At 50.1% G+C, this 254,935-nt stretch overlaps 10 protein-coding genes across 13 annotated transcripts; 7 read left to right on the forward strand and 3 right to left on the reverse strand.

Moving 5' to 3' along the window:
- Positions 1 to 416: 416 nt before the first annotated feature.
- On the forward strand, positions 417 to 8,158 carry PRDM12 (PR/SET domain 12). Its single transcript, XM_041406889.1, has 5 exons — positions 417 to 630; positions 1,424 to 1,614; positions 2,607 to 2,762; positions 6,198 to 6,309; positions 7,225 to 8,158. The coding sequence occupies exons 1-5, from the start codon at positions 417 to 419 to the stop codon at positions 7,605 to 7,607; spliced, it is 1,056 nt and encodes a 351-aa protein (XP_041262823.1). The 3' UTR covers positions 7,608 to 8,158.
- A 1,562-nt stretch (positions 8,159 to 9,720) lies between these two features.
- EXOSC2 (exosome component 2) lies at positions 9,721 to 13,889 on the forward strand. Its single transcript, XM_041406972.1, has 9 exons — positions 9,721 to 9,867; positions 9,952 to 10,053; positions 10,128 to 10,173; positions 10,449 to 10,538; positions 10,650 to 10,715; positions 10,862 to 10,930; positions 11,779 to 11,955; positions 12,129 to 12,257; positions 13,092 to 13,889. The coding sequence occupies exons 1-9, from the start codon at positions 9,743 to 9,745 to the stop codon at positions 13,170 to 13,172; spliced, it is 885 nt and encodes a 294-aa protein (XP_041262906.1). The 5' UTR covers positions 9,721 to 9,742; the 3' UTR covers positions 13,173 to 13,889.
- A 5,537-nt stretch (positions 13,890 to 19,426) lies between these two features.
- On the forward strand, positions 19,427 to 97,023 carry ABL1 (ABL proto-oncogene 1, non-receptor tyrosine kinase). Of its 2 annotated transcripts, none has more exons than XM_041406587.1 (11): positions 19,427 to 20,369; positions 74,003 to 74,176; positions 74,913 to 75,208; positions 80,470 to 80,742; positions 84,573 to 84,657; positions 85,021 to 85,198; positions 87,355 to 87,539; positions 89,657 to 89,809; positions 90,449 to 90,538; positions 90,865 to 91,029; positions 93,371 to 97,023. In XM_041406587.1, the coding sequence occupies exons 1-11, from the start codon at positions 20,234 to 20,236 to the stop codon at positions 95,068 to 95,070; spliced, it is 3,435 nt and encodes a 1,144-aa protein (XP_041262521.1). In that variant the 5' UTR covers positions 19,427 to 20,233; the 3' UTR covers positions 95,071 to 97,023. The 2 variants fall into 2 exon arrangements, with proteins under 2 accessions (XP_041262521.1, XP_041262522.1); XM_041406588.1 differs by lacking the exon at positions 19,427 to 20,369 and adding an exon at positions 64,707 to 65,162.
- Positions 97,024 to 101,950: 4,927 nt separating this feature from the next.
- Positions 101,951 to 102,340, reverse strand: LOC121337108 (pyroglutamylated RFamide peptide). The gene has a single exon (XM_041406955.1). It carries the CDS (start codon positions 102,338 to 102,340, stop codon positions 101,951 to 101,953), a length of 390 nt encoding a protein of 129 aa, XP_041262889.1.
- Positions 102,341 to 106,913: 4,573 nt separating this feature from the next.
- Positions 106,914 to 119,689, reverse strand: FIBCD1 (fibrinogen C domain containing 1). The gene is made up of 7 exons (XM_041406799.1): positions 119,609 to 119,689; positions 114,520 to 114,996; positions 113,423 to 113,582; positions 112,586 to 112,722; positions 107,750 to 107,846; positions 107,391 to 107,570; positions 106,914 to 107,173 (listed from the first exon to the last, which is right to left on the reverse strand). The coding sequence occupies exons 1-7, from the start codon at positions 119,678 to 119,680 to the stop codon at positions 106,914 to 106,916; spliced, it is 1,383 nt and encodes a 460-aa protein (XP_041262733.1). The 5' UTR covers positions 119,681 to 119,689.
- An 11,918-nt stretch (positions 119,690 to 131,607) lies between these two features.
- Positions 131,608 to 148,797, forward strand: LAMC3 (laminin subunit gamma 3). The gene is made up of 28 exons (XM_041406798.1): positions 131,608 to 131,980; positions 135,757 to 136,061; positions 136,328 to 136,458; positions 137,295 to 137,461; positions 137,834 to 138,022; positions 138,193 to 138,310; positions 138,391 to 138,489; positions 138,698 to 138,834; positions 140,224 to 140,340; positions 140,651 to 140,846; positions 141,042 to 141,154; positions 141,403 to 141,621; positions 143,029 to 143,217; positions 143,300 to 143,545; positions 143,845 to 143,998; positions 144,101 to 144,243; positions 144,325 to 144,503; positions 144,589 to 144,727; positions 145,140 to 145,345; positions 145,634 to 145,710; positions 145,824 to 145,958; positions 146,241 to 146,385; positions 146,501 to 146,662; positions 146,898 to 147,000; positions 147,096 to 147,295; positions 147,426 to 147,572; positions 147,771 to 147,870; positions 148,492 to 148,797. The coding sequence occupies exons 1-28, from the start codon at positions 131,608 to 131,610 to the stop codon at positions 148,734 to 148,736; spliced, it is 4,734 nt and encodes a 1,577-aa protein (XP_041262732.1). The 3' UTR covers positions 148,737 to 148,797.
- A 2,281-nt stretch (positions 148,798 to 151,078) lies between these two features.
- AIF1L (allograft inflammatory factor 1 like) lies at positions 151,079 to 163,186 on the forward strand. The gene is made up of 5 exons (XM_041406623.1): positions 151,079 to 151,180; positions 155,662 to 155,728; positions 158,714 to 158,755; positions 159,918 to 160,080; positions 161,739 to 163,186. Exons 1-5 carry the CDS (start codon positions 151,103 to 151,105, stop codon positions 161,824 to 161,826), a joined length of 438 nt encoding a protein of 145 aa, XP_041262557.1. The 5' UTR covers positions 151,079 to 151,102; the 3' UTR covers positions 161,827 to 163,186.
- A 1,852-nt stretch (positions 163,187 to 165,038) lies between these two features.
- Positions 165,039 to 203,828, forward strand: NUP214 (nucleoporin 214). Of its 3 annotated transcripts, none has more exons than XM_041406678.1 (36): positions 165,039 to 165,128; positions 166,504 to 166,699; positions 167,327 to 167,478; positions 167,737 to 167,941; positions 168,404 to 168,474; positions 168,847 to 168,910; positions 169,168 to 169,271; positions 169,569 to 169,675; positions 169,823 to 169,889; positions 170,404 to 170,527; positions 172,389 to 172,550; positions 173,618 to 174,071; positions 175,375 to 175,550; positions 176,067 to 176,158; positions 176,474 to 176,563; positions 176,898 to 177,047; positions 177,277 to 177,435; positions 179,626 to 179,729; positions 180,223 to 180,402; positions 180,851 to 180,936; positions 181,036 to 181,119; positions 181,633 to 181,878; positions 182,556 to 182,723; positions 183,213 to 183,321; positions 186,558 to 186,633; positions 187,293 to 187,401; positions 188,392 to 188,494; positions 190,068 to 190,141; positions 191,859 to 193,616; positions 195,018 to 195,088; positions 195,592 to 195,748; positions 197,062 to 197,211; positions 198,440 to 198,611; positions 201,952 to 202,094; positions 202,915 to 202,939; positions 203,613 to 203,828. In XM_041406678.1, exons 1-36 carry the CDS (start codon positions 165,087 to 165,089, stop codon positions 203,644 to 203,646), a joined length of 6,264 nt encoding a protein of 2,087 aa, XP_041262612.1. In that variant the 5' UTR covers positions 165,039 to 165,086; the 3' UTR covers positions 203,647 to 203,828. The 3 variants fall into 3 exon arrangements, with proteins under 3 accessions (XP_041262612.1, XP_041262613.1, XP_041262614.1); XM_041406679.1 differs by having other exon boundaries at positions 195,595 to 195,748; XM_041406680.1 differs by having other exon boundaries at positions 181,633 to 181,869.
- Positions 203,829 to 209,877: 6,049 nt separating this feature from the next.
- On the reverse strand, positions 209,878 to 222,778 carry FAM78A (family with sequence similarity 78 member A). The gene is made up of 2 exons (XM_041406675.1): positions 221,640 to 222,778; positions 209,878 to 214,299 (listed from the first exon to the last, which is right to left on the reverse strand). Exons 1-2 carry the CDS (start codon positions 221,900 to 221,902, stop codon positions 213,771 to 213,773), a joined length of 792 nt encoding a protein of 263 aa, XP_041262609.1. The 5' UTR covers positions 221,903 to 222,778; the 3' UTR covers positions 209,878 to 213,770.
- A 5,255-nt stretch (positions 222,779 to 228,033) lies between these two features.
- PLPP7 (phospholipid phosphatase 7 (inactive)) lies at positions 228,034 to 241,861 on the forward strand. Its single transcript, XM_041406952.1, has 2 exons — positions 228,034 to 228,677; positions 241,022 to 241,861. Exons 1-2 carry the CDS (start codon positions 228,227 to 228,229, stop codon positions 241,384 to 241,386), a joined length of 816 nt encoding a protein of 271 aa, XP_041262886.1. The 5' UTR covers positions 228,034 to 228,226; the 3' UTR covers positions 241,387 to 241,861.
- Positions 241,862 to 254,935: the final 13,074 nt, after the last annotated feature.

Raw genomic sequence — 254,935 nt, forward strand, 5'->3', positions numbered from 1 at the left:
CCGGGCCGGGAGGTGCGGGGGGAAGAGCCGGTGCGTGTGTGTGTATATGTGTGTGTGCGTATCCTGTGTGTGTGTTTGTGTGTTTGTATGTTTGTGTGTTTGTATGTGTGTGTGTTTGTATGTGTGTGTGTGTGTGTGTGTGTGTGTGCTCGCCGTGTCCCTCCCTCCCTCCAGCCACCCCACCCCCGGGAGGGGAGGGAAGGAGGAGATGGGAGGGGGGGGCTCCGACGGCTCGCCTCGCTCCGGCAGCCCCAGTCTCTCCGCCAACGTCAGGGAGGTCATTAATAACCAATTAGGAGGGTCAATGAAGCTCATATATAGCCGGACGGGAGCCGCCGAGCCGAACGGAGCCCAGCCTGCCGCCCACCGCCCGCCGCGCCCGGCCCCGTCGCGCTCGGCCCCGCCGCCTCGCCCCCATGATGGGCTCGGTGCTGCCCGCCGAGGCCCTGGTCCTCAAGCCTGGGCTGAAGCCGCAGGGGCTCTCGCTAGCCGAGGTGATCACCTCCGACATCCTGCACAGCTTCCTCTACGGCCGCTGGAGAAACGTCCTGGGCGAGCAGCTCTTCGAGGAGAAGAGCAGCCCCAAGACAGCCTTCACAGCCGAAGTCCTGGCTCAGTCCTTCTCCGGAGGTGAGTGACCCCCCCAGACCCTCCCCGATCCCCCCGGTTTTCCCCCATCGGCCCCGGGCCGGCTCCCGAGTCCGGCGGCGGGATGCGGTCCCGGCGCCCCGCTCTCCCCAGGCGTGGGACTGGGGAAAAAGGGCTTTAAATTCATTTGGTTAACTTGGGCTTGACCTGAGAAAGTTCCCACTTAAACCGCGGGCTGGGGGGGCCGGGGCCGTCCCGCATTCAGCCGCCCGGGACAATATCTTTTCTCTCGCCCCGGCATCGCCGGGGCGTCCCAGCTCCCTTTTCCCCCTCTCGGATTTCTGTTCCTCTCTTAATTTACCATGAAGGCTAATTCCATTTCCATTCACGATATGTCAACCATCTCATCTCCCCATTTTGTAAGAGGAATTCCTGGGCCCTTTTAAACAAGCCCTCGCGCCATTCAGGCACAATGTACCGCTACAGCATTCCTAAAGGACTAATGAATTTAGAATTAGCAATTTCTTTCTAGTTGAGTTTAATGAATGCAGATCACTTTAACAGCATGACAAATTGCTGGATGGGCCGAAATAGACACCATTTAACCTCCTTTCCCAGCCCCGCTCCCTCGCCCAGCCCGGGATGCTTTTCCCAGGTACCTCCTCAATGCCCCGGGGGAAACCTTGTACCGCTTTGTGGGAGCCCGGTTGGGCGTTTAAAAGGCTCAGCCCCGGGGTCTGGGCTGGGGCCGGGGTTGGGCGGGGTCCCCGCCGCCCCCAGTCTCCCCCCTCTCCCCCACCCCTGTCCCTTTCTGAGCTGGTTTCCCCCCTCGCAGAGGTGCAGAAGCTCTCCAGCCTGGTGCTGCCGTCGGAAGTGATAATCGCACAGAGTTCCATCCCCGGAGAAGGGCTCGGCATCTTCTCCAAGACTTGGATCAAGGCTGGCACCGAGATGGGGCCGTTCACGGGCAGGGTCATCTCCCCCGAACATGTGGACCTGTGCAAGAACAACAACCTCATGTGGGAGGTAACGAACGCCCCGAACCCCGAGCCCCGAGCCACGGCTGGTCTGGGGAGTAGCAGGGGTGGGGTGCTGGGGCTGTCTCCCGTGCTTGGGCACCAGCGGGCACCATCCTTGCGCCTCAGTTTTTCCATTCATGCAAATATCTGGGCAGGTGGGTTTAGGAACCCCTTGCAGGAGAAGGATGAGGTTTCCCCAGCCCTCGGGGTGCAGCCAGCCCACAGAGGAGCCCCGAGACGCTGTTGCTCGTGTCCCGTACGGGCGAATCACACCCTGCCCTGCCCTGCCCATCCTGTCCTGGTGGAACACCCGACTGGTTGCTGCCTGCACTGGTCACAGTGGACAAAAACAGCTCTGCCCTGTCCCTTGCTCCTTGCTTTGCCCCAGCCCTGGTGAGGTTAATCCCGAATGAAACCGTCGAGTTTGGGGGGATCTGAGATGCCAGGATATTGTACACTAATGCACAGCCAGTAGGGAAGGTTTTCCCATTTTTTTTTATTTGTTTGACTCAGACTTGCGCTTCTTAATTATTGTTAATTATTATTGTAATTTTATGCCTAACAGAAACTTGCCTCATCTTTTTTGGCACCCTGCTAAGCATCTTTCTGGGCCTGGCATGCACCTTTTCCCTCCACGCAGGGATTCTCCCGCTTCCATGGCAGCTGCAGGATGCTGAACAGCCCCTTCCTCTAGGGCTGAGCTGCTGGGGGGCTCTGATGAGAAGGGAGATTGAGGAAGGGAGCTGGGTTATCCAGGGAGATAGGGGCTGGCAGGACCAGCCATACCAGTGAGAGCAGGGCGCGTTCCTCAGCCCTGCTGCAGTCCAGCACCACAAGCAGGAAGGGTTCAGCATCTCCCAGTTGCTGTCAGGATCTCAGTCCCGAGGCTCTGCTGGCTCTGAGCTTGTCCCTGTACAGGGCTTTATCCCAGAGGCAGGATGTGGAGGGGCTCAGCCCACTGCGAGGGCAGCATTGCTACCAAGTGCTCTCTGCCCTCAGGTCTTCAACGAGGACGGCACAGTGCGGTACTTCATCGATGCCAGCCAGGAGGATCACCGCAGCTGGATGACCTACATCAAATGTGCACGGAACGAGCAGGAGCAGAACCTCGAGGTGGTCCAGATCGGGAACAGCATCTTCTACAAGGCCATTGAGGTAAGTGGGGCTGAAGACTCTCCCTCCCTTGTTCTTTGGGTTGTTGGTGGGGTGTCTGTGGAAGGACACGGCAGCTTTTCCATCCATGGCACTCAGATCTACCAGCAGAGGTAGAAACCACAGGGAAGGGCCATTGCATGGGCTTCAGGGGGTAGTAAAGGTGCCTTCTCCTCTCTGCCCTCTTTCTGTGGGCTCATGGAGAGATGTGTGTTGAACAGGGCAAGAGTAGATCCTTGTTTGGGGTGTAAAGCTTGAAAAGAGCTGCAATTCTGGCCCATATGGGGCTTTGGGCAAGGACAGGGCTTGGATGCTCTATTGAAAAAGTGGGATTTTGTGCAGAACCTGCTTCTTTTCAGCAGGGTAAAGTTTGGGGGGTTCTGTGAAACCCAGGTTCTGAGCACAGGCTGTGCCTGACTCCGCACTGCTTTGCCTGGGCATCACTCCGCCTGTGCAGGGAGCAGGGAGCCACGGAGAGGACAGGGAGTGGTGCTGGTGCAGCTCTGCCCTGGGCTTTACACTGTGGGGAAGGGGCTCTTGCTGCCCCCTCATCCCTGTGCTCCTGCATGAGGTGCTGGTCTGTGCTGGTGTGCACAGGCACAGGAGCAGGGGCAGGGTCCCGGAGTGGCACAGACTGCCGTGCAGTGGGGTGATGGCTGAAGGGCGCCCAGAGCTCCCTACAGGAGCCTCTGGGATGGAGGTGGGTGTCTGGCTCCCCAGCATTATTGGTGACAAATCGCACTGTGCCAGAGCAGGGTGGTGGTGGGGACCAGCCCTGCTTATGGGCAGTGTCCCCATAACCCAACGCTATTGCAGGTGGAGAAAGGTGGTGGCTTGGGGACATGGCCCTGTGCAGCAGCTTTGGCTTAAAGAGTCACAAGAGGGGACACGTCCCAGTCCATCCCAGAGCAGCACTGTGGGATTGTGCTGCCTCAGCATCGGGTTCAGAGTCTCACCTGAGGAGTGTTTGCAGCTGGGAGAGGGTCTCAGCTGGGAATGACCATGAGTGCCTGCTGGCTCCGTGGGCACGGGCAGTGCTCTGGATCTGTCCAGGCTCCTGCACTGGCTCACGGAGGAGCACAAACCCAAATGCTCCATGGCACGGAACCACAGCAGGACTGGGTTAGGGATTGCTGCCGCGGGGTGGCAAAAGAGAATGGGTGGGTAGGAAGAGAATCAGATATTCTCTCCTCCTGCTGGAGAGTCCCCTGTACCCTTTGGGCTCTGCCACCTTTCCCAAGAGCTCCAGGCACTACCCTGCTGTTCTCATGCTGGACAGCAGACTTCAGGTGTTTCTAGTTTTAAGACCTGATAATCCTGTGGGAAGCTGTGCCCATTGTGACAGCACCTTAAGTACTTTTTACTACTGTTCTTAAATTATGCAAATAAGTAAAATAATTCCAGGTAGCCGTGGTGTAATTAGGAACACAGCTGTGGTTTTTACACCTTGGGCAGGCACAGAAGAGAGGGTGGGTGAGTGAATATTTGGGTATAGCCATGATCCAGCTGTGGGCTTGCTCCTAGGGCTGAAGCAGCGAGCAGTGGAGCAGGATGAGTTTAATTCCCTTGGCACAAGCAGTGAATTTGAGACAATAAGAGTGCAGAACCCCAAGTGATGTGTGGGAGGAGGTGGGCATGAAGGGTCCCTGCTGTCACACTGCTCCCCAAGCTGGCCTGAACTTAAGCGCTGCCCTGCTCAGCACCAGAGGTGTCCATGCATAGCCATTGTCACCTTCCATCCCCTACCAGCCCTGGTGGCTTCCCAATCAGGGAATCCATCTCTTTGGATGCCTTTCTCACCGACGTGCCAAAAAACCAGATTGATTTGGTACTTTTTTTTCCTATTTACCTTACATATTTTAATGCATTTTGCCAGTTCCTGCTCATATTTGCTGATTTGTCTTTCCCATCCTCTTTCTCAGCAACATAAAGTTGCTGTTGCTGGAAAACAAAATGAAGGCAGAAAAGTTTTGGCCTTTGATCTGAAGGCCACAAGATTCCTGGGGGACAATTTGAATTTGCTTTGGTGTGTATGCACATGGGTGCTCATCTGCTGCTGGTATGGCTGCAGCAGCTTCAGCAAAAAAAACCATACACCCATGTATGCACCCATGCAGATTGCTTTTTCCTTTCAGCAATATTATATTTGCTTGTATTAAAAATGTCTAATTTTCTGTGAAGAGTAAATAACACCAAGAAACAGAGTCATCTATTTGGGATGCAAAAGGATATCGGCTTCCTCTGCCTCCCTAATTCCTCCTCTGCAGCCCAGTGTGGTCTTTATGCAGAGGGACAAAGATATTAAGTCAAATTCCTATTGATTTCAGATGCTTTAAATTCAACATATTTTCAGTGTTGAGGTGATTGAACTTAGCATCTGTGTTTCATGTGGAGGATGTTTTACTTGAATCTACCATGCGCAGTGTACGGAAAACGATCCTCCAAAATGCAGGATGTTCCTATTTCTAAATTAGGTTTGTAACAGCAGGGACTGCTAGGGAAAATATGTATTTTTTAATGAAGTGGTGTTGTTATTAGTGTTGTTTGAACTGGTCTGAGGGGATCCATCTTCCCAGCCAGGGCTGCTGCACGAGGGGAGCCGTGAGCGGCGTTTCCTGGCCGCTCGCCCCGGCCATGCAGGAACAAGACAGGAACAGCAGGGACAGGAGAAGTGCCATCACTGCAGGGAAACAGGAGCGTGGATGATGCAAAACTACTGCCCTGCTCCTGTAGCTGTCCTTGGGCTGTTGCAGGCATGGCAGCTTTGGTGGGGGATATAAGCAGCATTTCACACCTGAGCCATGGTCTCTGACAGCAGTCCCGAGCTCTCCTCTGCTCTGCGGGCTCATGAGCCCTTTGCTGGTGGATCTGCATTTCCACCTTCTAAAATCAGCCTCGGCAGGGCTGGGTGGGGGATGCTGCCTGTGCCCTGCAGCTGGAGGGTGCTGATGGCTCTGTCCAAAGACAAAATGCTCTGCTGGAGCCCTGAGCTGGGGCTCTGTGTCCCATCTCCTTGCTTTAGTCTCTGTCACTGGTGCTGGTTGTGGCTCCACAAATGGCTTATTTCTCCATGTCTCTACGTTCCATCCCGTCCCTGGTCTCCCTGAGCAGCTGGGACCTCTGTGTCCTGCACTCCAGAGACTCCAGATCTGTCCCTGTGCTCTGTAGCTCCATATTTTCCCACAAACATGTTTGTATCCCAGCTTGGAGGAGAGCCTGGAGCAAGTTTGTGCTGGTGCTGAGCTGTGTCATCACCTCCAGTGCTGCATCCTGTGTTGTTCTGTGCCTGCCTGTGGGTGTTGAGGACTGCTGGCAGGTCCCAGATGGCAGCAGGGTCTCACAGAAATGGGGCACAGCCAGGACAGGTCCAAATGGATCAGCGCAGGGATGGATGTTCATCGCCCCTCCCAACAATCCTTTCTTTATCTCTCTTTCTAGATGATTCCTCCAGACCAAGAGCTGCTGGTTTGGTACGGGAACTCCCACAACACCTTCCTGGGCATCCCAGGTGTGCCAGGGCTGGAAGAGGAGCAGAAGAAGAACAAACATGGTAGGTAACATCAGAAAGAGCCAAAAAAACCCCCATCCCTGCCTGTTCACCCTGTTCCCAGCTCTGAGGCCGTTGGGCGGGCACAAGGCAGGGGCATCCCAGGGGTATGTCAGATATCCCAGTTCCCTGTGGACAAGCACAGGGACTATGAAATGATCCACACAGCTTGAGCAGGTCCTCAGTAATTCAGGGCGATGCCTCCAGGCCCGTTTGCCCACGGCTGTTGCTGGCGGGGTGTTGGCAGTCACTGCCTGTCCCTGCCAGGCAGGGAGGAGCAGCAGAGGGTGTGAGTGCAAGGCAGCCCCAAGGCTCCGTGAAACACCAAGCGGATGCAGCGTTTACGTCCCCACTCTGCATTTAAGGGATCTTAACCACCAACACAGAAGGGTTTTCTCTCCTTGGGCTTTCACTCTCCGCTTGTCTCAGTAGCTCCCAGAGGTGATTCTCTGCGGCACAGCAGAGCTCAGGCTATGTTTGGAGCCACTTCTGTGCTCCCTGACTCTGCTCCCCACTCTCAGAGAGCCGTGTGTGATCCCAGCAGAGCAAGGGGAGAAGCTGGGACTGGGGCAGGAGCTGGACAGCGTGGCTGGGGGTTCCTGAGAGTTCCTGCACACACCTCCTTCAGCTCTGCTGCAGCCCAGGGAGGGGAAAATTGGTTTTGTGTCCATTTATAAGGGATTCATTCAGCTCAGCTTGAATGTTCCCCTTACCTAAATCTGGCTCAGCCCACTCCCGGCACTGGCTGCATCCCAAAATCCTAAGAGCCAGCCTGGATGCCAGTCTGCCCAGGATAGGTGACCTCAGCAGCAAAAGGGCACTGGAGGGCTTTCCAAGGCACCCAGCACCCCAGGGATTTGGGGTGGGGTGAGCTGCTGTGCTGGAGGGCAGCGCCTGACTGTCTCCTGTCGTCCCCAGAGGATTTCCACGCGGTGGAGACGGGGGCCAGCACGACGGGGCGCATGCGCTGCGTCATCTGCCACCGCGGCTTCAACTCCCGCAGCAACCTGCGCTCCCACATGCGCATCCACACCCTGGACAAGCCCTTCGTGTGCCGCTTCTGCAACCGCCGCTTCAGCCAGTCCTCCACCCTCCGCAACCACGTCCGCCTGCACACGGGCGAGCGGCCCTACAAGTGCCAGGTTTGCCAAAGTGCCTATTCCCAGCTCGCAGGGCTGCGGGCGCACCAGAAAAGCGCCCGCCACCGGCCCCCCAACGCCTCCCTGCAGGCTCACTCGCCCGCCCTGCCCGTGCCCCACCCTGCCTCCCTGGCCCATCACATCCCCACCATGGTGCTGTGAAGCCCCGGTAGGGCAGCAGGATTTGGGACAGCAAAGACTGATGCTGAGACACGCGATGAACTGGGGGGAAGGCCCTTGGCTGAGCTGCTTTGTGTCTCGGAGAGTGTTGGGTTGTTTTTGGGCATGGCTGACCATGGGGGGTTGGCAGGAGGGGAGCCCCCAGCTCTGCAGCTGAGTTGTGGGGGATCATCCGCAGGGAGATGTGGCACAGGGTGGGCTGGTGGCCCCTGGGGTTGGCAGGGGAGTACGGTTGTGGTGGGATGTTCTGTGTGGGTTTGCCAGTGCATTGGGGGAGGACTGGGAGAGCTGAAAAGCCGGGCCTAGAGGAGTCATGTCTGCATTTTACAGATAATTTGGTAGAAACAAAAATTCCTCTTATCTGTCCTCCTCTGCTCTAGCAGACGTGTGCCCCATTGAAAGGTTAGCACTGCTCTGATGCGGCCACCCCAGTCATACCTGTTTGCCCTGGGAGTGGCTTTGGCCGCGGTGGCTCCTTCCAAGGGACACCTTTCCATGCTTGGGAGCCCCGAGTTAGTGAACATTTGCATTTTCCTGCATCTAAACCCTCTCTGCCCACCCTGCTCCAGTCAGAGCCTTGTACTGGGGTCTGTCACTGCTGTGGGCACAGGGGACATTGTGCCAGCTGGGAATGCCCATCCACAGGCAGGTTTTGCGGGACCCTGAGCTCTGCCAGGCTGTGCCTCTTCCAGCCCTGGCAGCTCTTCTCCCCATCCCTTTCCCAGCTGTGAAGGAACATTTTGGTTGGAACTGCTACTGCCCTCTGGGGACAGAGAAAACCTGTCCCCGGGCCAGCTCTGTCCCCAAGGACAACTCTAAGCGCCCTCTGGAGTTCCCACACTGCGGAGGAGAGCTGTGTATCATAAATCTCAAAAATAAAAAAAAAAAAAAAAGAAAAGAAAAAAAAAAGGTATTCTAATATTAATTATAAGTCTAAGATGTATAAAGTTCTCACAAACCGTGTTTCACTTCCAGAAGAAAATAAACAAAAACAAAACAAAATAAAAAAAGCCCCAAACAACTGTCACTTTAACTTTGTAAATATTTATGTAAACATTATTTACAAGACTTTGATATTATATATTATTTGATTGTATATGTACACAGTGTAAATACATTTGTACCTCTCTTGTATTCTAAATAAAAATTACTTGGAACATCTATCATTTAGAAGGGGGATTGCATGGAGAGCTTTTATTTTATATGCCAGGGGAAGGATGTGGGTATTGGGATGAGTGAAGGTCTCAACTACCACAACAATCTGTGAGTGAGGAGATGTGGTGTCATCTGTTGGACCAAGAAGCGCATCTGGGAGGGGAAAAAACCCCAGTTTTTGGCTAAAGAAGCCCCTTTTCAGGTCTGGAAGCTGGGGTAAGGGCTGGCTCACTCGAGTGGGTGATATCTACTGATTCCACCCTATTCTTGTGAACTTGTTCAGTCCCTTTTGAAGCCGCAGCTACTGACATCCTTTGATACACTCCGTGAATTAGTGCCCATATTTCGGCTGTGATGGGACACAGGCCCTGCTGGCAGGAAGGGACATATTTGCCGACGGTCACTGCGGGCTGCTTTTCCCGTGGCATTTCCTCGGCAGCCCTGAGAGCCGAACCGGTGCTTGAATGGATAAAACTTTTCCACAGACGTATCAGTTCGAGCTGGCACAGCTCGGCCGAGGAGAAGGGCTCAGTCCTTTGAGCCGAGCGTGAGCACCGGCCAGCTGGGGAGGGCATGAGGGACTGCCCTCAGGGAGACACCATGTGTGAGGGGCACCCGAACTGGGGGTGCTGCTCCCCGCCTCGACCCGCAGCACTGCAGCGCGGCCCGGGCTGTGGGGCCCGGTGAGCCCCGGGACAGGGCTCCCAGGTTTCCCCCCGGTTTGCCGGGCGGCTTCTGTGGGAGAGGGTCGCTGCTGGGGCCTGCCCGCACTAAAAATGGCCGCGGTCCTCCTTGGGCTCCCCCGGAGCGAAGCCCAAGAGTGCCTTCGCTGCCAGGAGCAAACATGGCTGTCCAGTCACCGCCCCTGCCGCCCTCACTCAAGATGGCGGCGCCCGCGCCCTCAGGCGCGCTCTCGCCAGCAGCCAATATGGCGGGCGGAAGGCGCGTGCGGCGGGGCCAAGATGGCGGCGGTCACCATGAGGCTGCCGGTTGCCCGTGCCCCTCTGGATTCCAGCGCGCTCCGGGGCGGCGAGAAGCACTTGGTGGCACCGGGGGACACGATCACCACGGATACGGGATACATGAGGTGCGGGCAGCGGCGGAGGGGGGGCGGCGGCGGCGGGGTGGCGCGGCTTCGGGCTGTCCTTAGGTAGTCTCTGTCTCTCCGCAGGGGCCACGGTACTTATGTGGAGGACGACAAGCTGATCGCCTCGGTGGCCGGCGTGGTGGAGAGGGTGAACAAGCTGGTGTGTGTCAGGGCGCTGAAGGCCAGGTGAGGCGGGAGCGGGCCGGCGGCGGGGCCTGGCCGGGCTCGGTGCCGTGTGTGACCGCCGCTCTCTGTGCCAGGTACAACGGCGAGATCGGCGACATCGTGGTCGGCAGGATTACCGAGGTAAAGCCCCGTGTTCGCCGCGGTGCCGAGGAGGAGGAGGAGGGTGGTCGTGGCTCAATCCCGCTCTAAGCGCTTCCCGGGATCCTAAAACACTGACGCATATCAGTGTCCCTGCGCAGGGTACTGGGAGCGTGTGGATTTTAACCGGGATGAGGCTGGAAGAAGCCAGCAGAGCTGTCCCCTCCTGCAGCTTGGTGAGCTGCAACTCCCATTCAGTTTTTGAGTGTGTACCCATAAGTTTGGGTGTTTTGTTTTTTTTTTTTTTTTTCCCTTAGGTTCAGCAGAAGCGATGGAAAGTGGAAACAAATTCCAGGCTGGATTCAGTCCTGTTGCTGTCGTCTATAAATTTACCTGGTGGGGAGCTGGTGAGTGTAGCTGGTTGTGTTTTGCATGGCATCCTAAGGTCCCCCACAAAGAGCTGCTGATGGATGTTTTCTCGTTCTGGGCTACATGTAACTTTTCTTGTGATGTTTCAGAGAAGAAAATCAGCAGAAGATGAGCTTGCAATGAGGGACTACCTGCAGGAAGGAGATCTCATCAGTGTATCCTTCTGCTGCTCCCATTGACAGAAGGGCCAAGGGCATGGGAAGAGCAGGGAGAGCTTGGCTGGCCTGGCTGAGGGTGAGAGCTATGCTGGGGTGGCACTGGGCAGCCTTAGGGACCCTGTTTCCTTAAGTGGCACCGACAGGCAGAGGTCCAGTCTATATTTTCTGATGGGGCTGTATCTCTGCACACCCGGAGCCTGAAGTACGGGAAGGTGAGTTATTCCAAAGCCCTTGATCCTGGGATAATTCTGCACCAGCTGATTTGTATAAGGCCTTTTGGAGGCTTTTTTAAGAAAAGAGCTATGGAGTAGAGCAGGATGTTGTTATTACTCATTCCTGCAGGACAGGAAGACTCTTAGCTTTTGCATGGGACCACCAAGCAGAGTTTCCCCAAAGCAAAGGAGGCATCCTTGAGTTGCCCTTTCATCCACTGCTCTCCCTGTCTGCAGTTTCAGTCTGCTAGTTCTGTTTCCCCCACTAGCCACTTGGGAATTAAATCCTGGGGAGAGATCTCCTCACTCCTCTTCTGCTCGCTGTTGCCCCTGTGACTTGTTCTTCTCCCCAGGGCTCTATTTTAGGCTTTACACAGTTGGCATTTATCTCTGGTTTTGTGCATTGAAATAAGCCAAGGGGCCGTTGGAGCGTAGGCTGCAGTTTGGGATTACCAGACCAAGGGTATTAGCACTTAAAAGATGAAAGGGAAGTGTGCTTATTGCACAAAGGGTGAAGGACAGTGATTGGATTATGAGGGAAAGTGTTCTGCTAAATTGGGCCTCTGACTCCTCATTTTTCTGCAGGGATGGTTGATGTGTAGTTACGATCAAGATATTATTAACATTTGTGCTAAGCACTTAAAGTATTCTTCATCTTCAAAGGGCTGCACAGGCATTAGCTAATCCTCCCAGCGCTCCCAGAGGCAGGCAGGTTTTATATGCACTGTTTCACAGGAAAAGGTGTTAAAACAGAGTTGTTCCTAAGAGTGGGTGTGTATCAGTGACTTGGCGTTGTCTGTGGTGGCTCATGATGTCTCTCACGCTGAGCCTTGTGGTCTGCTTTCCAGCTTGCCCAGGGTGTGCTGGTTCAGGTCTCTCCCTCTCTCGTGAAACGTCAGAAGACTCATTTCCATGACCTTCCCTGTGGTGCATCCGTGATCCTCGGCAACAACGGCTTCATCTGGATCTACCCAACCCCAGAGCAGAAGGATGACGAGGCTGGAGGCTACACTGCCAACTTGGAGGTGAGTCCAGGGAGCGTGAGCCTTCTTCTGCCAGTGATGGTTTTTAGTCTGACACAGTCAGAGGCACGTGAGTAACCTGAGACTTTCAGGATCCCATGTTAGGTTCACAGCAAGGCTTTTTTCCTTGCATTATTTCCCTATGCACTCATCCCTTTTCCTATGTCCTTCCCCAGCCAGTTCCCTTGTCTGACCGGGAGGTGATCTCACGGCTCCGAAACTGCATCATGGCTCTGGTTACTCACAAGATTATGCTCTTTGACACCAGCATCCTGTATTGCTATGAAGCATCCCTTCCTCATCAGGTACAGGAACCAGTAGTGTTTATTCCACACTGAGGGGAGGGAACAGAAAGGCTGCATCAGTTGCTGCTGAAGTCAGAGTTGCCTTTCAATTTACCAAAGCATCCTGTAGTAAGTGACAGTATGAACTCTCCTCTTCTGCACAACAGAAGTTGCCTTGCACAATTCCAGGGATAGTTTGAAAGGTTCTGCCTCTGGCAAAGTCTAACTATTCCTAAAGAGAGAGCAGTCCCTTTTTTGATAGATGTTGTGTGTTCCTCACTGGGATTATGGACCCTTTAATTCCTGTGAAAAACAGTGTTAAATTTGGCATTGTATGAGGGTACAATGCATTTTATGAAGCAGTGAAAAAGTAAATGTCATGTGTTGTACAGAGAGCAGGCTCATGTCTGTATCCACGTCCTTCATTCTGGAAGACTGCCTCCATTTGACCTCTTGCTGTACAGCTTTTCACTGTGATTCCTGCCAGCACTATCACAGGCAATTCTCTTCCCGTAAATAAATGAGATCTGAATTCTGCTTTCATTCCCAGTGAGGTGTTCTTTTGAAGTATAACTGTGCTTAAGTCATCTCTGCCCTTCCCAAATACAAATGTGTGTCCTTCAGGGAAGATGAGGAGGGTTAGTAGCCTCTCCTTTGATTTCCTCTGGTCTCCTCAGAATTCCAAACTGGCAAAGTTGATTATGCCTTGGACCCTCTGCCACAGGTCTTTTTTCACCACAACCCTCTAAACTCCTTTGCTGGTTGCTGCCAGGTGTCAGGGACCTTTGTCTCCCCACAAAGTGCAGAAGTAGCTGTTGATTCCTGGTGCTCATATTGCTCTTCTTTCCACTGCAGATCAAGGACATTCTCAAACCAGAGGTGACAGAGGAGATCGTTCTGGAAGCTCGACAGAGGTTGCTGGATTCAGAGGGATAGGATAGGGCACATGGCCAGAAGCAGTCATTTGAAATCCCAGCATGGCAGCTTTGATTCTCAGTATTATATGGTTTTTTTCAGTGTTCTAGTTCCCAACATTCATTCCACACTTCAGAAACTACCAAAATTCCTCACTCCTAGGATATCTCCTGTGTCCTTTTAGTACAAAGTAGTACTTAAGTACAATAGCCTTTTAGTGCAACAGCCTGAAAAATTGATATCTGACCTTTATAAAGATCAGGTGCAACTGGGACATGTCTCCTAGCGCCTGTTGCTGTGTCTGGTGCCCCAGAACTTTGTGCAGAATGACAGAGAGGAAGGGATTTGTTTTGTGATGTTTCTCTCTCCCCAGAAGATGATTTGGATGTTAATTTACTTGTGATACAAATCTGCCAGTCTGTCCCCTGACTGAGAGCCCTCATTTTTAAGAATGTAAACCCAGGTACATGTGTTTAGAAAACAGGAGTGTCCACAGCCTAGCTAACCACAGTTTGGGTCTGGCTGTTCATGACTTGAATGTCTCAGGGTATGAGATGGGATGTGGCTGTCTCTGTCCATATGAGCCAGGAGCTCTGGACAAGCAGTGCCCTGGTTTGTGTGTATCCTGCTGGTCTTTTTTTTTTATGCCTGAGATGTCAGCTCCTCTTCTGAGGAGGCACCAATATGGTTTTGTATTAAGTATTTTACATTTCAAGAAATTTTTAAATTTTTTGAAACAAACCAGCAGTGTGTGCATTGGCTTGTTTTTAGTCTAGCTTGAGAGCTGTGGTTGGCTCAAGTTTCCTTGTGCTAGGACACTTGGAATGGTTACACTGTCTTATCTCTTAATTGTTGCCCTTCATCTCAGCAGGACTTGACTTTCCTCTTCAGCCCTTACAGGGTTCCTCTGTAAGGATTGCCTGGTGTTCACAGTGGTTTTCCAAGCACTGCCTCCCTGCAGGATCCCTTGGAGAGGTGAGACAAGCAGAGGTGACTGGGAGCCCAGTGACACTGGTGAACATCTTCAGGCTGGTGGTTACACGTGGACACGTTGAGCCAAGTGTCGGCAGGAATCTGTCACATCCTCTGTGAAGAATGTGATGCTTTCCCTGGAGAATCCTCTCAGCTTCAGCTGCTGTATTAGAGCTGGTTTATTATATATGTATTCTATCTATTTGTATTGCAAATATGTCCTTGCACCACAGCACTGTAATTCTTAAAAAGGATGATAAAACATCTGTCCCAATTGTCCCTGAATCCAGTTGCACGTTCCAAATTCGCACTCTTGCCTCAGGCAAACGGGAAAATTCTTTCCTCGGTGTTTTCCTGGGAACTAGAAATTCCCTTCGTTGCTGTCCCTGCAGCTCGGCTGCTTTCCCTGTGGTCCCGAGCAGGCACTAGATGGCACCTTTGGATCGCGTTTGTGGCACTTCGCTTGGCCAGCAGCTCCACCTCGCTGCCCGGCCAAACAGCAGGGCCTGGGCGGCTGCCACCAGCGCTGCTGCCCAAATCCTAAAGCACAATGGGGCTAAGGACAAGCAAGGACATGGCTAATCCCTTCTGCTGCTGCACAGCTGCCCGTGCTGCCTCTGAAAGTAGTACTGAACTTGTTGGGGTACCACTGGAATGCTCCACACAAGACCTGGGAATTGTTATTTTTGAGTTTTAAGAGGATTTCCTATTAGGTGTTGCAACAATCACATCCTCAAGATGACTGGGGAAATTTGAAAACCAAGGCTTGATGGTGACACTTTCAGGTCTCCATGAGGCTGCTGGTAGCCACAAAACACACACCTGCATGGACAAGACTGGTTCAAAAAGACTAAAAAAGCTTTAGCAGTCTGCATCTTAGAAAAGTACTTTTTTCCTCCCCTTACTCAATGCTGTAGTTTAGCAGCTGTTTATCTTATTAACACAGGGGGAAATTCAGGGACTTCTGCTAACAAACAGCTTAAGATCTGGACTGCTTCAGCTCTGAGCTTTCTGATTCCTCCTGCTTGCTGCAGGATTCCTGATTTTGGCATTAATGATGAGTTAAATGGGGGAGGCATGTGACTCTTCCAGTTCCCTTACTCCTGAATACCTGGCACTTCTGTTTTTCAACCCAAGAACACCAGCTGGTGAGGTTTGGTTGTGGATCTTTCCTGATGGGAGGGAATCAAAGGTCTCAGTATTTTCCCTAGTGACCATGAGGGTAATTACTGATCTTTCCACATTCAGCCAGTGCTGTGCCAAGACCTAAATTCTGTAACAAGCCTTCAGTAAGGTCATTGCTGGCAGTTCCCATCCAGCACAGCTCTGCAAACCAGCAGGTAACAACAAGCCAGCAACAGTAGTGGCCCCTTAAATTATTGAAATAGTCTGTGGGATTTTGCTGGGCAAGTTCTAAGCAGGAAGGGTGAAAGGGAAGAAACTATGGCTTCTCTGGTTTAAGGAAAAAAATAGTTGAAAGCAGGGTGGGAGAAACCTAGTAAGTGTTCGTTTTTCTGTGGGGACCTAAATAGCCCAGGCAGGCATTAAAACAGACCATCCTGATTTCTTTGTTCACCAGTGTTTGACACTGTTTGTAAAGCAGCAGTAGCACCTCCTGTGCTGCCTCCTCCAAGGTCAATGCATGGTACAGTTGTGCTCAGAAGTGGGGCTGGTAACTAGTTCCCTTGCTGGTGAGTGTTGTCTGTAGGAATAAGATCACTCATCTGCAAAATTATTTTTCTTGTTTCTTGGTGCCAGGGTTCATGTGCTAATAGGAAGAATTCCTTTACTCCTAGGAATAACCACTGAGATTTTAAATTTGTGCTAATGGGTTATTAATCCAATTACTGCTGCTTATTGCATTACTTCCCTACCATCCGTGCAGTTTTGCTGTTAAGCCCAGGCAGGCATTAAAACAGCTCAGACCAACCTGATTTCTTTGTTCACCAGTGTTTGACACTGTTTGTAAAGCAGCAGTAGCACCTCCTGTGCTGCCTCCTCCAAGGTCAATGCATGGTACAGTTGTGCTCAGAAGTGGGGCTGGTAACTAGTTCCCTTGCTGGTGAGTGTTGTCTGTAGGAATAAGATCACTCATCTGCAAAATTATTTTTCTTGTTTCTTGGTGCCAGGGTTCATGTGCTAATAGGAAGAATTCCTTTACTCCTAGGAATAACCACTGAGATTTTAAATTTGTGCTAATGGGTTATTAATCCAATTACTGCTGCTTATTGCATTACTTCCCTACCATCCGTGCAGTTTTGCTGTTCAGCTGAGAGTGGTACAAATAAAAAGCTTTGCACAGACCTGAGAAGACTGAAATCCCACTGAGATTAGAGACATCTTGAAATGGTTCTCTCAGGTTCCTGAGGACTGTTAATTAACATGCTAAGTTTTATTATTTGGTGAAAAGGTTGAGTTTTTAAGATATTGTTATGGAGAAAATGTCACTGCAGCTGTTGGGTGAGAACCCACACTTAATGGGAGATAAACAGAAAAAGAGCTGAAGTATCTCTTAGGAAAAAAATAAATGGTAGTATACACAAAGACTTGATTGAAAAAAAACCCACACTGAAACTTTTATTTTTTTTTAACTTATTCTGTATTCCCACAACTTTTCTGTCTCTGTCTTCTCTAACAATTTCTGAATCTACTGGGCAGCTTTCAAGTTTAACATGAGAGTCATGTTCACAAAAACTAGCAACAGGGTTGGGGCAGAAAATGGAATACCCTTCAGGAAGGGGAAGAAGGCAGGTACCTCACCATGACATTGGGGAGTGACCAGCTGACTCATCTGCCTGTGTATTGTCCCACATTACCTACAGCAGTGCTCTGGGAAACAGGAAACGCTTTTGGAGAAACTGCTGAGTGGAAAGAGGCTGGGAACTGCTGGCAAAGAACCTGCCCCACTTTGCTGCTTATGATTGCACAGCATCGGAAGGAATAACTGCCTGTCAGCCTGAATGATAAACTCACCTGCTCTGTTAAATAAAAAGTAAGTGCATTCATCTGCACAGATCTCAGGCAAGCCAGCAAGAGCATATTTACAGCCTGTACTGTCCACAGCACAGCCCTGGAAGTGTTCAAGGACAGGTTAGATGAGGCTTGGAACAACCTGGTCCAGTGGAAGATGTCCCTGCCTGTGGCAGGGGGGTGGAACATGATGGTCTTTAGGGTTCTTTCCAACCCAAACAATTCTGTGATTCTATTGTGTGTTTGGAATTACTTTTGCTTAATTTGGTGAAGGTTTTTCTGACTATTGTGGACCCATGGTTGTCTTCTGGAGTTTATTCTGCTTCAGCTCTGCCATGGTAGGAGAGACTATCCAGGATGCTCCAGTCAGACACAGAAGAGAGTAACTTTTACAGCGAAGAATGGCTGGTATTGGGTTTTGTAACAAATTTCTCTTGGGCTGCTTGGCCTGTGCTGACAGCTTTGTTTCCTCCCTTTCCTCCAATCCGTGGGAGCCGAGCTAGGGTTATGTCACCTCTGTGAGAAGCTGATCTCCATTACTGAGATAAACCTGGAGAAATTCCACAGAGTTCAACAGATGTGACCCTGGATTTGTCTCAGCACGAGAATTTCTCTCTCCTGTGTGGGTGTGTGCGCAGCACAACCAGTCTCAGTACCTGCAAACTGAGCCATTGATGGAGAAATCCAATAGAAATGGTTTGAGCTCAGTCTCCTGACTAAGAATTAGTGATGTAGGAGCAGCCTGGCACAGCAGAGATGGAGGATCCTGCAGAGCTGTGTGAAGTGCTACATTTTGGATGCTATTGTTAGAAGATGAAAAATACAGGTCTGCCAGAGACCTTGAATATGGCATAGGAGACACGGAGAGTGTTTGGATTTGTCACAAGGGAGGAGTCAGTATAAACAAGCTGCTCTGTGTCCAGATGGTTGCCCTGAGCAGGAGGCTGCAGCACAGAATTGCAATTGTGTGTTCTCCTGTTGTCGAGTGGGAGCAACCACAACCTTTGGCCAAAACACCCTGACCTCAAGCTGCTGCCTTGACCCTCTTCTGTCCCCAAACAGCACAGAATTGCAATTGTGTGTTCTGTTGTCGAGTGGGAGCAACCACAGACCTTTGGCCAAAACACCCTGACCTCAAGCTGCTGCCTTGACCCTCTTCTGTCCCCAAGGTGAACTGGAGAATGTACGAAAAACTAAATATCTCCAGCACTATCATCTGCTCTTTAGCTCAGGGAACTCTCAGTGCCTGCTGAAGAATTTGGGGGTTTAACTCCATCTTTGTTCCAAATGGTGCACAAAAATAGGTCAATAAAATATTTTTTCAATTGTCACTGGTTTCTGTGGCTGGTGTTGAGTTCTGTGTATGCTGAGAGCATTCATAAGGAAGTGAAGTCCTTTGTGCAAGCAGGGTGACAGATTCCTGGCTGTGCACACAGCTGATCCCATAAGGATCTCTTCTTCCCTGTCCATCTCTGCAAGCATCCAGGGTCCAGAGCTGGCCAGAGGCTCTGAGACCCCTGCAGGGTCAGATCTGAGGGAAAACAATTTGTGTGGCCCTTCTAAAGAGGTAAGGGATTTCACACGAGCTTTTTGGGGCCTTTTCACAGTTTTTTTTTCACAGAATCATAGATTAGTTGGGATTGGAGGGGCTCTCTGGAGATCATCCTGTCCAGCCCCCCTGCTAGGGCAGGGTCACCTGGAGCAGGTGACACAGGAATGTGCCCAGCTGGGTTTGGAATGTTTCCAGAGAGGGGAACTCCACGCCCTCCTTGGGCACCTGTTCCAGAGCTGGACACCCTCCACCTAAAGAAGTTCTTCCTCCAGTTAAGAGGAAACTTTTTATGCTTTTTTATGCTTTTTTTAATGGCCATTGCTCCTCATCCTGTCACCGGGCACCACTGAAGAGAGTCTGGCACCGGGGAGATACTGACATGGATTGCCGAGATCCCCTCTCAGCCTTCCCTTCTCCAGACGAACCCGGCCCAGCTCCCGCAGTGTCTCCTCATCAGAGAGCTGCTCCAGCCCCAAATCCTCCGGGTGCTCCCGCAGGACCCTCTCCAGCCGCTCCTTGTCCATCTCTTCCCTTCTGGAGCACAGCACGGCAGATGTGCCTCACCAGGGCCGCGTAAAGGGAGGATCCCCTCCCTCGCCCTGCCGGCCACGCTGCTCAGAGGCTTCTCCCGGGAACGCCCGCTGTCCTTCCCCGCCCGGCCGGTCCCCGGAGCCGGCGGCGGGGCCGCGATCGGGCAGCGCCGGGCGGGAGGCGGGGGCGGCGGAGGAGGAGGGGCCTGCGGCCGGCGCGGTCCCCCCCGCCTGCCCTGGCCCGGCTGCTGGGCAGGAACCGGCCTCCCGGAGCTCCCCGGCCTCGCAGCCCCGCGCCCGGCTCCGCCTGAGGCAGCGGGCACGGGGCGCCGACCCGGCCGCCCCAGCGCTGCTCCGACGCCGCCATGGCCCCGCCGGGCCCCCCGGCCCCGAGGTAGCGGCGGTGGAAGGAGCCGAAGCCCGGTGACCGAGGAGCCCACGTCCCATCCCTGCAGCCCCGGAGCTTGCGGAGCCCACCCGGAGCTGCTGCTTCGCCGGGGGAGCTGCCATGGTTCCAGCGCACCTGACCCTGCTGGGCTTCAGCGATACTTGAAGCCGAATCTCCGTGGCTCTTTGGCCTGTGCTAACTCAATGCTATGCAAAAGAAAAGGAGGAAAAAAAAAGAAACCTTGACAGTAGTTGTGGTGGGAATGGCTGTTTCCTGCCCTGGGTGAGCCCGTGTGTGGTTTCTTGCTTGTGAGATGAACTGATTCTCCTTTACCCGGTGGAAGACGCACTACATATGGCAACCTGAAACTTTGGTAGTGCTTGGTCATTGCTGAGCGGTTGGAACTTTTACTCGTTCGTTTTGTTTGTTTCTTTTCTTTTTTTTTTTTTTTTTTTTACATAAAGTCACCTAAGGAGCCTTGTTGCTGTCTTCAGGAGCATTGGAGGAATTTGTCTTAATTCTTCACCTCAAGTGACTTTATCCCGCTGTGAGTGCAGCCAGTGCACCCACCTAAATTCTCCTTCAAAACTCCTTCCCAGCCTGGAAGATCAGGGGTCACAGACTTCTTCGAAAACTTCTCGTCCTGGGAAAGGCTGCCCATAGTTACTTTATGGGGCAGCAGCCTGGAAAAGTTCTTGGGGACCAAAGGAGGCCAAGTCTGCCTGCCCTGCACTTCATCAAAGGAGCAGGGAAGAAGGAGTCATCGAGGCATGCGGGCCCGCACTGCAACGTCTTCGTGGAACATGGTGAGAAGTTTCTATTGGTATTTGGTTTAATTTTGGTTTGCTGAGCTAGGTACAATATGGATTTATTCAAGACCATGGAGCAGATACAGATATACTTTATGGAAGTCTTGTTTTCTTTCCCTTGCTGCTTAATGCAAATCTTCTGTGATTTGTTTATTAAGAAAATACTTGGGTCAGATTGCTTGAAACCTATGGAGGGGTTATTGTACAGCTAAAGGTGAAATGCAAGGAAGTAACTTTTTAACATTGTACAAGTTTCTCATTTCTGCCTTGGTTATTTTCTGGTTTGCCGTCTGGGAAAGTGTTTGATACTTTTTGAGTTGTCTGTGTCATCATACAGACCAGCCTCAGCCAGTGGCGATGCTGTGGTCAGTAACAGGTGTTCTTTAATTATCTTTACCAAAGGGACTTTACTACTTGGAAGGAAAAAAAAAAACCAAAAAAAACAAAAAAACGTGTTCTGGGAAGTTTGTGAACTTACTGCTGTTGTGAAAAGAGTTTCTTGGTGCGTTTGGAACACCTTTGCTCAGTGGTTGCTCATTGCTGGTTGAACCCTCATCCTGTGCTGTGATGGATTGAAGTGCTAGAGGCCAGAAGTTTGGGGCAGGGCAACACTGTCACTTGCTGGCCTTCTGCAAAGTGTGGGGGGAGTTCAGAATCTCAGGAAAGAAGCCAAATGAAAAGCTCAGTAGGACTCAGAGGTAGATTTGGTGACTGCATCAAATTCTTCCTTAAACAACAAAAACAACCAAACACCCTCCCCCCCCAACCAAAGAAACTGTAAACTGAAGGCATCTCTACAGAAATGAGGTGCAGAAATGCATTGTTTTTGCTTAAACTTTGGGGCAATCCTTGCTTTTGCACAACACTTTTAAAATGCTAATGTTCTTTGAGGTGACGTGCTGCTGGCTGCTGTCTTTGGCTGGAGAATGTGATTTTGACAAAGCTTCTGCAACAGTTTCATCCTGTAGAGGAAGTTTATCTGTGAACAAAACAAAACTGCATCTGTAATCTTCATAGAACTAAAATTTGAAATATTTGCTGTGTCTGAGAACACAGTCTAGTTCGAGGAAAAGTTTTGATTTGTTCTTATTTTTTAAGGGCTTTGCTTTCTAGCTTTTGCTCATTCTGTGTTTCTAGAAGGGCTCAAGGAATTCTCTGCAGTGTTCAACAAACACACAGAGATCCCATGTTTGTACTGCCCTGCTGAAATACTGTTTTGAGTTACTTCAGTGTTTTATTTTCCCATACAATGTTTGTGCAGTGAAGAAACTTGAGGTAACTAAGGGAAGGTTGGAGAATATCAGGGCTAACTTGGCCCTCTGATGTTAAACCTGCTGATGGATTTTTTCCTTGCTTTCAGTCCTGTGATACACCCACTCCTCCACCCCCAGTTTGGTTCCTGCTTTTACTACTTTGGACAGAGTTTCAAGGTCAGATGAGATACAGCCAGAGCACTTGCTGCAAGCAATACAATATTCTTAGTCCCTTTGGTGTTTTGCTGTGGCAGAAAAGCCAGAAACATTCTTTTTTGATCATCTAACAGCAATAGGCAGATGGTAACTTCTTGCCAGTGTGACCTGAGGTCAGCAGATCCCAGCACATCACGAGGGAAAATGGAATCTCTAATGTCCATGTGCCATATGTCCACGAGAGATCTTGGTGTCTTGACTTAGAAAAGAATAAACTTGAAAGAGGACATCAGGGCGAGGACATCTGTTCAGAGAACTGCAAAAGATCAGTCTTGCTTATACACATGAGGAAGAGTTTCTTCCTTTGCATGGATGAAAAGGTTCTTCCAGGTCCTGGCAGCAGAAGGCAGTACCACTGTTCATTCTCTTCTGAGTTTGGGCTGCTCCTGACCTGAAAAATGTCACCTAAAAGATCTGGACAAACTAAGAGGGAACAAAGTTTGTTTTAGGAAGTTCTTCCTTATCCTTTCAGTAATTTGCCTTTGAAATACATAGACTGACATACTTTATAATTAATGAACAGATCGGTATTTAATGCTTTCAGTCCTGTTCAGTTATTGTGCCATGGGCTGTAGTTCATAAAAATAAGATTGGTGTTTTTTCAGGGCTTAAATATTTGCATGTTTCCCTTTCAGTACGTCATTACTCAGTTTCTTCTAAATACCAAGCACTGTATCTGGTTTCTCTGTTGCACTGTGGGAACTGGTTTGTCCCAGGAAAATTGTGTTTCTGGCTTTTCATAACTTAAGAAATGCTTGAGGAGAAATTCCATGGTGGGCCACTTAACCCCCTAGAGACAGGTGAATTCTTAAATGTACTTGTCTGAAGTTCTTATATATTAAAGCCCATGATAAGCAAGAGGTGGAACTTTTGGTGGCGGGACTTTCCTTTTAGTGTTGTTTTTATAAAGGTATTCATGATCCTGGTTTGGTGGGACCATTACCTGCAAAGCTCTACTGAGGCTCATTCAGCAGGCACTTAGTGCAAGATCTGGATTGCTTCAGTGGTACCAGATTTTGGCTGAAAGGGTTAGTGAATATTATCAAATACTAACAGTGTAAGGCAAAATAACTTTCAGCAAAGTAATTCAGTTTTTCGGTCATCGCGCTCTCCGTGGCGCCCAAAGCAACACATTGAGAGGCTTCTGAAAAGCCAGGGAGGCAACTGGCCAGAAATCAGCTCTGCTGGTGCTCAAATGTTCTGTGAGAATAATGCAGAAAGGCTCTAAATTTTGTCATGAGCTGACAATTGAGGAGTGCCTTAAGGGCAAAAAAGAAATCTATGGGCAAGTTTTTGGCTTCTCTCTTTGTGCTGTTACTTTCCCCACGGAGGGTGTTTTACAAGCTGGAGTTCATGCTCGTGTCATCACCCTGGGCAGCAGAGTAGCCCTTGCTGGGATTTTACAAATTTCACCCTGATGCAGATTACTCCAGCTCACAAGTTTGCTTGCAAGCTTGAACTTGAGGGGAATTATAAAGGCAAAGTTTGTTTCTTTCTCTCTGTTTTTCTTGGTGAGAGTTGAGTCTATAGTCACTGCTTTTTGGGGATATCCAGCTGAGAAAAAAGTGTGGCCAGTAGACAGTTAAGGGTCAAAACTCTGTCAGTGCACCTTGAAATTTGCACACTAGTGTTTCTTGTGCCTTTCCAGAACGTTAATTTCACCAAAACTCAAACTTTCTGAAAAGGAAGGTGTGTTCTTAGAGGGCTCAGCTGTGATCCCAGAGCTGGCAGGAGCTGACTGGAGTCCCTGGCAAGCACCACACCTTCCCTGACTGACTTGTGGAGGTGTTGCTGTGCTGAATGATGAGCAGATCCCCTGAAGCATGTTGGTAGAACAGTGTCTCCAAGCAAAAGCAGCACTTGAAGGCTTAAAAAATGAACTCTAATCATTGCATACGTGATGCTGAGATGAGGAAGATATTGATAAAGCACTCAAACAAAAATGGCCTTTTCATAGTCCTTCATAGTGATAAAATGTGGTCTTAGAGTTTCTCTTGCAGCAGGTGAGTGATAGGGAAGCTTAAATGAGCTGTTTACTTCACTGTAAAGAGAGATAAACTGCAGAACTGGATCCATTTTTCTTAAACATTTAGTACTGAATATAGCTGAAGTCAGCCAACTACAGTCTCTGTCATATTAGATCTGAATTCTTTTTCTTACAAGGGTGCTGAAAGTTTTACTGCTTTAATTAGGGAGCAATTGTGCAAAATGGATCTATAGCACCAGCTTGCCACAGCTGCCAGTTGGAGATGTGCCCTATACAGTTCACTGTGAGGAAAAATCCCAACAATTAAAAGTACCATTTCCCACCTTATCGATTAAAAATAAATTTTAAGGGTCTATATGTTTAATAATCTATCTTGTTTTATGCTGTTAAATTTCATGTTTCAAGTACTTAAATTGTGAAAATGAATACATTACATTATAATCAGTTCCAAGCATATCCTGGGCTCATCCCACAGTGTGGGCAGCAGGGCAGGGGGGAGATTCTCCCCCTTCTGCTCCACTGTGCTGAGACCCCACCTGCAGTGCTGTCTCCAGCATGGGAAGGACATGGAGCTGTTGGAAGGAGTCCAGAGAAGGCCATGGAGAGCTCCAAGGGCTGGACGCCTGTGCTCTGGAGGCAGCTGGGAGAGCTGGGGGTGTTCAGCTCAGAGGAGGCTCCAGGGAGAGCTCAGAGCTCCTCCCAGTGCCTAGAGGGGCTCCAAGAGAGCTGGAGAGGGACTTCGGACAAGGGTCTGGAGTGACAGGACACAGGGAATGGCTTCAGACTAAGGGTGGACGAGATATACAGAATAAATCCTTCCCTGTCAGAGTGGCACAGGTTCCCAAAGAAGCTGTGGCTGCCCCTTGATCCCTGGAAGTGTCCCGGTGGCACAGGTTCCCAAAGAAGCTGTAGCTGCCCCTTGATCCCTGGAAGTGTCCCAAGGCCAGGTTGGAGAGGGCTTGGAGCAACCTGGGATAGTGGAAGGTGTCCCTGCCCATGGCAGAGTTTTGGAACAAGATTATCTTCAAGGTCTGATTTTCGTACTCATTATCCTTTATCCTACAGGGAAGCTCAATATGTCTTCCTTATATGCAATATCCATTTATTAGATAGTCAATTGCCCATACATGGAAATGATTTAAATGAGACTCCTTCCATACTAGAACTGTTTCTTCAAACCCATGTACTTAAAACCCCTGCATTTATCTCTTTCCATTGTACCTCAGGGAATTTTTATACTCTGTCTCTGCTTCACCAACTGCAGAACCTGAGACTTCAAAGAAACTGCTTTACTACTCCTGACTCCACTTTAGACCATTCACCTGAAATTGGATCATTAGCACTGGCCTAATTGGAAGCCATTTTTTAGAGTCTGCCTTCAGTATTTCAGGTTTTCATTCTGAACTGACAAAACTTTCTTTGTTGTCAGGCTGGAGATTTGGCAGCTTCCAAATTTCAATTTCCATCTCTATTAGGAGAGACTTATCTCCAGCTCTTGGGATCATTGCTTATGAATCCACCTTCACTGTGCCTCAGTATTAGCCTGGTTAATGCTGACATCTGCTGCATGCTGAATGCAGATTTGTTTACTGCCTCTGACTGTATCCCTTTTCATCATAAAAACCTCTTGCTGTATTTTTTCTTGCTCCAATTATCAAATACTACCAGGTTATGCTAAGAAGCTCTTCCAGAAAACTTGATCTATGCATGGAATATGTATGGAAGGAGACCTAAGACTTTCTAAACTGCTTTTCCACAGGCTGAGGTGGATGATGGTGGTAATGGGGAAAGGCTAATCCCTTTCCTGGGCAAAAGCAGTTCTGTGCACTGACTAATCTTTGATAACTTGCCATATTTAAGCAGTTGATCTCCTTCATGACAAATAGGTAGTGGTTGCTCATATGCCAGACTTTCATTAACAGATTATGCTAGTTCTGCATTCTTATTTACAAATTTTAATAGGGAGGCTGTGGTAGGAAATCAGGACAGGGAGGCAAGAGAAGGCTACAGGGTATTAGCACAGAAATCATCCCTTGTAGGCGATCATCTCTTTCAGCACACTTCAACATGTACCATCAAACTCGCAGTATTTTACATTGGAAAGTTTAAATCTGAAGCTTGAAAGTGAAGAGTTGACACAGTCCTGTTGCTGAGAGTTGAGAGTGCTGAGTTTCATCCCTGGTGCTCTCAGTGTCAGGCTCTGTGGCAAATCATGAGGGTGCAGAAAGGTGAAAATAGCCTTGGAAAGTCTTGGGTCGCTGTCACTAGGGTGGTGATGCTGTTGGGTTGTGCCTTGGAACAACAGGGGTGTGTTTCCAGCTGTGCTTCTAGGAACGGTGATAAAGCAGACAAGAAATAGCTGGGAGAGTGTTTTGATAGCCCTGGTGTGGATGGGACTGTAAGCAGAGCCTTGGCAGGTGCCAAGTGAGGAATGCTCTTAGCTGGCACCAGGCAGTGGGGATGCAGAGCTGCAGGAGTTAGTGCAGCTCTTAACACCCAGCTGACATCAGTGTTGGGTTCAGTAAAGGTTCAGAGCACCTGCCGTGAGTTTTGGGCTGTTTGGAGTGTTTCAGCATCTCCAGGACATTCCTGCAGCTCCCTCAGTGTACTTGATCCACCCTGTAAAGTTTAAAACCTGGATGGCTGTGGTGCTGTGTGGGTGGACATGGGGTGTGTTACAGGTGCCATCTCTTTCAGCTGTATAAAAGACTCTGATTTGCATTTACAAAGACAGAAGGAAGTGTTTGAAACACTAGTGACCTTCTGGAGTATTTTTGCAGATAGAAAAATACAGATTTTGCTTTCCTTTTTGTTTGGCAGGGGGAAGGGGCTGCTTTCTCTCTGCAGTGTCTGTGAGGAGCAGTGTCTGCAGCCAGCAGTGTTCTGTCAGTTCAGCCTTGCTGTGCCATTCCTGTGAGAAGGAGTCAGTCTCCTTATAAAAGGTCTCTTGTGAATCCCAGAAGTCCTTTGCTGTAGGAACATCCAGGGCAGCTCCACCAGGAGAGGGATTCTTGCTTCTTTGCTTCTGTGACTCTCTTATCAGTCAGCTCTTACTCTGCTCTATGTTGACTGAAGATCAATCTAAACAATCTGTAGAGGTTATTAATCTGCTTGCCAGAGTGTCCACTTAATTGGTTTAAGGAGGATTTTTGGGCAGAAACGTAATGAACATTCAATTTTAGTGAGTAAAGCTGCCTAAGGCAATGTCTTTCCTGAGTTCTTAACTAAATTAGTTCTTAGTTAGTTCTTAACTCTGGTCTTTAAACTTATGTGTTTAATGACAGTGTTGCACTTAGGTATTAAGCGTAATTTTTTGTGAGATGGCTGGAAGTGTCATCACGCTTGTGGCAAAATTTGATACAATTCTGCTAAAATGGTGTGTTGTGCTCTAGGAGGAGTCCCTTTCTACACATTTCCTTCTGTGTCCCAAATACCAGCCTGCTTTAGTTTTTACTTAAGTACTTTCTGAAATTAGTGTTGAAATTAGATTTAGGGGTTTTTTTCATGTATATTTTCTTTTTCCCCAGCATTTTTTTCCTGGCTTTTACCAGCTGGGTTGTGAAAAGCAGGAGCTTGCTTTTATGCAGAGTGATTGCTGCTAATTTACATGGATGCGAGCAAGCTCATCATTCTTTCATGAGTGAGGAGACTGCCTGATTTATGTTGTGTCATTTCTGAGCACTGTTTTTACCTAATGAATAGAGTTTCACAACAGATTATTAATCATTAAGACTTTGGTTTCATTGTGTGTATTAAAGAATCAATATTGCTACATGTTGCCTGCCTTGAGAAGCTGCTTATCCATTAGTGCTGCTTTTCTAAGGCATTCTGGTGCATTTATCATTTTGGCTGACTTCAGTTCCTACCTTATTCCTGCCACGTCTTCCCAGGCCCTGAGCTGTGTCCAGTCTGCCTCTCTGTGGATTCCTCCTTTGAAGTGCTGTCTGAGCAGTAGCAAATGTTATTTGCTCCAGTCTCTCCTCAGAGCTCATGAAATAGTAAAAGGCTGGACCTTCCTCTGCTGTGGTTTGCACTCCACATTTGCATCAAAGCGGGAGTGATGGCCTCAGAAACTGGGAATAATGTGTGATGAAGGCTATATTGAATTACATACTCTGCTGCCTGTTGAATGCCTGGGGTTTGGATGGCAAGGCTTGCTGGAGGACAGGATTCCCCCGTTGTCTGCCCTGCTGTTTGTTCTCTGTCCAATGTCCATCTCTGCTGGAAGCACAGAGTGACCTGGGCACGTTCCTGATGCTGCAGAGGAGGAGATTTCACTTGCTCTTCCCATCCAGAATCCAAAATACACACACATGGGCTCTGTCAGGTCCTGTAGTGACCCCAGTGAGCTGATCTCCTGCACTCCACCCCTGGGGAGCTGATGGCTAATTCATGGCCTTTTTGTGTGTGTGTGTGTTCCCAGAATAAACAAGTTTGTTTTCCCAGAGGCTGAATGTGTGAATGGTAGTGGGATAAGGACAAGGAAGCTTTAAATAGGAAATTCCCTGGGCTTTCAGGAAATGTTTGCTCTGTCATTCGTGTTCAAGTTGCCCAAATTCAAAGGCTGCATGTTATGTTCAGCCTCATTTAACATACCTGGTGAAGGGCTGTTCCCAAGTTCTCAGTTCCTGGCCTGACCACAGAAGGTTATCACAGGGCTGTTATGCAGTAAACACAACTGTTTTCACTTGGGGTTTTTGTGAATGAAATTATTTAATTAATTTGAAGTGCTTAAAATTATTTACTTAATTAAAATTTAAGCTTTATTACAAAGGTGTAAAGCAAATGAAATTGTCATTTGGGGCACTGGCCACCAGATGTCTTCTGTGACTCTTCACTAACTTGCTCTGATTAAAACAATCCCTGCAGTGAGAATCGTCTTGGAAATGAACAAAAGTTTAATGGAGAACCAGGGTCAGAAGTGACAACTGTGAATTTCAGAAACAGCGGCTGTCAGGTCTTTTTAGATACTACTAGAACCTGTAATCTTGGTGTGCTTGCTTGCTGATGAAAAAAAGCTTAGTAGGTGATGTTTGCTTTCACTGTTAATGGGAAAATCTTGCTCCCTCATCTCCTCAAGCTCCATTTCAGCCCGTTCTTTGTTTAAAAAATAAAATAAATAGTTTTCAGTTCTGCATTCATTTTCACTTATTGATGTCTTCTGCAATTGGTCTAATTCCCCCACTTCTTTTGTTATGCTACACTGACTTTTGAAAAATATAAATACTTTCCTAATATTAATATTAAATATTAGATTCCTCTTCGTATAGAAATTGTTTTGGTAAATCCTCTTGTAGCATTGAGTTCAACATTTGTGAACATGAGCTTTTTATGGCAAGGATGCTCAGGGAATATCTGGAAACAAATTCAGCCTGTGACACATATTTACACAGTTGGTGTTGTCTGAATGTCAGAATTGCTCTCACAGAGCTAATGGTGGAGTTAAATTGTTATGAAGTCATAACAATGCTTACAAAAGCAAGCTGTAATCTAGTAATACTCTATTTTACTCAAATCTCTTTTGGGTGGGAGAATTTTGTAATAATGAAGAAGATTTAGTGCATCTAGCAAAATAGTTTAAGCTATAAATATGTATTTGTGAATTGGGTTTTCTTTTTATTATTTTATTGGCTCTAAGTTCTTTTCATTCCTGATATAAGTCTGACAATACATAATGTTAATTTAAAAACTACATCCCATTTTAGCCTGAATAACTGGAACAGCTATTAGAGCTATTGTTGTCTGGCTGCACCTCATGTTTGCAAATAACTTAGGAAAGCTCAAATGAAAAGTTTTGAATAAATGCCAAGCTGTTATTTCTTCTTTAATATATTTAGCTGGATGGATAAGAAGCTGCATTTAAAAGTCTCTGCAATCAAGCCATTAGTTCTTACAAGACTTATTGATGGATTACACTAAATGTGTTTGCTATATATGTTCTTTTTTTTTTCTTCTTCTTCTCAACGTGCAGCTATTTAATAGAAAATAGATGTCCTTTACAGGAAATGAACTGGAGGGAAGACAAAGCTCTTCCCATCATTTGATACTGTTGATGTTCACGTAGAAGCTGTAATTTCCCTGGGCTCTGCAGATTGTCTGTTATGTCTAAATAGTGCCTCCCACGCTGAGGGTGCATGTCAAGGTGCTATCATGTTTCAGGTATTAAGTAGTAATTACTGTTATGAGTTGATCACATAAGACAGTGTAAGTGTTGCTCAACCTTTCAAGTTCCATGTCATTGGGGAAAAAATGTGTTGGGGAAACTTCAGTCTAATTTAGACCTCTCTGTGAGAACTGCTGGTGGTTTTTACCTTGCTCTTGCTGAAAAGTGGGATAAAAAAGGCTTTTCCTGGCCACAGGTACACCACCAGATGTGGTGTGGGTTGTTGTGCTTGTGAAATACAACTTGGAGACATAATCTGGGAGTTAATTGTGGATTTGCTGCAGCAGTTAGTCTGGAGAGGGCCAGATCCTGAAGGCTGTGGCTGGTTAGCAACATGTACTGAGCTACCTCTCAAGTAGGTAATATTTTGAGCCAAGCAAAAGGAGGAATTAGAATAATAAGGGTTGGATTTTTTGAAGGCAAATGCTAGCTTGAAATGCTAATATAATCATCTTGGTGACTGCAGTTTTGCCTCTGCAAAGCAAAGGCAGTGCATGACATTTCATTGAAGACCTGCTGCAATGTTGATAAGCCGACCTCTCCTGAGAGGAATTGTGAACTTCACTGAGCAGCAGCATGGCTTTGTAATCGTGGTTAAAAACACAGGATTTGAAAAACATTAAATGAAAATAGATCAGTGCTGCATTCATTATCGGTAAGGATTCAAAGAACCGTGAAATGTTAACTTGAAATATTTGCATTCCACTCAGAGGAATAAGTAGCAGCGAGGTGTTTTTGCTCTGATTTGTTAACTTGGGCTACTTTTCCCCAAAAAAGTGAGTATTGCATTGTGTTTGCCGTGCCCACATAATTTAGTCCTGCCTAACTAGGGAGGCATTAAAAACACGGAGGTGAAAGTCACAGGCACCAACAGAGCCACTGCTGTGCAGCTCAGACATCTCTGTCATCTGCAGCCTTCCCAAGTGAGGAAGTGGTGGGCTTCAGCAGGACGGGGAGCAGGATGATGTGGAGCCCCTGGAATGAGACACATTTCAGGCCATGGGCAGCCTTGAATCACCCAGTGCTGGCGGTGCCTCGTCACCCCAGAGCCCTGAGTCACAGCAGAGGTGGCAGAGCTTTGTCTGCCCGCAGATAAAGGGTGGATGTTGTGGCTGAAATGGGGAGATCACCATCAGCCACTTCTGAAATAACTACACCGCGTGGTAGCCAAAGCGCTTGGCTGGGCTAAAATGTCTTGGCTGTTCTACCTTTAAATTGCTCCATGGATGTCACAGTTTTTAAAACTGCAGATTTAGGAGGAAGGTGGCTCTTCTGTGGTTATGAGGCTTTCATCTGGTGAAGTTGTGTTTCAGAAAGTTGATGTGCTGCTTGTGAAATGCTCCCCTAAGGCAAACAAGCCCTTCGGGGAGGGGGACTGAGGGCTGGAGTGAATCAAACAGGCATTTTACATCTCAATTATTAATACAGTACTTTTTATGATTCTCAAATTGGAATTGCTAGCAGCTGAATTTTAAAAATGTAGCAACTCCTAAAATTTTTAGAAGTAAAACTAACCCTGTGCAAGTAAAGGTGCTGTCTTCTACTCCGAGACCTCTTTACTACAGTCTTGCACAATCACTCTTGGATTTGAGTTCTCTATCTTGCTGCAGTGTGTTCTGTTTGCATCCATGGTCAGCCATGTGGAGGTGACCATAAGGGATGAGTCCAGGGGAGCCCTGCAGAGTAAGGTCTTATCTGAGAGGGCTCACACTCAAAAGGCAACTGCAGGGTGCACTCCTGATATATAATCAAATTCTGCTTTATTTAAAATGGATCCAGATAAGCAGTGCTATTAAAAATTATTATCACAAGGATGCTGAATGCAAAGCTGAACAAACGGATTTCTTTTAGAGCACAACAAATTGGATTAGAGTGTGTTGGATGCTTCCCCTTGCGCCTCTCTCCTCATCAAAAAAGGTATTTAAAAAACCAATCAGAGTGCAATGCTCTAGGCAAAAAAGGGATGGAGGAGGAGGTCTGTGAGAGAGCTTTTGCTGAGCTCTGTCAGTGCACCTACACCTTGACTCCCTGTTGTGGTGGGGCCGAGCTGTGTGAATGCAGCTCCTGCCCAAACAAAGCCCCACAGCAGCCAGGGATGTTGGAATTCACCTCCTTGTGCCATTCTGACTCCTCTGGAGTACAAACCACCCGCCCTGACTCTTGATTGCAGGGGCTGACATGTCAACCTGAGCATCCAAGGTTTGTGGCTGTGGTGAGGGAATTGCATTCAGGCTGGCATCATACCTGGGACGCTTTATCAAGCTTTGGCTTGAGGAGCTGGCCTTGCCAGGGGTTGGCCTGGGGGTGTTTTATGAGATGCACAAGTAAAAGCAGCCAGCAGGGATGGGGGAGGAGAGCCACGGAAATGTTCACGGCTCCTCCAGGACTCAGGTGCTGCTGCCAGCCCGGGTGACAGAGCTCCCATTACTGTGACACCACAAATAAACCACAACAGGGACTTTGGATCCTTTTGCCACCTCCACTCTTCCTCCCACATCTGGCCCTTGCACACAGGAGCGAGGTGCTACCAAAAGCAGACCAAATAATACAGGAAAAAAAACCAACTTTTTCTTTGCACCTGACATCAGTGTTACTTTGCAAAGAATAATTGAGATTTTCTCCAAACATTTCTTCTTCGTGCTGGGCTTGTCCTTGGATAAGTAAAATGTATATTTTCAGGCTGGGTAATTGAGGTTTGTGTAGATGATTCTGGAGATGCACCAGTCCTGTTATTCCTTGTAGCAGGGAACAGCATCACAGATAGTTAACAAGTGCCTGCTTGGATTGTTCCTAAGTCAAAACCAGATCCTTTATCTTTATGTTCTTTGTCATCATAAAGCTGCAACTTCTTGCTCTGTAACCCATATAAATCAGTAATAAGATTTCTTCACAGGAGGGAAGAGGGTTGAAAGTGTGGAAGTGCTTGAAGGCCGTCAGAGATGGAATAATTTGTGTTTGCTGGTTTAAATGGGAAGTTCTGCCTTTTGTGCAGGTATTGATGCCAACGTGGGATGCTGTGCATGTTTATTTGACTTTGATTTAGTCATTGGAGTGGGTGAAGATTAAACTCTTCCTGGATAACACCTCTAGTAGATGCCTGTCCTATAGCCACCCAGACTTGATCCTTTGAAAATCTATGTTGTATATCCCTGATATTTCACCCTCATCTTGTAACTGCTCACCTTTTGTCTTTCAGTGTGCTAAAGCTGTTTGTTTTTATTTGTTGATTATTTTGGGATTGGTTGTTGTTGGCTTTCTTTGTCTCTATCAAATTGTTGCTTTTTCTCTTGGAGAAACAACTGTCCATTTTCAAATCGGATGCTCTTGCAGGTTGAGTGATTGCTTTGTATTGTGTAAGACTATGGAAGTCCTGCTGTTGAGCTGAAGCAACTGAAATCCTTGTTTAGAAAGGAAGTAATAATTTCTTACTGCCTGCTGGAAAAGCTGTTGGCCTGCTCCTGCAGGTGACCTGCCAAGGATTTAAGAAAGAAAAATTGGGTTTTATCCTCTTTTTTCCTGGTTTTAAGATGGTCAAAGCTGGCATGAAAAATAGTGGTTTTCAGAGAGGGGCTTTGTCTGCCCAAAGCAGCAAAAAAGAGCAAACCTAATCTTGTTTTTCTTCTCAGGTCAGCTTTTAAGTTCTTGGATATATTAGCTTGCTATTGAAAATAGTATTTCTTTCTTTCTGCCACTTTAAGTAAAGGGTGATGGCTGCTTTGCCCACTCAAATTGATATTTTGGCATCTTTCTATACTTGTTCCTTGCTGCATTTTGGGAAGATTATCTTTAGAGACTGGCAGTGTCCTTTTTGGGACAGCTGGACTTGAAAGGCCGGTGGCATTTGGATAAGGTGACATCCAGACATCTCTGACATCCCTGCTGTCCTCTCCCACCACAGCCTGTGACCCCTGAGCAGTTGATCACTGCTTCTGTAATTAAACATGCAAGTTGGTGTAACTGCTGAGCCTGATGGTAGAGAACACTTTTGCAGTCTCTAAGGTGCAAAATACCACCTCCAACAGCTCAGTGGAGCCAGAAAATCAGACTTGTTCTTGGGAAGCTTGCTTTTTAGCTTTCTTGATGACATGGATCAAAGCTTTTAGCCAAACTCATCTGTGTGACTGGATCACGCTGTCTGAACGAAGCCTGAAGGGTTATGTGGACAGGAGGCTGTTGTGAGTTATAACAAGAAGCTTTGTTTTGAAAACCTGTGTTTTACTCCTACATTGCAATTGCAGGGGATGGGACTTAGATTTCCACTTTGTTCTTGCCAGTTGTTGAGGCCTGACCTGGAGCTTGCTGGGAGGTTGGCAGTGTGATTGCAGCACTTTGGAGCAGGACAGACACTTGGGGCTTCCAGTTCAGACACTTTTTCTCATCCAGCCTGCAGATTTTTATCTCTTTTAACAAACAGTCGCAGAAATTGAAGAAACAATGCACAGGTTCACGTCTCAGCAATTTCTCTTCTTCCATGAACCCTGACCAACACAGCAATGGGAAAGAAAGAACATAATAGTGGCAAAATGTGGTGTGTGTCTCCTTCATTCTGCAAAGCCTGTATTTTAAGGAAGATTATGTTGCTGGACTCAATAGTCCAGAAACATTGTCCTTTCATTTCCTCTACATTGTCTCTTTCCTACAAATACTATTTTCATAAGATGCAGTCAGAATTAATGCCTTTTTTTTTTATATATGTCTTTTCTGTGTCATCAAATAACCATTCCAGCTGAGATCAAGTTCATGCTTCAGCATCCATATTCAAAGGAGAAGTCTTAAGGATTATCAAAAAGCTGAAGCTGGAGGAGGCCATCTTGCCTTCATGATCCTTTGGGCTTTGAGATTTTGGTTCAGAGCATTTGGTAGTTTTTTTTACCTCATGTCTGGGGACATTTTATCATCCTCCTCTTTCCTGTTCCAAGCAATTACCATTTATTTTATCTTCAAGCAGCAGCCTGTGGCAATAAATTTTAGGAAATTCCTTCCCGCCCTTTATTAAGCCCTACATAATAGCTTCCGCTACTCACTCATACATTCATTAGGAAGAATTAAACGAGTGCTGGCACCCATTAGCAGAACGTTTAATAACCTCTCCAAGGGAAGGTGCAGCAGATTGGAATAAATGAACAGGAGCAAAAACAAATGAAATAACTTCACAGAATATGCTCAACTAATTCGTTCTTAGAAAAACTACTTATTTACATGAACGTAACACTTCCAAAGTTGTCAGGTTGAAACCCCTGGCAGAAGAGTCCCTGAAGATCTACAGGCAGTGACAGTGGGAAGGGTTCTGGGCATTTTAGGAGAGAAAAGGCATTTTAGTGTGTCCTACCCACTTCCCCAGCTGCTGGTGCTGTCAGCAAGGCTGATGGCTGTGCTTATGGACTGCAGGGAGGACATCTGTCCTGTAGGAACTGGGCCATAACTAATAGCTCATCTCATCTGGTAGCAGCCACACCACAGTCCTTGGATGCCTGTGATGGCTGATCCCTGCCAGGATGGGCTGTGGGGCAAACACAGACCTCATACCAGTAAGGAAATTACCCCTCCTCCATTGGTTCTTAACTATTGTTTTAAAGGAGATTCACGCTCAGCTGACAGCTGGCATAGGAGAGATCATAGTTTGAGTAACCCTAAGTGTCTTTCCCAGAATAAAGTTAATATTGGAGGCATTGCTGTAGGGAATTTCCTTAGGAAATTTCAACTTGTAAAGCACTGGAGTTGCACATTACAGGAAGAGTTTTGCCACGACTTCTAGTACTTTCCATTATTCGACAGCATTTTAATTTTCATGTGTATGATCTGATCCACGCAAATGACGGAAAGTTGCTGGCACGCCTGTAGATGCAAGTGCTCTTTTGCTGGATATACATTCCCTCTTGTCTTGGCAGAAAACAAGCAGAGCTTTAAGATGTGCTCCTGTGTGTAACTCGTGACAGCTCCGTACCCTGGTGTAAAACAAACACTGTACCCACGGTGCCTTGCAGTGTCACAGTAAGTGTCTCAGCTGTGCTCAGCAGCCTTTCTCCTCCAGGATCTGATACTGACACGTCGTTTTCAAACACCCAGACTGATTCTCTGTTGAAAAAAAAGAAGAATTCTAGTAAATAAAGCAAATGAAAACTCTACAGTAGCAGTTTTTGTGGCTAACGTTTCATATTGGCAGTGCTGACAACCTTGTTTTCATTTTGCTGTTACTTGTTTTGGAGACAAAAATGTCATTGTTCAAATGTAACTCAGGTCTTGTGGATGAGAGAGTTTTTTGAGATTTTGTGTTGTTGTTTTTTTTTTTTTTTTCTGTAGTCATTTCTGATCTCATTTGAGGAGCTCAACGAGTTGAGAACAGTGACACAATAATTGCAGTTATTGAACCAGAGATGCAGTCTAAGACTTTTACCTGGATCACTACATTTGATTGATATTTTAATTTGGTTTTCTGGCAGATGAAAGATAATGAGAATCAGTTTGCAGTTGGAAATATTTGCACTGGAGAATTCCTAATTTTTTTTTAATTATTGCTTTTCCCCTGCTTATAGCATATATGCAAGTTTCCTGTTTGAGACCCCTCATTATATTTCAAGCATCAACAGTATCTGAATGGAAGGAATCTGCACAAATCATTTCAATATGTTGCTAATATACTCAGAATATCTTTTTTCTAGTTTCTGTGCAGGATAATAGCTTGGATAACAGCTTTCAGACACGTAAATAACATTGCAGAGACATGGTGCAGACTCCTTAATGGATAAATGTATTTATAAACCTGGTTATTTGCATTGCTTTTTAAATGGCCTGATGACCACCCTTCATCTGAAGGAAGAAATAATTTGGGTAGATTTTGAGCAGATTGGTTTTGGCTCTGTCTCCTGCTGTGGTAGGTGGACAATGAAGTGTTCCAATAGCAGGACTGAACCTGCAGAAGAGCAGGATGAAATGCTGCTGATGAGCTGATTTATTCCTGTGGGGTCACTCCCCTGCTAGTAAATAGCAGCGTTGGTAATTCTTGCTATTTTCTTGCAAGTTTGCAGTATTTCCTAGCTGAAATACTGCTGGATAGAGGCAGTAAAAGCATTGATCACATCCCTCCAGCCGTGCTCCCTCCCGCTCCAGCTTTCCCTTCTCCCCCACTGCTTTCCTTGTGGTGCCAGTTGCTGCTACTGGAGGAGATCTCTTTTCATTTTAATTACTCTGGAAGCTTTTGTCCCGGATTTGAGAGACTTGCCTAAAGGCACAACGGAGATTGCAAATGGTTGCCCCTCATATATAAGCTAATAATTATAATATAAGCTAAAATTGTAATAATATCTTTATCGCTTTGGAACAATTCCCTGCTCCCTCCGTCCTCTGGAGCAACAGAAGCCATTCAGCGCTGTGACACTTGATCAGGAGCTCAGCTTGCTAATGGATTTCTGATTGTTCTCCCAGCCCATTCTCCTGATGAATGGTGCTCTGGCAGTCTGGGGAGCCCACAGAAAGGCAATGACAGGATGGCAGAGCCTTTCTCTGGGAGAGAACAAGAGCAGGTTCCCTCTCCTGTCCCCGTGGCTGCTCTCCTGCTCAATTAGATAGCTGAAATTAACTTTACAGCTTATATTAGCTCTTTCCAGGGTGTCTGGCGGAATCCCTCCTTGCTCTGGGGAGCCTTGAGCAGGTTTTCCTGTGGCTGTCTCACTCTGTGAATGCCTTGAAGCAGTGCTGTTACAGAGCTGGCTGGTGTAGGGCTGTTTGTGGGAGGTGTGTTTTGGGTGGGGGGGTTTCTCTGCCTCCTGGACAAAACACCTTTTCATGCCAGACCCTCTCCATTTCAGGCCAGGGAAGCCACCTCTGCCAGGGGTCAACCTGCAGGGTGCCCCTGCACAGCTGCCTTCAATAGAGCTTTTATGCAAGGAACTCTTAAATGTGCTGTGGCTGTTGGTTTAATAACTCCGGTGTATGGTGTGGAATATCGACTTGAGGGCTTGTGGGTGCTAGTGGGAAAATTCAGGGTGATCTCTTTATTTCTGTTGTTACAGGACAGCAAACGTCTATAAAGTAAAATAACATTGTAGAAAGAAAAATTTATTCTTAGGAATGATTAACTAAAGTGTTTTTATTGACTTAAAATCAGCATTTGTGGCCCCTTTACCATCTCTAAGAACCAGAACCAGCTCATTCCTTTCTCTTGAAGGATTGTTTCCCTTCCGACAACTCCCAGAGAACCACAAAAATGAATTTTGGGCTTTGTAATTAAGATATCTTGAGTTATTTCTGATTTGTCAACATGACTGATGAAAGGGGTTATACATTTCTGTTCCTTTCACTGATACACTCCTGCATGTGGAGGCATTCTGGGGGCTTTGTGGGTGTCAATCTGCAGAGTGCCAGCCTGCAGACTTCACTGCAGGAGCAGTGGCACAGCTCTGCCTGGGGAGATCCCCTTCAGGCTGTGCACCCCCATATTTTGTTTTCTGGAAAACTCCAGGCTAATTCAGCCTGGGGGGTCGAGCCTGTAGAAGACAGCCAGTGATAAACGAAGTTGTACCAACCTACACAATAAACATTAATAATACCTTGCAAGATGTTTTACTCCCATGCATCTGAGGAATACCTGCTGAGTGATCTAGCTCACATTTCAGCAGATACGGCCAGCTTTAAAAAAAGTGACTAATGAATTGTTGGCTTAGCTCAGTTTTATGGCTTAGAAGTTCAGGCTGTGCATTTCATTCCGTCACAATCTCATTATATCCAGCAGCTGCCTCTGGCCTGGTTCAGATAAACAGTATTAACTTGTATTTAACCCCAAACCCTGTGTGCATGGGCTGTGCTGCCTTTCCCTTACACAGGTGGTTTGTACCAAGGTAAATCCTTTCCCTGCAGGCAGCTGGCCCTAGGGAGAGCTGATGGGCAGTACAGGAGTGCCCCAGGATCCCTGGGTTTTCAGGAGCAATTCTGATGGGACTCCTCTTCTTGTGAGGAGAACGTTTCCCAGGACGTGCTGTCTTTTGGTAGGATTTTGAAGTGGTGCTCCCATAGTTCTAAGAAGCTTTTCCCCAAGATCTTCCTACTTGTCTAGGAAGAAAGCCAGTTTATCCTCGTCTCTTTCTATTACTCACTTGTTTTGACTGGCATTATTGCTCTTCCTGATTTTTTTTTTCCTGTTTCCATGATCTTTCTGCCTCTTTGACTTCCTGCAAACTTAGCAGAGCTTATGGATCAGTTTCAAAAGCCATCAAGTGCAGACCTGCTGGGCTCCTCTCAGGGCCAGGGTACCTGACAGTGTCACTTTGCCCAGTCCTGTCCCTGCTGAGATGTGCAGCTGGAGCTCCCCTCTCTGCTCTTTTGTTTGACTCCTCCATAAAAGCAAGTTGATGATTTCAACTTGAAATAGTTGTACCTGTGTCCTGTGGACAGGCTAATACAGCTATCTCTACAGGCTTCTGTTATCTCTTCATTCACAGTGCAGAAAATGTGAAGAAATGTGTAGGGTTTTTTTCCTGTCAATCTAGTGCTTTGTTTTAGTAACTGGTTTGGGGCCTTGTTTGCTGTTTGAACTACTCCATTTGGGTTTTTAGTGTTTTTTGAAAGCATGCCATCAGAACAGTATACTCAAGTGTTTCCAAACTTCCCAATTACGTAGTGAATAATCACTGCGCCAGAACCACCAGGAATCTTTCTTATCATACATGTTTTGGTTTGTTTTTTTTTTTTTTCCTTTGATTACAGTCTTGCTGAAAGACACTGTTCAGGCAAACATTCCTCTTTGTGTTCCCTGGGATGGACTGTCAGTTTGTTAGGCTTCCAGCAGTCCTGTTTATTCACGTGTGCCTTTGGAAGAGTTGCAACACAGCAGGCCCATTTTGCCTTTGTTCACTGCTAAACAATTAGAAAATAATTTATGGCTTTGCTTTTGCTTTTGACTCTCCTAAGAAAATGATGGCATATTCTTACCCCAAGAGCTACAGCTCTGAGCCCTTTGTATCAGAGAGAAGCTGTTCCTCATCTGTGTTGGCACAGCGTTGGGGCACTCTGCTGATGCTTGGGCCATTTGGCTGTTACTTAGAATTAAATGAATAATGAATTTTTCCCATTCATCCAGAACCGGCTAAGTGTTAGAAGTGATGTATGTGTGAGATCCCTGCCTGGGAGCAGCAGTGAGACTGAAGAATTGAATGCAGTTCAGGCAGGCTGGAGTATCCATGAGTGTGTGGGATCATTAGTACTTTAGGGTCCATCTGCCCCCCACTAGCAGCCAGTTGCTGTGTCTGACAAGCAACTGAGATTTTATTCTAACCCAGGAAAACATTTGTGTTGTGTGTATGGAATTAGCACCTAGGTTTATTGATCATCTAATAGTGTTGTCCTGGGCTGTTTAATCTATTGAAGGTTAATTAAAAAAAAGGAATGGCCAACACAGGGACCTGATTGTTAATCTGAGTGTGACTGTGCAGAAGTGAGTTCTTTATGGACTGAAATTGGTTTATAAGCCTTTTCTAGATTGCTTTCCCTCTGCCTCCTGCTCTGTGCCTGGCATTTTTTTCCCAGCTTGACATAAATATTTGGCTAAGGCTAAAGGGATGAACAGAATTACATACTATCAGCAGAATTAGAGGGGGAAAAAAGGTTATTCTGCCAATCACATCATGCGCTGGGTAGAGCAAAGACTTGACTTAATGCATTTTATTGTATTTGGCATATGCTAAACAGGATGAGGATCCAGTGGGTGCAGGTCATCGCCCACTGCCAGTTTCCCAGGCTTTGGGAGAGCCCTCCATCCAGGAGTTCCAGCGAGCTGCGGGCTGGAACGAGCGGCATGTGTCGGTACCCGCTGTGCAATGTGACCTCTGCTGCATTCCCCGGGCTCATTCCTGGCATAACTTGGCTTCTCCATCCCCACCCCCTGTCCTGGCTGGTTCATGGTCAGGCTGGAGAACCGTGGTAACCCCAGAGCCAGGCCTGAGTCCTGCTTAACTGTGTGCCTGGAGACCAGCTCAGGGTCTGAGCCCACCATGGCACAGCAGGAATGCTGGACAGGAGGGGATGGCACCTGGAAAAGTCATCCTGTCACTAAACCAGCCAGCCAGCACTGCTGTCCCAGTGACACAGCCAAACTTTAGACATGTGCAGCCATCACCATGCACTGATACTTAACCTTGTTAAGGGTAGGGTAACCTCTTCCGAAGTAATTTAAGCAAGAAAAGAAATCTGTAATGCTGGAGTAAGTGTAAATTACTGGGTTATGTGTCTGTACGTGTGACCTTTGGATTACAGCAAAGTGTCTAACAGGCAAGACCTTTTGCTGTGAGTTTTCTTCTAGAGTGTGCTCATCAGGCTGAGAACAGCTGCTGGTATAAGATATAATTAAGGTTTAATTGGAGATGTCCATTAGGAGAAAGAGTGGGGAACACTGCGAGAAAATAAAGAGAATAAACTGTGAAGGTTGAAAAGAAGAAGAAAGTTTAAAGAATACTAAACTGAGAAATGGGAGCTGATGCAATATTGGTGCAGTGGAGGAGAAAAAGAAAGAGCTGAGGAGCCACACTGGAGCCAGAGGGCATTAGAACAGCTGAGCTGGCAGAGCAGATCTCAGAAGTACAGTTGCCTGAATTATTCTGAGATGGAAGAGAAGAGGAGCTGAGGAAGATCAGGGCATGAATTTGAAGAGCTTGGAATTGAAAATAAGTGGGTTTTAGATGGCAGAAGTATATATGTTGAAGGGCAGGAGGCCTTTTGGGGTGAAATGATGAAGTTTTTTGCTGGAGGGCCCTGCAGTTCTTGGAGAATGGATTGTAATGGTTCTGCCCCAGTGGATGGGAGTGAGTGTTGAATTGCTAGCAAAATGCCTTTTCTTCAAAATATCATTGTTAATCTCTCTTAGTGTCAGTGGTGTGTTCAAATAGGAGTTTACTGCCCTTGTTTTTGTCTTGTCAGTGTTTCAGAGGGGGTTGTTTATGTCAAGCACGTTGGCAGTGGCACAAGAGAGGTGAGTTGCTCTCCCAGTGGTTGGTGTCCCTGGTGCTGCTCTGGGACAGCACCACCAAACATCACAAATCAAAAGCTCTGCAGCCAATCCAATGCTCCAGAGCCCTGCTTAGCAGAACAGTTTATCCTGGTGGAATTGTAGGGGTGAGAAAACCTCAGGGTGTACTCCCTACCTCCCTTGTGGCTCTGCAGGATCAGAGGCATCAGGGAATGCATTGGATTGTCCTTGGCTGTGCAGGAAGTCCAGAATGGATGCATTGAAGGCTGATGGCCATCATGGATTGTCTGGGACGTTTCACCCTATAAATTCTAGCCAAAATGAAACTAATTCCTTTAAAACAAAATATTTAGGCAGGCTCTATTTAAACATCCCCTGCAGCTTCCTTTCTTTTATATTGCTTGCCTAAGTAAGTTTGAAATTCTGCTGTTGAGAATGGAAAACTCCACAGTGGCAGTTTCCAGTGAATTTTCTAATTGTGAGCATGTGCACTCAGTGCCTTCAGATCTTCATCGTGCCCTTTAGCAGGGTTGCTTCAAACTCTTTATGGAGGGAAGTGCCTTTTCCTAAGAACCGGGGAATGTTTGAAATGTTGAGAACAGATTTAGTATCTTTTGATGAGAAGGTTAGTCTGGTGCTTAGAGCAAAGTCCTGGGAGCTGTAAAAGTGCAGGGCTATTACGCCAGCAGAGCCAACTGACTTTCCTCTCTGTATGACCTCCAGCAAGTCCTCAGACCTCTTTGCATATCATTCAACCCAGCTGGAAAACCTAAGTAAACAGCAGGAACCTTGCTTCAAGCCAGAAGCCTCAACTGAGTGAGTTATTCTGGGGAATTGGAATAAGTCGTGAATTAGAGTCAGGTAAACAGCATGTAGATTGGATTGCTTTAAAGAGAAAATAATTTTGTAAATGTCCAAAACCACTTTAATTTGGCTTAGTTTGGATGGGTGGAATGATTGCTTTGTCCTACTTTACAGTAAAGGGGGAAAAAATCTACTTGCAGTTTCTGTTTTCATCAGACTGTTTACAGAGTCTGTAGAAATCGAGTTAATCAATATTTCTGTTAGACACCTCTTTGGGCCCTGTGCCACATGCACACATTTTTAAACCCTTCAATCTTGTATCATTTATGGAGATGGTATTGTCAGAAATAGTACTGTAAATAATTTATTCTGCTGCCAGTGCTTTTCTAAAGGTCTCTAGGCATGAGGCAAGATTTCCTCCAGGAGCTGTAAAGCCTCCAGATCAGTTTGCTGTGGCAGAAGGATTTATTTTTTTGAGAGAGACAATGTGGATGGTGGAAATGATGAGTTATTTCAGGGACTGGCTCACAGCTGTTTCTTTTTGCATCATTTTTGGGATCTAGAGTAGAGCAATTAGTAAAGTGGGATCATTGTTTTGTGGGTTCTTGGGACGAGCTGGGTTCCTTGGTGCTTCCAACCTCCCGAATCCACAGATGTCTGCGTGTGTCAGTGCCCTGGAGTGTGGCAATGATGGGTTCCCTGTGGCTGTGCCAGCTGGAAGCAGCCAAGGGGCAGCTAAATTCACCTGTGCTCAGCCCTGGCATGGGGTGTGTTGTGCTGTAACAATTCCAGGCTGCAGACCGTGCTTTTCACTGCATTGCACAGCTGCAGCAGAAGCACAGAGACTCCAGCTTGCAGATTTGATGTTTTCCTCTCTCAGGTGATGCTGTTTTTAACTACACTGTCAGTTGCAGAGGAAATGTGGCACCGTCTTCTCTTTGTATTGTTGAGAGCAATTCCTTTGAGGGTGGCTGGTGAATTCAGGCCCATTGCAGCTGGACATGCCAGCCTGGAACAGAAGATGGAAATCTGTCAAACTTCTGTAACTTCTGAGAGACTGGAAACTTTGTTGATTGAAGAGAAAACCCTATAGCAGGCCTAAGTAAACAGCTGTGCATTGGAAAGCTTGCAAGAAAGTCACTACCTCCAATTTACTCATGAAAATCTTCCCAGGTCTTTAACACTGGTTTGGATTTCTGGGTAATGAATAGAGAGTGCAAAGAAAATTCCAGGTACGCTCACTTGGTTTACTCCCCAAATAAACTAGAAGGCAAGTTTCTAACAGGAAAGCAGGCACAGGTAGCCTAAATTATCTCCAAGCTTCAGGGCTTGATGACCCTTATGGGTCCCTTCCAATCCAGAATATTCTGTGATTTGCTGCAGGTTTACACCCAGAGAGCTGATGTAGCTTTAATGATGGTGCATCAAAGCTCTTTCTGAAGCACTGACAGCAGTTGTCAAGAGACTACTTGGGTATCACGTGCTCCATTATTGTGCTCTGATGGTCTCTGCTCTCTGGATATAGTCTGTATATAAGCAGTAACCCACAGAGATTGGTTGTTGTTGTTGATGTAAATCTTGGTGGTTCCTGGCAATGCCCTTCCCTGTCTTCACTCACCTTCAGTGACACGTATAGAAATCAACATCTTCAAACAAATTAAGATTAAAAGCAATTTAAAAGAGAAACTGTGGCGTTTTGCTTGGAGGAGTAACAAAAACACAGCCTGGCTAGTCTTGCAGTGCAGATGGCTACTTACAGGTATGGGATGAAACAAATGGATCCTGTATTTCCTGTAAGGATCACAACCTGCCTGATGCAGCTGAGGAGTCTCCCTCCCTGTGGGTGCAATGGTAAAGCAGTTTGCTAACAGCTCCACCAGCCAGGCTCCAGCTTGATTAATAGATGAATCCTCAAATGCCTGCTTTGCGTAGATGTATGCACTCTTAAAAATTGCCTTTCTGCAGTGCTTTGGGAAAACACTAAGTAAAATAGTTAAAAATAACTTGTATTACTTCATGTCAGGTATAAAACATTGCATTTTGACTCAAACTGTAGATTAAAGTGGGAGGCTGTGTCTTTGCTTCTTTTTGTTTTACAGCCCCCAAGGTGGCTGTTTCACATGAAACAGTGTCATCAGGCTTTGTTGTCAGTGAATTTTGTGCTTCAAAGGGAAGAATCAAAAACTGAATCTACCAGTTTTTATACTGACAGAACAAACCTTGCAGTATTTGAAGTTTCCTTCTGAGATAATTTTTTTCCCATGGCTTATTTTGGTTTAGTTGCACGATCTACCCTGGCATTTCTCCTAGTGGGCTGAGATGTCTTGGGACCGTGGATTTTTGGTTGTCTTGCTCCAGCTGATGGTGTGTTTGCAGCTCTGCTGACCTCGTGCAGCCGTTCGGAGCTCTGCCACTTGGTGACAGTCTTTTAAAATAAAATCATCACCACTAAAGGGGAGGCTTGAGCTCAACTGACCAAAGTGTGTTTCTCCACAGCAAAGCTCAGAGTAAAGAAGGCTGGCCTACAGGGACTTATTTGCATGAAAGTAAAGTGCTGGGATTCAGCTCCTCAATACCAGTTTGCTCTAAATACCAGGTTATCACTTCTAATTATATCATTCCCTGGAATATCATGTGCTGGTAGGACTTTTTTGTGGAGCAGTAGATGGCAGGCCTCCATCACTGCAGTGTGTCTCAGGTTGTCACCAGAGGGGACACACATCCACACCTTGTGTTCACACCTTGTGAGCAGCCTCTAAAAGGCTGTTCAGGCTGTGCTGCTCATCTTTCACCAGCACCAGGATTGTGCCTTTCCGTGGAGGTTTTTGCTAATTTATTCTAGACAGTGAATCTGTTAGCTGGACTTTTTTCAAGTGAAGAAAATATGTTTCATGCAGGTTTCCTGCGTAGTGTCTGCGTGGTAGCTGGTCCATACCTAATAACTTGCAGCCAAATTTAATCCAGGAATGGAGGGAGAAGCAGGGAAAGCTCGTGTCAATCTTCCTGCACAGTAGAAGCTGGTCAGATGAGCATTTGTGTTGTACTGGACTAACCACAGAATATCTTCATTGAATCATTCCACTTTATTTTCTCTTTCCACTCAAATCTGGCAAAGTTCTCCCAGAAAGTCAGAGCAGTAGAATAAAATAAAAAATGAAGTTTGCTCTTTTTGTGCTGCTCTGTGGCAACACTGCCTGTTGAAACATTCATGAACCCATCTAGTATTAAGCTATTTTAGTGGATTTCATGCTGCTGGTGCCAGGAGAACCTTTCTAGTCCTGAAGCAAATCAGTAATCTCAAGAATTTGGGATCAATTTTCTTGGGTTCTGAAATCTGGTGTGCTGCAAAGTGAGATAATTTGTGCTGTGTTCAGTTCAGTGCAGAATTGTGGAAGTACCCAGTAAAGTCAAAGCACTAGTGCTTTTCACAGAATTATGGAATTGTTGAGGTTGGAAAAGCCCTCCAAGATCAAGTGCAGCCATTAACCCTGTGCTGTCAAGACCACAACTAAACCATGTCCCTTTTAATGGTTCTTTTTATTAATTTGCAGCTATATCCCAGGATTATAAAACAGACAGAAAGAAAAGCTGGTGAAGGCCAATTTCCACTAGAATAAACCCGCTTAATGGGGTTGCTGAAGGCAACAGAGAGATTTTGACATTGGGCCTGCTCCTCACCTAATGCAAACTTCGATTAAAACTTTACAGTGTTTTGATTAAACATTATAGTAGAAGTTTCCTTATTATATTTTGCTTGTTTATTAAATTCCCAGTGTGGGAACACTGGTGTTACAGAAAATGATTTTCCATTTTCAGCACCATGATACCTCAGAGCTGTTTCTGAGCTGTGTGACTGCAGGTACTTGCACAGCGCTGGCTGGGTGAGCAGGATTTCCCTTAGCAGAGGGCAGGTGAGCAGGACAAATCAGACTTCTGGAACCACAACAGCAACCCCCTTATGTTTCCATCTTGCTCAGCTCCAGACAAACTGTGAGGGATGCTTGTTTTTGTGCAACCTGAGCTGCAGCAGCCTGTCCGGGTGGTGTGGGTGTCTGCTGTCTGTGTCTGACACAGGAGGACAGCAGTCTCTCTAAGCCGTCTTTCTGTCTCCAGCAGCAGCAGATCCTCTGTCTGGGCAGAGGATCCTGTCTGCAGTGCTGCCTCAGCTGCTGCTTTCAGACAGCCTCAGCTCTTGCCTTCTCCTTCTTAATGGTCTGGAGAGGATGGAAGTGGGAGGAGGGGGCAGAAATCCTCTTTATTTGCAATTTTGACGTAGCAGCAATGGTAGAGCTTGGTTTTTATGCTCTGTGTTTAAGGCAGGGCATGGTTCCCTTCTGTAAATTCTCTAATACAAAGATAAACACTCAGAAAGAAAATACATCTTACTGAGGTGTAGGATGCTTTAGGGTTACCTTGCTAAGCTCTGAGTTTCCAACGCAAAACAGAGTATTTCTGAGAGCTGTGGCTCAGCAGCACCAAGGGTCTGGCCTTCTGTCAGTAGGCTGGTACTTGGTTTTGGATTGTGTAAGTAATTAGTTTGGGACACATGGCACAGAACCATAGCCAGAGGATAATATAGTGGATTATTTAGATAGCTTGATGTGCCAGGGAGATGAATTTTGTCTCCATTCCTTTCAATCTCGCTCATACGCTGGAGGAGCAGGGGAGCAGCTTCAGCAGCTCAAAGCTGGCCTGCTCCAGCTGCCCCAGAAGAGCTCTTGGTTGTGTCAACACTGGAGACTCAGCTCTCTTGGAACCCAGGTCATGAAGGATAGCACGAGGCCGTTTTTTCTGAGTTCTTTCCCTTTTCTGCAATTCCTGAAATATTAGCCTTTTTGAAATAACTGCCGTCGTTTTCCAACCAGGGGTGTCTGTGAAGCAGTGCTCCATCTCTGGCCACGATGACACTGCTTGGCACGAGCGGCTGCCAGGTGAGTGAAAGTTGATCTGGAGCTGTGGAGAGAGTGGAAATAATGTGGCCTGGGACATGTGTATGCAATTTGTGCAGATGATTCAAGTGAGAGCCATGGCAACTGAGATAAACAGAGGGAAAGATACTGGAAAACCAGCAGTGGCTTCATTTTAATAGCACAGCCTTGATTCCAGACAGCTCAGATGTTTACTAGAAGAGCTTCATCTTCCTCCATCTCTTCCTCCCCACCACCCCCATTGCTCTGCATGCACTTAGTCATGAGATCAGATGGCTGCTTGGATGAAGCACTGCAGGCCAAATTCCACTGTTTCTACTTGAGCAAAAAAAGCCATCGCCTGTCTTCAAATATGGGCTGCAGAATTTCTCTCCCTGTTTGCACACCCATGATTCAAAGCACCCTCATAAAAACGCATCTTAGAGCTTCCCATGGAGCAAAATGAACTTCCTTGAAAGCGTTGTGGATTATTTGGCCTAGTGCTGAGATTGGGATTTGCTTTTGCTAGAGGTAAAACTATTGGGGCAAGCTCAAAGCCTGTGCTGTCTAAAGGTGAAGGCTAGAATGGCAAGAGTGGAGCGGAGCGCACCAGGATTAAAGCACACCACTGCTGCTCTTCCCGTGTGAAGTCAGAGCGAAGCTGGCTGATCTGTGGCTGTTGAACAACAAACAGCTCTGGAGAAGATCAAGCCCAACTTCCATGCCAGGGCTCCGTGGCGTGCTTGGCAGCGGGGCCGTGCTGGTGTGTGGGCTTTGGGCAGGAGAAACCTCAGGCTGCAAGTGGAAACAGCCCAGCGAGAGCAGCAGGCGCCGTGCGCTGTTCCGCCGGGAGAGGGTTGGGAACGAGGACCTGAGTTCTGTCTCCAAGTAAACCATCCTGTGCTTGCTGCCCTGGGTTGTGTAATCTGGCATAGGGCTGCACTTTGGGTATGCTTATCCCAAATTCACCTCCCAGGGGAGCTGCTGGTGATTCACCTCTCTGAATCATAATTCCTGACGCTTTTCTAATCGCCGTCCTTAGTGCGTCCTTGGTTCACGGGCTGCCAATCCAGTCTGATTGCAAGAAAAAGAGTTTTCAAGCAGTTTAAAAGTTTGCCAGTTTCCTACACCAATGCATTAATCCCACGTCAAGGCTCTGGCTCATTTCTTTTCCTCTGTTGCTTTAAGAGTGAACCAGAAGACACAAAAAATTAGAGAAAGAAATTTAGTTAGCTGTAGAAATGTGATAAATGAGCAGTAATTTGATTGTGAGCAAAAGCATTCCTTGTATGCAGTTTTCAGTTCACAGTTTGTAAAACAGAGTGTCTTTGCCTGTTTAGAAAAGCTGCTCTTTTTGTAAGAACTGGCAGGATCCTCAATCCTCTCTTTCCAAGACAGTGCAAATACTAATTAAAAAAATCTATATCTAAATAAAGTTGTTTGCATATATTAACACTAGATATCTTTTTCACATATGGTTCAACATAAAACTCCCAGTTCTGCACAGAGAATATGAAGCTTTGTATGCATTTTTATGAATGACTGACAATAAGGATTAAAGCAAGTTTTGCAGGTACCCTTGTTTTGGAGCAGGAATGGAGTCAGGGCACTGTTTTCTGAACTCTTGGCCCACGTGAAGCCATCCTGCACTTCTTAGCACTTACATGCTCCAGTCCTGCTGCCTGCTCTTCTGGTGGCTCCAAGCTCCTCCTCATGTGCTCCATATTCTTGGTCTCAGATATTGCAGTGTTTGTGATAACACGTCTTACTCTGCAGTGTGAGGAAATTAATGTTAGGTGCTCCTGTGAGGCAGGGATCAGGAACCCTCTGCCTTTCTGCCCTAGAGTGAAGTGTGAACAGGTTTGTCTTAGACATTAATCAGGAACCCTCTGCTAGCAAAAGGCTTTTGCCTTTCTGCCCTAGAGTGAAGTGTGAACAGGTTTGTCTTAGACATTTATCTTCCTTTACTTGGCTTGAATGGAATGAGCAGGCTCTCCAGCAAGGAGGCCTTTTCCCTAGGATGTGTGTTACCAACATTAGTGGAGATGATAAAACAAGACACTCGTCTTTCTCTCTGAATTTGTTCTCCACTTCATTATTTACTTTTACATTTTTATGTCACTTCCAGTTCTCTTATCATGGTGAAATCTTTCAGAGAGGATAAAAGCTGAAGACTACAAGCAGAAACTAGAATTTTTCAGCTGCCTTTGCTATCAAGCTGCAAACATCAGTCAGAAGCCCAGTGTTTATTTTGCTTTTGTTACCATTCCTGTATGAAAAAAAAATGTACATAAAAGGGCTGTTTGCTGACTTGCAGTAATTGGGAGAACACAAAGAGCTGAGTGAAGGGATTCAGAAGGAAGAGAAACAGAGTTCAGTTTTGAGTCGTGGAGAATGCTTTTCCCAATCCAGTGTTTTTTGCATGCATGTCTCCCCATGGTGGTTTCAGGTCTCTTCACAGAGTCCACCCACAAGCACGTGTCCTTACCCTGTTGGGGTGTTCCCTTAACATTCCCTCCTGGAACAGATTTTCTCTTCTTTTGCCTGCCTGCCCTTGCTGGGAAAATAAAACTGAGAAACTGGGAGTCATTCACTTGGAAAATTTAGTGTGAAAAATTGGAAAATTTAGTGTGATTTTGAATTTTGAAGGCACTTTAAAAAGGGTGCAGCTTGAGAGCAGAGGTTTGCACTCAATAATAGAGCTGGAACTGCAATCCCATGGGAACAGGGGCAGAGCTGGATGGGTCAGAGGAAGTGGTGGACCAGTGCTCGTAGGTGTTCTGTCAGAACCAAAATATTTTCCACAGGATTCAGAGTGGAAATTTAAGCTTTCCTAGAAGTATTCCCAGGAAGAAGTGCTGCCAGTGATTAATCTGTTTGCAATAAGGATAGGAACTGAAGTTTAGCCCCTGCTTCATGGGGTGATGCCTGCTCAGTAAGAACACCTAATTTCCATGGTTTTTTGGTGGCCACTTATTGCCTGGAAATGTTTGGAGCCTGTTTTGAAGCTGTGCAGAGGAGCATGCTTGCGTCATCCAGAAAATGCAGTGAGTCAGTGGAGTCCTGAGGGAGCTGTAACGGCTCAAACAGAAACTTGGAAAATGAAATGGGGATGGATTTAAAGATACAGCATTTGTGGCTGCTGCTCTGCTTAGAGATGGGCTGCACTCATCAGAGGCATTGGTGAGGAAGGGGTTCAGGAAGGACTTTGCTGCTGTGAAATACAAGTGGAGCTTTATGAGTGATCCACCCGGGACAGGGTGTGGAACTGGAAGAGGGTGTTAGGCAAGTTCTCCTTGTCATTATGCTCAGTAATTTGGTATTCAGAGAATCTCCATGAATTCTTCATTGATATGTGTATTTTGGTATGTTAATGAATAACTTATGGGGATGGACAGGAAGGAAGGTGGGGGCAGCCTCTTGGTTTGGCCCCCACTCCTCCTTTTCCTTAACATTTTCAACCGCCTTCAGATTTGGGATGGTTTCCACAGCATTATGAGCTGTGTGCTGCTGCAGTGCAGCTGTGTTGGGATTGCTCTTGGCCCAGGAGATGCCCCAGGTCCTGTCACAGAACCCTGGCTGTGCCCAGGTCCTCTCTGGGCTGTGTCACCACCCTGGGGAGGTTTGCTATCAGTGCATGCTGCTCTGTCTCCGTGTGTCCACCACAGCTAGACAAAGTGGGTATGGGATCCCTCCTTCCTTCAAACCCAGCAGTGATCCACAGCAGGACATTCAGAGATTAGGTGTACTCTCCTTAAAATGCTTTCAGTTCCTGTCCTGTAGATGAAATAGCCAAGGTCTGTCATGGTACTGTTGGTGTGTTGGTTGTTTTATTTGAAAGCTTTCAGGGGTGTGAACCACTGCAGTGTTTGGGTGCCTCAAACCCACAGATGAATTAATCTTTATGGTCTGTTTCTGGAGGGAAATAGTACAAAAAAAAAAGAGGGAAAGTGGCCTAGCAGTGAAGTCAAAGACAGTGTCTTGTGCTTATAGATTTCCTATTGGTTCTGCTTTAGAATTGAGAACCCGTTTTCCTCATTTACCAGACCAGCAGAAGGAGGCTGTTCCTCCCAGCAGAGGTGGTAAAGCAGAGCAAAAAATCCTGAAAAATCTCCCCTCCAGGCAGGCTCTTTGCCTGCTGGGACTGAGTAACTTGAGGTGCTGAACTTTGTTGGTTTATCTGAGCAGGGCAGGGGAAGAGCATCAAAGCGGGCTGGCTCTTTACAAGTAAGATGAACCTCCACAGTGACTTTTCTGTAAATAACGAGTTTCTGGAGAGCCAAGAATGAAGAAAAATGAGAAAACACGGCTTTTTCCGTTCATTTGGGTTTTTTTGAGCAAGGGCAGCTCAGTCCCTGGGCTCCCTCAGAGCTATTCTGACACTTTATTATCAAGAACATAGAAGCATTGTGTGACTGTGATGTGTATACACCTCAGCACTTGAGTTTAGCTGTTTTATTCAGACCAGGAAAGCTTCATTAGTTCATGCTGATTGAGGAGTGATATGGTTCCCAGCCATCCTAATGCAAATCGATTACTCATTTATATCTTTAAAGTTGAATTTAAATTTCTATAAAATTTTACACTTAGGCAAGTAATTGCATTACAGTTTTGTGGCTTGTGTGAAAAATCTATTTTTTTTTTTTTTACACCTAAAGCCATATTTCAAACCTGTCACCTCATTCCCAGAAAGTGAAGCTATTTCATTACATCATAGCTTTGCAATTTGCCTTCTGATAACTGGCATATACATTTATGTTGGATCCATTAAATACTTGTCCACTTAAAGAGCTGCCAGGCATTAAAATGTTAGCATGTAAATATTAATTTAAAAAAAAAAATAGACATTGGTATTCTTTTGGCCTTCTTGCTGGCAGTTTTGTTGAAAATAAATGAATCGTAGTTTTCCCTTCCATCATAATCCTCCTTAGTTTCCAGAAAAAATGATTAATGAGCTTTAGCCTTTGCAGCTGCAACATTTGATTGCAGACTGACTTCACTAGTGATGAATACTGAAATATTTCTGCAGTTAATTGGATGTTATCAAATCCACAGCAGGTGAGTAAGACCATACTCAGATGTAGTTATTGCAATGAGCAACGTCTTTGAGGGCAGGTTTTCCTCTTTTCCTCCTTGGCACTTTACCCTTTTGTATAGTGATACCAGTTCACACTTTCTATTAAATAAATACTTGAGGGGCTTAATGTCCAAGATTTTCTCCGTTCCCTTTGCTTTGCAGGAGCTTAGTGCCCAAGATCTGCTCCATTCCCTTTGCTTTCAGGCACTGAGTTTCCCCTGCTGCTCTGATTAAAGTTAAGTTTCAGATAAGTTGGATGGATTTAGGGTGGGAAAGGATCAGTACAATGTGTCAGTCTCATATAAGATGCCCATTTGTAGGCTCCACATAAATGTTGAATATTTTAGCTTAGTATTTATCCTTCACAATGGTCAACCATCCTTTGAATCCCCTGAGTTCCAGCACTAGTGCTCTGTGCTGAAATGACTTAAAGCACATCTTTCATGGCTCTGCAGCTTTAAATTGCCTTGTTTTTCCTTCTCTGAGCCTCTTCTGTCACCTCTGTTTTGCCAGCAAGTCTTATGAAAGCAGCATCCCTTGTGACTCACATCAAATGACTGTCTGGCAGCAGGATGAGGACCCTCCTGTGGGGAGCAATCCAAGGGCAGACCCCCACCCTGGAGCCCTCCCTGCTTGTGGAGAGGATGCTCTGTCCATGGCATTGAGCAAACCTTCCTCGCAGCACGCTGGGAGAGGGTAGCACCAGGATTATCAGGAATATTTTCTTGGCACCATCAGCTTGGGAGCTGCGGAGTTAAATTCCTTCCTCAAGCTTTGCCCCCTTGGTAACACCTCCAACACACTGATTATTCATGTTAAAAACAAAAACAACAAAGGGATAATTGCCCAAATTTTGTAAAATGGCTATTTCTGCACATTCAGCCTCAGATGGCGTTTGACCCTTAATACATATGGTTTCACTTAATGTATTTTGTTTAAACAATCCCTGTTCCTGGAAGTGGTTTCAGAATAGGCTGTTCCTCATTGCTGTTCATGTTTGCTTTTTCTTATGATATTATAAGAAGCTTGAAGAGAGTGGATTCAGAAAAGGGCAGTAATCAGTGTTCACAGGCATTTGTGGAAGCCTTTGTATTTTCCAATTATTACGATGTTGACTCCTCAAGCTTTCAAGACTGAAGTGGTTTGGAGCACTTTTGTCCTCAGGCTGTCGAGCTCCCTGAGCTTCTGTTGCTCCTCTGTCTGTGCTAAGAGACCCCAGGGAGTCCCAGCACATTTCTGTGGAACAGCTTTTCATCAGGGATACCTGGTTTTCCTCCCAGGATAGGCTTCTTGGTGCTCCAACACATGAAAACCTCCTTTCTTTTGGATGCAAACAAAGTGTTTCTGTGCAAGGGGAGAAAAAATTGTCTGTTGTGCTTGGAACTATCTCCTTGTCATGTCTGTTAGAATTTCTGCGTGTGCAGACATTTTGCAGGTGGTGCAGGGTGTGTTGGTGATACTGATCACACCCTGAGCAAGCTGTGAAAAGCCTCCCTCAGATTTGAATTCAGGAGTCTTAAAATCCTGCCCTGTGCCACAGCCATGAGAGGCAGCCCCACTTGATGGAAAGAATGTGAGTGCCCTTGAAGTACATGAGAAGTGTGGTTTCCAACCTGGAAGTTGGTGTGTTGGGTGTGTTGCTGAATGTTTCATATTCCTGTAGTACCTCCTAGCAGTGGGTCCTGATTTGTAGTTTGAAGGTTCGTAGTAGTTACATTTGGAAAAAAAAAATGGAGATGCCAAGTCAGGTAATTTATCCACAGTGACTGGAGAAATCTAAAGAAGAGCTGGAAATAAAACTATGGCATGTCTGTTCATATGATGAAGCAGAATAGTTAATTTTCCCTTATTTTACTCCCTATAAATACTTAATTTTCCCTTATTTATTTTTCCCTAAAATTATTTTTTTCTTAAAACCCAGGCCCTGCTTGGGGGGGTTTACAGTGTAAGCAGGAGTGACCCAAGCTATTATTCAGGTCTTTCCAAAACAATAACCTGCTAATCCTCCCAGTGACCTTGTGATGTCCTTTATAAACACTTCAGGTAGAATAAAAAATGAGAGATCACATGGTCTGTGGGGTTTTTCCATTTTACAAATGGTGTGTGGTATGGCTTAAAATCCTTTTGTGTCACCTCCTCAATGTTCTCTATTGTCCATGCAGTGCCCTTGCTTCATCCCCCTTGACTCCAGAGGTGCTGAAGATTTCTAGTCCTGATTCTTTCTATGAATGTTCCTCTACTTTAAGATTAATTTTAAAATGGGTTCTCCTGGCACCCTGACTGCTGTACGTGTGGGAGGGAGGGATTAGGAGAACACAGCAGCTCTTTCACCATCTGAAAATCCTCTGGTCACGCTGGACGTGCAAAGACTGAGCTGAACCAAGGAAGGGAGGAAATCAGGATGTGTGGCCTAACAAAAACCAGTTCATTGATTTTTGCTCTGGGTATTCCCACCTGATGGCAATTCAAGCCAGAACCTTCCTTCTCTGCTTCCAGGCTCACTATTTTTCAGTCTTTATTCTTGTAGTAACTGAATATAACATCTCTAACTTGGCTGGGCAGGCAGAGAAGCTTGTATATCACTGGTATGAGACCTCACTATGGCTTGGCAATCAGTGAGAAACAGGAAAAGCTGTGAGTTAAATGACAGAGTTGTGCTATCTTCTGTCTGGAACTTCATGGAACAGCCCCAGAATCAGGAGAGGCTTAGAGTGGAGCTGCAGAGGAACTTCTTACTCCAGAAGGTTTCTCACCAAGCTGTGTTTTCTGGGACTGCTGTCTGTATTGCAGCACTGCTGCATATCTGGGTATCTGTCAGCTCTCTAGGAATTTGAGGCATTGCATTCCCTGATCCAGACTGGAGTGCAGCCAGTTACTGGAGGCTGGATGAAGTACTTTCATTTCAGGTGGATGCGCATCTCCCAGCACAGAATAACTGTGGTCTGTTTGAGGGTCTCTGAATGATTGATGAACTCCATCTATAGCTGCTCCAGTTCTATATTCATATATTTATTTCTTTGGGATTTGTTTGTAGCTCTCTCAGTAGGAAAGGTTGGTAAGATTAAGCTGTTTATACAACTTGTCAATACAGATGGTTTACTCAGTATTTTGAATTAAGGAACAGCTTTGCTGGCCCCCTCATGATGCCAGCACTGTTGTTTGTGTGAACATACACTCATGAGACCCTTGACATTCTTGAACTGGGTCACCTCATGGTTGTGTGAGCACCAGTGCCAGCAAGAGGGAGAAGGTGGGAAAGGTGGGACCAAGGCACTCTGTGTTCAGATGGGGTTAGCTGGCTGAAGACCCTCACTCTGTGTCAGCAGGATTTCTTCCCACCCCTCTCAGTGTTCGTCTGCTTCCCACCCTGCTGCTCCATTGTGCAACTTTTCAGAGCAGTCACAGGTATTTTAGTTTTGTGTTTGTTTGTTTAAATATTTGTGCACATCCTCAAGATCCTCTTCTCTCCCTGAGCAGTGAAGTGACTCAGCTGAGCCTGACATGACAGAAGTGTCTGGCTCACCCTTTGGAGCAGGGTGGGATGGCTTGGAGGGTGCCAGTGCCTGTTACTCCTTGATACTGGGCACTCCTCCCTATTTTCTGTCTGGTATGTGGGCAGACAGAATCAGCTCAGACCACATGTAACATATCTGCTCTGGGAATAGCTCTGATTAATGATGGGCAGGTAAAGAGGGAGTGAAGAGGAAGGAACTTTTGGGGTTACTGGAGATCAGTAGCACTGATTTCTTTTTTACACCTTCCTTTATCTTTCCACTTGTGCCTGGAAAGACAGAAAACATGCAGAGGTATTGCACAGTCTCGTGCCATTTTCTAAATCTATATTCAGATATGACAAGCATGATTAAGCATACAAAGAAACCTCATCCTGAAAGAGCTTAGCTTAATAACTTTTGCCCCTTATGAATTCAGCATCACTCTTTTGCTTTGTCTTAATGGTGCAACCCAGGGACAATGTTCCCTAGCTTTTTCATAAAAATCCAAATTAAAATGCTTCTTTCAATGTGTTTTTATGTTTAGGAATTGGAAAAGAGTGTTCAGCCTTTGTGGGAGTTTAGCACTTGAACTGCATCCATCTGTGCTCAGGGTAAATTAGAGACCCTTTTCCTGCATCCCTGCTCCAGTTGGACCAGGACAGAGGTGTATATATACATTTTGATTTTGCCTTTCCTCATGGTGAAGTAGCTTATTTCTACATGGAGTTTCTTCCTGTTGGCCCCAGCCTTCACAGGAAGAAAAAATACTGGTCCTGCCTTTATGTCATAGTCCCAGCAGGACTCTTAAAACTTCTTATATTGTGTCCTGACAACAAAATAAAATGCTGAACTGTTTGGAGGGAACCATTGCTGCAGGCAGTTCTAATTAACTGGAAGCTTTTCCTTTCTGGGAATATATATTTACTTTCTTACACTGGGAATAATAAGCAATTAGTGCTAAGGAGCACCAGGCACTTACCTGCACATCTAAGGGAGGCTGAGAGTAGATCCTGAGGGTGGATAAGTAGAGTAATTCAAATCAAGTGACTGTAGATGGCTTTATATAGCGGGTTTTATGCTTATATGGATGCTTTTTTATTTCTATAGTTACAAAGGGTTTCTACTACTTTCTCAAAATAATATGTATTCCCCTGTGGATGAATTAGTGACGTCTGGAATTCCTGAGCAGAAGGCACTGGAGTTTTGGGCTTTGGGTTGGATTTTTGAGGTTTTTTGTCCTTGGTTTAAAAAAAAAAATTAATTAAAAATATTTAAAAAGCACATTCATTTCGGTGTCAAAATATCCGTATGTTATAAAAGTTTCTGTCCATTGATATTGATAGTGTTCAAAGGTACTAACTATCTAGGATTAGATCCCTAGAGAAAAATGATCTCTGCAATCAAATTTATCCTATTCTCTTGTGGCTGTGTGAGTGTGTTACTTGCCATTTTCTGCATTTCAGTAAATTAGGATAAGCTTTGCTGAATTCAGTACTGAAAAGCTTAGGTGAGTGAGTACAGAAATGATGTGTGGCCAGGAAGGGAACTTTCACCTGCCCTGAAATAGCTAAATTGAAAATGTCAATACTGCTGCGAGACCTCCTTTGTGTGATCAACTTCAAGGCAAAGGAATTGAATTGCTCCTCGGTTTGATGGATTATTTGTGTATTTGAGCATCATTATTTGCTCCACGTGGCTTTTATCCGTTTGCTTTTCAAGTCCTTTGGTGATCCCCACACCTGTGGCAGCAGCAGGACACATCCATAGATCCGTGCCCCAGCCTAAACTCTCCAGCTGGGAGAGAAAACGCAGCACAACCACTTTGCCTGGGTGGGGAGAGCCACAGGGAAAAAGGAGATCCAGCTGGTCCCATCACTGGAATTCCACAGCTGATGCACAGAAGGTTTTCCAGCTGGCCAGGGCTCAGGGGCTCAGGACAGGTCAGTGTTCCTGCAGGGAATGGCGAGGTGAGGGCATGGATTGGGTTTGTGTTTGCAGCCAGCCCTGGATAAACCTCTCCTCCTCCATGTTCTCCTAATCCCCGCTGGGTCTCATGCGGCAATGGTTCAGCAATACTTGTTTTCTTTTCTTCTTCTCCCCTTCCACCCCCTCCTCATGTGTAATTTGATCTCCGAGGCCTGCTCTTCTGCTTTGGCAGATTTTTCAGCTCTTGAATGGAAGAGATTAACCACTTAGTTACTGCCGGGACTAACCCCTGTTCTCTGGTCCCTCTGGCTCTTTCTGTGGACCTGCTCGGACTTACCCAAGAAAAGCCCAAAAAGTCATCAGCTCTGAGCTCCCCTTTTAACCTCTTCTCTTACCTTTACTTTTTAATCTGCATTTCCTTACCTTTTCCTTTAAAAGAAATACAGAAATTCTCCCACTCATGATCTGAGTCAGTATTTGGCAAGGATGCTTCCCTAAAATTTGTTTGCTGGTCCTTTCCAAGCATGTATGTTTTCTGATTGCGTCCTGGCTGTCTGTGATTCCTCCCTTCCCTGGGCTGGCAGAAAATACTGAACTTCTGCAGGATCCCTAAACTGATGGAATTCTACCTAATGCACAGGAACTTCCAGTCCCTGCTCCCTCTTTCGCAACCTTAATAAACTGCCTGGACAATGGAAGTTCAGTCATTAACAGTCAGTAGGAATTGATGCCATTTTTGTGTCTTTAAGGTACACTGCTATTTTTTTTTTTTTTCAGATCTGAAAAGTCCAAGAAGTTTCTTTGCTTTTTTTTGCTTTTTTTTTTTTTTTTTTTTTTTTTTTCCCTTTGCCTGCAGCTGTTTCAAAGTGTTCAGTGGAAGAGGGCCAAAACTTTTTCAGTGATGGGTGATGAGCCCCTTTGGACTTGAATTTAACCTTGCAGGCTTCAAATTATAATACTCCAAGCAATTCCCAGTGGAGCTCATGACCCGTCTTGTGTTTTTACATGTGTACAGTGAGCACATATCACCATTGCAGGAATTTAGTAGTACCTTCTGCCTTGTTACTACCTTAAAAAAATAAGAATTCTGCTCTGTTGCTTGAAAGGAATTTCAAATAGTTGAACATTCCATCTCTGAAATCCCACCACTTCCCAGGCACCTCCTTCACTCATGAAAATTGCAAATAACAAACATCTGTTAAATCAAGGAGAAAAACCAACAAATGCACATGCTTTATTGCAAAATCCTTGGCTATTCTGTTGATGTGTACAGTGGACTTTTTGTAACCTGGCTTTTCTTGGGGTTTTTTTGACATTTTTCTACTGATCAGAGTGGGACTTAGTAAGTCCTAGTACCAAAAGTGTTTAATATCTCCCTGTACGTGCAGTTGCCTCTCTGTGCTCTTGCAGGGCTATTCCAGCTGTGCTGGATGGTGACTGAAGGAAGAAAAACACTCTTTGCCCTCAGGTGTTAACTTGCCTTTGTTTGTGGGGTTTTTTATTTTATTTACAATAATACCTATTGTGGAATGGTCAGAGTAGTAGCAAGAGGCTTTTGTTTTTAACATGCTGTTTTAACTAGCTGTTGTAAACATGTCAGCTGGATCTTGAGAAGAGCTTAAACAGGAAGGTAGAACCGTGGTCTGTAAAAATGTTTTGTGTGTGTGAATTGGAAAAGGAGAGACAGAGGTTTCTACATAAAAATCTGGAAGAGAGACTCTGGCAGCACTGGTGGAGTGGTTCCAAGTCAGGGCAGTGGTGGAGAAAGGCTGGCATTTACACACATCTCTGGCACAAAAGTTCATCTGGGCAGAGTGGTAAAACCACTTAAGCCCTGCTTATCTGGGTGTGCATTCCTAATGCCAGTGGTATTCCTAGAGCTCACCAAATAAGTGGTAGCTGTAGATCCCTCAGTACCCTCAGCCTGGGCTTTCTCCTGTGGAAAATCTCACTCGGAGATCTTACCAGGCTGATGTAGAGCACATTCTGTGTGAAAACACCAGCAAGGACTTTTCTCACCCTCTCCTCATTACATGCAGATATTAAAATAAATCCCAAATGTCATTGCCTTTTTGTGTAGTGCTGTCATAGCCAAGGAAGTGAAGAACCTTGGAGGATCCTGGAAGACTTGTTTTCACTTGTCCTTTGGAGTAGCTACAAGGTGTCTGAACAATGACTTGAGACTAAGAGGTGATCCACTCAGGAGACAGTTGTTTAAACCTGAGGTTGCTGGGTGTGGGATGTGCACTCACCTCTAACCCTGCCAACCTTAGGCTCGCTTTCTGCCGTGCTTTCTTTGGCAAAAGGAATTTCTCTACCATAACAAAGCTCTCATGACTCAACGTACTCGACTCACTGAAGTTGTATTCACTGCAAACAGCTCTACAAGACTCCACCGGAGTTTTTGTGCTGCATGTGCCAAGAAGGTAGAGTTGAGTAGCCAGGATTTGAAAGCCGCTAGTCCTGTCTGTCTGATAGATAGCACTGTCTTCCCAAAGGTTTGGCACTCTGTGTCTAAGAGTGGATGAAGTTGTTTAACAGTGGAGGATCTGAAAATCCAAAGGAAAGCTGGAACCTGTCAGACAGAGCAGGACTAACCCCCAGGAAAACAGGCAGTGCTGCATTTGCTGTCGGATCAAAGCCCAGCTTTGTTACAGCTCCATCTGTAGCACATGCTGTGGTCACTCTTGGATTTCAACATCAGCTTCTTTGATTATTTGTATATACACATACACACACACACATTTTTTATCAGGTAATGGTGTTAGGGTATGTTATTCCACTATATGAAAAATGCCATCAGAAGAGAGCTGTGTAGCATGGGAGTGTTCTGTGGCATGGGCATGTTTTTAATCCTAAAGACAGTGACCTGTGAATGTGCCAAATCACATATAGTCTTACCACTTACTAAGAAAAATGTGTCTCATAAATTATGTGATTCTACATTTTCTTGCTCCAGAGACAAAAAAAACTGTTTTACAGCTGGCACTGAGTTAGTCTTTATCATGGGATAATTCTCATCTGCATTTTTAGAAGAGAAAGATAAGGCACAGGTAACTTCAACTGTGAGCAAGAATTTGCTCTTTTTCTGGCACACTTGTTTACTCCTTTGCTTTAACTACTAGTTTGAGATACTTCTGTTCAAGTGACTTTTCCCATCCCAAATCAGCTGAATGTGCCTATCAAAAAATGCCCAGACTTTGGGACTTGAAACTCTGTTAACCTTCCATGTTTCAGAAGAGGATTTTAAAACAAAATTAAGCTCAGATTTTAAATGGGTGACAAACACTCAAGCTGTTTTTAACAGTATTGCAACAAAATTCACTCCAGCTGCTAACATGTGAGATCATGCCAAAACTCACTTTCTCTTTGTGGAGTCCAGTCCTTTTGCTGCTGCTGTCGTGTGTGTGTGATCATTCTCTTTTGGATAAAAATCTGTCCTCAAATTCTGGGTAGCATGAAGAATGTAAAGAATAAATATCTGTCTGCTAGAAGCAGCTCAAACACAAAGGTCGTTGGCTAAATAGGTTTATGCTCTTGTAGGAGCATGAACAATAAAGGCTAATGGATACTGGATTGCATTAATGAGAGCAGAGCCAGCAGGTCGAGGGAAGTGATTATTTCCCTCTTTTTGGCTCTTGTGAGGCCACATCTGGAGCTCCTTCCCCTGTAGCAGATGCTGATACCCTGGAGGGAGCCTGGCGGGGGCTGGAGCCAGCACTGCCCCCCAGGACCGAGGGAAAGAGGGGTGGAAGGGGTCCCAGAGCTTTCATAACCCCCCCACTGGTGGCTGGAAGGACTCTTCTCAGAGCTGCACAGCAAGAGGGGGAGAAGCAACACTTAAAACTTGCAACGAGGCAAAGCTGGGTAGGTATGAGAGGATGAAAAGTGTTTAACTGCCCAGCAGACCTGGTTAAAGTTTAGCTGCACAGAGCCTGGAAAATCCTGATGTAGGGAGATAGCCTCCCTCTGAGCAGGAGCTGGAGACCTTCTGAGCCTGCTCCAAACCAAATTTTTTTGCCATTCTGCAGCAGAGAGCCTGAGTTGAAGGCTGCATCAGTCACTGTAGCCCAGAAATCTGCACATGTTTCATGAGTGATCTTGTTTAAGATGTGTATGACAAACAAATGTGAGAGGGATTTATAGCTGACAGCAGTAAGAGTGGCAGAGGTTGTGTGACACTACCAGTATGGCTTTTATTTCTGTATCACCAGTTAATTTCATGGCATTCAGGAATGGCAGAGGGTATTTGCTCAAAGTATTTACAGCCCAGTTTGCCATGACACAAAAGAGGAAACGTTGAAGGATGATGTTTGTAGCACAGGGACCACACAAGCGTGTCTGCCTGGAAGCATAAAGGGAATTAATTTGTTTATCTACAGAGGAAGTTATCCCGGATAGCTCTTTGTGTTTAACTCCCCAAGTGGATGTGTTTCTCCTACAGTGAGGTTCTTCTGCAAGCGGGTTAATTTAATTTGAGATGAGGCATTCTTCTTCAGGAATAAGAACCCCAGGAGTTCATCAGAAATGTAATCCGCATTAATTCTGCTGGCACTCATTGTATTAACCTTAATTGTAATGGCTGGGTGGTGTTCGTGGGGGGCAGCCTTTGTACTGCAGGGAATGCTTTAGGGATTCTGAGTTCCTACAGCTGCAGGAGAAATGGGATAGGGATGGGGATGCTCATCTCATGGAAAAGAAGTTGCGTGCAGGATGCTTGATCTGCTCTTAAAACTTCATTTCATCCTGGTTCCCTAAAGATGACACTGGGATGAAACATGTGAGGACTGAGCTCCTCCTGTGATTTATGTAACCTTTCTCCTCCAAATCTGTGTTTAACTCCTCTTTTTTTTCCTGTTTTTTTTTTTTTTTTTCCTCTCCCCCAGTACAGTTGCACACAAGTTCCCTGCTAGGCAGGCAAGGAGCAAGTAGATAGGTGCTGGTTTCTCTTAAAAGCTGGTGCTTCCATAAAATAGAAATTCTCCAGAAGTGGAGGGAGGATGGAATAGAGTGGGAAGAGCTGTATTGTTGTTTTCCCAATGTCCATGCAGGCTGCCAGCAGTGGGGATGGGAGCCTCAGCTCTTTGCTGAACTGTCTGAGTTGAGGAAGTGTTGAAGTTCTCTAACTGCTTTCTGGTGTATTAAATGGGAATATTCATTTTCATGTTTTCTGAGAAAAAGGTGAAAGCACTGTGAACATCACACTGTCTTTACTGTTATTTCTTTGCTAGAAGTGTGACTTCTGGTATTTAAAAAAAAAAAAAAAGGCAAATGCTCTTATTGCAGTTCAGTATGGGTTGAGAGATCAAATTTTTTTCCCCAGATGTCTTTCATGTTTTTACCCCATGGATCAGAAGACTGAGGCAAAGTGATGCTGTAAAATAATGTTTAAAGAGTCTGAGCAATGTTTGCTGTTTCGGAGGCACAGACCTCAGATGCTGGAAGCATGCAGAGTTTCCCCTAAAGTGTTCAGTGTTTGAAAACGTTGGAGGGCAAAAGAGCACAAGCACTAGTCAGAAACCTTGCCAAAATAAACTGTCAGATGTGAAAGCAAGTTTTCAGGGACAAAAATGAAGATTCGCTGCTCTGTTGACTCTGTGTGTGACACACCAAGGGCTCCACACATTGTAGGATGGTTTGTGCTGGGATCAGCTTCCCAGGCTGATTTCCCCAAGCCCTGTGTTTTCCACCCCTAATAAACTGCATCTCTTGCTCCAAGCAGCAAAAGCACCCCAAGCTTTGGGAGGTGAAAAGGGATTTTTGAGTGGAAATAATGCAGTTGTATACATACCCAGTATGGTATCTCCTTTAGAGAGAGAGAGATAGGTAGGTAGATAGACTATATATATATATATATATATATATATATATATACACATATATATAACACAAAAATGATGTTTGTTTAAATGGGACACACAGAATAATGCCAGAAAACAGTCTATAAAAAATGCATAAGCAGAGAGCATTAATCGGCGTGTAGCCTTGAGAAACATGCAGGGAAAAAGAACACTAGGTAGTGTGACAGTGAAAACTTCTGGGCCCTTGTGCCGGAGGAGCAGCAGCAACCGCATTAGCCGAAACCTGAATCCCTGTGCCTGTAATTAGCGCAGAGACTCTCAGACAGGATCCCTGGGCAGGAGCTGCAGCTCCCCCGTTGTTTTTGTGCCGGGTTACAAATGGGCATCGCTGCCGGCGCCGTGCTCAGCAGCCCCTTCGTGGGCTGTGAAGTGACGCGCTTTGCAGCGGCTCGGCCGCGCACTGAGCGCCAGCATCCCGCCTTTCCTCCGCTTTCCCAAACCTGTTGGCTTCCCCCTCGGCCTCCTCGGCGCTGGGAGAGGCGCAGGCAGGAGGAGGTTAAGGAGCGAGGGCGTTGCTGGATGCCTGATGTCATGGAGGCCGGCGGCGGCGGAGTGAGGGGCCCTTTGTTGGCAGCCGAGCCCCAGCAGCGCCCGGCGGCTGCCGCGCACGGCCGGCACCGCTGACTCTGCCCAACTTAGTTGGCTTCGCTTTTTTTTTCTTTTTTGTTTGTTTTTTTTTTTTTCTTCTTACTGCTTTAATTCCTTTTTCTTTTATTCTTCCCCACCCCCATCCCCCGCCTCCCTTCCTCTCTCTCCCGCCAAAAGAGTTGGGAAGGAGGGAAGATGGCTGGAGTTAACTCCCCGGGAGAGGAGGTGCGGGGCCCCTGCATTTTCCGCCTCTCGGGCTCGCCCTTGTAATGCTTTTCGGAGCGCTGGATTTCGTCGAATTTTCCTGGATATTTTGTTTTAGGCTTCTCCTGGATATGTTGTTTTAGACTTTTTTTAGACTTTTGCCGGATCTTTTTAGACTTTTTTTTAAGACTTCTAACGGATAATTCCACATAGAAAAGAAGCTGAAGGAGGGGGGGAAGGGAGAACAGACAGCCGAAGCCAAACTCTAACAAATGAAAATGTTGGAGATTTGCTTGAAATTGGTGGGTTGCAAATCGAAGAAGGGGCTTTCCTCCTCCTCCAGCTGCTACCTGGAAGGTGAGTACCCACAGGGAGCGGGGCTGGGACGAGCTCCCGGGGGCACATCCCGATCCCACCATCCCGGACAGGAGTTTTATCCCTCGCCTGCAGGCTGGGGCCAGGTTTGGGGGGATGTTTGGAGCTGGCCACGGTCAGGCTGGGCTTTGCCGTGCGGGGGTGAAGAAGCGAGCGGTGTCGGCGGCGTGCGGACCCAGGTGCCTTTCATTAATGCAGTTCCAGAGGCAGCGCGGCTCTACCATTTATGGTTGTAAAATGTCAAGTGATCTTATTGCCGAGCTCATAAACAAATCCCTATCTTCAGGCCTCGGCTTTATTTTTTTGTTTTTCACCGGGGGGGGGCAAGGGGGAATCTTCCTTATTTTGGGCGTGAAAAAACCCAACGCCATACTCAAGAAGAAAATTTAGATGAGTCCATGGGTAAAATATTTTCAGCATGCGTTAATACGTAACGCCTTGGTCAATTTTGGTTATCCCCCTTCTAAGTGTGCTTTCCACAGGCATTCGTTTAACTGAATTTTCTTGCGTGTTTGCTTTTAAAAAGTGATTTTTGAGTCACGCCCGTGGTTACTTGCAGACAGTGAGATGTTAAACATATGGATTCAACTGGTTTGGATGGAAAGCTTGGGCGACAGAGGCACCGCGCTGGGCAGGGGGGACTTTGGGCTGAGGTTTTGCTTGGTGTGACCTCAAGCAAGATTTTCACCCTGCCGTGGCTTCACACCCTGCCTGGACCAGCCTTGTGGTCCCTCCGTTCTGCCTCTTCACTGCACTCCCAGCGCTGTGTCCATCCCACGGGTCCAGGCTCCTTCAACTTCTTTTGTGTTGCTCGATGTTGTTTCAGTAAAAATAATCCTCCTGCCAGGAGGACCGTGCTAACTCATCAAATCAGAGGCACGGAAGGCAGCAGCTGATTTCCAGGGGCCTATCGCAAGTCGCTGTTGCTCAACTCTCAAATATTCAGTGCAGAAAAGGCCCTCGGAAATTCATAGGTTAGGAATCTCAAAATCTACAAATGGCTGCTCGTGGTAAACTCACTTGAAGAAGTTTTGGATCAAGAGTCTGTATTTATTGGATACATTCAGTGACTCTGAGGAATTTTCTGTTCTCAAAAATCAAAGAACAGTGTCCAGAGGACTTTTTCTGCTTATTTAAAGTTTCAGAAACCAAATGGTGGGCAGATGCATGAATAATTTTGATGTTTTTATGTGACTGAATTCTTCTGCGATCTTTTAAGTATACAAAGCTTCTGTCTGTGTCCCCTGCCTCTGGTATTGCTCAGGGTGTGTGTTGAGAAGGATCCCCAAGCTGTGCTGGGCCTCCTGTCTCTGCTGCTGGATCTTTCAACACAGCCCTGGGAGAGCAGGCAGAGCATCTGGGGCCTCATTTCCCTCTGCAGAAATGAATGCTGAAGGATGATGTTACAAGGGTGTTGCCCTGACTCTTTTTGCAAGTTTTCTCTTTTGTGTTCCTTACAACCACTCCCCCCCCTTCCCCAATTTGCAATGCAGTTTCATAATAGGATTAGAGCATAGTTTGACTTGGCTGTATAGGCAGGATGAGTTAAGAACGTTGGACACAATTAATATTGTAGTATTTCCACTTTCTGCTTCCCTGAGACTGTGATTGTGTGTTTGTTTTTTGTGATGGAATGGGAAATGCATGTTGAAACGACTTTTACTCATCTCAAGCTAGCTTAGTCTCACTTCTCACCTCAGCATGGGGCAAACCCAAAGCCAGTGTCAGAGCTGATGTTAAAGGTGTACAAATGTGGCAACTGCAACCTTAATGTGGCAGTCAGGACATAACCCAGAACCCCCATAATTGACTGGGGAACTCCTGGAGAGCTGGGTGAGGTACTCATCTGAGGAAAAAGAAGTTTAAAAAAAGCAGGATTTTCTGTTACTCCTTTCTAAAGCTGAATGTCTTCCTGGGCAGCTTTCTTATAAACATTACTATGAGGTTGAAATCATTGCTGAGGACTCCTCCAAAGGAATGGTGGTGTCTTGTCCCAAACTCCTGAATTCCAAGAGCACAAGTGAAATCCATTTGCTTGTGTTGCCCTTAAGAATGTAACAAGTTTTTACATATGGATTTGTTATTTTAAGCTTGGCAGACCATGAGAAGGGGGCAGGGTTGTGTCAAGGGTCAGAAACTCTGGATCATTGCTCCTGGGTCCCTGTGAACAGCCTGTGATGACCAGTCCATTTCCATGCACATCCCTCAGCCTCAGAAAGAATTAATGAGATGATGGTAATATCATTTGGGGGATTTAACTCTGCTGTTATTTTAGTTGTATGGAAAGCTGAAAGTTTCTTTACTGTAATAGATTTGGAAACCTTAAACATAAGTGCTTAAAGGCTGAAAGGTCCATTAGGTGCTTGGAAAACCAGTTGCAGCCAGGAGGATAGATGAAATTTTACTTAATTCCTTATTTTTGTATTCATATGTTAACAGAAATAGTTCAGTTCTTGGTTGATGAATAGCATGGGATGTAACAAAATCAAGTCTATGTGTTGTATTTTCAACTTTTGGAGAATATTGTGCTGAGTTTGGATTTGCTGTAAGGCTGATTTGGTGTCAGGCACATGTGTAGGTGTACGTGTCCTTTGACCAAGTAATCAGAAATGTGGTTTTCTTTTCATGGTGGTCCCTTCTGAAAGGCTTTTATGCTCTGTTAGTTTGCAGGAACGAGGGTTGTTTGGAGATGCTCTGTGTGTGGTGTGGAGGGCTGGCAGGTGCTGTGGCCCATGGCCACGTGCTGCTGGGCAAGGCCAGACTGTCCTGCTCCCTGGAAAAGCTGAAATCTTCTCTTAACTTGATCAAAAATAAGTTCAAACTGGTTCTAACAATCACTGAGTTTTCATATTGATGTTTAAGCTGGGCATTTCTTTGCCCTCATTTCTATTCCCACTAGTAAATATTATTTTAAAATGTGGCAGATTTGAATTTCTCTCATCTGCTTTCTCCTGTCTGCCGTTGCCAAAGTGAATAATTCCTCACCCACTTCACACCAAGAAAGGGTAAAGAGTAGAAGGGAAGAGGCACAGCGAGTACTGCTGCCAATCTGATCAGGAAAACAGAATGTGTCCATGTCCCAAATAGGGGCTGGAGTAGTCTTGCTGCCTTTTTGGGCTTGGCTCTACCACTGAAAGGCAAAAGCTTGTTTAAAACCTGTCAGCATTCTGGGGACACTAGTAAAGTCCTTTTGTTTTCTAACTGAAAAGACTCCTGTCCTGCCAGCTGTCAGACTGACTCTTCTTTTTTTTTTCTTTTTCTTTTTTTTTCCCTCTTCCTAATTTATTTCTTTTAGCTTGTCTTGTTACAGCTAGAGTAGACAAGCCTAGGGAGGAGCAGCAGCCTGTAGCCATTGCCCTGTTCCTGGAGAGGGGTTTTTGTAATGCATTTGGGCACGTATTAAGCCAGTCCTAAATTGGCAGCACAGTGACTTGTCTGCCCCAGTGTCCCTGGGATCAGCAGGCAGGGCTTTGGTCACCCTGCTAGGGAGAGCAAATGCATTAACCTGGAGCTGCTGCCTCCCTTCTGTGTTTCCTCTCTTCCCTGGCTATTTTCTGCTCCTCACCTCATGGCCTCTCATCTACCACCACTCAGTAGAGTTCTTGCTGTTATCCACGTTTCTGGCTTAGTAGTGGCTTCTTTGTTATGTGCTTGTTCCAGTGGTTCTTATTTGTTCAAAAATCTGGTTGATGGTGCTTGCTACAGTTTCCCATGGGATGTGGTAAGGGAAAGGATTGTCATTTCACAGGAGAAGTTGTAACTGGTTTGAGACCTAAAACTGATCATCCATGGACATGTCAGTCCTTCCCTGAGCAGTGTGTGGGGCTGCTTAGTAAAACAGGGGAATAAAACAGTAAATCTTGATGAGTCTTCCTTGGTGCTTTCCCTGCCCAGGGCTCAGAATCAGGCAGACTTTCCTACTTCTGTTCTTTCAGGAAGGAAACAAAACCAAAAGCTATGAAAGCGAAGTTGTCAGAAATACTGAAGTTCACTTGAGTCTAGTGACTCTTTCCTCTTCTCCCAGACCTTATCGTCTAAGGTCAGGCAGAACTCAGTGGCAGATTTGGGAGTAAAGTTCAGATTTCTGCCATACCCAGTGTTCCACTCCATCCATCTACAGCTGTGATTAGCTGGCTGGAGAAAGATGATGTTTGCCATGTCATAAGAGGTTATAAATGGAAAAAACTCAGTGAATGAGTTCAGGTAGAACCTACAAGTCTGTGTAAGAGTGAACTTGATGAAAAACACAACAGAACAACCCACAAACAAACCAACAAAACAAAAAATTACATTACAAGCCCCGAAATTATGGAATCATCTCTTGGAGGAGTGGCCCAGCTCAGGGGAGTGGGGCTGAATCAGTTTCTGCACTGCTTCATCTCTGTGTATAAATACACAATGTTTAAAAAGTGGTATTAATCCTCATGCTGGCTCTAAGAAGGTGGACTTTCCAAATATCAGCCAAGAGCAGGAAAACCAGCAATTGTCATTGTTGCAGAAGGGTCTGTGGCCTGGGCTGTGCAGTGGGTAACAGGAGAGGCTGAGCCTGATCTCACTGAAGGGGTGAGTCTGAAATAAAACATGAATCCCTCCTTCTTTTTGAAAAGATCTGCTTTACAGGTTCTTTAATTTTATATTTAAATCCGTATTCCATCAGGCACAGGGAATCTGTGAGGGCCACTAAGGAAGAATACTGAGATAGAGAAGCAGCTGCTCCATCATATGTGCTTGGAGTGGGAAACATTTGGAAGTATTAAATCTGCATTGCTATTCTGCCATTTATCGTAATTTCTTCCAGGAGAAAAGGAATGTAGGGAAAGGAGAAGGCTTAGGTGGCATGTGCTGTGCCTCCAAAGAGTTTCTAAATGTGTTCTGCACTCCCTTGCTCTACAAACCTTGTGGAAAAAATGCCAGCGCAGTTTGTAAGCCCACAGGATGTTTGTTTTGTAGGGAGACAGGAGGTCTCCTCCTTCCCTCGGGACTGCCTCACAGTCAGCTCTGGAGGAGCCAAGTGTAATTCTGTGCTCCTGCCTGTTTTCCAGCCCTTCCCTTACATTGTGGAGGAAATTTACTTGCGTTGATCTAGACCAGAATTGTTCATATCTGAGAAGTTCTCACACAGCCCCTAACCATGATTCATGGCTTTGTATGAGTAGGAGATAGTTACACTTACGAAACCTTTTAGTGTGCAAGCATAAATACCTTCTGGGAAGAACTTAATTTAGGGGTGAAATGATGACATTCTTATGGCTAATGCCTCAAAATACAATCTGCTGTTGTCTTATTTCAAAGCCTGCATCTCTTTAATTAAGAGTCATCATTTAGTTGATGTTAGTGGAGAACTGAATTACAGTGCTGCTTTAGGACTCCTATCAGGAACCCAGGTGTTATCCAGAGCAGAGTAATAAATTGCAGCCTTGCTGGGATGCAGCACAAGACAAAGTGGATGTGTGGAAGGAACGACAGCCCAGCGATAACAGATTGAATTACGCTCGCTTCCTGCCCCATCACCGTGCCAGGATGGCCTCCTGTAGGTACGGCAGCCAGCCTGATTTATTAAGAGGAATCTGGCCCACTGAAGATCTCAGCAGTGCTGTAAAATTGTAGTTAAAACCAGCGGTAGGAGGTGAAGAAGCTGTGTGTTGAAAAAGACTCTCAATATGTAGGAACAGCAATGTCTAATTCCTGCTCTGAAGGACTGGAATGTCTGGGCAGATTTGCTGGAGAATAGCTGAGAGGGATGAACGCTGCTGACAGCCGGCTGTACGTGGCTCCCAGATGGACATGTCCTGTCTGCTTCTCTCGCTTCATGGTTTTGTGTCCTCAGCCTGCTGACAGTCTCCTCTTGGGGCCCAGACCTTTAAAAGTGTGTTTTGTCACGGTCTATCAAGCTTCTGCTACACTCGGGTCACCACAATTCTGCTCTTTCCTTTACGCTCTTCTCTGTGTTGACTCAGGGCCTCATCTTCCCTTTCTGGACACTCTTCAAGCTTCATTCACCACCTTCCCCACCCCAGTTCTTAACTTGGGGTTCCTACCTTCTGGAAAAACCAGCCCCACTCAGCCCAAGAGTTGTCTGGCATGTCCCCATCATGCTCTCCTGCTCAGCACATTCACACACAGCCCGCACCTCTGTTGGGGTGCCTGTGGCTGCACAGGAGGGACAGACTGGGAGAGTCAGAGGGTGTGAGCATCCCCTGATTTCACTGGGAGACCGGTGTGGTTTTCCAGCGTAGCAAATTCTCGTGTGTGTGTGTTTAACAGCCGTTGCTCCTGCAGGTCCTTGGTGTTGCAGGCGCTATCACTGAGTCAGTGTCTGTAGGAATGTCGTCGAGCAAAGCCAGCCTTCCCCGACACCGTGCCGCGCTCGTGGGTGTTGTTGGCGCTGGCATGGTGTTGTCTCACAGCTGAATCGAAGCACATACCTTGGCATCCGTGTGGAGTGAGTCAGTCCCAGCCTCACCACGGCCTGGGCACGAGGGAGGGATTCTTGTGGAGCACTTGGCTTTGCTCCCACATCCCCAACCCTGTTTGTGCCTGAGCCATCCTCACTGGGCTGCGATGTGCTGGAGTTGGAGGGGAGCCTGCCTTGGATTTCCTGCCTTCCTGTCGAATTAGTGCCCCGTGTGGGAGGCATTTTCCTTCCTAACGGAGGTTATGGTCCATCCCACGGAGCAGCGAGTGCTGGTTTGTCCCGTATTTGGGGGAGAGCATCACAGCATTGCTGCTTGCTGAGGTTGCGTGTCTGCCACTTGCAGCTCTGCTGTCTGTCTGTTCCAGGTGTTCACTGATGGTTCAACTCCTTGGAGTATCTCCCATCACTGTAGTGCCCTGTGTTTGATAAGGGAGCTTAATGGGCTTCAGAACGTTTTCATGGTAAAATGATTATAACCTAATTTCTGAAAGTGGATTTTCTGTTTCTTGTCTCATTGTCACTCTTGAGGGAAACCCAGGCTATTAATATATATTCTGCAGGACACAGGAAGAGGAAGCCAGGATGTCAAGGTGCTTTAAAATAACCCCTCCAAACATTTTCTGACTGGAATCATTTAGAAAGTGGAATTATTTAACTGCTCTGATTCACTATGGAAATATATCTCCCTGCAGTTACAGTTTGGCTAGGAAAACAGGCCCAGAAGTGTCTGTATTTGTTATTTTGCTCACATACATCATACACATTTTCCAAGACATACAGTAGTACTCATGTACATAAATAACCACCCAGAGAGCCTTTACCAGTAGTCACCTGACCAACACATCAAGGATGCCAGATTGTCTTTGGGTAAATAGTGGCCAGCACTACAATTTGCACTTTCACTATCAAAAATTATATTAGAAAATAATGTGTATTGTTGTGATTTGTAGGGTTGAATTTTGGGGGGTTAGTGGGATTTTTTTTTTTTTAGCATTTTCCCATTGGGAACATCTCTTGGACGTGTCCCAGTCCACACTAACCTTCCATGCCTTTTCTGATGTCAGTTGCATCAGTTCTTCACTGGTTTACTGGCACAGCTTATACTCAATTTCCAGGCCAAACAAACAGTAGTGTTAAAAATCATGTTTTGACAGGATTACATCTGTATAGCAGCACAATGCTACTGAGTATTGCAGGTATAAAAAGAGATCTGTGCTCCCAGGTAACCTGACAGTCTAGGACACACTTGGCATGGAATTTCTGTGTGCAAAGGCCTGTCTGTGCAGAAGGGGGGTTCAGCAGACAGGGGCTGATGCTGCGTAGTGAAGGGCAGTTCCAGGGGGCGAGGGGCTGCTGTGACAGTGCCGCATTTCCTGTCCCCAGCGCCACACTGACGCAGTGGTTTGTGTGCAACTCTGTGACCTCACTCAGCAAACTCATCCAGATGGAGAATGACCCTTCAAAATACAAGAGTTTCACAACTTACTGTCCTGGCTCTGTGCCGGTACAGTCAGGCATGGTGCTGCCAGCACATCTGGGGGGTAGCGTGTTAAAGAGTGAGGGGTCACAATTATTTGGAACATTTCTGCTCCAAACTCTACAATCGTGCCCCAAAGTGAAGGACTTGCAGGAGCAACTGCAGTCAAATTCCCTGTTCTATTGGGGCTTGCCTGATACTTATTGAATATTACATGCCTAATGTGCTGCAGTGTATAACAAACTTTGGAGGTTGGTTTTTACTCACCTGTAAAGCTCAGTTCTCAGGAATCTCTGTCTCTGGAGTTGTTTTAGGGTTCCTAAAAATGTAGAAGTATGCTCAACCCTGCTGTGGTTTGAGAGTGATGGGCAGGAGAGAGTGCAACAAAAAATACTGTCTTGTCCTCAAATAAGAAGAGAAATGATTAAAAATGTGAAGACCAGAAAGACCTAACTCCTTAAATACCATCTCTTATAAATCTCACCTTGCTTGGCTCCATTTGCTGCTCGTTCTAGCCATTTCATTTATAGGATAATTAAGGGATTTACCTTTTAAAGGTCTTGGGTTTGTTTTCAAATCTAACTATTCCAGCAGTTAGATGTGAGCCAAAGGACTTACAGGCAGCAAACAGCCTTCGTGAGCTGCATTTACTGGAGGGATGGAGGAGGGCTTTCCCTTTCCTGCATTTCCTGAGAGACAGGAGCTGGGGGCTCTGGGAGGTTTGGGGACAGCTCTGGAACAAGAATGTCCTGCCAATGTGGCAGGAGATCTGCATTAAGGCACTGTCCATATCTGTCCTCTGACGCACGAGGAGCACACGTGTCACCAAACAATGCAACGTAGAAAGTCAGAGCGTGTGGGTTGGCCAGATGGCTTTCATCAGCCGAAATGAACCTGCTTTTTTCCTTTCTCTCCCTCTTTCTCCTCCAGAAGCCCTTCAGAGACCGGTAGTGTCAGACTTTGAGCCGCAGGGTCTGAGCGAAGCAGCTCGCTGGAACTCCAAGGAAAACCTCCTCTCCTGCCCTAGTGAAAATGACCCCCATCTCTTTGTTGCACTGTATGATTTTGTGGCGAGTGGGGACAACACTCTCAGCATAACTAAAGGTAAGGTCACTGGCCAGAATTCCACTGGGAGTGTAGGAAAGGTGTAGGAAGGAAAGTCACTGTGAAATAATTAAGTTCTACACCAAACCCTGTGGAATTTTTTTTACTGTGGGAAATCATCTTAAACAAATACAAATATTTCACAAAGTCATGACCTTTTTAAAGGTTATAACTGTCTTTCTTTATTGCATTGGGCAAGAAACTAACAAACTAAATTCTCCATTAGGATCAAGAATTTGAACTGAGAAATTAAACGAAGCTGATTTTGGAGACTGGCCTCTTATTTTCACAGTTCTCCAAAACACAGTCCCTGTATGAAAAATGACTGTACAGATATAAGGACCCAGAAGGACTGAGTAAGAAAACACTGTATGTACTCCAAGTCACATCTACTTACCTTCCTAATTGAAATTATTTTTTTATTGTTTATCCACTCCAGTTCTTTCCTAAATCCAACAAGCCAACTCAGTTCAAATAAAATTTGCTGGATTCATTTTTTAAACTCGAGCAGTATTGGAGCTGGTGCAGAACTGCAGGAGAGCCTAAAAATCTGAAGCATGTGACTTTATTTGGCTTGGAGAGATCCACTCAAGCTTGAAGAGAAACACATGCTCCCTGCTGAGTCAGATACCTATTCTTACAGAAGATTATTTAATGATCTGCTAGGCAGAAAGAACTTATCTTTGTCCTCAACTCCGGGGCTTACCATGTCTAAACCCATTTTCTCTTCCCCAAGGTGAAAAGCTCCGTGTGCTGGGCTACAATCACAATGGGGAGTGGTGCGAGGCTCAGACCAAGAACGGGCAGGGCTGGGTCCCCAGCAACTACATCACCCCGGTGAACAGCTTGGAGAAGCACTCGTGGTACCACGGGCCGGTGTCACGGAACGCCGCCGAGTACCTGCTGAGCAGCGGCATCAACGGCAGCTTCCTGGTGCGGGAGAGCGAGAGCAGCCCCGGCCAGAGATCCATCTCCCTGCGCTACGAGGGCAGGGTCTACCACTACAGGATCAACACTGCCTCCGACGGCAAGGTAGGCTCCGGGCTGGGCAAACCTCGCTGGGATGTTTGGTGGAGCAGTAGAGGTTGAACGGAGCGGTTCTGAGCTCTGTCGCGGTAGTTATGGTAAACTGTGAGGTTCTGACATGGCTGGGACAAAACAGTTCTGTTCCTTTAGCAAACTATGTAATAGAGAAGCATTTTCTCCCTTTCTTTGAGGGAGAAAATAGTAGAGTTAGGTCAGAGCAGAATCTAATAGATCATTAATAAGAGATCCTGAGAATTCTTTTCCTGTATGTTCAAAAGATAATCTCTGACTGTCAAATCAGAAAAGTCAGTGCCTGTTGCCAATAATCCTGTAAATATTAGGGACAGAATGCTTTCTGAGGTATTCTGCAGTATTTTTAACTACTGTTTTGATTTCTCTACAGTATTTCAGCGTGATCATTGGAGACGGGTAGGCACTTTCACTTTTATATGGGCTTTGTCCCCAGTTCCTTCATTTTTTCCCTAGATTGTTGTGTGCTGTAGCAGTGGTGCAATGCTGTGCTTTGTGGATGCTGCAGAGAAATGTTAGCATAAAAGTGTAGTTTTCCACAGGTTTTTGTTTTGATTTCATGGAAACATTTCTACTGGCATTGGAATTTGGAAAATGTTGTTTTTTAACAAATCTATTTTAAGCAGTGTTTCTTTAGATCCTGTGCAGAAGTTGAAGTGTGGGTCTGGAGCATGGCTGCCAGTCTCTCCTTTCCAGCATCTAATAGGTGACAGATTCTGTGCCACTAAATTTCTCCAAAAGAAAAAAAATAAAAGTGATCAAGTATAGTAGCAGCCCACTGTGCCCAATTTTCCTTTGTCCTATGAGACCTTTACTGTTCTTACAGCAAGCTGACAGCAAAATCTTTAGTATGAATATACGGGGAACTGTTACACCGTGTTTCCTATTTATCAGACTCAGCACTCTAAGACCTCCAATAAGATTACCAGATTTTATTCAGTGATGAAATACTTTTTGTTTCCTTTAGCAAATGGGTTGTAATTGAGACAATTCTGACCATGTTATTTAAGGCAACATATTTCCATCTTACAGCATTTTGGTTCTTCCTTCTCCCTCCCATGTAGACACTCTCTGTGGTCAGCATCAGCTCTGTGAAGTGCTGACATGCAGCATACTTGAAGGACTACATGACAATCTGGAATATTATTCCTCCTCCTGTCTTTGTAGTGGATATTCCTTCTATTCCCATTGATGCTGGCAGATGAGTAGTGCTCACATGTTTTGAACTGAGGGCTCCTTGGGTTGGTGTAAATAAGCATGTGTCCGTGAGGAGATAGCACATGTTCTCCATTTGAGCTATAATAGAGTTTGGCATATGAAGGCTTTCATCCCAGCAGAGCTGTTTTTATCCCAGAAAAACAGTTCTGCAGAGCTCCAGTAATCCATTCAGGTCTGTGTTAGCCAGGTTAACTGTTCATTTTCCACAAAGTTGCTTGCATTGGTGTTTTTGAGAAAAAGCACAAGTTGGAACAATTCACTGAAGCAGATCTGCAGCTCGTGGTAGTTGGAAATACAAAACTGAGCAGCAGCAGTGACCGAGACCTGTGGCTTTTGCGTGTTGCAGGATCGAGCACAGAGGTAGCCACAGTCCTCCTGATGCTGTGCCAAGTGCCAGCATCCCTGCAGAAGGGGCAGTTTGCCACGTCCATGCATCATGCAGTTCACAGCCTGGCGTGTTAAACCTCATCGGTTTCAATTTGCGTTAACGAGCCGGGCAGTGAATTGCCACATCTTAGCAGCAGATGTGCTGCTGGGCTGGGGACACTGTGCTCTTCCAGCACCCTGTCCCTGGCTGTCAAAGCTGAGGAGCTGGGAAGAGAAACAGCCAATATCCCTGTTTATCCCTCTGCAGAATGGAGGCTGCTGGAGCAGGTCCTGCTCTGAGCTGCTTGTGTCACTCTCTATTTATTACTGGCTTCGCAGCAGATCGTGGCCGTGCTGGAGGAAAGAAAGCTCTTACCTTCACTGCCCTGAGCACCTGGGGCCCTCCCAGCCTGCTGTATCGTTAGTCAGCCTGTCCAGGGAATTTAATTTCTCCCAGTGCTCAGTAAGGATGAATGGCTTTGGTGGGATCATATCCTGTGCCTGACAGAGCATGCTTCGGGAGAAGGAGGTATTAGAGGAACACGTGGAGCAGCTGCTGCTCAGCATAGTGCTGTGTCCTGCATTGCAAAGCCTTACCCAGACTTTTTCCTGGGAGAAAATTGAAGGGACTAGAGAGATCAGAGGTTTGTACATCTTAGTTTTAGTACAAATGATATTGAGTGCATTGGCATTCAACAGCTTCAAAAAATTCCTCTGGGAATTTTTTCTTTATTTCCCACTTTAATGGGTTGTATTATTTTGGACCACCCTCTGATGTTTTGTTTTGGTGGTTGGGTTTTTTTAAGGAAGGTATTAAAAGTGACTTTTCTTGATTTGGCTGGCACAGTGCAGCCAGTCATCTGGTAAACCACTTCCGTGGTACAGAGGCCTTGGTTTTCCTGGCTTGATAGTACTTGAGGGAAAACCTATTACTAACCCAACTGAATAAATAGCCTTGTCCAGCCAGTTCTTCAAATCCTGCTGTCCTCAGCAGGAAGGAAACAGGACTGGGGTCCTGCATGAGTCTCTTGGATCTTCCAGTGGCTGAATTGGATGCAGACTTGAACCTCCATGGATTTTTTGGTGTGGATGTTCAGTTTTGTCTGCTGAGTGTGGAGCAGGAGTGCCCCTGGATTCAGGATGTGCTGAGCACGGGCCAGTTTAACCACCTGTACAAAATACCCCAACCAGGAAAAAGAGACATGGTCTGGTGGCAGAAGTGCAGATGAGCAGCCCATTGGTGCAAGCAGAGCCCCTTGAAAAAGGACTGGTGTTTATGGTTTGTTTGATACACAAAAACTGGCCAAAGAACATGTCAACAACATAGCCAGGAGGCAGGCTTAAGTCCCTATAAAACTCAGATGCTGGGTCTGTCACCTCTGTGAGAGTACAAGTCAGCAGCACCACGTGGTTTTCTTGTTGGGTGTCATCAGTGAGAGGTCAGAAAAAAACCTGCCTACAGAATAAACATGTTTAGTGGTGGAAGTTTATCTTAATGTAAATGGAAAACTTCATGAGTGTTAAGGCATGGAGTGTTGTTTTTGTGGCCTGGACAGACCAGTCCTGTTCTGTCCTCCTCCTGCTGCAGCTTTTCTCTAAAATCTTTGGCCATTTATTTAGCTTCTTTCTCCTCCTGTAACAGGATCATACAATCTGTCACACTAAATACAGATATCTCTAATTTTCATGCGATACAACTTGTCATAAAAGCATGGGGGAGCTTCCTTCTCCATGCCTCTCTAATACTTCCAAGTAATCCTGGAGTTCAGCTTTTGTACATCCATATTTTTAGATTTTAATTCTCAGTGTAACATGGGAACTGCTCATACCACTGCAAGTATTTCGAGTTGTTCCCAAACAGGCATGGCTTGTTCTAAATTGTGGTTGTACTGGCTAATGCTTGGTCACTCACACCAAGCATCTGTAACAGCCTCTTATGTTGTCACTTTTCTGTTCTGAGAACATCTGGTTTTAAGGTGATTGCACCTGTTTGATCATGAAAAGTGTTGTAGGTTTTTGTAGGGCTTTTTTTTTTTTGTTTGAGAGGGATTTTTTTTTAGCCATAGTGTTGAAATGAGATTTCAGAAGGATATCTGATTAATTCTGGTAGAGTTGTGAATATGCCCCCCAGGAGGTTGCCATTATTTTCCAGTCTTCATTAAAAAGACTAATTAAGTTTGAGGGTGGTTTTGTCCCTTCCTGCAATGAAAAGTGTTATAAGTTTTTGTAGGGCTTTTTTTTTTGTTTGAGAGGGATTTTTTTTTTAGCCATAGTGTTGAAATGAGATTTCAGAAGGATATCTGATTAATTCTGGTAGAGTTGTGAATATGCCCCCCAGGAGGTTGCCATTATTTTCCAGTCTTCATTAAAAAGACTAATTAAGTTTGAGGGTGGTTTTGTCCCTTCCTGCAAATGTTTTTTTCTCTTGCAAATGCAGCTCCCTTTTTTGTTGGTGATATTCTCGTATTGTTGGACCTTCACAGATGCATTTTCTTTTACCATCCAAATATTCCGTCTAGGTGGAAGAAGCAGAATTTTACCCTAAGTCTGGGATTTTTGGATGCCTGGCAGCTCCATCAACTTGCCAGCGTCCTGAAATCCCAAACAGATGGCCAGTGCACATGCAGAAACTGTTGAGTGTACATCCAGCGTGTCAGAAGCATTTGTGAAGTTTGATCATAGCTGTTGGCATGTGATGTGAGCAGTAGGTCTAGCCTGTGGACTGAACAGGAATTTGGGTGGCCTAACATGGTGCTGCTCTTCCTGCAAGCTTGTCCCTTGCCAAACCTTGGTCCTTTGTGAGAAATGGAGCTCTTGCATCTTCTGTGTTGTAGGCTAGACTATGATGAAAAATGCATGTTGGTACAAAGATTTCTCCCCGTCTCCTTCCGGTATAACCAGCACTTTTGAAATAATTAAATTTCTAGCTTTTTTCACCTTGCCTGGTAGAAGACTGGGCTTGAGGATGAAAACTGGAAAAACACAGCTCTGGTGGGAGTGAGTCAGTTGTCCATTATCTTTAGCAGGATTTTAGGCTTAAAATGGATCTTCTGTATAAATGTTAAGAAGGTAACAAATATGGGTTATCATGCCTCGCAGCAGGTTTTCATTCAGTGGTAATGATTTTACTTCTGTGCTATCGATCAGTGCCCATCACAGGGATGGAGCAGACCAGCTCCTGACTTCATGCTAAACCTCTGCAGAAGCTCAGGCCTAAAGCAGGGAAAGCTCTGGCTTGCCAGTGATGCTTCAGGGAGAATTTAGGCAGGTGAAACTGTCATAACCCAAACAGTAAGAGTGAAGTCAAGACACTGAGGGTGACAAAACCCCCGTACTCTCCAGGAAATGTCCCACTGACCAGCCTTTTGAAAAAAGACACCTCAAGCAACAGCATGCCAGTCTAGTGCTATTTGCAGCAATTCCTGCCCTGTTGTTTTGGCAAAGTGCATGTATTTTCTCCTGAATCCATGCCTTTCCCATGTAAGCATTGGTTGTCCTGGGCTCTGGAGTTGGTTGCAGAGCTTGTGGAGTTCCATGGCTCAAGTAGAAGCAACGCCACGTTTTGCTTTCACAATTTTACCTGCAGTTCCTGTGTACGAGCTCTCCGAGGGGCATTACCTGAACGAGCTTTTCCCTTCCCCTTTGGTTCCCAGCTCTATGTGTCTTCAGAGAGCCGCTTCAACACCTTGGCAGAGCTGGTCCATCACCACTCCACCGTGGCAGATGGGCTCATCACCACGCTGCACTACCCGGCGCCCAAGCGCAACAAGCCCACCATCTACGGCGTGTCCCCCAACTACGACAAGTGGGAGATCGAGCGCACCGACATCACCATGAAGCACAAGCTGGGTGGAGGCCAGTATGGAGAGGTCTACGAAGGAGTCTGGAAGAAGTACAACCTGACAGTGGCTGTGAAAACTCTCAAGGTAGGACTTGGTCTCGGAGCGTTTCCCATTCAGCTGGGAGCAAGTTCAGGCTGGCTGTCTGCCCTCACTTCTAGTTGTGTTTGCGTTGATGGTGGCCTTCCTTTGAGTGCTGTAGGCTGGAAATAAAGTGTTTTTAAAAGAGCTTGATCCTCTTATGGTTTATGTGATACCTGTAGCACTCGTATCTAAACAAAGGAGGATGTTAGCAGCACGATTTTTACTGGAGAATGGATGAAACCTTAGAAAAGCAAATAGTGCCGCGGTGTCTCGTGTTCAGGGTGTGGTAGAGGTGAGCTGTTCACGGATGAACACACCAGCACAAGCTGGTGTATTAAGGAAAACTGTGGATTGTGAGTCAGTCAACATAAAATTCAAAGGTTGTGCTTCAGGGAGGCTTTACATGTTTTGATTTTCTGTCTTATGTGGCGTCTTTCCCAAAAGACAAGCTCCCTATGTACCTGGAAGTCTTAAGCAACTGTTCACAACTGCTTCTTATCAAAAGACACAAGAGGAGGAAAAATGGTATGCAAGCTAAGGTGTATTAAAATTCATAAGTGGCTTTAATGAAGAACTGGATAATCAGTTCTGTTTCTGGCTCTGCTCCCTGATTTCTGCGTCTTGGTTTCCTTGTCTCTTGAAATGCAAATAGTGCTCTGTGAGTTCATAAGGTCATTTCTTAATTCATCTATGTTTATAAAACTGTCTTGAGATCTTCTGGCACCATTTGCATGCATTGCATTTGATTGCTTAATAGGAGTTTATGCAAACTTGACACCATGTTCTCTCTCCTCGAATGGGGACATGGTTTGGTCTTGCAGAAACAAACAGAACCGAGAGTTTCGTTTGTTTCTTTTGGGTTTTTTGCAATGGAAATTTTGAAGTGGAGAGAACTGTGTAGATGCTTCAGTGTCAAGGGAAGAACTTTTCCTTGATTTGGGGAAAATATTCCTTCCTTGCTCTCTGAGCAGCGGCTGCCTCAGTACTTCTGGGTTGCCATGGCTGCAGAAAGTATTTTCATTTTGGCCTTTTCTGTACTCTGGAGGTTCCTGCTGCTGCTCCCGGCGGGGGAGTCCAAGTGCAGCTTGCACAGGGAGCGAGTGACATCTAGTGTTGTCCCTGCTCGGGATTGCTGGGCGTGCTGTGGTGCAGGTGGGCTGGGATGTGACCAGGATCAGCACAACAGCTGCTCACACTGGGCAGAGCTCAGCTCTTCCCTGGAGCACGGCTTGCAGGAGCATCTTCCTGCTGCTGATGGCAATGTGTGAGGATTCCTGATGCTTTCAGACTTCCCGTCTTGCTCCAAACTGAAGTTGTTGCTTTCATTCTCTTCTCCCTAAAACCCATCAACAAAGACAAGCTGCATGTTATCCCATCAAATCTGTTTGTGCAAAGGAGAAACCTTAATACAGACCATGGCTGTTTCAAATAAATAAATATTTAATGAAACACGACTAAAAGTGGTTCATAATGTAGTATGGAGCAGCATGATCCACTGGGGAGTGTAAGAACAACCAGGAAGAGAGTTGAGAAACACTTCAACCTGCAATTACGTACGCTAAAACCATCCTTAAAAGCAAATTTATAATCCACCTTCTTTAAATCCATTAGTCTACTGCCTGACAGGTGGGATTATAGCTTTCTTCAAAGTTTTGGGAAACATTTTAAAATCACATTTATATCCCAGTTCTACTGGGAAAAACAAGCCTTTTGCAGCTTCTGCCCAAATCTTTGGATGACTCATTTTATTTTCCTTTGAGAGAATGTTTTTCAAAACTTTGTATGATTCTTCTTGCTCCTTCCCCCCTCTACCTTAGATATCTCTGTAAGAAAGATAAAGGAGAGCGAAGACTAAAAGAGAGAGGAGGAAAAAAGTCCTCCCAGAATCTTTTTGAATAATGATGCTTATGAGCACCCATTTGTTGTTCAGTTTTCTGTCAAGTGTCTAAAGATAGCTCATGTCTGGCTCAGAACTGGAGAAGAAGCGATGCAAGCAGCACACGCTGTTCCTCAGTGTTTAACTGCAGAGGGCAAGACCATGTTTTGGTTAGGAGATGTTGCCTGTTGAAATCCATCCCTGGCAGCTCTGTGAGTTACACAGGGCACAGTATTTATCAGGGGCTATTACAGCAGGACACACTCTGAATTTGTGGTTTTACCCCCAAATTGGACAGCAGCAGAAGGCAGTGGGGTGGGGACAGGGGCTCTGTGAGCTGCACTGGACCAAGTACAGCCAGTTGTGACTCTGGCCACAGCTGCTTCTCCTGAGGGCCATTTAATGGCTGAGCTGCTGTGAGCTGGTCAGCTCAGCACATTTCTTACTGCTCACCTCAGCTCTGCTGCCCCTAGGACTGCTGCTTTGTGGCTTTTTTTTTTTTTTTTTGATCTCTCCTTTATTTTTTCCCCAGCAGGGAAGCCTGTGTTTTAAATTAGGCAACATGTAACCCTGGTGTCCTTTAATGCCATGGCATGGCCCTGTGCTGTGCTGGGAAAATGCTGGACAGCCAGAACTGTTTTATTTCTGCCATGGTTTAGTATAGTGGGAGCTGGAAGCCGGTTAAAGCTTGGTCCTTTCCACGAGATCAGGTTTTCAGAGAGGTCATTGCTACAGTGGTTCTCTGTATGTGTCCTTCTTATTAATATGGTCACTGAGAAGTAAGAAATTTCAAACTGTGGAGCAGCTATGCAAAGGACAAACCTTCCAAGGTTTGTGTAGCATGAATAGGACAAAGGCATATTTAGCATAATTTTGCCACCTGGATTATTAACCCATTTTCCTTTGCCAAAGAGAACAGTTTAAGGTTCTGCTCACAAGGACCTTTGGACTATTAGTTTTGACAGTGTGTTGAGCAAATCGCAGCTGTCAATCAAGCTAATTGGCAATGAATAGTAAATGATTGAATGGAAGTGTTAGAAAAATGGTCTCAGTGCTAAGTGCAGAGCAGGGAGCTGGCTGGATCTCGCAGTGGCAGCCCACTGTTATCGTTCTCACCAGCAGCAGTAAATCCTTTCCAATCCTTCCCTAAAACACTTTGTCCATGTAGCCTGTCAACATTAATCCATCATTGAAAAAAATATGGATATAGAAAGAAACATTGCTTTAGGAACAGATCTGTATTTTTGCACCACTTTGAAGTGACCTTCCGGCCATTTGGGGCATATCTGCTTCAGAAAAATATGTCTTTTGAGCAAGATTGTATCTTCCTTGGTTTTGTGCTGTGCTGAGTAACTTTATGGTGCCCAACAAATTGGCAGTAACCTCTACCCAGGATGGGTACGTCATGGGTCAGGCTCTAAGTGCCAGAAATGAATCTGTGAAACCTTAGGTTTTCAGTCACACCACGGCTGCCATCGGTCATGCCTCCCCGACTGAGAGAGGGGATTTCTTGTTCCTGCTCAGTGAACACAAGGGCCTGCCTTTCAGCAGCCTCTCAAGCATTTGATTGTGGTGTATCCTTTCTTTTATGTTCGTTCTTGTTCCTTTTCTGTACTTTTTATTTCATGTTTTAGTTTTTTTTTCTGTTAGGAACAAGCTTATTTTTCCTTTTCCGCTCCTGAGCGTTTTGTGAGAGACCCTTCACAAAAGAGATATGGATTTTCTTGCCCCAGCAAGCTCAGCTAGTTTGAAAATGACAAAAATATGTATTTTTTAAATCATACAAAAAATTAATGTTTGTAACTCCCTGGCTTTGTGTTGTGGCTACAGGGAAAAATTACTGTGTGAGAACTGTGGTGTATGTTGTCAGTTTGCAGTTCTTTTTGTGTCCTCATACAAAAATCTGTTTCTCCTTTGTGTACACTGCCTTTGCCAAAGCTTTGCCATTGTTCTGCAGGAGGATACCATGGAGGTGGAAGAGTTCTTGAAAGAAGCTGCAGTAATGAAGGAGATCAAGCATCCAAACTTGGTGCAATTATTAGGTAAGTGATAAATACCCAGCAGAGGGATTTGAACTAAACCCTTGTGCAATGATATGGATGTTAAGGAGCAGATAAGCTGCTTACCATACCAAGGCTTTAAATACAGACACTTATTGTCTGGAAAAATTCACAATTTGTACCACTAATACATGATTTTTAATGATCTCGTCTCCCTAATGTTTAATTTGCCAGAGGCTGAAGCAGAAAATTAAGCCCTTCTATTAACCACTTCCAAGCAGAATCCATTCTTTCCACAAGCCCCATTTTTCTGCCTTCTGGAGGTACAAATTGCCTTCTAGGATGAAACCTGAAGACTCACTGATATTCTCCAACATTCACTGTCAACTTTATGTTGTTCCCCAGGGGTGTGCACACGGGAACCTCCTTTCTACATCATCACAGAGTTCATGACATATGGGAACCTGCTGGATTACCTGCGGGAGTGTAACAGGCAGGAGGTGAATGCTGTGGTGCTGCTGTACATGGCAACTCAGATCTCCTCAGCCATGGAGTACCTGGAGAAGAAAAACTTCATCCACAGGTAGGAAGGACAGTGAGCACCCTTGAATCTTGAGCTCGGAACAATCCTTGATGTATTTTCCTCCCTTTCAGTCTATCACAGCACTGACTGGTGTCATGTGTTTAACACACTAGTGCAAATCTGGCACAGTCTATTAACCTGCCCAAAGGATGGGTTTTCTCTCAGGGTTTTCTCCTGCCTTTGAAGTAGATGCAGGTGAAAGACACATCAGTACTTCCATGTTTTGGGCAAGGCCTGAAATGTGAATTTAAGCCCAAAATAATGGACTTTTAATGGACCAGATAAGCCACTTCCTTGATTTTAACAGCCTTTCAAACCAGCTGCAGTTGGTGATGCTGGATGTGTGCAGGTCCCCGCAGCAGAATCACCCTCCCAGCACTGCCCCAGCCCCTGTTCTTTCTTGTTTGGTTCACTTTGTTTTCCACTGCAGGGTTTGTTCCATGCTATTGTCCACATTGTGTATTCACTTTAATAAGCATTTCTACTGTCTTAAAAGTCTCAGGGACTCTGACCTTTAAAGTGTGCTGCAATTATGGCTGGAGCTTTGCGTTCCTTGTCTGCAGAAATGGGCTCCTGGCAATGTAATGACACATCCTGCGCCAGGGCTCGAGAGTGGCTGAGCTTTGTACAAGATGCTCTCGGTGTCGTAGAGTGACCTTTCCTGCCCAATTAACTGGAATATGGAATTAGCACGTGTTTTTTTTCATAGAGACAAGTATGACGATCGTGTGTAAAGTTCTAGGTGCTCTTCTAAGCCGTGAGTTGCCTTTGCTGCTTGAAAGGCCTGGTTAAATGCTGCTGTCAGTGAATAAATTGAACAGTGATGCTGCCAATTAAAATTTCCAGCCTTTGATTTACTCTGTTAAAAGGATTTTGTCCCTTCAGCCCGCAGGAAGTAAACTTTAAAAACTCCTTTGTGTGAATCTCATTTGTCTTCTCTGCCATTCATTTTATTTCCTCTTACTTTTGATGACCCATTTATCTAAAATAAATAGTAGCTTTTTTCCTTATCAGCCACCCCCATAACCACCTACCCAATTATTTGAAGAGTGTTGTCACAATTCACATCCATGGATTCAAATGCTGTGCTCTGACCTCATTTAATGAATCCGGAAGGAGGAGGAATTTGATTATGGAGAGGAGCTTTTATTTAGATACACATTGTAGTAATCAGCAGTGATAAGAAGGTACATTCAAAAACACTGTGAAATTTAAATGGGCATCCAGTAAGATGTACTTTTTCTGTTTTTTAATTTATTCCAGTTGAGCAGAACAAGCAACAGAAACAGCAGTGTCTGCCTCATATCTAAAGATCTCACAGGAGCTTCCTGGTACAATCAATTTTTAGTTCAATGTGACATAATCTGGAAAAGTGTTTTTAACAAAACCTAATATTATGAGAAATGTGCTTCTGTGCTTTACATTTTTATCCTCCTGAAGCATTTCCAAGGATGCAAACAGCATGTACAAGCCAGGGAAGTGGCAAATGCAACGTGCACATCTCTCACCTGCCAGGGTGCCGCCAGTGATGGAAAAAAATGCGGAGAAAAAGTTAAATCTGCTTTTTGCCCAGTCCTTTGAAAATGCCAGCACTGATAGCAGAGGCTCCAGCAGGTTTGCAAAGGCCAAATGCTGGTTGTGAACAAGTTGTGTTGTGAAAGGTGGTACACCTGGGAGGAGGAAGAGCAGGGCTGGGAGCTCATCCTGGTTTTTAAGCAAGGACTGGAAAAGGAGTTCTGGAGAACAACTGGTGTTGGCCGGGGTGACTGAAGTGCCACAGAGGTGGGCAAGAAGTGAGGAATTGAAACTCAGTTTATTCAGTGCTCATCCCAGCTATTGATAACTTGAGCACTGACATTTCTTTGGAATATTTTTATCCTGAGGGTGGCAGCTTTTATTGAAAGTGAGGGGGCTTCTTGAAGCTCTCACTTCAAATTAGAAGAAAAAAAAAATTTGGATGACAGTCTTACGAAGACGGAATGGAAAATAACTTTCCCTCTTGTGTGTGTGCATGTAACTCCAGAATTTCTGTGTAATATTTGGATCAAAATAATCACACAGGCCCAGGTTTCTCCGGGAACAGCAGGCTTCCTTGCTGTCGCTAAAAGTGAGATGGTAAAGAATTCTCATTGCCTATTTTTGCCTCTTCTTTTTAGGGACCTTGCTGCCAGGAACTGCCTTGTAGGGGAGAACCACTTGGTGAAGGTGGCAGACTTTGGCCTGAGCAGGTTAATGACCGGTGACACCTACACAGCCCATGCTGGAGCAAAATTCCCCATCAAGTGGACTGCACCAGAAAGCCTGGCCTACAACAAGTTCTCCATCAAATCCGACGTCTGGGGTAAGAATTTGCATGGGCAAATTAATGCAGATGATAGTCTTCTTTTCCAGGGCTGGGAAATGAGGCTGTTGTGGAACATTTCAGCAGGGAGCAGCAAGTTCCCTGCTTTGAGGCACGTTGTTCTGTGTGCTTGTCAGAGTGCAGGAACTAATCTCTGCTTAGGCAGTCTCAGCAGAGCACAGAGAATGCTCACCTGATTTTATATTTTTGAGTTGTTGGCAAATATGAAAAGTAAAGGGTACTGTAGTGTTTATAGAAATGTGTGAAATGGGGCTGAAGTGCATCAGTGCTACTGCCTTGGTGGGGTTCTGGCACAGGACTATCAAGTGATACTTTATTATGTAGCCTAAAACTTTCTAAGTACTTCAAGGAGTAAAGAATCTGGTTCATTTTATGTTTAAAAAAATAATTATGTGTGTATCTGTCTAGTGATAGCTCCAAGCTCGTCTTTCTGCATTTTAAAAGAATAATCTTTGGAATGAGATGAGGAGAAGGAGAGGGAAAATTTGATGACAAATGGTTATTGAAGAGCCCTGAAGTGCTGGTGATAAGAGTAGACTTAGCTAAATTGAGCTATATTGTATCAAATCTGACCACAGAAAATTTCATTGTACTTTTATCAGTACATTTCTTTGGGTTTTATATCTCTGCAATAGCTGTTGGTCAAATTCTCAAAAGTGCCCAGTGACATGAGATAGAAGTTTGTGGAATGTGATCCCAAAGACACTTGGAAAATGATATCCTGAGCATCTTCTGTGTATAAACCAGCAGACAGTAGTGAAGCAGAGATGAAGTTTTCTGCAGTTTGGGGGAAAATGTTCAGAGAAAGGTTTTATGTTAAAGAAACTTTTAGGTAGATGGCTGATGTAAAATGTTTTGTAGATGGAGGAGGAAAAGCCAAAGCAGCCTCTCAAGGAGTCTGTGATTGCTGACCAAGGTGTTTCTGCTGCTTTGGGTTTCCATGTGGTGTTGGCTGCTGAGTGTCTGCCACAGTCTTAGCATGTTGCTGTACTGCTGTGGTGGCTGCAGGATCCCTGGTGCCTTTCAATAGCAGAGTGTTTGGGGTGAGGAAAGATCCCAAAGGAATAAGGGGTATCTTTAGTTAGGGTTAATTAACCTCAGGAAGCAGAGTTGGGGCACTGGACTTTGGGATCTCATCAGAGATCAGCTGTCCCCAGAGGCCAGGGCTGCTGCTGGGCACGCCAGGGTTTAGATGTTTTCACCTCACTGCCTCAAGACAGCAATCAAAGAAAATTGTGCACAGAAATGTCTAATGTAAATTGCCCTGGGTGGCGTTGCCATGTAATGTGATGTGATTTCCTTACTTATGCAGAATTGTAATCGCTTTCTCTTCAGGTTGAGAACAGAAAAGGGTGACTGAACTAATTACATGCAGGTTGTTGAACTGGTGTTGGGTTTATTCTGTGTGCCTGACTCCTGGGTTAGCTGCCTGACCCTGCTGCTGACCTGCATCCCCACTGACTGCTGCCACTTGAATGCCTGTTCCAAGACCCTTTTTGTGTTCTCCTTTTCCTATTCAGCTTTCCCTGGGCCCAAAATGTCTCACCCTCACCATATCTCATTGGTAGCAACTGCTGAAACTTTCCTCTCGCTGCTGCCTCCCAAATTCCCCTTCCAGACCACACTGCAGCTAAACAAGGGCACCCCAAAAACACTGAGCTATTAAAATGTGTGAGTCCTCCAGGGAGAGGTTGCAAATGAGAGGAGCTGTCACACTGAGGGAGCGACTGCAGTGCAGCAGTGAAGCGGTTTCAGCTAATCCACTGTGAAGTCTCTTAATTGTGCCTCTAATAGGACTTGAAGGATCTCAAGGCGTTCAGGTTTGAGACAACTGATACATTGAAAATTAGTCTAATTCTACCCTGTCATATCGCAGGAGACTTGTCTGTGCTGATGGAGAGGCTTGTTACGCTTCTTTCACATTTAAGCTGCTGCTGAGCATGGGATCTGAGCCACCCAGGACTGGTCTAAGTGTGGAGCACTGTTTAGTGACTACACCCGCTAAACATCCTCTCAAATTCAAGATGAAAACAAAGCTTATTGATTTTTTTTTCCTCCCTCTTTCTTTTTTCCTTTCCTCTTGTTCTCTACTGCAGCCTTTGGTGTTCTGCTGTGGGAAATTGCAACCTATGGTATGTCCCCTTACCCTGGGATTGACCTGTCTCAAGTCTATGAGCTGTTGGAGAAGGACTATCGTATGGAGCGTCCTGAAGGCTGTCCTGAGAAAGTTTATGAGCTCATGAGAGCATGTAAGTGTTTCTTAGCCCTGCAGATGCTGCTTTTTAGCTCTGCAATGGTGCAATAAAAGTGCAGGGGTCTGGCTATGTACCACAAGGCATGAGAATCCCCTGCCAGTATCAGGGAAGGTGCAGTGCTGTGTGGAAGTGTTCCCTTAAAACTGCTTTCTCTAGAGGATGAATATGTTATGAAACCAGCTGTTTATCTCTACTGGGAGCCCACAGGCCCAGAGAGGAGATTTGTTGTTGATCTCAATGCTTCCTTTGTCTCCTTTTTCCTGACAACTTAAAGAAAAGCTTGTGCTCCAAGGATGAAGCAGGAGCTTCATTTGGCTTCTTGCAGGACTGACTGTGACTCTTCACTGTGGCCTTTTGGTACGTGACTCAGTGCCCTGCACTTTTCCCCAGCAGTGCTCAGCACCTACTGTCACACACTGACACCAAAACCTGATTTAGGGAGTGCTGGGTGTCTGCAGCTGTCACTGAGCCAAAGTGGTTGCAGACACTCAGCACCCTGTAAATCACATTTCTATGTCAGTATTTTATCTCCGTGTATTGGAAGGGAACTGTGATTTCTGGCTCCTCTTGGTGCAGGGTACTGAGTGTCTGCTGCTGCAGGGAAGATTTGAGTGGTGGTGTGCTTTTTTTCAGGCTGGCAGTGGAGTCCTTCTGATAGACCATCCTTTGCTGAGATCCATCAGGCCTTTGAAACGATGTTTCAGGAATCCAGCATCTCTGATGGTAGGTCTGGGTCCTTGTTGGACCAGCAGTTCCAGGGGTGAGGTCAGGGCTGACTGCATCCTTAACTCTGCTGTTATTCATAAACTGCAGTGAAACTCAGCCCTGTGTTATACTACCTGGTGTAAATGATGTAGAAAGCAGTTATTATTTTACATGTGGGTATTTTTTTCTGGGCAAACATCTCATTTTAAAGGGCCAAATGGCCGAACAACCCCAAGGAACCCCAGTTTTGTGTTGTTCGCTTTTCTTTGTGCTATTAATTCCAAATAGAGCACTAGTTTATCTTCAGTTGATTGCAGTGATTGTTTTTCTTTTGTACATTGCAGAGGTGGAGAAGGAGTTGGGAAAGAAGGGCATGAGGAGTGTAGTGAGCAATTTCCTGCAAGCCCCAGAGTTGCCAACCAAAACGCGAACGTCGAGGAGAGCTGCCGAAAGCAAAGATGCCAACGAGGGCTTGGAGACTGCACATGCTCGAGGCCAGGGGGAATGTGGTAGGTTTTAATTAAAGTCATTATTCCTTCAGGAAATACAGGGGGAAACAAAATGCACATCTAGCTCCAGGCCCTCACGTAGGCAAAGCTGTGCCTAATCACAGGTGCCATCTCTCTGTACCAGCGCTGTGTTTCTGGGTGACAGGCTGCTGAGTTTGCTGTCCTGGGTCCAGAGCTCCTTTTATTAGTTTTTGCAAAGGTGGGTTGTTAATTCTGGAGCCAGATACACGCAGCAGCTGGGAGTGTGAATCCTTAACTGGCTGAGGGACTGGTGATCTCCCTATTGTTCCATAGAGAAGTCCTTGGAGTTCTTTTAACTTAATGGCTGTTGCCTGCAGCTCCCTAAAGACCAGAGCCTGAGCACAGAGCTCTCTGATCATATCCTCTTCCCATTCCCTGGCAGGAGCTATCAGTGGGATCTCCCACTGCATCTGAGTGCTGGGTAATCTGCTGTGTTCAAGCCACTTTACACTACCACACTGCATAATTTAAAGCAGGGTGATAGCTTGGGTTTAGCAAGCCCCATAAGGGAGGTTTTTTCACTGTTGCATCCTACCAGATTTGTGCTTGCAGCACAGAAGAGTATTACTCTTGGCAGGCACCAAATATAATTTCAGTGAGGGACAAAGAGGTATTTACAGACTCTTCCATAAAATTAAACTTCCAATCAGTTTTTTCAGGCACTTACCTTCCATTCCGAGGTAATAAAAGCAGTGGTAAAAGGCTGAATGAGTACAGGAGATTTGTGTCTAGCTCTATGCTTGAAAAACAAGAATGTAAAATGAAATGCAGTGGGTTTTTTTCCAGCTCCTGTTGAGGCTGCCTCTTCTGACCACTCATGTGACTGACCTCTTTTGTGTAATGTCAGACTCACCCAGTGGTACATGTGTCAGTAACCAAAGTACATCTGGGCAGAGGGGGAGGAAAGAGAGGGGATTTAAATTGTTGGAAAAAGAAAGTATCAGTGACTCAGGAAGGAAGGTTATTTACCATATATAGGAAATATAATTGCCTATTATTACAAGCTTTTGAAGTTAAAATAATTTCATTTAAATACTTGAGAGCTTTGAGAAATTAAAGTACAGCAGGCATAATATGATTTTAACATTATGCTGGGAATCATTTCATTCTTTACTGTGGAAGAAATTTTTTCACAATAAAGTTTTACTGCAATTTCCCTTCCAATTGTCAGTGTTTCCATAGCAAGTCCAGCAGCTGGAAGCTGATCTTTAGTGCTAGCTGCTAGTTTTCTCTGGTTTTTTGTTCCTCTACTGTGTCTGTACTCAGTAAGGCCATGGTCTGACTCTTCTGGCTGTTCAGGTCCCCCTGAGTCCCATGGGAATGGTGCAACTGCAGCGTTCTTATGCAAACATGTTGTCCTCTCAAACTACACAAATATTTTTTTTCAAATTCACTCCCCTCAACCAAAATCCATTCCTCAGCCAAAATCCTACCCATAGCATGATGATCACCAATTTGTGACTAAGAAGCATCCTTCCTTATGACTCTGCTTCATCTCCCTTCTTGCTGCCTAGTCAAGCTGTAAATGTATATGCTGCCCTGCAGGCATTCCTCCTTTGGATTAGAATGCCATTGGAGTGCCTGGCCTGGGAATGAGCCCCTCTGTCAGTCAAGCACAGAGACCTTCAGGACTCTCTATGAATTTATTATAAACCATTATTCATTTTTAAGTACTGCTTGTAAGTGGAGAGAGGGTCACCCCATCGCTTCCCTCTGCAGCAGCGCTGCTGAAGGAGGCTGGCACTGCCCCTTTTCTCTGTTGCTGCACAAAGCTGAGCATCTTCTCAGTGGTACAACCTGAGGTGTCATATCTTGATCTCAATTTCTGCTCATGAAACAGTTCTTTCCATTCCCCACAAAGGATGACATCAGGAAAATGAACGAGGAGCCTGGGGATGGAGGTGGGTTACAGAGGTGCCTTATTAATTCAGAGGGTCAGCGATTCAAAAGACAGCAATAGCACAGGGACTAAAGCAAAGGCTTCTTCCTATTTATCTTCTTCACAGTGTGAAGTTTAGACAAATCTCCAGATGTGAGGAGGGAATCTGAACACAAACATGTAGTGTTTGGATGTTGCTCTTCCAGTCAGAAACCCACAGGGAAAGTAGTTTGGCAGCCACCTCGGGAATGAATGGATGCAGAATCATGGACCATGTTCAGTCCAGGCTTGAGGCTGCACTTGCTTTATTTCTGCTCTGAAGTTGTGTCTGTTTAGAGAACCTGCACCTTTTGGAGGTGCTGCACTGGTTTGATCCTGTAAGAAAAAGGGTTATTCTGGCTCTTTGAGCAATGCTCAGAAAACTTCCCTTTTCCCTTGCAGACCTCCTGGATCATGAACCTGCTGTTTCTCCCTTGCTCCCACGGAAGGAGAGGGTAGCCCTGGAGAGCAGTTTGAATGAAGATGAGCGGCTGCTTCCAAAAGACAAAAAGCACAACCTCTTCAGTGCCCTGATCAAGAAGAAGAAGAAAACAGCCCCTACCCCTCCGAAAAGGAGCAGCTCCTTCAGGGAGATGGACGGACACTCGGAGCGCAGGGCGGGCGGGGAGGAGGAGTGCAGGGATGCTGGCAACGGAGCTTTCATTGCCCCCCCTGCAGACACAGCTGACCCCTCCAAGTTCCAGAGCCCGAGCAATGGGGCTGGTGTCACCAACGGGGTTGTGGCTGGGAACTCTGGGTTCTTGTCTCCCCACCTACGGAAGAAGTCCAGCACGATGAGCAGCAGTCGAGGGGTGGCTGGTGAGGAGGAGAGCACTTCCAACTCCAGCAAGCGTTTCTTGAGGTCCTGCTCAGCCTCCTGTGTGCCCCATGGAGCCAAGGACACAGAGTGGAAATCCGTGACTCTGCCTCGGGATTTGCAGTCCACGGGACGCCAGTTTGATTCCTCCACTTTCGGGGGGCACAAGAGTGAGAAGCCAGCGCTGCCTCGGAAGCGGGCGAACGAGGCCAAGGCTGACATTGCTGTCAGGGGGACAGTGACCCCTCCTCCACGGCTGCTTAAGAAGAATGAAGAGACTGCTGATGATGTGTTCAAAGATGCAGAGTCGAGCCCTGGCTCCAGCCCTCCCACCCTGACGCCAAAACTTGGCCGTAGGCAGCCTGCTGCCCCTCCTTCCTCCAGCGGGCTCCACAAGGATGATGGAGTCAAATCCAGTGCCTTAGGTACCACTGTGATGATGGACCAAGGTTCTGCTGCCAAACCCAACCCTGCTGGGTTCGTGGGGGCCAGCAAAGCTTCCTCTGAGGAGCCACGCCTGAGGAGGCTCAAGCAGACCTCGGAGACGGCAGGGAAGGACAAAGGGAAGTTATCGAAGCTGAAACCAGCCCCTCCACTCCCACTGTCTTCATCCTCCGTTGCCAAGCCTGGGAAGGTTTCTCACAGTCCCAGCCATGAAGCAGCAGCAGATGTGGTGTCTGGGCCGAAATCCAAACAGTTGACTCAGGTTGGAGAGGCTGCAGGCAGTGATGCTGTCAAGCCAAACCAGTCAGGGGAAGGTGTGAAAAAGGTGGGGATCCCCTCTGTACCAAAGCCACAGTCCTCTACAAAGCTGCTGCTGAGCACAGCAACCCCAGCTGCCTCTTCCTCATCCATACCCTCTGCCCCAGGCGGGGACCAGACGTCATCCACAGCCTTCATCCCCCTCATATCCACCAGGGTCTCGCTGAGGAAGACCCGGCAGCCCCCGGAGAGGATTGCCAGTGGCACCATCACCAAAGGGGTGGTGTTGGAAAGCACCGAGGCTCTGCGGCTCGCCATCAGCAAGAACTCTGAGCAAATGGCCAGCCACAGCGCCGTCCTGGAGGCTGGCAAGAACCTCTACACCTTCTGCGTGAGCTACGTGGACTCCATTCAGCAGATGAGGAACAAATTTGCCTTTCGGGAGGCCATCAATAAGCTGGAGAACAACCTAAGGGAGCTGCAGATCTGCCCCGCCACCGCTGGCAGCGGCCCCGCGGCCACCCAGGACTTTAGCAAGCTGCTCAGCTCGGTGAAAGAAATCAGCGACATTGTTCAGAGGTAGCAAGAAACCAGGCTGGGAAACAAACAAGTGAATCAATCAATCACAATGGGCCAAAGCCAGCTGTGGAGAGAGTAGCGTGTGGACTGATAAAGGAGAGGGGTGTTCGGGTAGGGCTGTGCCAAGGACGCAGACTGTGAATGGACACCCCAGCTCCAAAGGGCAGGGCTGTGTTCAGGAGGCACTTCCCACCCTCTGAACTCAGATTCCCTGTGTTTCATATACTTGTAATCGTTTTATCTGTGGAGTTCTTGCCTTGTGGACTACAAGTCTAAATGCTGATGTCACACCATGCCTTTTTATTAATATTTTAATGTTCTGGACAGACCGTTGAGGCTGAAGCCGGACTGGTGGACACTGAGATGACCTCCTCCTCAGGAGGACTTTGTACTGCATTTTTGTCTCCTTCTTCTGCCCTCCTGTACATGAGGATGTGTGTTTGGATAGCAATATACCCACTGCATTTCTTGGGAGAGTTTGCCCAGCACATGGCCCTGGCCCAAGTCTGACATTTACCTGACACTAATGCAACAGATTTGGTGCTCGGGAGGGAAGGGGGGAAATTATTAATGTAAGGTTTTTTTAGTGACAGAATGTTACAAGTGATGATTGCCCAAATTCTTCCTCTGATTGCACCTGCTACCCTTTGTTTCTGTGTTTCCAGTAGTTTCTCAGTGTTGCTGAGCTCCAGTGAGTTGCTTGGGCTCGCAGTGTTGGAGGCAGCACCTGCTGATGTCAAAGCCCAGGAGCCTGTTTGTGGATCCCCCTCAGCAGCAGAACAGGCCTGGAGGAGGAATGTGGCACTCTGGTGATGTCTGACACTGATCAGACTGGTCTTTGGGCTGGGGGTCACAGAGCTTGGGTGGCAGTGGGAAGGGGGGGCTCGGGGTGAGCCCTGGGGCACCACCGTGCTTCCAGCAGCTCTTCTGGCTGAGCCTGCACCTCGCCTGGGGTGGGTGAGAGCTGCTGTGTCTCCAGTTGGATTTCCAGCTGTTTGTTTTGTGAAGGGAGATGGAGGCTGGCCCCTGCCCTCCTGCAGAGCCTTGGGGGGCTGTGGTGCCTGCTTTTTGTGCCCCTGGAACCCCCTGGGAGGAGCTCCAGTGCCAGTGCTCTGGGGTTAAAGCATTCCTACCTTCCTGCCAGCGTGGTTCCATCCAGCATCAAACAAGGATCTGGGGAGACTGCAGACACTTCTCTGGGGTGCTTCTCCCGAGGAAACTGCCACAAAATGCTGACTGCAAGACTCCTGGCCTTCCTTGCCAAGGTCCTGTGACCTTCCCAATTAATGCTGGGAACTAACTGTGACTGGTGACAATAGTGAAAGAACAAGGTTTAGGGCTATTAACAGTGCAATTTAACTCCTCTTAACAGTTCCAAACATGAGAAAAACACATTTCCCATTCTCTGTTCCCCTGTAACTCGTGACCCCTCTTGTGTATCTTAAACACTAATTGCCTTCAATTGTATTTTATGCTGTTCTCTTTGGAACTGTTTGTTTTGTATATGATTTCTAGTAGTTCACTCGTGTGTGTTCATGCCACTTCTCGCCCTCACAAACAGCCATGACTTAACATGTGACAAATGTTCAAAAGAAAATACACACTTCTACCACAGGCTGCCTTTAAAAATGTAAGAAAAACCCCAACCCTTGAATTGTCTCTTTCCTGGAGGTACTGTTTTTACTTTGATAACATATTGTGCCACTATATTATACATTTGTATCTTGTTATTACACACTTTTGTAGACTTGTCTTTTTTACAGTGTGTAAATAGCTCTGTCCTTCATCTCTGTGATACTTAAGGGGGTCATTTCCCCTTTAATTTAGTCCAGTACAGATTGTTTCTGTACATGACTTTCAATTCTTCTCTCTTTCTCTATTTCCATTTTTTTGATTTGTTTTTTATTCCAGTCTCTCTTGCCTAGTATATTTAAAAATAAATCAATGTTGAGGAAAACTCATGTTTGTCTGTTGGTGAGGCTTTTCCAACCCAGCTGACTCCCCTTAGGCTCCTCATCCAAAACCAGGAGTTGCCTGCTGGGATGGTTCACTGTGACCCTGCAGCACAGTGGGATGGTCAGAGCCAGACCAGCAGCCCCTTCCCTTGTTCCTTTGATCAGGCTCTGAAAAGTCAGGAGAGAAAAGAGATGCACAGAGTAAGACTGTGTCATCACCTCTTCTGAATCAAAGACTGTGCTGTTGTCTTCAAGGAGATTTATGTCAGAGATTTAACTAAACTTTTCCTCTGTTAATGGTTTGTGTTCTGTAATTCAGCTGCTGTTGTGTTTTCCTCCTCCTCCTCCTCTGCTATGAAATGACCCATGAGTTTCTCTGCTCATACAGTTCCCTCCCTCATTTCTGGTTGCCCATTCTTATTTTCTGTTTCCCTTCAGCCTTTCTAGTAAACCTCAGGGGAGGGATATTTCCAGGTACTGAGCAGCCTCTAAAATCAGCCACTGCTTTGATTAATGAAGATGCTAAAGACTAAAAAAGGATGAGAAGAAAACAAGGGCAGGTGACAGTGTGTGATGTGCCTGAGGTCCCACAGTTCCACAGTGATGTTTTAGGGTTGTAACCCAGTTCTCTGCATTTCTAATCCCCTCAGTGAGTCCCTGGTGGAATCTGTGGGTCCTGGCACTGGGATCTGAGCTGGGGGAACAAGGCTGATGGAACCTTGGGCTGCTGCTGGTGAGGCTGAAGAAGGTGAAGGAGAAGCAGGAGGATGCACTGGTGAATATAAACAAAATCAATGGCCTGCACTTGGCAAGGCACAGGCACAGCAAAGGGGTCTGCAGCACTCTGGGAGTTCTGGGTGGGATTGTGGCCAGCACCCTGGCAAAGGTCCAGACTTGCATATGGTGAGTAGCTGTGGGCTGGGGGAGGATGGAGAAGCTTCACCTGCCCCAAATGCTGTCACTCCTGGTGATTTCCACCCCTGCTGGCTTAGGGACTGCTCGTGGTGTCGTGGGAAGGCAGAGGCTGGTTGACCTGGCTGGGGAAAGCCCCTGGATCTTTGGTGTTGGGAGTGAGAGAGGGGATTAAAGGCTAAATTTAGCTGAGTACAGTAGGAGTTGATTTAACAGATCGATGCATTTAACAGTTTGATTGCTCCAATTTTCAAGGCTATTGAGCTTGAAAGTGAGAGTGCTCTGGGGGAAAAATAGCTGTGTTTGTGGTTTTGTTTTGGTTTCCGTGTCTTTGAAATTACAATGTTCACTCTTTTAAGTTTTCATTTAATGTCATTTTGCTTTTTGTTGAGAAGTTGCTTGTCACGAGATGTAAAATGTGGTCAGTGTTTTATGCTCACTCTTTTTCTTACAAATCCCGTGTTTTTATGGTGAGGCTGGCATGGCAGCCTGGCTGGGCCAGTGGTGTTTTCAGGTGTGCCAGACCACTGCCTGTCCCCCAGGATGGTCAGGGACAGCCCACAGCCTCTCCCTTGGCTGACATCCATCCCTCCACAGTTGGAAAGAGAGGGAAATACACCTCAGCAGAGTGTCACCTCTGAGGAGAGGGCTCCTGCTGTCACCTGTGCACCTAAAAGCGGGCGGGCAGCAGAGTGGCACACACTCCTTGTGCAAGGTGACACCTGGCCTGGGTGGGCTGCTGAGAATGATGCTGCTGGGTCAATTCCTGGTCAGTCCTGATGCCCTGGCAGTGCCAACGCCCCTAGAGCTGTGGGTGAGGGACAGCCCTCAGCCAGCTCAGTGCTCAGTGGTAGATCCAGCTCAGCAGAAAGCTGACCTGCAAGCCAGGCTGTGCTGAACGTTTTCCCAGCAATCACCCCCTTGCTGAGGGTTCTGTGTTTGGCCTGGCATCTATTCTGCTGAAAAGGTCCCACCTGTGCTCCTGCAGCCTGCGTGACCCAGTTATGATACACAGAGCCTCTTCATGAGTCCCTGGCATGCAATTAATCCGGGCTCTTCCTCTGCAGAGGATCCTTGGGGTTTCTGACATTTGCTGCTCCTGTTGTGTGTGTTTGTAGTGCTGCAGCCCTGCCCGGGGTGGAGGAGCAGAGAGCAGAGGCCAGGGGAGGGCCGAGGGTTGTGCTGGGCAGGGAAGGTTAACGGGGCACTTCATGGACAGTCCCAGCTGTGGAGGCAATACCTGACTGCTGTCTCAGTCCCCTGGCCAGAATAGAGGAATCCAGGGCCTGTTTGATCCAGCTCCTTATGGATTGTTGGTGAGTTCTGAGCTCTCCACCTCTCAGAGGTTCAGGGTCTGGGTGTCCCCTCGGGAGCTGCTCCCCCCTTCAGGAGGAGCAGGACAGGGGTCTGGCTTCCTGTGGGAGATACTGTGTTCAGGGGTGGGCTCTCCAGCCCCTCAGGTGTTGTTCCTGGCATGTTCTCCCCTCCTTCCTCCCAGCTACACCCCCAGGCTCCGTCCCTTCAGGAGGAGAGGAGCTGGACAGGGGTCTAGCTTCCTGTGGGAGATATCGTGTCCAGTGTTCAGGGGTGGGCTCTCCAGCCCCTCAGGTGTTGTTCCTGGCATGTTCTCCCCTCCTTCCTCCCAGCTACACCCCCAGGCTCCGGGCAGTTATTTTCCACTCATTTTTACCTCCCCTCCCCAGCAATAAGCACCAAGGAGCAGTAATCAACAGCCTGGAATGCTGCTCTTCCCAGGCACCCTAAGGTGTGCTCGGGGGAGTTCAGGGGTGCCATGGCCCCTCACCTGCCCCATGTCACAGCTTGGCAGGAGCCCCTTTCCTGACAGAGGATGAGGAGGGTGATGGCACTGCCCTGCTGGCACCAAGCTGCCCATCAAGGAGCCCTGAGGCATGGGGGCTGAGCCCAACTCTGTCCCACCTGCCAGGTAAGTGCTCCAATTTTCAGTGAGTTCTACAGAGGTTATTGCACATCAATCAAAGCCTCGCTATGTGAGAGCTTTTATGAGGCTGTTCTGAGCCTGTTCCTCTCCGGGACTTGAGTACAGGAGCCCAGGCATCCCCGCAGCCACAGCATTGCCCAGCAGGCTTCCTTTCCCTTCCCTCAGCAGTCAGTGCCACTTTCCCCTGCAATGATCCATCACAGCAAAGCCAGGGATTTACCAGCCCTCACTAACCCAGAGTTACTCCCAAACTCTTCCCCCTTCCTCCCTTCCATCCCTCCCCCCGACTCCAGCGCAGGGTAAAATTGATCAGTGCGTGTTTATTGATGGTTTGAACACTCAAAAGAAAGGGGTAGGGGGAAGTCGTTGCCATAGAAACATCGATAAAGCTCCGTCTCCGCTGCGTGATGCGAGCGCAGCGCCTGCGTCCCGGTCCAAACAGGGAGGGGATCCTTCGGTGGGGCAGGAATGGGGAGGGACGGAGATGGGTTTGGGGGTGCCTGGGGTGCGGGTCTGCGTGGGCTCAGCCGTCCTGGGTGCCGTGGGTGGTCGCTGCTGTGCTCCCCAGTGCGAGATGCTCAAGGTGCCGGGATGCAGGGGAAGGAAATGCCCGTCCTCACCTCCGCGGCCGTCGCCGTCCTCACCTGAGGCCAAACCCTGGCACTGTCTGTGTCCCTGAGCCTGGTCCTGTGCCTCCACTGCTCCCTGGACCTGCTGCCCCACCACTGTTTTCCCCTGGGCTCCAGCTCCTCCATCCAGCCACAGTCGCTGCTCCTGCTGCCAGAGCGACTCACGCAGCACTGCATTAAGTGGTCTGTCTGCTTGATGGATATTACAATGCACATCTTGTAGCCTGATTTAGGTTTTTTTAAAAATCTTTTTACTCCCCCAACCAAGTCCTGCCATGGTCTCTGATTTTTGAGGGTGCAATTCAGCGCTTGCAAATCATCTCCAGGCTCATTTTTGTGCCTGCAGTGAAATATCAGCTGTGGCTCGGTGTGTGAGTTGCCGTCAGTGCCTGCAGCAGGTAGTTAGAGCTCTGATTGCTGGTACCTCTGGCAGGCACAGAGAAAACACTGGGACTGGCAGAGCTAAATCTGCCCAAAAGAGGGGAAGGCAGTGGCTGGGGCTCTTCCTGTGCTGGCTTTTGGGGCTAATGGTTCCCAAAACTGCACCACTGGTGACTGGAGCACCAGTGACACTGAGCACCTCCCATGGTCCAGGCAGGTGCAGAATTTCGTGTTTCAGTCCTTCTGCACCCAAGTTCTGCAGTAGCTACAGCTGGGATTAGGTGGTGACCAGGCCAGGAAGGCACTGGGAAGGGCCAGGCTGCCAGCAGGAGCTGGGTGGGGACAAGGACGTCGAAGGTCAGGCATCACTCCTGGTGGGGAGTCTGGGGCATGAGCAGGGCTGTGGGGCTGTGGCAGGGCTGGTGGTGCCAGGGCAGGATTCTGTGCTCACCCCAGGGGTTGCTAAGGACAAGATTTTCTCAAACCCTGCTGCTCTGCCCTGGTTTTGCAGGCAGGAGCTGCCTCGTGTAAGAGGCATCCTGACACTAAGCAGAATTTGCTGCCGGAGGGACTTTTCCTTAATAGGCAGGAGAGCAGCAGCTCCGTGGAGAGCTCTGAGGGACCCTCTCCTCCCTGATGGCTGGCCCTGGACTACAGACAGTCTCTGGGGACTATCAACACCACAGCTATCCTGCTGTAACCCTCCAGCCTTGCTGCCTGGCCCTGGCACTGCCCATCCCGTTGTGCTCTCTACCAGCACTGGAGAGCCAGCACCAGGCCCTTTCCCCGTGCCCCAGCAAAAGCTGTGTGTGATCAGGGAAGGGATTTGGTGAGTTCTCCTTAAGGCACCCTCCTCTTCTTCCATTGCATCGGTCGGGAACAGGGATGGGAGAGCTAGACAAGAGCTGGGAGTGGAACAAACGCAGCGTCCCCTCCCCAAGGCAACCCCAGCAGCAAAACCCTTTTGTCCGAGCAAACCCAGGAGAGACGGACGGGAAGGACGGGACGGGGGTGACCCGCAGGAGGTGCGGAATCGACTCCGAGCTCTCATCTCCCAAAGCGGAAGGTGAAGCCGCCTTTTTTCCTGTTGTAGCCGTTGAGCTCCTCTGCCAGGTTCCCCAGGGTGCCGCTGCGCTTCTCCCCCGCGCTGGGCAGCGCCTCGGGGCCCCCGCTCCTGCCCGGCCGCTGCCCGGCCCCGGCCGCGCCGCGTCCCCGCAGCTCCCGGGCGATGCTCAGCAGCGCATCCAGCTCCTCCTCGCTTCTCCTGCGCTTCGCCCCTGCCCTCCAGCCGGGACCCCGGCCCTCCGCCGCCGTCTGCCAGCCGGGACCGAGCAGAGCCCCCGCCCCGGCCTCTCCCGGCTCCCACCGCTCGCCGGGAGGGAAGCAGGCTCCCAAGCTCAGGAGGAGGAGACAGGACAGCGAGTAGGGGGCTCTCATCTGGGGGAAGCACAGGAAAGGGGAGGAATGTCAGGGGAGCAGAGACATCCTGAGGCAGCAGCACGGGCTGCCCTGGGCAGCTCCCCATCCCTGCTGCAGCCCTGCCGCCCCCCGAGCACCCACTGCTCCTTCTGCAGCCTCTGGAGCCCCAGAGAGAGTCCGAGCTCCCCGCTGCCTCCTTGAGAGCTGCTGTCCTTCATCGGAGAGAGGCCGCGCTCACAAACTGCAGCATCGCAGCTGCCCCGCAGCAGAGTGCGGGGATGGGGGCTGAGAGCCGGGCAGGGCGGGGGGCTCGGGAGCTGCCCGCTGGTTCACAGCCCGGGGCAGGGATGGGGGCTCCGGAGCTGCCCGCTGGTTCACAGCCCAGGGCAGGGATGGGGGCTCCGGAGCTGCCCGCTGGTTCACAGCCCAGGGCTGGGATGGGGGCTCCGGAGCTGCCCGCTGGTTCACAGCCCAGGGCAGGGATGGGGGCTCGGGAGCTGCCCGCTCCTCCTGGAGGCACCGCGGGAGCATCACCCTGATCGTCCCCAGGAGCGGGTCCTGCCCGCTGTGCCTGCGTGGTGACACAGGGGCAGAGGAAGGTGCTCGGCTTTGTCCCTGTGCTTTATGGGGCTGAAAGCTGCCCTGGAGAAGGGTCTGAGCAGAGCAGAAGGGAGTGAATCCTGAGCCTCGTGCGGTGCCGCAGGCAGGGGGTGACCTTCAGCGGGGCAGGGCTGCTCGGCCTCCCTTCCTCCTCCTCCTCCCACAGGGGCTCAGAAAGAGGAAACGGGTTGTACTACTACTACTACTATTATTATTATTATTATTATTATTATTATTATTATTATTATTATATTGCCTTAAAAGCTGCTGCAGGTGCTGGGGCCAGGCTGTCTGCTCCACGCTTGCCCTGTTTCTCACTCCTGCACCAGACCCAGGTGTACTCAAGCCCCTGCCTGCCCTTCCCAAAACCCCTGAGCCCGGAGGTTTCACTTCGGGCTTCACCCCAACCTTTTTCACACCTTGCCTCTGTTCTGCTCTCTCCCTTTTTGCTCCCCATTGCCTGTCATGGGCCCAAATTTCTGAGTCCCGTCCTGGGGTCTGGGGGTGCTGGTGGGTCCCCAGCTGCTTCCCACCAGCCTTTGGCTGCTCCCTGGCTGTGCTGCCCATTGAGGCAGGGGTGTAAAGCAGGGACAGACAGACAGACAGACAGACACACGGGCAGCAGTCACTTACCTCTGCTTACCTCGGTGCTGCCCGGTGCCGCCACTCCTGGCACCTCTCTGCCCACCGTGTGTCCGGATGAGCGGCCAGCTCTCCTTGGGCCATTAAATAGCCACGGGTGGTGATTGCCATGTCACCCCTTGGGCGTGTGGCCACAGAGAGAGGAGGGTGGGATCCTCGGGGAGGGAGCTGGAGAGGGGACAGAGGGGACAGGGGTTGGTGGAGCTGCCACAATGGGAACACGGCAACACCGCTCATTAACGCGCCGCCTTTGTTTGCTGCCTCATTTGGAGGAGCAGCTGGGAGCTGGCCTTGTGTCCCTGGCGGCTGTCAGGGATGCTGCTGGGATGGAGGGTCTCAAGTGTGTCCCCCTCGTCTGGCTGGTGTGTCCTGTGTGCAGCTGTTGGGGGTCCCACCCATCTGTTTGTGTGCACAGGCACCACTGGAGACCCCTGCACCCCAAACCCGCCCAGGGCTTGGCCCCACATGGACGTGCCCAAGTGCTCCCACCCTCCCTGGCCAACACACACAGCCACCAGTGCTGGAACATGGTCCCCGAGGCACCCTGCTGTCCCCTCCAGGTCTGTCCTGGGCTGTGGTAGTGGCATGTGGAGTGGGCAGCAGGGAGGGACTGGGGACATCGCTCGGTGCTCTGTCCATCGGGGCAGGTCCCCTTGGCACAGACACCTGCCACCCTCCCAGTCCCAGAGCCACCCCAAGGTCCTGCAGGGCCTTGGTTTGGGCTGGGAAGCCTCCTCAGCCCCCCTCTTGTTTTGCAGAGTGGTTTTGGTGTGGTGGGCAGGTCCCCAAGGGTGCTGTGCCATGAGCCTGGCACGGGGCAGGAGCCATCCCCCAGCACAGCGAGGAGCTGCAGTGACTCAGTGTCACTCCCTCTGCTGTCCCTCTGGCCGTGTCCCTGTGCTGTCACAGGTGTCACACGGTGGGTAACGATGAGATCCTTTTATTAAGGAGTTTAGAAAGTCCACATGTACAGCGTTGGACACACTCACACATGACCTAGACTTCACAGCACTGCTACACACCACGGCCTGGCCCGGGGCTTCTCTGGGAAGGTCCATGGCCACATCCCAGACCCCCAGTCACCCCTGTCCATCCCTTTCCAGGGAGGTGTCACCACAGATGGGTTTAACCTAATCCAGGGCCATGGAGCAAGGCATGAGCTCTTGGGAATAATCCTGGGAAATCCTGCGTCTTGGCATGGATTAAATACCTCTCGTGCAAGTCAAAACAAATCTCTGGGGGGTCCTGGGTGACACAGGCAGTTACACAAGGATGTGCTACCAACAAACCAATGTACAACGTTCCCTCCCTGGCACAGCAGAACGCCAGTGGAGGGGTCTGTGGGGGATGAGCCTTCCCACCTGGCACATGGTTCCACGTGCATTCCTGCCCAAAGCACCAGAAAACCCAGCTACAGCTAATCCACCAAAATAACGGATGGAAAAGTAAAGATGGGTGCAGGCAGGACCCTTTCCAGAAAGGTCCAGTGGAATGCAGGAAGCTCCTTGGAAGCTGTCAGGGCTCCTGCTGTTGTGCTGAGAAATGCCACTGCTGAGCCCCCCCAGTTCCCATTGTTCCAGAAAACCCTGACCAGCTGCTCTGGGCACGGATGGAGTGTGTAGAGCTGAGTGCCCTTCACTCAGAGCTCTCCCTCAGCTGAGGGCTCTGAAGGATCTCTCTGGCAGAGTAAAAAGCTGTGGTGATCCCAGTGCATCGTTTGTCCATTTCTCTGTCAGGGCAGACAGACAGCCACTCACCCAGCAGGTGAGAGATCTTGTCCAGCACAAGATCCGAGGTGGGGAAGGCTTAAAAAAAAGAAGAATCACAGAGGGCAGTACAAACCCGGCACAGTTGGGACGCTGAGCCTTTGATCTCCCCGTGATTTAAGCTCCTCTGGAAAAGGAGACAGGGGGAGTTTTCCTCCCCTCCTCTGTCCATCCGTCTGTCTGATGGTGTTTCTTGGGGCAGGGCTCTGCTGTAGCACAGGCAGAGAATGATGTAAAGGGTGGCAGGGTTCTGTCTGTCCCCTCCTCTCTCCGTCCAGACTCTGCTCACATTTGGTTCTCGGTTTTTTTGGACAAAATCCCCCATTTGAGTCCTTCCAGGGAGCCAGCAGGAGACGTCAGTCCCACAGCCCATGGCAGCTCCTGCTTGGGCCGGCTGGTGCTGCTGCCTGGTTATCAGGGCCCTGCAGATGCTAAGCCCCACTTGGGGCTTCTCTTTTGCAAAACCTTAACGGGATTTGAGGAAATGAAAGGCTTTGGATATCTGCAGGTGCCGAGCCAGTGCCGCAGCTCAGCCGGGGTGGAAATGAATGCGGGTGCCCAGGCCAGCAGCAAACAGAGGGGGCTCACTGGGAGATGTGGCTGAGCTGCCCAAAGGGTTTGGGGAAAGGTCACAGCTTTTGGATGGTGAAAGTCCGATGTGAATCCGAGTGGGTCTGGTTGGGAGGGAGGGGCTGTGAAATGCAGGCAGAGCTGTGTTGGGAAGTGAGCCTTCCTCACCTCTTCCTCTTCCTTGTTGTTCTCCCTGTTTCCCCAGCACTGCCAAAACAGCTCCATGCCGTGCTCAGTTCTGGGTGTGCGTCCTTGCAGCGCTGTTCTGGCTCACTTTGGGGTGTCCTGACCTGCTGGGAGGCTCCAGGAGTCAGGACAGGGACAACAGGGACTAAGGAGCTGGTGGTTGTCCCTCCCCAGCTGCGTTGCCCTTGCAGGGGCAGAGGAGAGCGTTCTGCAGTCCAGAGAAGGAATTGCTGGCACGGTCAGGCTGACGCAGCTGAGCCCTCCCCATCACCAGTAGCACCATGGGGGGAGCTGGAGCTGTGGAGCAGCAACCTCATCCCAGTCCTGGGGGTTTGGGGGGCCTGGGGTTCCCCATGACAAGTGTCCCCAGCCCCTTGCCAGCTTGGCAAGCCCACTGCCAGGTGTCAGTGCCCAGAGCAGAGGTGACCAGAGGTGCTCAGCCTGCCTGGGCTGTTGCATCCCTCCCTCCCTCCTTCCTTCCCTGCAGGCAGCCCCTTCCTTCCTTGCAGGGCCCTGCTGGGCACCTCTGCCCAAACACTGCATCCTCTCTGCCCCAGCCACAAGCACAGGCCATGGGTCACACTCTGGCCAGGACACCTGGTCTGGCTGCAGGGGAGCCACGGCAGAGGGAAGCAAAGGTCTGGCAACATCTGTGGGTGCCCAGGAGCCAAAGTCACCCTTACTGGCAGCAGATGCTCCCCAGGGGCCCCTCAGAGGTGGGCAAGCCCTCAGAGAGGATGGGGAGGACGGCAGCTGAGGGAGTGGGGCTGCAGGGTGCTGGGGAAGGGCAGGGGACCGGGCACGGTGCAGGGGGCTCATGCCATCAGCTAATTCTCCTCCCGGATGGGCCGGATCTTCATCTCGGTGAACTTGAGGGAATACTGCCAGCCGGTCCAGGAGGACCACTCGATGCCGTCGGCGTAGGAGCTGTGGTGGCCCTTGAGGTACTGCCCGTTGAGGTTGGACGTGTGGCAGTTGCGGTACCACCAGGCGCCGTGGTAGAAAGCGGCGCAGTTGTTCTCCGAGTGGTCGTTGTCCAGGTCCTTGGTGGTGAACTTCATCCCGTTGTGCTTCAGGAAGGAGTCACCTGTCCCAGGGAAAAGGAATCCTGATGGGCACCTCCTGCCCTGCCCCGGGGGGTTCCTCTGGCCACCCATCCCAGTGCGGCTCCTACCATGGGGCTCCTCCAACCTCACCCCCCTCCAGCTCCCCGAGGCCGCAGGGATGCATCCACTGCTGCTGCCAGAGGACCCTGCAACACCCCAGCAAGGGGATGGGGTGAACACCCCGTCCTGCTGCCCCACCTGCTGTCCCTGAGTAGTCGGCGATGCTGATGGGGTACCCGTCCTCCTCGGGGTCCACAGAGAAGAGCCCCACCCCGAAGCTGCCGTAGTGGGCGAAGGCGGTGCCGTTGTCGAAGTCCTCCAGGTCGATGCGGAGCTCGTAGCTGCCCTGCACCGTCAGCAGGTGGATCCTCTTCAGCCCTGGCCGAGGGAAAGGGGTCAGTGTGGGGACCCCGCGGGGATGGGGTGCCCCCAGCCCGCCGCTCCCAGCCCGTGGGTGCTGTGCAGGGGGGTCTCGGTGTCCCCTCCGTGGCAAAGAAACCCCAGACGTCCCCAGGGGAGCGCAGGCTTTGCCGGGACCCAGCAGCGACCCCACACACCTAACCAGTGCTCTCCTGTCAGCTTCCCGAAGCCATCCCGGTAGGCTTCCCAGCCACGGAAAAAGTTCACAGAGCCGTCCTCCCGCCGCTGGAACACCTGGGAACACACAAAGAGCATCAGCTGTGGGGCTGCACCCCCTCTGCTCCCCACCATGCTGCCCACCCCTCCCTGCCACTGCCTAATTAGACAGCGGCACAAATTAAACCGTGTCGGCTCAGTAATTACACAGGGATGAGCTCCCCGGGGAAATGCTCGATCCCAGGGGTGGGCGAGTCTGTTCAGGCAAAACCCTTCACAGGATGCTCTGTCTGGAAATGTGAGCAGAGCTCAGGACACCTGAAGCTCCTTGGGAAGTCGTCGGTGTCCCTGGAGCGGGGGGCACCCGGACAGCCGGGGTCTGCTCCTGCCCGGGGGAGCAGAGACACGCAGGGCACGACCCGAGGTCTGTCCTGCAGCACGGGCTGCCCTGTGAGCTCTCCTGCCAGCCGTGGGTGCTCAGATCTGCGAAAACCCAGCGGGGCTGATTTCTTCCTCCTGGGTCTCCTTGCTCTCCTGGGCAGGCACCCCGTTATAAAACATCATCTCTGTGACAGCCTCATTAATCTCCCAGAGAAATTAACTGTGGAGCTGCCTGCTGACTGCCCTGAGCCCTGCAGAGCCCCCAGATCCCAGCCAGATCCCAGGGCTCAATGCAGCTTTTCTGCTCGGAGCCTTTCCCTTTTCCTCTCCCATCTGCTCATCGGCCCATGTGCCCTGTGTGTTTCATCCCCTTTTATCCATACTTTTGGGTTTGATTTATTGACAGCGATCCAGAAAATGCTGCTTCATGCCCGACCATTTGAACTTAATTAAGCCTCCAGCTCTGGCTTAATTGCATTAAAGTTGGCTGAGCAAGCCTGCCCCGCTCCCACCGAGCTCCACGAGGCCGTGGAGGGGACAGCTGGGACACTGGGTGATTTAGGCAGAGCCCTCCCAGGCTCTGGCAGCCCAGGGCCAGAGCACCCCATCTTCAGAGCTGGGCTGAGCTGCCCAGCCGAGCTTCCAGCTCCCCAGGATTGGGGGATGTGGATGAGCCCTGAAGTCGGCCGGGCTTTGCTGAAGACACTGTGTTTTGCTCCCCCAGCTGCTCCTGCCCTCCCACACAGGGTTTCATCCTGGCATGTGAAGCAGAACCTCCTTGTGAACCTCTCAGTGCTTGCCCTTCCCCAGGTGGGTGTTTTTGGGGCTGGGTGTGCTGGCGGAGGCTCCGGCACACTCCTGGGCACGGCACAGCTCTGATCCTGCTGTACTTACCTTCTAGAATTAGAGCCTTAATTTTTATCCCCGCCTTGAGCACTTGAGAAGCCGTGGTTAAGCCCATTTAAAGGGGCTTTCTTCAGGCTTGTTGGGAAAGGGGGACAGCGTGGCTGGCCAGGGGCCTGAAGCTGCTTTTCCCCAGGCACCAGCGGCTCCAGGCTGGTGCTGGGGAAGGTGCTGGCTGCAGCACCAGGGCTCCCTCTAATCGGCTTTGACCCACGGTTCTAAGTAGGCCAATTGCCTGAGTGGCGCCCAGGGAAGCATGTGGGACACAGTTCCACTGCCTGAACCTCAGGAATCACCCCAGGAGAAGCCTTCAGTGCCCCTCTGCCCACCAGGCTCAGCCCCAAGGGGGCTCAGACCAGGTTGGTTCTGGTGGGTGCTGAAGTTCCTGTGTCCTCCCGAGTCTCCTGCTCCATCCTCATCATCTCTCATGCACAGTCCCTTCTGTGCCTCTTTTGTGCACCCACCAGGTGCAGGCAGGGCTGTGGGAGCCTCCTGGTCACCCCCTGGGAGTGCTGGGTGCACCAGTGACCCGCAGGCTCTTGGTGCTCCAGCCCTGCCTCGCTGCTCTTTTCCTCCTCATCAAATATGCATCACCCCCCTCTTAAGCAAAAAGGATTTCCCTCCCTTCTTTAAAGGCAAGGCTGAAATATTTATCTCTCTCATTCTCTGCCTCCCCCAGTTGCCCCTGTGGGGCAGGGACAGGCTTCTGCAAAGCCACAAACCCTGAAAAGTGGGTTAAAAGCAGAGAAAAGTGGGAGCACCAAGCTGTGCCTGCCATGACACTGGCAGCTTCCTCTCCCTCAGCTCCACCAGACTCCTGGAGGGCTTGAAACTCCCAGTGTGGGGACATGCTCAGCCATCACTTCAGCACCACAGAGCTGAGGCTCCTGGGCCAAGCTTGGCAGCCACGGCACAGACCCTGCAGCCCTGTCCCCAGGGTGTCCTCTGAGCCCTGCCACAGCAGGGAGAAGGCTCTGGGCAGTGCAGAGCCAGTCCCCAGCAAGTGCCAGTCCCTTGGGACAGCCTGGGGACACCACAGTGGCAGCACTGCCCGTCCCAGGAGCTGCTCCTGCCTGGCCCTGCCAGCAGAATTGTCTTGTCCTGTTTGCGGTGACACATGAAGCACATCCTTTGGAGACAGAGCGTGTTTCTGTGGCTCCTCTCAGCCCCTGCCTGGGGTTTACCCCAGCCCAGTGTCTGCCCAGCCCCATCCCTCTCCGGGACCCCTCCAGCAGGGGCTGAGCAGGCTGGTGAGGCTGTCCCCACCAGTGTCCCAGCACAGCACGTACCCCTGAAGCTGGAAGCTGTCACTTAATGTCACCAGAGCCCTTGCCCTGCTGGCACAGCCTCTTCTCCTGCACTCTTTGGCTTTCCCAGCATTTCCCAGCGCACACTGCACATGGAGGTGATGCTGAGGCACACAGAGCACTGCTGCTCACGGAGCTGAGGTGCTGATCCCAGGGGATTTTGCCCCAAAGGAGGAGCCAATGGAGGCTCAGGGGCACTGGGAGGAACGTGGGGCATTTGCCAAGACATTCTGAAGGCAACATCATGTGTACAGGCAACTTTTTGAGCCCTCCTGGGCTGCTGAGCTCCCTTGACCTCTACCACGCTGTCATTACTTTAAGAAAGAGCCAGAGGTGAGAGTGAGGGGCAGAGCTGGGCTGGGCACTCACAGGGCAGCCACTGCAGGATGAGGATGCTCCATCAGCACCGGTGGGCACTGACCCAGACCCACAGAAACGTGGCCCTACTGCTGCTGGGCAGCACCCAGGGGGGACAAACCAGCCCTGCCTTGCTCAGCCTTCCCCAGGGTGGGACAGAGAGCAAGCAGGACCTGCCTCTCACATCTGGCTGTGGGGACAGTGAGGTCCTGAGCTCACCCCCGGCCCCCATGGCCTCGGAGCTGTCCAGGCAGCCTAAAGCTGAGCTCAGCAGCTCCGAGTCAAAACTGATTCAGCTGCTGCCATCTCTTCCACCCACCCACCCACATGCAAATAAGCCCAAATGTCAGGAGAAATCGCTCCAGAGAGGAGGAGGAGGAGGAGGAGGGGAGAGGAGGGAAGGGAAGGGAAGGGAAGGGAAGGGAAGGGAAATTTCCCAGGCTCTGTCCCACGGCACCCAGCTGTGCCATGAGTTACCTGCAGCCTGGATCAGCCAGTGCCCCCACACCCCCAGCCCCCCAGAGATTCCTGAGACAATCCCTGCTCCCAGGGGACTGGAGGCACGTTTGGGACCCTCTGCTGCCCCAAGAAACAGGAGCCTGGGGTGTGCACCCCCAGCCCAGCTCTGGCTGCCTCTGGGATCCAGCAGAGCCAGGTTTGGCTCCTCGCCCCACCAAGGCAGGGCAGAGCCGAGCTGGTGCCTGTGCCACCCCACTCCCAGACCCTCCCGGTGCTGCCAGGCTTAGAGTCACTGCTGTGCCCCCTGCCCAGCCCAGCCCTCCCGCCTGCTGCAGCTTTAAATAAGCCTCTGAGTGCCTCGCTAATCACCTTGGGCTGCTCTTCAGGCTTGGCTGGGGCTGCTGGAGGCTCTGCAGACTGTGCACGGGGTTTGCATGGACCCTCTGCACCTTGGGGAGCGAGAAGGGTCCCCCCCTCCCCTCTGTAAGCCCCCAAGAGCTGAGGTGCCCGGCTGTGCTGTGCCTCAGTTTCCCCACTGGAGCTGCTGGTTCCACCCAGACACCAGAGGTTCCTCCTGCCCAGGGTGGGCTCTCGGAGGCCGAAGGCTCATCAGCCCCTGAGGGCAGGGGGGCTAAGCTCCCTCCTGGCCCTGCTCAAAGCTGCTTAGGGGAATCAGATCGTGGGGATTTGTTTCCCAGAGCGCCCAGCTGGAGGGGTGCTGCCCAGCTCGGCTCACCCAGCGTGTCCTCAGGGCAGAGGCTGCCTGCCCACCCCTCCTGGTGAGACCCCACCACCTCCTGGCACCCTCTCTCAGTCCCACTGGCACCCCAAGTGATGCCCTGCAGGGCAGGGAGCTGCTGGCTGCTTGCACCCAGCTGCTCCCCGGGGCCTGGGGCTGGCAGAGCCGTGCCCCCAGCCCTGCTCCCTGCCCCGTTACTGTGATTGCAGCACATGGCAGTGGCTGCAGCAGAGTGAATCGGACAGGCAGTGAATCAGCAGAGCTGCCCCGGGCACCCCGGCCTCAGATGAGGCCAAACGTGGGGTCTGGGGTCTGCCCTGAGCCCAGCACTGCCTCACGGGCTCCACGGGGCAAAGCACAGGCACACAAGCACAGACCAGCCCTGCTGACAATGACAAATTCCAGAGGTGGCACCCACGTCCCTGCCTGAACCCCCTCCAGCTCCAGCCCAGCTCCCCAGCCCAGGGCAGGCACTGGGCTCCAGCTCAGGGCTCTGCCTGGCACCACTGGGAAGCTCTGGCTGCACAGCCAGGCCTCCCTGACATTGATTGCCCTCCTGATGACACCCCCAAGTGTCCAAAGTGACGTGTCCCACGCCCAGCAGCCCGGCACGGGGCCAGCCCCTGGCCAGCAGTGCCATCACCAGTGTCCCCAGCGTGGTGGCAGCTCACCGTCCAGCCGCCCCCGTCCGTCGTCATGTCACAGTAGACCTGGAAGCCATCGGGGTAGTGGGTGGGGAAGATGGAGTAAATGCCATCCTCCTGCTGTCCACTGGCATAGATGTCAAAGCAGTCTCGGGGCCGGGAGCCTGCAGCGTGCCATTGGGGTGGGGTGGAGTGAGGGGAAAGCTGGTTAATTAATGGCCTAATTTAATGTCTTGCCATTTCTTCCAGCCTCCCAGCCTTGCTGCCAGCTCTAGCTGCCAGCTTGGTGCTACTTTGCTCTTTCCCTCCCTTCTCCTCCGATGCTCGGGGTGAGCAGTGCCAAGGGGGATGCCACCACCCTGGGGACTCCCCAGGAGCTGGCAGGGACTGTCCTCACGTCCCTGTGAGATGGCAAGGGCAAGCTGGGACCCAGATGGGGACAAGGGAGAGCCAATGCCCAGGGAGGCTGTGGGCTCCCAGCTCCAGCACAGGCTCCCTCAGCTGCATCTCAGCCCAACGCTGAGGAACGTGATCCTTTATCCCTTGCAGGGATAAACACCCTCCACATCCGATGGAGGTGGATGCTCTGCCTGGTCCCTGCTACCCTCTGTGGGGAGCAGATGGGTTTGCAGGAGTGTGAAGGAGCTTTTGGGCTGGTTTATGGACAACCGGGAGCTGCACGGTGAGAACTCCCCCTTCCAGGACACACCTTCCCCTCTCCCTCCTTACCCAGCTCCCCGCCAGCCCCTGCGCTGTATTAAATCCTTCTCCAGGATGGTTTGCCCCATGCTGGGTGGTTTCTCCCTCCCACGAGCAGCCCCAGGCACATCCCTCTCCCCCGGGGCTGGCAGGGATGCCTCTCACCGTTGGAGCAGCCGCGGGGCCGTGCTCCCCTGGCCGGAGCTCGCTGCAGGTCAGCCTTGAGCCGGGGCCGGGCCCCGCCGCGCTCCCTCTGCAGCGTGTCCAGGACGTCACTGACAGAGCTCACCAGCCGAGCCATGTTGGTCTGGCTCTCCGAGAGCAGCTGTGGGCAGGGGACATGCGGGGGACCACATTTAACCAATTGTGGTTAAATGGTTAAATCCCTTCCACATCCCAGCCCCTTGGCCGCTCTGCTCAGCAATGCTGGGGTATGGGCTGGTGGGGACATAAATCCACAGCAGATCCCATAAAACATCTCTGTTGCTTTTTGGCAGGGGTCAGGGGCCAGATAAGCACCTATTGCCACCAGGGAGGAGAAATCCCCAAACCTGGGTGCATTGGTGCTGCAATCCCATGGGATAAAGAGCATCTCTGGGCAGAGGACGGGATGACGGAGACGGCAGGAATAGCCGTGTCCTGAGGCAGCCGCCAGCTCTTATCATTCCCTGAGGTGACCCAGGCTGGGACAGTGACACGGGGTGGCCGTGGCAGAGCATCAGGATGGGGAGAGAAGAGAAGCAGCGAGAAACAAGCAGCTCTGGGCAGAGGGAGTCGAGTACCAGGAGGGTCAGGCATGGAGCAGCCAGCCATGCCCTGGATCTTGCTACAACACCTGGCAGATCCCTGGCATGCTCAGGTAAGCATTTCAACACCGCTCATTGGCTAGGAGATTTTGGGGACTGTAAAGAGAGGGGGCTGATTGCTGCATGAACTGCCCTTGAGAAGGTTCTGTATTTGGCTCTGTCTGGAGCTCCCAAACAGGAGCTGGAGCTGGGACACCCACAGTGTGGCAGGCTGCACACCTGGCTCACTGGCACTGGGGTGGTTTGGCAGGGAGACATTTCCCAGCTTTCAATTCCCAAGCACTTGCCTTCAACCTCAGCTCCTTCTCCTGCAGCTCTCCCCTGGATGCTGAGGGCAGGGGCTGCAAGCAGCCGTGCCCCCAGGGACACTGGGACAGGGAGTTATGCCCCCAGGGACACTGGGACAGGGAATTCCACCCCCAGGGAGCCCTGCCCGGCACTGCCAGCCCTGCTCACCTGGATGAGCCTGCCCTGCTCTCCCTGCAGGGCGCTGAGCTCCTGCCCCATGGCGCTGTGCCCCTTCTTGAGGCCATCACAGTCGGCTCGCAGCTGCACGGCGTGGCTCAGCAGCTTGGCCACCTCGTCCGCCACCGTGACCAGCAGGGCCTTCTGCTGGCTCTTGGTGGCCTTGGCCTCGGCGTCGTGGTCGGTGACGGCGCGCAGCAGGGAGCTCTGCAGCCCCTCCACGCGGCCCAGCGTGCCCGCAGCGCTGGGGCAGTTGGGGTCGATGAAGATGTTGATGCGGGAGCTGTCGGCTTTCTCGATGGTCACCAGCGCGTTGGCCTCCTCGGGGTTGGTGCTGATGACGGGCGGCGACTCGGTGACGGGCGTGTGGTAGTGGTTCATGAAGAGGATGGCCCCCGTGACTGTCACCGCCAGGAGCACGGCCACCGAGAGCAGGACGGTGCACAGGATGTAGCCACAGCTCATCCTCTGCGGGCGGGCACAGACACACCGTCAGGACACCCCCATCCCGCCACCCCCGAGGTAGGCTCTGCAGGGCTTTGGGGGCTGGCAATGACATCGGCCGAGGAGCGAGGGTGGGAACCCCAGGGCGGGTGGGGACCCCAGGGAGCCCTGTGGCTCTGGCAGGGACACGGAGGCCACGGGCGAACACGGAGTGAGCAGAGCAGCCTGGGAGCGGGCTATGAAATAATAACGAGAGCGAAGGCACGGCACCGCCGGCTCCGCTGGCATGTTTTATTTACAGCAGTGATCCTCGGCTGCTGGAGCAGCCCTGGCTCCCCAGGCGAGGTGTGGGGGGCTCCCTGCTGCTCTGGGCACAAATGTGGGGAGAAAAAGGGAAAACACCTCGTGTCCCTCACAGCAGGACCGCAGGGAGAGCATCACGGGTGGCTGTGGGTCGCTGCTGGGGTCACGTTGCCCTGAATGTCGTGGGGACTGCTCTGCATAGGGCAGCCCCCAGATACGGCAGGCAACTTATCTTCATCCCCCTTGTCACCTCATTTCCTGCTGGAGGCTGGCAGAGCTGCTCCCAAAGCCTTTGGATCTGTCCCAGAGCCTCCTGGCAAGGGAGAGCCCGTGACAATCACTCCCTTTGCTGTGGGAAGGGTCTCTGACCCCCCCAGCCCCTCTGGCAGCTCTGCTGCTGCTCAGACCCATCGGCTCAGCCCGTGGCACTCGCTCCATGCCCACCAAGAGCCTTTCTCCCTGCAAAGCCTCAAGTGCCAGCACAGTCGGTGCAGAGCGGGTGAGCTGCCACCCGATCCCATCGGCTCCCGGTCCCCTCCCCTCCTCGTTACACCTGCAGGACAGAGGCTGTGATTTTCCCCTGACCCTGGCCGCAGCTGTCACAAGGAATTGCAGGGCTGGCAGCAAACTGCAGATTCAGAGAGACAAAGACTACTTTCCCCAGAAACGAGGGGAAAATTGCTGCATCTGCAAAGATTTCCCAGGCCCTGTCCCCTCCCGTGCACATCTATCTGGAGTGACACCTTCCTTCAAGCACCCTTCATTTCATTCCCTCTCACACAACCATTTGCATTAAGGTGACCCCGCAGCTGCAGGGGGCTGGCTGGGGGGCTGAGGATCCCCACCAGCCCCAGGTATGCTCTGGCTTTCTCTCCCTCTCCACGGAGTGAGGCTGCAGGTGCAAACAGCACTGGGCTGGGTGGGAAGCCACCTGCAGGGAGCTCTGTGAGGGGACAGCCCCAGGCTCAGCCCCTCGCACAGGTTAAAAGGAGATGTCAAAGGCAATAAGGGGAGCTCTGGGCAAGCAGATGATTGAGGAGTTTGCCTGGTGTGTGTAGACACAGAGCCCTGACTTGGGGGCACAGGGGACACCCAGGGGCAGCAGGATGGTGGTAGACAGAGGTGGCACATGCCCATTGCTCAGATCCTTGTGTGGACACCCAGGACCTGGGCTCAGCTGGGCTCCTCAGCACCCTGCAAGCACACAAGGGACAGGAGGGGTGGCTGCTGCCCAAAGGCCAATGTCAGGGGGTTTAGGATCTACAGGGTGAGCAGGGACCCTGTCCCTGTGGTTGTCCTGGCTGTGACAGCACCCTCACCTCCAGGACTTTGTGCCTTCCCGTACTGCTGCTGCTGCTCCCCACAATGCTGCCATGCCCAGGCTGGAGGGGCACATGAGGAGCTGCAGGACCCGAGGGTCCCCCCTGAGCAGTAAGGGCTCCCAGAACAGAGCCATGAGTGGATGAGGCTCCTCTTTCCACAGCCACACAATTCCCAGCTGGGCTGTAACACACCAAAATCTCACAGCTCTGCCCGGGTGTACCACCATACCGGGAGCTGTATCCAGCTGTTTTCCAGCCTTCAAGCCACACTATCACTGCCCTCCCACCAGCAACAGGAATTGGAGGCCAATCCCCTTCCAAAATTATCCTCTCTGCTTGTGGCTGCAGGATCCTGAGTGGCAGCAGCCTCAGGAGTCCCACAGCATTTTGCTGGCAGGTTGTGTTACCTGGCAACCTGCAGTGGGGAGAGGAGGCAAACTCAGCCAGTGGCACCAACAGCACTCCAAAATTGGGTGGGGGTCCCCCCAAGCCCCCCCAGCAAAGCAGCACTGCAGCAGAGTGCCCAGCTGCTGGCATGGGACCCTGCAGATACCCCCTGCCACACACTCCTGCCTCACCGTGACCACAGCTCTCATGATCCATGGGGTTCCTGCTGTCTGTTCCATAGCCTCAAGCCCCTGAAATTCTTGTCAAGACTTTTGGACAGCTCTAAGACATCCCCCTGCCCTGGTTATTGATATTCCCATGGGGATATCCATTGAGCTGGGGGTCCCAGTGTCTTCAAATCACTCCTTCCTGAGGAGAGGAGAAGCTGTGAGACAGAGTGCTGCTTGGGATGAGCACATCTTCACTTGCAAACCTGCTCTGGACCCTGGAGGGAGCCCCAGGCAGGATCCAAGGGATGGTTGTGTCCCTGGTGAGTCGGGCTCTCCATGCCCTGCCCTGGCACAGGCAGTAGATCTGCCCTTGGTCACCCATGGGGGCTGTGTCCTGGGTGACCCAGCCACATTTTGTGAGCAGCTCTGGATCCCATCAGGACCCTCAAAGCAGCCCCCAGCCCACTCAGCCAGCCAGACTGGCTGTTGTGGGGATGGAGACAAGCAGCTCCAGCACTTGCAGCCTGTGGGAAGGGGAGGACACGAGCTGGCTTGTCCCCAGGGCACCCAGAGGTGGCTGCTCCCTGGAGATCATGGATGGAGAGTGGTGGCAGGAGAGGCTGAGCTCTGCCCTGGAAGATGCTCTAGGATGAAGAGGTCCCCTTTTCTCCTGTCAAAATCCCTGTTCCTCTCCAGCTCAGCAGACAAGCGTTGCCTTGGGATGGCAGGCAGCGGTCCTGCAGCCTGGCTGCTCTGCCCCTGGGCTGTGTCCTCAGCCAGGGACGAACCAGAACCTGTGTTCTGCTTCCCAGGCAGGTGGACACTGTGTTTGCATCGCCCAGGCTCAGCTGCTGGTGCAAACTTTAGTCCAGGTACCAGCACCTTCCTGCCGGGGTCCACCCAGCGCTGCGGCCGCCCCAGGGCAGGGAGGGTCCGTCCCCCAGCCCGAACCTATCGCTCATTCCGGGCCGCCTGAGCAGCTCAGTCGGCATCCTTGCTCTGCTCCACCGCTCCGTCGCTCTCCACCCTCGCTGCCCATCCCCGCTCCGCCCGGCTCGGGGCTGCAGCCCCCATCCCCTCGCCCTGGGCCGGGGCCGTGTCCCCCCCGCGCTCCCGGAGCGGCTGAACTGAATCCCGCTCCCCTTTCCTGCTCTCCTCCGTCACCCAGAGCCATCACCCGCTGCCACGGCACGCCACACTCTGCGGGTGGGGAAGAGCAGAGGAGAGAGGACGGGGAGGATGGCGAGCCCCGGGGCCGCTCTGGGGTGAGCAGGCAGGCGGGCTGGGCTGGGATTCCACCGGGGCTTGCGGGAGCTGGGAGCGCAGCACCGGCTGCACGGCAAACTCTGTGCATCCCCTGGAACCCGCCCAGAACCATCCGGCTCCGCGCTGCCCTGTCCAGCCCCCCAGGGCTGCTGGGGCCGGATCCATCCTGCCCGGCTCGCCCTCGGGGCCAGGGGGGCACAAAACCGGCGGGGTGGCAGCTCCGAACCGATGGCACTGCTGGAATCCCTGCGTGCAGGGGCTGTGCACAGGGAGGGAGCCCTGCCAGGGAGGGGAGGGCAGGCTGGTTTCTCTCTCGGGGGGTCCGGGGTCTGCCGGGATGCGCAGCCCCTCTCCAGGAGGCGCGGGAGCTGCTGGCAGAAGGGAGAGGTCAGGCAGAAGCCCCTCTCTCGCCTTGCTGCGGGTGTCAGGGGACAGGAAAGTGGCGGACCTGGGGTACAGCGTGTCTCAGGGCTGCTCCCCCCACCCTGCCCAGCTCCTGGGTGCCGAGGAAGGGCAGCACAGCCAGCTCTCGGCCCCTTCCCTTCACTCACAGGCTCGCTGGGGATTTGCTGTCCTCCAGCTCTTCGCAGACACGTTTCCCCGTACTCCGCACTCCTTCTTCCCACCCTGCCCGCGCTCAGCGTGCATCCATGCCCGTGCCTATCCCTAGAACTGTCCAGAGCCAGGCTGGATGGGGATTTGATCCACCTGGTCTAGTGGAAGGCGCCCGTGGCAGCGGGGTTGGAACTGGGCGATCTTTAATGTCCCTTCCAAACCGAGCCCTGCCGGGTTTCTCGGGCTCGCTGCCTGCTCGGCCGTGCCGGGGGGCTGGCGGAGCTGGCACACGTGCAGCGGGATGTGCGAACGGGCTCGGGCACGTGCCGGATCCCGGCGTGTCACCGCAGGCTCTGCCGCCGCTCCACCGCACCCCGCCGCAACGCCGGCCTCCCCCCAAAAACCAGCGCGGCTCCTGCGGGTTGGGAGCCGGGAGCCCCCGAAGCGGGAGGGATGACTCCGGCTGCAGCGCGGAGCTGAGATGCCAAATCCCTTTTAAAGGGTTATTTAAGCAGTTTAGAGCGTGTAGAGGTTCGGCAGAGGCGTGTGGCAGCACCGGAGCATCGCCCGCTGCCCGGCCGGGCAGCCCGGGGCTGGGTGGGAGCGCTGGGCGCCTTGCCCCCCGCCCCGTACCTGTGATTTCTCCTGCTGCCCATCCTCAAGTTGCGAGGCTCCTCCCACGGTTTTCCAACGCTCGTTCCCCATCGCGCCGCCAACTTCCAGCCCAAGTAAGTGCCCGGACCCCCACAAGCCCCCCCAAACCTCCTCCCCGGCGGCGCAGCCCCCGGCCCGCCCGCGCTGCCCGGCTGGCCGCGGCGGAGGACGGGCGGCGGCGGCGGCGGCGGAGGAGGAGGAGGAGGAGGAGGAGGAGGGCCTCAACCATTCCGGACCCGGACCCGAACCCTCCCTCCAGCCCCGGGCTCCGCAGCTGCCCAGATGTGGCAGCACAGCTGGAGGAGCGGCAGCAGGTAAGGCGGGGGCTGGTACCAGCGGGATCGGGGGTGCTGCAGGGGCCCGGGGGGGAGAGCGGGGGGTGCCCCCGGAACCCGCTCACCCCCTTCCCGGAGATACGCCCCTACATCCTCCGGTGGAACGCCCCAAGCTGGTGGGGCTCAGTCCCACCCGTGGGCAGGGATGGGCAGGGTGCCGGGCGGGGGGGCGGAGGGGGTGGCACTGGCATCTCCACCCGCCCAAACCTTTGTGCCCAAGGGTAGCCAAAGTGCTGGGAGGCTCTCTGAGCAAATCTCCGGGGAGCTGGGGCTGGCGGGGCGAGGCAGCAGCCGCCCCCACCCCCTCCAGGGTCACAGCGATGCCCGAAGCCCAGCGCTGCCAGCCCAAAGCCGGGGTGCTGGCCCTGCGTGCCAGGGCTCCCTCCCGGCCTGATGTGCCGCCACTCCCGTGTGGATGTGGTTTTCCTTCCCATAGCTCTGCCGCACCTCCCGTAAATCTTTTATTTGCCACTTGTCTGACCTGCGGGCAGGAGCGTTGCTGAGAGGTTTAGAGGAGCATGGTGAGAGCCGCGATGGCTCAGCGCTGCTTCAATCCGCCTGGGGGGAGGCTGAGTTCTCTCTCCAGGCTGAGAATCCCCCGGGGAAACCTCCTGGGCAGCCCTGCAGCCCCTTGTCGTGCAGCGTGAGTCTGTCTCCTGGGCAGAGGGCATCCCCCCAAACCCCCCTGGGTCTCTGTCCCTGGAGCTCAGCCCCAGTCGGGACATGCCAGCAGCTCCCATGTGGCTTCACTGGGGTGGGGGCTGGCTCCCTGCGGGGGCAGGTGTGGCACAGGGGTGGCAGGGTGCGTGCGTGGGGGACGAGGGGTTCAAGCAGCTTCTCTCCAGGGCACACACCCTATTTTGGGAAGAGCTGGATGCGTGCTGGGCTGGCAAATATTCCCAAAGAGCTCTCTGGGGTGGGGAGGGGAGCACAGGCGTTGCCTCAAGCCATCGTTCCTGTGTGTGTGTTGGGGGGGGGTGTGTGCAGTCTCCCGGCCAGGTGCAAATCCTGCCTTTGGCTGCAGGGATGTTTTGTATGGATTTACCAGGCGATGCTCGTGGCTGGCAGCCCAGCTCCTTCCCCATGGATGGTTTTCAAGGACTTCCCTTTGCAGCTGAGACCGGCCAGCTCGTGTCACTGGTGCTCGGGGTGCCCACACCAGCCGGGCTCTGCTCCCTGCTCCACTCAGCCGTGATGGAAGCAGGAGGCGCTGGCCCTCGGGAAGCTGTTTAAGCTGAACTCCAAACAATAAAAACTTATCATTAAAAAGAAATGCATCTTGGCTTCATGTGGCCTGGCAGCGCGGGGAGGAGTGATTCAGTGGCTTGTCAGCCCTGGGCGTTAGGCACGCCGAGCTGCACAACTGGACACTCTCCAAGTCCAGCAACTCATTTTCTGCAGATGGAGCCGGGACCGTGCAGCGAGCTGACGCTTAATTTGCAATCCAACATACCTTGACATAACCCACAGCCGGATGGCGGAGGTGGTGCAGGATGGGATGCCTGGCAGCCTGCTGGCCGGGCTGGCCCCTCGCAGCCCTGCCAGGTGTGGGGTGTCCCCTGCACCCTGACACCGGGGTGCCTGCGAGGGTGCAGGGTGCAGCCCGGCCCCAGTGCTGTCCCAAGCCGTGCTGTGAGCAGGGTGGAGGTTGCTTCCCCTGGCAGAGGGGTCCGTGTTTTTGGGAGCTTGAGTGATGCTCAGGGTGAGCCCTGCCCGGGCCAGGAACCAGCAGGGACACCGGCTGGCTCATCACTGATTTACACTGAGCCGTGTCACCTCCTGTTTCCTGTCATAGTGTCCGGCTGTAGCTGTGGAATGGGGACATGGGAAGGGGTGTCCATGGCCAGCTGAGACCCACGGCCCCACAGCCCTGGGCCCAGCTCCACAGGCTGTGTCGGGAGGGATTGGGTGCTCAGGTGCACCTTGTCTTGGGCACACGGGGATGGCTGGGCACCGATGGGCACAGACCCTCCCCCGGGGTGAGGAGGGGGCTCTGCCAGCAGCCCAGCCCGGATCGATAGGCATCTGAGAGGATGATTCATGTCTCAGGCTGTGGCCCGAGGGCAAAAGCGGGGAGAGGTTTGATGTGAGGATGCCGGGAGGCTGCGGCTCCTGCTGGGAGTTGCGGCTCCTGGCAGCGCTTCCCCTCCCGAAGCCGGCTCTGCCCGCACTGCCCCGGGGTCCCGGCTTGGCCTGGGGGAAGAAAACGACTGAAGCAACACAGGATCAGACCCAAGCTCTAAACAGAGTGTTTTAAAAACATTTCAGACGCTCTCTTCTACGCTGTGGTCCAAGACAGCGAGCAGAGTTGCAGTGCGGGTGTGGGGCAGAGGCTGGGCTCGGGTCAGCGCTGTGTCCCGTGGGGACAGGACACTGCAGGCAGTGGGACAAGAGGGTGGCACTTTACCCTCCTTGTTGTGTTCAGCCACACTCGGTGTGCATCCCCAGGGTGCCAGAGCTGGTGAGAGCACCGATGTCCCGTGGGTCCAGCCCAGAGAGGGGCTGTGTGGAGCAACGGCACTGTCCGAGACACGGTGCTGGGGAAAGGCCGGGGGGGACACCGAGCCCTCCCCCAGGAACAGCGTGTGCTTTCCTTGGCAGGGCGCCAGGGAAGGCAGAGCCGTCGCTGCACACGCAGGGCGTCAGACATCATCATCATATTAATAATGAAAGGGCAGCTCCTTCAAAGCTCTTCGTCCCCGCGCCGGCGAGAGCGCAGAATGCAGAGGAGAGCGTGAGCCTCATCCCAAGCAGCCGCGGGAGAACGCTGCGGTGCCCGGATGGTCCTTCGCTGGTCCTTCACCGGGCCACCTCCCGGAGTGACAAAACCCGCCCGGGTCCCCGCTGGGTGCTCTCTCTGCTGGGAGTTTGGCTGCTGCGGGGGTCCCTGCACAGGAGCAGGGCAGCCCAGGGTGTCCCCAGCTCCTGTCCCAGCACTGCCCTGTGCAGGCTCCTCTGTCCCCCTCGCTCTGCAGGAAAGGCCGTTTTGGCTGCCAGGGAAGCAAGGAGCCTCTCTCCCAAGGGCTGAGTGACACTGCAGGACACCGCTGGCTGTGTCTGGGCCTTTTTCTTCCACGGGAGGAATCGATGGCTCAGATGAGACACAAACCACCCACAGAGAGGTCTTGGGCTGCAGCCTGCACAGGGTCAGTGGCATCACATCTGCTCTTCTCCCTGCAAGATATTTGGCTTTCCAAAAACCCTCCTTTAACATTCCCATTTTGTCTAGAGCATCCCCAAGCCTGGTTGTACTTTGTGAGGGTCTCAGCAGGACCAGACCAGGGCTGAGCCTCTCCTCTCTCCCCTCTGCCAGACCCTCTCCTCCACTTTTGCCCCTCTTTGCTGCAGATGCCACGGTCTGGGGTGGAAAGAATGGAACCCTCTGTGCCAGGTGGAGATGGAGCACCCCACGCCCACCCTGCTCCTATCCCAATCCCACCCCATGCCCACATCCTCTCCCTGGCACCCTGAGTGTTTCGGAGGGTCCCACCCTGCAGCAGTGTCCCAGGGGTGGGTGCTGCTCTGTTCCCCCCAGCTCTTCCTTCCCGGCCTTTTCTCAAGCTTTTTTTTCCCTCCTCCCTCCAAACATAACAAAAGCCCCAAATCCCCCGCAAATGAGAAACCTCTTTTTGTTCCTCTTTCCCCTTTGCTTTCTGCTACGGCAGAATATTGATTGGAGCTGATGTGCTGTAATCCTGTTTCTCTGAAAAGTTGGCATCCCAGAGTCCCTGGAGGGGCCGGATCCTGCCCTGGTGTGGGTCTTGCTCCTCTGCCAGGCTTGTGAATAGCAAGAAAGCTGCATCGCTCCCATCCCATCCCATCCCATCCCATCCCATCCCATCCTATCCCATCCCACCCCACCCTATCCCATCCCATCCCATCCCATCCCATCCCATCCCATCCCATCCCATCCCATCCCATCCCATCCCTCTCTCCTGTCCCATCCCACCTCTACACTTGGTGAGAGGGTCATCATGAGCAGCTGATGGGTGGGAAAAGGCTCTGGTTTGGAGCAGATCCAGGTCAGACCCCACTGGGATGGAAATCTGGAGTGCTGGGCTGCTGAAGGAGCCCTCCTGCCCTTTTGGCAGGGCAGGGGCTGGTGACAGGAGGGACATTGGTGCTGATGACAGGGGCTGGCTGGGGTGGGGGGGGCAGCAGGGATTTCCAGGAAAGAAAAATTCAATTTCCTGACAGCCAAGGAGGGCTGTGGGGAAATTGGGCTGACCCCAGCCTGAGAGGGGCTCACTGTGGGGGTGCAAGGCTGCCTCTGTGGGTCTGGGCCCTGCCTGGAGACCCCCCTGTGCCCACCAGCTCCACTGTGCTGCCACTCCATCTGCACTTCATGATGGCAAACGGGCCGGAGAGCTGGAAAGTCAGGGGAAAGAAACCCAGCCAAAAATCGCCAAAAAACACAGGGAAGATTTTAATTTAAAACCTTTTCCCACATGGAGAGCAGCAGCCTGGGCCATCTGGAGGAGCATATGCAGGTGAGGGGGGGCAGTGGTTCCTCCTCCAGCTCCCCTTGCTCTCAGCAGCCTCCAGAAAGGGCTTTGGGCTGGTGAAAACAAACCCAGGGGGGTCCTGGGTACCCCAATCCAAAACATCAGCCTGGGGGAGCCCAGCTTTCCCTCCTGAGCTACCAAGACCTCTCTGTTTTATTGCTGTGTTTGCTGCAAAAGTGATGATGAATCCCAAAGCAAACTACAATAGCAGCCGAGTTTATTGCGAGAGATTAATTCAGCGGTTTAATTGAAACCACAGGAGCAGGATGGGAAAGCATCAGTGTGGGGCTGGAAGGAGGGGGTCAGGGTCAGCTCTGCTCAGCACCCACATCCACCCCTAGCCCCTGCAGTCAACGATGCCCAAATTAGCAGATTTACTCCTCAGAGGACTTCTCCATTGGCTGAGCATCACATCCAGCATCCCAAAGCCCCAAGTCTCCTAGCAACTCCCCAGCTCTGCCTGTGCCCACCCATTAACCCCTTCCCAAGCCCTCCCCACGCTGTGTGGAACACCCGGTGCTTCGAAGGCGTCGCTGCCACACTGGGTGGGAGCGGGGATTTATGCAGCAAATAAATCTGCAGGATGCTGGAAGGAAGCTCAGGATGCTCGGCTGGGTGGGAGAAGCGGGCTGGTTAGCCAAGACTCAAGAGTGTTTGATTCCAGGTGGCACAGAGAAACCCTCAGGTTTATGTGTTGGTGGTTTGGTTTCTAAATGTCGCGTTAGTTTTGAGGGTTTTATCCTCCTGGCTTGTGGGGATGATGGGAAAAGGTCAGGGAACCCCCAAATCATGGCCAGCCTGTGCAGCTCCCAGCTGGCATTGGCATCAGGAGAGGCTGAGCACCAGCCAGCCACTTCCTCCAATTTCAACAGTAAATCAATGACACAGTTTCTTTGAGGACAGGATGGAAGGGAAATTTTCAAGGAAAATGGCCTTGAAAGTGTAAAATCACAGCAGGACATGGTGTGATGGCCAGGCTTGGGATGAAGGAAGTGGGGTTGCTCCGTGATGGTTTTTTCAGATGGGATGTCCAATACTTCCCTGGTTGTGTCTTTAGAGATCAGAAAGGAGGAAAACAGGGTTGGAAAAAATAGTGGGGTTTATGGTTGAAAAATAACAGCTGACATGAAAAAAAAACCCCAAACAAGTTTGTTTGGGTTTTTGGGGTTTTTTTAACTGTCTTAATAGATATAGACAAGGGAAATGTATCCAAAGATCACGTGTCACTGAAAAGGATAAATCACTTCTCTCACTTTAATGTGCTTTGTTGGGTTTTATCAGAAACATTGTCATAAAATTACCAAATTGAAATTTTAAATGGGGGGAGAGAGGGGATATCTCGAGGGTTTGTTCTTGCTTCTCTTTTCTTATTGCCAAATAAAATACAATTAAAGCAACATTTTCTATGCCAGCCAGCATAGCTAACATCGCTTTTCTGACGGCACTTTTTTTCTGTCAGCCAATGAAAATAAATGATGCAGGATTACCAGGGAGCATCCAGCCTCCGTGGCTGGAGGGGGATGCAGAGCAGCAGGCATTCCAGTTGGAAACAGAAGGATTTTATTCCCGTGGTAAGTGGAAATCTCCAGGGACGTTTCCCACAGAGCTCTCTGCCGCCGCCTGGAGCGAGCCTTTGTTTTTCCTTTCCTCTCCCAGTTCCCACCAGTGCTTCCCAGTCTAACCCAGTCCTTGGCACAGCCACATCTGGGAGTGCCAAATTAACTCGGGACCCCCTGCAGCACTTTTGGGGTGACCCCAGTGAGGTCACCGTGGGCTCTGTCCCCCGTGGGGCTCATTCCCGTGCCGGGGGCTCATTCCCGTGCCGGGGGCTCCCGGTGGCTCAGCTGCTGCCTGCACCGAAATCCCCGTGGTAATTGGATGAGGGCACCGGTTTCCATGAGAATATTAAATCAGAGCCCCAGCCCCAATCCAGGGTGACACGCTTGGGGATATAAAGACACGGTAGATCACGTCGCAGAGGAGTTATTTCTCCTACTTTAAAGTCAAAGGTATCGCAACAACTTTTATTTGTCACAGAGCGTATTGGGGCACCTCTGATTGATGGGAGATGGAGGGAGGGGGAGGCAGCCCCTGGCAGGGGGGCTGAGCACTCACCACTCATCACAGAGATGGGCTCTGGGGGGCTGTGGGAAAGCCCCCAGGCTTAAAGCAGGCTTACAAAGTTCTTAAGTGCTTCCCAAGCCTGATTTTCCAAAGCCCCCTGAGAAACCATCTCTGTGATGAGGTGTGAGTGCTCAGCCACTCTCAGGGGACAGCCCAGGCTGTGACTGTGGCCACAAACCTTTGTGGCAGTGCCAGTGGAGGTGTTTCAGTGCTGCAAAGGTCCTGGAGGCTTTGTGGGCAGCAGCTCAGTGCCACCATCCCAAGCTCGCTCCCCTTGGGACCAGTACAGGGAGTCACTTAGCAAATGAGGGGCTCCAGTGTCCTCCCAGTCACCAGTTTAGCCGGGTCCCTCATTGTGGTGACCATCTGGTGGCATCTGCTGCTGCTCAGCTGTCACCCACCCTCCTGGTGAAGGGGAAATCCGGGCACCTCATGGATGGGGTAGGCAGGGGACATGTCCAGGGATCCAGCAGAGGATTAGAAGCAGCCATGGCAGGAACATCCCATGGCTTTGCCGTGGTGGGGATGGATGGATGGATGGATGGATGGATGGATGGATGGATGGGCGGGCAGATGGACATCTCCCCACCCACAGCACAGAGGCAGGGGGGGACAGACAGACAGATGTGCCTTGCTAGCCAATGGAGTGGCCTCAGGTAATGCTGACAAGCCCATTAAAAGGGTTTACCAAAGGGACTGGGGCTGGCAGGAGGCTGCTGGTTTTATCTGAGATGCTGCTTTTGGGCTGGGAGAGCCTAAGCCTCTGCTCGTTAATTAGAAAGGCTTCGAGGAGGTTTGTGCTGGTTGGCCTCACTCGTGAGCAGCCGTAATATGATGAGCGATTAGGGACTCTGAAGCTTTTTAGCCAGTGTCATTAAGCTGCTGATGAGCTCAGGAGAGAAAAGGTCCTTTTTGGCTGTGCCTGAAACCGGCTGGTCCTGCTCTGACCTGGTGCTTGCTCCTGCCGTGCTCCCCGGCCTCCTGAGCCCAAAGCGATGGGTGAAATGTGTGTCCTGGGGACAGTGGTGGCTTGGCTGTCACCCTGTGTCCTTGAGCTGGGTCAGATCTGGAGTAGTGCAGCTCATCAGTGAGATGATGAGCTTGTGGTCATGCACGAGTGAAGCTGAGATGTTCCTATTTTCACTGTCTGCCAGGTATTGAGAGAATTTGGGGATGATTATCTCTGAAAAGGTGACTTTAGACCGTTTGTGCATCAGGGAAGAGGATGGTGATGTGTGTCCTGACAATTGCTCTGGGAGAGAGCTCCTTTACCCATGATGGGGTTTCCCCACTTGTCTGGGCACTGAGAGTGAAGCCCTCTGGCTCAGGGGACATCCTGACAGTGCCACTGTCCCATCCTCCCCTTGCCCCTTGAGGGCTGTGGCGAAGCAGGGAGCAAAATCTACTGCATTTTCTCTGCCCTCCCTCATCTCCTGTCAGCCTTGGCAAAACTTCCTGCAGCTCAGCAGCGTCGTGGCCCGCCGTGGTGTGGCTGGCATCTCCAGCGCTGCCTTTACGGCAGTGTTAATTAAATACTTTCTGCAATCAGCGCCACGCATGACCCCGCTCCCCGGGCTGGGCTGGGCTGCAATGTGCCATCATCGAGCGAGAACATCACTGCTGCCATCCCAGGGAATTTCTAATAGAGATTTACTCATCCCAGGCCTCTCGTTTCTCCGTTTTGTGACATTTTGCAAAGTTCAGGTTTACAAACTAAGCCAGTGCACACGAGAGATGCTTCAGCCATTATTTACACCGCAGCTTCAGTTTCCCACTGCACTGAAGATGGGGTCTTCACTCTGTGGTCGGCAGAGCTGGAGGGGGTGCTGGCAGCTGTCCTTTCCTCCTCTCTGCCCAAGGGGCTGCTGTTTGTGGTAAAGAGCACCCTGCCACCCCAGCTGCACTCTCTTGCAGGGCTGTTTGTGCCGGGAGAGCGGCAGAGCAGTGTCTGTGCTCATTGGAATGCTCGTGGCATCCTGCAGCTCAGCCTGCCTCCAACCCCTGCTGCAGCCCCAGGGTGAGGGATGCAGGGGGAAAGGGAACTGGCCACAGTGTCAGGGTGGGCCAGGTGGGGCTCTTGTGGGTTTTGGGCTGTGATTTGGGATGGTCAAGTGCTCTGCTTTTAAAAATAAGGCTGTGCTGAAAGCGGGAGGAGAGCATGGAGGCAGCAGGCTGCCAGCAGAATACTGTTACTGTGCCCCAGCCCCCAGGTCTGAGCTACAGGCACAAAAAACATTTTTGGCAAATCACTGGTGGAAGGAGCTGCCTGCTCCAGGAAGGTGGGGCAGTGTGTGTGCTGAAACACAGGCAGGTGTCCCTCCCAGGGGCTTGTCCCTCCATGGCACAAGGTGGTGGTCAGTGCCTTCCTGACCCTCTCCCATTTAACCTGTGGCCAGCTCCCGTGCGTGGTGGCACCACCAAGCTGGGTGACCAAACCTTCTCCTCCTCTTCCTCAGGATGGAGCTGGCCATCCTGTGTTCCCCTTCCTCCAGCAAGGTCAGCTCATCCCTTTGGGAGAGGATCCTGCTGGAAACTAAGAACAGAACCACTCCAGGAGTGCAGTGGAGCCAGGGGCACTGACCCAGCTCTCACCCACCTCCAGGGCATGGATGGGGCCACCCTCAGCCTCACGGGCACTGGAGGCAGGTAGGTGGCACCCACAAACCCTGTCAAAACGTGGCTGTGCTGCCAGCCTGGAGCTGGGCTGTGGGACATGAAGGGCTGTGGGATCTGGCACACCTCGCTCCTACCCCGCGCCTGCCTTGTCAGGTCTGATCAGGAGGAGGATCAGTTGGCCCTGTTCCTGCTCTCCAGATTTAATTAACGGGCCTTTCATCTCTACCCTGAAGGAATCTGCTATCTTCTGTCTTCTTAATTAACGTTCATTAAGCAAATCAGAAGAACATTTTCTCCTCTCCGCCTCCATGGCTTTTAACCCTTGAGGGGTTCCAGGTCTGCTTTGGGGCAGAAGAAGGCTCATGGACAAGTTGGTGTCATCACAACCTTGGTCACCACATCCCTCGAGTGCTTGGACCAAATCTCTGGAGCATTGGATGGAGTATCTCCAGGTACAGAGGACTTCAGGTGAGGTTGGGCTTTGTTACCAGTGGACCACAGCAAGTGTAGGGCATCCCCTTGGGCAAGGGACAAAATTGTGCCCACTACGTGGCAGGAATGTGGTGAGGGCTTGTCCAGTCTGGGGTACAGCTGAATCCATCTGGGAATGTGCAGTTCCCACCCCAGCTGCAGCACCCCCACTGCTGAGCACAGCAGTGTCACCCCAGTTCCCACCGAGCTCTGGTCCTGTGGGCCATCCCCCCACGCCCAGTGGGAGGAGGAGACTGGTGACATTGGGATACTCATCAGCATCCCAAGCCCCGGTTGTGTGGTGCCATCACTCTTTAACATGGACCCCTCTGTAACAGGGGCAGGCAAACCCTCTCAGGTATGTGTGTTGCATCCCAAGGAGAAGGAGGCAAACCCTTGGCACAAAAGATTTGGTTAGAGCACGGTGCTAATAGTGCCAAGGTCCTGGCTTCAGTCCCCATGTGGGTCATTCACTTAAGAGTTGGGCTCAATGATCCTTTTGGGTCTCTTCCAACTCAGAGTATTTTATGATTCTATCTCCTGTCCTGAGCTTACAACCTCAGCACCACGGGAAAAGCAAAACACCTGGAAAACCTCATCTCTGCAGGATACAAATCCCATCAAAACTGGTGGTGGAAACGCGCAGGGCAATTACTGAGCTGCAAACCTTTCTCCTTCTCCCCGGAGGTTGACAGTGGGTTTCCCACTGGCCGCCCACTCCCAGGCAGCTGCTGCACAGCTCCTGGATGCTGGGAAATTCAGCCTTCCCAGAGGAGCTGGCTCTGGCTGTCAGAGCCTGGGTCAATATATGATAATGGGGCTTTGAAACGGCGCTGCTGCGGGAGCCGCTGCCCAGGACTCTGATTCACAGCTCCCCTCTGGTGCTTTCTCCTGCAGTGTGTAGGGGAAGGAGAATAAAATAAATAAGAGTAGAAGGGAAGGGGAGGAAGGGAGCTTAAATTATAAATGAGTACTAAGTTTCCAGAGGCCCTGTGGGCAGCTCAAAGAAGTGGTGTGGGGGTCAGAGGCAGAGATCCCCTGTGCATCCCACTTTTGCAAATGCAGCCCCGTGGGGTGTGGGTCAGGGTTTGCCCAGGGGCATGGCACCGTGCCAGGCTGCCTCTCTCCCTGTTTGCTGTCACGGGTCAGATCTGGAGGGTGCCATGGTCGCCAGAGGGATTCCCTTGGCACAGACTATAATTAGCATTAGCTGAGAGCTGCTAATGAGGTCTGGTGATGATCTGGTTTTGCCACCCCATGGAGATGCCTCCACAGGAAGGTGCCCTGACTTGGGTCCGGAGGACTGGGCTGGCTTAGGGCAACAGGCAGGGATGGGACCCCCCACTCGAGGGTGCTGGTGTGGAGGAGTTGGGGTGTCACAGACCCAGGCAGGCTGGTGTAAGCGGGAAAGCAGTCGATGCCCCCCATAAATTGGTGTGGGGTGAAGAAGGTGCTGAATCTCTTTCAAAGCCTTTTCCTATTCTCCTCTCGATTTTGGGGCTGCAAGAATAATGGTGACCCCTACCAATTGAAGGAAAAAGCCTCATGTGAGGCACCACAAACTCATTCCCAGGGCTGAGAAATGGAGGAGCTCAGCTATGCCCACACAGCTGAAGACGCAAATCCCCAATCCACAAAGCAATGGAATTGTTTTGGGGATGGAGCACTGGATGGTCCCATCCCCTTTGTCTGGGGACTAGGATGTCCTGCAGGGATTCCAAACTCCACATCTCTGCCTCACACACGAATATTTCGACATTCCCAGCAGCTTCCACAAGATGGACCTCGGAGCGAGAGGAGGTGCCGGGTAGGGGGACCCGTCCCATCCCATCCCATCCCATCCCACCCCGTCCCATCCCATCCCGTCCCGCCTGCTGCCGCCCTGCCATCCAGAGGAGGCTCAGAGTCCGGCCGGGAGAGGCGCGGCATGGCACGGCCTCCCGGGCTCTGCCTGCTGGCCCTGCTGGGGCTGGGGCTGGGGGCGGGGGGCTCGTCCCCCTGCTGGGACCCTCGGGGACAGCCCCGCCGCTGCATGCCCGTCTTCGAGAACGCCGCCTTCGGCCGGGCCGTCCAGGCCACCAACACGTGCGGGTCACCCCCGGAGGACTATTGCCTGCACATGGGCACCCAGCACGCCAGCGCCCTGTGCCACCGCTGCGACGCCAGCGACCCCCGGCGCCACCACAACGCCTCCTTCCTCACCGACTTCCACAGCCAGGAGGAGAGCACCTGGTGGCAGAGCCAGTCCATGGCCTTTGGCATCCAGTACCCCAACTCCGTCAACATCACCCTGCGCCTGGGTAAGTGCCAGCAGGAGCCCGGGCCGTGTCGGTGGAGGCTGCGTCGAGATCGGGGTGCAGAGATGGGGGTGGGTGCTCCTGCACCCTGCAGCTCTTGCTGCCAATGCTGGATTAAGGACAGCACCCTCCCTAGGGCTTTTTAGGGGGTGTGTGGAGGGAGCTGCACTCTGCAAAGCACTGAAAGGACTCGGGGAGTCTCCCCTGTCCATCAGCCGAGCCCCAGGATGCCAGGAGCTGTGCCTGTCTGTGCTGCTTCCCAGCCAGCCATGCCCAGAGTGCCTGCTCCCCCCTTCACCCCAGGCTGCTTTTTTTCTCTGATTATGGAAGCCTGCGGAGCAGGAGGCAGATGGTTCCTACCCTGGGAGAGCCTTGCCCGGGGAGGGTGACTGCCATGGGTGCCAAGCCCCTCCTGTTTCTCCCCCGTGCGTTGCTCAGGGTGCCTGGTATGGCTCAGGGTGCCGAGCTCCAGACACACCGTGCAATCCCAGTAGGTTTCCCCAGCTGGCATCCGACCCTCTGTGTTTTAAATACCGCGCAAGCCGCCCACCGGGAGGGTACCTAAACCCAAGGGGCATGCCTGGCATTTTAAAAAGGTTTTATAACATTTTCCTGCCATCTAAACTCTCCTGGCCGCTGGCCAGCGCTGTAAAATCTTCATTCTCTGCAGTCTCCTGCCATCTGCATGCCGAAGGCGGGTAGTGGAGGGGCTGCGGCTGGAGCTGCTGAGGGCACAGCTGGGTGTCGATGTGGCACTGAGCGCTGCTGGTGGGACCCAGCGCGCTCGGGGTGGCGGTGGAGGGTCCGTGCCTGCCCCGGCAGTGAGGGAGCTGCCCGGCTGGGTGGAGGTCGCTGCTTTCCCAGCCCCCTGCGGGACCTGGACATCTGGTGCTGTCCCCGGGCTGGGGCCGGGCTCCCCGCCGGGCACGGTGAGCCTGCCATCCTCACTCCCTGCTCCTGCCAGCCCTGACAGGGGGCATTTCCCGGCCTCTTGTCCACCTAACGCAGGCTGTCAGATTGTCCCGAATCCGTTCGTGGGTGACCCGGGGCACAGACCACCCGAGTGCAGCCTGTGTGGCTGAGCCAGCTGCCGCTGGGCGACTTTGTGGCCACCAGTCCCAGCTCAGCACAGCGACATGTGCGGGCTCTGCAAGCCCCGGGGCTTCTTTCCCCTCCTCTGTCCTTCTTCCAGCTCTTCCCTGGCTCCTCTGTGGTCCTTCTTGGACCCCACACTGGGGTTCCAGTGGAGTCCAGTCCCTGTGACTGCCCTGCTGTGTCTGTCTGTTAACACAGCCAAGGCTAAAGCACTGAACCAAGCTCATCTTCCAGCCCGTCCCTATAGCCCTTCATAAGCTGGAGTATCTCTGCCATTGTACCCTTCTTCCTGCATCCTCCTTTTCCTTGCCATGCTAAAAAATACCCTATTGGTGCTTGGCACATCATTGTCTGACCTTTCCCACAGTTGCCAGGCCCTGTTCTTGTCCCAGCCCCAAATGATTTTATTGCAGCCTTAATGCTTTCACTTGGGTTAAGCGGGAAAAGCCCAACTGCAGTCCCTGGAATGCAGCCTGGGCTGAGTCCTTGCTCCTGAGCTCCACCAAGTAATTGGGTGTTTCATCCCATGTAGTGTGTCCCCTCAGCCTGCCTGTCTTGCTCAGTCACACCTCTTGTAAGTTCTCCAGCGTGGTTGCCTGGGGAGCTTATTAAATAAGACATGGGATGACTTGGACAAGACCCGTGTTTACCTGCCTGTTGTTGATTGGCGTTAATTAGATTATGCTCCTTTAAATCTCCTCTCTCCGTGAGGTTCCAGCCATGCTGTTATGGTGCAGTGGGCTCGCAGCTGGTCGATCATCCCAAGTGTCCACAGCTCTTGTATTTGCCCTGTCAGACGTCAGGAAGGATCCCAAAATATCCGTGGCTTGCAAAGGCAACAGACACCAGGGCTCCTCAGGAAGCAATCTGAATGCCAATGGCTCTCTTTGGAGTGTCTAGATCAGGCACTAGCTGTGTCTGTGACTCTGATTTTCCTGTGGGACTTGAAATGACAGGACACGTAGGTGATGTGACTGTCCCACATGCTCCTTTCCTCCTCTCTGTCTAGATCAGGCACTATCTGTGTCTGTGACTCTTGATTTTCCTGTGGGACTTGAGATGACAGGACACGTAGGTGATGTGACTGTCCCACATGCTCCTTTCCTCCTCTCCAGAATTCTCTTCTTGGAGCCCCAGAGCAGTACAAGCTGCAGTTTGAGTTCAGGGAAAGGCAGGTGCGTATTTTGTTCAGGTGACAGCACAGCTGGGAGAGCACCCAGGGGTCCTGGTGCTGCCTGTGCACCCTTCCCAGCATCACTGTCCAGCAGCACATCTGGCTTTGGGACATGTCACACCTGAGCAGTAAAGAGGAGACAATCAGCCTGGTCTATTTTCTGGATCTTTGGTTTTTTCCTTAGGAGAAATAGGCTGATTAAAAAGCCTGTCTGGGAAAAGCACATGAAAATTCTCAGACAGGCTTTTTAATCAGCCAAATCTCTCCTCTCACGAAAATTCCTCAGAAAAGTGAATCTGCTCCATCCCAGCTGGAGGCACCAAAATGGGGCTCTCCCAGCGTGGCCGTCCCCTCCCCTCGCACGGGGCCACTTGGGGCAGTTTATTGACACAGCCCTGCCTTCCCTTCCTCTCCCAGAGGAAACTGCCCCGGGAGGTGACGGCCCCGACCTCGCTGTTTTGGTAGACAACCCCCTTGGGACCACGCTGTCTGGGAACCGGCGCCTGCCAGGCGTCCGCCCTGCACCGGGTGCAGGACAGGGGCACCCCCGCTGTCACCAGCCCGGAGCAGTCCCAGAGGGAGGGGAGAGGCACAAGGCAAGGGTGGGACAGCCCCTCTGCAGCCCCTTCTTGGCCCTCGTCACCTCCGGGTGGGCTGGGAGTGGGTCTGTCCCCCTCTCCAGGCGCTGCCGGGCGCTTCCTGCATCCCTGATGGGATGCAGCTGCTTTTCCCAGCGCTGGTAGCCGGCTGCCTCGGCTCCCCCGCAGCAAAGTCGCAGCACATACGCGACAGTATTCATATGGGCCCAATTAAAGGCTTGTTTTCCTAGTCCCGGAATAACCCCTCTAACATTCCCAACTCATTATCTTTTCAAATAAAGCCAAAACCTTGCAGCTAATTGTTTTGTGCTGTCAGGAGTGGTGCTGTTATGGAGCAATTCGGGCTTTGAGCTGGTCCTTCATCTCTGGCAATTAAGTGGGTCTGATGTTCACTTTGGTGTTTTCTCTTTTCCTTTCTGCTAATCCTTTCAAGCTCTTTCAGAGCTCGCCGGACACCCCAAGGATTGGTGGCTTCTCTTTGTGTTCATCCCAGCAAAGATGGAAGCGATGCCAGGTCCTGGCACGCAACTCCCTGGGAAGGGATTGGCCTTGACCTTTTCCAACTCTCCATCCCTGAAGCTCCACCATCCTGGGGATGCTTTCAGTGCTGTAGGCCTAACTCTCCCCCACAGCTGCTGGATAGAGCCTGGATTTGCAACTGCTCTTTCCCCATGCAACCCACCCAGTGCACCACACAAGGGGTGGGCCCTGCACTGGGGCGAGAGCCAGCTTGGATCTGGACAGGGTTTGGGCTGCACCAAGGAGGAGCTGGTTGAGGGCAGCTGGGTAGGGGTGGCGATTTGTCCATTTTTGGCTGTGGTGGGTGCTGCAGGATGCTGTTGGGATAACCCAGGCTGCGGTGCCCATCGGGTGGCCGGCAGAGGGTCGCAGCATGGCGTGTCCATCCCCAGGCAAAGCCTACGAGATCACCTACGTGCGGCTGAAGTTCCACACCAGCCGCCCCGAGAGCTTCGCCATCTACAAGCGCAGCCGTGCCGGGGGGCCCTGGGTGCCCTTCCAGTTCTACAGCGCGTCCTGCCAGAAGACCTACGGGAAGCAGCCACGGCAGTACCAGCGGCCGGGCGAGGACGAGCAGGTGGCCTTCTGCAGCGACGAGTTCAGCGACATCTCCCCCCTCAGCGGGGGCAACGTGGCCTTCTCCACCCTGGAGGGACGGCCCAGCGCCTACAATTTTGATGGAAGTCCCGCGCTGCAGGTGCCACCAGGATGGGAGGGGGCGTGGTGCATGGAGCCTTGGGATCAAGGGCATTATTGCACCCAGCTGGGGTAAAAGTGCTGGTGATGCTGTTGGGATAATCCAGGCTGTGGTGCCCACTGGGTGGCTGGCAGAGGGTCACAGCAGGGTGGGTCTGTCTCCTATGAGATGCATCCCTGCTTGAAAAGCTGCAGGATGTGTCCCAGTTGGGGGGGAGCTGGTGGCCCAGACCTCTCCACCAAGTGGCTTCCCCATGTCCCCTGCAGGAGTGGGTGACAGTCACTGACCTGCTCATCTCCTTGAACCGGCTCAACACATTTGGGGACGACATCTTCAAGGACCCCAAGGTGTTGCAGTCGTACTACTATGCCATATCTGACTTCTCCGTTGGTGGCAGGTGAGGGGCAGCCAGGCAGAAGTATGGGAATCTTCTTGGGGCTGTGGGACTGGGGCAGCTGCTCCCCACCTCAGTCTTGTCTGAATTGGGATTTTGGGGCAAACTGCTCAGATGTTGCTTCTTCCATGTGTAAGCTGGAGCTGGAAGTGCAGAGATGGGTGATTAAATTTGGAGACCTCCCAGCTTTGCAGAAAGATTGTCTTTTGCCCACTGTCCCGCTCCATGTGCCACCAGCTGTATTTGCTTTGTTCTCTCCCAGCCCAATGGCTTTTAATGACACTGGGGCTTGTGTTGTTCCTCCTGTGACCCTGCTGGTTCCTGGGCACTGCAAAAGGGGAGCCATGGGGTTCTAGTGGAAAGATGACCTGAAGCTGCAGAGGCTGCTGGAGGAGCTTGGAGTCAGCATGGCCACAGGCAGAGAAGCTGCACCAGTTGCAAGCAGGAAAGGGCAGCAGATGTGGGATAGAGATGCAGGTGGCACCCACTTGGTGCTGCCTCTGGGCTGTGCTGCACATTCCCTTCCCCAGCTGGGAGAAGTGGAAAATTTTCCCATCCCTGAGAGCGTTGTCTGCCCCAGGCAGACCTGTAGCTGTTGTCCCACCTCCGGGGTCAGCAGCTGCAGCTGGCTAGCACGGGCCACCCTCGGCGTGTGACCTCCCGACTGGCCAGGCTGGGAGAGCCTCGGGGACACGACGGGTGGCCTCAAGGCCAGCACAGCCCGAGCTGCTCTCACCCCACAGCCAGCCCAGTAGCAGGGTCACACACTGCACAGCCTGGGCACCGTCTCACTGCTGCTGCTTCTGCCCACACCGCTGCCCTGGTGGGTCTCACCGCAGGTGCAAATGCCATGGCCACGCCAGTGAGTGCGCGCCGGACGAGGCCGGGCAGCTGGTCTGTGTGTGCCAGCACCACACGGCTGGCACCGACTGCGAGCGCTGCCAGCCCTTCTACCAGGACCGGCCCTGGGCACGCGGCACGGCCGAGGCTGCCAACGAGTGCCTCCGTGAGTATCCCTGGGTGACTCTGTGGCCACAGCGCTGGCTGGCCTTGATGGGCTGTGCTGGTGCTGCATCAGCTCATCTGGCACCTCCTGCCCTTCCTACACCTGCTCCATTTTGGGAGGGAGGGAGGATTTGTACCCCGGGGCTCCCCTTCACTGCAGCACCCCGAGTATTTCCATTCCCTTTACCCCACGAGTGCAGCCATCTGCTCCATGCATTGTACTGCACCCACTTCTGCTTCCAAGGGCAGAGGCACCTCTGGAAGCTCTCACTGCTGAGCCCAGGGGTCCCTCTGGCCCATCCGACCCCACAGGAGGTTGCCATAACCTCCAGTGCCCTCCAGGAGCCCACCTGTCCTCCCACCTCTCCCCCAGCTTGCAACTGCAGCGGCCGCTCGGAGGAGTGTTTCTACGACCGGGAGCTGTTCCGGCGCAGCGGGCACGGGGGACACTGCCGCAACTGCCGCGACAACACGGCCGGACCCCACTGCGAGAGCTGCAGGCAGAACTATTACCGCTGGGAGCCGCAGGGAGCCTGCCAGCCCTGCCACTGCCACCCCGCAGGTGCGTGCGGCTGTGCCAAGCTCCGGCTGCAAAACTACTGATGACCCAAACTCTGTCCTGCAGAGTTTGCTGGGAGGGATGGTTTTGGCGGATTCTCTCGGGGTTTCCCCATTTCCCCCGGTCTCTCCCCGGCTGGGGTTGAGCCTCAGGGCTGGCCGGGGTCCCCGCAGGTTCCCTGCAGCCCCAGTGCGACAACTCGGGGACCTGCGTCTGCAAAGCCAACGTGACGGGCTGGAAGTGTGAGCGCTGCAAGGACGGCTACCACAGCCTCAGCGAAGGTGGCTGCAGGTGAGGAGGAACCCGGCCCTGGGCAGGGGCAGCGGGATGGGACCGGGGCTCACCTCCTGCCTTCATCTCACCCCATCCAGACCCTGCACCTGTGACCCCGCGGGCAGCGTGGGCACCTGCGACCCCAACACGGGGCACTGCACCTGCAAGGAGAGGGTGGAGGGGCATTTGTGCAACAGGTGAGCACCTGGCCCTGGCATGGGGACAGGAACACTGTCCCTTTCCAGGCTTGAAATTGGTGGCAAGGCTGTGGGGCTGCATTCCTCTGGACCACTGGGACTGGGCTGACAGGAGCTGTCACCAGTGTCCCACACAGAGACACTGCCGTGGTTCCCTGCAGCTCTGCCTGTCCTGTGCCACATACTCCTGTTTCCTCCCCGTGTCCAGGTGCCAGCCTGGCTGGTTTAACCTGCAGCCCCACAACCCCATCGGCTGCACCAGCTGCTTTTGTTACGGCCACTCCAGCGCCTGCAGGGCAGCAGATGGCTACGAGGAGACCCACATCCGCTCCGACTTCAGCCAAGGTAACGACCCAGATGAAACGGAGGGCACTGCTCTGCCAGTTTCAGCCAAAAGTATTTGGGAAGGATGTGGCTGAATGTCCCTCTTTGTGACTGAGCACCTCACTTTGGAACTAACTGATGGTGATGGGTGGAGAGGGATTTCTCCGGCTTGCCCCTGTTTTGCTGTTACACCTCTGCTTCTGCCCCCAGCTCCGCGGGGACAGGGTATCCGTGACTCCCCGTGCCACCCCTCCATGCCAACCTGCTCCTGGGGCTGTGCGTGGCTCAGGGAGGGCTGTGGGGCCAGACATGGACATTGCACCACACCAGGGACTGCAGGAACACTAAAGATCAGCTCAGAAATGCAAAAAAATAATAGTCCGGTGCCTGCTGGGAACTTCCCCAATTATTCCCTTCTCTCCCCATGCTCGGCTGGGATGTGACAGCTCGGCGGGACGGGCGGGAGGTGGTGCTTTTGCCCGGCTGTTGGCAGGGCTGGACGCGTGCGGGATGCTGGGGAAACCCTGCCATCTGCCGCGCACGCCGGCGTGTGCAGCCCCGCTGCGGGACACGGCAGGGACGGGCACCCACGGCAGGCACCCCGCTCTGCCTCCCTGTTCCCAGATGGATACGAATGCGCCAGGCACGGGTGGATCTTAATTGCCTTCAAACCGCGCTGCCAATTGCTGTGCTGCTGGAATGTCTTCCACGGCCTTGAAACTGAGCCAGGCTTTAAAACGAGTCTTTTTTTTTTTCCGTCCTCCACATAGCCAATTTGGGGCTGCTCCTTTGGGGACTGGTTTGGCAGTTTCTGAGCTGAGATGTGGCCGCAGCACCCTCCTAAATTCCAGCTCCCCAAAACATTTCCCAGTCCACAATGGAGGGGGATCAGATGGAATTTTCTTATACTGGGTGAAAGTATAAATTTGGGATAATTTGGTAATAGAACACAGCCCACTTGAGAGATTTCCAAGTGTTTGTCCTGCCTGGAAGAAATAACTAACCCTGCAGAGTGAGGGGGAGTTTAACTGGTTTCTAAAGGAAACCAACTTAATGCAGCTACACCCCGTCTCTTCTGGGCTTCTCCAGCATTTCTCCTCAGGCTTCCTGTGCTCACCAGCCCACAGTAATGTTAGAATGGCAGCACAGGCAGGAGGGCAAAAGTTTAAAGATAATAATTTCCTCCAAATCTAAGAAAATAAATAGATGAGGAGTGGTTAAGGCTACCTTCCAGTGCATGAGAGCACAGAGCCCAAGTGGGGCAGGGTATTACAAAGCGCTGGCCCCTTCCAAGAATTGAGAGTGTTGGGAGGAGGGACAGAGCCCCTGAAAGCAGCACCCTGCTGGTGCTGTGCTGGCAGGGACTCACTGCTCCCTTAGCTGTGCCTGTCACTGTATCCTGTCACACAGGGCTGGAGGGCTGGGCTGCCACAGCTCCAGGCATCACAGACCTGCCTCTGCACTGGGTTGGCCGGGACATCATCACTGAGTGGGACGGAGAGGAGCCAGTGGATTTTCTTGCACCAGGTATTGTGTGAGCTGGGTTCCTGGGGGGCTGCTCTGCCATGAGGACTCCCTGCTGCTCTCATCCCACTGTTATGCTGGTGCAGGAGGCACTGGGCTCCATTCCAGAGCTGAGCATGTTTCTGTAGCAGAGGACAGTGGAGGTTATTGGAACAGTGGACCAGGATCCCAGGAGGGCAGGTTGGAGCTGGCACCACTCTAGGAGGGTGACTGGGGCTCCTGATGGTGGTGGTGAGAATAGGACTGCACTGGCAGTCCCGGCAGAGCTGGTGCCTCCATGTCCTACAGACTTTGCTCCTCTCTCCTCTCACAGAGAAGTTTCTGCAGAACCAGCGCCTCAGTTACGGGCAGCTCCTGTCCCTGCTGCTGGGAGTGGAGAACAGGACAAGAACAGAACCCGGGGTGCCCCTGCTCCAGGTCCAGCTGCTGCTGGAGGGCGAGGGGATGAAGATCACCATGTCCAGCAGCAAGAGCCAGCTCCAGCATGGAAAGCGGGCTGTCACCTTCAGGTGCCCATCACAGAGTTTTGGGAAAAGTGGGATTTAGGGCTCAGTGCCTGATTTGTCTGGGCTGCCCTTTATTGCTCTTTGCCCCCCTTGGGGATTTAACTGTGCAGTGCCTGGGTCCCAGCCAGGAGCTGAGCTGTCCTGCAGCACCCAGCTCAGGCTGGCCCTGTCCTGCCTCCTCCGCTCCCTCTCCAACAGGCTGCACGAGGCAGAGGAGGGTGCGGAGCCTTTGCTGTCGGCCTTCAGCTTCCAGCGCCTGCTCTCCAACCTGACCTCCCTCCGCCTCCGCGTGAGCCGCGGCCCCGTGAGAGGTGGGTGGCTCCACTGAATGTCCCCAAGGGGACAGCCCGGGGTGGGACTGTAGACATCCATGCAGCATCAGGCTCTCAAGGATGAGAGGGATTGTCGGGGGTGTTTTGGGGCAGGGTTTGCCTCCTCTCTGTGAACACCCCTGGGCTCTCAAGGAGGTGTTTTGGGGTCTCCTGTGCCTGTCTGGAGCATTTCAGAGCAGAGCAGGGGATTCACCATCCCATTCCCACGCCGCTCTCCCCTCTCACAGGCAGGTTGTCCCTGAGCGAGGTCCAGCTCACATCTGCTCGCCCCGGGCCAGGCACTCGGGCGGGCTGGGTGGAGGAGTGCACGTGTCCCATGGGATACACCGGGCAGTTCTGCCAGTCCTGCGCACCTGGATTCAAGAGGGAGATCCCATTTGGCGGCCCCTTCGTCAGCTGCGTGCCCTGCACCTGCAACCAGCACGGGGACTGCCACCCCCTCACAGGTGTGCACCCCCCGGGCCCGCCACTCACCTGCTGCTCCATGCGTGGGTGGAACAAATCCGTGCCTTTGCTTGTTCTGAGGGAAGCTGGGAACTATTGGTGAGGTTGTGGTTCCCAAAATTTGCAAGTTGAATTGCTTGGGTGGTTCTAGGGACAGGGTTCGTAACTGCAAAGATGGAGATTATTAATGGAGTGCAGTAATGGTGGTAATTTATAATTAGAGGAGCATTTTTCATGATACTTTATGACTTGTAAGGAAGGGAAGGGTGCTGGTGCTCAGAGGAGTAGGGGAGCAAGGGTCAGGGCAGCAGAGAGGGTTTTGCTAGGCTGGGTCTCACAGACAGCTTCACTGTCCGATGAGAGGAGCAGGACTGCGTGCAGCTCTGGAATCTGCAAACTGAGGTTAACCTGAGCAGAGAAACAAAGAAAAAAGCAGGAAAACACAGAAGAAAGACACCAGAGGAGCCAGCTCTTGTGCTGCCAGCCCAACCCCTCGGTGGCTGGCTCTCCTCAATAAATGATGTGTGGCAGGGATGGAGAGGGCTGGAGGAGGCAGAGTGCTCGGTGAATGCCCCTGCCTTGCCCACGAAAACACGGCAGCAGCTCTGCAAACCCGCCCTCATCCCGCAGAGTGGGGCTGGCGCCGCCGACTGCACAATCCCCAGGGATGGGGCCAGGCTTTTGATGTTCCGGCCTGGGCGCTGCCAGCCTGCGCACTTCCTTTAGTTCCTTTAGTTTATTTTTCCACTTCTTCCTGCCACCCGCTTTTTCTTTATTTTCCATCGTCTGACTCTGCCTGGATGTGGGGAAAATGGAATAACACCCCCTCCTGCGCAGCCTTCCTGGTATGACCCGACCCCACAAAACACGGGGGGAAATCCTCCCCCCGACTCCTCTCTCCAGTGAAGCAGAGCATCTGCCTGGAGGTGGGGGGTTCCTTGGGCACTCTTCCTCCTCTTCCTCCCTCTCCTCCTCACAGCCGATTTCGGGAGGCTGACTCACCGGCTCGGCTCGCTCTGGAGGAGATGCTCCCCGGTGGGTGCCGGCCCGGCTGCTTGTGTTTTCCAAGGCGGGCTGGAAAGGACGCGCCTCGACACTCGGAAATGTGTTGTGGATTACGGCAGGCGCCGGCAGCCTCCGCACACATTGATGGTGCTGTCTGTGCCAGCGCTGCCTCGTCCCTGCATCGCTGTGGCCTCCGTGTCCTCTCCAAAACGTTCTCCTTCGACCAAAGACAGGGCAAGGAGGGAAAATATCCCGAGTACTGGTTGGAGATGTGCAACCCCTCGCTTGGAGCTGCGCATCCCTCTCGCCACGCTCAGCGCTGGGCTCTCCATCCCTCCCGGAGTCCCTGCTGTTATTCGGGGTTGGGTTTTCGCGGACCCTCAGCTCCGTTTTCCTCCCCGCAGGGCAGTGCCAGTGCTTGCACAACACAGAGGGTCCCTCCTGCGAGCGCTGCAGCCCCGGCTTTTACGGCAACCCCTTCCTAGGGCGCTCTGATGACTGCAAGCCCTGCCCCTGCCCCGGCCGCTCGCCCTGCACCGAGGTGCCCAGCAGTGGGGAGGTGGTTTGCACCCACTGCCCCCCGGGGCAGAGAGGTGAGGCTGGGGCTGGGTGGGCACAGGGGCTGTGGGCAGCGTGGGCACGGCTGGATCCTCCCCACCTTTCCACCTTCGCCAGGAAAACGCTGTGAGCTCTGTGATGACGGGTTTTTCGGGGACCCCCTGGGTCAGAGAGGTGCCGTGCATCCCTGTGAGCCCTGCCAGTGCCACGGGAACGTGGATCCCAACGCCGTGGGGAACTGTGACCCCGTGTCCGGCCGATGCCTGCGCTGCCTCTACAACACAATGGGTGACCACTGCGAGAGCTGTCAGCCGGGCTTCTACGGGGATGCGCTGGCTCCCAGCCCTGCTGGGAAGTGTGCTCGTACGTACAGCCCCCGGGCACAGCTCACTTGCAGCCAAAATCCTCCCAGCAGTGAAGGCAGAGGGTGGAAGGGGATGCCCAGCAGGTTTAGGGGCTGATGGATGGTCCAGGTTACCCCCACGTGTTCCCCTTTGCCCTCTTGCACCACTGCCATCCTTCCTCAGATACTCTGGCCTGCAGGGGCTCTTTGGAGCCCTGGCTGATGTGGGAACGTGGCTCCACACGCCCCAGTGCACCATTCCTGCTGTCCCATCCACCAGCCCCATGCTGGGATTTAAGGGTTATTTTGTCTCCCACAGCTTGTGATTGCAACCCCAGTGGCTCAGACCCGAGGCTGGAGGGCTGTGATCCTGGCACGGGCCAGTGCCACTGCCTCCCACACGTGACAGGCAGAGCCTGTGGGCAGTGCCAGCCCGGCTACTACGGCCTGGAGCCCACCGTGGGGTGCAAGAGGTATGTGGGGCATGGCACGGGGCTGCCAGGGAGTGGCTCCGTTTTCTCAGCTCTGCTCTCTGCATTGATTGCCTGCTCATGACCCTCCACTTCTCATGCCAGCTGTGAGTGCCACCCAACAGGGTCACGGGAGAGCGGGTGCCACATGCTGACAGGACAGTGCTCCTGCCAACCAGGTGTCACAGGGAAGAAATGTGATCGATGCCAGCACGGCTTCTTCGGCTTCTCTGCCAGGGGCTGCCGAGGTAACGGGAATGGGCACTGCACCTGTGTCCCTAAAGCAGGGCTGGCAGCCACAGTGTGATGCCTTTCTGCCACCATTGCAGCCTGCAACTGCTCCCTGCTGGGCTCCATCACCCCGCAGTGCCACGAGAACAGCACCTGCCTCTGCCACCCTGGCTTCGTGGGCTACAAGTGTGACCGCTGCCAGGCCAACTTCTTCCTTGAGCCACTGAGCTCCCGCTGCCAGCAGTGTCCTGCCTGCTACGGGCTGGTGAAGGATGAGGTACAGCCTGCACACTGCTGAGGCAGGCACAGCACCCCACCCTGCAGTGCCTCACTGTCCCCCCGTGTCCCCCCTGTCCTGCCAGGCTGAGCGCCTGAAGGCCAGGCTGCAGGAGATGGAGGAATGGCTGCAGAAGCCAGGCTGTGATGCCCATCCGGGCCAGACTGCCATGCTGAGAGATGCACCCCGTGGAGATGGGCTGCCCAGCTCACACCTCCTGAGAGGTACAGGGGACTCTCCTTCCTTCCACCTATTTCACCCTCTGCTCCCTCAGGGCGCTGTGACACGCTGGGTGGGTGCAAGGAGGTCCCAGGTGGGCGCTGGCCTCAGTGTGGTGTGACTAGGGGGGAGGGCAGTAGAGGGGACATGCCTTTTTGGGAGGACAGAGCACTGCAGGGATGCTCACACCACTGAGGTCTTGGAGCAGGCAGTGATGGGCATTACTGGGGGTTGAGTACCAACACGTGGGTACCCTTTGGGCTCTGAATTCCTGGGTCCCTCCTGAGCACCAGAGGGACTATATTCCCCTTTAATTAGTAGGTGTTAGGCAGGGGATGGAGCATGGGACAGCTCCACAGGGAAGCAGGGAGCCCCGAGCAACGCCAATGGGCAACAAAATGCTTGTGCTGCCCACAGGTGCCTGGGCCACCCTCTTGGTACAGGTGGCTCAGCTGGCAGGGGCACTGAACACTGCACAAGGCCGTCTCACCAACGCCAGCCGAGCCACCAGATGCTCTGAGCATGGACCCCCCAAGACCTGCACCTTGCTCTCGGAGATTGGGGGCGTGCTGCAGTCGGCTCAGCAGGAGATCCTGCATGCTGCAGACACCCTGGCTACCACGGTGGGGGCTCTCAGTGGCCCTGGGCTCCTGAGGAGGGTGGTGGCAATCCTGGGGGGCACTGGGATGTGCTTCCCAGGACTGCTGGGGTGGGATGTGACCAGCAGAGTGGGTGAGTGGGAAAGCCTGGGGTCCATGTGGGTATAGCCCTCCTTGCAGCTGAGTCAAGAGGAGATATTTTGCTTGCTCTAGTCCTCTAATAAAGGGGAGGTTCTTGGTGGTGCTGGGCTGGCAGGGTCCAGAGATGCCTGCTCCCTGCCAGGGTCTCAATGCTGCTGTTTGCATTCCAAGGAAATTCCTCAGGAAATCCCACAGCAGCCCACAAACTGGAGCCACTGGGCACTGGAGGCTCAGGCTCTGTCCAAGAGGTAGGAGTTGAACAGGCAGCAGAAGCTGTCAGCCCAGCTGGGGGTGCAGGGGGCACTCCTTTGCCAGGAGGCCAACCCTGATCTCCTCTGTCTGGGTGTCCTTGTCCCTGCAGCCACAAGGACTCCATGGCACAGGTGGAGGCCGTGGTCAGGAGAGCACTGCGTGCCTCCAACGCCAGCTCTGAGCTCCTGCAGAAGCTGCTGGAGAGGAACACCACACAGGACATGCAGAATGAGCTGGAGGCCGGGTGAGGGGCTGGCAGGGCACCCGAGCCCCTTTCCTCTGGCCAGGTCCTTGTTACAGGGCTCAGTCACAGGGATTTGGCACCTGCCCCACAGGCACATGCTGAGCACCTTCAAACTCATTGCACCACAGTGCTGTGAAGCAGAGGGACAGGGTGCTGTGTGCTGGGGGGTTCAGGAAAAGCCCCCAGAACTTCCTGCTACATCCACATCCAGGGCCAAGTTGTCCTCTTCATCCTTCAAGGGACCAGAGGGCCCCAGCTGACAGCAGTGTCCTGTCTGTGTAGGTATGAGGAAATCCAGCGGGCACGGGAGGAGCTGGGTGCTGGCATGGCAAAGGTGGCAGTGGAGGCCAGGAGAGCTTTGACAGCCGTGGGACAGGCACATGCTGACCTGGCTGAGAGACTTTTGCAGGTGGCTGCTCTGGGGCAGGTGAGCAGCACCCAAGCTACAGCTCCAGCTGGCATCCCTACCTCCTGCTTTACCAGTGCTGCCTCCTGAGCTGGGAGATGATCTCATGGAGCCTTTGGCACTCCTGAACCTGCAGCAGGTGCTGCCAAGGCAGGTTGGAGACCTGGCACGGGAGCTGGCAGAACTGGAGCAGGCAGCAGCCGCCCAGGAGCCATTGGCTCAGCAGGCTGTGGAGGCATCCCGCACACTGGCAGCTGGATTGCACCTGGAGCTGCAAAGGACTCGTGCCTTCAAGCAGGTAAATGCTGCTCACAGGAATGGGGACCCCCATCCCTGCTGCTCCAACAGCTGGAGGGATCATGCCTGCAGCCAGGGAGCTGGGAGAGGATGTTTTGGGAGACATCTTCCCTTGGGTCCCCAGATGTCCCTAGGAGCTTGCCTGCCAAAAGGGAGTAGGCTGAATCCCACATTTCCCAGCTGGGTGCAGCTCTTCACCCACTCCCCAGCCTCATTGCTCCTCTCTCCTCTCCCAGCTGCAGGACCAGGCTGGCTCTGCCCGTGACATGGCCACCATGGCTGTCTCCCGAGGAAAAGCTGTGCTCTCCGAGGCTGAGTCCCTCCTGGCCAGTTTGGAAGGTAAGAGGCACCAGTCAGAGCATCTCCAGCCACACCTGACTCTCACCAGGTGAGAAGGGGAGAAGTGGACAGTTTGGTGATGGTTGCTCCCATAGGCATGAAGAAGGTGCTGGGGCATCGGAAGAGTCAGGCTGCCCTGAGGAGGAGGATGGCCACTGTTCGGGACAGAGTGATGGTGGATGCTCAGAGGAAGATTAAACAGGCAGAGAAGACACTGGGAAACTCCCTGTCCATCTCCACCACAGCCCAGAGGACAGCAGGGGAGGCTGAGCAAGTCTCTAAGGAGAGTGCCAAGGTCGGAGCTGAGGGATTGGGGTGGAGCTGCTGGGCATGGCCAGGCTGGCAGCCATCACCTACAGACCCAGGCTGCTGCAGGCAGGGCTGTGTGTCCCCAGGTGACTGTTCCCATCTCTGTCCCTTTGCAGAGGGCACGGGCTGTGCTGCAGGAGAGCAAACAGGCCCTCAAACACGCCAGCCAGCTTGCCACGCGTGCCAATGAGACCCAGTGGGAGCTCTCCCGGCAGGAGCACATGGCAGAGAAGCTCAGGGGAGACCTGGAGGAAGCACAGCAGGTCAGCTGGGTTCCCTCAGGCAGGTTGTGTCCTCCAGAGCATGGCAGCGGCTTTGACCACAACCCAAAGCATAGGGACCAACTCAATTTGGGAGTGCCACTGTAGGGACAACACCTTGGGGATGTTCCTGGGATCTCCTCTACCATCCAGCCAAGGGTCACTGGTGTCCCTGACCTGGGTGTCTGTGTCTGTTGGAAGGTGGGGTCAGAGGTGAGTGAGATGGCAAAAAGTCTCCAGGAAGCCCGGGGCTCACTCATGTCGGACATTGAGATCCTGAACAACCTGCTGAACAGCCTAGGTGAGACCTGGGGGAAATGGGGTGCAGGTTCCAGGGAGAGGGCTGGGCTCTCGGGGGCCAGGGCTCTCCTGCTTACTGGGACTCCTGCTTGATGGCCATCCAGGCCGAGCTGGATGCTCTTTGGCTGAGATCATCCGTGGTCTCAGCAAACTTCTTTAAGGCTCCTGTCTTGAGGAAAACCTCATGAAGAATGAACTGGGGTTTGCTCATGTGTGTGCTCATGTCTGCTCTGGGTACACTGATCTCCGTTGGGATCCTCAGGGGATGAAAGGCTGGCAAGGTCCCTTTAGAACTGAGGGCTGTGCTAGACTGGGTTTGCTCCTTGTTGCTGCTTGGTCTTGCTCCAGCTCCTCCTGTTTTTATCACATGTGTATATTTCTGAGCATTCCAGGACTCTTGCATTCAAGAAATTTTGCAAAATGACCTATTTGTAAGAGTGAGAAGTGCCCAGACCCTGCCTGGAGCCACCATTCTGTTTGCTTATCTGTGATCAGTGAGAAGCTGCAAAGCCTCCATGCCCTGCTGCTCCCACTCCCTATAGTTTTTGTGGTACTATGAAGTACATCCAGAACATCTGTCCACCTCTCTGCTCTCATCCTTGTCCTGTCTCTCCTTGCCCAGGTAACCTGGAGCAGGACAAGGAGGTGGACGCAGTGCTGAGCGCGGGGAGGCTGCAGCTGGAGCAGCTGTGGCTGCGCCTGGCCTCGCCGGGTCCCCTGGCCAGCCAGCTCAGCCAGCTGCAGCAGGAGGCAGCACGGCAGCAGGAGAAGATCCAAGCATTTGAGAACGACTTGGCTGAGATCCGGGCTGACAAGCAGAACTTGGAGGACATTTTGCGGAACCTCCCTGAGAGCTGCGCAAAGTGACAGGCTGCTGCCACATGTCCTCTGTGCCCACCCTACACAGGGACTGGCAGAGGGAAGGACACTGCATTCACCAGCATCAATCCCTCCCACTGCTCCTTGCACTGCCCTCTGTACAGTATCACACCCCAGGTCCTTCTCCACACCCGTTCAGGCTCCATGTCTCAAGCACTCTGCAGCATGACTCCAGTCACCACCTCTGTCCTTGGGATGGGGGACACCCACCTACCAGGGGCACTGATGTTTCTGTGCAGGATATGGAGCCGTTCCAGGGTTGGTCTCTCACTGCAGAGTGAACAAAGAATCCTCACAGACCTCCTCCATCCCTCCTTTCCCATCGCAGCACAGCCGGCAGGAACAGCTTACCAAGTATGCAATGTACCCAAGCTGTACTGCCCGGCACTCCCTCCTGCCCCAGGAGAAGAGAGAGGCTCTCACACGTGCTGGAATCTGGTCCTGCTGCACAGCACCCTGCAGTGTCATGCTCATGGGCTGTGGTCACAGAGGTGCAGAGAGGAATTCTGGTGAAGCCAGGCAGAGAGCTGCTTGCCAGAGGGCACACAGCTTGCCTGCTTCCCAAGGGAAGGGAGTTCACAGCAGGGAGGGCTAAATTAATGAGCAGAAACAAAGCAAAGATGGATCCTCATCCAGCTCCTGGAAGGCAGCTGGGACATCCTCAGCCTGCTCCAATATGAGAGGAGCTCAAGTCTTGCTGTTCCCTTGCTCCAGGGTAAGACAAGGCCATAGCCAGCTCTGCTTGGCTCACTGAATGTCAGCAGGCATGGCCACAAAACAGCCAATTGCCACCAGTCCCAGGGGTTGAGTGGCAGAGATGCAGTCAAGGGAGGTGTTGCACCCACAGCCCCACGAGCCCCACTGGAGAGAAGCTGGCTGATGGCACCAGGCTGTGCAGCCAGTGTGGACTGGATGGGGAACAGCTGGACACCCGCTCCTGCCTGTGTCACTCCCACGGGGTGGCAGAGGTCAGTGGTTGTATTGCCTTTAAAGGAAAGGCATTTATGTTCCTCGGTGCTCCCATGTGGGTTGGGCTGCAGGACAAGCCAGGTCCTGGCTCAGCCCACCTTGTGCTGGCTGTGCTGTGACTCCAGGTAGCTGAAGTCACTCCGGTGAGACCAGAAACGAGTCCCCAGGCTGGAGCTTTCTTCATTTTTTAACCGGTTTTACCTATATTTTTTCTGCTCACAGTGCTGCAAATCAGGTTCGCTAAAGTCTTGTGTAATTTATGTAACATTGCTGCCATCGATGTTGAATTCCCCCAGCAACATCTCTGGTGGGTCCGGTGGCCTGGAAAGAACACAGGATTCTCCTACTGAAAACAAAGCATCGTCCTTCTAATTCTGCACAAAAGCTGCCCAAGGAGTGGAGTGCCAGAGCTGCAGTGCTGTGGGGGTGTGATGGCAGGGGCTGCTGCCCCTGCTGCTGCCCAAGGACAGCTCTGGGAAAGCAAAACCATGGAACAGTGAGAGCACAGTGTGATCCGGCTTGGCCAGAGGCAGGGGGCCATGGCCACTTACTGTCTCCCTGGGAGGACAATTATACATCTCCAGTGACCACACAAATTTGCTGCTCTTACAGAAATGTCAAGCCTCTGCTGTGTGCCTGCTGCTGAAGATGTGGTTCACGCTGCCTCCTGCTCTCCCTGGAACTCTGTGTTTTTAGCTGGTGCCGCCTGCCTAGAGCTGTATCCATTAAAAATCCTTAATATAACACACAGCTGTCCATACAGGGTGTGGGGTGGCAGGAGAGCACACTGTACCTGGATTTGCTGCTTTTAAAGAGCAGGGGTTGAGATGCAGCGACATTTGGGGTCGTGAGGGGCAAATGTCTGAAAATTCCCACTAAACTCCGCGTTAGTACATGATTTTAACATAAGATGTCAGGCTGACACGGCGGGGGCGTGCGACCCTGACCACGGGCCGAGGGACATCACCTCTGCCGAGGCTCGCTCGGCCCATCCCTTTTCCCGCTGCTCGCACTCCAGGGTTAATCCAGCGCCTGGAAGCGGCTGCACCATCCCGCCCGTGTCGCTCTGCCGCCGGTACCGGCGGGGCGATGCCGCTCCCAGGGAAGCTCCGGAGCCATCCCCGGTGTCCCGGAGTCGCAGCCGGCGGGCGGTGCGGGCAGCAGGAGCCGGTCCCTTCCCTCTGTGCGGGAAGCCCAGAGGCGGCGGTGCCTCCCCCCGTGCTCGGGCAGCCCACCGCGGGTACCGCGCTGCCGTCCCGGCGCGGGGCGATGCGGGCTCCGCACCCGCCCGCTGGGGCGGGGAATGGGTTAAGGGCGGGGGGCGGAGGGCCCGGCCCTGCCCGCCCCTATTTAAGGCGGTGGCGGGCACGGGGAGGCTCGGTGCGATGGCGGCTCCGCGCCGGCCGAGCGGCGGGGGGCTGCGGAGGGCCCCGCAGGACGGGCGGCTGGAGGAGATCAATAAGGTGGGGCTGGGGCCGCCTCCCGACCCGACCCCCGCGGGGAGTGGGGAGGGGGCTGCCGCGGCGGGCGGGGCAAGAGGAAGAGGAGGAGGTGGGCGGTGGGTGCAGGCGGAGCTGGAGACCCCTCTGCTCAAACCCCTTTGGGGAGGGGATCCGGCCGGAGGAGGAAGCGGGGTTTCTACGGGATCGCTCTCCATGCGCTGGTATTGCCCTCTCAGGCGGCTCTTTTCTCCCCGTGCATCGCACACCGGCAGGTCCGAGGGGCTGGTGGGCGCCCGGGGGCTCACTGCTATGCGATTCCCTTTGGGAACGTGCTCCAGCAAGAATGGGGACTATTGTTCTCCTGGAGGGTTTTAACCTCCTCTCTGCTGTATCGAGCGCTTCAACTTTTTCTTCCCCGAATAAGAAGTTTCTGCTTCTCAGAGCTGACTCCAGCCTCCCTAGCTTTTCCTTACAGCGGGTGAATGGGTTGCCCAGGATAGCTGGACGTCCCACAAACCTCGGGCAGGGGGAATGGAACCTCCTGGATTAGTGCAAAGTGCACTGGGCTTCGTGCCCTTCATGCCAGGGTCAGGCAAGGTCTTCTCCCCCGAGCTCCAGGCTTACCCCGTCCCTTGCTTGGCATGATTGTGGGGGCAGTTCTGTTGGCATCCCTCCCAGCTAAGAGCAGTTCTGAGGGTGAAAAGAAGGTTTTAACCTTGAAGCAAACAGTGCTGGGATTTCTTGCACTTCTTAGGTGCTCCTTTAGTTAGTGACACCTTGGTGTTACAAGTGCAGAAATCAAATTGCTGTACAAGATGAGAGCCTAGAGGAGATGGGCTCACCTTGCCCTCACACTGACTAAGCTCTGAAAAGTGGCAATATGCTCCTCCAGTGAGACAGTAGAGGTGAAGTTTAGGTCACTGGAGAGGGAATTAAGTCATTAGAAATTATTCAATTAACTAGAAATGAGGATGTGCTGTGGAATAAGAGCGGGAAAAGAGATGTCGTGGCATAAGGTGTAGAATAAGAGCACTTGGTTTAAAAGGAGCCTTTGTAACTTGCTGCTGGAAGGCAGACACAGCACACCCTGCACCAAGACGTGTAGGCGTGTAGCTGGGTCTAACACACCTCCCCTAGCCAAGGTGGTGCTGGCCCTTGGGCTGAGGCTCAGGGGACTGTGTTGTACCTACTGCAGTTTCTGCTTCTCCAGAGCCGTCCTCCAGCATCACACAGGCACAAGGTGGATACACGAGCCTGAAGCTGGTAGGAGCTGCAGGACTGAGTCTGGGAAGCTGTGCTCCCTGGGATGCTGGGGGTGTGCCACTGCTGTGTCCCGAGGCTCAGGGCTGTTCCCACGCAAGGGACAGGTTCCCTATCTCTCCCCTAAGCTGACATCACTTCTGGCCTTTTCTTTGGCTGAGGTTTGGGTGACAAAAATGAAACAAGCTACGTGACTTCCCACTGACAGAGCTGCTTGTTTGCATCCTTGATGCCCTGTGTGCTGGCTCAGCACTACGAGATGGGGTTTGAGCAGCTCAAAACCAAGCTGCAGATAGCACGGGTGGCAGATGCCCATGGATTCTCAGAAGCCATTGTGCTCTGGGCAGCAACCCCCACGCTGCTGTGCTTTGCCAGCTCTGTGTGGCAATGGGGGAGTGCAGCAAACAGCCTCACACCTCCCTGACAAACAGCTGATACAGAAACTTGGGCTGATACTGTGGCTGGAGCCAGGGAGGGGGTTTCCCCAGCACTGAAGAGCCCTAAGGCTGTAAAACAGTCAAGTGCTCCTAATAAAACCTATCAGGCCCAATTCCTATCAGGCTTAATCTCATTGTCTCATCCTAACAATTAGCTCCCTCCAGCCCTGTTTTCCTGGCTGGTTTCTACCCCAGAGCTCTCTCTGGGATATGGGTCTGGCAGGCAGTAGACTGAGTGCACATGTGCTGCTGAAGGATAGCTGAGTCCTAGTGCTGGCTTCTGTCTTCCAGCCTGAAACTCTCTTCTGGGCTCCCCTCTTGGTCATTCCCCTCTTTTTGGGCAATGCAATCACATTGTCCAGCCTCGTGCATCAAGGTGGCAGGTCTAATCCAGCACAGATTAGTTTCAACCTTGTTTTACCCTCTAATGCTCTGGGCTGCAGGGAAGGAATTCAGCCTGTTAGAGAGTAGGTGCCTGCTTCTCCCATCAAGGCAGGCACGAGCATCCCTCAGTCCTTCCCAGCTCCTGCAGGCAGAGTGGCTGGCATTCAGCACTTAAACATCCCAGTGAGAGCTTGGCCTGTCAGTTGGAGTCACCTTTTTGGGGAGCAAGGATGGATCTGGCTTTGCTCAGGTTGTGGGGCAGGTAGCTGGGACTTGCCTGACTGAGTTTATTGGCTTAGAAAAGTCTCTCAACAGCTCAAGAAAGGCTGTTCAGGGCAGGAGCGGGGGAGAGGCTTTTAAAGCAGTTCTTATTAATAGAAGACGCCCCTTAAAATGGGAACTTAAGCAAAGGGCTCTAGGAGGAACTTCAGCCACGCTGAGTTTGAGTCACAGGCCCTGGGGACTGAATTCCTGTGTGCCATTGTGAGTGTTTTCCTTATCACAGTCGCAGCCCAGCTCACACACAATGTGGAGAGTGGAATGCCTTTCAAATACAGCTCCTTGTTGTTTCCTTGCACCTGGAGCAGAGCTGTGGTGCTGGTGGCCTCTCCAGCCCCCTCCAGTCGAAATACAAGGGAACTGAATCCTAATCCTGTGTGCAGTGTCACCTGCGCTGCTCTTGTGTCATGCTGCCAGGGGCCGGTGGGCTCCTGGGCATGTGTCCCTCAGCCATCACGTATGGATGCATTCCCTTCAGTCTTCACCATTTCTGTGCTGCTTCTTGCTCCCAGAGAGACACTGTGCTCTGCCTTCACTTCCGCTGTCCTGCTGGGAGGTGGAAGCTGCTTGCTGCTCCTGCAGGGCAGCAATGAAGCTGTGACCTGGTGGCCAGGAGGTGTTTTGGCTTTCAGTGATGTTTACCTTCTCCAGAGACTGTTCAGTGGTGATGGCAGCAGGTAACACTACTCTGGTCTCTGGTGACTCCTGCTGCTGCCTGGGCCTAGGTCTCAAAGCTGAATTGTGCCCTTTGTGTTGGGCTGGTAAATGATACCCCTGAGTAGAAATAACTGAGCTAAATGAAACTGAGTTTGCAAATGAGAGCAAAAGAAGGAACTGGAAATGTTGCTTTTCACCACAGCTCTCAATTTGAGTTGGTGACCATGGTGATGAGGGAAGCCAGTGTCACGCTGGTTTGGTGGCCGTGGTCTCTGGTGTCCCATCTGGAGTTTCTGGGGTGGGAGGAGGGGGTGGCAGTCACTTCTGTCCCAGTGGGCTTCCTACAAAACCCTAGTTCAGCTGCAGGGAAAAGACTTGCCATAGCAGTGGTTACCTGGCAGTGAAGGTTTGAGGATTCCCTGAGCAGTCCAAGCTCCAAGTCCAAGTCCCAGTGAGGAAGGAGGGAGAGCTCCAGGTGTGTGGGACCCAGGGCACAGGAGGAGGATTAGGATGGCCAACAGTGATCAGCACACAAGGCGCTTAGTGACCCACTCCTGCCTTCCCCATGAGCACGGGGAGCAGTGGTGAGGAACACATTCCCAGAGTAGGGAACAGCCTCAGCCCTCCATCCACTAACCCCTCGAGGGGTTTGTCCTGGACAGGCCATGCATGAGCTGTGCAGATGTTAATGATTTCTACACTGAAGAATGTGGTGTTGTTGCTGAACACAGATCGAGTCATTAAGCTGTGCTGGGCTGGAGCTGGGCGGTGTGGGAGGGCAGGGACAGGAGCAAGACCCTGCTGCTCTCAGCTGTGGGGAGTGTTGCTGTGAGGGCACAGCAGAAGAGCTGGCTGTGCATGTTATGGTCTGTTCTCTCGGGTATCTGAAGGTTTTTGAGATGGGGCTAGGGACAATTGACCAGAAGTGATTCAGAGCTTCCTCTCCAGCCTGAGCAGGGTAGAAGGGGGAAAATGGATATTTGGTGTAAGAGTTCCTAAGCCCAAAACACCAGTTCTCTTGGGCATATGACATTCTGCAAACTTTGCCTGCTCTATTTGCAAGCCCTCTGAGTTTATCTAAGAGTTTGAAATCTCAGATAAGAGTGCTTTTTGCAAGGACTAGGAGCCCTTGCTGGAAATAAGTGCCCAATCCACATGCTAAGTGTGCTTAAGCAAAGATGTAGGGAGCTGAAACCTGGGGCAAGAACAGAGGCTTTCATGCAGTTATTCCAAAGGCAGGTGGGGTCCAGTCCTCCCTCAAGCTGCTGGTGGGAAATCTGAGACATCAGAGGGATTCCCCTTGCTCTGGAATGTTAATGACAAGATGTGGAGGGATTCAGCCCATTTTCAAGTGTCCTGGTGCTGTTGCTCAGCTGTGACTCTCTGGGAATTGTGAGTCTTCTGGCTAATGCTGCCTTTGGAGGTGCCCTCTAGGGTGTTTTCCTTTGCATCTTTAATCTTGAGGATATTTTTTTTCTGTTTTAGGAGTTTCTCTGTGACCCAAAGTTCAGTAATGAAAAAGACCTGGAGGAGAAGTTGGCAGTGTTCAAAGGTGAGAACTGGAGGGTCGCCCTGTCCTTTGAGCCTTACTGTTTGCTCTGAACCAGATTATTTTCCTCAGCACTTGAATCTCACCAGCCTGAGATTCTCTGCCAAATACAAGTGACTGAGCTGGGATGGATGCTTCCCCCTTGCTTGTGGAACTTGGTGAGACTCTTTGGAGAGGTATTTTCCACACAAGCCTTTGTGCTTCTCCTGCTTGCAGGGTAGGGACTTGTCACCCTACAGACATCCTGCCTGGCAGCTGCTGTTACTACAAAACCTGCTGTGTGGGCAAAACCCTGGGGAGCAGCCCAGGAGGATGGTTTCTGTCTAGTTACCCAGCAAGCTAACTGGCATAATGGATCCAATAGCTGGAAACTTTTTTTTTTTTTCCTAAGTAGAAGAGCCTCATTCCAGAAAGCAGAAGTATCAGCTGTTTTCTGGAGGAGTTGGGGACTTTATCTCTCAAAAAGTTTTAGTTCTTTCCCAGTCCCGTGACACCAGAGGGAACACAGTACTGATATGTCTAGTTCCTGCCAAAGACTGACTCCAGTGGGTCAGCAGATCTAGGGCTTAGGTTTGGGCCTTTTGCTGGGAGAGGGGATAGAGAAACTGCTCAAAAGCCTGGAGTCCTCTGGAGCTTGTCCCCAGACTGGTTACAGGACAAGATCTGGCAGGGTTATTCTGGTGTGCCCGCTTTATTTCCAAGCAGAGGCTGAAGGCAGTTGGGAAAACATGCCTGCGTCACATTGCCTCGAGGCTTGTGCTCAGCCTGGCTCTAACCAAATAAAACCTGACCTTGCTTCCATTTCAGACATTGTCTGCTATTTCCCTTTGAATTTTGGCTTTGCAATCCAGCAAGGAAGAAGCTGGCTGGCGTTTTGTGATCCCTTACACTGCTGGGCACAGAGGAGCCTCCTGTGCTCCCCAATCTCTTTGTGTTGCCTTTTGTGTAGCTTTGGCTTTTGGCTGCAGCCCCGCATTATTTTTCCCATCACAATTGGGGCTCTTCAAACATTGCAACTGTAGGTCACAAGCACAGAATTCCCTGTAACGAGAGCCTTTGGCATCTCTTCCTGCTGCCTCGTGAGTTTGTCTCCGTGGCCTGTCCCTCTCTCCAAGGCCTCCTCCAGCTCCCCCAACAATCAGCTCATTGTGTGATGATGGGGGGAATATTTCTTTTCTGCTGTCCTTCCCACTTCCCCCTCCCAGCCTGGGGGAGGCAAAGATGGAGCCCCCATGCAGTGTTTGTGTAAATGTATTTGTGAGGGAGGGACCATGCATAGTTTTTGCCCCACTGTATCCCTGCTGCTGGGATGGGAGGGAAACATGAATGTGTGAGCTGAGGCCGATGTAAAGCTGCCTCTGTTCTCTGCACTGTTGGCTAAGTGTCAGCTCAGAAGAAAAGAAAACATGGGCTGGGCATGGACATGGCAGAGCAGGGTTTGTGCCCCAGGCATATGCAGAGGTGCCTGACCCTGGTGAGGGAGGTGGCAGATAAAATGCACAAGGTCATTCTGGTGAGGCAGAGTGTGGGGAGAGGCAGTCCCACATCAAGCATCACTCTGGTCCCTAAACATGTGTGTTACAGCCCCGATTTCTTCTAGGATTGGTTGCTTGATGCTTGAAGGGAGACATTTACTCCAGCCTGGAGCATGAATAGCTTTGGTTCATGGTATTTCCGTATTCTGTCCTGGTCAGCTCATGGCAGCAGTAATCTATGGGCTGAGACCCACGTGAAGCCAAGCCATTCCTTTGCCTCTTGCTCATCAGTCCAGTTAACCCAACAATTTCCTTTGGGAGCACAGGTCCTAGGAAGACTCCGTTGTGTGAAATAACCACTCTTCCCTTTGGCTCCTTAAATTAGCCTGCCACTTCTGTGTTCATGCTCATATGCCTGCTTGTGTCCCTGGAGCAGAGGCAAAAGGTCTTTTCCATTTTCCTTCCTGGGGCAAAGGAGCAGCCTGGAAGGGCTCGGTTAATTTGAGTCCTCCAAGGCTGTTGTGGGGAGCGAGTGCTCACTGCAGGGTGATTTCTCCAGCTCAGCATGAATGGATGGTGCCAGCAGGCATCTTGCTCTTTCCATTTAGTAGAGCTGAGGTGATGGGGGCCCCCTGTGGTGCTGGGAGCTGTATGGTCTGTAAGACAGACAAATCCTTGCCTGAAGAGCTTAAAGTCTAAATGGGGAACAGCTATCAAGGGGTGGGGTGTGTGTAGGAAGCTCAGGTGTGCCGCTTCAAAGGGCAGAAACTGCACAGGACTGAATTCCTGAATTTTCTAACTGAAATCAGTGCTCTGCCTGTTAGAGCATGCAACTTTTTGTCCTGCAAAGCTAACCAGACCTTCTGGAGCAGGCTCTGCCTCTCTCTGACAATGCTGGAGTTGCTCAAGTCAGCAGTGTTTGGCAGCAGGCTGGAAGGGCAAACAACCTGCTCCAGCATCACTGTGCCCAGGCATGTTCTTGGCTTCACCCTCTTGATGTGGTCCTTGAGCATCTCTCCTGGCAGGTGCTGCTCTGGGAGGGAGCACAGTGACGGGAGCACTGTGGAGTCTGTCCCTCATTATTGCAGGCAACTGCGTCATTTAATCCCCCTTCTAATCCGATCAAGCTTCATCTCAGGAGTGCTCAGGGGTTTGTTTTCCTTGCTACTCCTTCTGGGAGCCTGTTCCAGAGCTTTGTTTTTCTGGCTGGAAACCTCTTAACGCTGTTCATAGCCAGCTGATACCTTGTTCTCATGCCAGTGTTTTCCTTCAGCTTAAATGAAAAGCAGCCACAATTACAGAGAACTTAACTCTAGAGCCCTAGAGTTGAGATAAGGGTGCTGAAACCAGGCCTTGAGATGGTCTCCCCCTCTGAACTTTGCATTCAGCAAATTCAGTATATCAATCTTATCACCAAATGCTTTATTTCAGTGCTGTAAGCAGGCAGTGCTCCAAAGCTCTGCACACCCCCCTGCTCTAGAGTCCTGCTAACTTAATTCTGTGTCTCTTCCAGAGAAATACATGGAGTTTGACCTGAACAACCAAGGTGAAATCGGTGAGTGATTCTGAGGGATGCTGGGCTGGAAGAGCCACAGCCTGTCTGCTGCTTTGCTCTGCATTCATGGTGTTGAGGAGGAAAACTTGTGGGCTTTTCCTATGTCCAGCCTTGCTTGGATCTTCACTGCCAGCCAGGGGCTTCCTTGGCTCTTCCAGCCCCTGCCTCTCAGCTTCCTCAGTCTCTCCTTGCCTGTTTCAAGATATAAGCTCTTCTCAGTGCTGTTCTCCTGAAGTTCTGTTGATCTCCTCCACTTCTTTCTGCTCTAAATCCTTTTTTTTCCTTCTTTCTCCCTTTTCTCCACTGAGGCCTTCTTCTCAATCCTCTGCTGCGAAGGTGGGAATTCAGAGCTGGGAAGCTGCAGGACTTGGACAATCCTAGGGCTTGCCTGGCTTGAGGCAGGAGCTGTATAAATCCATGAGCACTTCTGGTGCAGAGAAGCTCCTTGCCTTGCAAGGAAGGGAGCAGAGGGAAGCCAAGGACTTGGGTGTGAGTCTGGCTCAGCTGAGCAGCCCGTGTCTGGGTTCAGAAATCACCAGTTACACAAAGTTCCAGCCTCCTGCAGGCCTGGAACTGACACTGAAGTGTAACCACTTGTGTGCTGTGCCCTTCCAGGAGGCGGCTGCCTCTTTCCCCTCCTCCACAAGTCTTCCAGCTGAAGTGAAGCCTGTGTGGAGCTGAAGAGTCCTGGCTCAGGGCTTCCGGGAGGGAAGGGGCCCGCAGGTCTCAGCAGGCAGCAGTGCAATGGGAGGAAATGGCCTGTGGCGATGGGCAGGGGCGTCTGCTCCCCACAGCTTGTTTGTCTCCAGCTTTAACCCCAGCGTTGCTTCCCTCCTCCCCATCCTTGTGATTCTTGGCAACACAATCTGATCCAGAGAGCACCGTCCCCACGTGTCTCTGGAGCACTTGGAGAGTTGTCCCTCTTCTCTGAGTGTGTGGTACTTTTATCTGGAGCTGCATAACTGGGAAGGGATGCTCTGTACTGGGCGGAGTGGCAGTGAGCTGGGCTGGAAGGCTTCTCATGGCTTTTGGCAACAGCTTAATGCTGTCAGCCACAGAGTCCATGGGTGAGATGGTCTCAGGTGGGAGCTCACGGCTCTGTCCCTAGGGTTGGTCTGTGCTCAGTGGGATCACCCCTTGACAGCAGTGATTGCTCTTGTAGATTTGATGTCTGTCAAAAGGATGATGGAGAAGCTGGGGGCTCCAAAGACTCACCTAGAGCTGAAGAGGATGATCTCTGAGGTGACAGGAGGGGTCAGCGACACCATCTCCTACCAGGACTTTGTCAACGTGATGCTTGGGAAACGCTCTGCTGTGCTGAAACTGTGAGTGTCCCGGGTGGAGCTGGGGAGAGCAGCAGCCCCCGAGCTGCTCTGGGGGAAGCTGGGAAGCACAGGCTGTTCTGTCTGGTGGAGCTGGAGCTGTGCACACTCAGTGTTCATGGAGAGAGATGAGGACTCTTGTGCAGGGGAGTCTGCAGGGTGCCATGAGAGGGTATAAGGCTGTGGTGAGGCTGAGCAGTGGCGAGTGCTCCCAGCAGAGCTGCCTGCTGTGTTAGCACAGGCTTCCTCCCACGTGCTCCATGGGAGCCATCCCCCTTCCTTCCCGAGGGTGTGCAGGCATTCAGCACTGCAGGACTTCTTCCCATCTCTTTCCTGAGGATCCTGCTGGCTTTGAGGACACAGACTTCTCCTGTGGCAGGACTTGAGTGAATGATGGTCCTGCCAGCACCAGTAGTGCTGGCTCCTATATCCCACAGGATGCACAGTCCCTGCCTGATCTTGGAGGGATGGGCAGTAGATGGAGATGGGACACATGCTTGAAACAGCTGGCTTGTGCTGGGAGAGGTTTTCTGTGGTACAGGCTGCCAGCACTAGCCTCCCACGGCCCCCTCTGCCCTCTCAACAGAGCTCTGAAAATGCTGCTCTAACAAATGGCTTCCAAACCCTTGCTTGGCTCCATCTCCATGCCATTGAAGCCTGGCATTTCCTTTCACAGCTCAGAGGCTGGCCTTGCTTTTGTGTCTGTAACCACCATGAATAGGATCTGATCCTCTCCATCCTCCTTACCCCTTTTTGAAGGCAGCTTTAGAAACACAGCCAGCTATCCGGGCAGGTTGGGAGGAAGGATCTTGCACCCACCTCTCACGTGGTTTCTCTAAGCTGGGACACGTTTGCTGGCAGATTCTCCCCACTGTGTGCTGTGTCTCTCTTGTGATGCTCCTCTTCCAAGCAGACACAGACTTCTGACATCCCTGCTCCTCCTTTTTCTCCACAGAACCAGACTGAGCCTGCAGCCTGTCCTGTATCTCCCATCCCTCCTCCCAACTGCAGCAGCTTTCACAAACAGGTCCCTTCTCTTGCTAACAGACACCCCATTGTCTTTTGGACCCTGTAGAGCTGGAGCAGAAATGTAAAACTCGTCCTAAGAGCAGTACAGCCCTTTGATCCATCGAGGCAGCTGGCATTCCCAGCGTAGCTGCAGTCCTCAGGGAGGAAGACAGTGCTAGTGGTTACAAAATGCTTGAGATTCCTACAGCCAGTGCCTTGCTCCTTGTTTTCGCTCTCTCCCCTGGCTGTATTGCTCTTGCTTGCTCGGTGTTGGCTTCTGAATGTTCTGTTGTGTGGTTATGTGCAAGGTGGGCCAGGAGTGGTATTTGCTTTCATGCATCAGGAACACTTGGCATGCAGTGTGTGCCCAGGGGATTTCGGAAGTGGCTGTCTAAATAAAATGTGCTAATCCTCTGGGCTCTGAGAGGAAAACCGGCAGAGACTTTGGGAACCCGCTCCTGGTAGCTGCTAGAGAAGCCAGCCTGGCAGCACTGCCCTCTGTTGGCTTTTCCTGCTTTGTTAATTATCGGAGTGCTCTTTGTAGGGGAGCCAGATGCTCTTTTTCAGCAGAGAATGCCACCCCCAATGATGGATAAATATACATTTGCTTTTTTTTTTTTTTTTAAATTGGCAATTTCTGTTGTGTTTTGCAGGGTCATGATGTTTGAAGGAAAAGCCAATGAAAGCAACCCAAAACCTTCTGGTCCACCTCCAGAGAGAGACATAGCCAGCCTCCCTTGAAGAGGACAGGCTGCAAAATGGGCACTGTTTGCTTTGCTGGTCTGTAACAGAGGTTACCTGTGCTTTGTTACTCTTTACTGTGGACAGTCCTAGTTTTCAACTAACCTGCCTTAGAGGAACAGCAAGGGAAGCTGGAGACCCCCAGCTCGTGTCTTTCTGCTGCATCCCTTAGCCAACTTGATCTGTTAGACAGAAGCTGTAGCACCAAGTGTAATGTGAGACCAAAAAGAACAAAAAATATCCTGTGATTTTACTCTTTCCTCTGCCCTTCCTGTATTTCTCAGACGAGGAGCTACTTTGCTCCCAGCATATGGATTCAGAGCTGTGCTTGTCAGGACAGGTTCCTAATGGTCCTTGCTGCCAGACATGGACAAAGCCCCTGTGAGCGGCTTCATGGGTGCAAAGAAATAAGTGCCTTCTCTGCTCCATCCTCCTGTTCCTATTTTGGACTTAGTTCTTCCCCTCCTGACCTCCTCAAAATGCAAATCAGGCTCCCACATCTGTCTGATCATATGGGGAATGTGCTTGGACACAGAGATCTGCCTGCACAGCCTGTTGGAGTGGGGACAGTTTCTGTCTGCTCTGGGAGCTCATCCTGCAGGCAGATCTCGGGGTCCAGCACCAGCCACTGCAAATGAGGATGGTTAATGCCATCTTGGGGACCCCTTCCTCATAAATCACAACTTGGGCCCGACCAGGAGTGTAACCTCTGGGCAGGTGATTGTCTGTCCCATCCATGGAGTCCAGAAACAAGCTGTGATGCCTTTGCAGCCCCACAGGATTCCTGGGGCAAGTGAAACCTCCAGGTGAAAGGAAGCTGAGTGACCAAACTGAGCCTGGCCAGAGCAGTTGCAGATGAGGATCTGTCCTCAGGCAGCTGCTCTGTCCCTCTGATTTTTGCTAGACCTCCTGTATGTATTTCAGCCGGGTGCCCTGGGACTATCCATTTCCCTGATGGATGCACCCTCAAATCTGCAAAATAAGGGCTGTAAATATGGAATATGAGCTGGGACTGTGCTATCCATGCTCTGGGTACTGTGGTGATTCTTGTTCCATACACAATTTCTGGAATTCAGGTGTTTGCTCTTTGGCCTTACCCTCCTTTTTTCTTAAATGTTCCTGACAGCTTTTAACTTTTTTAAATAATGGTTTAGTAAGTACATTTTTTTAAAGGAAATTGATTAACTCTACTAGGCTGCTTGTTCCTGCCAAAAGCTGCACTTTTAAGTAATTAAAAAAAACCAACAAAAACATTCTCACTACTGTTTGTGTGAAAACCAAAACTGTAACAGAGAGAAAAATTATGAGCAAAAGCAGCACCAGTCTACTTCAAGGACTGAAAATAAATCTTTTGAAGCTACTCAGTGTGTCAGTGTTTACTGTTATCTCCTCTGAAGTTTGGTCCATATGACTGGTTGAAGATTAAGGGAGCTGGTTTCCAAGTCTGTTAATATAAACCCTTAAACAGATCCCGGAGATAGGTTTGGACTGTCTTGATGTGATCTTTATCTGTAATAACTGACTGAAACCATGGAGTTTGTGTGATGAAATATAGAGGCCACCTCCTGAAAACTGGTGTTTTTTTCTGACTTACTGAAAAAGAGCAGGTGCCAGTGCTTGTTTTAAGGAAGAACTTGTTTATTGAGAGCAGACACTTGCAAGGCTTCTCTTGAAGGAAGGGTTTTCTTATTATCCTCTCTGCTTTTGAAGCAATTGCCCAAGGTTCTTGTCTGATGTGAATTATCTAAAGGGGAGACCAGGTTTCCCAGGGAATGACTGCATGCACTTTTTCTGTGTGTTTCTCAAAAGGACAGAATTTCCCTGAGATCACAGCCCCATGTCTGCTTTCTGCTGCCTGGTGGCCTCTGGGAATGCACCTGCTTTTCTTGGCTGTGTGTTGAAGCTGTTGTTCAGTTAGGAAATAAAGGAAGCATATTACACGAGGGAAACTTGGATGTGGTTTGCCACAGTTTAGGTCACTGCCCAAAGCCATGACTGCTTATCTCTGTGAAAATCCTTGTACTTTTAAGTCCTGGAAAAGAGAATGACCTGCTCGAAACAGCCCTTCTCAAAATGTCCCCATGGGGCTGAGTGCTGGTATTCTGTCTGAGTGGGAGCTGAACCCCTCAAAACTTGAACAAGCAAAGAAATCGGGGACCTGGTATGATCAAGCCCCCACATTCTGCTTTTGTGTGGTCCTGAAGCACAAAAATGCTCCTCCAGCTCACAGAGCTTCTGTGTTTGCAGCTCAGCCACCCCACACTGGCGCTGACCCAGAGCGTCCCTGTGTTCCCACTGCTAAGGGAGCAGGATTTTAGCTGAGGGAAAGGCATGAAACTGTCAGGGTACGGTTAGGTTGGAGTTAGGAAAAGGTTCTTCCCCCAGAGGGTGCTGACACTGCCCAGGCTCCCCAGGGAATGGGCAGAATGGGCACGGCCCCGAGGCTGCCAGAGCTCCAGGATATTTGGACATGGCTCTCGGGGACAGGGTGGGATTCTGGGGCTGTCCAGGGGTCAGGAGTTGTGGGGGCCCCTGTTCAGGGACTGTACAGCGTCAGGAGTTCAATTTAACGCTCTTGAGCGTCCCTTCCTATCGGGAGTCTCTGTGATTCCTTAGCCCTTCAGCAACGCTGATACAGGAGAAGCATCAAAGCCCCTCACCAAGGGCTGGTGGCCGGGGTGGAGCAGCCGCCTGCCAGGCTCACAATGGCTCGGCAGGGACAGCCGGAACCCATCCCCGCTTCAGCCGGACCCCATGCCCGGTGTCAGCGGGGTCTGTCCCCTCAGGGCCGCGCTCCCCTCAGGACGGAGCGGGGCACGGGCGTCCTGCGGCTCCCGGCGCCTCAGAACCTGTGGAAAAATCAGGGCCAGAGCACACAGCCTTAAGCTCCGCCGGGGGGTTTAGTTTGGACACTGGGAGGGATTTCTTCACAGAAAGGGTGATTAGGTATCGGAACGGGCTGCCCGGAGGGGTGGTGGTCACGGTCCCTGGAGGTGTTAAAGGAAGGACACTCAGTGCTGTGGGCTGCGTGACAAGCTGGTGTTGGGACACAGGCTGGGCTCGATGGTTGCAGAGATATTTCCCCATCTAACAGACTCTGTGCAAAGAGGGTTTATTAAGCACAGCAGCGGTAGGGGAGGAGCCGCTGGGAGGACCCGGAGCAGCGAGAGCCGCGGCCAGAGCGGCCTCGCCGGAAGCGGAAGCGGCGCGGAGCTCTCCCGGCGGAGCGCGGGCGGCGGGACCGCGGCCGCGGGGCCGCCATGGGGGACGACATGGACGTGATCCCCGAGCGGGAGATGAAGGTGGGGCACGGGGACAGCGGGGGTGTGAGGGCAGTCCGACGGGGGGAAGGGTGGACAGGCTGTTTCACTCGGGCCGGGGGGCCTTGGCTTGGAGCCGGAGGGGAACGGGGCTTGGAGAAGGCTCGGCCTGGGCTGCGGGGAGTTCAGGGGGAGGCTTGGCTGGGACCTTGGGGCTGACAAACCGGGGGGGTCAGGTCAGGGTATGGCGGGGCTTTTTGAGGCATCCTTGCAGTGTTTGTGAAACAGAACCGCAGGGTGGGTCAGGCTGGAAGGGACCACAGGGGTTCAAACCTCATCTGGTCAGAGCTGCCTGCTCAGACTGGTTCGTCCCAGAGCACATGGTACAGGATTGAGTCCAAACGGGTCTGGAATGTCTCCAGTGAGGGACACTCCACAGCCTTTCTGGGCAATCTTGAGGACTTTCCAGTGTAGTATGGTACAAGCCTGTGGGTTGGAAAAGGGAAGGCTGGCATGGCTTTGGTGTGGAAGGGTGTTTAATGCCTGGGGAGATGGTTTGGGTTGGAAGGAACCATAAAGTTCACCTCGTTCTAACCTCTGCCTCAAGCAGGGACGCTTTCCAACATACCATGTTGCTCCAAGCCCCATCCAGCCTGGCCTTGAGCAGTTTCAGGGATCAAGGAGAGTTGGAGAACCTTGTTTTGGAAGAAGAGTGATATGTTTCCAAATCCTTTGTCAGCATGCCTTGTGCTGGGATCTCTTGGTCTGGGGGAGTGTGGCTGTGGGGCAGGGTGAGCTGGAGTCTTGCTGTATAGTGCCAGCCTAGCCTGTCCTGTGTCACCCAGTGTTACTGTGAGGCTGGGCAAGAAGGGACACGGGGGAACAGATTCCTGGAGTGATTATGGGTCTTTGTGCAGCTGCCTTCTGCCCTCACAAACAGGGTGGTTGGGCTGTTTGTTTTGCAGAAGTTTCTGAGTTCCTACATCTTCTTCAGATTGCAGGAATGTACTTATTTAGTGGCAGTTATTTGGGAATAACTCAGGTGCTTGATTGGAGTTACTGGCATGTAGGTTAGCAAATGTGTGCATGTAGTAGCAAGTTTTGTTCAGTCCTGTCCCATCTTTTCTTTATTCCTTTCTCTTTTCTCCTGTATCCCTTGGCTGGTTTTGGTGTGCTCCTGAGAAGGTTAGATGTCCCAGGCAGATTTTATGAACACAAGCACTGGGTATAAGTGGGATTTAACCAATGGGGGGGGGGGGGGGGAGGGAAAAAGTAGTTGATCTCAGTCTTTCATGGATGAGACAGAAAATGTGATGGAGTGGCCAGAGGCTTCTGCACTTACTGTCTTAGAGAAGCCAAAGTAAACTGTTCCTCTTGGGCAGCATGTGAACAGCCTCTTCCCAACTCTCTCAAACAGGATTTTCAGTTCAGAGCACTGAAGAAGGTTCGCATCTTTGATGCTCCTGATGATCTTCCCAAAGAGCGCTCCAGCCTCCTCGCAGTGTCCAACAAATATGGGCTGGTCTTTGCTGGAGGGGGGACCAGCCTGCAGATCTTCCACACCAGAGATCTTCTCATGCAGAAACAGCCGGGAGAAGATCCCAATAAAATTGGTAACACACACTTGAAACTCATGGGTTTGGCAGAGACAGATTTATAGGGGTTTGTGACATGGAGCTCTTGGCTTCTGATACACGTTACAGTCCTTGCCATTCTGGGTCAGGCATTTGAATTGCCACATTTTCTTGTGGGGGAAGGCAGGAACAATGATTGGTAGCCATTCTTTGAGCCTGTGCACGTGCCAGGGATGTATGAGAGTGGAGGGGACACACTGAGGGAGTTGTCACACTCAGTCACCCACTCTGACTAAATGACTGTCCAGGAGAGGGGAAGCAACCACTGTTGCACCACCTGAGTGCAAAATGGTTTTCATTCTCCTTAGTGACTGCTCCACTATCTACATACATAAATAAAGCCAAAAATTCCATTTACTATTACTCAGGTTACTGAGGAAGGAAAGTGGTGTTTTCTTTTCTTAGAAATTTGGCAACTGTCAGGACTGTGTTGATAGAGATGAAGGGATTTGCTTTCATTCAGTTTTTCTGTGTGTTACCTTTGATAGCTGCTGTTCATGGGACTGAGGATTATTGCATAAATTTGTTGTCTCGTTTTACAAGAACAATTCCTGCTATTTAAATTTGTCCCTTTCATTCCATCTTCCTTTCCTTTTGTGTTTTAAGTGGAGAATATTCAGAGTACTCTGGTTCCCATGAAGTTTCCTATGCAGCACCTGGCTCTGAGCTGTGACAATCTCACCCTGTCTGTCTGTATGATGTCCAGTGAGGTCGGCTCCTTCATCAGCTTTTTTGATGTCCGCACATTCCTAAATCAGGTACAGCATGAGCCAAGTGGCTTTGCCTTGGGTTTGGGGTTTGGGTTTTTTTTCAGAAGACAGCAGAGGAGAAGTGTAGCTGGGGTGGGATTTTCTGTCTCTGTGAGGGTTGTCTTGTGAAGGAGTTGCTCGAAATCTGCTTGTTTTTATCAGTCGTTAATTTATAGGCAGGTCAAAACTGCTTTGAACTGTGGCTTCAGGAGAGTTTGGTTTTTTTGCTCCACTTTGACTGTCTTGTGTATTTCTCTTTCCTGAAAGGCAAAACAGCAGAAACATGCATTTGCTTGTCACAAACTGGCCAAGGACTCGGGGAGTGCAGCCATGGTCAACGACCTGAAGTGGAACCCTGCCAGTCCCACCATGGTGGCCGTCTGCCTGTCTGATGGCAGCATCTCTGTCCTGCAGGTCACAGACTCTGTGAAGGTCTATGCCACACTCCCATCCTCTGCTGCTGTCACATCTGGTGAGTGGAAGCCTTGGAGGGCACGCAGAATGTTGGACACTAAAGAGGAAACACTGATTAAGTGGTGTATAAACACAGGTTGCTTGTCTCAGGAGGATGTTTCTTAAAATTGGAAAGGGTTTAAACTCAGTGATACTCAGAAAATGTGTTGCAATGGAATTACTCTTTCCCAGTTGATTGAAGCAGCTGAGTCTTGTGTGTTACCAAACGTGACCACCTGCGGTTTGTGCTGTCTCAGGCTTGACTCATTTCCAGGAAAACAAGCAAATAAGCATCATCACCTGTTGGGTTTTGACCTGTATAGTCTTGCCTTCTCTATGAGTGGATGATGCCTTGTTTGATTCAGATTCATGATTTTTTTTCAGTGGAAAAAATAGCAGTTTTAATTTATTGGTCCTGTTTTTGTGGGACCTCTCCAGTTCCTCAAGGCAAATGAAATTATTATTTTTTTTTTTTGCCTAGTGTGTTGGAGCCCAAAGGGAAAACAACTGGCTGCAGGGAGGCAAAATGGCACTGTGGTGCAATATCTGCCTGTGAGTATTGGTGTGTTAAGGCCTCATGATTTCAGGAGTTTAAAATATGGTACTTTGTTGGTTTGGGTTTTTGGTTGTGGTTTTTTGGTTGATTGATTGGTTTTTGTATCACAAACTACAGAATTTGGTTAGGTGCCACATGGTGTGAGCCACGTGATGCTGCCCAAGTGCTTCAGTAATATTCAAGTGTCTTAGGCCAATATTTGGTTTAGTTTAAGGTTTGCACTGGTCACTGAAGTCATGATTTCAGAGTGGCCCATGATTGTTAAAGAATGGGTGAATTCTAAACCACTTCTCTCTGCTTTTTGCAAAACTTGCAATTGGATTTGTTCGTTGCCTTTTCTGTCTATTTAAAAGTTGTTTTATTTGCAGAATCTGCAGGAGAAGAAAGTAATCCCTTGTCCTCCCTTTTATGACTCGGACAATCCTGTTAAAGGTGCATCTTTTTATTACTTTTTAACTTGTTTTCTCTTCAAAAGTATTTTGCTCATTGTTCCCCCTGTTGTCTTTAGTTATAGCAGCTGTATAGCCCTGGTTATGAAATGAGAGTGTGATTTTCTGTGATTCTTAAGCTTGATAGTTTAGGAGTTAGTTGCCATTTGCTTGTCATTTCCTTTTGTGTGCTGTGCTAAAATCAACAAGAAAGTATTACTACAAAGTGCTTCTGGCTGAGGTATTTGCTTTCTCTTTCAGTTTTGGATGTACTTTGGATTGGCACGTATGTCTTTGCCATCGTGTATGCAGAGGCTGATGGGACACTGGAGATGTCTCCACAAGTGGTCATAGCCATATTGCCTGTAAGTGCCAGCAGTCACAGTGACACAAGTGTCTGTTGCTTGTTCATGACAATGGAGAGTTGCTTTTGTTGTTGATATTGGCACCGTGTAGAATTTGAGTTTGGTACTGCTGTAAATCATGGGATTGAGGTTGGGGGATTAAGTGGAACAAGTAGGGTCCACCTGAAAAACAATGAGTAAATTGTTCTCTGCTGAGATCCAATTGTGACGTTATTGGTGTGTGCTGATACTGTCAAATTTAAGGGAATTTACTTGGTTTGTGCATTGAAGGATAAATTATCAATGTTGATCCTACAGAAAAAGGAAGAGAAGCGACCAGAGAAGTTTGTGAATTTCATGGAGCCATGTTACACGAGCTGCACTGAGAGACAGCATCATTACTTCCTCAATTTTGTGGAGGAATGGTGAGTGGCAGGAATCATGGCAAAGTCCTTCCCTTGGTATGCATGTCTGAGGAATCAGTTCTTCTCCACAGATTATGTTCCTCCTTTTTGTACACCTTGTAGTGGACTGTCATGTTAGTTTTAACCTGTTTGTGTCCATGCTTACAGGGATTTAGTTCTGGCAGCTTCAGCAGCTTCCACAGAAGTCAGCATTCTTGCCAGGCAGGGGGATCAGGTAACATTTTCAATCAATTTTGGAATATATTTTGTGTTGTATCTGTGCAAACGTACATTTTCTTTCTCCAAATATAACCTATATAAGACCTGGAATACAATGAGATGTTGATTTTTTTTTAAGACATCCCAAAACTAAACAAGATTCCAAATTGTACATAATCTGAAGATAATTCTTAGATGAACAAGAGATGTGTGAACCAAGTGCCAGAAGTCTGTTTTTCATTATTCACTTGGCAGTCTCAAATTTGGTCGAACTCACTATAATAAAGTGATTGATGGGAAGTAATCAGTTGAAGTTAAGCATTAAAAATGTCTGATCTCTGACATGCAGTGATGCATGAGAAGTCACATACAAATCTGTGAAGGACCCTGATCTTTCTGGCATTTGTTAATCTGACAGATTTAAGTAGATACTCTTTAGCTGGTGTTTCAGCTGTTGTAAGCTGGAGTGCTGAAGACAGCTGGTCACAGGAAAGCAGTAGTCGATGTAACAATAATTTTACTTTTTGCAGAACTGGGAATCGTGGGTTTTGGAGGACTCCAGCAGAGCAGAACTTCCTCTGACAGATAAAAGTGATGACACTCTCCCCGTTGGTGTTGCTGTGGACTACACCAGTAACATGCCCATCGTGATCAGTAAGTTTTGTTTACCTTTCTTGTGGAGTAGTCCAAAATCTAGGTATATTTGATATTTTTGAGGGGTAGCTTTGTGCTCAGAGTTCTAGGAGATCATTCTGAAAGGCAGACTGACACACCTCCTGCTGTTTTAATACCAAACCCACAGCACGTGGCCTTACTTCTGGGTAAGGATTCAGGGGTGAAGTGTTAAATACATTTTTTTCCTGGAGCTTTCTGCATCCTGGGATATGACACCAACAGACATGGCAAACAAAGCTCCTGAGTTACATCTGTCCTCAGAACTGGGATTTTAGTGAGTTTAAAGGAGTTGTGTTCTAACACTGGGGATTTCAGGCTGCCCATGAGGTGTTCTTTATTCTTGTCACTTATGTCCTTTTGCAGAACTGTTTTGTATCAAGTACATTTGCATGGATCTAAAGGAAAAGTGGGTTGGTTTCAAAGCCAGAAACAGCAAAGATCGCTGAGGTGAATGCGTAGGTTTTAATTCTGCATTAAAGCACGGGGTCTGTACTGCCTAAACCCTGCTGTGCTCTACATCTCAGCTGCGTTATTGCTGTACCTTCTGTGCTGCCTGAAGGCCCTTCAAAGTACTTTGTCAAAGTCTGAAGCTACATCTGAGCTATTGTGTTGTCTCTCAGTGAATTCTGAGAATTCTACCTTGAAGGCCAGAGACAGATGGAAATAGAGATGCCTTCAGGCAGAGTGGAAGGTACTGCAGTCAGGAGTTCCTGAAGAGCACAGGAGGGTGCCAGTTAACTGAGACCTTTACCTGAAAAAAAACCTACAGTAGGGAATTGAGGTCAAACATTGTACTTGAATGCCATATTGAATTTGAAGCCTTTTCTCTGTTAATCTATGCAGTTACTGGATTAAGAAATCTGTCAGGACAAATTTTTTAAAGCCTGTGTTGTGCTGCCTCAGAGTTTTTAGAAAGGAGAAGCTTTTGGAGAAGCTTTTTGCTAACACATTCTCTGTGTTCTGACACAAGAGTTTGGCTACACATTAATTGGCTTTGCAGTTCACAGCAAGTTTAGGTTGCAGAGAAACCTGATTTGTTCTGGAGCTTGTTCCCAAGTGGAAAGTGCCCTTCCCTAGCATGGTTTTCCTGAAGAACCAATAGTAAAGAAAAATGGCTGTTCACTGTGCTGCCTGACAAACAAAGCACCATGATTATAGCAGATTTTTCCTGCACTCTACATGTGTTGGGTTTGGGTTTTTTGCGTGTAATTAAGCACAGTTAAACCATTACAGAATTTTAGATATACAGAGAGTGTTTTGGGGCCTTTAACTGTTCTGAGAATTTTTGTACTGAAGCAGACTCACAAAGCAGCTGCATAAAACACAAGTATCTTATATCAGTGGTTCAGATCACGAGGATATTTGTTTGATGTTGGCTTTCTTTAAAGTTAAAAAGCTTCCTGTGTAGCAATTCCGTTTTGTAGTTTATGCATATGAATGTTAATGAGGGGACAGAGCCCAGTGGAATGTGGGGATTGCTGAAAGGAATTGAAGGAGGGAGCAGAGTATCAGTGAGGAAAAATGACTGTTTCAAAATCTGAAAAAGCTTGGCACAGGAATTGATGGGTGACAAAGTTGGGCTTTGTCATTCAGGAGATGACATTCAATTGTCAAATAACCCTTTTATGAAACATGAAGTCAGGAACATGAAGGAATACAAAAGGATAAAGAAAGAGATCTGAGCACTGACAGAGAAGCAAGGGAACAAAGATGCAAATGAAAGCAAGAAGGTAGAAATGTAAGAAATATTGTGTGAAGAAAGTCACATGAAGGAGGCAATTCCAGTAGGAACAGAATAGGAAGCTTTGACTGCAGGACTTACATGTGTGGTCTCTGGCAGGTGATGAGAAGATCCTTGCTCCAGCTCCAGTTCTGATCCTGCTCTCTACGGATGGTGTGCTTTGCCCATTTCACATGATCAACCAAAACCCAGGAGTCAGGTCACTTATTGTGACCCCGGAGCCGCTGCAGTTGGTAGGGGAGAGAGCTCCAAAGGCAGCAGGTGAGTGCTTAGGGGCTTAAGGGAGCACTTGGATTTGTGGATCTTTGTCATACTGATCTGTCAGTTCAGTAGTCAATTGTATGCGGTCACAGAAAACATTTTTTCTTCATAATGATAATGGGGAGCAGTCCTTGGGTGTTTTGACTGTTCTCTGTCTTTTGTGTATGTGTGTGAAAATACCTAGTCATGTTCACCAAATCACAGAATCATTTAGTTTGGAAAAGACCTTTAAGATCATCAAGTCCAACCTTTAAACCTGTTTGTTTGTGGGATCTCAAGCACTTTGCAGGCAGTGCACTTAGACTTTCCTGTGCAATCAGCCTCTGGAGAATAGGACCAAACCAGTTTTAGGAGGTTCTTTGCCCAGCTCTGAGCACAGCCTGCACACTTCAGAGAGGTGATGGTTTTCCTTCATAGTTTTGCCACAGGAGGTCATGATATGAACTAAGGGGTTTGACTGCAGAAAAATCCTATTTAAACAAAATTCTATTTAAATCCTATTTAAAGCTTTCCTCAGCACTGTGAAAATTGTGTCAGCAGGTGAAGAGGAGTAGTTTTGTTTTAGTTATAGATGTGTTTCCCTGTGTAGTGTGATGTGGGCAGGTAAGATGATTGTTTTGCTTGTCTGCATTCATGGAGAAATAATTGCAAATGCACCATTTTCTTCCCTGTGCCCAAATTTGCTTCTCCTTTCCCAGCCAGAAAGCTGGTTTTTGGCAGCCTGCCTTCCTGCAGTGCTGGCTACCTTGTATGCTTACTGCCTATTTTATTTGAGATGGCAGGAACCTCATCAAAATCAATGGAGTAAGGTGAAGCTTTTTCACAGGAAACTGCAGACAACATTAATCTGAACAGACTGTTTTATTGATCAGGACTTTGTACAGTTTCTGTATAGCTTGCTGGGACTGGGGACTGCAAGCCCAGCTCTCCCATCTCTCTTCCTCACTGTCCAGTGAGAGAAGCAGTGCTGAGCTGTCCATATCAAACAGATTTGGCCTTGCAATACCTTCTGCCATTACTCAGTGCAGCCAAATGAGCCTCCTCCTTTCCCATTTGTCTTCCTGCAGGGAGTGCTGCCACAAGTCCAACCACTCCTCCAACTTCTCTAAAGCCTGACACAGCACCAGCTGTTGCTCCCACTGTGCCCACCTCAAGTCAGCCTGCAGCAGGGAGTGGAGCAGCTGTTTTTTCCTTCATGCCTTCAGCTGTGAAGACTCCTGGCTCCACAGGCGCTGATCCTCCAGCATATTCCTTTGCCACTGATGCCTCCAAGCAAGCCCAGACTCCTGCTCTGACTGGAGCAGCAACATTCTCCTTCTCCTCTGCTTCTTCCAAGGCATCTGTGACTCCTGCTTCTGTAGGCAGCACTACAACAGCTCCTGCCACCACTTTTCCTTTTGGGTCCATGAACTTTAAGCCAGCTGCAGACAGCTCATCTGGTCCATTGCTCTCCACAGCTCCTGCACAGAAGTCATCTTTTGCACCTTCAGCTTCTTCAGTCAAAGTGAACCTCAATGAGAAGTAAATAGATTTAGCAGTGAATGCAGGGGCTGGATACTTGTTAAATTGCTGCAGGCATGGATAGTGTATGGTAGTTCTGAAGATGGTGTCTGGCTTTTTGCCCTGACAGCAGTTCCCCACATTCTCAGGAAAGCACTGAGGAAGCCCCTCTTTATCCAAGAGTATCGTGGCTGTGGAAACCCTCAGTGCTTCCCATGCCAGAGGTTTTGTTCATGGGTAGTAGTCAGGGGACAGTGCCAAAAATTTAAACTGATAAATTGCCAGAGATGGGGCGGGTGGTGGTGGTGGTGGTTATATCTTTGTTTCATAGGCCTCAAACAGTGATTCTGTGCTTTGGTTTGATGCAAATCATGGCTAAGGACTGCTAGGAAATTCCTTCTGTCTGGGACTGTTTTAGTGGGGTGGTGATAGCACAAGGTTCTCTGACAGTTTATTGAAGGTTCCTTACCCCCAGCCTGAGAGGAAGCTGGAGCCACAGCTGATGGATTGCTTTGCCACTCTGTGTTCAGCAGAGAAGGTGTCAGACCCTTTTGGTTCTGTTCTTAAATGGACACTTGCTCACTGAGCACAGGATCTGGAATCTTCAAAGCTTGTTCACACTGACTGAAAAAAACTAATATTGATTAGAATCTTTGCAAAAAGGGTTTGAGTGTTCTCAGATGTCATACTCACTCTTCCCTCCAACTCCTGAGGCTGACTTGCTCTTTATTTGTAGAAAAAGTAGTTTAAAATGCAGAGCTATGTTAATTGGAGCTGCTTTTTAAGGAGAAGAACTTTCATGTAAATGCACCATAAGAAGTTTATGATGGTTTAAATGATTATTTTTGAATTAGAAAAATCTTTACTACACTGCAATCTGATGGGAGCTCTTAGGACTTTTTATATTTTATGTATAAAGCAAATGATACACCAGTGAATTGGCTGAATATTTAAATTGGCTGCCTTGAGGAGCTGAGTTTGCAAATGAATAGAAATTCATATTTTCTTGCAGCATTTCTGTTTGAGCCTTACTCTGAGATGAGCACTGAAGGGCAGCTCGGATTTGCTATAGCTGGAACAAAATTATGAGGTGCATTTGAAGCAGGGTAGTGTTTTTTGCTGGCATTTAGCTTTTGCTCATGGGAGGATCTAAGATAGAAGTCCTTGTGGTTCCATGTATTCAGAAATTATCCTGAATGGCTCCTTCCCACTATCTCCAGAAGCTACACTCGTGATTTTGTATCTGGAGCTTGAGCAGCTGCTAATCCCAGGGGGTGCTCATTCATTTATTCATTCCTTCACTCATTTATTCATTCTGTTGCAGGTTCAGTGCTGTAGACACCTCTTCTCCTACAAGCAGCAGTGGGCAAAGCACCTCCACAATGTTTTCCTTCTCAACCAGTTCCAAAACTGCTCCTGGAGGTGCTCTGAGCCAGTCCACGCCTGTTGCAGCCCTTCCTACCACACCACTGAAGACTTCATCCCCTGTGCCTGCCACGGGTAGGAGTCTGATCCCTATTGTTGGGAATAATGCATTATGAAAAACATTCTAAAAGTTTTAGGATGCAGGGAGCTTCATTTGGTTTCTTGCTTATTTTTCCTGTTGCTTTTCCTGCTCCAGAGGCCCTCCCTGATTGGCACAGCATTGTGATGTGAATCACTTTGTCTTGAAACTGAGCATTTTTTCCATTTGTGCTCTTATTTCTCAAAGAGCCACATGTGAAATAATTATATTCAGCTGCTTAAGTTTGCCCAGAAGTTCTGGCATTTTCAGTGCTCTCAATGTTTCTGGGCAGCCACACAAATCAGTGCCTTACCTTCCATCTGCATTGGCCAGAGTTCAAAGTAGTCACAAGAGAAGTTGAATGGAAGTGAAAAGGCACCTGAGGAAGGTTCTTGTACTGGGGCCCATAGCACTACTGCTTTTGGATTTGATAGTGGTGATTGTTTCTGATCACAGCCTGTTTCCTCAAGCTTTATATAAGTTCATCAACTACTGTTGTTATTAAATTCCAGTGGCACGTCCTGCTCAAAATACTCCTTCAACTCCCTTGGTACAGAAGACACCCAAAATCACCCCATCAGCAGCAAAGCCAAGCTCTGCTCAGGTAACAGGAACTTGACTGGGTTCTTTGGAGGGTGAATGTTTTTCATGGCCCATTAATTGCTTAGAATTCCTTGGACTGAACCTAGTGTTCTTAGGTCAAAGAATTAGCTAGTTCTGATTTTGAAACAGTAGCAAATCTGTGGTTCTAAACAATGTTCTCTGCATGTCTTTAGAGAGCTGTATCTTGACCTATGTTATAATCAGGGTGTCTGAATGGAGTTTCTAACACCATGACTTTTTTAATATTCTAAGCTCCCTGTTGCAATGGATATATCCTTAATATTGGTTTTGGTTTTGTCTATTTTTTTGCCCCCAGGGCAAATCAGCACTCCCCAGCACAGCTTTAGAGAAACAGATCCACCAGTGGAAGGAGTCAGACCCTGTCATAGCAGGAATCAGGGAGGAGGTGAGATTTTCAAGCACTTCAGTTCAGCTGTGTTCTGATGGTGTCTGTAAGTAGTTTAGGAATCAGAATGGAAATTTTTCCTAAGATGATCAGCCTAGTTGTTTTAGTTGTTTGTTTTAGTTGTTGTTTGTGTGTCCTGTTCAGTCATCTTCAGTCACTTGTGTTGAGAAGATGGAGCATTCTTTCCTGTTAATGTTCAAGAAGAATTTCCTGCTTTGGCTGCAAAGTGACCAGTGTTTATGGTGTGGATGAGGCATGATCCAAGAGCTGAGACATTTGTTCCAGACCCTGCTGTGTTTTCAGTGGCTGCCCTTTCTTCCACTTGGCCTTGCAGATTGCCCATTTCCAAAAGGAGATGGAGGAGCTGAAGGCCCGGACTTCCAAAGCCTGTTTCCAAGTTGGAACTCCAGAGGAAATGAAGATGCTGCGAACTGAGTCAGATGATCTTCACACCTTCCTCTTGGAAATTAAAGAGACAACAGAGGTGAGCAGGCTGTCTTCAAGCTGTGAACCAGCAGAGACTTCCTCACCTGATGTTCCTCCTTAACCTGCTGCAGCAGAACTGTAGATGGAATATCTCATTCTGCTGTGTTAATGAGGGGGCATTTGCCTTTGTGCCTTCAGGCAGATGCTTGCAGAAGCCCTTGTGCTAGAAATGGCAGTAGAAAATGTTACCTTGAACCTTGTCCCATCTCTTCTATTTCACTTTGCAGTCACTTCATGGAGATATCAGTATTCTGAAGACAACGCTGCTGGAGGGATTTGCAGGGGTAGAAGAGGCTAAAGAACAGAATGAACAGAATCATAGCTCAGGTTATTTACACTTGCTTTATAAGAAACCTTTGGATCCCAAGAGTGAAGCACAGCTTCAGGTATGAATCATGTCAGCCAACTTCTGAGAGAGAGCTTTAAATAAAATAAAACTTAGGTTTGTGTGTGCGAATGCTCAGCATTGTTGTTCTGCCCTAAGTATTTGCTGTTTCAGTAAATAGTCTAGTAAATGTGTGGTGAGCTTTGCTTTCCATAAGATTGCAAGAGATGCTGGAAATCCTCTCCTGAAGCTCCTCTCTGTTGTTGCCATTTGCAGTGATGATTCAAAACTCCTTCTGAAGGGGATGTAGTTCACCTGAGATCCATGTCTATTCTAATCTTAGAATGTGGCTCTTGACATCCTGTTCCTTCTCAGCCTGTAGTGTTTGCTCAGGGATTTAGTTAAAAGAATGTTGGGTTTTTTCCTACACTTTATAGAAGAGTTCTTGGAATTATTTTTATCTTCAGCAAGTGCCTTATGGAACAATTTGATGATTTATTATGACTTAGAGAATTGTGTGGTTAATTTCATGGATGGTGGAGCATAAAGCTTAATGATATTCTGAAAGCTGGAGCACAAAGGAAAATAACCAGCAGTACATAAAGAGGCTTTCAAAGACAAGAAAGAAAGTAGGGGTGAAGCACTTTTTGTTACAGCTCTGGTGATGAAGGCTATTTAACCCTAAGCAAAGTAGAGTGAATGTGCCCTACAAATGATACTTGGTCTTTTATACACTGATAAGTTCCTCTCAAGAGGTTTGACTGGCAGGTTGAAGGCATAATTGAATGTCATCTTTGTGGCATTAGGTATCAAGACCATGCATGCAGTTACTAGAAATCAGCTGACACAAAGTAATTTCTCTTAGGTCTGATCTCTAATCTTCACCTGGATTCTGTTGATTGATTCACAGTCTTAATTGCATGCCTGCTTTGATGTCCAGCGTGTCTCTGTGACATTTACAGCTTATGCTTGAGACTTCAGAGAGATGATAATCTTGAAGTATGTGTTTCACTGTGTAGAGAAAGGAGCATGAGGAAAGAAGAACACAGTGGGAAAGAAGTGGAAGTGTATATGAATGGAATGAGACAGCTTTTGGGTCAACTTTGTGAAAGTTTGCTTTGAGAAAGCTGTGTGCTGACTCTGAAATTTTGCTCAGTCTACATCATCCCCATTCTCCTGGGTGAGGAAAGCTCCCTTAGGCAGCTTTGTGTCTTAGTTTTCAATGAGGTTTTCAATACCTGAGACTTTTCTGATGTCCAGCTCTACCAGTTTGGTATCCAGAGAGTTGCTGCCACGTAGGTGCTGTGGAAAGGAAACCTGGGCTTGGCAGTATTTAACACTAAGCCCACAGCAGAACTGGGTTTGCTTTCAGGTTGGAGAGGTCCCACTAGAATTCCATGCTGTATCTTGAAAGCATTTGCAGTGGAATTCTTCTCAAGATGTATTCCTTGGCTGCTTCATTGTATTTAGGTGAACATTCTGTTGAGATGAGCTGAAACCAGCTGCAGTTCCCATTTCAATTTTACTAGGTTGGAATCCAGTCCAGGGCCGTGCCATGCCAGGCAGGAGGGATCACAGGAATGAGACTGAGCTCTGGGTTTGTTTAGGGAGCAGAGCTTGGGGCCAGAGGTCTCTGGCATAGCTGATGCAGTTGTGCAGCTGTGTGGTCATGGATAAGTCACTTTACTCTCTGTCCTTGCTTTTTATTTATTTTTATTTTCCTACCTATAAAAGTCAAATTAATTCCTTGCCTTAACGTGGGAGGTGTGAGCATTTGTGAGTGCTTTCATGAATCATAGTCTGTGAATGCTATTATTCTAGAGCTGTTTGAGCAGCCTGCAAAGCTTTGATCACTTACAATTGTTAGAAGTTTCAATGTTGTGAGATGGGACCAAATGACTCATGCTCTGGTAGTGGCATTTGAAATAAGGATTGTTTTGTATAATGCCTGGTGTTGGTAAAATCTTTTTTGTAAAAACCTGACAGTGCTTTGCAAATATTAGGGACAGTATTACTCTTAGTTGAGAGCTGAGGTGAAATGTCCAGGGCAAACCCTGGACAGTGTGTACCCTATTGATTGCTACATAAATTTTCACCATGTTGGGTTCTGTTTTGCTGGCAAAAGTTTCCAGGCAGAAATACAGGCAAGTGCTCTATGGCTTGGATTGAATGAGCCCAAAGAGTCTTCATCTTCTTCAATTGAAACTGGGATTTCTGAAATGAATTTAAAACTCCCTTTATTTGCGTGCAGGAAATCCGGCGCTTGCACCAGTACGTGAAGTTTGCTGTTCAGGATGTGAACGACGTCCTGGATTTGGAGTGGGACCGGCACCTGGAGCAGAAGAGAAAGCAGAAGTAAGTAATTGAAACTGGAGTACAGAACTACATCTGTGAATTGGGAATTAGTCTATAATCAATAGACAAAGACTTTTTTCTGTTTAAAAGTGTGATTTTTTTTTTTGAGTGGTCTGGGAGTAAAGCTTGTCTCAGACACCTAATGGGAGCCATAGGTTTGAACTGTCTGGCTTCATACATGTTACAGGCTTGTGTCTCTGTGCACAGTGCAAATAGTGCTTGTAGAAAAAGACTGTAAGCTTTGCAGAAATTCATTGAAGGCAGCTAATTAAACCTTTCTAATAGATAAAACATCTTAAAGCAAATGAGCTAAATAAATAAACAGGCAGCACATTCAAAGGAGAAATCTGTATTTGAAATGAACTGAACTGCTTTGGTGATTGACCTTGAGTTTCAGTAGCCAGAACCACTAAACCATTGGTGTTTTCTTGCCTGCCTGTGTCCCAGATGCACAGAATGTCCTTATCCCTGTCTCTTGATGTGATCTCTGCAGGCGTCTGATAGTCCCTGAGCGAGAGACTTTGTTCAACACCCTGGCAAATAACCGGGAAATCATCAACCAGCAGAGGAAGAGACTGAACCACCTGGTGAACAGCCTGCAGCAGCTGCGCCTCTACAACCAGACATCTCAGTGGAGTGTTCCCAGTGATGCACCTCTGAACAGTGCTCAGAGGTGTGTGAAACATCAATTCCTCCCTCTCTCTTACCCCAGCAATGGTGCATCCTTCAGAGAATGATGTGTTGTGGGCATGGTAAGGGAGGACAGGACGTTCTAAGGATTATATTAAACCATGCCCAGGTAATACAGAAGCTCATTGGTTGGATTCTTGGACACTGATGCTTAGCAGAAATTTCCCCTAAAATTTTCAAGAGTTTTTTTAGTAAATGGGGTAATAGAGGCTCCAGGCTGAGATACTGCTGGTTGTCTGACTTCAGGGGAAGAAGTGAATGGCTATTGAAGTTTCCAAATAGTTAAAGGTGCATCATGCCGTATCTAGAGGAGTCAATTGTTCTTCCAGACATGCCAGTGGTTCTAGTGGCTACTTTGGCCTGATTTTGTTCCTGCTTGTGTTGTCTTCTTTCTGCTGCTGCTGTTTTTTCACTGCTCTGCCTTGTCCCAGTTTTGACAGTGACCTTGAAAGCCTGCGCAACGATTTGATGAAAACTACTTTGAAATCACATGCCAAACCTCTGCCCAAAGCACCTGGTAATTAATTTATTCTTTCTTCCTGCCATAAATGTGCATAAACTTTTTTTTCTGACTTGCAGTTTGACTGTAGACTAATAACTGCCTTCCATTTTCCAGCTAAGTTATCCCCAGTGAAGCAGGCACAGTTGAGGAATTTTCTAGCCAAGAGGAAAACTCCACCAATTAGGTCTACAGCTCCAGGTAAACCTTTAGTGACTATAGAAGTCTGGTAATGTTTCTGGGAAGGTGACTTACTTGCTGTGGGACTGAGACCTGAGATTAGCTTTTGACTACTCAACCCCTGCTTCTCCTTTCCCATTCTCCCATCTGCTCTCAGGAGGGCTTGCCTTATTCCTGGGAGGGTGACTTCATTGCTGTGGGACTGAGACCTGAGATTACCTTTGACTACTCAACCCTACTTCTCCTTTCCCATTCTCCCATCTGCTCTCAGGAGGGCTTGCCTTCAGTTGCTGTCTGGTTGAAGGCAGTTAAGAAGTCAAATCCTATCAATGCATGAATAAAACAAGCCAAGCTTGTCTTCAGTTGCTGTCTGGTTGAAGGCTGCCTTTCCAGGCAGTTAAGAAGTCAAATCCTATCAATGCATGAATAAAACAAGCCAACAGGAGACCATCCTAAAATAGGGTGCATTTGTCATGGCTGTTACACTGGATAGTTCCCTCAACTTCATACTGAATTTTGGTTTTGATGTTGCAGCAAATTTGTCCCGATCTGCCTTCTTGTCCACAAGATATTATGAAGATTTGGATGAAGTCAGCTCAACATCCTCAGTTTCCCAGTCACTGGAGAATGATGATTCCCAAGCAGTGGACCAGGAAGAAGAGGCTGCCCCAGTCCAAGTCCCTCGTCATGCTCCTGTGGTCCGAACTCCCTCAATCCAGCCTGGTTTGATGGCTCAGTCTCCATCCTTTGGGAAACAACAGCTCTCCCTGGGTACTTTGTGTGAGTTGTGTTTGCAGTGTCTCTTCTCAATGTGGTCTTGTGGGTAGCTTTAACTACTGTATTATCCATTGCCAGTGCTTCAGGCCTTGGAGAAATGAGATTGCAGGATACAGATTTACTTTGCCAGGTTCCCAGGAGCAGTAACAGAGTGGCTTTGTAACCTCATGAACTTGAGCTAAAGGCACTGAAACACCTTGACTCACTGATTGTGTTTTTGTGACACCCTGGTTCTTTCAAAATGCAGTAACTTAAAACATTGCCCAAAGACTAAGAAACTGGAATGCTACTGCATCTGTGGCCAAGGTTAGGAGTTCTGAGCCCAGCAAGTCTCAGTAAGAGCTGCATTTGCATACACTCAGTTTTCCTTGTGCAAGAGAGGTTTCTTTAATCTCTGCAGTCAGAGAGAAAAATAAGGTGTCAGCAGAAGTGTCTGTTACAGCAAACTGGAAGTCTTCTAATGCATTGAAATGACATCTCTTGAGACTTACTAAATTCCTTGGGATATACCAAAATCTGCCAGGGACAGATTGTGTTGATTGTTTGAATGGCCTGCACATGAGTCCTGTCAGAAGGAAGCTGTGTACTTAGCAGAACTGCAGTTCAGCAAAGGCTTTTGAAGACTCCCTGATTTATAGAGAAACATTGAACTAATACTTTTGTTAATTTGTATTTTTTAGTGCCTACATCTTCAAACAGAATCATCCCACAAGGGGCAGACAGTACCATGCTTGCAACAAAGACTGTGAAACATGGAGCCCCTGCTCCCACTGTCACTGTTCCAGCACCACAGGCAGCAGCTGCTGCTGCAGCTCTGCAGAGGCAGATGGCTGCTAACCAGTCCCCAGGTAAAAGGATGGCTAATTGCCCAAGTGACCTATGAGCAGCTGAATGGGGCTTTCACAGGGATTTAGTGCTCTCAAAGGAGGAGATCATCAAACAAAATGTGGCACACATCTGTAGTTGTTGCACCTCTGAGCTATCTAGTGTTCCTTTGTCTTCCTTTTTCCTGTAAGCTGCTAGTACAAAATACCTGAGAAATTCCCATTTCTGTTAACAGAAGATGTTACAGTGTTGGTGAGAGAGTTCATAATAATTCGATTTGGTCAGCAAGCAAAAAATGTACCAGCTATATAGATTGCTGCCCACTTCTTTTGTCCTTAATGGAATCTGAGGTTCCAAATGTTTCAGGCCAGGCACACTATATATGTTCTAGAATCTTTTGTGGATCTTTTTGGAATTATTCAGGCCATACTGAATGAAATTAAATGCTTAATATGGAGATTTTCTTTACATCTGGTTTTTTTTTCCCCTCCTGTTTTTTCTGTTCATTAAAGCTGTGAGCACCTCCTTGACTGAATCAACTCTGAAGAATGTTCCTCAGGTGGTGAATGTTCGAGAACTCAAGTCTGGTGCACTGACCCCAGCAGTCTCTGCAGTAATAGGGTGAGTGCTGCCCTTCTTTCTGGTGGCCTTTGGTAGCATTTGCATTGGAGCACATCTGCCAGTGGGGAGCAGTAGCAGTGTTTTACTGAGTCTGGCTGTGTAAGACCTAAAATGGGTGCATTTTAGATTGGATTTGTGGATTGAAAAAAAGATCTTACCAGGTCATTCAAGGAATTGCTAATGGCTTGTCCTGAACAAATGATGAGACCAGTATTAACCTCCTTCTCCATTTGTCTGTGAAATGCATTTATGTGCATCCTCTCCTTTTGGGATTCAGTGGCTTTACTGCTAATATGAAATTTGGTCCTGGTATCTCTCAAATCACTACCTCTCTTCTGCCCCTTTCAGTGAGGGAATTGCAGCCCTCTGTCACTGAGTGTGGTCTGTGACTTCAGCCTGTCCAGATGTTTTCCTTCTACTTTGTCATCCTTTGCTGAGAGAACCTTCTCTGGAGTTATGCCTCTTCTGTCTGTTCCCAGAGTCACCCCTGAAGGGAGAGAGAACTGTGCTCTGGCTTTTCTGGAAGCTTGTATCAAATGTTTTGACATCAGAATTTTTACTGAAGGGTTGGGTGTCACTGAGGGTCAGTCACTTTGGAACCTTACAGAGCTGCAGGGCTCTTGCTTGGGAGTAAACTAGGAACGTTGACTTCTGGTATTTAACCTTGAATTTTTTACTATTTCTTGTGAGTTAACTGTAACACTTGGCTTCCTTACTCTGTTTCCTGCAGACAGCAGCCAGCTCAGTTCATTCCAGAGATTTCTGCCTTATCACCAAGCTCTGTCACCAGCCTAGGACTAGGCTTTTTCCCTGTCATTGTAATGACCTTGGAACTGTCTTTGCTTGAAGTTCCTGCTGTTGCTAAAGACCAGGGCAGTGCATGACCAGTTCTGGGCTGGGGAGGCAAGGGCAGCCCTGAGAAGTCTGTACAAAGTTGGGCTTACTGCATGAAGAGGGATAAATTCACCACGTATTTCTAATTATATATGGAGTTCCAAATGCTTTATCCATACAACTGGGAACTGTATGTGCTCCTGGAACTGTTGCTGTTGTTGCATCACCACCGATTTTCACACATTTGTGTGTACTCTTCACTGTCAAAGAAAAAACATGGAATTCTTTGACTGAGCTTTTTAAAAAGGGAGCAGTCTCGCAGTGGTGGTACTCAACTGGACACTTTGACATTTGCCTCATGGTTTCTTTTGCACTTTAATTGAGAAATAGCTTGGGTGCTTTTTGCTATTTTATTTCTTCCTAAAAGTGATAAACTGGAATGGGGAAGGGAATTGCTACATCTTTTGAAAGCCAAATTTGCAGACAGGTCTTCTTGGGAATTTTTTGGCTAAAAGTAATGTTGTGACCAGGAAGAGTTTTCCACTCTCTGTTTCATCAGAACTATGATGAAAAAAAGTAGGAAGTAGTGACTGCACAGAGAAGGTTGTGAGTGAGCAATATGTAATGAGATTGGTTTTCACTTGAACTGTAGTTAAAGAGCTGTCTTACTTTCAAGTAGTTTTAGACTGGCAGTATTGATTGATCTCTCTAATTTATAGAGCCCCAGCTAGCTTGATGTCTTGGATGCTTTCTACAGTTTTACTTTATAGCTGACCTCATAAAAATGTACTTTCTAAAAATTCTACCCAAATGAACCGTGCTTGCCAGTCAGATTCAGCACTAAAATGAAGAGCATTCACCCAGCAAAGTTAATTCACCAGTTTTTGCTACTTCAGACATCCTGGCTCTCTTTTGCTGCCACAGCACACTCTTTGGTTGGTAAGCAGGAATGATTTTTCAGTTGTTATCAGTTGTTCAGTGGGCTGTGACTGGGTGTGTTGGTGGTCCCAGTCCAGTTACTAATACATAGTTGTCAATGAAAAAAATATCCTTTCTCCACAACTGAAGTCAAACCCAGCATTTTCACAGCATTCTCAAGTGATCTTGAGATCAAGTCCCATCCTCTCATGAATTTCAAAGACTTTCTGTCATTTTCTTTTTTGTTCAGTATAAGCTTGAAATTTACAGCTGTACCATCCCAACACCAACTTTTTCCAGTGTTAATCTTGAAGTTTTTCATTGTTTGTTGTACTTCTGTTTTGGGCAGAGGGCAAATCCAGGCCAGGCAATTTAGAGAGGGTACTCATGGCTGGAAGGATGGAAGGACTTTCTAGTAAAGCAGAGCTGTTTAAGGCAGAAAACCATATCCAAGACCAAATGTCCATGCAAAATGTGTCATATCTGTGTCCTCTTCCTTCAGAATATGGTAGAAAATTCCTGTGAATTGGCCTGCAGCTGACCAAACAGTAAATGCACTTTGGGAATCCTCATACTTTAGCAGACAGACAGGATGCCCAAATTTGCTCACTGTCTGGGACTTGCAGCCACAGCCAGAGATTGGTTATTGCCTTAGGGAACTTCTGGTCTGAGTCAAGATGGAAATAACCTGCCTGGGTGAGAAAGCTGGGCTTTGCCACCAAGAGAATGCAATCATGGTTGAGTTTAAGCTTCTGAAATCTTGTGGCAGTGAAGCTCCTGCACCTGGTGGGCCATAGACTTGAGGAGATGCTAAAACTGGTTGGCTGTTCCTGAGTTGCACTGGTGTGATTTGTTAGTGCCCCACAGTGCCAAGGTCAGATCCTGCAGCCTGTGAGATGCTGCCATTCTGCAGCAATTGTCTGGGGGGTTTTATTTCATGGTCAAAAATACCAAACTTGCAATGTAGAATACAGGTTAATTTTATCATAGTTCTTTCCACTACTTTGTCAATGTTTATAGTACACTTCAAAGACAGGAAATGCTCCCTCCACCCCCTCCCAACTTTGCCTCCTTACTCAGCATTTCTAAGCATTGTGTGTACGTGTCTGGACTCCACATTGTGAAGGAAGCTGCTTAAATTTGTTATCCACTAGGCATAAAATTGTAATCCCCTTACCTGCTGATTTTTCATCAACTCCCTGTGAAATAGAAAGCCCTGACTCTTCAGAGACAAGAGTGTCTGGAGAAGACTTGATCGTTTCAGTCTAGAGGTTTAAACACATTTACAGACTTCCTTTGTTAAATGTGGCTGATTCATTTAAGAGGTTTATTCTCTAATCAGATTTGTTCTTTTGGAGTTGTGTGTGGAATCTTTAATAGATGTGGCTGTTGTTCAAGGCTTCTGTGAGCTGTGCTTTCTGAGAGGAGAAGAAATCCTCTTTCAGACTACTTATTCATATAATTGTTTAATTTTTCTTTTTAAGATCATCTGTACCTCACTCTGCAGCCCAGGCAGTCCATCAAGTTTTGGCAACTGTTGCTACAAATCAAGCCAAACAGGTATTTTGATACAGAATCCTTTCCCTGTGGAATACTTACCCGGGCATGCTCAGCAGAGTTTGGGGGTTTAATTTTCATAGCTTGCCCTGCATTCTTGACAAACCATTTCTGTATCTGTGACCTTGACAGTGTGATGCCAGGCATATCTATGTTATGTCTTGCCTTTTGTCACTTCTGGAGACATGCAGCTTTCTAATGGCCACAGCCTTGCTGCAGTGATGGTTGCAGCTAACAGCAAAGGAAGCTGTGTTACGTAGCTACAACTAAATTTCACACAAAAAAAAAGTTACAGGAAATCAGGGAGGAGAGTTCTTTATTACCCTGTTAGTCTACTGAAAATATTGCTTGATAGTTGACAAGCTACTGGGTTTTATATCTGTGCATCAAAAAAACCCAATGCAAAAGTCTTTGTCTTCTGCAATCATTGAGCTGCTGCCCACGGAGGCTTGCTGGCTTGTTGAAAAGGCTGAGGTCTGACCCTGTATTTAAGTGTCAAGACATAATGGGCCTAAGAGTGCAGAGCTCTTCTAAGTGCTGCAGCCACCCACCTCTATTTTATTCTTAAGTTACTGCATGACACTGATAATAGCAAACCAAAGTCAGAAGGACCTTTGTTAGTGGACAGACTGCACTGACCTGAAGTGTTGCTGTGTTTTTAGACACCTCTGACAAGCTCAATGAAGAGCCAGGCTCCACCTTCCTCTGTGTGTGCACCCTCTCCTATGGCATCCACAGCCACTCCAACATCATCTGGCAACAAGATCTCAGGTAAGTTGTCCTTCTCTTGTGGAAATGGAAATAAGGCCTGGATGTCTCTTACAAGTGTGCACAGTCCAGAGAATGAGGATACTGAGAAGATTTTTGCCTCCACTGAGAAGTTGCTGTGCCAGTCTTGAGGGGGAGAATTTGTAAAACAAAGGTACAGAAGTGCAGGAGAGTGGTTTTCTATACTCCCTGTGTTTTGTCTGTTCCTGCATCTAGAATTTAGTGACACAATTCTTTGTTCAGAGTGCACTCAGGCCTTGTAACTCATATCAGGAAATGCTGAAAGCACATCTTCCACAAGGCTGCTGTGGTTTAACAGCAAATAAAAGCAGCTCCTTTGTTTTTAAAACATTAAAATCCTAATGAATTTAAACATTTTAAATGTGATTATTTGCTTTTTAGACATACAGCATTACAGGAGTACCTGAACAAACTTGGTCTAATTCCTGTGCAGGATCTGTTGAGTAGTGAGCTGTAGGACCAACTTCAGAGCCAGTTCAGACACAGTGATTAGTCTCATAGAGTTGGGAAGCTTCTAAAGAAAGAAATTCCCAGTTTACAACTTAACTTAAGGGGAAACATTAGGGGAAGGAAGCAATTGATTTTTAATGTGTATTAGATAATAATGCTTGCATTGGACATGGTTTTATAAGCCTCTTGCATAAATATCTGAAATCCATCTCTGTTGGTCTTTTGCCTTTAATCCGTGGATGTAGGTTGCCTCTTAGCCAGGGGTAAGAAGCAGTAAAAATAGCTAGGAATCATATTTGACTTGGCAAATGCTTCTTAAATTTTGGTTTATTGAAAATGTCAGCTCCTGAATTTGATAGCACTTCCTTTTTATTAGAAATGTATTAAATTATAGACTGTATGTGCAAGCTAATCCCTGCTTTTCTAATGGATAGATGACAAGGTGCTTTGTTTTGCTGGGTTTTTTTTAATTTGTAAATTTACTTTAAAAGTATATTTATTTGTTGTTCTTGTAACTTACAGGACAAGGGACAGTAAAAACAGTTGCAGCTGTTTCTTCTACTGTGACATCAGTGCAAGCAACAACTTCACAGCTTAACAAAACGTCCTTGTTTTCTTCTGCAGGGTCTGTATGAGCATTCACATTTCTTTGTAGTTGACATTAAATATGAGTAGTGGCTGTTACAGCAGGTGTTGCCTACAAGCTGTGCAGTACTGTAAAATAGCACCTGCAGATGTTAGACTGGGAGGGCAGGGGTTGTACCAGAGTCCTTTGCAGACCTTGTTTGTGGAAGCCTGAGTGAGGTCTGAAGGTCTGTGAGACTCTGACACAATACCATGTTGCTCTGAGATTTTTCAGTGTATAACTACTGTAAAGTAGTTATACACTACTTTACAGTAGTTATATAGTAAAGGATGACTGGCTTGCTTTTGGGGTTTATCTACAGTGTTGAGCAAGTTCCCAGTTAGGACTTGAAATATGTACTGATGGTCACACTCACTGAATGACTTACTTATTTTAATACAACAGAACAAATTTTGTGTTTTGGCTTGGAAAAGTGATCAGTTCATGAAGGTGACAAGAGGGGCCCCAAGCCATCTGGTGATATCTGTTACATAACAATAACACAAAGGCAAGGCACATGTTGTGAACATACAGTTACTTTGAAATCTCTCTTATGGAATGGTATTTCAGGGATGGCAAAAATGTTTATTTGATTATATCTTATGTTTAGGAGAGAGGGATAATTCCTTAGGAATGATTCTTTGAAAATCTGCATGTTTACTGGTCTAACACTCAAGTGAATTTCTCTAAGAAGTTGTCAACATTAAGTATTTCAGAATACACACACATTCAAATGGGTGGTTTCTTTCAGTCTCACCCATTTCTCTGCATGTTTTTTAAGTGGACGCTACCCAAATGCTTTGCTGGGCTCTTCAGTGGGCTAAAAGAGTCCTTTTGAGTGATGGAAATTCAGACTCAAAAAGCAAACAACCCTGCCTTTGTCCCATGTGCAGTGCCTCAGTGTGTAAGCCATATGCTAAATGCAGTGCTGTTGTCAGTGATGTCTTAGTCCCATGGCCTGACTTCTGTATCAGCAGCTGGTCTTTGAGAATCAGAGAGAGCTTAAAAAGCCTGAGGGAATGAAGATCTCTGCAAGACTCATTATGAAAGATCACAGTATTTTTGCAAGACAAAATATTTTCAGTGTAAAATAGTCATGATAACTTTTCATTTTTGTCTTGCTCTGAGTGATCTCCTTTTTGATGGATGGTTTTATCCAGTCATTCCCTTCTGCACATGCACTGATTCTTCCCTTTTAGCTCTTTCAAACCCTAGTTTGCCCCTGTGGTTTCTCCTCTCACCAGTCTCCCCAAATCTATCAGGTTTTGTTGCATGGGGAAGAAACACACAGCAGAAAGGAAAGAACATGCAAGGATCAGGGTGGTCAAAAGAACTTTGAACCCTGACTCTCTTTAACCCTCTAGAAGCCTTTCCAGAGAGGGAACAAATGGAGCACAGTGTGTATGTGTGCTTCTCTCTTCCTGTTTAGCCCTTGGAGAAACTGCTCCTGTGTGCCTGGCTTTGTGCAAGTCTGTACTGGAAATCTGAGCCTCAGAGTTGTGTTCATCATATGGCTGGAAATTTCTGCACTTTGAGCTAAGTCATTCTTTCCCTTTCTCCTCTCTCCTCCTAGGTCTGTATTTAATTTTGGGGGTGTCACATCAGCTGCTTCATCACAGACGCTGCCCAGCCTCGCTCCCTCACAAGGTTAGTTTGGGAGAGTTGTGCAAACAGCATCCCTTCCCTCTTAACAGTGTTTACTCTTCCTAATCCATGTGGTTCTTGTGCTGTGTTGCACTTCTATTACTAAAATTGCAATAACATTTCATGCATATGTTGGGTTCTCCCATGTAATACACAGAAATCTGGGCCACCCACCTATCAATTAAGCAAAATATTTGTTGCCAAGAACATTTAAGAGGCACTAGTTTATGAAAAGGGTAACATCTGTAGTCATTTCCTCTGCTGTTTTTAATTTGTAGATTTAAAGTTGCAGGTGGACTGACATAGAACTGTTACCCAGAGAGCATGTAGTAATCAGAGGGAAATGCTTGGAATGGCTTTGTGTTGCTTCCAAAATTGAAGTGACAATACATAAGATGCCTTTTCATGTCATAGGTAGACCCTTCTTGTCAAGTCTCATAAAAAGGAACTGATAAAATCTGCTTTGTAATATTTTTGAAGCTTTCTGCCTTTAATTTCAGTCTTGCAGATGAGATCATACAGTCAAAAAATTTGCTCCCAATGTTGTTGGTTCCTCTGATAAAAGATAGCACCTCTTCTTACAAATCTTGGCTCATTTCTATCCTTAGACCATCACAGCTACAGTGATACTCTTGATGTTAAGCAGAGAGAATGAAGTGGGCTTAAAATTTGGAGATTAACATAAAAGCTTAGGTAAATAACACGGATAAAGGAGGAGTGGGAGGTACAGGAGGCAGACTTGTAAAGCACAGCGTTGTGTGAGGGCAGGTACTTCACTGTGTTCTGTGAACTGGGAGGAGCACCTTTGTCTCTGTAATTGGTAATGGAAGAGCTACAGAATGTAATTTCAGGGCCTCAGGAGGGAAAAAAGCTACATTATTGAGTGTCAGTTACTTAAATTTATTTAATATAGGGGAAAACACAATGATAATACCAGATCTGGTAAGAAGCTTTTGCTTTTTGTTGTTTGATCTCCATGCAGTCCAAACACCAGTGAAATGTTTTCTAGTCAGAATTTGTTTGGTGCACAGAAGTGAAATGACAGCACATTAAATAAAATTAGCCCAGTCTCACTTAAAACTTCAGCAGTTTCACATTGTTGTGCAGCAGTGTAGGTTAGAAATGGAGCTCCTTTGGCAATTACATTTGAGAATTTTTCTCTAGTTTTTCAAAACTGAAAACAGACTGTATCAAAACTGGTTGGTGGTCTATAAATAGCTGAATTTGTAAAGAAAGATTTGATTTTGTAGAAAACTCTTCAAGTGTCAGAAAGTATTTTTATGACCTTAACTGTTCTGAGCCATTAGTTTAAAAAGAAAGTGCTGTAGTAAATGTCAGGAATTTTTTATCTGAACCAAGTAAGAAGAGGTGTAAGTGGTGTCAGTAGAAAATTATCTGTAATAACCAGGCCTTTAATGTTTTTATCAAACTGCTGAAAAAGAAATAGGAGCCGAAGGCAGGAGTTGTCTGTGCTCAGAGAGAAGGATGGTTAAGTGGAGGCTGTGATGTGACAGTGTTTGTCACTGCCACCCTGGCCATAAAGGCTTCAGGTGTCACTGTTGTGTCCTGAATGGATATGGAGGTTGCAGTTCCCTGATGGGCAGAGGCTTTAGAGCACTGACATGCTGTGAAGCACTAAAATGGACCATTATTGCAAGAATGATAAATAAGCTTTGCATACCCTAACTCGATTTGTTACCTCTGTCTCTCTCACTGACAGCCCCTGCAAAAGAACCAGCCCAGCCAGACTCATTTTTGTTTGCTGGGAGTTCCAAACTGGGAGCAATTCCTGAGGCCTCCTTTGTGTTTGGGTCCCACAAATCAGCAAGTGCTCCAGGAGGTGGAGTAGGAGGTAGCTCCTCAGCAGATGGCACCCAGTCAACCAAAGCTGCTGCAACATCATCTTCTGCTCCCCCCACAACCTCTGGAAAGTTGGATATTACTCCATCCAAACCAGGAGATCACTTGTTTCAGGGCAGTCTAGCTGGGGAAACTCTGGGGAGCTTCTCAGGACTACGGGTTGGTCAAGTAGATGATAATGCCAAGACCACCAGTAAAGCACCATCTACCAGTGCTGCAGGAACACAGTCAACTAAAGTGTCTTCAATATCTTCTGGGTTTAATTTTGCTGCTCCCCTGACTTCAGGAAAAGCTGGAGAAGCTGTTTCAACATCAGTCACGTCATCAGCTGGCACAGCATCCCTGTCCATCAGCACTAGTGCCACAGGCAGTCTCTTTGGTAATGTCCAGTTAACCAACACAGGGTCTTCTGGGATGTTTAATCTTGGAGGCTCTGGTGGCAGCAAACCCACCTTTTCATTTGGTATTCAGCAAACAAACAGTATGAGCACTTCCACCTCTGCCCCTTCTACTCTCCCTGCTTCAACATCCCTCTCGTTTGGAGGTTTCTCAAGTTCATCACAAACTGCTGTCCCCGCTGCAACTTCCAGCAAGTCTGCAGGGGATGCCAAGTTACCACCTGGGTCAGAAAAAACATCTGAAAACGAAGCTGTAGCAGCTGGATCTTCACCTCCAGTGCCACAGCCCCAGGCACAGCTCTCAGAGCCACTTAAAGAGCCAGCCCTACCCCAGGCCACAGCTGGGGACGCTGTCCCAGAGGGCTCTGGGACCACAGTGGCACCACCTGCCCCTGACCCCGTGGCTGCTCCCACCTCCACCAGCGATCTGAAGGCCCCAGTGCCTCCCTCTGCCTCCACAGCCACCCCACCTGATCAGAATGTCTCAGCAACAACCTCTACAGCAAGTGTTGCTTCTCCTGCAGAAGCCACAGGTGCTCTGGCTGCTACCTCTGATGTTACTACAGGTGTGCAGAGTCCAGCTGTTGGTGCCTCTGTGTTTGCCCCCACTTCTGCAGGCTCCTCAGTGTTCTCTCAGCCACCAAGTTCCAGCTCTTCTGGCTCAGCATTTACCCAGCCTGCTGGGGAAGCAGCTGCCACTCCTTCCACACCACCAGTTTTTGGACAGCTCCCAGCAGGTACCACAGCATCCTCTCCCTTTGGGCAGCTCACCACCAGCACTCTGTCCACGGCCACTGCCACCACCCAGGCTGCCACCTCAGGCTTTGGTACCTCTGCTTTTGGCACCACCACCACGGGAGGCTTTGGCCAGCCAGCCTTTGGGCAAGCACCAGTCTTTGGACAACCTGCAAGCAGTTCTTCAAGTGGCTTTACCTTCAGCCAGTCTGGGTTTGGGACAATGCCAGCCTTTGGCCAGCCAGCAGCTTCTACAGCAGCCTCTAGCAGTGGGAATGTTTTTGGAGCCCCAGCCAGCACCAACAGTGCCAGCTCCTTCTCCTTTGGCCAGCCAGCCAGCACGGGTGGGGTGCTCTTTGGGCAGAGCAGCCCTCCTGTGTTTGGGCAGAGCACTGGCTTTGGGCAGGGGGGATCTGTGTTTGGTAGCACTGCTGCTGTCACCACCACCACGTCCTCTGCTGGGTTCAGCTTCTGCCAGGCCTCAGGTAAGAGCAGAGTGTTGTCCCAGTGGTACTGTCTGGCTTGGAGTGTATCACTGAGGAAAGCAGGATGGCATTAATGCATTTTTTTTCCCCTGATGGGTCTCATTTTTTTTTGGTATGGTATGGTTTTGTCTGTTTTGTTTTCAATTAGTAAGAGCAAGAGCTGCAGTGTATGTGAGAAGCAGACTAATGTTGGAGGCAAAAGAAGCTTTTGCTCTGCTTCACTATTCATCAGCAGGCCTCTGAATGTAGCCTTGTCATCCAGTCCTGCCTTCATTTTATACTTACTAGTCTACCTTAATTTAATTTTGAATTACATCCTGTCCTGCCTGTTGCACAATAACTGGAAGGGTTGTAAATTGTTGCACCAAAGGGGCAGAGCAGCTCTGAGACCATAACCAAGGCAATGAATAAACACAGATGCAGCACTTCCTTCAGTGGCCTGCACTGAACACATGAAACAGTGGATGTCCAGCCAGTACAGTGACAGTAATACTGTGTCATCAGCTAGGATGGCCAAAAAAAAAAAAAATAAAGCCCTCAAAGTGATGGGTTTGCAGGGAAAAATCTGTTAAATCTGCTTTTGCATTTGGAAACATCTCAGAATTAAATATAGCAGTAACATGAGCATCAGCTACCTGTCCACACACTTAAATTGGATTCTTGCACAGACCAAACCTCCTTGGTCAGTCCCTTTTTGTTCTCCACATGCTCAGTGTATTGTTGGGGCTTTTCCAAAGGTTTTTCTGTACAATCTTCAGAGAGCTCTCAGGGAAAAGTGATAAGTGCATAGTAATAATGGAGAACATGTATTTCTAAGGAAGAAAAACTAATTAGGTTCATTTAATTAAAAATGATGGCACTGCAGGCAGCTGCTTGCTCATTTTAACTACAGTAGCAGAGAATAGTTAAATTGTGGGAAGCGAACTCTGCTCGAGAAAGGTGTTCCTAATTATAGAGATGCAAGTTTTATTACAAAAGGCACACTTAAGTGAACTGGGAAATGGAAAGGGGAGTTCTTTTTTTAATCAAAACATTTCATTATCTTTAACAGGAGTCTTCAGGTAACAAAGCTCAGATCCTCTTTACACAAGGGCAATCAGAATGCTCCAGTGCACGACTTGCAGTATTATTGTAGCCATGTTAACAGAAATCCAATTCTCGTAGTGTTAGCAACAATCCCACAAGTGAAAAGGCCTTCTTTTGTCTGTTTTTAAGTTGGCCAAAGAGAGAATGAGAATGACTTTCATATAAACTTTCAGTGTAATTTATTATTTGTGTGTTGGCACATGCTTTGTATTTGTCCAGCCTAGATATGTTTGGCATGGAAGACCTGTCCTTATCTTGTCCTGCTCTTACACTCTGGTAATAGTTTTGGTGGTTAATTTTTCTTCTTTCTCTTAGGTTTTGGTTCCAGTAACACAGGTTCTGTGTTTGGGCAAGCAGCAAATACTGGAGGAAGTGTCTTTGGCCAGGCAAGTATTTATGGCTTTTTGTAGAAACAAAAGACTGTTACATGTGGGGGACTTGGTCAGGGTTCCCTATTTCTGATATATTTTTTAAAAACACAGTTTGATGTGTTACATAAAATGTGTCCCAGTGTGTACTGGAGATATTGGCTGTTGTGGTAAGCACCAGAGCAGCATCTGCATGAATACTCCAGGGGGTATGGAGACACAAACATTTTATCACATGCAAGATAAGATAGATGCAGTAAGTCTCCTGCCTTTATTCCATGCTAAGTGGAAAGTAGGGCAAGTGTAGGGCAAGTCTCAAAGGCATTATTCTGTGCTGTGGACAAGATTTAAGACAGACTTAAATAAAATTTCATGGCATTCCATTTTGGAAGGTAATTGCTGGCTGGTTTGTCAGCCCTTTCAGACATCCAGAGAAAAGGCCCAGGCAGAGCAGCCTTGGGGAGAACACGTGCTGCTTTGACTTTGCTTAAAATCCCTTTTTTGTCCTTTTTGTGTTCTAGCAGCCATCTTCTTCCAGTGGAAGCTTGTTTGGAGCTGGAAGTGGTGGGAGAGGTGGAGGCTTCTTCAGTGGTTTGGGAGGAAAGCCAAGCCAGGATGCAGCCAATAAGAATCCCTTCAGTTCCTCCAGTGGAGGATTTGGATCTGCAGCTTCTCAGAGTAAGTGAACAAAACAAGAATACAAAATGTGCTGTGATTTCCATCTGCTTTTGTGAGCCCATCTGCTTTTCTGCTGCTAATTGTTTTTGAGTAAATTCTGTGTTAATATGAAAGGCTTTGAGGGTGTAACCGGAATATGTGTGATGTGTAATCCAGAATTTTCCTTCTAGGTTTATGGAAAGCAAGTAGGGAAGCCATTGAAACAAACAAGCAGATGCAAAAAGTGTGAATAATATCTATATTCTGTAGAGAATTCTTGTCTAAATCCTTCCTTAAAATGAAATACTCAGAATTCTTGTCACTGAATGTCTGCCTCCAACGTGGTTGGAAGTTGGAAAGCTTTGATCATCTCTCATTGCCCTAAGACTGTAAAAATTGCAAAGAATCAATATGAGGGAGAGAATTTTTGTGAACCTCTGCCTAAAAATTAATATCTTTATGCAGCACATGCAAGGTACTTTATCAAAATTTGCTGTGACATATGGATAGGCAGGTAAAAAGCACAAAGAAGGGGAAGCAGTGGCTGGACATGAAAGTTGGGAAACAAAGGAAAGCTGCAAAATTAGTGCTGCAAGTGGTTAGAAGTAGCACTTCAAGCCTTAAGAGAGAAAATCCATTTATTTTATTACATCTTTAATGATCCATTGGGATTAATGGTTGAGGTCAGTTTTCTAACCTTGCTAATTTAATCATTTAATGCAGTTCTGGGGTTTGTGATGAAACAAAACAGATGATTCACCAGAGAAAAGCTTTGGTTGTTCTGTGTCCTGCCTCTAGATGCAAAAACTCCCTGTAGGCTTATGAAGGATGAAGAAAATTAGTTATTTCTCAGTAAAGCTGGAGAAGTTTGGCTCCTACTTTAAGGTCCTGTTAGATAATCTTGTGTAGAAATACTGAGCATTGCCAAAACAGCTGACAACCTTTAATTTGTGGTTTGCTGATATTTGTGTTGTCTGGAGAGACTGATTGTAGCTGCTGGGATTTCTCACTTGAGGAATTGTCTTTTTCTGACTGGGCCACAGGATGCATCTAAACAAATCATCCCTCCTGGTGATTTACTAGATTGCAGCAATAAAGGGTTGTTAGTGGTCTGTCAGATCCAAAATGGATCTTGGTGCAGCTACAAAGTCCTGTAGGAATTAGGGAAAACTTGGCTTCTCCCTGTGTTGTTTTCAGTGTGACGTTCATTGTGTGCTTGGGGGTTGTGGAAAGAAAAGTCATTTTCCTTTCTCCTGCTTCAGCTAATGAAGTGCAGTGTAGAATATTGTCTGCTCTGAATATTGGCTGTTTATAATTATTCTTCATCTCCCCAGATTCTTCGAGCTTATTTGGAAACAGCGGAGCAAAGACTTTTGGCTTTGGCAGCTCCTCCTTTGGAGAGCAGAAGCCTACAGGCACTTTCAGCTCTGGTGGTGGAAGTGTGGCCTCCCAAGGCTTTGGGTTCTCCAGTCCAAACAAAGCAGGTACTTTGGGAATGCACCCAGTAGGACAGCCCTCTCTGTCTGGGAGATATTTGCTGTTCAACTTTTACCTGACCACAGCCTGGACTTGGTGCATGGACAAGAATTGTCTCTGAACAGTTAATGAAAAATAACTAATGGCTGAGTGAATGGAGCTTTAGCTGGTGGGTCCAAGGCAGAATTTTACTCTCTCTTATGCAGCATCCAGTACACCACATCCACAGGTGTTCATTCCAGAAATTCCCATTGCAATTTAAGAGCTGAGATCTGTGTAATGTAGTTCTGGTCTTATGTTCTGTAAAGTCAAGAGTACAAAACGTGGAACTGAATACATTTTTCCTATTTTAGATACTTTCTTGGAATATTACCTTACAAACCTTGCTCTGGGTTTTGTAACCTCTTTTATTCCCATTTCACTACTTAAAATAGTGGAAAAAGGAAAGTAAAACATGTTAATAATATGCTAAAGAGAATGTTTGCTGACCAAAGCTTCAGCCCCTGGGATAAATGCTCTTAAGTTCCTAGAGATAGAGGTAACAAAATATCTGATCTGCATTTAAATAATTCAGGCCTAGCATTTTTTTTTTCCAGACCTTTTGTGTTTACAGCCAAACAGTATCCATTACCTTGGCATGGACTGGAATTTCACCCTGGGTATTAAAAGGTGCAGTGGTATCCCATCCTCATCCCTGGTCAATTAAAAGAGCAGGTGTCCTTCATGTTCCACAGTGAAACAGACCAATAATATCAGCAGATGAACATAGAAAAAAATAATCTGGGTAGAAATCCATTCAGAGCTGCAGGAGGCAGCCAACCCCTGAACAGAAATTGCCAAGAGCAGAAATAAGTTCTTAATTCCCTGCAGGCAGTTCCACTGACCTGGCATTTAATCCTTCCATTTTAGTCTCCACCACTTAAACCAGAATTAAATCATACCCTACCTCCTGAATCTTTGCATCCCTGAAGCACCCAAGCTTGCATCTACTCTCTGATCTTAAGAGATGGGGAAGACTTGCCAGTTGCAGTTTTCTTTCATGCATTCAGGCACTTCTCTTACCCATATCTCTTGCAACAAAACACCCTGCAGATTGGAATTACTTCTATAAATTGCTGTCCATATGACAGGATGAACACCCCATTATCTACCTGGAAAGCTGCTCTTTGTTTTCTCTCTCTGCGTTATTGTTTATGTGATATTCTTGTCCCCTTTTTTTGCCTCTGTTTTGCTCAGGTGGCTTCGGTGCTGCTCCAGTGTTTGGCAGCCCTCCCACTTTTGGGGGATCCCCTGGGTTTGGAGGGGTGCCAGCATTCGGTTCAGCCCCAACCTTTTCAAGCCCTCTGGGCTCAACGGGAGGCAAAGTGTTCGGCGAGGGGACGGCAGCGGCCAGCGCTGGAGGATTTGGGTAAGCCAGGGCAAAGAGCCTTCTTGCATGACAAGCTTATGCTTGGTTACCTCTGCTTGCACATGAGGGATATATTCTGTCGTTGACTGGTAAGCTCCAAGTGTCCTTGGTTTGTTTGTTTAAAAGACAGAAAAATTAAGGTATGAAATTAAAACTCGCACCCCGAAGGAAAGAATGCGTGTGATCGTTTTAATGCTGGTAACTCCTGTGTTGAATCTTTAGCTTTTGAGGTGTCAGCTTGCAACTGTGTGAGGAAATGCAGGGGTATTTTCTCTGTGTGTATTTAGTGAGTGCAAATCTAGGAGTACAAGCTATGCCTAGCAAAGAAAATAACAATTATTGTTATCTGTTACTCTGGCCAGACACTTTATCCTCTGGTTAGATTTGGGCTAGAGATGCTAATGAGAATTCAGGCTGTTCTCTCACCTGTGGGATGAGGCACTTGTAACAGTCTGTGCTCCCCAAGCTCTTTATATTTATCCCTCCCTGATTGTTTTTACCTGTTCCTGTATCCCCTAAGCCTGGGCTTGGCACCAGAGCAGACAGCACATCATTCCTTGCTTTGTTCAGCAAATACAAAATTCCAAACCTTGCCAAGCAGCTTCTGCAGGAGGCAGCAAATGCAGTTCTTCAGCTACCAGCCAGCAACACTCCTTCATGTCCTGCAGTTACAGTCAGACTGAACAGAGCCAATTAAAAAGAGAAAAACTTCCAGTGAGGAGAGGAAACCGGATGTCTCCCCAATCTTGGTGTTTATGTATTTCACAAGTGTTTGTGTCTCTGTCTGGTTTCAGGAGGAACTGCCTTTATGTGAGGCACAGGGGAGCATCCAGAAGTGTAACTTGTTAATTAAATAACAAGTTAAGTTACACTGTGAGGTGTGGGCAGGTACCCCTGAGCTGGGGCAGGCTTCAGCCAGGTGCTCCTGCTGTCCAGAATGTGCAGAGATTGAGGAGTCCCTTTGGAAAGGATGAAAATACAGGCAGTTTAATTAAATCTTAAAAGAAGGATGTGTTTGTAGGGATGACTTAGCTTAAATCAACTGCTGGTTTGTTCAGTTCCAACATCCAGCCATTGTGCTGCAGGATTTTGTACTGAGGCTGGATCTGCTTAGTGACAACATGGAGAGCTTAAAGATAAAATGGGATTCAGAACAAGCAGCATGTTGATGGAAAAGAGGTCTTGCATAAGCAGTCTGCAGACTCGAGAAAGATAATTCAGTGACTTCACTTATGGGAAGCTTTGACAATTTTTTCTCTACTAGAAAGGTACAGACTTGATCTGATATTTTCAGAGTTCCCTGAGGATGTTGATTTTTAAAACTTATAAAGAGTGTGCAAAATTCCTAGGCAGCTTTACAAAAATCCAAATCTCACCACAAAATGTTGGGTAATAGTTCAATTCTGCAGTGTAATATAGCATCTATACAGGACTTCCATTTCTGCCTTTCTCTTGAAGTGAAACTTTAAAAATCCCAATTCCAAAGAAGTTGCTTGCAAGTACATGGTGTTGTATTAGCTCCAAGTTCCTGAGAATACTCTGCTCACTTAAATACATGTGATTCATACTGCTTCAATTCTGAAAAATCTGCATCACTCAAGAAATTATGGGGGTGTCAGAAATAGAAACCACTACACTTCTTCAGAGCCTGCAGTTCCAACTATTGGTGGGCAAATAATGTTTTGCTTTTAGATGCTGACCTCAAGTGCATCTCAGTTGTGTTTTGCACAGCAGCTTTACAAAAGGCCTGAAAATCTGGGCAAGACAGGTTGGATGAAATTGTTACCAGGCAATGACTGCATTTCATGTATTTTGTGTGTATGGAAAAAAATCTGTCGATATGAAGCTGTTTCTTACTTAAACTGTGTGCAGCCTTTCCAGCAGGCCTCTTCTTGTTGCAGCTGAAAGGAGCAGTTTGAACCACAAATTTTCTCGTCACTATTTTCACCTCTTCCTTACACAAGACAGACAAGATTTGTGTTGTAGCATAGCCCTGAGAAGATGGAGCACTCTAAAACCTCTTGTTCTAAACACATCACCCAATCTTGCTGCTTTTTTAAAAAAACTAAAAAAAAAAATCTGTTCTGCTTTTCCTGAGAAAAGCACATTTGTGGTTCTGAGTGCTGCCTGCAAGAGCAGAGGTGAGGAGCCAGAGCAGGGCCAGAGATGCAGAGTCACTGAGCTGCCCCTGGTCTCTGCTGCTGTCTGTGGAAGCAGTGTGCACACTTGGCAGTGTCAGGGAGAGGAGAGGTGATGTCCTTTGCCAGGTGAATTGCTTGTCACATTGCTGCAAGGGCTGTCTTTTGTCTGGAGTGATAGCTTTTGATGTAGGTCTGTGTTTTGGGTTTTTTTAAGTCTCCTAGACGTGGATGGATGGAGAGGTGGGTTAACGTGCTGTCAGGTTGGGTTTTAAGTGAGAAATGACAGGAGTTTGTGTGAGGCACAGCCTTGCAGAGCTGGCACACTGTGATGTGTCCAGCTCTGCTCAGGCTGCTGCTGGGTTTTAGGATTGTTGTGCACTTGCAGAGCTTGTCATTTGGCAATCTTATGTCTGCATTTTGCCCAGTTTAAGTTAAACTTGAAAGTTGTTCTTTGAGAACATTTCTTATATTCAGAATGGAAAGAAGGGCAGAGAAACACTGCATACCATGGTCTCATTAGTGTGTCACACCAAGAGCTCTGTGCTGCCTGGTTGGACAGAGTGGGTGGAGAAAGACACATTTTCTTATATAAAAGTGTTTCTCATTGCAGTCCCCAAAGGCAATTAGGGAAGTGATTAGAGTTTGGGGAGAAGTGCCAGGGTGGTTCAGATCTTCAGGGAAGCACTGGAACCTTGTGTGGTTCAAAATGGGCTGGGCAGAGAAAGGAATTGAGAAATCTGCACATTTCTCTGGGCAATGGGGAAGATACCCTCTGAAATTTGGGAATCTGGGTTCTATATCTGGGCTCTGCTTTGTGCTCTGGCTTTGAGCAGCTCACACCAATTCTGTGTTTGCTGCCCTGTTTGTGAAGCAAAACAATGCTGTGCTTTTGGTGAGAACCACACACAGGAGTGAATTAAAATATTCCATTTGATGGCTGGAGTGGGTATTTCCAAGCCCCTGAAAACATACCCTGTGTAAACATGAACATATTTGCCTGGTGTGTGTGAAGAATGAGAGCTGAACAGACCTTGCTATGTACAAAACTCTCTCCCAAAGCAGGGAATCTCTTTCCAAATTGAACAATTATTCATACCAGCTGGTCCCACCTTTTGATGTATCCTCATTTAAGGGGGGCACTGTTATCAGTGTAAGTGAGAGATGTTTGCAAACTCAGATTGTCTCTTTAAAACCTGCAGGTTTGGTGGTACCAGTAACAACACGGCGTCCTTTGGCACCTTGGCAAACCAGAACACGCCCACATTTGGCTCCCTGTCCCAGCAGGGCACAGGCTTTGGCACACAAAGCAGTGGATTCTCAGCTTTTGGGACAGGTGGAGGAGGTAGGAGAAGCTAAAATCACCCTAACAGCCCCCATGTCTCTGGTTTTCCCTGGAAATTGGGTGGGAATCCTCAGCTCCCTGCCAAAAATCTTCCCAGTGCTGTAGGGAAGGCACCGTGTCCAGGAGAACTGAGGTTCAGGCTGGGGTACAGCACCTTCTCAGCCTTCAGCTCCTAATTCCATCACTGATCTGCTGGGTGCAATGTCAGCACATCACTACTGCTCTGCACACCTCAGCTGATTATTGCTTTTCCCCCCTTTTTGTGGAGTTGCCCTTTCTCCTCAAAGGAAAATACTTGGAAATAAGGAATATTTCTTCAGTACCACGTGCTTGGCTATCTGTGCTGTAAGTACTTAGTGTTAGAGGAATATGCACTGAAAAATTGAGCTGGAACACCAACAGCCAGGTGTTTTTCTGCTGCAGTTCAGTGAAGGCCCAGTGATTTAGGCAGGGCTCAGAGCAGAGCCCGTGCAAGGCCACGTTCCCTGGTGGCTGCCTGACACCAGGGGCCTGCATTAAGCACAGACCTCCTCCAGAAAGCAGCTCAGAGAGAGAGGAGCACACCAGGCACATTGTCTGCAGGGCTGCTAATGAATGACCTGGCTGATGAGCAGTGAAAGCCAAGCTCTCTTAGGAGGCAGGCAAGTCACTTCTCTTGTAGATGGAGATTTGACTTTCATTGTTTGCCCATCGCTTTTCCCTGGCCTAAGGCAGGGAAGAAATATTTTTCAATCTGTGTGTGGGAGGGGACATTTACTACAAATCCTAAGCATTCATTTTCCCTTTTGCCAACTATTTTTCTATCTTGCTTTTCTTTCAGGGTTTGGTTTTGGATCACCTAACACGTAAGTACCATTTTGTGTCTTAACTTTTCCTTAAAAATAGGAATTGAATCAGGATAAAGAGTGGAATGGTTTACAAGAGCAAACTCTGAAAATAGCATTTAAATACTAGTTCTGATTTCCATTTTGGTGATGCTGCAGAGGCCACAGTCCAGGCTCTGGGTGTGAGCTTTCCAGAGAGGTTTACCTGTCTCTAAAGAGAAAATTTCCACTTGGATCATGTTCTTCTCCACCTCTCAGGGACATGATGTGTGTGCTCAAGCCACGTGTGTGAATCAGGAGTCTGCTCCATTTATCAGGTTGAAACAAGAAATGAAATAAATTGGTACTTCTGTGGCTGAAGTGAGATGATGATTTACAGTTAAAGGTTAACTCTGTCATCTGCTCTGCCTGGCTGGATCCCTTCCAGCAAGTTTCTTAAACTTTGTTTCCCTGTCAGATAGAGAGAACATGGATCTCTGCAGATGGCAGGCTCTAGAATAAGCACAATTATATCTAGTCAGTGTGTGTTGCTGCAGGCTCAGGTGAAAGAGGCTGGAAATACTTGTGTGTTCTCATAAAAAGCTCCTGGTACTAGGGAGACTGGAGGTTTGATTGAGAGATCTGCTGAATTAATGCTGCCTGAGGGAGGCTCTAGCACTCACTGCTGTGGTTTTCTTTTTATCTTGCTCCACAGATCTTCCTCTGGATTTAGTGGATGGAGAAGCTAGGGACATCCTGAACTCTTCCTGTAGCTCCTGCATTCATGAGTCACCCCCATGATCAATACCCAACCAGCTTTTCTTCTAAATACGAGTTCTCAGACTTCTTTTTTTTTTTTAAGAAAAAGATTTTGCTTATTTTTATGCAATACTTGCTCTTGCTCTATATTAAACTATTTTATCTGGCTTGATGTTTTCTGTGGTGGAAAGGTTTATTATCTCCCTGCATCAAGAGGAGATGGATGTGTGCTGAGCTCAGCTTTTTCTTGTCCATCCCTTGCCTACACAAAGGAGTAGCTCCAGTTGGTTCCTGACATAAACCAGCACATTTTTCATTAATAGAATCCCTGATTATCCCAGGCTCTGAAGAAGAGGCTGAGGTTTGCCCTGCTAATTTTAAGTCTAGGATGGGGCACATGCTTATCTCAGTGAAGTGCTGAAACTGAGTCATGTGTGAGCCAGAGGCTTAGTGGAGAAATAGGAAATTATCTGGGAAGAAGCTGGCAGCGTGCAGAGCACGTTCCCATGGCAGTAACATTCAGCAAAGAGGTGGGAAGTAAAAGCTCTCCTATTTTTACCTTTCTGTAAATCTTATAGAACTCAAAAAATGGAACTCAGGTTCTGGGGAGAACTTCTGGCCCTGGAAGCAGACACGACCTCCATCTAGGACCATTAGTGATTTTGCTTTTTTTGCCTTTGGTTGTTGGATTCTACTGTTGGATACATTAATTTTTTTCTAACAGAGATGAGATTGTGCTTTTTCCCTGTAGCTTCTGGCTTTAGTCATTTTCATTTGTGAAATTCTCATGTGTTTATACTTGAACATACAACAAATGTTTTAAAGAATGCCCCAAAGACTTCTGGCCAAACACTTTTTCTGTTTGGAACCTCCATGAACCCTCCAAATGATGCAATCAGGTTTTCTTGCTCTGTGGATAACACATTTGAAATGGCAGCTCCTGTGTTAGCTGGGTACATGCAGATTGGGTGGGGTTTTCTCCTTGGTCCTATTGGGATGTTTTGGGGAGTTCTGCATTTTCTGTTGTCAGAAACATTCATAGCAGAAACATTCTAATGTTTCTTTTTCTCTTTACTGTCACCTGATTCAATGACAGGTGACATTTTCTGGTTTGGTGGACATGTGATCATTTTTGGGAATTGTAAATAATTGGTAACTTCTTGTTTTCATATCCATTATAAACTACTTATATTTTTCAACAGTTTCTGAAGAAATTGGTTTTTTTTTCAAATCAGCCTAAAAATGTTTTCCTAACTCCTGTCCTTGCTGAACCAGGTGTCCTTCCTGTCTCTGTAGCTGGGAATGATCTTAGGCAGGTTTCCTTTAAAAATGAAGAGATGTGGGCAATTCAGTGTGCAAGGGCTTATTTTTAGCTGTGGAGAGGCTTTGCAAGGCCATGGGCTCCAAGGCTTTTCCATATGCCCTGGATTTCATACCCTGGTCATGTTAGAGGCAGCACTTTTGGGATTTGGGTGTGACCTCCCAGTCCCTGTGGGGGAAGAGGGAGAGTTCTGGTGATCCAGGGACACAGCACTGGCACAGAGAGAAGACTCCCAGACTGGCTGCTCTGGAGGTGAAGAAAAGCTGAAGATGGATTGAGGCATGCCCTTCCCAGTGTGTTCTCCTTGACAAGACAACATTTCTTAAGGCTAGAGGTGACACTGCTGTTGTGCTTTCTTTCCTCTTTTTATAAATAGCAGCTGGCCCAAACCATTGACCTTAAATTCTTTGCATTAATCTCCCCTCACTGTGGCATGTGACACCTCCTCGGAGGCCATATCAGCTGTGCTCCCCCAGATAGCTCAGAAACCTCCTGCTATGGAGAGGACTGGCTTGGTAAGAATGTGGTGTTGGCAGGCTGAGCCATTTAAAGTTTCCCTTTTGGAATGATGGGAGCAGTTGGGGGGTGTCCCTGCTCTGCTGCTTGGTACCTGTTTAACTCCTGGCAAGTGAAGTGCCCTTAGAACTACCCCAGACCCTGACTGAACATACATTTTCTTGCAATTTTTCCCAAATCCCGGTTGAAACAGCCCAACCCCTTGAACTATCTGCCCTTGAGAAACAGGTGCTGCTCCCTGTTTCCATAGCAGCTGCTGGAGGAGCTGAGCAGCTCAGAGAGGCTGATCGTGACCACGAGCCCACAGGAAAATGCACAAAACCCAGCAGAGTTGGCTCTGGAAAATCTGCATTTTCATTAGATGACTCAAGGAGTTGGTAAGTGTGTGTGGCAGTGGCTTGGTGGCTGCCAGAGGCTGTCACAGGCTGTGTCACCTGTGCTGAGTGGCCTCTGCCCAGTGCTCTGTGGGTGGACATCCACCAGAGAGTAAAGCTGCTAATGCAGAAAACCCCAGGCTTGGTAGTCCTGGGGCAAGAATTCAAGGATAGCCAAGTTTGGAGTCTCACTCAGTTGTTTGCCATGCTGGATAATCCCTGGATAACCAGCAGCCCTCACTGCTCTGGAGGAGCTTTGCCTTCTGTGCCTCTTTTTTTTTTCCTGCTCTTTAAGTATGAGCAGAAATCTTCCAAGGCTTTTATCAAAGGCAAAGTCTTAATTATTTCTAATGAAAGAACACACTTATTTTCCCCACCCCTGAGATGACACTGTGGCCTCAAGGCAGTGGGGAGCCAAGTGCTGGCAGGGCTCTGCTGTGACAGCACAGGGCTGGTGTCACTGTGGTGGGCAGAGGAGAGCCTCAGGCACAAAAAGGATCTCCCCAAACCCATGTGGAGACCAAAACAGGGATTTCTGCTTCCTTGAAGGCTAAAAGAGCAACAAAGAAAAGAGCTTTTTTTTTTTTTTCTGGAAAAAATAAGGCCAAGACATAGCTTTGTCACAGAGGTGGAAAAATTAATTACTTAAATCTCGTGTTTGAAAAGCTTTTGCTGTATAATGCTTGGTGTTTCAAAACGTGGTCTGGACCATATCCCTCTGTCTGGTTTTATCTCCTGGGAAGGGAAGGGCATCATTCCCTTGGCCCTTCTGTGCCACAGTGGGGAGGTGACCAGAGGACAAATGCCAGTGGCATCCTGCTGCTGTTGAGCTGGGAAGGGATGGCAGGGCTGGAGTTCATCCTGTTCTGCTGGGTCACATCCCTTCTGCCTGTCCCTCACAGCACCCTCCTGCCAGGGGCAGAGCTGGTGTGTCCCTGACCAAAATCCTGGCACTGGGAGGGACCAGACCATGGGCAGGAAGGGCTGCTCAGCCCCTGCAGGAGCTGCTCTGGCGTGTTCAGGCCTGGGGTCCCTGTGGGAGATGAAGGAGGTTGGAAAAGTGCTGCAGAACATTCCCTTGCTCCAGGTGCTGGGAGCAGGAGGGAGGCTGGGGAAGGTGAAGGCACCTGGGGAAAGGTGGCACCACCTCTTCTGCCAGCCCTTTGCCCAGGAATCAGGGCACTGCTCTGTGTCCCTGCCAGCAGTCTGGAGCAGAGCTCCCTCTGCCCTCAGCTGTGTACATGTCCAGGCTTGGAGGCTGAAATGACATTTTATTTATCCCTTCTTAGTTTTCATGTGTCCCTCGTGCATTGCTTCCAGCATTGCTTACAAGGAAAAATAATCCTGCATGAGGCTTTGGCATGAGTGAGTCCAGGAGTGCCAGGGAAAGTTTTGTTCCTAGATAAATGTCGTGTGGAGCCCTAGGGGCTGGGAAGAGGTGGCTGTGGCTCGCAGCCCTGGGTCAGCAGTGAGTCCATCCCTGTCCCCCCTCTCACAGCCATGGGGCTCTGGGGTATTGCAGCCATGGAGAACAAGCACTCAGTGCTCTGGTTTAACTGACACGGGCATCAAAGTTTGGACTCCATGACCCTGGAGATCTTTTCCAACCTTTGTGACTCCATGACTCTTCCTCTCCCAGGGATGAGCTTGGATGTGTCACATCTTCCAGCTCTGCACTCCTACACGTGTCTGTGGGCTCAGCTCCCCAGGGGTTCTGTGGGCACTCCCAGCACATTCCTCACCTTGCTCCATCCCCACCTCCTTCTCCTGCAGCTCCCAGCAGGTCACAGAGCTCCTCCTGTGCCAGTGTGTGTCTGTCCCCTGCTGCAGAGCCAGGATTTCTCCTGCCTGCCCTTATCTCGTGCAGGCTCTGTGCTGCCAGGCCTGCGGTGGGACTCCTGTGTTCCCTGACAGGAGATAAGCTCAAGTGCTGGGGCCCGGGCTGCAGTTCTGCCTCCTCACAGAGCCATGCCAGCATGGACAGAAGCACTGAGCCCCCCACACCACCCTCTCTCAGAGCAGGGTGCTGCAGTCACCTCCACTCAGGCTCCTCAAGAACCTCCCTGCAGTGCAGAGGTGACAGGGAAACGTGGGACAACCCCAAGGAATCGTGGTTGAGTCAGAGCTGACTGTCCAGTGCTGCTCTCCTGGATTTGGGGCAACCCCAAAGTTATGAATCGTGGCTGAGTCAGAGCTGGCTCTCCAGTGCTGCTCTCCCATGTTTGGGTTCTTCACAGAATCATGGAATGGTCTGGGGGGGAAGGAACCTTAAAGCCCATCTCGTTCCACCCCCTTCCACACCTCCCACTATCCCAGATTGCTCCAAGCCCTGTCCAACCTGGCTTTGGACACTTCCAGGGATGGGGCACCCTGTGCCAGGGCCTCACCACCCTCACAGGGAAATAATTTTTTCCAATACTCTACAACCAAAAGCTTTGTGGGGACCAATTTACAAAAGCTACTAAAGGTAGCCCTGAGAATCTCAGTGAGGTTGTTTCAGGAGCTGTTACTATTTTATTTTTAATAGGTGCTTCAAGGTTCTTCAGGGCATTGCTAAAAATGCTTGGCTTTAAAACTTGAAAACATGAACAAATGAAAGGAGTATTTGCAGCTGCTGCACATTAACAGCTTAAGGAGATGTGAGAGAAGAAATAGGGAACAAAATCTGATTTGCATCAGCAGAGGAAAGTCCCTGCAGAGTTTCAAGAAGGAACTGTGGAGGTCAGAGGGTTTCTTCAAATGAAGGAACTGTTGCCTCAGTCTGCTTAAACTGAGGTTAGAAAATCACAAAACCAAGGGACAAAACTTGTAGAAAGGTGAAGTTTGAGATGTGCTGCAGTCAAGGATTGGTGTTAGCTCAAGCAGCAGAAGGGAGCTCCAGCATCACCCGGGCTGTGCTGGGCTCAGCAGCTCACGACCTTCCCTGTGCCCTCCTCATCCCCCACAGGGGCTTTTCCAGTCTCCCTGTGCAGGGAGAAGTGACCGGGAGCGTTTGGCTTTTCCAGGATCTCACCAAAGCAGCTGTGAGTTGGCTGGTGTCCCCTCCCCACCCCTCCCTCCCTCCAAAACTGGGACATCTAAATTTAACCTGCTATCAACAGATGAGGCTGGAGTGTTTCCACTGTGGCAAGGAATCCCACTCAGAATCTGTCCTCTCCCCTGCTCAAGCTCCATCCCTGCACATTCCTCTGCTCGAGCTGGGAGTTTCCTTCCTCCTCCTCCTCACCTGCGTTTGTTTGTGTCACCGCCACAGCACTGACACCACAGCAGGTCCTTGCTCTGGTGCTTTCTGGAGGAGCTTGGATGCTGCTTTCCCAGCTGGATCAGAGACAGCAAAACTTCTCAAAGACTGAAAAAAAATGTGAAAAGGAGAAACGTGTGTCTTGCTTGGGCAGAGCGGTGGGATGGGAGCCTGCAGTGGGGTCGGGCTGTGGCAGGAGGAGCTGGAAGGTGCCCGTGGGTTTAAGAGATCAGCAGTGGAGCTGTACTGGCTGCTTGGCCAGGCACCCCCTGCTCTCCAGAACCCATGTCAGCACTTTCCTTTACCGGAAAGCAAACAAAACCCGACCGTGAACATTTTCGGGGGCGGGCAGGGAATAATGGAATGAGTACAGGTGGTGTTTGAAAACCAGTCACGGACTGCAGCAGCTTTCACCCTCTCCCCTGTCCAGGGCTCTGCGGTGGTGCCTCTCTCCAGATGTGGTATTTTCAGGGAACATCTGACGGGGTTTTGCTAAATAACCAAACGGTGTCAGGAAACCGAAGCGTGCGGAAGCTCAGCCGCAGCCTGCGCCGGCCGCCCCGAGATGTGCAGCAGCCTGCTGGTGAAAAATGCAGGATGTTGGCTGGTGTTTTTCACCAGAAACCTCCTGGCTCTGTCTGCTGCAGCCCAAGAGCTGACACGGAGAGAGAACTGGTGGTAAATAGGGTATTTATCGCTGCCTCGAAACGTGAGCGCAGAGCTATTCATTTAAAAACAGCCACCGCCCAAACGACTCCAGGCAGACACATTTGAAAATTTCACTTTATTTCTCTGTCTGTTATAAAAGCAGGGTTTTGTATTTTACATCTCTGTAAGTGTCCAGACTCGGTACATCTTGGTTTTGTTTTCACAGTATCTCTGCAAGACCAAGGACGATTCTTATTGCTGCGCCGGGAGCCAGGGCAGGAGGGACGGCGGTGCCTCGCCTTCCCCCCTGGGGGGATGGACCCAGCCTGGCACCGGCTCGACAGGTCTCTACCCCTCCCCAAGGCTGCTGAGGGTCTGTACTGCCTCCCCGAGGGGCTGCCCCTCTCCTCCCACGCTCATCTCGGTGTCAAGGGTAGGGAAGGAGAACCACGAGGTCCGCGACCCACTCGGCGCCTTGGGCTCAGAGCCCCTGGTGCAGGCGAGGGTCTGGACCAGGGCTGCTGCCCACCCTGGACCACGATGGGGCTGTGACAGGATGGCCAGGCTGCACTCTGAGCCCCTCTGGGGGTTTGGGTCTATAAAGAGCTGAGAGCATCACTGATGGGAAGGGCGAGGCACAGACACGCTCACGTTCATCCGTGTATCCCGTGCCGGTGCCCCAACACCTTCCCAGTGTGTCCTTTGTGTATTCCTGGTTCTGCAAAAAGCTGCCAGAGAAGGAGCTTGATTCACCTCTGCTCATGTGCCACTCTGCCCTGGGTCCCCAGACATTTAAGTCCCCACTGGAACCCTGTCAAGCAATCCCTGTTCTAACCACATGGATATTAACCAGCCTTAGCAACAGCGGTGTCTTAGAGCCCCTGTTACTTCCAGCCATCCTTCCTGTTGTAGACAACCTGTCCCCATCCGTTTTGTAATGAAGCAGCATTGGAAAAACATCACTTTTAATCACAACGCACGAAATCTCCAAAGAGGCAGCATCACTCTCTCTGCCGTGTCTGGTGATGCAGATGGAGGTGAAGGGGCACGTTTTGACCTAGGCACGGGATAAAGGCATTCTTTGGGAAGGGAGAAGTCCATGCAAAGCCGACCCCAACGTGAAATTTGAATTTTGTATTTACTGCTTAGCTGGGTCCGTTCAGTGCAACAGGACAAATTAGCCAGGAGGTTGCTATCAAATTGCATGGATGTATCCAGTCCACCAGGTAGAGGGAATAGGAATAGGAGGAACCAGATTTACTTAATGCACTGGGAGACTAAGTCCAACACAAAGCTAAGTGGAAAAGGACGTAGGTGTTCCCTGAATGTGGTTTTTGGTGACTGAGAAGAAATCTTTCCTTGGAATTTCTTTGTGCAGCTAATTAAGACAACTGGGTCCAATTCCTTCGACCCAGGCTGACATCAGTGAGAACTCTAAGTACTCAGCACCTGGAGACAAAGTGAATACCAGACACAAATCCCCCTTCTGCTCCCACCCATGGGACTCAGCAGCAGCCAAGATACATGAGAGCATGATCAGCTATTCACCCACAGCTCACAGTTTGTCCTCTTCTGCATGTATTGCCTCGGAGAAAATACAGACAAGTCCCAAAGGGCTGTGCCAGTGGAGCTATAGTTGGATCTGAATCCAGGTAAGAAAACGGAGTTTAATACAGAGAGTGACTGTGCAAGTCCAAGTCTCCCTAGCTTCATCCTTTATAGTCCCAAAGCCGAGATTTAGGCACCCTTTGGCTTGTGGGTTTGGGTTTGATCCAGTCCAGTCGCTTGCAAGCCGGATGTCCCACCTGGGAGCTCTGCCCATGGAAAGGAGCAGCTCCGTGGCCGAGCATCTCTGAAAGCCAGTGGATGAGGAGGGTGGGCTCCCCTGGAGGCAGGGGAATGGCTGCAGAGCCCCAGGATCCTTGTTTGCTGGTTTGAGGCTGTCTTGGTGGGGGACACAACTTCTGGGCGTGCGTTCCCCAGGCAGGGGTTGGTGTTGAACCTGTTGCCAAAGGAGGTGGTGTGGCTGTGCAGAAGTGAGGAAGGAGAATTTCTTGCTGGTAACGTCCTGTGTGGAAGATGGGGATAGGAATAGCAGCTAATTGGTGCCTCTCCGAGGGGAGAGCCTTTTGAGCAGCGTGTGTGGGGTTGTGAGACCTGTTCAGACCAGCTCAGCAGGGCCAGGCTTGTAGCTGGCATGCAGAACTCTCCTTAGTCCCAGCTCTTGAGGCAAGTTGTTAATAGGAGGAAGAAATATTTTCTGGGGGAAGGAGCTGCAGAGGGAAGTGATTTGCCTCGGGCCATGTGCTGGAGCAGGGCAGATCCACTCCCCACCCTGTGCCCTGGCCTCCAGATGCCACCTCTACCACAGAACTTCCTCTGCCTTCAAACCCGTCCCTCCCATTCAAAAGGCTCTTCTGCCTCATCCTCCTCTGCAGAGGAGCATCTGGTTATCTCAGCAGCCATCTGGTCCTTATTAAAACCCACAGGTTTCACCTCCTCCTCCAAATGCTCCTTCCTCACTGAGGATCCACACCCAGGGCTCAGGTGCTGCCCTGCCTGCCCCTTCTCGTGCATTACCCTTTGCTACAGTGGATGTTTGTGCCAGGACAGACAGGGACAGTGTCATGGCCCTGCCTGTACCTCGTTCCTGACAGTCAGGTAGATCATGAGGTCATTGGGAAGAAAATGATCTATGAATCTCAATGTGATTCATTACCACAGAAGGAAGAGTTACCACAGAAGGAAGAGTTTTCCTCAGCTGTTTCTGTGTTGGCCAGGAGTGGGTCCCTGTTATTTTTAGTGGCTGCTCCTGAACTACAGATCTTGCTGGGCAGACTGGGTGGGTAAGATCTGCCCTCTCTGACAGCTGTGTGTCTCCAGTGACTTCAGAAGATCCCTTGGGCACCCTGCTCTTTGTACAGCCCCGTCATTGAGAATTCACAGCAAACGGGGCCACAGAGCTTCACCCGACAGCAGCAGGCACACGAGCTCTTATCCAGGAGAAGGTGAGGCTGTGGGCTGGCTGGGAAAACATCTGTGTGTCCTAAAGACAAACCCACTGGGACATCCCCCCCTTGACTGGTGTTGACTCCCAGGGCCACCATTCCAGCTGTGAGGTTATTCCCTGTTGAACTGCTAACGGGAGGCTGAGATCACCAGGGGTGAGCAGCACGAGGAGCTTCCAAGCCCTCCTGCAAAGCAGGGAGGTGGCCTGGGAGCTCCCCCTCGAGAGCCATCCGACAGCAGGGTTGTTATTTGCATTGCTTTGAAACTGAGATTATTTCCGTGCTTCCTTGTTCCAGGTTTTAAAAAGAGGAAGATTTTCTTGCTTCTTCCAATTTCATGCCCTTTTTATCCATCAGCCCATGCCACGCTGACAATCTATTCCTTGTTCCAAAACTTTTTCTCCAGAATTCTGTAGAAAGGACATTCTGCCTGGTGGTGTTTTTGTTGGTTTTTGTTTGTTTTTTTTTTTCAAACATAGCTTTAAGGCAAAAGTTTGGCAATGCAAAGCAAAGTCTACATAAGGCCGCATGACTTGGATTTGCAACTCAGAACCTTACAGCTTAAAAAAAAATACCTTATCTTAAATAGTCAACTTTTTGCTCCAGGAACCTGTTTCATTCTCAACCAAAAAGAAAAAAAAAAATTCTTAAAATCCCAAATAAAATGTTCTTATTGTTCTGGGCAGTTCTGGACAAGCTAATGAGGCTGAAGTTCAAACGGGAACTAAAGTAGGGAAGAAAAAAAAAAAAGCTATAGGGTAGACATCAGTGTTAGTTTCTTCCCTTAGGAATCCAGTGATGAGACAGACCCAGTCCAAGGTCTCCTCTTTAGCTTTAGCACAGTGAAATCCGTCCCAATGGGAGAAGGTAGAATGGTTGCATTTGTTGAATGAATAAAAAGTGCATTTTGATTTTGCTCAGATTATACGTGTATCCTAATACCTAAGTGATTGTTTTGCTTCGGGTTTCGTTTTCTCCCTTTCGGTGCCGGGACGCCAGGCGTGCATTATCGATGTTTTGGGGGTATCACCACGAGCGGTGGTCCATCCTTTGGCCTCCACATGAGTACCTGAGCATCATTGGCATTGGGTTTGACAAGGGCACTGGGTGGTATTGGCTCATTCTTGTTGAGGACCTGGGGCTGCTCTTGAGCAGAGGGCTCCTGCAGCTTGGCACGCTGCCCCAGGGGCCTGCTGGGGTTCACCTCGATGCCCAGCCTCATGCGCCATTTGATAGTCTGCAAGGTCACCATCTCGTTGGTGGCCGTGTTGGTTGCCACCAGCCAGGTGGTGAAGCTCTGATCCCGGTGGATGCTCGTGAGCTTGGCCACGTTGCTGTCGCTGACGGGCACGGCCCACGTCACGCTCGGGTAGAAGTTGTCGTTCATGCTGATGTTGAACTTGGACTCCTTCTTGGTGGGACCCACGATGGTGCAGGTTTCTGTGGTGTTCCCGTACCAGGGATAGTTCACTCCGTCTGAGTCACTGATGGCCTGGATTTTACCGTCCAGTAAGTCTGGAAGCTCCCAACTTGACCTGCCATAATCAGTAGCAAATTACGGATAATTAATTAATTCATTCATTTAGAAATATGCCAGATTTTAGAAAGGAGAGGGAAGAGCTCTGGATGCATTCCCTCTCCAGCTTTTACTGGAATTTGTGCCCTTTGTGCCATCCTGCTCAAAGAGCTCATCCCTGCCATTAAAAGCATCTCATCAGGCTTGCTCTCAATCCCTTCATCCCCTAAATTTCTCTCTGGATGAGCCACTGTCCCTCCCCGCTGTCTGCCTGGTGCTGGAAGTGTAACCCATCCTCCTGCAGCCCTTGGAAGGACCCAGCTGGAGGGCTGCACTCCAGGCTCTGGGCTGGGGATGGTGTTACAGTAATCAGAGAGCCCCAGGTCGAGCTGCTTGTAAAACTGCCCGCGCCTCTCACCTGCGAGAGGGACGGAAAGGTCAGTGTTTCCAGCAGGGATGTAAGTGAAAACAGTCCCCTGTCACCTTGTACTGCTTGATGCACAACTTGGAGCGGGTTTTTTCGTTAGCTTCCAATTTAATTTTTAAGATTAGATTTGCCAGTAGAAGCAAACTGCTGTAAATGTCTCAGAAGAAGGGTTGGATGTTTGCTCTGAGACGGCACAAGCACAGATCACTTGCTCAGTGCACGGCAGCTGTTTTAAGGACAGTCTTTTAAAAACCAGGCTGGCAGAGGTGCCTCTCATGTACCTTCTCCCTCCTGCTCATGAATCAGCACTCCTCATCACCCAGGGATGATGTCCCAGCCATCGAGGTGGCAGAAGGGGCTGGGCGGCAGCAGCAGTGGCGTTTGCACCTGACCCTGCCATAGGACTGGCTGTGCTCCAGTCCCCCAAGCCTTGTGGCTCCCTGCTGCAGGCTGGGACTTGGGAAATGATTTATCTTGGAGAGACACAGAGGGGACGCCCTGAGGCTCCTCAGGGTCAGGGTGACTGTCCAAGCCTTTCATAAGTCTGGTGCTGCAGCTTAAAATAGCCCCTTGATTGCAGAGGAGGCTGTGGCTGGGGGTACTGCTCGGCCTGGCTGGCTCCTCCACAGCTCTGGGATGAGCTGCTCTGGCCAGGGCTGATGTGACTGTCTCACAAGGCTGTTTTGACTGTTAATTAGTTAATGACCGTGAAGTGCCTCCATGTTTGTACCCGCTGGATCGTTCAGCACTTAGCTGTGTCTGGCTGTGGCTAGAGGATACCACGGGGAATTTAAAGGTCTCATTTATCTTTTTTTCATGCGAGCAGGGGGTCCTGGCAAACCCCTCCCCAGCGGGAGATGAAGTGTGAGACAGGAGGTGGGGTGCCCCGGGGGCTGCGGGATGCCGGGAGCAGCAGGACCAGGGGATGCTCTGAGCAGCAGGACCGGGGGATGCAGGGATGCTCTGAGCCGCAGGACCAGGGGTTATGCAAGCACAACATCTCCCTGCACAGATTTACAGGCTGCTGTCAGCTCCGGCACCGCAGCTGCAGCAATCCCTTCCTCCCGAGCTCATCGCCAGCAGGCAGAGGGAGTCCTTTCCCTGGAAGAAAATTTTTAGTGAAGGCAGCCAAAAGGAGATCCCTGAGCAGTCCTGCCAGGACCCTTGTGCACTGCAGAGATGTTTATATGCTCTGCTCTGCAAACCGGAGTCATCCTGGCTCACCACCCCTCGCGCCCTTCAGGCAGAGCTGAGCAGGGGATGGCTCAGGGAATGCTCAGGGAAGGCTCAGGGAAGGCTCAGGGAATGCTCTGGGAAGGCTCTGGGAAGGCTCAGGGGGTGCTGGGTGACCCAGCCCTCGCTGATGGATGAGTGGAGGTCGTGCTCTGCAGCCCCCACCCCACCCTGCTGCACAGCCCAGCTCCAAAACCCCATCTGGGGGCTCTTCTCTCCCTTTCAGCTGCTGGTTTAGGATTACTTTCCATTCAGACAGCGGCTGGTACTCAGCTTGGCTGTCACCCAGGGCTGAGATGTGACAGAGGCTGACTCTGAGGTGACAGGCGTGGTGCAGCCACAGCATCTCTGCAGGTGCCGAGGTGCCAAACCAGGAGCTGAGATGCCACAGAGGCTCAGAACCTCCTGGGCTGCTCCAGCCTACTCAGATCAGAGCTGGTGGCTGAATGGCAGGAGGACCTGGCAGACTCTGCTCAGTAAATGCAGGTCCTCTAAGATCTCTTGTCCCCCATCTTCACTCCCAGTGCCCCAGGTCAGGATGGAATTGCAGGAGATTCTCAGGATTTGCCCAGGATTTAAGCAAGAGCACAAGGGTGGAGCTGTGTCAGGGCCTGAGCAGGATGGTGCCTGCAGAGCCTGCAGCATCCCAGGACAAAGCAGAGCTCAGGGTGGCCCAGGAGGGCACCCAGCTTGAGGAAAGGCGTGGGCAGCAATGGGGAAGGAGAAACTGGCCTGTGTTTCTTCACAGAGCACGCTGTGCCTAATTCTAGCCAGTGTGGTTAACCCCGGGGTTTCAAAACCATCCTGCTTCATCTGCACAGCTTGGAACGAGCAGGAAAAGGAGGCCTCATGATGATCCCATGACTGGAGCAGAGCAGAGGCTGCATGGTGGCTGCTGCTGGTGATTGTCCCTCTCCTGATGCTCCAGCAAAGCCTCTGTGCCAGCCAGGCTGGCAGCCTCTGCTTGCAGAGCATGTCCATGTTAAATAATATGCCAACAACTGGATGATTTTGGAAAGAATGCTGTGGAATGATCTTTGGCTGCATCAGCATCTTTCTCTGGTAGTGTCGAGCCAAGGAGAGACCAGAAAGTGCCCAGTAAACACTTTGCTGACAATAGCAGGAAGGAGGCATGAAAAGAAACCAAGCTATCTGGTTTCGTGGGTTCACTGATCAGCTCCAAGATCAGTAGGTTCTGCCTTATAACACTGACAAGCCTGTTTCTGCCTCTTCTGAAACCTTCAGAGCCAGTGTGGGCATCGCCAGAGCCTGGAGCTGCCAAGAAACCTCTCTTAACAAATGTCTTCTTGCCACCAGAAGGAACTTTGAGCTATTTCTTGTGGTACAAGCAGAGCCCTGCTGCTGACAGCCAAGCAGCTTTATGTAGGTTTTAGCTTCCCAGTTCTCATTCAGACACTTTTTTTCCTCTTCTGTCACATGGAACGAATCCCCCAGCTCGTCCTGAGCTCCCAGATGTCAGTCCCACAGCACCCACCAGGGCAGTGACAGCAAACCCAGCCCAGCAGCCTCCAGCCCTGGGCATCCAGCAGTGTGGGACATCCAGGTAACCTTTCCAGACAGGCATTATTGCATCCTCAGCTCTAATTGCTTAAAGCCAGCTCCTAATTAGTCACAGGCCAGATGGACTTGCACAACCTTCTGCTTCCCAACACCTTCCTCTCCAAGCTCCCTGAATAAGAGCAGCCCCTGTGGGACACAGCCCCTGCTTGGTGCATGGACCAGGGCCATGTGTGGGTGTAGTGAAACTCTGTCTCAGGCATTTCACATCCCTGCTCCTGCCTCCCTCCACCACTGGCCTGCACTGGGGACTCACTGAGAGAAAGAAAACCTGATAGCCAGAGCTGCTTAATTTTAAATTCTCCTTTGCAGTGCCTCTCTCACCTTTTCCAGCATGTCAGGCAAGCCAAGGCAGGGTCAGAGTGAAGAACAGGAAGGAAATTTCAGATGTTGTTCCCCAGCTGACGGAGCTGTGCTGCTGTGGTCCCTCTTCCTCCCACCCTCCAGCTGTGTGTTCCTGCCTCATCTCTTGAACCAGCAGCAGTGTTTGATGGCTGGGTCAGGGAGTGAAACTAGCACTGGCATTAGGAAAAAGGGAACAATTTCTGCTGGTTTAGAGGAGCAGACTCAAGTGGACAACCCATGTAACTGGGCTAAGGTGGGTGCTCACAGCACAGGTGAGATCCAGGGGCCATTGCAGGGCAGCAAAGCCTTTTCCTCTGAATCCCTGGAGGAGTAAATTCCCACAGTGAACTGACCTCCCTTCACTTTCTTTGGAAAAAATGCCCTTGTGTTTTTTTTGATTGTGTCCTCCCTCCTGGGGACTGGGGGTTTATTCTCTTGACAATTTGAGTTCATTATGTCCCTGCTGCAGGGCATGGAAGATTTAATCTCACCAGGGAGAGATGTCTGGGAAGATGAAGTGGTGATGTAAGGATGCAAGTGCCCTGTTGGGTCTTCCAGGGGGAGAAACAGCCACAGGAAAACTTCTCCAGATTCTTGGCTGATCATATTCCAACTCCAATTTATTTATCTCTCTCTTTTGCATATCTCCATCTGCACAGCTTCTTGCACATCTCCATGGAGATGCAGGAGGCTGGATAATGCCATTCCAGCATGGCCCAGCACTGACACAGGTTCCACCAGAAACCAGCACCCAGCCCAGGAGATGCCAGCAGGGACCTGGTCCAGCTGCTCCTGTTCAGGTCACAGCTCTGGCCTGATCCTGATGCCTCCCTCTGCACAGCAGCATCCTTCCCCAAGGACAAGGGTGAAGTCCTGCATGGGAGGAACAGCAATGCCAGCCCTGGGGTGCACAGGAGTTTGCCCCAGCCCTGCACAGAGAGGGGTCAGAGAGCACATCCACATCCTCCTGCTGGGGGTTTTCATGTTCCCTGCAGCATCTACTGACTCACATGTAATGTAATGCCAGCAATTATGTGTTAGCTGAGCTCTAATTCTCTCCCTTTAAATTTAAAAGTGCTGCATTTATCCCCCAAATTGTCAGTGCCACTTTAAACGTGCGTGTCTAAATTATCCCCTCTGTAGCTCCCATCCCTATGGCAGCATTATGCACAGCTCCATCTGCTCCAGTATTTCTCAGCTGTTTCCATCCTCAGTGTAATGGCCAGCTTATGCACAGCTAACAACTTCCCAGCAGAGAAGTGAAAAATTAATCCAAAGCCTGCTGTAAGTATTGGTGCTTCGGCTGGATGACTGATTTTTGATTATTTGGGGCTTTTTGTTTGGCAGTCACCACAGGGGTTAAAAACATGGATGTGGCAGTGCCTCTCCCTACCATGGAAAGTTGGGACTCTGCTGGCATCAGTCGATGCAGCTCTGTGGAGGTCAGTGGGATTACATCCAGTTACACCAGCTGAAGCCTTGGCCCATCCCTTCTCTCAGGTTCGTGTCCTGTCTCTCCCTCTCTGTAAAGGTCTTCCAAGCCCATGTTTCAATGGCATTGAAGAAGCCTTTCCTCCTAAATGCCTTTATTTATAGCCTTCAGATGGCAATGAGTCTATAGAAAGAGAGTGCAGGAACAGACCAATTCCTGCTTGTGTTCGGGTAACTTTTTTTTTTTTTTTTTTGGTATCAGTTAAATGTCAGTGAACCTCCTAGGGAAAAATCTTTGTTTCCATCATTTTCTAGCTAAAAGCTCTCAAATATAGCTGCAGTGTTTAATTCTACCAGTTTACAGCAGCAGCTACTACTCCTTTTTTTTTTTTTTTTCTTTTCTTTTTTGTCCCAAAACATTCCAGCAAGGGCAGGCTGTACCAAATCCTCGTTTTAAACACAGGGCAACTCAGGTGCAGAGAAATAAAAGGCCACGCTGAGGTTTGCAGCCCAGAGCAGCACTGGCAGCATCACTCTGTGCCCAGTCCTCTATTTCTGTGCATCTGAGCTGCATTTATACAAAGTGGACTTTTCTATTTTCCCTCTGCAGCTGGTCGCTAAAGACAGGATTCCTAAATGAGCCTGAGAATTACACATGCAAATCCCAAAGGCCTGCAATCGGGAACATCTGAGCAACAAATTGTCCTCGCTAAAGATGCTGCTGGAGCCAAGAAAGCCTACAGATTTCTTCGGGCCTGCTGTAAATACTTTTAAAACCAAGCTCAGCCTGCCTGCACTGCTGCTGTTTGCCAGGTGCCAGTTCGCCTCTCAGGAAAGTTTTTGCTGGAGCAGAGAGGGGACATGGGGACAGGAGGGGGGCAGCCTGTGGCCTCGGGCTGCTCCTGCCGTGCCCTTCCCTCCTTGCAGCCTGTCCGTGTGATGCTGAGATGCTGAAGGCGTGTGCTCGGCGCTCAGAGGGGAGGGAAGCAGGGCCGGGCTGTGCGTGCAGATGTTCAGGCTGTCAGGAAGGGGCTGCATGCAGTCAGTCCTGCTCTCCAGCCCGCCGTGTCCTCCTCCTCCCTCAGCACTCCTCACTCAGGGGATTTTTAAGCTGCCCAGACTGACCCTCAGGGGCTGAGCCAGCATCTCCCTGGCTCGGGGCACTCGGGATGAGCAGGGAGTGGATTCTCAGACCTGACCTTCCCTTCCTCCCTCACGCCCAGAGACTGGGCAGCACCAGCAGCTCCAGCCGCTGACCCATCTGCCAGCTCTGGCTCTGCGCTCAGGGCTGTCCCCGTGCCTGGACAGACACATTTCTGCTGCACCAGGAGCCTGCACCTGTGCTGCCCAGCACCGTGAGCTGCAGAATTGCTGCTCTGTGCAGGCATTTGGGGATCAGGTGCTGGGGCTGATTTAGCTGTGGGCCAAAGCCTGCAACGTTTGGAGAACAAGCTGGTGGGGGACTGGGGAGAGATGACTTTTCTCGGCAGGGAGGTGACATTCTGATTTGAGTCATTCCTGTCTCACTAGGACTGTCTGACCAGTAACACGAGGATTCCTGGTGTGCAAACAGCCCCTGGATTCCTCCCACCTCCCATATACACCCATATATTCCCTTTCACATCACCCGTGAAGGAGGGTAACGTGAAATTCGCACTCTGCTCCAAGGTGATGCAGATGGTTTAACTACCAAAGGGTTAAATCCAGCTTGTGCTTTCCCGTGGGCTGCCTGCTACTGTGGGCAAAGCAAGCAGGATTCCTCCTGTGACGTTAAATGTGCTCCCAAAGCTGGTGGGCTACCAAGCTCCCAGCCACGGCTCACTGCAGCAGCAGCAGCAGCAGCAGCAGCAGCAGAGCACAGCAGGGACGGCTCCGTGCCACAAGTGTCAGCCCTGGGCTCTCCCTGGGGCTCCTCAGTGGGCACTTTGGGGATGGGGAGGGATGCAGGCAAGAGGAGCTGGAGGTCAGGAGAAGCACTCGTGTCAAACACCTACCAAAGCAGGTCGTGGCAGGGCTGCTCCCGGGGTTTCAGCATCTCCTGTGCAGCCCAAAAGCTGCTGTGGAAGAGCGCTGCTTTTGGGTTCTTACCAGAACAAGCGGGGTTTGGTTTGGGCTTGGGCAAATCCCCACTCGAAGAGAAGGACACCCACTGCTTTAAAAGGGCAGGGACAAGCTCTCCTGTATTTTAAACACATGGGAAAGTCCTGTTAAGTTTCAGAGGGGCTGGGTTTTTAAATATGGATTATAATTTTGGGCTTAATCCACTATTTCCCAACCAGGCCACGCTCCTCCTGCTCCTTCTCCCCGCCAGGCAAACGCACCCGCGCACCCTCGGAAACACTTACATTCCCTGGTCCCCGTAGTGATTGTAAAATTCCATGTGGCTGCAAGCCTGGATCCAGCCCACGATCCAGGTCTCCTTCTTGGGAAGAGGGGGCACCAACACTTGCGCAGAGGCTCGGAAGTGAGGGGTCCGGTAGCGCAGCACCACGCTGGAGGACTCGTCAATGCTGGTGGGAATGGGATCAATGGAGGCTTTCACTTCAATCACTGAAATGCTTTCCCGGAAAACTTTGGATTTGCAGCTAATACTCTGAATACAGCCCATGGCATACCCCGAGTACAGTCTGACGCAGCTCCTAGGGTACTCCAGCAATCCTGGGGAATATTAGGCATTGAAATTATCTGGTGCTAGATCAATTACAGATCTCCTTGGTTTGTAGTTTCAAAACTGATATCCATAGGATAGAAAATTCATCACGTAAAGCCTTAATTCGAGTATCTGTCTTACAAGTACTGCTTCTATTTTTGAGGTTAGCTGCGCTTCAGAAGCAAAAGGGCCTTTAAAATTTTTTCCCCTTTTAATGACCCATTAAATCTCTTGCTCAAACAGTCTTTGGGTTAAAAAAAAGTCTCTTGAGTTCAATAAATAAAGGTGGTGTTCTTAGCTGATATATTTAGTCCTTCCTTTGCTCAGATGCAGTCTGTCATTCACCATCAAACATAGGACTAGCCGGTATTTCCCTTTATTCTTTGGATGAAAAGCAGAATGTTGATAGACACATCTATATAAATAATGAAATAGTTTTTAGCCCCAGCTTGTCACAACCGGTGTGGATTTCCACTTCCTGACTTGCAGTTGTTCATAACTTCCTTTCGCACAAAATTACAATAATAACAGAAAGAAACGACGGCTGGAAAATGCAAAAAGTCGCCAAATCTCCGATTCTGGAGGCTCCTCCGCCAGCGATGTCTGGGCTTTGGGGATCAATTTTATTTTTTTTTTTTTCCTTCCCCTTAGAAATAGCCGGACGCAGTGGGAAGCGACCGCGGTGCCGGTGGGGCCGGCGGCTCCGGGAGCGCAGCGGGGCAGGCGGCGATGGAGCCTCCCCCGCGCCCGCCGGGGCCGCGCCGCTCCGCGCCCGCTCAGCGCCGCGGAACCGCCGCCCGTGACATCCCCCGCCACGCACCGGCCCGGGGGGCGCCGGCCCCGCCGCTCCCCTTCCTCCTCCTCCTCCTCCTCGGCGAGCGGCTCTCCGCAGGGGTGTCCGACCTTCCTCCTCCTCCTCCTCCTCCTCCTGCCGCCGCTGCTGCCGGCGCTCCCGGCTGTGGCTCAGCCGGCGGGGCTCATGGGCGGGCGGCGGGGCTGCCCCGCACACGCGTGGGCCCCGCAGGGCGTCACAGCATCCCGGGGAGCCGCGGCGAGCCCCGGCTGCGCCGCCGAGCCCCGGCTCCTGCGCTGCGGGGGCGAGCAGCGGCGCGGGGCGGGGGGGAGGCTCCTTCTCTCGCTGCTGGTTTTTTTTTTGTTTTTTTTTTTTTTCCCTTCGCCTCTTTGCTGGCTGCCCGGGGAGGTGAGCGGAGCAGGATCGGTGCCTCCGCCTCCCGGCTGCCGCAGGCTTCCTCTCCCGCAATACATTCATGCAGCCGGGCACGGCGCCGGCCCCGGGGCTCAGCCTCGCCGGGGGAGCGGGGGGGCGCGGGGGGGCTCCCGCTCCGCTCGCCGCCGCATCGGAAAGGCAACGGGGTCAAACTTTGCAGGAACTCGCTCGCAGCCCCTCGCTGCCCCCGGCCGCCGCCGCCGCTGCCCGGGCAGGGAGCGCCGCATGCCCGGGGCTGCCGCGGCCCCGGCGGCACCGGCTGCGGCTCCGGGCTCCCCCCGCCGCCCTGTCCTCCCTCCTTCGCCCAGTCCCATCCCTCCCCCTGTATTTCGCTTTTAAACTGCAGCTGTTGAAGCTAAACCTCCTTTGCAAAAAAAAAAAACAAAAAAAAAAAACCCAGCATTTCTTCACTGCAATGTGCTTTTTCCTGGGTTTTCAGATTAAGATTTTTCTCTCCCAGCTGGAGCCTGATGCTGGGTAGATTTGGTGCCAACCAAAGGGCACCAGAGAGGATGGTCTCCCTATTTGCAGAACCTGTAGCCTTAGGCTGGATGGGCTGTGATTCCAGCAAGGAATAATGTAAAGCTGTCCATAGCAGCAGTGGACTCGGGAGCAGCTGGAACAGGGAGTGAGGAGCATCTGAAGCAGCAGTGGCCTGTGGGAAAGTTGTAAACTTCTATTACAGGCAGTTTTAGGGGTAATGTTGCCAACTGGTCCTGCTGGCCATCAGCTGGCTGAGGATCAGAGCACCAGGGGAGGTGAAATTTTGGCTTTCAAACAATAGCTGATGGACATCAGCTCATCAGCTGGGTGAGTGTCTATCACTTGTTTCCAAATAGGAAGCCTGGGGAAATGAGAGGTAAAAATCTCTTTGCCGGTGCTGCTTGTGGTGTGGCAGTGCAGAGCTGCTGTAAATGTCTTTTAGTCCTTCCTACCCTCCACTCTCAGCAGGCTGGATTAGCCCTTAGCAGGTAGGAGAGACCTGAGCTACCAGGTGATCCTAACAAGCAAATATCACAGGATGAGGGGAGGCAGATTTGCTCCTTTCCACCCACAGCATGTGGAAAAAACACAGATTATTGTGTTTTTCCTCCTCACGAGTTTCTTGAAGCATTGAGAAGTATTTATTTTAAACTTCCCAGTTGCTGTGAAAGGCACAATTTAGTCACTAATCCTGTGACAGAGAGAAACACTAAGAACCTGCTCAAGTTACAAGCCACTTACTATCATGTAGTACCAGGAAGAATGAAATTAGCATCTTCCGAATGAAATATCCAGCAGCCTCCAGAAGGTGCTGAAATCCTTTGACATTTCCAAGACTCTTTCACACTTTTCAAACAAGCTTGTCACAGTTTCCCAGAGCATCATGAGTCTGGTGAAACTGCATATTCTGCAACTCTAGTTCCACTGAAGCTTCAGCCAGGTCTTGCTTCAACTTGGCTGTCTCTGGTCAACTAGGAAATTGCATTGTCTCATTCTAATTCAATCAGCTCTTTTGTTGGGTTTTGGTCGTGCCTGTCTCCATCACGCTGCTGTGGCATTATTAGCACATCCCACCCAGCTTTCTTTTGTCCCTACAAGAATCCCGTGCAGGGTTTGCTGGGTGCAAGTTCTGCTGCTTTGGCCAGCTGCTGACCGAGGCTGGCGTGCACCAACGCTGCCAGCGAAGGGCAGAGAGAGGGGATGGCGCTGTCCCTCCTGTCCCACCCGCATTCCAGCAAGGTTTAGCCGGCCGTGCTGCCACCGGCACCGCGTGTGGCCGTGGCTGTGCGGGAATTGCGGCCGGGAGCCCCGCGGGGCAGCGGGAGCAGAGCAGGGCAGGGCACACGGGGCACGCCGGGGCTGCCTGGCTGCGCCTTCTGCTGCATGACCCCTGCGGATCGTGTGTCAGGACTGGAATAGCCCCGCCGGAGCAGGGAGCCTGTCTACAGGGATATTTATAAACCCCTGGGTTAGGTTTATGGGATGGGGCTTGTCGTGGCCTCAGTGGGATCAGGGATTTTTCCCTCCCAAGCTCAGTTTCTCCAGCTGGGACTGTCAGTGACAGCCCACCCTGCTGCAGGAGAGACCGGACAGTTTTCCTTTCCCACTCCACCACTGATAAGGCTTTTGCTGGCACTGCATCCATCCCACGCTGCCCTTCCTCCTCCAGCCCCTTCCTGCTCAGGTCTGGGGCTGCAGTGCAAGGCTGGAGTCTCACAGGGAGGCTGGGGCACAGAAATTACCTCCTATCAGTGTCAGCAGAAGAGACAGGCACCAGATTAAATTCACTCCCAGGGCTTCCAAGGTATTTTTTAACCCCTGACAACTCCCGAGGAACATGTTCAGTTGTAGCTCCGCATCCCCAGCACCAGACTGGGCAGGGGTCTCCCTGTTTCTGCAGGGTCCTGGCCACCAGTGCCTTTATCCCTCTGCCCACTGATGTTTGCAGAGCCCCACATTTGCACAGAGTGGGGAAATCCAGGAGGCCATGCACTGGGAGGTGATGGCCACAGCCAAGTGCTGATGGTTCTCTGCCTGGCCCGTGTCAGGTAGGCTGAGATTTTCCACATGCTGGGCAGTGGGGTGAGGGCAGGCAGGTGGGGATGGGGGGCTGACTGCCCTGGTAGTGGCAGCACAGCCAGGGATCAGGCAGGAGCTGCTGGGTGCTGATGAAGTGGCAGTTCCTGTGTGATTTAAGGGCTGCCACAGCCCCACGTGGTACCTGAGCCAGGAGAGGTTGTGTTTTATGGGCTGGGTAAGGGAGCCTGAGAAGGGAACAAGCTCTTCCTCCCACTGGAATCATACAATCACAAGGTTTGGGTTGGAAGGGACTTTTAAAGGTCATTTAGTACAACCCCCAGCCATTGGCAGTGACACCTTCCACTGTCCCAGGCTGCTCCAAGCCTGTCCAACCTTGTCCTTGAACACTTCCAGGGATGGGGCAGCCACAGTTTCTCTGGGAACCTGTGCCAGGGCCTCAGCACCCTCATTGTACAGCAGAATGTCTTCCCGAAATTCCATCTAACCCTGCTCTCTGTCAAGGGGAAGTCAGTCCTGTCACTCCATTTCCAGCTCTCCTGGAGCCCCTGGAAGGAGCTCAAAGCTCTCCCTGGAGCCTTCTCTTCTCCAGGCTGAACACCCCCAGCTCTCCCAGCCTGGCTCCAGGGCAGAGTTGCTTCACCCCTGGAGCATCTCCATGGCCTCCTGTGGACTCACTCCAACAGGTCCAGGTCCCTCCTGTGCTGGGGACCCCAGAACTGGATGGAGTGCTCCAGGTGGGGGCTCACCAGAGCAGAGTAGAGGGGCAGAATCACCTCCCTTGACCAGGCATAAGTTCCAGGAGGGTATGATTCAGAAATAACTTGATGTATATTATTTTTCCTTGAGGGAGGAAAACATGAACAAAGCCCAGGACCTCAGACAATTGCTTGTCCAAGCACTGCTGCCACCTGGATGGCCTGTCAGTCACATGGGCACAGCCTGGACGCACAGTTCACTGAGGGAATGTTGAGAGCCATGCATAAAAGTGCAAAGAAAATGTAAAATTTGTGTTATTATCTTTGGAAGCCCAAGGCCAAGAACCACCTTTCATTTAGTACTTAAATTCCCCACTGGAGTTTGGACCTTTAAAGACAGCTGGGTGCCCAGTTCCCAGGGTTACCTGTGCATCCACTGACCTCTGGACAGTTGTGTAGACAAATATCACTGGCACCAAGAGACCTGGCTGTTCTGCTCCTCAGTGTAATATCCATCTTCAATTCTCCATCCACGGGGGATTTCCAGCCTATTTGCATAGGAATAATTCCGTTCCAGGAGCCTGGGGGTGGTGTGGAGAGCCCATTGTGCAGGGGGGGTGCTGGCAGTGCAGGTGCCCTGGCTCAGGGGGTGCTGCAGCTGGGCTGTCACCCTGCAGGCAGCAGCAGCTGACATGGGGGGTGTCTCCCAGAGGTGCTGGAGGCTAGAATCCACATAGCTGCTGCTCAGGGATGCAGGATGATCGTTCAGCCTTGTGAACTGGAGCTGCAGGCTCCCAGGAACGCTCCCAGGGATGCTCCCAGGGGCATGGATGTCTCAGGGGGGTCGGCAGGGAGGTGACAGTGATGGAGCACAGCGTGGAGGGACAGCAGGTGTTCCCTGTCCTCCTTGGGGCCTGGCAGAGCCTCCCTCGTCCCCGTGCTGCTGGGGCCGGTGGCCGTGCCTCTTTCAGGGGACACAGGCAGCGGCTGTCACCTGCTTTCAGCTGGGGCTGTGCCGCGCTGGTGACACCGCGGGGACACGTGCGGTATCGAGGCCAGGAGGATGGGAATTCATCAGCGGCTCCTGCCCGGCTGATCAGCAGGCAGGTGATGCTTCTCCTTCCTCCAGGAACGGGGTGAGTGATGGAAAGCGCTCCAGGGTGCGCCCTGAGCGGGCAGGGAGGGTGGGCTTAGGGGTGCTTTGAAAGGTTTCCGTGCCAGGGGGGTATTCAGGGTGCCCAGGTATGGGGGGAGAGGTTGAAGAACAGATTAATTAGGGAGATTTGGGGGAGAGCCCCTCGAGGGGAAGTGCCTGAGCGACACCTGGTCTTGGTGCTGCAAAGCCAGGCAGCACAGCCCCCTGAGGAGGGGGATGCCATCATCTCCAGCTCCGAGCCTGGTGCTGAAATGTGAATTGCAGCACAAAAAGAACTACGTTTCCCAGTTTCCCTTGCAGCCCAGGGGAATAAGCAATTGGAAGATTTAAATAGACCAGGCCAGAAGCAACCAACCTTTGGCACAATGTTTTTCCCTCCTCTTCTTCATATCTATTGGCTGTGCAACCTTTTTCCCTGGCACTGGAGTGGCTGCCAAGCCTGGCATTAATTTTCCTTCCAAGCTTGCTAGGCCCATGAAGTAAACAGCCATGTGCATTCCTTACTCTATATTTAACAGCTGCAGTCTGTGCTGGGGGCAACTGCAACAGAGGGGAACCTTTGTAGCTTCCCAAATTCACAGCTTGTGAGGGTGGGAGTGGGGGAAGCTTTCTGCAGGGAGAAGAGGGATTTCTCTCCTTCCCGGTATTTGCAAAGCAGGTTGCGTTAAAGAGAGACTGCAATGCCAGCATCCCAGCCACGGTCCAGGGCCAGAGACAGGAACAATGTCCTCAACAGGGCTGAGTTCCTCTCCCTGAATCAGCCCTTGAAGGGGAACCAGGAGGGCAGGAGCTCCAGCAGGAAGCAGAGCGGCCAGGCCGGGGCAGCCGGTGCCCAGAACGCCAACCCCAAGGAGCGGCGGCAGTCGCAGCAGCTGCCCGAGGAGGACTGCATGCAGCTCAACCCCTCCTTCAAAGGAATCGCCTTCAACTCGCTGCTGGCCATCGATATCTGCATGTCCAAGAGGCTGGGAGTGTGTGCCAACAGAGCCTCCTCCTGGGGAGGTGCCCGCTCCATGATCAACCTCCTGGGGATAACGGGGCACGGGATCCCCTGGATTGCGGGCACGCTCATCTGCCTGGTGAAGAGCAGCACGCTGGCAGGCCAAGAGGTCCTCATGAACCTGCTGCTAGGTGAGTGGCAAACCTCCCTGCCTGCCGGGAAAGCCCAGCCCTCCTCACAAGGGACAGCAGCACTGGGACTCCTCCTCTGGCTGCTCCCAGCATCAGAAGCGGTCGGGAAGCAGGGAGTGACCTGTAGGGTAAATGCTGCACTTGTTGGCCCTCCTAGTCCCAGGTGCTGGGGGTGATGGGTGGGAAAAGAAGGTGTCTAAGAGGGGTGGAGTAACCATGGAAGCTGGGGACAGCCATGGAGCAGGGACAGGCCCCTGGTGCTGCATGGGGCAGGGTTGTCCTGTCAGACCGAGGCAGTGTCCGTGGTGGGAGGGTGGATACCAGCAGTGGTGTCTTTTATTTAATCTGTGGTCATCTGCCTTGATGTTTGATAGGATATCATAAAGATATTAGTCTTTAATGTCTGGATTAATTCCTGAGGATGTTATTTCCATCCCCTTGTCACCTTCTTGACCAGGCTCCACGTGATGGAGTCCTGTCACCTTCCCTGCTGCAGTTTGCTCTCACATCCTCCTTCCCTTGGGTACCTTTCTTGCTGCTGTCCCCGTTTCCATGTGCTAATTTGACCCAGAGGCTGTGTAGGCAGGCTGGGATGCCTCTGGCTCTCCTGCTAGTCCTTCCTTGCATGGTGGTGGTCAGTGTCCCTGTTTCTGGAGGTTGGGATGTGTTGAAGGGTTTGGCTTCTCCATTGTGCAGGGCCCATCCCACCCTGATGTCCCACCAGGATGAGCTCTAGCTGTGACTTGCCTTAGATCCTGGCCCCAGCCTGCCCAGGCCACGTATACCTGAGGACCTTGCTCTTCTTTCTCTTCTGCCTTTGGCACAGGGTCCAGTTATCCTATTTTTCCTTGTGACTAAATACCCTCTCCTCTGGCTGTGACCCACCCTGGTGTTTCACCCTCCCTAAAAACTCAGCAATCCCACTTTTGGTTGTTAGGACAAATTGAAAACATTTGATTTAGACCCATTCTTCTCAGGGAGCATTTTGAGGCACCATAGGGACACTTTATTTCACAGGCACCACAGGAAAGGGACGTCCTGTCTGCAGGGGCTGACTGTGATGTGATACAGCTCAGCAACGTGGCCCCAGGTTTGGGGTTGTTTTTTTTTCACAAGTTCATCCTTCAGAGAGGGCTTGAAAAGCACAGTGGTAGCTGCCTTTTCTCCCCTGTGCCTTTGGAGGAGACTGTCCTGGTGCTGTGACATCTCATGGGGGATGAGATGTCCCCGTGGCAGGGAAGAAGCCAGAATAGCTCCAGCGTGATGCAGAGCCCGCCGACATCAGCAGTTCTTGCAGGGGCTCCTCGGTGCTGGGTCAGCCCCTCCTGGGAGGAGAGGAGCCATTTAAAAGGGCACGAGGATGAAATAGCAGGTGACTAACAGCGGCCAGCACAGCTTCCAGATGTCTCTTGACCCAAGAGCCTCTGACAGGGTTGGAGCCTGAAAACCAGCTGCTTTGACTCCAAAATATTTCAGATCCTTGCAAAGAGCTAGTGCCCCTTTTGGCTTAAGAACAAGAGAGGTTTTCTCACCCTTCTGTTGCCATATGAAGAGGACAAATGCAAAGCCACTTCAGGGTCATGTTCTAACTTTATGGAGTGGTGGCTGGGAGAGCTCATCCCTGCATCACTACCCACATCTCCAGGTCTCCTGAGCTCCAACGTGGTGCCCAGGGACAAGCTGGGGGTTCTGGAGTCTTGTATCCTTGCTTAGACACACTACTTCCACCCCTCCTCTCCCCCTGCCAAGACAGGAAATAGTTAATTGGTGTGAAGGCCAGTTCCATAGGTCTGGCAATTTCCAAAGAGCTCCACTGCTCCCTCTGAAAAGACAGCACTGACTGGTGGGACTGACCAAGGTGCCCTCAGCCTCTCCTGTCAGAGCTTCTGCAGGAGGGCTTGTGTCACCCCACAAAGGAGATTTCTGCTGTGAGAGTGGCCTTGGGCTGATATTTAAGATTGCAGCCAGAAACTCTGAGTATCTAAGTCGCTGCTGCCATGATATCTGCACTGCTGGTGGAGAAGGAGCCTGGCTGGGAGCCTGGGGCTGGTGGACCTCAGCAGGTCCCAAGAAAAGTGGATTCTTGTGTAGACAGGAAGGTCATGGCACCACTGCTGCGTCTGGCATCTTTCATCCCTCTTGCTGCTGCTTTCCTGTAGTTCAAATCCACCAGGATGTGGTGAAAAGCTCTCCTGTTTAGGCACAGGTCAAAGGGAAGGGAATCTCCTGGTGCTTCCCTGCTGGAGGAGGGAAGTTGGGGTTGTCTGTGGCACCCCTTCCCTACCTCCTGGGCTCTCCTCCCTTCCCCCGGCTGGCTGAGGGTTTGATACATCAAGCAGAATTTCTGATGCAGTCTCTGGGCAGGGAGCCAGCCCATCATAGAGCACTTGTTTAGGATTTGCAATCAGGCTTCCAAGGCCAGGAGACAGGAGACTGCTGAAAGGGGACTGGGAACCTGGCAGGAGCACCACTGCAGATGGAGGAGGAGCTCCCACCAGGGTTTGCCAACACATGTGGGGGCATTTCAGGTGAGGGGGTCTGACCCTGGAGTGCTCCATCCATCCCCACTGCAGATGCTGATTAGCAACCCCAAGCAATGTTTTCCCTCCATGTCTGTCATCTGTGATGGAATTTATTGATTCCCCTTCTCACAATAATCTTTTCCAGCAAATGCCAAACAGCCAGAGAAGCACACACAGCCTGGTACTGAAAAGATGGAAGAAACCAGATATCTGTGCCCACTGTAAAAATCCCTCTGCCAGGACATGATTTCAGGAGGAATGTCTCAGCATCACCAGCCCTGGCTGAGCCAAAGTCAGGGAGAAGGTTCACAAACCCTTGGCTAAATTGAGAAAATCATAACTCGGGAATTCCCCCAGTTATAAAGTTCATTTTATTTGTCTATCAGTGTTGGAACTTTTAGGACTATTCAAGCTTTTCTCTGCAATCACAAGGGTTTTGTGAAAACTAAGGTGCTTAGAAAGTAACTTGAACTTTGCAGTCGGGCTTGCAGGGCGAAAACAGTTATAAAACTTTCAGTAAAATGCCCAGATCTGCTTCAGAACCAGACAGAAATTCCATTAAACCCTGGGGGCAGCAGTACCTCGGTTTCTGGTTCTGATCCATCTGGTGAGGATGTGGATCCAAATTTAGTGATTCATTGACTGCAAAGCCAGCAAAGAACATTTGGATCATCGATCTAACCCACGGCAAAATACAGGCTGTAGCACATCCCTTAATTTATTCCTGTTCAATTTGTTAAGGGAAAAAACCCAAACACTCAATCTGATGTGCAGTTACAAGTGAGGGTGAACTTGTCAGAGCCATTTCTGTATTACTGCAGTGGTAGGGATTCTCACAAGTGCTTTTAGTTGGACTCTTCCCTTCATTGCGTCTCCATACCCTTCTCTCTCCAGCTCTTTCAGCCAACATCTCTTCTGCCTTTCAGTATTTTGGATAGTGCTCAAGTAATTTCTTCACCTCCTATTTATTAAGCTAAACAGATTGGTCTGGTTAAACTGATGGTCTTTGCAGGTCCAGGCACCTTCTCACTGCAGCGGGGATGGAATGTGGTCACTGGGGATGGAATGTGGTTGCCCACCCAAAGTGGTCACTCCAGTGAGGCCCCTCTCTTGTGTTTACAGCCAAACCACTGCTGTGTTCAGTTATTTGCCATCCAGCTGGGTGCCTTTGCTGTTGGGAGGTACCTGCTTGGGTCATCCTTGCACATAAAATTGTGTTTGTGCTTGGTTTGAAGTACCAGGAGCTGGTTCTGCTGTGGTCATGGCTCTCTGGAACAGGCATCCAGACGAGGAGAAGAGAAAGCCCTTGTCCTCTCTTTGCTTGCTGTCTCAGTGACACTGGTCCCAGTGCTCAGCCATCTCCAGCTGGCTCTGCATCCCCTTGGAGGGGCAGGATGGCTCTGTGGTGCTGTCACTAAGCATTTATCCCGTTAAGTACAGCACTGCCTCAGGGCATGGGTGTATCATGATGGGTGAATGCCACAGGAGGAAAGGAGGGAGCCCAGGGCAGCTTCTCCATTCCTGGAGGTCAGCAAGGAGGAAGTTCTTGCTCTGTCCAGCCTTCTTCCTGAATACTGACCTAGCTTTACTCTGACCAGGAGCCAAGCCATGATATTCTGAAACATAGTCCCTGCAGACTCCCTAAGAAAGGAAATTATAAATTCATATATATGGTCAGAACTCTGTGGTGCCGTCCTGGCAGCTTCCAAGCAAGACCAGATTTGCAAGAAATTGGTGGATTAGGAAGAAAGAGAAAGAAATGCCCTCACCAAGCCCCTCGAGACCCCAGTGACCCTGTTCTGACAATACAGATATGCTTCAGGTATTGTCATGCTTCTCTTTGGAGGCTGTGTGATGAAAAATCCAGACAGTGCAGCCCGGTGCTGGTAAAGGTCATGGGGTGGATGAGATGCCCAGGCAGTGCAGAGGAGCTGATCCTGCCAGCTGAGCCTCAGGGCAGCCCAGACCCGGCAGAGAGGCTGGGGAGCTGCATGGCAGATGGATCAGTCTGAATCCAGCAGAGCTTGCTCAGCCCAGAGCCCCAGAGATGGTTTGGGGCCAGATGTGTCTATTTTTTCCCCTTTCATTCTTGCACTGTGAGAGGAGGGATTTCCTGAGCCAGGCAGGGCAGAGGACATTCCATCAGGGATGGGTAGAGCAGCTTGGGAGCTGCTGCCCTGCAGAACCATCCCTCCTTGGGCAGCCTGGCACATGGAGGGGGCTCAGCCTCTGTCCCACTCCTCTCCCAGCCCTGCCAGAGCCCACCAAGGTCTCACTGAGCCAGCAGCACATCTGCCCAGTGAGGTGGAAACATTTAAATGCCAAATAACCCAACAGGAGTGACCCATGGAAGATGCCAGGCAGAGGGAACAGCACAGACGCCCCTGCATCCAGCGTTTAGACACAGGTCCAGCCTGGCATTAAACACTCCTCTTTATCACTCCATGCTGCTAATCTGCCTCTGTTCTGCCCAGATACAGCAGCTGAAGTCCGTGGTCTTTGGTGGGTGCTGTGCTCAGCCTTCATCCCTTCACAGCTGATGAGCTCAGGCATCTCTGAGCAGCCAGCAATGCCCTGCTCTCCCGGCTTCCCTGCCCCCCTTCCTGCCTGCTTCCTCTACAGGAGCATGTCCTGCTCCCTGCAGTGTCCCCTTGGATAAAGGACAGGCAGGGACAGGCTGGGACTCATCTGCCTGTGGCTGGAGCAGGCACTGGGGTATTTCCAGGGGCCTGCAGGGTGTCTCCATCAGACCATGGTCTGATCAGCCCCTCGGCACCAGGCAGCACCGATTTGCTCAGGTCCTGGCTGGCTGCTGGGGATGCTGTGAGCCCTGCAGGCATCAGAGTGCAGCCCTTGGGGAATGTGCAGCGAGCTGGAGTCCAACCCTCGAGCTGGAATCCAACCCTCGCAGAGCCAACAGCGAAACCCAGCCTGAATGCAGAGCGAAAGAGAAAAGAAGTGCGAGGGCTGTAGAATGGGAAGAGGGGGAATAAACATGGGAAATGAGTCATCCTTATGTCTGTCACTCCGGGAACAACTTCCCATTGCCCCTGCCTGCAGCTCAGAGGGGACAGGAGCTGCTCCACTCGGGCAGAGCTGGAGAAGCAGAGCCAGGCTCTGGCCCGAAGGGAGCTCCCAGGAAATGGTGAGTGTGTTTGCCTCTAACACGCCTTGACAGGAGCACTGGCTGGGAAGGGGAAGGTGGGGGAGTGAGGTGAGTTGTTGGGAGGAGCAGCAGGCAGGGAGAGCCCGGGTCTCCTGCTCCGGGTTTGGTGGAAGATGGGGTGGGAAAAAGAGGAATGAGATGAAATCTCCTTTTTTCCTCCACTTTGAGGAAACCTCCATGCTTTAACCTGGAACAGAGAACCATTTCCACCTGCACAGGGATGCTGGCAGATGTACCTGATCTCGGTCCACACTGGGAGGTGTGATGGTGGGAGACCCTCTGAGCATCACAGCATCAGACCCTTTTTTAATTTTTTTTTTTTGTCAGTTTACCTCTTTGAAATTAGTGGGGTGGAACTCCAAGCCCAAACAGCACTGAGGCCAAGCAAGGAGCCCAGCCTTTGTGGGCTGGGCCATGCTGCTGCTCCTCAGCCCAAGGCACTTTTCTTCCTCCAGCTCATCCCATTCAGTGCTGCAGGTGCTGCTGCATGGGCTCTGGATGTGCTGATGGTACCTGTGGTGCTGTCATGGGGTACAGGGGTGTTTCAATCTGTCAGAGCCCTTCTGGGAGGTGGATGAGCCATCCTCAGGGCTGCTCAGCTCCTTTTCCCCAGCAGCACAAGCCCTTTTCACTGTGCTCTCCCTCTTGCCTGCATCTCTCCCCAGCCTGTGCAGCCCCCCAGTGAGGCAGCCCTGCTCAGTATTTGATGCTGAGTACACATTTCCCAGCTCCCAGGGCACAGTGTTTCCAAGAGGAGAACTCCAGGCAGCCTGTGTTTGCACTCAGAGCTGCTTCTAATCATCTAGAATATAGCAAATCTATTTTTAGTTGTTGTGGGTTTTTATTTTAATTAATTGCACAATTCTGCTTTCCACTATTTTATCACCTCCCCATGACCACTTACCCCACACTGATGCTTGTTCAGCCAAAAAATAAACCCCCCCCCCCCCCAAACAGCAAAATGCCTGATTCATTGGCTCTTCAATGTGTCATGCCATCTGTGCTTTTTGTCAGCTCTTACACCCAATAGTGCCACATTTAGGGAACTAAATGGAATGGAGGGGTTCATTTCCAGAGTGGACTTCTTCGAGCTGCCGCTGACTCCACTGGAGAGAGGGTGAAGATTCTTTTGAAACCTGCATCTTTCATTAATGTCAACGAGATAAGGCTGCAAACAGCTCATTTTCCAGGTCAGGGAGCCTAATGCCTGCAGGAGATTTGGGAAGTTCAGAAGGAGTAGGAGGGGGCACATAAGTTAAAAGAAAAATGGGGGGAAAAAATAATGAATTCTAATTATGGAACTAAAGAAACTGTTTCCATGGGACTGGTGGCATTTGTCCAGAGTTCACTACTGAGTGAGGGTGGGTAATCTGGGCAATACAGCACCTTCCAAGCCTGTCTTGGCCCTGCATGTGGCCTCAACAGCTGCAGTGGGGAGCACAAGCCACCTCCAGCGTGCTGGGTTTGAAGCCCAGCAATGAGCTGTCCCCAACCTGGCTCTGCTCTGTGCCCATCGTGTCTGAGGCACATCTGCTCCCACACTGGGAGCCTCCTGAGCTGGTGTAATGAGCTCACTCTTCATTCCTGGGCATTTTCCTCCCTGTTTGCCTCTCCCCATGTGCTCAGCCATGGTTGTGGGAGGCTGAGTCCGGCTTGTGACTGTTTCTGATCCCGACCTCCAGGCTGGGCTCTGGAGAGCAGCCTTGTCTCCTGCAAGCAGCCCCATGTGTGTGAAGTCACGTGGATCTGGGCTGCAGGAGCAGATGAGGCCAAGGGCTTTTTTGGCTTTCTCCTCTTTTCCTCCCCCCCTGCCCCTAGAACTGCACCCAGGTTGTTTTTCATCTGTGGTTTTGATAACATGTTTATATAAACACCCCAGCTGGAATCTGCCTCCGTCCCTGGAGACACTGCCTGCCTCCAACCTGGAGCAGACCATGTCCCCAAGGGTGCTCACACCATCCTCAGCCTCCTCCAGCCTTAAGGGACAGCAGCAGAGATGCCACCTCGGGGACAGAAAGGACCTTATGGTGGCAGGGGACATCCAACTGCTTAAATTCGTTTTAAATGCAAGCTTTGGGGTTTGATTTGGTTCTGCTGCTGATGGTTCAGGTTTGTCCTTGTGCCCTGCCTGCACAGGGCTCCTCTCTGCTCACCTCTCTGCTCCTAATGGGCTGCTAACGTTTGGTGGTAGGAGCAAGGCAGATAATTGTTTTCCTTTCCTTATTAATAGATATAAAATGCCTGCCCAGGGGGCTCACTTTCAGCTCATTTACTGTGCATCTGATGCCAGATGTTAGCTTTTTACAATGCCAAGGTGATCTCTGATGCTAAAATTGTCACAGGCAAGACAAGACTTGCTCTTTGGTTTTGTGTTTTAAGGAAATTGTAGATGTTAATATAGGATTTGGGGACTGGGTGGTTTTGCGTTGGAAATCTGAAGGATTGTTTCTCTTAACACCAGGTCAACAGGGAAATTCCTGATCTTTTTCAGAAAAATGTGAAAGGAGCAAGAATGGGCAAGAGCTAATCCTTCCTTTGCTCTTAAATACAGCACTACCTGGATTTTACAGTGATGCCTCTGGTTTAAATCCAGTGCTACCTGGCTCTGAGGGGAAGGGCATGATGAAAAAAAATGCTTCATATTAAAATTTCTTGCTCCTCTCATCTCAGCCTCAGTCGGGTGGCACTCTGCCATGCCTGCTGTGCTTTTGACAGCCCCAGGGTCCCCAGAGAGCAGCCAGTGCAGGCTGGTGCATCAGCTGCAGGCTCCATTCCATGGGCTCTCCTGGGGCTGTGTTTGCTCCTCAGCCAGGGCAGCCTGAAGGATTTAGAGGGCTCTGTGAGGGACCAGAGAAGGACAGAGCCAAGGTGGTGCTGCTGATTTGCAGGTGGCAGGTGCAAGGCTCAGGGGCTGGGGGTGCAGCAGCAGGAACAGTCCCCAGTGCAGAGACACCCAGCTGCAGCTGGAGCACCGAGGGCACCCGATAAAGTTAACCCCTTAGCTGCCTGATGCTGTGCCCACCCGAGGAGGGAGGATTCGATGTGCATGAAGGGGAGGAAGGAAGCAAGCCAAGGTCCGAGTGGGTATGTAGGTCATGGGATTGTCAGGGAATAGGGCTGGGGATGGGGCTGCTGGCCAATGGCACTGTCTGTAGCTGTTCCTGAAGGATGGGCCCCTGGCAGCACCGGCAGCAGCAGCTCTGGCTGCTGATTCACCCTGCCAGTGCTGGCAGCAGCAGGAGAGGGAAGGGGAACAGCAGAGACCGGCACTGGGAAGAGGAAGGGGAACAGCAGAGACCAGCATTGGGAGGGGGAACAGCAGAGACCAGCAGTGGGAAGAGGAAGGGGAACAGCAGAGACCCAGCATTGGGAAGAGGAAGGGGAACAGCAGAGACCAGCAGTGGGAAGGGGAACAGCAGAGACCCCAGGACAGTGGGACCCCCCACGCCTCAGGGGCCAGGGCTGGCTGCTGAGGCTGTTTCATTAAGAAATCTCCATGAGAGGAATGGAAAGTGCAAACAGCAGAGACCAGCAGTGGGAAGAGGAAGGGGAACAGCAGAGACCAGCAGTGGGAAGAGGAAAGGGACAGCAGAGACCAGCAGTGGGAAGAGGAAAGGGACAGCAGAGACCCAGCTTTGGGAAGAGGAACAGCAGAGACCCAGCAGTGGGAAGAGGAACAGCAGAGACCCCAGGACAGTGGGACCCCCCACGCCTCAGGGGCCAGGGCTGGCTGCTGAGGCTGTTTCATTAAGAAATCTCCATGAGAGGAATGGAAAGTGCAAAGGGAAGTGATAGAAAAAGCACCAGACGAGGGATCTTCGGTGGTTTTTTTTTTCTTTTAACGGCAAATTAACCCCTGGTTTTAATGCTGTCATGCCTTCCAATCTTGAAATGTGGGCAAACGAGGCTTTTTGCTTTCTGTGCATCATTTGACGAAAATCAAAGCTAGCAGTACTGAAGGCTCATTTTATTCATCTTCTGAATGAAAGGATTATTAGAACTGCTCTTTGGCTTGTTCTCCATGCCCTGAACACCTCCATGCACACATGCCTGCATCCCTTGAGTTGCCCTGACATCACCTTTGACCGTAAAAAAATATTGCCAGTGCAAAATACTGACAGGCAATGGTGAACACCACACGTTGCTAAAGCACATGGCACTTGTGCTGCTGATCCATGGGCAGGTTTGGTGGGGAATGGTCTCTAGGGAATTTATTGAACACCATGGAGGAGACACTGGGATCTGTTGGGGTGCCCAGACTCGTTCAGAGCCCTGGCTTGGCTTCTCAGCAGTGCAATTTGTGCTGACTTCAGCAGAGCAGCTTGGGCCAGAGTCTTCTCTTGGCAGCACTGGTGCATCATCTCTCTGATGCTTCTGGGTTCCCGAGAATTTGATGAGTCTGGGTTCCCAAGAGAGCATGGTGGGGCTTCAGTTTCACACAGTTCTCGTCCAGGGTGAGATGGGACTGGTGGGAAATGCAGCTGATGAGCTCTGAAAATCATCTCCTGAAGCACTTTGCTGGATCAGGGCTGTGGGGAGGGGGGTCACTTAATTGGGTGAGGAGTTGTGCTGGGGTGATTTAGGAAACCCAGCATGAGCAGAGCCCTGTGTAGCAGGGCAGCCCTGTAATGGTCAGGCAGGCCTGGACTCACAGCATTTGACCTTAACAGGGAGCCAGGGTGAGTGGCTGCTCCAGGGCTCCACAGCCTGTGTCTGAAATCCCTCCCTCCCTTTCTCCCCCCAGCCAGCTTGTCAAAAAATAAAATTAAAAAAAAAAATCAGTAAATTGCAGACAATCACTCTGCTGAGTGTGGGGGTCCTGGTGGGCTGCAGACCTCCCCCTGCTCTCTCCCTGCCTACTGGTCACATCCAGAAGGAACTGGGCAGTCCCTGGTTGTCCTTGTCCTCCTAAACCCACTGTTACTGCTACAGGCCACTGGTGTGACTGGCCTTCTTGCAGCCCCTTGCCAGCTGCAGCCTCAACACCTTTGTTCAGGTGCCACTCATGAGCCTTTGCTGTGTCAATCTACTTTTTGTGTCTGTCCTGGATTCCTGCTACTGTCCGTGCCAGGGAGGAGCTGGTACCCAGACGTTTTCCTCTGCTCCATCTGCCCTCCACAGCTCTGAGACCCCAGGGCATGCATGACCCGTTGGGCAGAAGGTTCAGGGAGGTCCTGCTGCCCCACTTGCCTATGCAAGATCTCTGCAGATGAGGGATAAAAGCAGTCTGCCACAAGGAGAGGGTTTTGCCAGGATAAATACCAGCCCCTTCCCAAAGCAGTGCTGGAGCTGGGGGTGGCACACAGGGAAGGTGGGTGAGCAGAGCTGCTGTGACAGCTCCTCACTTCCAGCTCCTGCCAGGTGCTGAGCAGGCAGGTGGAGCTGCCTGCCATGTGCCATCTCATTTCCCATCCCCACCACCACCACAGTCCCATCCATGCTCCTGAAACCTTGTCAGCTCTCAAGGAATGGTCTTTACCAGGGCCTGAGAACCAAACAACTGCCCCTGGCATTCCTGCTGAGGGAGCAGGCTGTGCTGGTGATGGCAGATATGTCCCTGTCATTGCTGCAGAGAGCTGAAATCAGCTCTCTGACTAATTAGGAGGGTTGGGGAAAAGCAGATGAGGGGATTAAAGAGAAATAAAATTGATGCTAGGAAATAGAAATGACAGTACCTGTCGGCTGGGACTAAGCGGGTGGGCTGAAGAGGAGGGTGATGTAGACAAGTGCTGATGGGTTTCACTCCTGAAGCTGTTAAGGAAGAAAGGTGATTTGGTGTAGAGAGCTGCAGCTGCAGGTGCCCGAGCCATCACAAACCTGGGTTTGCTGGGGCTGGGAGATGTGGTACCCCCAATGCATTTGCACAGGGAAGGGGCTGTGTGGGGTGACACAGGGAGCAAGAGGTGAGCAGAAACAAGAAATGGCTCGTGGGTGTTTGATGCTTTGGCAAAGGAAGAAGGATGGGTGGGGGATGTCTAGGAGGACCCTCCAACACACTGTGGTGCTGTTTCTAACACAAGAGCCCGTTTTTCTTTACTGTTCCCCTTGGCTCACTGGTTCCTAATGCTCTTTTCTTAGTGAAATCTGGCAGCATGGTGAAAAATCTGCCAGCATGGTGTGATCCCCTGGCTGCTCTGAGCAGGAGGAGGTGGTGGGCTTGGGAGAGGACAAGGGACAACCCTAGAAAGTGCTGTGGGGCACCTTTCCTCCAGCAGCCTGCTCACTGCAGCCTGGTCAGCCTGGCACAGAGCCCCAGGCAGGGACCTTGCTACACAAGATTTCTGAAGCACGAGGTGGAGGCAGCAACAGGAGCACCCAGAGTGGTGGTTTGAGGGCCAAAAGAGTTTCAATTTTAGCTTTGCCAGTTGCTCTCTTCCTGCCCAGGTGGGTTGCTCGCCTCTGCGGTTTGGGGTTCTCCTCTGTCAGAGGGTGACTGTGATATTTGCCTCCTCTGTGGGCAAACTGGGAGGGTCAATCAACATTTGGGTGGTGACCTGAGGATGGGGAAGTTGTGTACAGCTGCACCATGGACATCTGACTAGAACCAAATACATATTTTTATTCAAAGACAATGACAACCCTTTAATGTTATGCCTTGCAAATTGCCCTCAACTCTTCTGCCTCTCACGGTTCCCTCTGTGTCTCCTGTTTTGTAGCCCTGCTCTTGGATATCATGATCGTGGCAGGTCTGCAGAAGCTGGCCAAGCGGAAGGGCCCGTATGACATCAACCCTGGCCTGTTGGACTACCTGACCATGGACACCTACGCCTTTCCCGCCGGGCACGCCAGCCGGGTGGCCATGCTCTCCAAGTTCTTCCTCAACCACCTGGTGCTGGCCATCCCTCTGCGCATCCTGCTGGTCCTCTGGGCCCTCTGTGTGGGCCTCTCCCGCGTCATGATCGGACGGCACCACATCACAGATGTCCTCTCCGGCTTTGTTTTCGGCTACTTGCAGTTCAGGCTGGTGGAGTTGATATGGATGTCTTCCAACACGTGTCAGATGTTGATATCCATCTGGTGAACGCGGAGGACTTGGGAGCTAGAAGATACTTTGAGAGTCCCCCTCCCAGTATTTTCTACGTGTTGTTTGTTGGAAGCAGTTGTAACTTCCATGAGTAGTGGTGTTTTTTAATGTCGCTTCCTCACCCTTAAAAAAAAAAGTTTCTTGTAATGGATTGGGTTTTAGAAATCAAGGGCCGTACCTGTGTTTTGGCCATATTCTCAAGCTCTGTTTGGACAGCAGCCTAACTAAGCTTTACAGGTGAGAGAAATGAGCTCCATGTCTGCCTTCTTTAGGTGGCTCACATTGGCACCTTGATATGTCCTCAGGATGGGCAGTGCCTGAGAGCTTCCTGAGAACACATTTGTGAACTTTTTAGAGGATAAATTATTTTGGCCACAGTGCTTTTTTCCTTTTTGTAAGCCCAGCAGTTGTGTCTTGTATGGAGTCAGGACACTGCTGGTGCTTTACAGATAATAAATAATCATAAAAATCCTGCCCTGTTTGGTTCTTATCATGCGGGAGGGGAGAAAACGAGCCCAGTGTGGCTTTGAGATATGCATTCAGCATGGAGCAGGTCCTGCAGTCTTGCTGCCCAAGGGGATGCAAACTTTTGCTTTGGGTGGGATGGGCCTAGGTGTATGCTCAGGACACTGAAGGAAAACCTGTTCTGTGAGGGTGCATGAGGAGTTTTTGGTCTGGTAAGGGACACACAATGCCCTGACATGGTGCTGTTTCTTCCCATTATTGACAAGTGGCCTCCTTGAAGCCTGGTGGATCCTTATCCAGGTGATGGCCATGCTCAACGTGATGTCTCCAAAATAGATCCCTCCTGATAACTGCCATAAAGAAATCCCATATTTTGAACAGAATGTTCCAGTTCTCTGTGTCCTAGCTGTCTCTAGAAGGCAGTTTGATGCTTGGCAGGTGATGGATACTATCAGACACAGCATCTTTCCTGACTGGATGAATCCTGCCGAATGAAGAGGTCCTGTCATCTCTGTCCTCCTGTGGATCCCAAGAAAAATTCACCAGGCTTGTGAGGCCAGGGAGGAGTCAGCTGGGTCCTGTGCTGTCATCTCGCCCTGCACGTCGGGAGGCCTCTTCCTACAGGGGCTGGTGAGAAGAAGACATTCAGCTAATGACTGTTGCAAGCTGCTGACATTTGTTGCTCTTTGATGATTAATATGAAAAGAAGCTAAACAGAAAATCTATCCCTGGCATGTGTCTCCAGCTGGGATGTCAGCACAGAGCCCTGGGAGCTGCTGGCTTCCCGCGCTGCCGGCTCCGAGGCTGGAGCAGGAGCGTGGTGAGGAGGGCACCCATGTCCTTCAAAGGCAAGCCTCCCACGGAGCTCACAGATGAGCTGTCCCCTGGGAAGGGCTGTCATGAGCGTGTTGGGAAAGGGGAGAGCTCAGGGTTGTCCCTGGAGGCTGGAGCAGCAGCAGGCAGAGCAGCGGGGGTGGCGGGTGCTGTCCTGCTTCCCTCCTGCTGCTGTGTGTGGGAGCAGGGATGTGCTACCCTCCCATCAGGGTTTTCCTTTGTCAGCCTCCTTCTCCTGCAAACATTTCTGTGAAGAAGTGAGCTGTGGTGCTTTTACTTCCTTCCAGGCATTATTACACGTGGCAGAGTTTATCCTCATCCCTAGCAAGGATGGCAGCACGTTCTGAGCTCTGGCTCTGGGTGATGCACCAATGTGCAGCTGGAGGTGACAGGTTCCTGAAGGGGCAGGGAGCAGGTGATGCCTTTTCTTCCATGGCTTTGTGGGAAACTCTCGCTTTGTAGCTCCAGAATTTACTGAACATTTGCAAATAGATTGGATGATTCTTCAGCTATGTCACCAGGTCCAGGATTCCTTGCACTTGTGTTGTCTTCCCTTGGAATATCCAGGGTGGCAGAATGGCTTTGTAGGAGTTGCTCCTGGTCTTTGCTGGTGTAATCAGGAGAGCATGGCCTGGAGAATCTGCCAGTGTGGGTTAGATCAGCTGAACTGGTCTCATCCCAGCACTTGGTTGCAAAGCAAGGCAGGGGGAGGTGAGCTGGGGCAACTCCCAGGGGTAAGCTGGAATTCACAGGTTAGGGCTTTCTCCCACAAAGAGTTTCTCCAGGGAATCTTCCTCCTCAGCCCTCTGCAGTCTGTGCCCCTTATCCCTCACAGTACTTCAGTGCCCTCAGCAATGGAAGGGAAGCTTTTGGGAGACCCCCCCACAAGATGAGTGTGGATTTGGGCACAGAGGCACCAGCAGAGGCCTGGCAGAGCCTTGCCTTAGCCATGGCTGCCCTCCCAGCAAGCCAAGACATTCCTGATGCCTCTCTCCCTGCCTGCCACGATGAAGGTACTGCTCAGAAACAACCAGCATCGCTGTGGAGAAAAGCAGCTTCTGTCTCTATAGCAACAGCAAGGGATGGTGGGTGCCTGTCCCCTGTCCCTGTAAGCTGGAGCAGGACACTGGGGCTGCTCTGTGCAGATGCTCACCATGGCCATGTGGGGAGACACAAAAGGCCAGATGGTTTGAGCTCCTTCAGGATTGTCCAGGAATGTGAGTGTTTTGCCTGAACCTTCAGTTTCCCAAATTCAGCCTGTGAAGTGTGGCAGGAGGAGTGGTCCTTCCAAGCCAAGACCTGTCCAACCAGAAGGAATGAAGAAGTCCTGACCATGGCATCTTCTGCCTTTCAGTTCATCTGAGAGATTAATTAAGAAAATGGCCAGGAGGAGACAAGTGCAGTGTGTGGGCTGGGGACTGCTGCCATCAGCACTCCATGGTGCCACTGGGAGAGTCCCAGGCTGTGTAATGAGGATTTCGTGTGTGATCCTGCAGGGGACAGTGAAAGGCCCCTCCTCCCCTCGCCCTAATGCTGATTATGCTCAGCAGCAAAAAGAGATTTTAATTTAATAAATTAAAAAAAAAAAAGAAAAAAAAAGGGTTCCAGGGCCAGGGCAAGTAGCAAATCTGGATTATATCTTCGGGCATATGTGGCAATCACGCCTGGGGTGTTTAGTTCTCCTCTCCTCACCTAAGCTGGTGTTTTTTTCCTGACAAGCTGTTTTGTACATTTATAGCTGGGGCTGTGCTGAAATGAAGGCAGGACAAATCCTTTCCCACATCAGGGCTGTGCTGCCCTGCCTGCCGTGGCAGGGTCCTCTCTGTCCCCCAGGACTCACTCGATGTCTGTGTCCTTCCCAGGATGAGGCAGCTGAAGTGGGGGGACCTGCAGGAGATGGTGGAGGGTGAGTTGGCAGATTTGAGGATTGAGGGGAGAATTAGGCTGTCACACAAGGTCTCCCAGAAGTAGCACAGGTGTGGCTCTAGTTCACCCCAGGCTGGGTTTTCTTGGGCAAACACACTCCTTTTCTGTAGTCAGGATGTCTCTGAGGGGGGACCCATGGGTTTATCTGGCTCCCAGGAGCTCAGTGCAGCAGCCCCAGCTCTTGTCGCAGCCCTGACACTGCTCCCTGCAGCACCAAGCCCCACAGGGTGTCCCTGGCAGCTACAAACTCACTTTTGAAGCTCTAAAGTTTCATTCCAATTAGGGGGAATCACCTGCATGGTTTTCAGTTAAGATTTTTAATTAATATGCTAATTAACCATGTAATTTCCAGGCTACACGTTTAATATATTGGGCAAAGCCTAAGGAAACGGGACGGTGTCTCCTCTTCACACACATACATTCCAGAGGGTGCTGCAACACAAAAGATACACAAACACAGAAGATGATGCTTTTTATGTGGTTTTGGTCACCTGAACTAGAGATGCAGGCACCAGTTCCTGCCTCAACACAGAGACATGGCAGAGACATGGACAGGTAGGCTGCAGGAGGGAGCAGGTGACCAAAGAGGTGTTTTTCTCTGGTGTTGACCCAAGTGCCTGGCTGATGTGCCTGTGTCTGCAGACAGTGCTTGATTTTGGGGTGATGCTGGGGCTCTGCCCCCCAGACAGGCAGGGGTGGGGTTGTTTCATTCCATGCCTCGCTGGGAGCAGCAGAGATCTCCGTGCTCGTTCGTTTCTCAGGACACAGGAGTCAAAGCGGATTAAAGGTCCCTCGGCTGATCACATTTATTTCATTATTTCAGTGAAATCCCTTGTAAATACCGCCTCCCTCCCTTTTCTTTTTATAAAAATAGAAGGCACGAAAGAATTGGAGATTTAGGAAAAGTTAATCACAGGAGTCGCTTGAAATCCATTAACCTCACACAGCCTGAGCGAGGCTGATCCGTGCCCAAACCCTGCTGCAGAGAGGAGATGCTGAATGGCCTGGGGGGGCCCCAATCCTGCCAAAGAAGAATTTTCCCTGAAAAATACCTGGTTCTTAGCAGGCTGGGTGGTATTACAGCCTTTGTTCACAGTCTGGCCATGATGAAGTGCTAATTGCAGTGTTGGAACAAATTGGCTGAAGCTCCCAGGAGGCTCCAGAGCTCTGGGATCACGTGTGGGAACCCTGCAGCAGATGTTGCTGGCCAGCCTGTGGGCTCAGGGCCATTGGAAATGCCACTGCTCTTTCCTTTACACTGTGATTCCTCTGAGCTTCTCTGGAGGATGGGACTTGGGCTTTGCACAGGGATCTATCCCAGTTTTTCTAACAAATTGCAAACAGGTGCAGCTGGTCTCCATTCCCCAGAAACTGCCCTGAGTCCCCATCCCTCCAACCTCCCCACACCCTTGGGACTCTCTCTGACTTCCTCTCTTCTCCCAGGACCAGCAGTTTTGTGCAAGACTCTTAGTGCTGGTAAGCCAGACCTGCAGAAATTAATTAAATGAAAAGCAATGGGAACAGAAGCTGAGAGCTGAAATGATGGATGTTCATGAAACACTTGCCCAAAGTGCTCTAGGCATTCAGTGATGTTTGCTTCCAGCCAAGGACCTGTGCAATAGTTAAACACACTCAATGCAGTGGCGATTAAAGAATCAGCCTCTGCTATCTGGGTGTGGGTGCCCTCTCTCCATTGCAATTTGCACCTTGGAGCTGCCAGCACTGGTTTGTCATGGATTGCTTCTCCTGGTTGTGGGGGGCTTTATTTGCTTTAAATCCTAACCCTTGAGTTGTGTATTAATAGCACGGTAATGCGTCGCTTTTGTGCCCAGCACATGCCAGGGGTTATATAAAACACAGATTAATGGGAATCAGCATGTGGAGGGATGCCTTGGAAGCGGAGGCAGGAGGGAGGTGGCAGGTCCAGAGGGTAGAGAAGGTGGCTGAGTGGGTTCAGAGCACTTCCTGGCAGGATTTGCTCCGGTAATTGTTCTGCAGCCCCCAATTCAGGCCATTTCCTGAAGCAGCATGTCTGTGATCAGGGGTCTTTTGTCCCTGGGTGATAACAAGAAGGCAGAAAGGGAGTGTGGGAATTTGAATGGAAATGGCTACTTTTTGCCTTTTTTGCCTTTTTTTTTTTTTTTTTTTTCCCCAGCTGATATGCATTTCTGCAACTGCAAAAAGGCAAACGGAGTACAGGCAGGAAGATGAATGAACAAGCACTCATCCAAAGGAAAGGCACATCTTTCACCAGGGGTAAATGAGGCACCATTCCCAACATGGCTTGTTTCTCCTCTCCCATCAGAAAGAGCAAGGTGATACTTGGGTTAAGGCTGAGAATTCTCAGAAGCTCCCTTCCCCTCTTGCAGTGATCTGTAGGAGATCAGTGCTGGTTTCCAGGGATGCCATGCACAACCCACAACAGCGGTTCCTCACTTTGGGGCAGAAAAACCTCCCTCTTGCAGACTCCTCAGCCCAGAAACATTCAAGATGTGCTGAAGGGGCAGCAGGGACACTGATCCAAACCCCTCCTGCTGCTATTCCTCGGGGCAGGGGCAGGGCAGGAGAGAGGGAAAGCAACAGGTTTCTGGGCACCTGCCTCTGATGTGACCTTCCCTGGGAGAGCATGACCCCGGCAGCTCTGCCCTCCCCGACGGGAAGATGCCTCCCACCCCGGGAGGAAGGCACAGCTGGACTCCAACCATCAATCACGTTCCACCGGGAAGGGCTTGGATGGCTTGTAGGATTCCTGGTGGGGTGACTTTTTTTCAAAGCCTCCTGCAATAACAGCAACCGTTGCTCAGCTTCCTTTCTAGATAACCTTTTTCCTGCTGCCCAACATGCTTATCTGCTGCAGACAGGCTGGCAAGATGAACCGGAAAGCTGATACCTTATCTCTCCCTCTCAAGGAGCCTATTTAAGTGCTGGAATGTGTTGAGATGGTTAATGATTGTTAAAATCCAAGTGAGGAACATGGACCTCAGGACAGGTCCTGCTGGGAGGGAGCACTTAGTCAAAAAGGAGATTGAGGGACTACAGCTTTTCCAGGCTCTTCTATCTTTTATCTGCCGAAAGATGCATCACCTAAAATGTAAAATATTTATTTAAAACTAAAGGGTATAGACTGAGTTTCTGGCTAATCTGGGGGTTACCACTGCAGGCTGCTCCCAACTCAATGAGGTTTGCTGTGTCCCTTGGAGATGGTTTTATCTGTGTCCCAATTTACTCACTGCAGGATATACACTGCCCCTGCAAGGGATGCAGTGTGTGATTCCTCGCTCACCCTTTAATCTGACTGCTGTGGGAAGCAGCAAGATGCTCACACATTCATAAAGGTAAATAGGATTGGAGAGCTATCGGGCTAATTGAAACGAACGGGGCTCAGCGGCTCAGGCAGCCTGATACAATGAAATGAGACCTCTCTGGGGACACAGGAGTCAAGCAGAGCTTCAGCACTTCACTTATTTCAGCCACTGCAAGTGGCAGCTACAGCAACGGCAATTGCAGGCGCTGGGATTTGAGCACTGTGACAGGAGAGGGGCCAGGGAACACCGGCGTGGCCGGGGTGATGTCTGTAACAGCTGCTGGGGATGGGTGAGAGGCTTATTTTGGTCCTGACCTGGGTGAAAAAATAGCTGTTGGAGATGTTGCCAGCCTGAAACACTCTGCCAGCAAGAGCCAGAGTCCTCTCCTTCCTGACAGGCAACTGTGTTCCAGCACACCCAGGGGTGGATAGGATGGGGAAAGGGGAGCAGGGCCAGACAAACCCTGACACCAGTGGCTTGTGGGGCTGAGGAGCTCTGGCAGTGCCCAGATCCCAGCGTGATGGGAGCTCGTGTGTGTGCGAGGTGTGCCTGCACCCCCTGCCCTGGCAGCACCCCTGAGGGCCAGGCTCAGACCTGGGGATGGTCCTTTGCCACTCCATCTGCTCTTGGACTCACAGTGCTTGTGAGAGAAGCTGTTCAGCTGCAATGCACACCGCTACCATGGGCTGCTGCATCTGAAAGTTAATCTGTTCCACATCACCGACTACTTTTCCATAGTGATGCATAAGGAATCACCCCAGAGCAGAGCTCAGCCTGTCTCAGCCAAGAGCTTCAAGAGAAACACAGGTGATGCTGTGGCAGCCAGGCTGGGACAATGTGCTTTTTGGGAGGTCTGATCCTATCCCAAGCTAGCTAGAGCTGCCCTATTCCCTGAGGCTTTTCATCCCCTGCAAAACTCTTGAAATTAGACACTGAAATGCAAGATCCTCCAAATTCTCTTTGTATCTTATGAGGTCCTTGGCTCCATCCCATTGTGTAGGAGCAGATGCCAGCCTCAGTCACAGCCTTTGTGGGGGTTGCAGAGAGGACCCTGCAGGGAAGCAGGATGGGAGACCTGTGGTACTCATTTTTCTCTCCATGATGTGGATTTGATCACACTGATGAGGAACAGGGCTCTTATGGCTGCTATGTCCTGACATAGATGATCAGTCCTGTGTGTCTCTGCCCCTGCCCTCCTTTTTTAATTCCTTTAGGACAGCACTTGTATTTCTGGGGTCATTGCAGCTCCAGTCCAAACTCTGCATCCCTGCTGGGTGCAGTGACTGCAGGATGGGGCTGAGCTGTCCTGCAGAGAGAACCAGGCCATCTTAGCAGTTGTCCCTGTCAATGTAAAAAGCAGGAATGAGGGAGATCCATCTGAGCTGCTCGGCGCCTGTCTTGTGATCCTGAAACCCAAGAGCCCCCCCTGACTCAGCAGGTTATTAATAACCCCCTGGCTGTGCTCCCACCCTAGCGCCTGCCAGCTCTGGCACCGCCTGGCTCTCCTCCATGGTGAAGTGAGATGCACATCCCAGGCAAGGGCAGGAGCTCCTTCCTGCCAGCCCCCGCACGCCATGCTCACCCGCAGGGCTGGGCAGAAATGGTGTGAGGCTCGTGGAGGGGTCTGGAGAGACCCAAGGCTGCACCTCCTGCAGCTCAGGAAAAGCTCCTGCTGAAGTCAGCCTCATTGCATCCTTGTCCCACATCCTGGTTTTTATGTCTAAAATCAGTTTTTTATCAAAATCAGTTTTTTATCCTAGGTTTGTTTTTTGTTTTAGTGGGTGTTTGTTTGTTTGTTTGTTTGTTTAATCCTGGTTTTAAAATCAGTTTTTTATCCTGGTTTTTATGTCTAAAATCAGTTGTTGTCCAGGCTGCAGGACAGGTGAGTTTGGCCTCCTGGAGTGTGGCATCAGCAGTGCCACCTACCCCCTCCTCAGGCTGGGACACACTGGGTGTCCCCAGGCTGCTGCAAGCCCTGGTGGCACTTGGCCCGTGTCTATTTGGACAGGACAGGGTCTGCCAGCCACTGGGTTTCCATCTGTCTCTGCTGAACCTTTTCTGTGGTCACAGCCTTTGCCTCCTTTGCTCCTCTTCCCTGGCTTGTGAGGGCAAAGCAGATGAGTCACAGATCCCTTGGAGATGAGCTGAACGGAAAGAACGGCACCTTCAACAAAACTGTGGTGATGATGCTGACTTTGGTCAGTTCCAAAGGGTTTGGTCGGTTCCCAGCCTGCAGGCAGCCTGCTGGGGGTCCCTCAGCGCTGGTGGTCCCTACCAGCCCTGGTGAGCACAGACCAGGGCTGCCCAGGTTTCCTCGTGCCCGGGGTGGGCTGTAGCACACCCACATCCCCACCACATTACTCCAAGAGCCCTGGCCCGGGGCTCAGCAAAGCTGCGGGGTGATTCGGTGTGAGGTGAGTCCGGCTGTGCCCCCCCGGGCTGCTGCTCACTCGCCAGGCTCATCAGCTCTGTCTGAGTTCCAAATAGCAAAGTGGAGGTGCCCACAGCACCAAGACAAACCCGCTCCCACGCGGCAAAGCATCTGCTCGACGCCTCTTTGAGGTGGCAAAGCATCTGCTCGGCCTCTTCTTTGAGCACCATCGGGGGTGTGAGCCCAGCGTACCGCGGGGACCCTGGGCTGTCCCCCCGACACAGAGGGTGGAGATGCGGGAACGGCGCTGGCCGCTGCCGGGGCCACCCTCCGAGCCCTCCGGCCACCGGGGCACGCTGCAGCCGGGACTGGGGACACTGGGGACAGCGGGGCTCGCCCGCCGGCTGCTCCAGGCTGGGTTTGTCGCTCCATCTAGTGGGGACGCGGCGGGATGTCGCCGCCGCCCCGGATGGCGGCCCCGGGAGGGCAGCCCCGAGCAGCCCCGGGACGGCGATGACCCGGGCACTGCGACCCCCCCGCGTCCCTTGTGCCCCCACCACGAGCCAAAGTCCCGTGGGAAGTTACACCCCGAGCCATGGGGCTGTTCCCGAAGGGAGCGGGGATACAGGGAAGGAGAAGCAGGAGGGATGGAGTTTTGGGGCTGATGCTGTGTTTTCCCTGAGCAGAGGTAGTTAGCACCCACTGAAATATTTAGGAATTGTGTTAATAATTAAAGAAGAAGCTAAACTCAAAAGGGACCACGTGTGATCTCCTGAGACGGAAGGGACAAATCTAGTAACGAGAAAAAACCACTCAGTAGAGAGTTATTTCATTTCCCCAAGAAAAAGGAAATTCTGCAGCTCCAGAGGTGTTCCAAACAACGGCCTTGGTTTCAGGGCTGAGGAAGTGCATCCTGCAGCCTGTTAATTGCAGTTACCATTTCTGTCTCTGCACGTGTGCAGGATTCACATGCTGGCTGGGCTGTGATCATCCCGTCACTGATCAGAGCCACGCTCGGCAGGGACAGCGAGATCTGGCTTGTTTACAGCAGGGGCTGAAGCTCTACCAAAATCTATCCATTCTCATCAGCTCCAGCACATTCAGAAGCAGCTGATACTTCCCTTGTCAGGGTGAAGCAAGATATTTTTGAGCTGTGAAAGAGCAGCTGTCTTGCCACGCATGGACAGGAGGAATCAGATTGTTGTGATGGAAGGGTAGAACCATGAACCCAAATGTGTCCTTGAACACACATCCTGACCACAACTATAGTCATTATTAGAGTTTCAAGGTAGGAAACAAAATTACTTTGTAGTTTAAACCTGGACTGATCTTCAGATTTAAAGTGAAAGAATTTTGATATATTTATATTGAATTGTCGTAAGAGTCAGGTTGATCTAACACAGGAATGTTTTGCCTTCCTCAGAAATATTCCCTTGTGTTTGGAGATACACCTTGGAGAAACCCATATTAAATAACTCTATCCCCTTATTTATCTTGGATTTTTTTTCCAACCTCTTTGAAGAAGAGGCTTTGATAGAGCAAACAGAGGTGCTAACTGAAAAACACTAAGTCATTCTATGAGTGTTTTTCTGTGTGTTTTGGAAGTGAGTGTTGTATTGAAAATACACCCAAGTCTTTTCCTGACAAAAGTTTAGTACTTGCATGTCCATCTCCCTATTTCTCCCTCTTTTCTGAAGGTGCTAAAAACTCAGCATGTCACCAACAATCTTTAGAGTCTTTTGAAGACCACAAGCTGTCACATTGTTAGAAATGTGTATGATGTTTCTTGATTTTTTTTTTCTTGAATCTCTTGCTATTTAAGCAACCAAGGTTTTGTGAGGGCTTCCAAGTGGATGTAGCAAGAAAGGCTAGGCTTTAAAATCTGCCTAAAGAACAGCCTTGCTGTCTTCTGAACAGCCCAGCCAAAGGAAAAATCACTGAGCCAGGATGAGCAGAAGCAGTAGACTTGTTTTGCACTTATGCACAAGGAAAAACTGAAGTCACAGCCGATGAAGTGCCTCCAAAATACTTGCACTATCAGGCAACTGGTGTTTGGGTTTTGTTGCAAGCAAAGCTCAGTGCTCAGGCCAGCTGAAAGCAATTCACTTCTCATTGGAAGAATAGTTTCTTCCTTTAATCAGCTCTGTTTTAAATGATTTCCATTTTTAGTGCCTTAAATAGTCATTTTGGTTTGTCCTTCAGGCAGCCAGCATTTTGTCATGAAGAATGGAGTGGGTCTGCAGCCTTTAAAAGGACAAACAATAGCCTGGCAAACAAACAATTCCACGGCATCTTGTTTTCATACAGAGCCTGCAACTCCCATGGGCTGCAAAGGAATAAAAATCAACAGCCTCTACCTGATCCAGCAGCTAGAAGAAGCAGTAAGTAACACAATTATTACAAGTAACCCAGTTTGGAATACAGGCCAAGATTCCTGGGTTTTCATACTATTTTTCCACTCCCAGTATTTCATACTCTATTTTGGCTTAGACAGGTGAGAAACTCCAGCTTCCTCTCTCATCAGAATACCTCTTTCTTCTTACAAAGCATCTCTATTGATATTCGGTCTTAAATAAGAGGGGGAAAAAATCTTTTATATTTGAGACCCAATGTCCTTTTGTTCTGCTTGAGGTCTGGCTTTCAAAACATTTCCTTATATTTGGATAACACAGCCTCATACGTGGGATTACAGAGAGCTGCCAGAGCTACTCATGTCTTCTCTCCTACCTCTCAAATATGACAGCTCAACTCTATTGATGTTCTTGCTGACTGGGTTTTGGGTCCTAAGGCCCTGCTCACTTAGTTGCAGGCTTGAATTTCCCTGTAGCTGTCTCAGATAAGCTAATGAAGTCGGTGCAGGCATGAGGCACTCTTGATTTAGACACAACTGAATTTGAAATGATTTTCATGCTTCAGGGCATAAACAGCTCCTACCTCATGGAATTATAAAGCATATTTTCCCCTGGACAGGTTATTCCACAGCTGACCGTTGAGTGTTTCTCCTGCAGCAGCTGATATTGGCTGCTGTCTGAGACAGATGGAAAACTGGAAGGACTGTGACCTGACCCACTAAGGTAAATGTGTACTTTGTGGTGCCAAATGGCCTCTGGATGGGGAACAGAGAAGGATCACTTTGCTTTTTCCAAGTGTGTTGTGGAGTTTTGTGAATGACTGCGAGGGCAGTAAGGCCCTGTCCTGTGGTGCAGGCTGCCGTTTACAGCTGAACAAAGTGATGGCAAAATGGCACAGGAGCATTGAGCCTGTAAATCACCCTGCTTGGTGCAAGGCAGGGGCAGGGATTGATGGATTCAGAGCAAATTTTTGTAGAAGCTGCAGAATATAATAGAAATTCTATTATTTCTAGGAGGCCTTATACCAGAAGACATTTCTGGAGTTGTATATCCTATACCAGGGCTCTAAGTCCTCTGTAATGGGTATTTTGTGTTTGGCAGATTTCTCATGAGTGGAAGGATGAAGCACACAGCAGGATTTCTGCTCTCACTTGTAATTAGTCCTGCAAGGAGGAAGCAGAACACTCCTGAGCTTGGCTCTCTTGTCCAGGGGATAATTTGGTAAGGACTCTGGAACAGGTGAAAAATCAGAGTGGGTGAGCTGTTTTTCCAGAACGGATCCTGCATAGAGCTATGCACTGAATTTCATCCAGATGAAACCTGTTCTTCAGTCTCTGCCCAAACTGCTTCTCATTGTTGACACTCCTCCCTCACAGTCTGCTGTGGGTCTAATCCTACCAGCTCTCACTTTACACCAGTTGATTTAATTTGTACACAGGCTGGTGAGAGGTGGTGCAGGTCTTTTAGAAAGCACCAGAAGGAACTCCTCACCTTATGCCAAGGTCTGATGCATGCGTGTCCCTGTGGACCACATGTAGTTGACCTGGATGTAGAAGAGCCACACTCTCCCCTGTGGTGATAGAGACAAGCTGTGTCCTCTGACTATCCAGACTGTGCCCAGTTTGGAACAGTGATGGGGTGGAAAATCCAGTCCTAGTACAGTCCTGAGCCAGACTTGCAGAATTCCAGAGCTGGCTCTGGCACACTGCTGGGCACAGGTGGAAAAGCCAGGAGCTCGTGGGCACTGCAGTGTACACACCTGGTAATGAATGTACAATTGTCTTTCATTTGTTTACTTTGGCCTTTTGATCGCCACAACAGTTTGCATTAATTTTTTCTTTAATTGCTGCATCTATTCCCTTGGCCTTGGATCGTTGCCTTGGAGATGCACAGGAGACCTTCGGAGAACTGCTTATTACAGCAGCAGGTGTGGATAGTGCTGACCTGGACAAACCCGTGTGAGTCACCTGCTGATGGTGGGGCTTGTAGGTGTCTGCATGACTCACTGAGAGTGAGGGGATCCCACATTCCTCTTCTCCCAAAGGGAGCCTTTGGGTGGCTTCCTGTGCACCTGTAGCTGCTCCCGTGGAGGACACCGGGGTTTGCATGGGCAGGAAGCAGGTTAGAGGAGCTGTTTGTGTGTGTGTGTACTTGTCTGACCAACGGAGAAAGAAAAAATTAAGTGGACCATACTAATGCTCCAGCTGCCAGTGAGCTGATGAGAGCAGGAATTTGGGAATGTTGGGAAGGAGGGTTGGGCTCCTGTAGGGAGAGAAGTGGAGGGCATTGGCCTC

This window comes from Onychostruthus taczanowskii, unplaced genomic scaffold (genome assembly GCF_017590055.1).
Source record: "Onychostruthus taczanowskii isolate IOZ18803 unplaced genomic scaffold, ASM1759005v1 scaffold25, whole genome shotgun sequence".
Classification (NCBI taxonomy): Eukaryota; Metazoa; Chordata; class Aves; order Passeriformes; family Passeridae; genus Onychostruthus; species Onychostruthus taczanowskii.

What these genes read in the sequence shown, in the direction of transcription:
- PRDM12 (XM_041406889.1), top strand. Translation starts at nt 417, where the DNA reads ATGATGGGCTCGGTGCTGCCCGCCGAGGCCCTGGTCCTCAAGCCTGGG. An exon ending in GGCTCAGTCCTTCTCCGGAG is followed by an intron (nt 631 to 1,423) that starts GTGAGTGACCCC and finishes CCCCCCTCGCAG; the next exon opens with AGGTGCAGAAGCTCTCCAGC. An exon ending in TCTTCTACAAGGCCATTGAG is followed by an intron (nt 2,763 to 6,197) that starts GTAAGTGGGGCT and finishes CTCTCTTTCTAG; the next exon opens with ATGATTCCTCCAGACCAAGA.
- EXOSC2 (XM_041406972.1), top strand. Translation starts at nt 9,743, where the DNA reads ATGGCGGCGGTCACCATGAGGCTGCCGGTTGCCCGTGCCCCTCTGGAT. An exon ending in ACGGATACGGGATACATGAG is followed by an intron (nt 9,868 to 9,951) that starts GTGCGGGCAGCG and finishes GTCTCTCCGCAG; the next exon opens with GGGCCACGGTACTTATGTGG. An exon ending in GCTACACTGCCAACTTGGAG is followed by an intron (nt 11,956 to 12,128) that starts GTGAGTCCAGGG and finishes GTCCTTCCCCAG; the next exon opens with CCAGTTCCCTTGTCTGACCG.
- ABL1 (XM_041406587.1), top strand. Translation starts at nt 20,234, where the DNA reads ATGGGGCAGCAGCCTGGAAAAGTTCTTGGGGACCAAAGGAGGCCAAGT. An exon ending in ACACTGCCTCCGACGGCAAG is followed by an intron (nt 75,209 to 80,469) that starts GTAGGCTCCGGG and finishes TTTGGTTCCCAG; the next exon opens with CTCTATGTGTCTTCAGAGAG. An exon ending in TTATGAGCTCATGAGAGCAT is followed by an intron (nt 89,810 to 90,448) that starts GTAAGTGTTTCT and finishes GCTTTTTTTCAG; the next exon opens with GCTGGCAGTGGAGTCCTTCT.
- LOC121337108 (XM_041406955.1), bottom strand. Translation starts at nt 102,340, where the DNA reads ATGAGAGCCCCCTACTCGCTGTCCTGTCTCCTCCTCCTGAGCTTGGGA.
- FIBCD1 (XM_041406799.1), bottom strand. Translation starts at nt 119,680, where the DNA reads ATGGGGAACGAGCGTTGGAAAACCGTGGGAGGAGCCTCGCAACTTGAG. An exon ending in GCCCCGCGGCTGCTCCAACG is followed by an intron (nt 112,723 to 113,422) that starts GTGAGAGGCATC and finishes GGCACGCTGCAG; the next exon opens with GCTCCCGGCCCCGAGACTGC. An exon ending in CGACTACTCAGGGACAGCAG is followed by an intron (nt 107,174 to 107,390) that starts GTGGGGCAGCAG and finishes TCCCTGGGACAG; the next exon opens with GTGACTCCTTCCTGAAGCAC.
- LAMC3 (XM_041406798.1), top strand. Translation starts at nt 131,608, where the DNA reads ATGGCACGGCCTCCCGGGCTCTGCCTGCTGGCCCTGCTGGGGCTGGGG. An exon ending in AAGCGGGCTGTCACCTTCAG is followed by an intron (nt 140,847 to 141,041) that starts GTGCCCATCACA and finishes CCTCTCCAACAG; the next exon opens with GCTGCACGAGGCAGAGGAGG. An exon ending in GGACTCGTGCCTTCAAGCAG is followed by an intron (nt 146,663 to 146,897) that starts GTAAATGCTGCT and finishes CTCCTCTCCCAG; the next exon opens with CTGCAGGACCAGGCTGGCTC.
- AIF1L (XM_041406623.1), top strand. Translation starts at nt 151,103, where the DNA reads ATGGCGGCTCCGCGCCGGCCGAGCGGCGGGGGGCTGCGGAGGGCCCCG. An exon ending in GAAGTTGGCAGTGTTCAAAG is followed by an intron (nt 155,729 to 158,713) that starts GTGAGAACTGGA and finishes TGTCTCTTCCAG; the next exon opens with AGAAATACATGGAGTTTGAC. An exon ending in CGCTCTGCTGTGCTGAAACT is followed by an intron (nt 160,081 to 161,738) that starts GTGAGTGTCCCG and finishes TGTGTTTTGCAG; the next exon opens with GGTCATGATGTTTGAAGGAA.
- NUP214 (XM_041406678.1), top strand. Translation starts at nt 165,087, where the DNA reads ATGGGGGACGACATGGACGTGATCCCCGAGCGGGAGATGAAG. An exon ending in TCCGCACATTCCTAAATCAG is followed by an intron (nt 167,479 to 167,736) that starts GTACAGCATGAG and finishes CTTTCCTGAAAG; the next exon opens with GCAAAACAGCAGAAACATGC. An exon ending in TAGCAGGAATCAGGGAGGAG is followed by an intron (nt 176,564 to 176,897) that starts GTGAGATTTTCA and finishes TTGGCCTTGCAG; the next exon opens with ATTGCCCATTTCCAAAAGGA.
- FAM78A (XM_041406675.1), bottom strand. Translation starts at nt 221,902, where the DNA reads ATGGGCTGTATTCAGAGTATTAGCTGCAAATCCAAAGTTTTCCGGGAA. An exon ending in CACTACGGGGACCAGGGAAT is followed by an intron (nt 214,300 to 221,639) that starts GTAAGTGTTTCC and finishes TGATTATGGCAG; the next exon opens with GTCAAGTTGGGAGCTTCCAG.
- PLPP7 (XM_041406952.1), top strand. Translation starts at nt 228,227, where the DNA reads ATGCCAGCATCCCAGCCACGGTCCAGGGCCAGAGACAGGAACAATGTC. An exon ending in CCTCATGAACCTGCTGCTAG is followed by an intron (nt 228,678 to 241,021) that starts GTGAGTGGCAAA and finishes CCTGTTTTGTAG; the next exon opens with CCCTGCTCTTGGATATCATG.